Source organism: Ranitomeya variabilis, chromosome 2 (assembly GCF_051348905.1).
Source record: "Ranitomeya variabilis isolate aRanVar5 chromosome 2, aRanVar5.hap1, whole genome shotgun sequence".
Classification (NCBI taxonomy): domain Eukaryota; kingdom Metazoa; phylum Chordata; class Amphibia; order Anura; family Dendrobatidae; genus Ranitomeya; species Ranitomeya variabilis.
Genome location: NC_135233.1, coordinates 1,073,587,513 through 1,073,854,694, shown reverse-complemented (window position 1 = coordinate 1,073,854,694; position 267,182 = coordinate 1,073,587,513). Strand labels below are relative to the sequence as shown.

Here is a 267,182-nt window from a genome sequence, read left to right as displayed (position 1 = left end):
TGCGTCCTAGCCATATTATCTGGGGGACGGAGAGAACGAACATCAGAGACAGACACAGCAGTTGTGAGGACTATCCCGGGGTGCTCAGCAGGGAAGGACTACAACACACAAGCGCAAGAAGGTAGATACTGATCCCCACCTAGAAAGGGAACTCCTGATGTGCCTTTGGACCGGCCGGTCTCAGACAGCCTGGTTAGCCGTATTCCCGGATTGAGTACCTTGAAGCCTTCAGTAAAGAGGTAAAGAGACTGCAACCTGGTGTCCTCATTATTTACTGCGACCTGCACAGCACCAGAACCTCACCACCATCTACACCACCTTTCATTGTACGCCCCTCAGCAAGGTCACGGACCGGGTCTAGCCACCGTGACAACCCCAGGACTGAGACTCAGAGGCCCGGTACCGGGTACCCCTCGGCCCTGCGGCAGTGGGGGCGCTACAAACTTGGCGTCACGAACAGGATCTACTTAAGCCTGAAGAATCAGATCATGTGTGCCTTGGAACTGTGATTTATTGTGCTTGGACTGTGACTTCTCGCAAAGACTGTGTGTTGCCAACTACCGCCAAGAGTTCCCCGCCACAATTCGCCATCGCCGCACACGGGGGCGGGGCCTTAGCTTCGTGGGCGGAACCGGTCAAGAAGAAGCGCGGAACGAGAAAGCGCGGTAAAGCGCCAACCCCGGAAGAGGAACTCCGACCTCCAGCAGGTTAGTGGGAGGAAGGGCCAGCCATGTCCGACTCAGGGGAAGTGGAAGTGGCGGTCGCAGCCGTGGACGCAGGGGCACCTCCGGTCCCCGCAGCGGGTGAAGCTGCGGCCCTAATACCACCACCGGTGGCCGCGGAGCCCCCTGCCCCCATCAGCCAGTCGGACGCTGCCACTACCACAAAGGCCATAATGCCCTTCTCTATGCCGTACCTGCCCGGAGCGGCCTGGCTCCCACGATATTCCGGGGAGTCACATACATTCACTGACTTTAAAGAAGGGATTTGCAGCCTGCTCGAGTTCTATCCCCTAACAGAGCCTCAGAAGGTTCATATGATAACCGGCCAACTCTTTGGGGCGGCTCTGAGAGAAGTGAAGTCCTGGCCCGCCGCGGATAAGGGAACGGCACAGCAGGTTTTTACAAAACTTAAAGCCACCTTCGATACCCGTACTGCTACAGAGATTAAATTGACTTTCTATGGATGCAAACAGAGACCGCAGGATAGCTTACGGGACTATGCCCTTAATCTCCAGGAGGCGCTGCGGGCTATTAAGCAGAGTGACCCCGACGGCGTGCAAAATGAGGATTAACTTCTGAAAGAGCGGTTCATTGAGGGGCTCCTGTGCAGTCACCAAAGGGGCCAATTACACTTCCTGGCCATGCAGAATCCAGACTTGACTTTTGCGCAATTCAAGGATAAAGCTATCCAGGCATTGCAGGAGCGACAGCCTAGCCGTACAGCGCCTCCCAGGCGTCCCGCTCTCACATACCACCAGGAGGTGGCGTCGGATGACCCAGTCGCCGCCGAGGCCGATGCCCAGAGCCTAGAAGATGATTCCCCTGCAGGACTCCGCCTCCAGATGCAGGAGCTGACCAGGAACGTTGCTGCCTTAGCCCGGACGGTGCAGTCCCTACAGGAGGCCCCCAAGGAAAAGATCCAACTTGCCTCCAGGCCAGAAGATGTCCCCTGGATGCGACAGAGGAGGACTCCGCTGACCAGAGGCCAGGACAGCGATCACTTCCATCAGGACGGACGACCCATCTGCCGCCGCTGCCATCAGGTGGGCCACTTTGCAAGGTACTGTCCTTTAAACGAGCATCCCCTGGGGCAAAGGGCCAACCCCCGGGAGTAGGACGATCAGGCCCACAGCATTGGAGAGCCAAATACATTGGAGGGCGACCAGTTCTTCCTGTTGTGATCGATGGTATTCCCCTGAATGCTCTGCTGGACACCGGTTCTCAGGTGACGACTATGCCTTATGTACTTTATAAACGGTATTGGGAGGACACTGATATTACTCGTGGCCCCGATGACGATTTCACCATAATAGCCAGTAATGGTCAGCCGTTGCCACAAGTGGGGTATAAAGAGGTCACCCTCAAGGTGGGGCGGGTGGAATTGAAAGCCCAGGGGATTGTGATTGTTGATATTAATCGCCGAGAATGTAATCCCATGATGACTATCGGTACCAATGTTATAGAAAATTGTCTTGCAGAAGTTATTGTTTTGTTGCAACAGGTAACAGAAACCGCTGGCCACAGTGAACAACGTGCCCTGCAAAAAGAAATCAGAGCTCTGATGCAGAGACAGCAGGTAGAGCTGACTGGTGGTGAGATTGGCCGTGTCACTGTGAGTGATTCAAACCCCATCGCGATACCCCCCAGGAGTGAAATGTTAATATGGTGTCGGGCAGCCATAGGCCTCAGGGGAAAGGACTACCAGGCCTTGGTAGAACCCGTATATTCAGACAGTAGGCCTACTATTCTGACAGCCCGGGGGGTGGTCGACGTCCGTCAGGGGAGGGTGCCCGTACGTGTCCTCAATTGCGGGGAGGAAGAGGTCCATCTCACCAAGTATGCCACTCTCGCCAAACTGTTCACTGTCAATAACAGTGTGATACAGACACCTGAACCCTTGGTCCCGTCAGACATGGCAGAGGGAAATGGTTCTGCAGGGCACTCGAAAGATTGGTGTCGGGAATTACATGTGGGCACTGACTCCACCCCAACCCATCAGAAACAGGGGGCCTACAGAGTAGTTCACGAGTACGAGCGGGTATTTAGCAAACACCCCTTAGATTTTGGACAAGTGAAAGGGATCCAACATCACATCCCCACGGGAGATCACCGGCCCATAAAAGAAAGATACCGCCCTGTACCCCCAGCTCATTACCAGTGTGCCAAAGACATGTTGCGAGAAATGAAGGAGGCCGGGGTGGTGAGAGACAGTTGCAGCCCCTGGGCAGCTCCATTAGTCCTTGTTAAAAAGAAAGATGGCACCATGAGGATGTGCGTTGATTACAGGCAGTTGAATCGCATTACACATAAGGATGCATACCCATTGCCCAGGATAGAGGAGTCTCTGGCTGCTTTAAGATCCGCTAACTAATTCTCTACCCTAGATCTCACAAGTGGGTACTGGCAGGTTCCCGTGGCGGAGGTGGACAAAGAAAAGACGGCCTTCACGACGCCGATGGGGCTCTGCGAATTCAACTACATGCCTTTCGGATTGTGCAATTCCCCGGGGACGTTCCAGAGGATGATGGAGTGCTGTCTGGGGCACAAGAACTTTGAGACCGTACTGCTGTATTTGGATGATGTCATTGTCTTCTCTAAGACCTACGAAGACCATCTGAAGCACCTGGCTGAGGTGTTTGAAGCCCTGTCCAACTTTGGCTTAAAGGTGAAACCGTCCAAATGTAATCTGCTGAAACCCAAAGTACAGTACCTGGGCCATGTGGTGAGCGCTGAAGGAGTGGCCCCAGACCCCAACAAGGTCACGGTGATCCAGGACTGGCCGAAGCCCAGCAACCTCCACGAAGTCCGGCAGTTCCTCAGACTGGTAGGCTATTACCGAAGGTTCATCAAGGACTTCACCAAGAAGGCCGCACCCTTACAAGACCTGTTGGTGGGCCAATCAAAGAAGGCCAAGGGGAAGAACGCCCCATTTGACTGGAACAAGGGGCTGGAAAGATCCTTCACTTGTTTGAAGTCGGCACTGATGGGAGAAGAGGTACTGGCCTACCCTGAGTACGACCAACCGTTTGTGCTGTACATGGATGCCAGCAATGTAGGATTGGGAGCCGTGCTGTCCCAGGTCCAGAAAGGCAAAGAGAGGGTGATTGCTTACGCCAGCAGGAAGCTTCGTCCCACAGAAAGGAACCCTGACAACTATAGTTCCTTTAAACTGGAGTTCCTTGCCATCGTCTGGGCAGTGACAGAGAGGTTCAAACACTACCTGGCCTCAGCGAAATTTACCGTCTTCACGGATAACAATCCGCTAACGCATTTGGATACCGCCAAGCTCGGGGCCCTGGAACAGCGGTGGATGGCCCGGCTGTCTAACTACAACTTCACCATCAAGTACCGGGCCGGACATAAGAATGCAAATGCCGATGCCTTGTCTAGAATGCCCAATTTGCCAGAAGCAGGGGAAGACCCGGAGGCACTCGAAGAGGTGGAGCTGCCTGCATTCCACCGCCCTAAAGCCACTCAGAACTCCCATCATGTGAGGAACAGGCATAAGAACCAACCAGATGCCACGCTGAACCCCCTGCCCCATCACGGGTGGGCAGAAACCCAGGATGATGACCCCGCGGTCCGTCGGGTGAAAGAGCTCTTGACGCAGGCAGGGTTGCGTCCCGGCCCAGATGACCCACAGGAAACCCAACAGCTGTGGAAGGGGAGAAGCAAACTGTTTATCCATGATGGCAAGCTGTGCAGGAGGAGCATCGACCCACGTACTCATGAATTGGTGTGGCAGATAGTGGTGCCAAGGCGAGATGCGCCCATGGTTCTGGGAGCCTACCACGATGGAGCCGGACACTTCGGATGGAGGAAGCTAGAGAGGCTACTCCGAGGGAGGTTGTATTGGATTGGCATATAGAGAGCCATTGAGAAGTGGTGTCGGGAGTGCGGTCCATGTAGCCTACGCAGGAAGGACCGTGGCAGCCAACGGGCTCCCCTGCGGTCTATCATCACCAAACGGCCGCTCGAACTGGTCGCGCTGGATCATGTGAAGCTGACACCTAGCCGGTCAGGCTATATCTACGCTCTTACCATTGTGGACCACTACTCCAGATTTTTGGTGGTTGTACCTGTCAAGGATCTAACAGGCAGGACTGCCGCCAAGGCCTTCCAGCAGTACTTTTGTAGGCCCCATGGCTACCCGGAGAAGGTACTGACCAATCAGGGGCCAGCATTTGAAGCAGAAGTGTTCCAAGAGTTCTGCCAACTGTACGGGTGTAAGAAGATCAGAACCACACCGTACCATCCTCAAACCAACGGGATGTGCGAAAAGATGAACCAAGTGGTAATCGACTTACTGAAAACCTTGCCTGTAGAGGAACGGAACCTGTGGCCGACAAAGTTGCCTGACTTGGTGGATATATACAATCACATCCCAGTAAATTCCACCAACTGTACCCCAGTGTACCTGATGCGAGGAAGACCTAGTCAGTTACCTGTTGATCTGGACATGGGGGTCCTAGTCCCCGAAGACACCTCGCCAGATGTGGATTGGGATGCAGAAAGGCAGCGAAGGTACCGCGAGGTACAGGAGTGCGTGGAAAGAAGTCTCGCCCAGGCTAGGCAAAAACAAGAAAGGGACTACAACCAGCATGCTCCTGCGAGTCCCCTGTTACCTGGTGAGCAAGTACTCAAATGAAAGAGGAGACTACACAAGCTCGATGACCAATGGGAAGCGGAACCATATATCATCCTGCCGTCCGATTTCGACAACACGAAGGTCTGTCTTATCAGCAAGGACAGAGGGGAGACCTCGACAGCGGTATCCAGGGATCACCTTAAAGTCTGCCCTGATAAGTTGAGAGAGAGGAAAGCGGCTCCAGAAATCTCCTTGCCTGTAGAAAAGGGGAAGATGATCCACACCGTCCTTGGTGAATTCCCCCAGTCCTGGACTCAGATAAATCAGGCCATCGTGGTACCTGTTCTAACGTTCCACCAGCCGAACCCACCAGAAACAATGGTGGTACCAGATCAGCCGGACTCACAACCTCAACAAGCCCTGCCTGAAGATGCCATGCCGACCGTTGAACTGGCAAATCCTCCCTCTGCTATCGGTGAGCCTGCCGTACCCACTGTTGCTAGCAGCAGCAGCCCTGAGAGCCCCAGCTTGCCAGTGCTACCCTGACTCACTAGAAGTGTAGCTAGAAGGCAGTGCACTACACCAGCGGTAGCAAGCATAGTGGGCCCTGTTAGGCCAGTAGCAACCCCTGTGCTGCGAAGGTCCACACGCAGCACTCAGAATCAAACTCCCCTTCGCTACAAAACTTGGAGGTATTAATAAGGATTTAGTTGAAAATGTTTGTGTGCATATTTTCTGTTACAGGTTTTAAAAATGGACAATGGAGTAATGGACAGTGAATTGCTCCAAAAACTTCTAAAAGGGGACCCCTTTGTTTACCCGGGGTCCCCGCTGTTAACCACTGAACTGAGAGTCATAAACTGTGCATGACCTAACTTTCGCAACGTTCAAGAGTCCTCACCTCCCATAACGGGAAGCACTGTTATATTTAATTGTTTAGGATATTTCAAAATTGTGTGTGTTTTCTGTTAACATGTATTGTAGTTCTTGTTTTCCCAGTCCGGGAGTACTGGATTTAACCGGGGGGGAGTGCAGCGCCCCAGAGTCCTGGTCATTGCAGTAATGTCGCTCTGCCACTAAGGGGAGTGATATTACGTCCGATTGCACTAAAGGAGTTCATCTGACCAGGTAACACTCACACTACACTTCACACTCCGGCCACCAGGGGGAGTGGTTCTATCTAGTAGGCCACTCCTCACACTCTGGTAAAACTGGGGGTTGGACAGGAAGACAGTGAGAAGTAACTGGGAAGAGCTAGAGAGAGGACCTGTCAGGGATGGGATCCTGGCAGACTCCTAAGGATAGCACAAACCAGTGAGCAACGGGGATACAGCAAAGAGGCAATAGTACCAGAAGGAGTCGTGCTGTAAGATCGAGGCAACATCCTTCTGAGGAGCAAACAGTCGGTGGCCGGAACGCCGAGCAAGTAAGAGACTACAAGCATTACTTCAAACCACGGCAGGACAGCCAATTATAGGTTGGCTGTCTCACTAAAACACCTAAGCAGACAACGGAGGCAGCTGTGGGAGAGGGGCGACTCTAGGGTCCCGGAAGAACTCCAGGCCTACCCCGTCATACGGGTGCGTCCTAGTCATATTATCTGGGGGACGGAGAGAACGAACATCAGAGACAGACACAGCAGTTGTGAGGACTATCCCGGGGTGCTCAGCAGGGAAGGACTACAACACACAAGCGCAAGAAGGTAGATACTGATCCCCACCTGGAAAGGGAACTCCTGATGTGCCTTTGGACCGGCCGGTCTCAGACAGCCTGGTTAGCCGTATTCCGGATTGAGTACCTTGAAGCCTTCAGTAAAGAGGTAAAGAGACTGCAACCTGGTGTCCTCTTTATTTACTGCGACCTGCACAGCACCACAACCTCACCACCATCTACACCACCTTTCATTGTACGCCCCTCAGCAGGGTCACGGACCGGGTCTAGCCACCGTGAGAACCCCAGGACTCAGACTCAGAGGCCCGGTACCGGGTACCCCTCGGCCCTGCGACAGTGGGGGCGCTACACATGTCACACAAAATACTTAATAAGTTACATTTTCCACATGTCTACTTTACATCAACACAATTTTAGAGCAAACATTTTTTTTTGTTAGGGAGTTATAAGGGTTAAAATTTGACCAGAAATTTCTCATTTTTACAACACCATTTTTTTAGGGACCACATCTCATTTGAAGTCATTTTGAGGGGTCTATATGATAGAAAATACCCAAGTGTGACACCATTCTAAAACCTGCACCCCGCAAGGTGCACAAAACCACATTCAAGAAGTTTATTAACCCTTAAAGGAATTTTTGGAATGTTTAAATAAAAATGAACATTTAACTTTTTTACACAAAAAATTTATTTCATCTCCAATTTGTTTTATTTTACCAAGGGTAACAGGAGAAAATGGACCCCAAACATTATGGTACAATTTGTCCTGAGTACGCTGATACCCCATATGTGGGGTTAAACCACTGTTTGGGCGCATGACAGAGCTCGGAAGCAAAAGAGCGCCATTTGACTTTTCAAAGCAAAATTGACTGGAATTGAGATGGGACGCCATGTTGTGTTTGGACAGCCCTTGATGTGCCTAAACATTGAAACCCCCCCCAAGTGACACCATTTTGGAAAGTAGACCCCCTAAGGAACTTATCTAGATGTGTGGTGAGCACTTTGACCCATTAAGTGATTCACAGAAGTTTATAATGCAGAGTCGTAAAAATAAAAAAATATATTTTTTCACAAAAATGATCTTTTCAGCCCCCAATTTTTTATTTTTCCAAGGGTAAGAGAAGAAATTGGACCGCAAAAGTTGTTTTACAATTTGTCCTGAATACGCTGATACCTCATATGTAGGGGTAAACCACTGTTTGGGCGCATGGCAGAGCTTGGAAGAGAAGGAGCGCCATTTGACTTTTCAATGCAAAATTGACTGGAATTGAGATGGGACGCCATGTTGCGTTTGGAGAGCCACTGAGGTGTCTAAACATTGAAACCCCCCACAAGTGACACCATTTTGGAAAGTAGACCCCCTAAGGAACTTATCTAGATGTGTTGTGAGATCTTTGAACCCCCAAGTGTTTCACTACAGTTTATAACGCAGAGCTGTGAAAATACAATTTTTTTTTTCCCACAAAAATTATTTTTTAGCCCCCAGTTTTGTTTTTTTCCCAAAAGTAAAAGTGTAAATTGAACCACAAAAGTTGTTGCCCAATTTGTCCTGAGTACGTTGATACCCAATATGTGGGGGGAACCACTGTTTGGGCGCATGGCAGAGCTCGGAAGGGAAGGAGCACCATTTGGAATGCAGACTTAGATGGATTGGTCTGCAGGTGTCACGTTGCATTTGCAGAGCCCCTGATGTAACTAAACAGGAGAAACCCTCCACAAATGACCTCATATTGGAAACTAGACCCCCCAAGGAACTTATATAGATGTGTTGTGAGAACTTTGAACTCCCAAGTGTTTCACTACAGTTTATAAAGCAGAGCCGTGAAAATAAAAAATCCTTTTTTTTCCACAAAAATTATATTTTAGCCCCCAGTTTTGTATTTTCCCATGGGTAACAGTAGAAATTGGACCCCAAAAGTTGTTGTCTAATGTGTTGTGAGTACGCTGATACCCCATATGTTGGGGTAAACCCCTGTTTGGGCACACGGGAGAGCTCAGAAGGGAAGGAGCACTGTTTTACTTTTTCAATGCAGAATTGGCTGGAATTGAGATCGGACGCCATGTCGCGTTTGGAGAGCCCCTGATGTGCCTAAACAGTGGAAACCTCCCAATTATAACTGAAACCCTAATCCAAACACACCCTAACCCTAATCTCAATGGTAACCCTAACCAGACCCCTAACCCTGACACACCCCTAACCCTAATCCCAACCCTATTACCGTAAATGTAATCCAAACCCTAACCCTAATTTTAGCGCCAACCCTAATTTTAGCCCCAACTCTAACTTTAGCCCCAACCCGAAGCTTAACTTTAGCCCCGACCCTAACTGTAGCCCTAACCCTAGCCCCAACGCTAACCCTAGCCCTAACCCTAGCCCTAACCCTAACCCTAATGAGAAAATGGAAATAAATACATTTTTTTAATTTTTTAAATTTTTCCCTAACTAAGGGGGTGATTTACTAGTTATAGCGCGTTTTCTAGCGGATTTTTGATTGGCAGCCATCACACACTAAAAGACGCTTTTTATTGCAAAAAATGTTTTTTGCGTTACCACATTTTGAGAGCTATAATTTTTCCATATTTTGGTCCACAGAGTCATGTGAGGTCTTGGTTTTTGCGGGACGAGTTGACGTTTTTATTGGTAACATTTTCGGGCATGTGACATTTTTTGATCTCTTTTTAATCCGATTTTTGTGAGGCAGAATGACAAAAAAACAGCTATTCGTGAATTTCTTTTGGGGGGTGTATATACTGTTCCGCGTTTGGTAAAATAGATAAAGCAGTTTTATTCCTGGGGTCAGTACGATTACAGCGATTCCTCATTTATATAATTTTTTATGTTTTGGCGCTTTTATACGATAAAAACTATTTTATAGAAAAAATTATTATTTTTGCATCGCTTTATTCTGAGGAATATAACTTTATTTTCTCGCTGATGATGCGGTATGACAGCTCGTTTTTTGCGGGACAAGATGATGTTTTCAGCAGTACCATGGTTATTTATTTCCGTCTTTTTGATCGCGTGGTATTCCACTTTTTGTTCGCCTGTATAATAAAGCCGTTTTTTTTTTTGCCTCGTTTTTTTTTTTTTTACAGTGTTCACTGAAGGGGTTAACTAATGGGACAGTTTTATAGGTTGGGTCGTTACGGATGCGGCGATACTCAATATGTGTACTTTTATTGTTTTGTTTTTATCTAGATAAAGGAATGTATTTATTGGAACAATATTTTTTTATTATTATTATTATTTAGGATTTTTTTTTTTTTTTTTACAAATGTAAAAAATTTTTTTTTTACTTTTTTACTTTACTTGAGATTGGATGCCATGTCCCGTTTGGAGAGCCCCTGATGTGCCTGGACAGTGGAAACTTCCCAATTCTACCTGAAACCCTAACGCAAACACACCCCTAACCCTAATCCCAACGGTAACCCTAACCACACCCCTAGCCCAGACACACCCATAATTCTAATCCCAACCCTAATCCAAACGTAAATGTAATCCAAACCCTAACCCTAACTTTAGCCCCAACCCTAACTTTAGCCCCAACCCTAACCCTAACTTTACCTCCAACCCTAGCCCTAACCCTAACCCTACCCCTAACCCTAAACGTGACTGAAATACGTGGCACTGAAATACGTGGCACTGAAATACGTGGCACTGAAATACGTGGCACTGAAATACGTGGCACTGAAATACATGATACGTGGCACTGAAATACGTGGCACTGAAATACGTGGCACTGAAACACGTGGCACTGAAACACGTGGCACTGAAACACGTGGCACTGAAATACGTGGCACTGAAATACGTGGCACTGAAATATGTGATACGTGGCACTGAAATACGTGGCACTGAAATACGTGGCACTGAAATACGTGGCACTGAAATACGTGGCACTGAAATATGTGGTACTTAAATACATGGCACTAAAATATGTGGCACTGAAATATGTGATACGTGGCACTGAAATACGTGACACTTAAATACGTGGCACTGAAACACGTGGCACTGAAATACGTGATACGTGGCACTGAAATACGTGGCACTGAAATACGTGGCACTGAAATATGTGGCACTGAAATACGTGGCACTGAAATACATGGCACTATGACTGTCAGAAAATGTTCATTAAACGGTTAGGGGTGAGGTTAGGGTTAGGGTTTGGATCCCTTTATCACCTTGATGGTGGTGGGTGGCTTTTCAGTGTGTTTTCTGGTTTTTTTTCGATAAAAACGCATGCGTTTTTAACGCAAACGCATGTGCTTAAAAACGCAAGAAAATACTGCAGGCTGTATTTCTGAAAATGAACACATGCAGAAAAAAAACGCATGCGTTTGAAAACGCGACCAAACGCGTACAAAAAACGCATGCGTTTTCAATGTTAAATATAGGGAAAAACGCATGTGTTTTTTTGTGCAAAAAACGCTGCAGACAAAAATGCAAGTGTGAAACCAGCGACGCTTTTTATAGCAAAAAAGTTTTTGCGTCTCCACATTTTGAGACCTATAATTTTTCCACATTTTGCTCCACAGAGTCATGTGAGGTCTTGTTTTTTGCGGGACGAGTTGACGTTTTTATTGGTAACATTTTCGGACACGTGACCATTTTTGATCACTTTTTATTCCGATTTTTGTGAGGCAGAATGACCAAAAACCTGCTATTCATGAATTTCTTTTGGGAGAGGCGTTTATACCGTTCCGCGTTTGGTAAAATTGATAAAGCAGTTTTATTCTTCAGGTCAGTACGATTACAGCGATACCTCATTTATATCATTTTTTTATGTTTTGGCGCTTTTATACGATAAAAACTATTTTATAGAAAAAATAATTATTTTGGTATCGCTTTATTCTCAGGACTATAACTTTTTTATTTTTTTGCTGATGATGCTATATGGCGGCTTGTTGTTTGCGGGACAAGATGACGTTTTCAACGGTACCATGATTATTTATATCAGTCTTTTTGATCGCGTGTTATTCCTCTTTTTGTTCGGCGGTATGATAATAAAGCGTTGTTTTTTGCCTCGTTTTTTTTTTTTTTCTCTTACGGTGTTTACTGAAGGGGTTAACTAGTGGGGCAGTTTTATAGGTTGGGTCGTTACGGACGCGGCAATACTAAATATGTGTACTTTTATTGTTTTCTTTTTTTTATTTAGATAAAGAAATGTATTTATGGGAATAATATATATTTTTTTTTATTATTTATTTAGGATTTTTTTTTTTTTTTTTTACACATGTGGAAATTTTTTTTTTTTACTTTTTTACTTTGTCCCAGGGGGGGACATTACAGATCGATGATCTGATAGTGTGCACAGCACTCTGTCAGATCTGCGATCTGCTGTGCAGGGCTGCAGGCTTACCAAGCGTCTGCTCTGAGCAGGCGCTCGGTAAGCCACCTTTCTCCCTGCAGGACCCGGATGCCGCGGCCATCTTGGATCCGGGACCTGCAGGGAGGAAGAAGGTAGGAGACCCTCGGAGCAACGCGATCACATCGCGTTGCTCCGGGGGTCTCAGGGAAGCCCGCAGGGAGCCCCCTCCCTGCGAGATGCTTCCCTATACCGCCGGTACACTGCGATCATGTTTGATCGCGGTGTGCCGGGGGTTAATGTGCCGGGGGCGGTCCGTGACCGCTCCTGGCACATAGTGCCGGATGTCAGCTGCGATAGGCAGCTGACACCCGGCCGCGATCGGCCGCGCTCATGGGGGGAGCTATGACGTACTATCCCGTCGGTGGGAATTAAGGCCCACCCCACCTAGACGGGATAGTACGTCAGATGGGATTAAGGGGTTAAAGGATAAAATGCTAATAAACATTATTTCCTTCATAATTACATAATTGTAAAATATATATATATATACCTCCTCTCTAGCATATGTGACACCCCAGGTTCTGGTTGTCACAGTAGCATTGCTTTCCTCACGGGGAGGGTGGTGTCACATTTGGAACGAGGGAGGATCTTCCTTATCAGGTACACACAGACATGCATACAGTATATAAATTTTTGCCGAGCGGCTTTAGATCAACGTATGATCAACGTATGATTTTGGGCAACAGGCCGTCCGCCCTGGTGGTGCATGGCCGCTGTGGCGGTGGTCGCCGCACAGCTCCGCTCCGTTAGGGCGTTAGGACCCACTACGAGGTTTGCCGTGAAGTGGCAGTGGGCTTCATACAGCCTGATCAGAATGTTAAACTGAAAACCTCATGTTCAGTATATAAATTTTTGCCGAGCGGTTTTAGATCAACGTATGATTTTGGGATGGGCGGTTCATGCTCTTTTTTTCTTTTTACACAAAACATGTTCTTGTCTCTTTCTTGGACCAGCACTCCTCCCATTTGGCACAGGTGATTTTAACTAGCAGGAGACTGCAAAGTAAGGGGTCTAGCCCATTTTGGCTCTCACTGAAGAGCTGTAGGAAGGTGAGTTTAAATGCTCCTTTCATTTTGGTGCTGGTGCTGTGTGGCGGCCATTGTTGCTGTGGCTTTGTGCTGGTGGGGCGGCGCAGTCTGGAGTCATGGGGGCTCAGTCTCGCAGCATGGGTGCTGTGGGGCAACAGGCCGTCCACCCTGCTGGTGCATGGCTGCTGCGGCGGTGGTCGCCGCACAGCTCCGCTCCGTTAGGGCGTTAGGACCCACTACGAGGTTTGCCGTGAAGTGGCAGTGGGCTTTATAAAGTCTGATCAGAATGTTAAACTGAAAACCTCATGTTCAGTATATAAATTTTTGCAGAGCAGCTTTAGATCAACGTATGATTTTGGGATGTGCAGTTCATGCTCTTTTTTTTTCTTTTTACACAAAGCATGTTCTTGTCTCTTTCTTGGACTAGCACTCCTCCCATTTGGGACAGGTGATTTTTAACTAGCAGGAGACTGCAAAGTTAGGGGTCTAGCCCATGTTGGCTCTCAATGAAGAGCTGGAGGAAGGTGAGTTTAAATGCTCCTTTCATTTTGGTGCTGGTGCTGTGTGGCGGCCATTGTTGCTGTGGTTTTGTGCTGGTCGGGCGGCGTGGTCTGGAGTCATGGGGGCTCAGTCTCGCAGCATGGGTGCTGTGGGGCAACAGGCCATCCACCCTGCTGGTGCATGGCCGCTGCGGCGGTGGTCGCCGCACAGCTCCGCTCCGTTAGGGCGTTAGGACCCACTACGAGGTTTGCCGTGAAGTGGCAGTGGGCTTCATACAGTCTGATCAGAATGTTAAACTGAAAACCTCATGTTCAGTATATAAATTTTTTCCGAGCGGCTTTAGATCAACATATGATTTTGGGATGTGCGGTTCATGCTCTTTTTTTTCTTTTTACACAAGACATGCATACATGTTCACACTCCAGGCCAGAAGGGGGAGCTCTGATCCAGGTTATGGGTGGTTCCCCTACATATATACATTCTTGTTTGGAGGGAAAGTAAGTTCAGTTCAGTCAGTCTATTAGACAGACAGAGAAGAGAGCAGTGAGAAGGACTGAATGGGCTGTGCAGTCACGAGGGTGCTGCGGCTCCTAGAGAAAGAGAGAAAGAGAAAGACAAACAGATTTGCAGAGAGTGTGTTGGAGAAGTGAAGCACAGGAGAGTGAGACCTGGGGAGAGTAGCTGCAATTGAGCTGCCTTCCTGCAGAGCGCAGACACCGGTAGCCAGGAGACCGAGGTTGTGAGGGACTCCAACACTTACAGCAGAAACCGGCAGGTCAGCTGGACTACACGTCGCCTGTCCACCCTAATAGCCAGGAGAAACAGTGGTGCATAGAGCCCGTTTCATGAAAGAGACCCTGTAAAAAGGCTCGAGCCACCTGTCATATGGGTTAGTGTCCCACCTTTAAGGAGGACAGAGAGAACACTGAGGACCTTGACAAAAACCATAAGCAGCAGGGGACTACACCGTAGCGCTAGTAGGAAGGCTTCAAACTCCACCTTGTAAAGGGGACTCTGAACTTGCATCCAAGCCGGCCAGACCCTGCCTGTACCTGTGATTCGGTGCCCTGGACTGTGGCTGCCTGAAGTCTTCAGTAAACCAGGTAAAGAGACTGCAAACCTGTATCCTCCATTTCTTTTTACACTACATACCATCTCCGTCTACACACTGGGAGCCCTGGGGAATCAACTGTGGGAAGTTATACCATCTTAGCTGCCATAACATCACCCCAGTGGACCTTTTTAAGCAGAGTCAGTCACTTTTGACTTAGAACCACAGATGGCGTCACGATCACAAACTTTATTCAAACCCCTTGAACAAGGGCACCCAGGGCCACGGACCAGGTCAACGCCGCTGTGACACATCCCTTTAAGTACTGGACCCGGTACCGAGTGCTCCACTGCCCTGGCGTTTCACACATGTTCACACAGAGCGTTTTGACTTTAGTTTTTCCTTTAATATTTGTGAGGGCTCTCACTCCTACATTTGGGAGGTCCCTCCCTCATACCAAATAGCTAGCAATATAGTGGAATACATATTCCCCATCCTTTCACAATGCTATTTCAGACATGCAAATTTGAATTTTGGGCATTGCCCGGCCGCCACCACCACCATCTCTGCTGCCATGTCATTTTGCAGCCCTCACTGACAATTAGCAGAGTGCTACCAAGTGCTGTGAAACCTGCATTTAAGCTCCACAGTTAATTTTTGACACCGGATCCAAATAGAACCACTGACATGATAGGTAAAGCCCCTTTTAGGTGAATATAAAACAGGAGTTGGGTGAGCTGCATGATCAGTGGCAATAAATTGGATTCTACCAGACACCAAAAGCATTAGAATTAAATTCTGAATACACTGGATGCAAGTGAAGGCCTCTATTGTGGTGAGACTGTCAGGCCTGAAACCCATGTCAGGAACATGTGCAAGCCTCATTTTACTTGGAATCAGCCTCCTCAAGCGAAAGAGACAGGAGCACGATTGATTAGTGATGAGCGAGCACTAAAATGCTCGGCTGCTCGTTGCTCGGGTCGAGCAGATTGGAATACTCGGGTACTCGACCCGAGCAACGAGCCCAATGTAAGTCCATGGGAGACCCGAGTATTTTTACCGCGATCCCCCCGGGGGTCCTTTAATGTCTAAAAACATTTGAAAATGATGGAAACACTGCTCAGACGACATGGGGACATCATGTGGATCGCCCCTGGAAGCATTCCTGACTCCTAGTTCACAGCTGTAAACAATTTTTTCCGAGATTCATGCCATTTTTCCCGATGCCACAAAAAACACACTAAAACGAAACCAAAATGAATTTTGCTGGGAAATATGTCAAGGTACATCCTTTGCAGGTTAATGACTTGCCTGTAAGGTTAAATAATTAACCCCAAACTGAAAATTTCCTCCCCCACTTGGTCTTAGTTCAGAGCTGCGTTTTTGAATCGTTTTTCAACTTTAACATTGCTTTCAACCACTACAAATGCATTCACTGGGAAATGTCATTGTAACATGTATCATGCAGCTATGTGATTGTCTGAATGCATTGGGTATACAGTATTTTAATTTTGGTTACAAATCGTAATTTGTATTTTCGCTATTTGTACTTTTGAGGCAGCCAAAGTTATGGCTCTCAAGGTGAGAAACTAATATAGTGGGCAAAGTTCTATTTTTAATGAACTACTGAGCTAAAATAACAGCATTGCTTTATCAAATTTATATGAGGTGTATTGTGTCCAATATGAGCAACCAGGCCACACAAAAAGGAGCTTTTTAAGGAAACTCTTTAACGTACACAAATGTTATGAAGTCTTTGCCAAAAATGATGTTTTTTCACCAATGTGAGGTACCTTTTTTAAAAATAGACTAGAGCCATCACAGCCCCCTGGCCCAAAATGCAACGTACAGAGCACATTCACCCCGGTGATCTAGTGGCAAGTGAAGAACATACTGCCTGAGACAGACTTAAGAAGTAGGCCCACTGTAATGTAATGCCCAATTCCCCAATGTGGGGTCCTTTCTTTAACCCCTTCATGCCGCAGCCCTTTTTCATTTTGCGTTTTCATTTTTCATTCCCCTCCTTCCCAGAGCCATAACTTTTTTATTTTTCTGTCAATATGGCCATGTGAGGGCTTATTTTTTGTGGGACGAGTTGTAATTTTGAACAACACCATTGGTTTTACCATGTCGTGTACTAGAAAACGGGAAAATAATTCCAAGTGTGATGAAATTGAAAAAAAAATGCAATCCTACACTTGTGTTTTGTTTGGCTTTTTTGCTAGATTCACCAAATGCTAAAACTGACCCGACAATATGATTCTCCTGGTCATTACGAGTTCATAGACACCAAACATGTCTAGGTTATTTTTTATCTAAGTGGTGAAAAAAAATTCAAAACTTTGCTAAAAAAAAAACCATTGCGCCATTTTCCGATACCTGTAGCGTCTCCATTTTTCGGGATCTCGGGTCAGGTGAGGGCTTATTTTTTGCGCGCCAAGCTGGCATTTTAATGATACTAGGTTTGTGCAGATACGTTTTTTTGATCGCCCGTTATTGCATTTTAATGCAATGTAGCGGCGACCAAAAAAACGTAATTCTGGCGCTTTTAATTTTTTTCTCGCTATGCTGTTTAGTGATCAGGTTAATGCTTTTTTTTAAATGGTAGATCGGGCAATTCTGAAAGCGGCTATACCAAATATGTGTAAGTTTGATTTTTTTATTGTTTTATTTTGGATGGGGCGAAAGGGGGGTGATTTAAACTTTTATATTTTTTTTATTTTTTAAAACAATTTTTTAACTTTCGTCATGCTTCATTAGCCTCCATGGGAGGCTAGAAGCTGACATAGCCTGATCGGCTCTGCTACATAGCAGCGATCATCAGATCGCTCCTATGTAGCTTAATTACAGGCTTGCTATGAGCTCCAACCACTGGGTGGCGCTCACAGCAAGCTGGCATCAGTATCCATAGAGGTCTCAAGGAGACCTCTGGTTACTATACCGACGCATCGCTAACCCACGATCATGTGACGGGGGTCGGCGATGGGCGCATTTCCGGCGATGGGCGCATTTCCGGCCGCGCGGCCGGAAGCTGTAGTTAAATGCTGCTGTCAGCGTTTGACAGTGGCATTTAACTGGTTAATAGTGGTGGGTGAATCGTGATTTCACCCGCCGCTATTGCGCACATATGTCAGCTGTGCAAAACAGCTGACATGTCACAACTTTGGTGTGGGCTCACCGCTGGAGACCACATCAAATGGGGAGACACGAAATGCACCCTAGTAGTATGGGGCATGTCGTGAAGGGGTTAAAAAAGAAAATAGTGCCATCACAGCCCCCTTGCCCAAAATGCACTGTACAGAGCATGCTCACCCTGTTGATCTAGTGGCAGGTGAAAGATACACTGCAGGAGACAGAGTTAACAAGTATGCCCTATGTACTGTAATGCCCAATTCCCCAATGTGGTGACCTTGCTTTACAAATTAAACTAGTGCCATCACAGCCCCCTTGCCCAAAATGCACCGCACAGTGTACGTTCACCCTGTTGATCTAGTGGCAGGTGAAAGACACACTGCAGGATACAGAGTTAATTAGTAGGCCCAATGTAATGTAATTCCCAATTCCCCAATGTGGGGTCGTTTCTTTACAAATTAAAATAGTGCCATCACAGCACCCATGCCCAAAATTTCACCGGCCTATAACAGTACAGAGCATGTTCACCCGGTCATCTATTGGTTGTGGATGATGAGTATGAGGATAAGGAGGAGGATAACAACAAACAGACCAAATGTAGAAGTGTATTCCCATGTGTGGTTGTGAATAGGTGCATGAGAATACACCTCCCCAAAAGAGAAGAATGTATTTGAGGTTATGTTTTGCTGGTTTCACTTGGTGGTGTACAGAAGTCTTTCCCAATCTAGCCCTTGTTCATTTTTATAAGAGTCAGCCTGTCAGCATTTTCAGTTGACAGGCAGATGCGCTTATCTGTGATAATTCCACCAGCAGCACTAAAAGCCCGCTCTGACAGAACGCTAGCAGCAGGACAGGCCAGGACCTCCCAGGCATAGGGAGCCAGTACATGCCACGTGTACAGCTTGGATACCCAATAATTAAAAGACACAGAGGAATCACAGAAGACATTTGTACGATCTGCAAGGTACTTACTCACCATCTTCCCAAACATTGCACTTCTTGTGACAGCACCCCTTGCCTCTGTGGTGTCACGATGGGAGGGTCTGAGAAAACTGTCCCAGAACTTTACCATTGTTCCCCAGCCTGAGCTAGATTGTGCTTTTGTCTCTCTCGCTTGGACTCCTTGATTGTACAAAAAACTCGAAATTATGCTGCCAGCATTCTCACATGGGAATTTTCTAAGTAATTCCGCTACAAGGGCTATCTGGTACTGCAACAAACCGCACAATGCAGAAGAGTTCTGGACAGTGCTGAAAGAGCAGTCAGATGTTTGGATGACACCGCTGAACCTGCAGCCAAGCATGGTCATGTGTGACAATGGCCGTAACCTGGGGGCGACTGAGGCAAGGTGAGTTCACACAGTACCTTGCTTGGCCAATGTGCTTAAACTCGTGGTTCAATGTTTTCTGAAAAGCTACCCGGAGCTGCCGAATCTGCTAGTAAAAGTACGCAATCTGTCTGCCCATTATAGAAAGCCGCCCTTGCCGTTCTTCAGCGGCGTTTGCAGCTTCCAGGTCACCGGCTGGTGTGTGATGTCCCCACGTGCTGGAACTGTATGCTGCTTATGTTGAAAAGGCTTTGTGAGCAGAAGAGGTCAGTTGATGACTACTAACATCAACAAGGCCATCGATATTCAGTTCAGACTCCACACATAAGACCTCAGGAGTGGACATGGATGTCTGAAATGTGTAACACCCTCCAAAACTTTGAGGACTGCTCCATGATGGTGAGCTGCGATGACGCCATAATTAGCATCACCATCCCACTTCTCAGCATTCTTAAAACCTCTCTGCTCACAATTAAAGAGGATGCTGTTGTGAATTTGGATTCTGGGCTCCCCCGGTGGCTACTGGTGGAATTGAACTTGTGACATCATCTTCCCTGTTCACCTGTTCTGATTAGATCTGGGTGTCGCTATATAGCCTGGCTTCTCTGTTAGATGCTTGCCGGTCAACAATGTTATCAGAAGCCTCTCTGTGCTTGTTCCTGCTCCCAGACATCTACTAGATAAGTTGGACATTCGTCCATGTTTTGTTTTTGTATTTTGGTTCCAGTTCACAGCTGCAGTTTCGTTACTGTGTCTGGAAAGCTCTTGTTGATCAGGAATTGCCACTCTGGTATTATGAGTTAATGCCAGAGTCCTAAAGTAATTTCTGGATGTGTTTTGTTAGGGTTTTCTACTGACCATGAAAGTATGCTTTCTGTCTTCTGCTATCTAGAAAGCGGACCTCAAATTTGCTAAAACTATTTTCCTGCTGCGTTTGTTGTTTCATCTCATATCACCGCCAATATATGTGGGGGGCTTCTGTCTCCTTTTGGGCATTTCTCTAGAGGTGAGTCAGGTCTTATATTTCCCTCTGCTAGCATTATTTAGTTCTCCGGCCGGCGCTGGGCATATAGGGATAAAAAGTAGGACATGCTACCTGGCTACTTCTAGATGATGCGGTAGGTTTAGTTCATGGTCAGTACAGTTACATCTTCCAAGAGCTTGTTCCTATAGAGGCTTATGCTAGTTCTCTGGCCATGGAGATCATGACAGTTTGACCGGCCCACTAAAGGGTTAAAATCCTTGGCTGAGAAAGGAGAGAAATAAGAAGTCTGCTGAGAGTTTTTTTTTTTTTTTTTTTTTTTTCCTCTGTGCTCTTAATTGGATCACTTGCCAGTCTGTCTATGCTGCAGTCTTTCTTTTTTTTTTTCTCTCTCCTTATAATCTTTGAATGGCTTTGTGTTCACCTGTTAATAATGGATCTTCAGAGTGTAACTGCAGGTTTGAATAATCTCACCACGAAAGTACAAAATTTGCAAGATTTTATTATTCATGCTCCGGTATCTGAGCCGAGAATTCCTTTGCCGGAATTCTTCTCAGGGAATAGATCTAGCTTTCAGAATTTTAGAAATAATTGTAAGCTATTTTTGTCCCTGAAATCTCGTTCTGCTGGAGACTCTGCACAGCAGGTTGGGATTGTGATTTCCTTGCTCCGCGGCGACCCTCAAGACTGGGCTTTTGCATTGGCACCAGGGGATCCTGCGTTGCGCAATGTGGATGCGTTTTTTTTTGGCCTTGGGCTTGCTGTATGAGGAACCTCATTTGGAACTTCAGGCAGAAAAAACTTTGATGTCCCTATCGCAGGGGCAAGATGAAGCTGAAATTTACTGCCAAAGATTCCGTAAATGGTCTGTGCTTACTCAGTGGAATGAGTGTGCCTTGGCGGCTACTTTCAGAGAGGGTCTCTCTGATGCCATTAAGGATGTTATGGTGGGGTTCCCTGTGCCTGCGGGTCTGAATGAGTCCATGACAATGGCCATTCAGATCGATAGGCGTCTGCGGGAGCGCAAACCTGTGCACCATCTGGCGGTGTCCACTGAGAAGACGCCAGAAAGCATGCAGTGTGATAGAATTCTGTCCAGAAGCGAGCGGCAGAATTTTAGACGGAAAAATGGGTTGTGTTTCTATTGTGGGGATTCTACTCATGTTATATCAGCGTGCTCTAAGCGTACTAAAAAGCTTGATAAATCCGTTTCCATTGGCACTTTACAGTCTAAATTTATTTTGTCTGTGACCCTGATTTGCTCTTTGTCATCTATTACTACTGACGCCTATATCGACTCTGGCGCCGCTTTGAGTCTTATGGATTGGTCCTTTGCCAATCGTTGTGGGTATGATTTAGAGCCTTTGGAAACTCTTATTCCTCTGAAGGGGATTGACTCCACCCCATTGGCTAATAATAAACCACAATACTGGACACAAGTGACTATGTGTATTAATCCGGATCACCAGGAGACTATTCGTTTTCTAGTGCTGTATAATCTACATGAGGATTTGGTGCTGGGATTGCCATGGCTGCAGTCTCACAACCCAGTCCTTGACTGGAGAGCTATGTCTGTGTTGAGCTGGGGATGTAAGGGGACTCATGGGGACGTACCTTTGGTGTCCATTTCATCATCTATTCCCTCTGAAATCCCTGAGTTCCTGTCTGATTATCGTGACGTCTTTGAAGAACCCAAGCTGGGTTCACTACCTCCGCACCGTGAGTGCGATTGTGCTATAGATTTAATTCCGGGTAGTAAATACCCAAAGGGTCGTTTATTTAATCTGTCTGTGCCTGAACATACTGCTATGCGAGAATATATAAAGGAGTCCTTGGAAAAGGGACATATTCGTCCATCGTCATCTCCCTTAGGAGCCGGTTTTTTCTTTGTGTCAAAAAAAGACGGCTCTTTGAGACCATGTATTGATTATCGGCTTTTGAATAAAATCACGGTTAAATATCAATACCCATTGCCGTTGCTGACTGATTTGTTTGCTCGCATAAAGGGGGCCAAGTGGTTCTCTAAGATTGATCTCCGTGGGGCGTATAATTTGGTGCGGATCAGGCAGGGGGATGAGTGGAAAACCGCATTTAATACGCCCGAGGGCCACTTTGAGTATTTGGTGATGCCTTTTGGTCTTTCTAATGCCCCTTCAGTCTTCCAGTCCTTTATGCATGATATTTTCCGCGATTTTTTGGATAAATTTATGATAGTGTATCTGGATGATATTCTGATTTTTTCGGATGACTGGGACTCTCATGTCCGGCAAGTTAAGAGGGTTTTTCAGGTTTTGCGGTCTAATTCTCTGTGTGTCAAGGGTTCTAAGTGCGTTTTTGGGGTTCAGAGAATTTCCTTTTTGGGATATATTTTTTCTCCCTCTTCCATTGAGATGGATCCTGTCAAGGTTCAAGCTATTTGTGATTGGACGCAGCCCTCTTCTCTTAAAAGTCTTCAGAAATTTTTGGGCTTTGCCAACTTTTATCGTCGATTTATTCCTGGTTTTTCGGATGTCGTTAAGCCATTGACCGATTTGACTAGACAGGGTGCTGATGTTGCTAATTGGTCCCCTGATGCTGTGGAGGCCTTTCAGGAGCTTAAGCGCCGTTTTTCTTCTGCCCCTGTGTTGCGTCAGCCTGATGTGACTCTTCCTTTTCAGGTTGAGGTCGACGCTTCTGAGATCGGAGCTGGGGCAGTGTTGTCGCAGAAAAGTTCTGACTGCGCCGTGATGAGGCCTTGTGCCTTCTTTTCCCGTAAATTTTCGCCCGCTGAGCGGAATTATGATGTTGGGAATCGGGAGCTTTTGGCCATGAAGTGGGCGTTTGAGGAGTGGCGCCATTGGCTCGAGGGGGCCAGACATCAGGTGGTGGTATTGACTGACCACAAAAATTTGATTTATCTTGAGACCGCCAGGCGCCTGAATCCTAGACAGGCGCGCTGGTCATTATTTTTTTCTCGGTTTAATTTTGTGGTATCGTACCTACCAGGTTCTAAGAATGTTAAGGCGGATGCCCTTTCTAGGAGTTTTGAGCCTGATTCACCTGGCAACTCTGACCCCACAGGTATTCTTAAGGAGGGAGTTATCTTGTCAGCTGTTTCTCCAGACCTGCGGCGGGCCTTGCAGGAGTTTCAGGCGGATAGACCGGATCGTTGTCCGCCTGATAGGCTGTTTGTTCCTGATGATTGGACCAGTAAAGTCATCTCTGAGGTGCATTCTTCTGCGTTGGCAGGTCATCCTGGAATTTTTGGTACCAGGGATTTGGTGGCAAGATCCTTCTGGTGGCCTTCCCTGTCACGAGATGTGCGAGGCTTTGTGCAGTCTTGTGACGTTTGTGCTCGGGCCAAGCCTTGTTGTTCTCGGGCTAGTGGATTATTGTTGCCCTTGCCTATTCCTAAGAGGCCTTGGACACACATCTCGATGGATTTTATTTCAGATCTGCCTGTTTCTCAGAAGATGTCTGTCATCTGGGTGGTGTGTGACCGTTTTTCTAAGATGGTTCATTTGGTTCCCCTGCCCAAATTGCCTTCTTCTTCCGAGTTGGTGCCCCTGTTTTTTCAAAATGTTGTTCGTTTGCATGGTATTCCTGAGAATATCGTTTCTGACAGAGGAACCCAATTTGTGTCTAGATTTTGGTGGGCATTTTGTGCTAGGATGGGCATAGATTTGTCTTTTTCGTCTGCTTTTCACCCTCAGACTAATGGCCAGACCGAGCGGACTAATCAGACCCTGGAGACATATCTGAGGTGTTTTGTGTCTGCTGACCAGGATGATTGGGTTGCTTTTTTGCCATTGGCGGAGTTCGCCCTCAATAATCGGGCCAGCTCTGCCACCTTGGTTTCCCCGTTTTTCTGTAATTCGGGGTTCCATCCTCGATTTTCCTCCGGTCAGATGGAATCCTCGGATTGTCCTGGAGTGGATGCGGTGGTGGAGAGATTGCATCATATCTGGGGGCAGGTGATGGACAATTTAAAGTTGTCCCAGGAGAAGACTCAGCTTTTTGCCAACCGTCACCGTCGTGTTGGTCCTCGGCTTTGTGTTGGAGATTTGGTGTGGTTGTCTTCTCGTTTTGTCCCTATGAGGGTCTCATCTCCTAAGTTTAAGCCTCGGTTCATCGGTCCGTATAAAATATTGGAGATTCTTAACCCTGTTTCCTTCCGTTTGGACCTCCCTGCATCCTTTTCTATTCATAACGTTTTTCATCGGTCGTTATTGCGCAGGTATGAGGCACCGGTTGTGCCTTCCGTTGAGCCTCCTGCTCCGGTGTTGGTTGAGGGTGAGTTGGAGTACGTTGTGGAAAAAATCCTAGACTCCCGTGTTTCCAGACGGAGACTCCAGTATCTGGTCAAGTGGAAGGGATACGGCCAGGAGGATAATTCTTGGGTCACTGCATCTGATGTTCATGCCTCTGATCTGGTTCGTGCCTTTCATAGGGCCCATCCTGATCGCCCTGGTGGTTCTGGTGAGGGTTCGGTGCCCCCTCCTTGAGGGGGGGGTACTGTTGTGAATTTGGATTCTGGGCTCCCCCGGTGGCTACTGGTGGAATTGAACTTGTGACATCATCTTCCCTGTTCACCTGTTCTGATTAGATCTGGGTGTCGCTATATAGCCTGGCTTCTCTGTTAGATGCTTGCCGGTCAACAATGTTATCAGAAGCCTCTCTGTGCTTGTTCCTGCTCCCAGACATCTACTAGATAAGTTGGACATTCGTCCATGTTTTGTTTTTGTATTTTGGTTCCAGTTCACAGCTGCAGTTTCGTTACTGTGTCTGGAAAGCTCTTGTTGATCAGGAATTGCCACTCTGGTATTATGAGTTAATGCCAGAGTCCTAAAGTAATTTCTGGATGTGTTTTGTTAGGGTTTTCTACTGACCATGAAAGTATGCTTTCTGTCTTCTGCTATCTAGAAAGCGGACCTCAAATTTGCTAAAACTATTTTCCTGCTGCGTTTGTTGTTTCATCTCATATCACCGCCAATATATGTGGGGGGCTTCTGTCTCCTTTTGGGCATTTCTCTAGAGGTGAGTCAGGTCTTATATTTCCCTCTGCTAGCATTATTTAGTTCTCCGGCCGGCGCTGGGCATATAGGGATAAAAAGTAGGACATGCTACCTGGCTACTTCTAGATGATGCGGTAGGTTTAGTTCATGGTCAGTACAGTTACATCTTCCAAGAGCTTGTTCCTATAGAGGCTTATGCTAGTTCTCTGGCCATGGAGATCATGACAGGATGCATTGCAGGCAGAGCATGAGGACATGGAGTAAGGAACCATCCAGGGGGATAGCACTCAGCCCAACCTCAAGTCTTCTCATCATGGATTGGTAGTCAATGAGGAGGATAAGGAAGAACAGGAGCTAATTTAATGCGCTATAGATGGTACAACAAACACAGCTGTCATACTGGACTGTTCAGCAGGGATGGCCTGAGGAAAAGGAGGAGGAGGATGAGGTGGACAGCATGGTCAGTCTTCCTGTTGGTGAGGACACGGAAGTCTTGCCTGTTAGCACTCTGGCACGCATGGCTGACTTTATGTTGCACTGCGTTTCACGTGACCCTCGCATTATAAAAATATTGGGTGACACTCATTACTGGATGGTGACCCTTCTTGACCCATGCTACAAGGATAACTTTCAATCACTTCTACCAGAGGCAGAGAGGTGTACAAGAATGTTGCAGTAGCAGATGGCCCTTGTAGCAGAGTTACTTAGAAAATTTTCATGTGAGAATGCTGGCAGCAGACATCAAGAGTTTATTGTACAACCAAGGAGTCCAAGCGAGAGAGACAGAAGTGAGATCCAGCTCAGGCAGGGGAACAATGGTAAAGTTCTGGAACAGTTTTCTCAGACCCTCCCATCGTGACACCACAGAGGCAAGGGGTGGTGTCACAAGAAGTGCAATGTTTGGGAAGATGGTGAGGGAGCACCTTGCAGAAAGACTTCTGTACACCACCAAGTGAAACCAGTGAAACATAACCTCAAATGCATTCTCTTTTGGGGGAGGTATATTTTCATGCACCTCATCACAACCACACATGGGTATACGCTTCCACATTTGGTCTGTTTGTTGTTATCCTCCTCCTTATCTTCATCCTCATCATCCACAACCACTAGATGACCGGAGTGAACGTGCTCTGTACTGTTATAGGCCAGTGAATTTTTGGGCAAGAGGGCTGTGATGGCACTGTTTTATGTAGTTAAAAAAGGAACCCACATTGGGGAATTAAGCATTACACATTGGGCCTACGTCTTAACTCTGTCTCCCGCAATGTCTCTTGTTTAACTGCCACTAGATCACGAGGGTGAACGTGCTCTGTACGGTGCATTTTGGGCAAGGGGGCTGTGATGGCACTATTTTATGTAGTTAAAAAAGGAATCCACATTAGGGAATTGGGCATTACATTACATAGGGATTACTTCTTTACTCTGTCTCCGGCATTGTGTCTTGTGTCCTTCACCTGCCTGTAGATCAACAGAGAGAGAGTGCTCTGTATGGTGCATATTGGGCAAGGGGGCTGTGATGGCACTATTTTATGTAGATAAAAAAGGACCCCACATTGGGGAATTGGGCATTACACATTGGGCCTACTTCTTAACTCTGTCTCCTGCATTGTGTCCTTCACCTGCCACTAGATCACCGGGGTGAACGTGCGCTGTACGGTGCATTTTGGGCAAGGAGGCTTTGATGGCACCATTTTATGTAGTTAAAAAAGGAACCCACATTGGGGAATTGGGCATTACACACTGGGCCTACTTAACTCTGTCTCCTGCAATGTCTCTTGTTTAACTGCCATTATATCACCAGGGTGAATGTGCTTTGTACTGTTATAGGCCGTTGAATTTTGGGCAAGGGGTCTGCGATTGCACTAGTATATTTTTAAAAAAGGTACCCCACATTGGTGAAATCACATCCTTGTTGGCAAAGACTTGATAACATTTGTGTACCTTAAAGAGCTCCCATAAAAAGCTCCTATTTGTGTTGCCTGGTTGCTCATATTGGACACAATACACTTCTTATAAATTTGATAAAGCAATGCTGTTAGTTTGGCTCAGTAGTTCATTAAATATAGAGCTTTGTCCACTATATTAGTTTCTCTCCGTGAGAACCATAACTTTGGCTGCCTCAAATGCACAAATGGCGAATACACAAATGGCAATTTGTAACCATGATTAAAATACTGGATACCCAATGCATTCAGACAATCACATAGCTGCATTTCTTGTAAAACATTTACAGATGTGAGAGACAATGCTCATAGTGACACAATCTTGAGAAATATTTGTTTGTTCACTTCACAAACAGTTCTAAGCCTCTATATGTTTGCTGTCTGTCATTGTAAAACATTAAGGTTTACTGAAACTATGCCGGTGGTGCTTTGATCTAAATCCTTGTGGCTTTTATTTTCTAGGGGTTTACGGCCCCTCGTCTGATGAGTCCATGATATCTCAGTTTCATCCAACCTTGATAAGTGGCCACTTGAAGGTCTGGGTGAAACTAGAGTTATTACATAGTGTAAATCACTATATAAGACCAGAGAAACATGATTAAGACAGATGCCAAAACTGGGGTACCTGTACATGTACAGTGTGCTGATACCTGCTTAATTGGGGACTTCCATGCAGTGTAGGTAATCTCCCAGGGGTTATCTGTCTTGGTGTTGCTGCTCTGATATTCCAGATGGATGATTTGTAAAAGCCTCTTGGTGATGTTCTAAGTATACTGTATGTAGTTAATCTTCATATACGTAATCACTATATTTATTTAATCCTTATATGTACTTATTAACCTGTGTATAACATATACAAAAGTGTGCACACTCACACTATTCAATTATACTATTTCTTGAATGTTGTAGTTTGCAATAAAATTGCATTGTATTGCACGTATTAGCCTTTTTTAAGCCGTTTCTGAACCTTATTGTTAAAAACATGGCAAATAAAATTTGCTTAATTTGCATGTAAATAATTGTGCAAAGAGGGAACCATCATACCATTAAAAAATACGAGTGGATTTTCATGGTTCCATGCAGTATGTGGGTTCCAAGGCCTAATGGGGTACATATGACTGACTATGCAGCAGGGCTGGCCTTGATGCCAATGTGTAAAACAAAGGAGTACGGGAGTACAAAATGCATATCGTGAAGTGGATTTTCATGGGCCCATCCAGTATGTGGGTTCAAAGGCTTATTGGGGTGCATATGAATTGGCAGCAGGGCAGGCCTTGAATTCAATGCAACACTTTTTCAGGAGCCCTCCTGGACATCTTATGACAGGGGTATTGTGGTGCGTCGTAATTCTTGGCAGCCCATCCACTAACAGCATAGGCTACAACAGCTTAGAAGACTTACTGTTTCATAATGGCCCTTTAAGAAGATGAATGCTGCCTGATGTACCAGTAAAAATAGGCTCTGTGACTTTAAGAGTCCCTCCTTCATAAATGAAACAAGATGGGTCTGCTTATGTTTTGCACACCACATGGCCAGCTAGGGTTGTTAAATGTTACAATGACATTTCACAGTGAATGCATTTGTAGTGGTTGAAAGCAATGTTAAAGTTGAAAAACGCTTCAAAAATGCTGCGTCTGAACTAAGCCTAAGTGGGGGAGGAAATTTTCTGACTGGGGTTAAAGATCTGGCCTTACAGGCAAGTCATTAACCTGCAAAGGATGTACCTTCACATATTGCCAAGCAAAACCCATTTTGGTTTTGTTTTAATGTTTTTTTGTGGCAAAGGGAAAACTGGCATGAATCAAGGAAAAAAAAATGATTAAAGCTGTGAACTAGGAGTCAGGAATGCTTCCAGGGGCGATCCCCATGATGTCCCTGTGTCATTGGAGCAGTGTTTCCATCATTTTCTGGCGATTTTAGACCTTAAAAGGATCCCCGGGGGGGATCGCGGTAAAAATATTCGGGTCTCACATAGACTTAAATTGGGCTCGTTGTTCTGGCCGAGTACCGGAGTATTCCGATCTGCTCGACCCGAGCAACGAGCACCCGAGCATTTTAGTGCTCGCTCATCACTAATTAGAATATCAGACAGCAAAAAAAGAGGCACACCGGCCTACAATGCCCAAACTCGGAGCATGCAGATATATGAGGGCTGTTACGGAGACACCACACTGGCAAATATGTTGACTTTTTTTTATATGCTAAATAGTGCTGTATAGAATTACAGAAACCCCCAAAAAAATGGACACTAGAGCTACTGAAATATTAGAAAATTTATTGAAAAATGTATTCTAAAAATACTGTTTACACAACAAAGACAATTAAAAATAAAGGACGCAATGAAAGGGAAGAGGACAACAACCTAGTACCACATACAGGTAAGGATATTCGCAGGAATATTATATAAACCACTTCATACTGTATTAAAAATATGCGGATAGCAAAATAAACAATATCAGATTAATATCTCCCAATAGATAATACAATACTGCATGGAAGTTAAAGGTTCAAAAAAACTACCGTAATGGATCAAAGTATAACACTAGGTAGATGGAAATATACATAAAGTGCCAATAGTGCAAAATAGGTGATCCCTAAAGGGTTTCACAATAGAAGTTATAGTAAGTCAATCCCTCACTAGGGGTACATAATAAAAGCAATTCCCATACACTAGAATCAAGTACAATAACTCTCCACTTTAATTCACCTTCTTGTAGTTATATTTGTGCATTAGCAAGGAATCAAGCGGCTGAGATACTCAGATTAAATACTTAGAATGTGGGGCAAGAGCATAAACACATAATGAATAACACACTTTTAAAAGCTTGCAGACTAATACATATGGAGAAAGTTAGACCCGATGTAATGGGGAAAGATAGTGAACCAATATGGTATATGAACCAGCCTGCGCCTGGGTGTGGGTAAAGGAGACCCCATTACATCGGGTCTAACTTTCTCCTTTTTTTATAATTGTCATTGTTGTGTAAACAGTATTTTTAGAATACATTTTTCAATCAATTTTCTAATATTTCAGTAGCTCTGGTGTCCATTTTTTTTTTCTTTTGGTTTTCTGTAATCTTCCGTATGGCAGAGCTTATACGTTATTTGCCCCATTTTTTGGTCTGTATCTATAGAATTACAGTATAAGACAGCAAAAAAAAGTGGTACACCGGCCTACAATGACCAAACTTGGAGCACGCAGACATATGAGGGCTGTCACGGAAATACCACACTGGCAAATATGTGATCAAACCAACAAGTCCTCAATCAGTAAGTGTGCCCATAAGCGAGGGCCAACACTTCCTACTAGTTTAACAATACAACCTTATTCTTCATGCACCATATTCAAACACAAGGCACAAGAAAAGATCTCTGGAAGTTGACACAAAATTATAAAAAATAAAAATAAAAACTACAATAGCTTATTCAAAACATGATAAAAAAATGTTCATGAGTATGGTAAATACTGAAAAAAGAGAGGTTGAAAGATGGATCGCTACTAACATATATGGCAAACAATTTCAGATATCAGAGCATAACACCAAATGGCAACCAATTAATAAATGGCAAATTATATTAATGAATTGAATATTAAATACTTATATCAAAATATTAATTAAAGCGCACAGTGCCAAGAAATTGTTTGTACTATAATTATTACATTAATGCCATTAATATCACAATCGGCCCCTAGGTTGTTCTGAGAAAAAAAAATGCATGTATACAATGCCAACATCTAGCCAAACACAGCTGTACCAGCGTTTTAAGTACAATTCTATATGTAAATGTTTAAACTATACATATATTATAAGGTGCAGTGTCCAGTCCAAATAAATACATGTTGCTGTTTATAAATCAAACCAGATTGTGTCCTGCAAAGTAGAAAATACAAGCTGGCGATATGAATGGAATTTTTAAACACCCCAAATAATTACCTGTAAGAATCAAATTCCGCTGAGTGTGTTGGTATTAGGATTTAGGACATAAAATTCTCACGAGCACGTTTCGCCGCCCTGCTTCTTCAGAGGCCGTGTCCTGAGACGGAAATAGTCCATGCTTATATATGAAAGCCGGCCAATAGAAAAAATCTTTGCTGATGACATCATTAGTTGCTGTGGTGTACTGCACATGTGTAAGTGAAAAAAAGAAGAAATAATACTCCAATCACGGAGATGGGCCGGATTGATGCCACTCCTGCTGCTGGATAGTTTTAAAAGTGAAAAAAATAAAAATAATACTCCAATCAGGGAGATGGGCCGGATTAATGATGCTGCTGTTACTAGGTAGTGTTACGTGACATAGGAAAAAGAACAAGAAGGATACTGAAAAACACTGCCATCTGATTAAATTAGGCAGATATATAAAACTAAAGGAACTATCATCCTACGCAGGGCTAAATATTAAATATCAGTATACATCCCATATTACTACTACACCAGTGAAATGTGAATAAATAAATATTATAAAGAAAAATACCATTACATGTGTATATATAATATATAATATTATTTAAAAAATGAATTATTTTATTTTATTGGGTGAATAAATTGACAGTTAAAGTGCAATCAAAATGTACCAGCTATTTGGTGAAAAGAACCAACCCACAAGTCCCACAGATCATGACATGATTTATTGGCGCATATAGCAATGGCGTATTGCACTGTTTTAATATAGCACAGCACCAGTGATTTTGTGAAACACGATCCAGCCGCCGCCTCGTCTATTGGGGCGAGGTAGGATGGCGATCACATTTTGAATCCCCTGTCTGCTGTCGCGGAGTGTCCCCACAACCTCCATATGCGCCCGAATCTGCTGGAGATAGAAAAGTGAATGGATCTTGTAAATGTCATAAGACAAAAGGAGGGTGAAATACTATAATTATGATGCCATTATGAAGACAATGAAAAAAATCACTGAACAAAGGGAAAGAATATATATATATATATATATATATATATATATATATATATATATATATATATATATATATATACAGTACAGACCAAAAGTTTGGACACACCTTCTAATTTAAAGATTTTTCTGTATTTTCATGACTATGAAAATTGTACATTCACACTGAAGGCATCAAAACTATGAATTAACACATGTGGAATTATATACTTAACAAAAAAGTGTGAAACAACTGAAAATATGTCTTATATTCTAGGTTCTTCAAAGTAGCCACCTTTTTCTTTGATGACTGATTTGCACACTCTTGGCATTCTTCTGATGAGCTTCAAGAGGTAGTCACCGGGAATGGTTTTCACTTCACAGGTGTGCCCTGTCAGGTTTAATAAGGGGGATTTCTTGCCTTATAAATGGGGTTGGTACCATCAGTTGTGTTGTGCAGAAGTCTGGTGGATACACAGCTGATATTCCTACTGAATAGACTGTTAAAATTTGTATTATGGCAAAGAAAAAAGCAGCTAAGTAAAGAAAGATGAGTGGCCATCATTACTTTAAGAAATGAAGGTCAGTCAGTCCGAAAAATTGGGAAAACTTTGAAAGTGCAGTGGCAAAAACCATCAAGTGCTACAAAGAAACTGGCTCACATGAGGACCGCCCCAGGAAAGGAAGACCAAGAGTCACCTCTGCTTCTGAGGATAAGTTTATCCGAGTCACCAGCCTCAGAAATCGCACGTTAACAGCAGCTCAGATTAGAGACCAGGTCAATGCCACACAGAGTTCTAGCAGCAGACACATCTCTACAACAACTGTTGTTCTTGTTCGCAGTAAAATAGCTGCTAGGAAACCACTGCTTAGGCCAGGCAACAAGCAGAAGAGACTTGTTTGGGCTAAAGAAGGAATGGACATTAGACCAGTGGAAATCTGTACTTTGGTCTGATGAGTCCAAATTTGAGATCTTTGGTTCCAACCACCGTGTCTTTGTGCGACGCAGAAAAAATGAACGGATGGACTCTACATGCCTGGTTCCCACCGTGAAGCATGGAGGAGGAGGTGTGATGGTGTGGGGGTGCTTTGCTGGTGACACTGTTGCGGGTTTATTCAAAATTGAAGGCATACTAAACTAGCATGGCTACCACAGCATCTGGCAGCGGCATGCTATTCCATCCGGTTCGCATTTAGTTGGACCATCATTTATTTTTCAACAGGACAATGACCCCAAACACACCTTCAGGCTGTGTAAGGGCTATTTGACCAAGAAGGAGAGTGATGGGGTGCTACAACAGATGACCTGGTCTCCACAGTCACCAGACCTGAACCCAATCGAGATGGTTTGGGGTGAGCTGGACCGCAGAGTGAAGGCAAAAGGGATAAGCATCTCTGGGAACTCCTTCAAGATTGTTGGAAGACCATTTCCAGGGAATACCACATGTGTTAATTCATAGTTTTGATGCCTTCAGTGTGAATGTACAATTTTCATAGTGGTGAAAATACAGAAAAGTCTTTAAATGAGAAGGTGTGTCCAAACTTTTGGTCTGTACTATATACATATATATATATACATATATATATACATATACATATATATATATATATATATATATATATATAATGAATGAATGAATGAATGAATGAATGAATGAATGAATGAAAGAAAAATAATGAATGGATAACACGTGACGAATCCATAAATAATAATATACTATTAAAAATGACGTGATAAATTGTGACCCAATTGATTTTAATGAGGGGTGATCTTAAAGGGACAAGAAATAAAATTAGTGAAAAATGTGAAAATAAAATAGCTGATAGATATCATTATTGATATGCAGAATTACATTAGATAAACTATTATATTTGAAGTAATCAATAAAAAAACTTTAGAATTTTATCTTGCGTGGCTGAAATTCTCAGTGAACAGCTGGTAGATCTTAATATCCATTTTTCTATTATTTAAATCGTTTTCTTCATCATTCTTATTCTTTTTTCTTTTTCATTTCTTGTCCTTAATGTAAAACAAAAGGCCCAAGAGATCTTCTGATGACCATAATGAATAAGGCTGCTGTCACACTAGCAGTTTTTGGTCAGTATTTTACATCAGTATTTGTAAGCCAAAACCAGGAGTGGAACAATCAGAGGAAAAGTATAAAAGAAACATATGCACCACTTCTGCATTTATCACCCACTCCTGGTTTTGGCTTACAAATACTGATACAAAATACTGACCAAATACTGCTAGTGTGACGGCAGCCTAACTGTGAAATCTTCTAGGGAGAAATAACCACCCATAACGATACACCAACCCAGGCATCCAAAACGAAAGCACGAACTACGAATAAATTAAAAACAAATTGACCCTCCGTCACATACAACTGATCTGACAGGCGCTTCTCTTTTACTTTCATTTCTCCTTCCTCACCAGATTGTGAGGAAAGCCCCTCCCTCCAGGTAGTCTCCTGTCTCTTGAAGGTCTGTGAAACCTGATATCACAGTTGGATTTCAGAGCTTCAGGGGAGAGGATATAGCTGCACAGATCTCTCAGGCTCATTGTATGTGAATACGTCACATTCAGTAAGGTTGGTATTTTATGTTTTTATTCATCACAATAGTTTATTTAGCTTGTTTTATGAATGTATAGCACAAAATGTGAGGATATTTCATAGAAATAAGGGAGATTTTATAAAAGAAAGTGTGCTGCTCAGGCATATACAGTAGTTCCCTAACATATTCCTTCTCTTGCTTCAGATTATCTGCTGAAATGGAGAGGAAAATGTACAATTTATCCAAACAACTTGATGTTGAGGAAGTAACAAACATGCTGTTAGATGATAGAGACCTCACACTGAATGAGGATTTAGGAGAGGAAAGTGAGATTGATTCTCATGATGAGGTGGAAGAATGTGTCCTGGATTCTGAAACAGAGCAAGATGGTGACAGTGGTGAGGATGAAGAAGTTGGATCATATTATATTGGAAAAGATAAAAATACTAAATGGAACAAGAAGCCATTCCAGAAAAAACGTAGGGAACCTTTAAACATTATTACTCACCTTCCTGCAGTAATAGGAACTGCACGTAATGCAAAAACTGCAGTTGAATGCTGTAACAGTATATTTACAGATGACATTGTGGACTCTATTGTCACATATACCAACCAATATATAGACATTATAAAGGACAAGTACATCTGCAACAGAACCATCAAGCCCACAGATGAAATAGAACTGCGTGCTTTTTTTGGATTACTGTAGCTTGCAGGAGCTTATAGGGCAAATAGACAAAGTTTGGAGGAACTTTGGGGTAAAGATGGGGATGGAGTTGAAAAATTTAGCCTTGTTATGTCCATAAACAGATTCAAGATTCTAATTCGTTGCCTTCGGTTTGACAACAGAACTACCCGAACCGAACGCAAAACACATGACCGACTTGCTCCAATTCGTGATATATGTCAAAGATTTGTTGTAAACTGTAAACAAAGTTATTACCCTGGAGAGAATCTCACTATTGACGAAATGCTGACTGGTTTTCGTGGTAGATGTGCCTTTCGTCAATATATTCCATCAAAGCCAAACAAATATGGAATAAAAATTTATGTCCTTGTTGATGCCAGTAAGACCTACACTTACAACCTGGAAGTTTATGCAGGAAAACAACCAGAAGGTCCTTACTGTGTGAGCAACAAACCCATTGATGTTGTAAAAAGACTGGCTGAACCCTTATTTGGATCGGGTCGCAATATTACAGCTGACAATTGGTTTACAAGTTGTGATCTGATTGATTATCTGAAAATTCAGAAGCTGTCATATGTGGGAACTGTAAGAAAAAACAAAAGGGAATTGCCGCCACAGTTTGTAAGTGTGAAAGAGAGACAACAGTACAGCAGTATGTTTGCATTCCATAATGGAAAGGCTTTAGTTTCCTATGTACCACATGCCAAAAAAATCGTACTTCTTCTATCAACACTTCATGATGATGCTGCCATCGATCCTGGGACTGGGGCAGAAAAAAACCCGGAGATAATTACATTTTACAATGCCACCAAAGGGGGTGTAGATACAGCAGATCAGATGTGCTCCACTTTCAACGTCAGCAGAAACATCAAACGCTGGCCAATGGTCATATTTTTTGCTATGTTGAATTTGGGTGGTATAAATTCACAAGTGATTTATCTTGAAAACAAGCTTGAACCACTCCGTAGACGATTGTATCTGAAAAAATTGGCCCATGAACTAGTACTTGGAGAGCTACGCAGGAGAAGCGTGAAAACAATCGGTATCCCCTCTCGCCTTCAAGTTCAGCTCAAAAGGTTCCGCCCAGAAGATGATGGTGAAAAGTCACCATCTGCACCACCTCACAAAAGAAGGAGATGCACCACCTGCCAAACGGAAAGCGGAACCAGAAGGCTTTCAAATTATGAATGTCTCAAATGTCATAAAGCAATTTGCCTGACACATGCAAAAATGGTGTGTAATTCTTGCTATTTGCTCTGCAAGTGTGAGTTTTCTGGGGAAACCTCAGCATCTACTTCTGATTGAATATGTTTTTAATAGTACTTAAGGTACCTTAAAATTAAGTTTGTGTTCAAAAATTTTCTTTGTACATTTTTTTGAGAGAGTCGAACTGGGGACTATTTGGCGGGAGTTTTGAAAAGTTTGTATTTCATAGTTATTAGTTTTATGTTAAGTAAATGTTTTTTTTTGCAACTGATTATGTGTAGTCTCTTTTATTACATCCCTATGAAGGTCACTGATCACTTTTAGAGCACTGAAATTGCAAACATTAGATATTATAGGTATTTTTCCAGCAGGCGCCTGACAGGCACATTGTATGTGAACTCGTTAGTCCGAATATTGTATGTGACGGAGGGCTAGAACCACAAAAATAAAAACAAAACAATACCATTAACAAAGATGACCAGATCAAAAAACTACAAAAAAGCCCCAAGCCCAAAACTCTCGTTAAGGCCTTGCAGGGTCAATGCCCCAAGTTTTAAAATCCACCAGCTATAGTTTTTACCCCGAATTTTAAGGAGGTTGGGATTGCATTGATGGAACTTTTTAAAATGTCTTGGGAGGGTTTTCAAATCTGACTTGTTGACAATACTTTTTGAATAATGATGTCTAGACAATGTTCCCTTGTCCTCACTTTGAGCTCCCTACTAGTGAGACCAACATAGATTTTTCTACAAAGGACATTCCGCCAGATAGATTACACCTTTAGAACTACGAGTAATATGTTTACGGATTTCATATGTTCTAGATTCATCATGGTTCTTAAATTCTCTCCCTTTAACCAAATTGGCACAGGATTTGCAAAACCCACATGGGAAGAAACCATTTTTATCATAACCACTTCCTTTATTTTGTTGTTTGGGTTCATAATGGCTATGAACAAGATGGACATCCAAATTTCTTGAGCGTCTGGCAACAATGGTTGGGTTTGTGGGTAAAATTCTTTTTAACATGGGATCTGTAACCAATATATTCCAATGATCTCTAATACCACTGTGTGTGATAAGCAAGCAATTAATCTTACTTCTTGTTCAGTATTCTTTTGTAAGTCAGTTAAATCATTCTTGTATAGTATGTATGTTGTTATTGTATGTTTTTCTCACTGAAAGCCCCTCTTGATGTTTCTTTGACTGTATCCTCTGACCCCGAAGCGAGTAGATAGTTCCTCCGATTTTTCCAAAAAATCTTTTTCTTCAGAACATATTATTTTTAATCTGAGAAACTGACCAACAGGTATCCCCTGGATCATGCTATTTGGATGTGCCGACGTAGCTTCCAAAAATGAGTTTGTGGCTGTCGGTATTTTAAAAATTGTCGTTGTAATGTGTCCATCAGATTTTGTGGAAATCTATAAGTCTAAAAATTCTACTGTTCTTCTATATTTGAATGTTAGTTTTATATTATATTGATTATCATTTAATCTCTCCATCAGCTCTTCTAACTCTCGAGTAGTACCTTCAAAAATGAAAAGAATGTCATCCATAAAGCGAATCCATTTCTGGTTTCGATCAATACAAGGAATGGATTCGCTCTGAAAGAATTCACGTTCCCAATATCCAAGAAAAAGGTTTGCATATGAGGGGGCACAAGCCGCCCCATTGAGTACCTTGCTGCTACTTATCGATCTTCCTCTTCAAAGTAAAGATATTGTGGGTTAGAATAAATTCCAACAAGGTGATTAATAAGTCCACCATTGGCCTATCAATTCTGCTGGTTAGAAGGAATCAACTGGCTGCTCTCAGCCCATCTTGATGTTTGATGGAAGTGTACAGTGCTTCAACATCTGTGATTACAAAAAACATATTTTCACTTAGCATCATATTGTCTAGTTGTCCCAGGACGGCAGTAGTATCCTTTACATATGAAGGAAGTTCCAAGACAAGTGGCTTAAGATAATAATCGACAATTTTGCAAATGACTTCACAGAGGCCATCATTCCCAGAGACTATTGTTCTCCCTGGGGGATTTTTAACATCCTTGTGTATCTTTGGGATCAAGTAAAATGTTGCCAACTTTGGATGCGATTTTTTATAAAGATCCAACAGTCTCTTGGGAAAGATGCCCCATTCAAATGCTTCAGATAAGATGTTAATCAGCTTGTCTTGGTATTGTGTGATGGGATTAAATGTCAATACTTTGTAGCACTTGGGATCATCTAGTAATCTGAACGATTGTTGTTCATACATCATATTGGGCCATATGACGATGTTCCCGACCTTATCTGCATTTTTAAACACTACATTATCCCAAAGTTCCATTTCTTTTAAGGCTTTTCTCTCCATTGAATTCAGGTTAAATCTGCCCCCTGAGACATATGGTAATTTCTCAATCTCTTTGCTCACCACTCGGGTAAATACCTCTAACGGTGGTACTAAAGACAATAGTGGAAACTTTTTTGAGGCAGGGACCAATTGTGTGGGAAAAGTACTCACCTCCTCCTCAAATATGTGGCCTTTTTATATGCTAAATAGTGCTGTATAAAATTAGAGTATCATACAGCAAAAAAAGAGGTACACCGGCCTACGATGCCCAAACTTGGAGCACGCAGATATATGAGGGCTGTTACGGAAATACCACACTGGCAAATATGTGGCCTTTTTAGAATTTTGGAAGCTAAATAGTGTTGTATAGTATTAGAGTCTCAGACAGCAAAAAAAGAGGTCCACCGGCCTACAATGTCCAAAGTTGGAGCACGTAGATATATGATGCCTTTTTCGGTGAATTTAAAACACACAAAAACCAAAAAGTGGCACAAGGCTAACACATGCAACTATGCTACGAATGCCTGACAAACTATAATTTTTCAACAGGCCTCAGTCTGACAGAACAGACTGTATATTTTTGTTTTTTGGGGTGAATTTTTTTTTTTAAAAAAGGTATATAGTAAAGAAGCTACAGGAGCAGGAGCAGACAGTTATGGGACTTTGGGAGGGATGCAGTGGGAGCAATAGACACACATTCAGTGCCTGCAAGCCTTGCACTGATGTGGATATGCTGCAATATCGGGACCCACAAATTAGCCCTAAAAAGGACTTTTGGTTTCAGAGGAGTTGTGGATTTAAGAGTTGCAGACCTACACTAACTTTAAAAACCACGATTCTGACCCTATCTTGGCATCAGCTCTCCCCACTCTCGCTGAATCAGGAACAGAATGTGGTGAGCAGGGCGGCGCCAGGTCTCTTATAGTCAGGATGATGCTGTGCGGCCAAGCCAATCACTGCACGACCACAACAAAGATGGCAACAGCGTTTCATGGCCTGGCAGACAATCCCTGCACCGTGATTGGGTCTCTAAAGTCCACCAAAAACGCTGGGTGGAGACACCAGTTACCACCAAATAATCCCGGAAATGCTCGGTGCTCGCCGAGTACACCGAGCACAGTGATACTCGGGCGATTACCGAGTAGTGGCAAGCATTCTCACTCATCACTACTACTGAGCCAAACTAACAGCATTGCTTTATCAAATTTATATGAAGTGTATTGTGTCCAATGTGAGCAACCAGGCAACACAAAAAGGAACTTTTCAAGTGAGCTTTTTAAGGTACACAAATGTTATGAATTCTTTCCCAACAAGGATGTGGCTTCACCAATATGGGGTACCATTTTTAAAAAATATACAATTGCCATCACAGCCCCATTGCCCAAAATTCAGTGGCCTATAACAGTACAAAACACGTTAATCCTGGTCATCTAGTGGCAGCTAAAGAAGAGACATTGCAGGAAACCGAGTTAAGAAGTAGGCCCAATGTAGGGGTGTGGGTCTCTGAGACTTGTAATGGAGTGCTTAAGCTGACAAACAATTCCCCAATGTGGGTTACCTTTTTTAAAAATATACTATTGCCATCACAGCCCCCTTGCCCAAAATTCACCGGCCTTTAACAGTTCAGAACATGTTCACCCAGGTCATGTAGTTGGAGATAAGGAAGAGGCATTGCAGGAAACCGTATTAAGAAGTAGGTCCAATTTAGGGGTGTGGGTCTCTGAGACTGGTAATAGAGTGCATGAGCTGACAAACAATTATCTAATGTGGGGTACCTTTTTTAAAAATGCTGTATACTATTGCCATCACAGCCCCCTTGCCCAAAATTCACCGGCCTATAGCAGGACAGAACACATTCACTCAGGTCATGTAGTCGGAGATAAGAAAGAGACATTGGAGGAAATCGAGTTAAGGAGTAGGCCCAATTTAGGGGTGTGGGTCCCTGAGACTTGTAATGGAGTGCAAGGTGTTGTGAAATTGGATTTTGGGCTCCCCCGGTGGCCACTGGTGGAATTGAACTGGTGTGCATCATCCTCTCTGTTCACCTGTTTCCATCAGGATGTGGGAGTCGCTATTTAGCCTTGCTCCTCTGTCACTTCCATGCCGGTCAACATTGTAATCAGAAGCCTTTCTGTGCATGTTCCTGCTGCTAGACAACTCCCAGCTAAGTTGGACTTTAGTCCTTGATTGTTTTTGCATTTTGTTCCAGTTCACAGCTGTAGTTTCTTTTCTGTGTCTGGAAAGCTCTTGTGATCTGAAATTGCCACTCTGATGTTATGAGTTAATACTAGAGTCTTAAAGTAATTTCAGGATGGTGTTTTGATAGGGTTTTTAGCTGACCATGAAAGTGCCCTTTCTGTCTTCCTGCTATCTAGTAAGCGGACCTCAATTTTGATAAACCTATTTTCATACTACGTTTGTCATTTCATCTAAAATCACCGCCAATATTTGTGGGGGCCTCTGTCTGCCTTTCGGGGAAATTTCTCTAGAGGTGAGCCAGGACTATATTTTCCTCTGCCAGGATTAGTTAGTCCTCCGGCCGGCGCTGGGCGTCTAGGGATAAAACGCAGGCTACGCTACCCGGCTACTGTTAGTTGTGCGGCAGGTTTAGTTCATGGTCAGTTTAGTTTCCATCCTTCCAAGAGCTAGTTCTTATGTTTGCTGGGCTATGTTCTCTTGCCATTGAGAACCATAACAGTTTGACCGGCCACAAAGGGTTAAATTAATTGACAGAGAAAGGAGAGAAAAGAGAAGTCTGCTGAAGATTTTTTTTTTTTTTTTCCTTCAGTTCTGAGTGTGCTTGTAATTGAATCTCTTGCAAGTCTGCCTATATTGCAGCCTTTCTCTCTCTCTCTCCTTCTAATCCTGGAATGGCTCTGTGTTCACCTGTTTAAAATGGATATTCAGAGTTTAGCTGCAGGTTTGAATAATCTCACCACGAAAGTTCAAAATTTACAAGATTTTGTTGTTCATGTTCCTATATCTGAACCTAGAATTCCTTTGCCTGAATTTTTCTCGGGGAATAGATCTTGCTTTCAAAATTTCAAAAATAATTGCAAGTTGTTTTTGTCCCTGAAATCTCGCTCTGCTGGAGATCCTGCTCAGCAGGTCAGGATTGTGATTTCCTTGCTCCGGGGCGACCCTCAGGATTGGGCTTTTGCATTGGCTCCAGGGGATCCTGCGTTGCTCAATGTGGATGCGTTTTTTCTGGCCTTGGGGTTGCTTTATGAGGAACCTCAGTTAGAACTTCAGGCGGAAAAGGCCTTGATGTCCCTATCTCAGGGGCAAGACGAAGCTGAAATATACTGCCAGAAATTCCGTAAATGGGCTGTGCTTACTCAGTGGAATGAGTGCGCCCTGGCGGCGAATTTCAGAGAGGGTCTCTCTGATGCCATTAAGGATGTTATGGTGGGGTTCCCTGTGCCTGCGGGTCTGAATGAGTCCATGACAATGGCTATCCAGATCGATAGGCGTCTGCGGGAGCGCAAACCTGTGCACCATTTGGCGGTGTCTACTGAGAAGACGCCAGAGAATATGCAATGTGATAGAATTCTGTCCAGAAGTGAACGGCAGAATTTTAGACGAAAAAATGGGTTGTGCTTCTATTGCGGTGATTCAACTCATGTTATATCAGCATGCTCTAAGTGTACTAAGAAGCTTGATAAGTCTGTTTCAATTGGCACTTTACAGTCTAAGTTTATTCTATCTGTGACCCTGATTTGTTCTTTATCATCTATTACCGCGGATGCCTATGTCGACTCTGGGGCCGCTTTGAGTCTTATGGATTGGTCCTTTGCCAAACGCTGTGGGTATGATTTGGAGCCTCTTGAAACTCCTATACCCCTGAAGGGGATTGACTCCACCCCATTGGCTAGCAATAAACCACAATACTGGACACAAGTAACTGTGCGGATTAATCCGGATCACCAGGAGATTATTCGCTTTCTTGTGCTGTATAACCTACATGATGTGTTGGTGCTTGGATTGCCATGGCTGCAATCTCATAGCCCAGTCCTTGACTGGAAAGCTATGTCTGTGTTAAGCTGGGGATGTAAGGGGACGCATGGGGACGTACCTGTGGTTTCCATTTCATCATCTATTCCCTCTGAGATTCCTGAATTCTTGACTGAATATCGTGACGTTTTTGAAGAACCTAAGCTTGGTTCATTACCTCCGCACCGGGAGTGCGATTGTGCCATAGATTTGATTCCGGGTAGTAAATACCCTAAGGGTCGTTTATTTAATCTGTCTGTGCCTGAACATGCTGCTATGCGAGAATATATAAAGGAGTCCTTGGAAAAGGGACATATTCGTCCTTCGTCATCTCCCTTAGGAGCCGGTTTTTTCTTTGTGGCTAAGAAAGATGGCTCTTTGAGGCCGTGCATTGATTATCGGCTTTTGAATAAAATCACGGTTAAATATCAATATCCGTTGCCACTGCTGACTGATTTGTTTGCTCGCATAAAGGGGGCCAAGTGGTTCTCTAAGATAGATCTCCGTGGGGCGTATAATTTGGTGCGAATTAAGCAGGGGGATGAGTGGAAAACCGCATTTAATACGCCCGAGGGCCACTTTGAGTATTTGGTGATGCCTTTTGGTCTTTCAAATGCCCCTTCAGTCTTTCAGTCCTTTATGCATGATATTTTCCGTGATTATTTGGATAAATTTATGATTGTGTATCTGGATGATATTCTGATTTTTTCGGATGACTGGGACTCTCATGTCCAGCAGGTCAGGAGGGTTTTTCAGGTTTTGCGGTCTAATTCCTTGTGTGTGAAGGGTTCTAAGTGCGTTTTTGGGGTTCAAAAGATTTCCTTTTTGGGATATATTTTTTCCCCCTCTTCCATCGAGATGGATCCTGTCAAGGTTCAGGCTATTTGTGATTGGACGCAACCCTCTTCTCTTAAGAGTCTTCAGAAATTTTTGGGCTTTGCTAACTTTTATCGTCGATTTATTGCTGGTTTTTCTGATGTTGTTAAACCATTGACTGATTTGACTAAGAAGGGTGCTGATGTTGCTGATTGGTCCCCTGCTGCTGTGGAGGCCTTTCGGGAGCTTAAGCGCCGCTTTTCTTCCGCCCCTGTGTTGCGTCAGCCTGATGTTGCTCTTCCTTTTCAGGTTGAGGTCGACGCTTCTGAAATCGGAGCTGGGGCGGTTTTGTCGCAGAGAAGTTCCGATTGCTCCGTGATGAGACCTTGTGCTTTTTTCTCGTGTAAATTTTCGCCCGCCGAGCGGAATTATGATGTTGGGAATCGGGAGCTTTTGGCCATGAAGTGGGCTTTTGAGGAGTGGCGTCATTGGCTTGAGGGGGCTAGACATCAGGTGGTGGTATTGACTGACCACAAAAATATAATTTATCTTGAGTCCGCCAGACGCCTGAATCCTAGACAGGCGCGCTGGTCGTTGTTTTTCTCTCGGTTTAATTTTGTGGTGTCCTACCTGCCGGGTTCTAAGAATGTTAAGGCGGATGCCCTTTCTAGGAGTTTTGAGCCTGACTCCCCTGGTAATTCTGAGCCCACAGGTATCCTTAAAGATGGAGTGATATTGTCTGCCGTTTCTCCAGACCTGCGGCGGGCCTTGCAGGAGTTTCAGGCGGATAGACCTGATCGTTGCCCACCTGGTAGACTGTTTGTTCCTGATGATTGGACCAGTAAAGTCATTTCTGAGGTTCATTCTTCTGCGTTGGCAGGTCATCCTGGAATCTTTGGTACCAGGGATTTGGTGGCAAGGTCCTTCTGGTGGCCTTCCTTGTCTCGAGATGTGCGAGGCTTCGTGCAGTCTTGTGACGTTTGTGCTCGGGCCAAGCCTTGTTGTTCTCGGGCTAGTGGATTGTTGTTGCCCTTGCCTATCCCGAAGAGGCCCTGGACGCACATCTCGATGGATTTTATTTCGGATCTTCCTGTTTCTCAGAAGATGTCGGTCATCTGGGTGGTGTGTGATCGTTTCTCTAAGATGGTCCATTTGGTTCCCCTGCCTAAGTTGCCTTCTTCTTCCGAGTTGGTTCCTCTGTTTTTTCAAAATGTGGTCCGTTTGCATGGTATTCCGGAGAATATCGTTTCTGACAGAGGTACCCAATTCGTGTCTAGATTTTGGCGAGCATTCTGTGCTAGGATGGGCATAGATTTGTCTTTCTCGTCTGCTTTCCATCCTCAGACTAATGGCCAGACCGAGCGGACAAATCAGACCTTGGAGACATATTTGAGGTGTTTTGTGTCTGCAGATCAGGATGATTGGGTTGCTTTTTTGCCTTTAGCGGAGTTTGCCCTCAATAATCGGGCCAGCTCTGCCACCTTGGTGTCTCCCTTTTTCTGTAATTCGGGGTTTCATCCTCGATTTTCTTCTGGTCAGGTGGAATCTTCGGATTGTCCTGGAGTGGATGCTGTGGTGGAGAGGTTGCATCAGATTTGGGGGCAGGTAGTGGACAATTTGAAGTTGTCCCAGGAGAAGACTCAGCTTTTTGCCAACCGCCGGCGTCGGGTTGGTCCTCGGCTTTGTGTTGGGGACTTGGTGTGGTTGTCTTCTCGTTTTGTCCCTATGAGGGTTTCTTCTCCCAAGTTTAAGCCTCGGTTCATCGGCCCGTACAAGATATTGGAGATTCTTAACCCTGTGTCCTTCCGTTTGGACCTCCCTGCATCTTTTTCTATTCATAATGTTTTTCATCGGTCATTATTGTGCAGGTATGAGGTACCGGTTGTGCCTTCCGTTGAGCCTCCTGCTCCGGTGTTGGTTGAGGGTGAGTTGGAGTACGTTGTGGAAAAAATCTTGGACTCCCGTGTTTCCAGACGGAAACTCCAGTATCTGGTCAAATGGAAGGGATACGGTCAGGAGGATAATTCTTGGGTGACTGCCTCTGATGTTCATGCCTCCGATTTGGTCCGTGCCTTTCATAGGGCTCATCCTGATCGCCCTGGTGGTTCTGGTGAGGGTTCGGTGCCCCCTCCTTGAGGGGGGGGTACTGTTGTGAAATTGGATTTTGGGCTCCCCCGGTGGCCACTGGTGGAATTGAACTGGTGTGCATCATCCTCTCTGTTCACCTGTTTCCATCAGGATGTGGGAGTCGCTATTTAGCCTTGCTCCTCTGTCACTTCCATGCCGGTCAACATTGTAATCAGAAGCCTTTCTGTGCATGTTCCTGCTGCTAGACAACTCCCAGCTAAGTTGGACTTTAGTCCTTGATTGTTTTTGCATTTTGTTCCAGTTCACAGCTGTAGTTTCGTTTCTGTGTCTGGAAAGCTCTTGTGATCTGAAATTGCCACTCTGATGTTATGAGTTAATACTAGAGTCTTAAAGTAATTTCAGGATGGTGTTTTGATAGGGTTTTCAGCTGACCATGAAAGTGCCCTTTCTGTCTTCCTGCTATCTAGTAAGCGGACCTCAATTTTGCTAAACCTATTTTCATACTACGTTTGTCATTTCATCTAAAATCACCGCCAATATTTGTGGGGGCCTCTGTCTGCCTTTCGGGGAAATTTCTCTAGAGGTGAGCCAGGACTATATTTTCCTCTGCCAGGATTAGTTAGTCCTCCGGCCGGCGCTGGGCGTCTAGGGATAAAACGCAGGCTACGCTACCCGGCTACTGTTAGTTGTGCGGCAGGTTTAGTTCATGGTCAGTTTAGTTTCCATCCTTCCAAGAGCTAGTTCTTATGTTTGCTGGGCTATGTTCTCTTGCCATTGAGAACCATAACAGCAAGGCCTGACAAGCATTTGCCCATGGGGGGTAAATTTTTTTAAAAAAATGTATGGGGATCATAGAAACCCTTGCCCAAAAAGTTAATGTCAGTAGCAGCAGCTAAGACGTTAAGCCTGGCAATCTAGTGGTCGAGAATGAGGAGACATTGCTGAAGGCCTCATTACAAACTAGGCCCAATGAAAGGGAGCGGGTCTCCTAGACTTGTAATGCCCATACACTAAGTGCATGGGCTGTCAAACATTTCCCCGTGGGGGGAGGGTAATTTTTTTTTTTTTATGGGCATCATAAACACCTTGCAAAACTGTAAAGTGATTTCCTACACAGTTGCTGCTGGGAAGGTGAATTAAAAAAAAAAAGGCCGACAAATCGTTGGATGAAGTGATCAGGAAAAGGGGCATGGTGATGACAGGAATGGGAACATACATGATTAAAAACAGCGGTGGCTATAGGAGGTATGAGATCCAGGACACAGCCTACAATGATTAGTCGTTTAGCCACCGCCAGTTACCAGAATGTGTTTCATGCCCATCAGAAGAATGGTGTAACAGATGCGCTTGTTAGACTTGGCCTAAAAAATTCCTGTCAAAAATATGTTGCCAAATACGCAGGTGTCTGTCTAAAGGGCAAAGTGCAACATGTTTGTGAGATGCTGAAATAGAGAAAGCAGATCAGTGTTGGAGGAAAACCAAACAAAGTGATGGATGCTTGTGAAAAACTAAGTTTAAAGAAGAGTGCTCCGTCCATAACTGTAAACACACCCATGGCACAAGCTTCTTCATCTTCACCCATACATATTATAATATCCAAATGTCACAGTTGTAAGTTATTTTTTCTAGTGCAACAAACACTGTTAAAGGAATGCCACTAAACATAGATAACCACGGCCCTGGAAAACACCAGATTTCCTCCTTACAAGATATGGACGATGATGGTATTGATGACGACTTTGAAATTTACCACTTCCACACCAAGACGATGAAGATCACAGCTGCAAAAAATGTGCAAAAAAGGCCGTGAATGTCTGCAAAATCATTTTCTCTTGGACAAACTTTCCCTCTTACACAGCTCTCAGGTCTATTTAGCATGAGATGGTTGAAAGATGAATGATGTATTCTGTTTTGTCCATGTCCATTTTTTGAAAGTGAGCAGAAAAGAAGGATTTAATAGCAGGAAGACGTGTGATTTTGGTTAGTAAGGAGATGATGTCAGGTACAGATAGGTAGATCTGCTTGTCATTGGTATACTGATGATATTGAAAACCATGCCATTACATCAGCTGTCCCAGGCCGAAGGTGTAGATGTCGAAGAGTAGGGGTCCTAGAACTGAGCCTTGGGGAACACCGAAAGACCGGGGTTGAGTTGAGGAAGTGATGTGGGAGAGGTAGATATTGAATGTCCCTGTAACAGCCTGATTTTTTTTAAAGACTCTGCTGATAAGCCCAAAAGGCCAGTTGCGCCAGCGGCCATGCCTGCATCAGCAGGGGTAGCAAAACTCCTATCCTAACCACCACAAGCATGATCAGGCACATGGCAGCAAATCACCCGATATTGTTGGTTGAACACAAGGCTCCATGAACAGTGTCTGCGGGTGATACCACTACTTCTTCCGATGTGCGTTCAAGCCAATCCCCTGTCCATGGTGTATGCAAAGATGTCTCATGCCCTGCATCTGCAGTTGCACACAAACTCAACTAGCACCATCAACAAGCACGTCCACGTCCATCCCCCGTCCTTGGAACGCAAGCGGAAATATGCAGCCCATGCCACAGTATTAAATTCACACATTTCTCGTCTGCTTGCTCTCGAAATGTTGCATTTTAGGCCCGTGGGAGATGTAAGTGTAGCGCCCCCACTGCCGCAGGGCCGAGGGGTACCCGGTACCGGGCCTCTAAGTCTCTGCTCTGGGGTTGTCACGGTGGCTAGACCCGGTCCGTGATGTCATGATCTCTGCAGGCAGAGATCATAGCAAGCCTATAGAGGGACAAGCTCTCGGAAGATGGAACTATACTGACCATGAACTAAGCCTGCCGCGCAACTAGAAATAGCCAGGTAGCATTTCCTATTTATCGCTAGATGCCCAGCTCTGGCCTAAGACCTAAATAGCTAGCAGAGGGAAATATAAGACCTGGCTCACCTCTAGAGAAATATTCCAAAGAAGACAGTAGCCCCCCACATATAATGACGGTGAGTTCAGATGAAACAACAAACGCAGCAGGAAAATAGTCTTAGCAAATTTGAGGTCCGCCTACTAGATAGCAGAAGACAGATAGTATACTTTCATGGTCAGCAGAAAAACACTAACAAAACACCATCCAGAGATTACCTTAAACTCTGGCATTAACTCATAACGCCAGAGTAGCAATCCCTGATCAACGAGAGCTTTCCAGACACAGTAACAAAACTTCAGCTGTGAACTGGAACAAATAGGCAAAACAAAACATGGACAAAAGTCCAACTTATCTAGTAGTTGTCTAGAAGCAGGAACAAGCACTGAGAGGCATCAGATAACATTGTTGACCGGCAAGAAACCACCAGAGAAATGAGCTTAAATAGCGACACCCACTACTGATGGAACCAGGTGAAACAGGAAAGAGGATGACAAGTCCAATTCCACAAGCGGCCACCGGGGGAGCCCAGAATCCAAATTCACAACAGTACCCCCCCCTCAAGGAGGGGGCACCGAACCCTCACCAGATCCACCAGGGCAACCAGGATGAGCCCTATGGAAGGCACGAACAAGATCAGAAGCATGAACATCAGATGCATTGACCCAAGAATTATCCTCCTGGCCGTAACCCTTCCAGTTGACCAGATACTGGAGTTTCCGTCTGGAAACACGAGAGTCCAAAATTTTCTCCACAACGTACTCCAACTCACCCTCAACCAACACCGGAGCAGGAGGCTCAACTGAAGGTACAACAGGTACCTCATACCTGCGCAATAACGACCGATGAAAAACGTTATGAATGGAAAAGGACGCAGGGAGGTCCAAACGGAAAGAAACAGGATTAAGAATCTCCAATATTCTATAAGGGCCGATGAACCGAGGTTTAAACTTAGGAGAAGAGACCCTCATAGGGACAAAACGAGAAGACAACCACACCAAATCTCCAACACAAAGCCGAGAACCAACACGACGATGACGGTTGGCAAAACGCTGAGTCTTCTCCTGGGACAACTTCAAATTGTCCATAACCTGCCCCCAGATGTGATGCAATCTCTCCACCACCGCATCCACTCCAGGACAATCCGAGGATTCCACCTGACCGGAGGAAAATCGAGGGTGAAACCCCGAATTACAGAAAAACGGGGACACCAAGGTGGAAGAACTGGCCCGATTATTGAGGGCGAACTCTGCCAATGGCAAAAAAGCAACCCAATCATCCTGGTCAGCAGAGACAAAACACCTCAGATATGTCTCAAGGGTCTGATTAGTCCGCTCGGTCTGGCCATTAGTCTGAGGGTGAAAAGCAGATGAAAAAGACAAATCTATGCCCATCCTAGCACAGAATGCCCGCCAAAATCTAGACACAAATTGGGTACCTCTGTCAGAAACAATATTCTCAGGAATACCGTGCAATCGGACAACATTCTGAAAAAACAGAGGAACCAACTCAGAAGAAGAAGGCAACTTGGGCAGAGGAACCAAATGGACCATTTTAGAGAAACGGTCACAGACCACCCAGATGACAGACATCTTCTGGGAAACAGGCAGATCTGAAATAAAATCCATCGAGATGTGTGTCCAAGGCCTCTTAGGAATAGGCAAGGGCAACAGCAGTCCGCTAGCCCGAGAACTACAAGACTTGGCCCGAGCACAAACGTCACATGACTGCACAAAGACTCGCACATCTCGTGACAGGGAAGGCCACCAGAAGGATCTTGCCACCAAATCCCTGGTACCAAAAATTCCGGGATGACCTGCCAATGCAGAAGAATGTACCTCAGAGATGACTCTGCTGGTCCAATCATCCGGAACAAACAGTCTATCAGGCGGACAACGATCCGGTCTATCCGCCTGAAACTCTTGCAAGGACCGCCGCAGATCAGGAGAAACGGCCGACAAAATTACTCCCTCCCTAAGGATACCTGTGGGTTCAGAATTACCAGGAGAGTCCGGGTCAAAACTCCTAGAAAGGGCATCTGCCTTAACATTCTTAGAACCCGGTAGGTATGACACCACAAAATTAAAGCGAGAAAAAAATAAAGACCAGCGCGCCTGTCTAGGATTCAGGCGTCTGGCAGTCTCAAGATAAATCAAATTTTTGTGGTCAGTCAATACCACCACCTGATGCCTAGCCCCCTCGAGCCAATGGCGCCACTCCTCAAACGCCCACTTCATGGCCAAAAGCTCCCGATTCCCAACATCATAATTCCGCTCTGCGGGCGAAAATTTGCGAGAAAAGAAGGCACAAGGCCTAATGACGGAGCAGTCGGAACCTTTCTGCGACAACACTGCCCCAGCTCCGATCTCCGAAGCGTCAACCTCAACCTGAAAAGGCAGATTCACATCAGGCTGACGCAACACAGGGGCAGAGGCAAAACGGCGCTTAAGCTCCTGAAAGGCCTCTACAGCATGAGGGGACCAATTAGCAACATCAGCGCCTTGTCTGGTCAAATCAGTCAGTGGTTTAACGACATCCGAAAAACCAGCAATAAATCGGCGGTAAAAGTTGGCAAAGCCCAAAAATCTCTGAAGACCCTTAAGAGAGGAGGGCTGAGTCCAGTCACAAATAGCTTGCACCTTGACGGGATCCATCTCAATGGAAGAGGGAGAAAAAATATACCCCAAAAAGGAAATTTTCTGGACCCCAAAAACGCACTTAGACCCCTTCACACATAAAGAATTAGACCGCAGAACCTGAAAAACTCTCCTGACCTGCTGGACATGAGAGTCCCAGTCATCAGAAAAAATCAGAATATCATCCAGATATATTATCATAAATTTATCCAGAAAATCGCGGAAAATATCATGCATAAAAGACTGGAAAACTGAAGGGGCATTAGAAAGACCAAAAGGCATGACCAAATACTCAAAGTGGCCCTCGGGCGTATTAAATGCGGTCTTCCACTCATCCCCCTGCCTGATCCGCACCAAATTATACGCCCCACGAAGATCAATTTTAGAGAACCACTTAGCACCCTCTATACGAGCAAACAAATCAGTAAGCAATGGCAATGGGTATTGATACTTAACAGTGATCTTATTCAGAAGCCGATAATCAATACATGGTCTCAAAGAGCCGTCTTTTTTTGAGACAAAGAAAAACCCAGCTCCCAAGGGAGAAGAAGATGGACGAATATGTCCCTTTTCCAAAGACTCCTTTATATATTCCCGCATAGCAGCATGTTCCGGCACAGACAAATTAAACAAACGACCCTTTGGATATTTACAACCCGGTATCAAATCTATGGCACAATCGCACTCACGGTGCGGAGGTAACGACCCAAGCTTGGGTTCGTCAAAGACGTCTTGATAATCAGAGAGGAACTCAGGGACTTCAGAGGGAATGGACGACGAAATAGAAACCAAAGGTACGTCCCCATGAATACCCTTACATCCCCAGCTCAACACAGACATTGCTCTCCAGTCCAAGACTGGGTTGTGAGACTGCAACCATGGCAATCCCAGTACCAAATCGTCATGTAAATTATACAGCACCAGGAAACGAATAATCTCCTGGTGATCCGGATTGATACGCATGGTTACTTGTGTCCAGTATTGTGGTTTATTATTAGCCAATGGGGTGGAGTCAATCCCCTTCAGAGGAATAAGAGTCTCCAAAGGCTCTAAATCAAAACCACAACGATTGGCAAAGGACCAATCCATAAGACTCAGAGCGGCGCCAGAGTCAACATAGGCGTCCGTGGCAATGGATGACAAAGAACAAATCAGGGTTACAGACAAAATAAACTTAGACTGAATGGTGCCAATGGAAACAGACTTATCAAACTTCTTTGTACGCCTAGAGCATGCTGATATAACATGAGTAGAATCCCCACAATAGAAACACAATCCATTCTTCCGTCTAAAATTCTGTCGCTCGCTCCTGGACAGAATTCTATCACACTGCATACTTTCTGGCGTCTTTTCCATAGACACCGCCAGATGGTGCACCGGTTTGCGCTCCCGCAGACGCCTATCAATCTGAATAGCCATTGTCATGGACTCATTCAGACCTGCAGGCAAAGGGAACCCCACCATAACATCCTTAACGGCATCAGAGAGACCTTCTCTGAAAGTTGCCGCCAAGGCGCACTCATTCCACTGAGTAAGCACAGACCATTTACGGAATTTTTGGCAGAAAACTTCAGCTTCGTCTTGCCCCTGAGATAGTGCCATCAAAGTTTTTTCTGCCTGAAGTTCCAAATGAGGTTCCTCATAAAGCAAGCCCAAGGCCAGAAAAAACGCATCCACATCGCGTAACGCAGGATCCCCTGCTGGCAATGAGAAGGCCCAATCTTGAGGGTCACCCCTGAGCAAGGAAATCACAATCCTAACCTGCTGAGCAGGGTCTCCAGCTGAACGAGACTTCAGGGACAAATAAAGCTTACAATTATTTCGGAAATTCTGGAAGCTAGCTCTATTCCCTGTGAAGAACTCCGGCAAAGGAATTCTCGGCTCAGATACCGGAGCATGTACCACAAAATCTTGTAAATTTTGTACTTTCGTGATGAGATTATTCAAACCCGCAGTTACACTCTGGAGATCCATTATTGTCAGGTGCACACAGAGCATACAGAGATTAGGAGGAGAGAGAGAAAAAAGACTGCAGCAAGGCAGACTGGAGGAAAAAAAAAAAAAAAAAAAAAAATTCCAGCAGACTTCTTATAACTCTCCTTTCTCAACCTGGGTCTTTAACACTTTATTGGCCGGTCAAACTGTCATGATCTCTGCAGGCAGAGATCATAGCAAGCCTATAGAGGGACAAGCTCTCGGAAGATGGAACTATACTGACCATGAACTAAGCCTGCCGCGCAACTAGAAATAGCCAGGTAGCATTTCCTATTTATCGCTAGATGCCCAGCTCTGGCCTAAGACCTAAATAGCTAGCAGAGGGAAATATAAGACCTGGCTCACCTCTAGAGAAATATTCCAAAGAAGACAGTAGCCCCCCACATATAATGACGGTGAGTTCAGATGAAACAACAAACGCAGCAGGAAAATAGTCTTAGCAAATTTGAGGTCCGCCTACTAGATAGCAGAAGACAGATAGTATACTTTCATGGTCAGCAGAAAAACACTAACAAAACACCATCCAGAGATTACCTTAAACTCTGGCATTAACTCATAACGCCAGAGTAGCAATCCCTGATCAACGAGAGCTTTCCAGACACAGTAACAAAACTTCAGCTGTGAACTGGAACAAATAGGCAAAACAAAACATGGACAAAAGTCCAACTTATCTAGTAGTTGTCTAGAAGCAGGAACAAGCACTGAGAGGCATCAGATAACATTGTTGACCGGCAAGAAACCACCAGAGAAATGAGCTTAAATAGCGACACCCACTACTGATGGAACCAGGTGAAACAGGAAAGAGGATGACAAGTCCAATTCCACAAGCGGCCACCGGGGGAGCCCAGAATCCAAATTCACAACACCGTGACCCTGCTGAGGGGCGCCCAATGAAAGGTGGTGGTATGATGGTGGTGATGTTATGGTGCGGTGTAGTGCCGGTCGCGGTCAATAACGAGGATACCAGGTTGCAGTCTCTTTACCTCTTTACTGAAGGCTTCTGTGTCCTCAATCCGGAATACGGTTAACCGGGCTGCGCAAGTCCGGCCGGTCCAATGGCACCTCCAGAGTTCCCTTTGCAGGTGGAAATCTGTGCCTACCTTCCTGCGCTTGTGTGTTGTGGTCCTCCCCTGCTGTGCTTACGGGATAGTACCCACAACTGTTGTGTCTGTTTCTCGTGTTCCCTCACAACTCGATTCTGATGTTCTCCCTCTACGTCCCCCTGATCTTACGGTTAGGACGCACCCGTATGACAGGGAGGCTTGGAGCTCTTCTGGGACTCTAGCGTCGCCCAGACATGGATTCTATGGATAATGGGTCGATTGAAACTGGTGGTAATGAGAATATCAATCAAAGTATGGACAATACCAATACTTACTACCGTAGGCCAAGAAGATTTAATTCAAAAAACGCAAGAGGCGCGGGGGCCGCAAACACCGCAGGAAACTCTCGCATGGCTACCCGCAACAGAAAGTAACATCTTTTTCAGGTGATTTTTCTAATATTTTAAATATTTCTAGTTGTGATCTCTCAGTTGAACAATTGCAAGTGTTGTCTTTGGGACTCAAATATGCACCGGATCAACGGTTTGATTTATTTCATACACTGATGGATATCAACAGATTTATTCGCAATTTGACAGTTAAAAGACATTTTTTTAAACAGGAATCAACTGCCGTTGTGGATACCTCTGTTGTCAGGAATGAATTTTGTGACCTTATGTTTAATGAACAATGCCTTTTGAGAAATCTGAATGACCTGAGTGGTTCCAATGCATCTCTAATTCGAGATGTAAATCAAGCTGACCAATTTACCACAAAAAATCCATCATTTTATCCCATTCAATCAAGAGTGGACTGTATGGACAGATTTTAAGCTGTTATTGAACGAGATTTGAGATCTTTAGACACATATGTCCAACAAAAAACATACAAAGGCAATTTAAATTGGAAACAGCGCAAGGCTCTCCAAGAAATTAAAAAGATGGATGAGATCACTATAAAGAAGGCAGACAAAGGTGGCCTGATTGTTGTCATGGACACATTGACTTATAAAGACCAAATGAATAATCTTTTGAACGACAGTACAACGTATAGAAAACTGCCTTCAGATCCCACATCGGTTTATAAAAAGGAACTGTTCAGCTTGATTGATGATGGTGCAGCTTTGGGTGTTCTAACCAGAACACATATCGAGTACCTAAAGGTTGATTGCCCCACTATACCTACAATATATGGTCTACCCAAGGTACACAAAGGTATTACACCTCCACCTATGCGCCCTATACTATCAGGGATGGGCTCTTTAATGGAACACCTAAGTCAATGGGTGGACTCCCTGCTACAGCCACTGGTTGTGAGAGTTCCAGGTTTCCTGAGAGACTCAAGAGATGTTTTACATCAGCTCTCCAATACTGTATGGCGTGATGGATTTCAATGGATAAGTTGTGATGTCATCTCATTGTACACCTGTATTCCACAAAATATTGTTATTCAAGCACTTGAATTTCATCTGCATAAGTACAGTAATTACACTAGCGATTTGTGCAATTATATTATACAGGTTATCTTTTTCTTAATGACTCATAATTATTTTTCCTTTGATCAGCAGTTTTTTCTCCAATGTAAAGGAGTTTTGTTGTGAAATTGGATTCTGGGCTCCCCCGGTGGCCACTTGTGGAATTTAACTTGTGTGCATCATCCCCTCTGTTCACCTGCTCCTATCAGGATGTGGGAGTCGCTATATAACCTTGCTCCTCTGTCAGTTTCATGCCGGTCAACAATGTAATCAGTAGCCTTTCTGTGCATGTTCCTGCTACTAGACAACTCCCAGCTAAGTTGGACTTTTGTCCTTGTGTGTTTTTGCATTTTGTTCCTGTTCACAGCTGCTGTTTCGTTACTGTGTCTGGAAAGCTCTTGTGAGCGGAAATTGCCACTCTGGTGTTATGAGTTAATGCTAGAGTCTTAAAGTAATTTCTGGATGGTGTTTTGATAGGGTTTTCTGCTGACCATGAAAGTGCCCTTTCTGTCTTCATGCTATCTAGTAAGCGGACCTCGATTTTGCTAAACCTATTTTCATACTACGTTTGTCATTTCATCTTAAATCACCGCCAATATATGTGGGGGCCTCTGTCTGCCTTTTGGGAAAATTTCTCTAGAGGTGAGCCAGGACTGTCTTTTCCTCTGCTAGGATTAGGTAGTTCTCCGGCTGGCGCTGGGCATCTAGGGATAAAAAAACGTAGGCATGCTACCCGGCCACTTCTAGTTGTGCGGCAGATTTAGTTCATGGTCAGTATAGTTTCCATCTTCCAAGAGCTAGTTCTCATATATGCTGGGCTATGTTCTCTCGCCATTGAGAATCATGACAGTTTGACCGGCCCAAAAAAGGGTTAAATTACTGGCTGAGAAAGGAGAGAAAAAAGAAGTCTGCTACAATTTTTTATTTTTTTTTCCCTCTAGTTCTGAGTGTGCTCTTAATTGAATCACTTGCTAGTCTGCCTATACTGCAGCCTTCCTCTCTTCCTCTCCTTCTAATCCTTGAATGGCTCTGTGTTCACCTGTTTCAAATGGATCTTCAGAGTGTAGCTACAGGTTTGAATAATCTCGCCACAAAGGTACAAAATTTGCAAGATTTTGTTGTTCATGCACCTATGTCTGAGCCTAGAATTCCTTTGCCTGAATTCTTCTCGGGGAATAGATCTCACTTTCAAAATTTTAAAAATAATTGCAAATTGTTTTTGTCCCTGAAGTCTCGCTCTGCCGGAGACCCTGCACAGCAGGTCAGGATTGTAATTTCCTTGCTCCGGGGCGACCCTCAAGACTGGGCTTTTGCATTGGCACCAGGGGATCCTGCGTTGCTCAATGTGGATGCGTTTTTTCTGGCCTTGGGGTTGCTTTATGAGGAACCTCATTTAGAGCTTCAGGCGGAAAAGGCCTTGATGTCCTTGTCTCAGGGGCAAGATGAAGCTGAAATATACTGCCAAAAATTCCGCAAATGGTCTGTGCTTACTCAGTGGAATGAGTGCGCCCTGGCGGCGATTTTCAGAGAAGGTCTCTCTGATGCCATTAAGGATGTTATGGTGGGGTTCCCTGTGCCTGCGAGTCTGAATGAGTCCATGACGATGGCTATTCAGATCGATAGGCGTCTGCGGGAGCGCAAACCTGTGCACCATTTGGCGGTGTCTACTGAGAAATCGCCAGAAAATATGCAATGTGATAGAATTCTGTCCAGAAGCGAGCGGCAGAATTTTAGACGAAAAAATGGGTTGTGCTTCTATTGTGGTGATTCAACTCATGTTATATCAGCATGCTTTAAGCGTACTAAGAAGCCTGACAAGTCTGTTTCAATTAGCACTTTACAGTCTAAGTTTATTCTATCTGTGACCCTGATTTGTTCTTTGTCATCTATTACCGCGGACGCCTATGTCGACTCTGGCGCTGCTTTGAGTCTTATGGATTGGTCCTTTGCCAAACGCTGTGGGTATGATTTGGAGCCATTGGAGGCTCCGATACCTCTGAAAGGGATTGACTCCACCCCATTGGCTAGTAATAAACCACAATACTGGACACAAGTGACTATGCGTGTTAATCCGGATCACCAGGAGGTTATTCGCTTTCTGGTGCTGTATAATCTACATGATGTTTTGGTGCTGGGATTGCCATGGCTGCAATCTCATAACCCAGTCCTCGACTGGAGAGCTATGTCTGTGTTAAGCTGGGGATGTAAAGGAACTCATGGGGACGTACCTTTGGTTTCCATTTCATCATCTATTCCCTCTGAGATTCCTGAATTCTTGTCTGACTTTCGTGACGTTTTTGAAGAACCCAAGGTTGGTTCACTACCTCCGCACCGGGAGTGCGATTGTGCCATAGACTTGATCCCGGGTAGTAAATACCCTAAGGGTCGTTTATTTAATCTGTCTGTGCCTGAACACGCTGCTATGCGAGAATATATAAAGGAGTCCTTGGAAAAGGGACATATTCGTCCTTCGTCATCTCCCTTAGGAGCCGGTTTTTTCTTTGTGTCTAAGAAAGACGGCTCTTTGAGGCCGTGTATTGATTATCGACTTTTGAATAAAATCACGGTTAAATATCAATATCCGTTACCACTGCTTACTGATTTGTTTGCTCGTATAAAGGGGGCCAAGTGGTTCTCTAAGATTGATCTCCGTGGGGCGTATAATTTGGTGCGAATCAAGCAGGGGGATGAGTGGAAAACCGCATTTAATACGCCCGAGGGCCATTTTGAGTATTTGGTGATGCCTTTTGGTCTTTCAAATGCCCCTTCAGTCTTCCAGTCCTTTATGCATGACATTTTCCGCGATTATTTGGATAAATTTATGATTGTGTATCTGGATGATATTCTGATTTTTTCGGATGACTGGGACTCTCATGTCCAGCAGGTCAGGAGGGTTTTTCAGGTTTTGCGGTCTAATTCCTTGTGTGTGAAGGGTTCTAAGTGTGTTTTTGGGGTTCAGAAGATTTCCTTCTTGGGATACATTTTTTCCCCCTCTTCCATCGAGATGGATCCTGTCAAGGTTCAGGCTATTGGTGATTGGACGCAACCCTCTTCTCTTAAGAGTCTTCAGAAATTTTTGGGCTTTGCTAACTTTTATCGTCGATTTATTGCTGGTTTTTCTGATGTTGTAAAACCATTGACTGATTTGACTAAGAAGGGTGCTGATGTTGCTGATTGGTCCCCTGATGCTGTGGAGGCCTTTCGGGAGCTCAAGCGCCGCTTTTCTTCCGCCCCAGTGTTGCGTCAGCCTGATGTTGCTCTTCCTTTTCAGGTTGAGGTCGATGCTTCTGAAATCGGAGCTGGGGCGGTGTTGTCGCAGAGAAGTTCCGACTGCTCCGTGATGAGACCTTGTGCTTTTTTTTCCCGTAAATTTTCGCCCGCCGAGCGGAATTATGATATTGGGAATCGGGAGCTTTTGGCCATGAAGTGGGCTTTTGAGGAGTGGCGTCACTGGCTTGAGGGGGCCAGACATCAGGTGGTGGTATTGACTGACCACAAAAATTTAATTTACCTTGAGTCTGCCAGGCGACTGAATCCTAGACAAGCGCGCTGGTCGTTGTTTTTCTCTCGGTTTAATTTTGTGGTGTCTTACCTACCGGGTTCTAAGAATGTTAAGGCGGATGCCCTTTCTAGGAGTTTTGAGCCTGACTCCCCTGGTAATTCTGAGCCCACAGGTATCCTTAAAGATGGAGTGATATTGTCTGCCGTTTCTCCAGACCTGCGGCGGGCCTTGCAGGAGTTTCAGGCGGATAGACCTGATCGTTGCCCACCTGGTAGACTGTTTGTTCCTGATGATTGGACCAGTAGAGTCATCTCTGAGGTTCATTCTTCTGCGTTGGCAGGTCATCCTGGAATCTTTGGTACCAGGGATTTGGTGGCAAGGTCCTTCTGGTGGCCTTCCCTGTCACGAGATGTGCGAGGCTTTGTGCAGTCTTGTGACGTTTGTGCTCGGGCCAAGCCTTGTTGTTCTCGGGCTAGTGGATTGTTGTTACCCTTGCCTATCCCGAAGAGGCCTTGGACGCACATCTCGATGGATTTTATTTCGGATCTGCCTGTTTCTCAGAAGATGTCTGTCATCTGGGTGGTGTGTGACCGTTTCTCTAAGATGGTCCATCTGGTTCCCTTGCCTAAGTTGCCTTCTTCTTCTGAGTTGGTTCCTCTGTTTTTTCAAAATGTTGTTCGTTTGCATGGTATTCCGGAGAATATCGTTTCTGACAGAGGGACCCAATTCGTGTCTAGATTTTGGCGGGCATTCTGTGCTAGGATGGGCATAGATTTGTCTTTTTCGTCTGCTTTCCATCCTCAGACTAATGGCCAGACCGAGCGGACTAATCAGACCTTGGAGACATATTTGAGGTGTTTTGTGTCTGCGGATCAGGATGATTGGGTTGCTTTTTTGCCTTTGGCGGAGTTCGCCCTCAATAATCGGGCCAGCTCTGCCACCTTGGTGTCCCCGTTTTTCTGTAATTCGGGGTTTCATCCTCGATTTTCCTCCGGTCAAGTGGAATCTTCGGATTGTCCTGGAGTGGATGCTGTGGTGGAGAGGTTGCATCAGATTTGGGGGCAGGTGGTGGACAATTTGAAGTTGTCCCAGGAGAAGACTCAGCTTTTTGCCAACCGCCGTCGTCGTGTTGGTCCTCGGCTTTGTGTTGGGGACTTGGTGTGGTTGTCTTCTCGTTTTGTCCCTATGAGGGTTTCTTCTCCTAAGTTTAAGCCTCGGTTCATCGGCCCGTACAAGCAAGATATTGGAGATTCTTAACCCTGTGTCCTTCCGTTTGGACCTCCCTGCATCCTTTTCGATTCATAATGTTTTTCATCGGTCATTGTTGCGCAGGTATGAGGTACCAGCTGTGCCTTCCGTTGAGCCTCCTGCTCCGGTGTTGGTTGAGGGTGAGTTGGAGTACGTTGTGGAAAAGATCTTGGACTCTCGTGTTTCCAGACGGAAACTCCAGTATCTGGTCAAATGGAAGGGATACGGTCAGGAGGATAATTCTTGGGTCACTGCCTCTGATGTTCATGCCTCCGATCTTGTCCGTGCCTTTCATAGGGCTCATCCTGATCGCCCTGGTGGTTCTGGTGAGGGTTCGGTGCCCCCTCCTTGAGGGGGGGGTACTGTTGTGAAATTGGATTCTGGGCTCCCCCGGTGGCCACTTGTGGAATTTAACTTGTGTGCATCATCCCCTCTGTTCACCTGCTCCTATCAGGATGTGGGAGTCGCTATATAACCTTGCTCCTCTGTCAGTTTCATGCCGGTCAACAATGTAATCAGTAGCCTTTCTGTGCATGTTCCTGCTACTAGACAACTCCCAGCTAAGTTGGACTTTTGTCCTTGTGTGTTTTTGCATTTTGTTCCTGTTCACAGCTGCTGTTTCGTTACTGTGTCTGGAAAGCTCTTGTGAGCGGAAATTGCCACTCTGGTGTTATGAGTTAATGCTAGAGTCTTAAAGTAATTTCTGGATGGTGTTTTGATAGGGTTTTCTGCTGACCATGAAAGTGCCCTTTCTGTCTTCATGCTATCTAGTAAGCGGACCTCGATTTTGCTAAACCTATTTTCATACTACGTTTGTCATTTCATCTTAAATCACCGCCAATATATGTGGGGGCCTCTGTCTGCCTTTTGGGAAAATTTCTCTAGAGGTGAGCCAGGACTGTCTTTTCCTCTGCTAGGATTAGGTAGTTCTCCGGCTGGCGCTGGGCATCTAGGGATAAAAAAACGTAGGCATGCTACCCGGCCACTTCTAGTTGTGCGGCAGATTTAGTTCATGGTCAGTATAGTTTCCATCTTCCAAGAGCTAGTTCTCATATATGCTGGGCTATGTTCTCTCGCCATTGAGAATCATGACAGAGTTTCTATGGGAGGTAAACATTCACCATCCGTTGCAAACTTGGTCATGTCATATTGGGAGGAGTTGTTTTTTTATTCGGACTGTAACCCATTCCTCATGGACATATTCTGGTATGGTAGATACATCGACGATTTACTCATCATATGGAGTGGCGATGTATCTGCCATACCAGAGCTCCTCACCCATCTTAATTCTAATGACTTTAATCTTCGCTTTACATGCAGTCATAATCCATATGTGATTTCTTTTTTGGACTTGACACTGCGCAGCACTGTGGGCCGTGTTATTACCACCTCTACATTTCACAAACCACTATCTGGTAATAGCATCTTACATGCGTCCAGTAGCCATCCTGGACATACAATAAAGTCCATACCAGTGGGTGAGCTCACCAGAATAACCAGAAACTGTAATGATACTAGTATCCTAATGCAAGAGACTGACCTATGTTGTAAAAAATTAGACAAAAGAGGCTATTCCAAGTGGTCTCTTGATAGAGCTAAAAACATAGTACAACAAAAAAAGCGCAGCGATATGCTGTTACCAAAAAATAATAAGAATAAATTATATCAAAATCAAAAAAATTTTTGCTCTATCAAATATAGTCCTCAATACAACGATATAAAGTCTCTCATTTTGAAAAACATTCCCATTTTGTTTGAGGATGAGATCCTTTCCGAAATTCTGTCTTCTGGCTGTCAGGTGGTTGCAAAAAAGGCTACTACTTTGTCTGACATTCTCTCACCCAGCCTATTTAAATCTAGTAAAGTCTCCCACACATGGCTACATCATAAAGGTTTTTTTCATTGTGGCGCTTCCAAATGTCGCACATGTGCCCACTCTGTTGTCACGCATTCGTTTTTTGATAGCAGTGATAAACAAGAACATAAAATCCAGCAATTTATTAACTGCAATAGTAAGAATGTAGTTTATATGATAACATGCATTAAATGTAAATTAAGCTACATAGGCTCCACCACTCGCATGCTAAAGACGCGTATTTCAGAACATATCACTGATATTGTTGTTCTCACTAATAATAATCGCTCTGTGTCTTATGCCTCTAAGCATTTTATCACCAGTCATCAAAGAAACACTGCATTCCTTCGGGTTGTTGGTATTGAGAAGCTTGGAATGACACCTAGAGGAGGAGATCTGAAAAGACGGCTAATGACGCGTGAAGCTTATTGGATGTTCTGCCTTAGCACTTGCTATCCCATGGGTTTAAATGCTCGCAAGGAAATTATGTTTCATTACTGAGAGATTTACATTGTTTAAGTATAATGTATGTTTTTTATATGTGCACTTCATATATTTTTTGTGTGCTTTGTTTTTTTGTGATATTTTTGCGTTTTTATTGTATATAATCACTGTTGCATCAGGTGGTAGATTGATTCACTGTGTCACAGCTGTTATTTAAACCTCATCCTGGTGCATGGTGAGCAGCTTTGAAAAAGAACTTATTGTTCGAAACATGTAGCATGCTGCCATTTCTTCTCCTGTGAACCATGTTTTTGGATCTTGGATTTTATCTTCAATAAATTTTGATATTTTTGGAAGCTGGATTTTCTCCTCTATTTGTTCCATTGCCTCACGTGAAGACTGCACGTTATCCGGGCTTCCCCACAACAAATGCCTAGTAGGTGAGCTGGTTTTGTCACATTTTTTTTTCTCTTTTGTTATAGTCCAGTTTTTGAAACCGTGCACACCATGAGCCTGTATAAACAAGTGTCTGCTTTGTTTAACATTTTTGTGCTCTAAGGCATACATTTTTTCTTTTTTTGTTTGTGGGTTTCTTGGAAATATCTTTACAAAATGAATGAAAGTCCAGAAAGAGCTCGCAAAGCGGCTCAGTTGTTCTCAATGGATCTATCTTCCACAATTGATGGGTCTGAGTCAGACCTTTTCAGCACAGACGTTAGTAAGCTTGAAAAACTGATGATAAATGAAATAAAAGTGTGGTGGGATTTTACTACATTGGACAATTATGTGCAAAAAGAAATGATCCCTAGAGGATTGCGCATCAAGAAAATTCCCACCACCACATATTCACAGCAGTTTGTGCAAGAATGGAATATGATCCTAAGCAATTGCTCTATTCAGCTAATGCAATTAATTATGAAATATGAGGACACTAAGCTGAAAAATATCCAGTCAGAAATTAATGACATTAAAACTAGCTTGGTAAATAAAGACACTATCAAATATAATGAGGAACTAAAAAATATTAAAATATCTCTATCGAAATCAGAAGATTTAATCATGAGTCGCAAGAAAAATAAATTCCAACGTGACTTAAGAGATTATCAAACAAATCAGGTATATGAATGGGGCAGATGGCAAAAAGCACATAAAAGCCCTCGCCCAATCCTGAAACGTACTAACTCCTCTGATATATCTGAGCGTCGAGTTTCTTTCAGCTCCTCAGACATGGATTCTATGGATAATGGGTCGATTGAAACTGGTGGTAATGAGAATATCAATCAAAGTATGGACAATACCAATACTTACTACCGTAGACCAAGAAGATTTAATTCAAAAAACGCAAGAGGCGCGGGGGCCGCAAACACCGCAGGAAACTCTCGCATGGCTACCCGCAACAGAAAGTAACATCTTTTTCAGGTGATTTTTCTAATATTTTAAATATTTCTAGTTGTGATCTCTCAGTTGAACAATTGCAAGTGTTGTCTTTGGGACTCAAATATGCACCGGATCAACGGTTTGATTTATTTCATACACTGATGGATATCAACAGATTTATTCGCAATTTGACAGTTAAAAGACATTTTTTTAAACAGGAATCAACTGCCGTTGTGGATACCTCTGTTGTCAGGAATGAATTTTGTGACCTTATGTTTAATGAACAATGCCTTTTGAGAAATCTGAATGACCTGAGTGGTTCCAATGCATCTCTAATTCGAGATGTAAATCAAGCTGACCAATTTACCACAAAAAATCCATCATTTTATCCCATTCAATCAAGAGTGGACTGTATGGACAGATTTTAAGCTGTTATTGAACGAGATTTGAGATCTTTAGACACATATGTCCAACAAAAAACATACAAAGGCAATTTAAATTGGAAACAGCGCAAGGCTCTCCAAGAAATTAAAAAGATGGATGAGATCACTATAAAGAAGGCAGACAAAGGTGGCCTGATTGTTGTCATGGACACATTGACTTATAAAGACCAAATGAATAATCTTTTGAACGACAGTACAACGTATAGAAAACTGCCTTCAGATCCCACATCGGTTTATAAAAAGGAACTGTTCAGCTTGATTGATGATGGTGCAGCTTTGGGTGTTCTAACCAGAACACATATCGAGTACCTAAAGGTTGATTGCCCCACTATACCTACAATATATGGTCTACCCAAGGTACACAAAGGTATTACACCTCCACCTATGCGCCCTATACTATCAGGGATGGGCTCTTTAACGGAACACCTAAGTCAATGGGTGGACTCCCTGCTACAGCCACTGGTTGTGAGAGTTCCAGGTTTCCTGAGAGACTCAAGAGATGTTTTACATCAGCTCTCCAATACTGTATGGCGTGATGGATTTCAATGGATAAGTTGTGATGTCATCTCATTGTACACCTGTATTCCACAAAATATTGTTATTCAAGCACTTGAATTTCATCTGCATAAGTACAGTAATTACACTAGCGATTTGTGCAATTATATTATACAGGTTATCTTTTTCTTAATGACTCATAATTATTTTTCCTTTGATCAGCAGTTTTTTCTCCAATGTAAAGGAGTTTCTATGGGAGGTAAACATTCACCATCCGTTGCAAACTTGGTCATGTCATATTGGGAGGAGTTGTTTTTTTATTCGGACTGTAACCCATTCCTCATGGACATATTCTGGTATGGTAGATACATCGACGATTTACTCATCATATGGAGTGGCGATGTATCTGCCATACCAGAGCTCCTCACCCATCTTAATTCTAATGACTTTAATCTTCACTTTACATGCAGTCATAATCCATATGTGATTTCTTTTTTGGACTTGACATTGCGCAGCACTGTGGGCCGTGTTATTACCACCTCTACATTTCACAAACCACTATCTGGTAATAGCATCTTACATGCGTCCAGTAGCCATCCTGGACATACAATAAAGTCCATACCAGTGGGTGAGCTCACCAGAATAACCAGAAACTGTAATGATACTAGTATCCTAATGCAAGAGACTGACCTATGTTGTAAAAAATTAGACAAAAGAGGCTATTCCAAGTGGTCTCTTGATAGAGCTAAAAACATAGTACAACAAAAAAAGCGCAGCGATATGCTGTTACCAAAAAATAAGGAGAATAAATTATATCAAAATCAAAAAAATTTTTGCTCTATCAAATATAGTCCTCAATACAACGATATAAAGTCTCTCATTTTGAAAAACATTCCCATTTTGTTTGAGGATGAGATCCTTTCCGAAATTCTGTCTTCTGGCTGTCAGGTGGTTGCAAAAAAGGCTACTACTTTGTCTGACATTCTCTCACCCAGCCTATTTAAATCTAGTAAAGTCTCCCACACATGGCTACATCATAAAGGTTTTTTTCATTGTGGCGCTTCCAAATGTCGCACATGTGCCCACTCTGTTGTCACGCATTCGTTTTTTGATAGCAGTGATAAACAAGAACATAAAATCCAGCAATTTATTAACTGCAATAGTAAGAATGTAGTTTATATGATAACATGCATTAAATGTAAATTAAGCTACATAGGCTGCACCACTCGCATGCTAAAGACGCGTATTTCAGAACATATCACTGATATTGTTGTTCTCACTAATAATAATCGCTCTGTGTCTTATGCCTCTAAGCATTTTATCACCAGTCATCAAAGAAACACTGCATTCCTTCGTTGTTGTTGGTATTGAGAAGCTTGGAATGACACCTAGAGGAGGAGATCTGAAAAGACGGCTAATGACGCGTGAAGCTTATTGGATGTTCTGCCTTAACACTTGCTATCCCATGGGTTTAAATGCTCGCGAGGAAATTATGTTTCATTACTGAGAGATTTACATTGTTTAAGTATAATGTATGTTTTTTATATGTGCACTTCATATATTTTTTGTGTGCTTTGTTTTTTTGTGATATTTTTGCGTTTTTATTGTATATAATCACTGTTGCATCAGGTGGTAGATTGATTCACTGTGTCACAGCTGTTATTTAAACCTCATCCTGGTGCATGGTGAGCAGCTTTGAAAAAGAACTTATTGTTCGAAACATGTAGCATGCTGCCATTTCTTCTCCTGTGAACCATGTTTTTGGATCTTGGATTTTATCTTCAATAAATTTTGATATTTTTGGAAGCTGGATTTTCTCCTCTGGGTGAGACAGCCCGCCTGTAACTGACTGTCCTGCCGTAGGTTTGAAGTTTGGCCTGGAGCTCTATACTTCCTCGGCGTTCCGGCCACCGGTTATGCGCCTCAATAGGATGTTGCCTCGTCTTACAGCACGAATCCTACTGGTATTCTCCTTGTTGCGTTGATCTCGTTTCTCACTCAGCACAATAAACTTCGCTTCTTATCCTTTCTTGGGGTACCGCCGCTATATCGTGCAGGCACGGTCCTGTAATGTTCTCTCTGGTTGCTAGGCCTCTGTCAGGATCCCACCCCTGACAGGGACCCTTCTGAATCTTCCCCTACAACACCCTCTGCCACAAGGTGTTGCCTGGTTCCAACCCAGTCAGCTTTCTCTCTAACTTCCTGCCTAACCCCCAGTTTTACCAGATTGTGAGGAGTGGCCTAATAAATAGAACCCTTAGCTCCCCCTGGAGGCCAGACTGTGAAATGTATTGGTGTCTGTGATACCTGGTCAGATGAACTCCTTCAGTGCCATCAGACGTACCATAGCCCCCCTTAGCGGCGGAGCCACAGTACTGCAACGACCAGGACTCTGGGGCGCTGCACTCCCCCCCGGTTAAATCCAGTGCTCCTGGACTGGGAAGAAAACAACAATACATGTCAGCAAAAAGACATACAATTTTTGAAAATGCAAGTACAAGTAAACTTTTAACAGAGCTTCCCTTTATGGGAGGTGAGGACACTTGAACGTTACAAACATAGTTAAATACTTTAAATAACAGACTATAAATAACTTCTTTTACCCAACCGGGTATTCTATTCAGTGCAAAACTTGTGAACAATAATTCAACATTGTCTTTAAGGACGTACTCGCTAAATCCACTAAAGACCTTCTTATAACACATTATAAGGCTATTCAACGTTTATGCATTCTCCTTCTTTACGTCTGCAGGACCGCCTGTCCTAACTGCTCCAGACCTACTGCCTCTCCTTTCTGCACAGGACCGCCCCTTTCCGCCCGGGCCTACTGTCCTTCCACTACTATACACAGTATAGAACATATCATTTTTCTTTCAGTTCAAGATCACTGAGCCATTTCTGTATGGCTCCTAGGAGGACTCACTAACTAACCCCATACAGGTTCACTTCCTGTCCTCGTTCTTCTATCAACATCATTAAACATTTCTTACAATCAACTAGTTAGCTACATTTAACTTTCACATATCAGCATTATTACTTTTCCTTTTAGAGCATCATCATTCTCTAAGTACTATCAATAAACATCCCCTTTAAGAGGGGACCAAGTCTCTATGAGGTAGTGCAACTTCTCAAGCTGCAAGTCCGTATGCAGCAAGGACTCCGATACTGCTTCCAGGAACAGTTTCTTCGCAAAGAGTCCTTTCTTTTATAAAACCAGTAGAGAGCACCTTTAAGAAGGTGCAAACTATTTACAACATCAGTTTTTTAATCATTCACCGTCCATGATTCGGCAGTCCTTTGATAACTGTGCAAAAATAGAAAACAAACAAAAACAATAGGGATCCCGGGTCAACAAAGGGATCCCTTTAAGAGTTAACCCTGGACGGGTTTTAGCAGCAAAACAGTAGAAACAGTTAACTATTTACAATCATTAAAGCATTTTTGCTTACTTAGTCTTCTTGTAGCTGTGCAGGAGGTGGTCCCTTTCCGCGGCTGATGCGGTATCAGTACCGGTGGTTGATCTCTCAGGTGCCGTCAGATCACCCGGTGTCTGGATCTGAAGGCGCCACAAGGCGGACGGTGGTGAGAGTAACAAGATCTGTCAAGCCCGGATCAATAATGGTTGGGGCAACAGGTGACGCCCCTTCAGGCTCACAGCGTTGGACATTCCGAGCGCACCACCTTGCGCACTCCGGTGGCGGGTGTAGGTCACCTGATCCCCCTTTTGCAATGGGTCACCAAATTGGTTACAGCAGGGAGTTTTCACGTTGTAACTAGTAACGAAGACGTCAGTCGGTAGTCCCGGTTCCTGTATGGAGCACCAACCCCTCTTCGGGTGGAAGGCCAGCACAGTTCCCCACTTTACCACATCCTTCCTGCCGTGCGCAGACTTTCTGCGTTGCGTTTTTGGCGTGTCAGGTTGTTTCGTCTCGTCTCGGTGTCTCCAATGCAAGATTAAACATTGTTTATACTGTTCCCAAGTGAGCACAGCAAGGGTGAGGCCGTCCTCCCGGGCTCCATCTGGCCTGGTCCAGGGTGTGTCCCACCGGAGGACCAACCGGTCTGGGCCCACGTCTATGGGTTCTCCCATCTTGGTCGGTAGTGGAGGTACCAGCTTCCCCATTGCGTCAGGGGTGAGGATCACCCGCTCCACCGAGAAGAAACAGTTATTGTTGGGAGGAGGAGCGGTCACGGGAGCGGGATCAATCAGGAGAGCTGGATCGGTCGGGGGAGTAGGGGCGCCGTCCATACCTGCGCCTGATGTGATTCCACCGATGTCGATCTGTTCCGTTGACGAGGACACTGGAATCGGCGGCAACCTGGACCGCGGCTCCTCCTCGGCGGCCTCCTGATGTGGCTCCGCTCTCCATGGTTCCGTGGTCGGGATAGGTAGGCTCGGCTCCTCCGTCGGCGGCTCCAGGGAGTTCAGATCCTTCACCGGCGGTGGACGCGAGTCCTCCTCTGGTGGGTGAGGGCAAGCTGGGATCATTTTGCTGCAGCTCAGTCACTTGCTGCTCATCGTCGCTGTCTGGCATTCGGCGGCAATGCATGCACCTGGCTCCGCCATTTCTCCGAGGTCGAGCTCCATCTTCGCCTCGTTCCCGCCGTTGCAAATCAGGGGGCGATTCTCCTCTGCTGCTGGGCAAGTCGTCATCTCGCAGCAGGAGCCGGAGGGGGCGGTCGCTACTTCTGGCGCCGCTTTGGTAGTCTCCTCCCATGGCACGCCCTTCTTCTTCCTCTGCGCTCCCTGTGGCATTGCAATGGCGGCGGCTTTTGGCGGGAACTTTTGGCGGCAAGTGGCACAGCACAGTCTTTGCAATAAGTCACAGTCCAAGTATAATAAATCACAGTTCCAAGGCACACATGACCCGATTCTTCAGGCTTAAGTAGATCCTGTTCGTGATGCCAAGTTGAAGCGCCCCCACTGCCGCAGGGCTGAGGGGTACCCGGTACCGGGCCTCTGAGTCTCTGCTCTGGGGTTGTCATGGTGACTAGACCCGGTCCGTGACCCTGCTGAGGGGCGCCCAATGAAAGGTGGTGGTATGATGGTGGTGATGTTATGGTGCGGTGTAGTGCCGGTCGTGGTCAATAACGAGGACACCAGGTTGCAGTCTCTTTACCTCTTTACTGAAGGCTTCTGAGTCCTCAATCCGGAATACGGTTAACCGGGCTGCGCAAGTCCGGCCGGTCCAATGGCACCTCCAGAGTTCCCTTTGCAGGTGGAAATCTGTGCCTACCTTCCTGCGCTTGTGTGTTGTGGTCCTCCCCTGCTGTGCTTACGGGATAGTACCCACAACTGTTGTGTCTGTTTCTCGTGTTCCCTCACAACTCGATTTTGATGTTCTCCCTCTACGTCCCCCTGATCTTACGGTTAGGACACACCCGTATGACGGGGAGGCTCGGAGCTCTTCCGGGACTCTAGCGTCGCCCCACTCCTGTTGTTACCCCCCTTGTGTCTTCCTGGGTCTGGGTGAGACAGCCCGCCTGTAACTGACTGTTCTGCCGTAGGTTTGAAGTTTGGCCTGGAGCTCTATACTTCCTCGGCGTTCCGGCCACCGGTTATGCGCCTCAATAGGATGTTGCCTCGTCTTACAGCACGACTCCTACTGGTATTCTCCTTGTTGCGTTGATCTCGTTTCTCACTCAGCACAATAAACTTTGCTTCTTATCCTTTCTTGGGGTACCGCCGCTATATCGTGCAGGCACGGTCCCGTAACGTTCTCTCTGGTTGCTAGGACTCTGTCAGGATCCCACCCCTGACAGGGACCCCTCTGAATCTTCCCCTACAACACCCTCTGCCACAAGGTGTTGCCTGGTTCCAATCCAGTCAGCTTTCTCTCTAACTTCCTGCCTAACCCCCAGTTTTACCAGATTGTGAGGAGTGGCCTAATAAATAGAACCCTTAGCTCCCCCTGGAGGCCAGACTGTGAAATGTATTGGTGTCTGTGATACCTGGTCAGATGAACTCCTTCAGTGCCATCAGACGTACCATAGCCCCCCTTAGCGGCGAAGCCACAGTACTGCAACGACCAGGACTCTGGGGCGCTGCATAAGCTTTCTACAACCTGATGCCGGTGACCATCACAAAGTACTCATTACCCAGCAGCCACAATTTTTCCCGGTCTGCCGTCACGACATTACACAAGCAAGCACATGTCCCACAACATTACCCAGACCCTCCACAATGCTGTTATTGGGAAATTCCACCTAACCACAGACACGTGGACAAGTGATTGAGGTCAGGGACGGTACATCTCACTAGCGGCACACTGGGTTAACATAGTGGAAGCCGGGACCCAGTCCGACCTTGGGATGGTGCACATCCTCCCAACCCCAAGTATCGCGGGCCCTACTTCAATCTGGGTTGCCCCCACAGTCTACAGCTCCTGCACCTCCTCCTTCCCGTCCTCTTCAGCCTCCATATCCGAAAGTAATACATCAGTCACAAGCTGGAAGCACTGCAGCATCACCTCAGCCAAGCGGCAGCAGGCTGTGCTGAAGCTAACATGCTTATGTGACAAACCGCACAATGATGAAAAGTTGTGGACAGCTCTGAAAGAGCAGGCAGATCTGTGGTGACACCACTTAACCTACCACCAGGCATGGTCGTGTGACAATGGCTGGAACCTGGTGGCTGCTCTGTGTCAAGGTAAGCTCATTGTGCTTAAACTCATTGTTCAACATTTTCTGAAAAAGCGACATGAGGTGCCAGATCTGATAGGAAAAGTACGAGGCTCTGCGTACCCATTTTAGAAAGTCAGCTAGAGCTTCATCCACCCTTGCCGTGCGTCTGCAGTGCTTGCAGCTTGTGGCTCACCGACTGGTGCATCCTCCCCATACATTGGAATTGTACACTGCATATTTTGGAAAGGATTTGTGAGCAAAAGATGCAGTTGTTTACTACCAGCATCAACAAGGCCATCGGTAATCAGTTCTGACTTCACACATAACCCCTTCACCCCCAAGGGTGGTTTGCACGTTAATGACCGGGCCAATTTTTACAATTCTGATCACTGTCCCTTTATGAGGTTATAACTCTGGAACGCTTCAACGGATCTTGGCGATTCTGACATTGTTTTCTCGTGACATATTGTACTTCATGATAGTGGTAAAATTTCTTCGATATAAGTTGCGTTTATTTGTGAAAAAAATGAATATTTGGCGAAAATTTTGAAAATTTCGCAATTTTCCAACTTTTAATTTTTATGCCCTTAAATCACAGACATATGTCACGCAAAATACTTAATAAGTAACATTTCCCACATGTCTACTTTACATCAGCACAATTTTGGAACCAAAATTTTTTTTTGTGACGGAGTTATAAGGGTTAAAAGTTGACCAGCAATTTCTCATTTTTACAACACCATTTTTTTTTAGGGACCACATCTCATTTGAAGTCATTTTGAGGGGTCTATATGATAGAAAATACCCAAGTGTGACACCATTCTAAAAACTGCACCCCTCAAGGTACTCAAAACCACTTTCAAGAAGTTTATTAACCCTTCAGGTGTTTCACAGGAATTTTTGGAATGTTTAAATAAAAATGAACATTTAACTTTTTTTCACACAAAATTTATTTCAGATCCAATTTGTTTTATTTTACCAAGGGTAACAGGAGAAAATAGACCTCAAAATTTGTTGTACAATTTGTCCTGAGTATGCTGATACCCCATATGTGGGGGTAATCCACTGTTTGGGCGCATGGCAGAGCTCGGAAGGAAAGGAGCGCCATTTGACTTTTCAATGCAAAATTGACTGGAATTGAGATGGGACGCCATGTTGCATTTGGAGAGCCCCTGATGTGCCTAAACATTGAAACCCCCCACAAGTGACACCATTTTGGAAAGTAGACCCCCTAAGGAACTTATCTAGATGTGTGGTGAGCACTTTGACCCAACAAGTGCTTCACAGAAGTTTATAATGCAGAGCGGTAAAAATAAAAAATCATATTTTTTCACAAAAATGATCTTTTCGTCCCCAATTTTTTATTTTCCCAAGGGTAGGAGAAGAAATTGGACCCCAAAAATTGTTGTGCAATTTGTCCTGAGTACGCTGATACCCCATATGTGGGTGTAAACCATTGTTTGGGCGCAGGGCAGAGCTCGGAAGGGAAGGAGCGCCATTTGACTTTTCAATGCAAAATTGACTGGAATTGAGATGGGACGCCATGTTGCATTTGGAGAGCCCCTGATGTGCCTAAACATTGAAACCCCCCACAAGTGACACCATTTTGGAAAGTAGACCCCCTAAGGAACTTATCTAGATGTGTGGTGAGCACTTTGACCCAACAAGTGCTTCACAGAAGTTTATAATGCAGAGCCGTAAAAATAAAAAATCATATTTTTTCACAAAAATGATCTTTTTGCCCCCAATTTTTTATTTTCCCAAGGGTAAGAGAAGAAATTGGGCCCCAAAAATTGTTGTGCAATTTGTCCTGAGTACGCTGATACCCCATATGTGGGTGTAAACCATTGTTTGGGCGCAGGGCAGAGCTCGGAAGGGAAGGAGCGCCATTTGACTTTTCAATGCAAAATTGACTGGAATTGAGATGGGACGTCATGTTGCGTTTGGAGAGCTCCTGATGTGCCTAAACATTGAAACCCCCCACAAGTGACACCATTTTGGAAAGTAGACCCCCTAAGGAACTTATCGAGATGTGTGGTGAGCACTTTGACCCAACAAGTGCTTCACAGAAGTTTATAATGCAGAGCCGTAAAAATAAAAAATCATATTTTTTCACAAAAATGATCTTTTCTCCCCCATTTTTTTATTTTCCCAAGGGTAAGAGAAGAAATTGGGCCCCAAAAAATTGTTGTGCAATTTGTCCTGAGTACGCTGATACCCCATATGTGGGTGTAAACCATTGTTTGGGCGCAGGGCAGAGCTCGGAAGGGAAGGAGCGCCATTTGACTTTTCAATGCAAAATTGACTGGAATTGAGATGGGACGTCATGTTGCGTTTGGAGAGCTCCTGATGTGCCTAAACATTGAAACCCCCCACAAGTGACACCATTTTGGAAAGTAGACCCCCTAAGGAACTTATCGAGATGTGTGGTGAGCACTTTGACCCAACAAGTGCTTCACAGAAGTTTATAATGCAGAGCCGTAAAAATAAAAAATCATATTTTTTCACAAAAATGATCTTTTCGCCCCCATTTTTTTATTTCCCCAAGGGTAAGAGAAGAAATTAGAGCACAAAAGTTGTTGTGCAATTTGTCCTCAGTACGACGATACCCGATATGTGGGGGTAAACCACTGTTTGGGCGCATAGCAGAGCTCGGAAGGGAAGGAGCGCTATTTTACTTTTCAATGCAAAATTGACTGGAATTAAGATGGGATGCCATGTTGCGTTTGCAGAGCCCCTGATGTGCCTAAACATTAAAAACCCCCACAAGTGACACCATTTTGGAAAGTAGACCCCCTAAGGAACTTATCTAGATGTGTTTTGAGAGCTTTGAACCCCCAAGTGTTTCACTACAGTTTATAACGCAGAGCCGTGAAAATAAATTCTTTTTTTTTTTCACAAAAATGATTTTTTAGCCCCGAGTTTTGTATTTTCACAAGGGTAACAGGATAAATTGGACCCCAAAATTTGTTGTCCAATTTGTCCTGAGTATGCTGATACCCGATATGTGGGGGGGAACCACTGTTTGGGCGCATGACAGAGCTCGGAAGGGAAGGAGCGCCATTTGGAATGCAGACTTAAATGGATTGGTCTGCAGGCGTCACGTTGCATTTGCACAGCCCCTGATGTACCCAAACAGTACAAAACCCCCACAAGTGACCCCATATTGGAAACTAGACCCCCCAAGGAACTTATCTAGATGTGTTGTGAGAACTTTGAACCCCCAAGTGTTTCACTACAGTTTATAACGCAGAGCCGTGAAAATAAAAATTCTTTTTTTTTTCACAAAAATGATTTTTTTAGCCCCCAGTTTTGTATTTTCACAAGGGTATCAGGATAAATTGGACCCAAAAAGTTGTTGTCTAATTTGTCCTGAGTATGCTGATACCCGATATGTGGGGGGGAACCACTGTTTGGGCGCATGACAGAGCTCGGAAGGGAAGGAGCGCCATTTGGAATGCAGACTTAAATGGATTGGTCTGCAGGCGACACGTTGCATTTGCAGAGCCCCTGATGTACCCAAACAGTACAAACCCCCCACAAGTGACCCCATATTGGAAACTAGACCCCCCCAAGGAACTTATCTAGATGTGTTGTGAGAACTTTGAACCCCCAAGTGTTTCACTACAGTTTATAACGCAGAGCCGTGAAAATAAATTCTTTTTTTTTTCACAAAAATGATTTTTTAGCCCCCAGTTTTGTATTTTCACAAGGGTAACAGGATAAATTGGACCCCAAAATTTGTTGTCCAATTTGTCCTGAGTATGCTGATACCTGATATGTGGGGGGGATCCACTGTTTGGGCGCATGACAGAGCTCGGAAGGGAAGGAGCGCCATTTGGAATGCAGACTTAAATGGATTGGTCTGCAGGCGTCACGTTGCATTTGCAGAGCCCCTGATGTACCCAAACAGTACAAAACCCCCACAAGTGACCCCATATTGGAAACTAGACCCCCCAAGGAACTTATCTAGATGTGTTGTGAGAACTTTGAACCCCCAAGTGTTTCACTACAGTTTACAACGCAGAGCCGTGAAAATAAAAAATCTTTTTTTTCCCACAAAACTTATTTTTTGGCCCCCAGTTTTGTATTTTCCCAAGGGTAGCAGGAGAAATTGGACCCCAAAAGATGATGTCCAATTTGTCCTGAGTACGCTGATACCCCATATGTTGGGGTAAACCCCTGTTTGGGCACACGGGAGAGCTCGGAAGGGAAGGAGCACTGTTTTCCTTTTTCAACGCAGAATTGGCTGGAATTCAGATCGGATGCCATATCCCGTTTGGAAAGCCCCTGATGTGCCCGAACAGTGGAAACCCCCCAATTATAACTGAAACCCTAATCCAAACACACCCCTTACCCTAATCCCAACAGTAACCCTAACCACTCCTCTAACCCAGACACACCCAACCCTATTCCCAACCGTAAATGTAATCCAAACCCTAACCCTATCTTTAGCCCCAACCCTAACTGTAGCCCTAACCCTAGCCCCAACCCTAGCCCAAACCCTAGCCCTAACCCTAGCCCCAACCCTAGCCCTAACCCTAGCCCTAACCCTAGCCCTAACCCTTGCCCTAACCCTAGCAATAACCCTAGCCCTAACTCTAGTCCTAACTCTAGCCCTAACCCTAACCCTAATGGGAAAATGGAAATAAATACATTTTTTAATTTTTTTATTTTTCCCTAACTAAGGGGGTGATGAAGGGGGGTTTGATTTACTTTTATAGCGGGTTTTTTAGCGGATTTTTATGATTGGCAGCCGTCACACACTGAAAGACGCTTTTCATTGCAAAAAATATTTTTTGCGTTACCACATTTTGAGAGCTGTAATTTTTCCATATTTGAGTCCACAGAGTCATGTGAGATCTTGTTTTTTGCGGGATGCGTTGACGTTTTTATTGGTAACATTTTCGGACACGTGACATTTTTTGATCGCTTTTTATTCCGATTTTTGTGAGGCAGAGTGATCAAAAACCAGCTATTCATGAATTTCTTTTTGGGGAGGCGTTTATACCGTTCCGCGTTTGGTAAAATTGATAAAGCAGTTTTATTCGTCGGGTCAGTACGATTACAGCGATATCTCATTTATATCATTTTTTTTATGTTTTGGCGCTTTTATACCATAAAAACTATTTTATAGAAAAAATAATTATTTTGGTATCTCTTTATTCTCAGGACTATAACTTTTTTATTTTTTTGCTGATGATGCTGTATGGCGGCTCGTTTTTTGCGGGACAAGATGACGTTTTCAGCGGTACCATGGTTATTTATATCAGTCTTTTTGATCGCGTGTTATTCCACTTTTTGTTCGGCGGTATGATAATAAAGCGTTGTTTTTTGCCTCGTTTTTTTTTTTTTTCTTACGGTGTTTACTGAAGGGGTTAACTAGTGGGCCAGTTTTATAGGTCGGGTCGTTACGGACGTGGCGATACTAAATATGTGTACTTTTATTGTTTTTTTTATTTTATTTAGATAAAGAAATGTATTTATGGGAATAATATATATATTTTTTTTTCATTATTTTGGAATATTTTTTTTTTTTTTTTTTTTACACATTTGGAAAATTTTTTTTTTACTTTTTTACTTTGCCCCAGGGGGGGACAATACAGATCGGTGATCTGTCAGTTTGCATAGCACTCTGACAGATCACCGATCTGCGAGAAGTGCAGGCTGCTTCACAGTGCCTGCTCTGAGCAGGCTTCTGTGAAGCCACCTCCCTCCCTGCAGGACCCGGATCCGCGGCCATCTTGGATCCGGGTCTGGAGCAGGCAGGGAGGGAGGTAAGACCCTCGCAGCAACGCGATCACATCGCGTTGCTGCGGGGGGCTCAGGGAAGCCCGCAGGGAGCCCCCTCCCTGCGCGATGCTTCCCTGCACCGCCGGCACATCGTGATCATGTTTGATCGCGGTGTGCCGGGGGTTAATGTGCCGGGGGCGGTCCGTGACCGCTCCTGGCACATAGTGCCGGATGTCAGTTGCGATATGCAGCTGACACCCGGCCGCGATCGGCCGCGCTCCCCCCGTGAGCGCGGCCGATCGCGTATGACGTACTATTCCGTCCTTGGGAAGTAGGGCCCACCCCACATGGACGGAATAGTACGTCTAATGACAGAAAGGGGATAAGTTATCAGGAGAGGACATGGATGTCAGACATATGTACCATCCTCCAAAACTTTGAGGAATTTACCAAGATGGTGAGCGGCACTGACACCCTAATTAACATCTCCATCCTGCCTCTCTGTGTTCTAATATTAATATTTATAGTTATTTATATAGCATCAACATATTTACAGTTTCAAACACAACAGTCCTAAGTAACAACGATAACAATAATACAATAATTAAGCAGAATTAAAACTACCCTCTTCATGACAGCTTACAATCTACACTAAGTAACAACAATAGCAATACTTAAGCCCCAAAAAAGATCCTGCTCCTGACAACTTACAATCTACAATGAGGTGTAGGAGATAAAAACTGCAGGGGAATGTATTTACAATGATGTATTTACAATTATATTACTGATGTTTGTTGAAAGTTGTGGAGGCCTGAGGAGGAGGAGGTGGAGGAGAGCATGGTCAGTTGTCCTCTTGATGAGAACATGGAAGTATCTACTGTCAGCAGTCTTGCACGCAATGCGAGTTTATGTTACGCTGCCTTTGCCGTCACCCTTGTGTTCTCACAATTTTGCATGATAGGCAATACTGATGGGTGACACTTCGAGACCCATGCTACAAGGAGAACTTTATATGTCTCATTCCAGAGGCAGACAGGTGTACTACAATGTTGGAGGACCATAGGGCCCTTCTTGCTGAATTATTAAAATTCCCATCTGAAAACGCTGGCAGAAGAGGTCACAGTTTTTTGGACAAGCAAGGAGTACAAGTGAGAGAGACACAACTCCAATCCAACAGAAGCAGTGGAACACTGGCAAAGTTTGGGGAGAGTTTTCTCAGACCTTCCCATCGCCCTGGACCTGAGGACTCTCACAAGGAGTGCAAAGTTTAAGAAAATGCTGAGGTAGTACCTTGCTGAACATACGAACATCCTCTGTCATTCCTCTGTGCCCTTTAATTATTGTTTATCAAAGCTGAACATGGTGCATGAACTGGCTCTCTCTACTGCGCACGTGTGCTGTACTCACGGTAATGGAGAGCACGGTGCCTCGCTCTCTGGCAGTCACTAGGTACATGGCTCCTCACTTTCTGGCAGTACCGCTTTTATTGGTGGGAGCAAACGGGAACAATCCTTTGCGGCGTCAGTGTCTAAGGACTGAGCACACTGCTCAGCCTCCTAAGCGCTGCTTGTCCAAGCCAAAAATCTCTGCTGTCGTGCCTGCTTTCTCTTAAGATGGCCCCCTGCCTCTAGGTCACGGGTCTGTCTGTTGCAGTTGGTCACAGCACCGGCGCTTCAGGTGCATATAGCACTGCCTCCCTTGCTGCTCACACGCTGACAGATGGGGACTCACTCGTGCTTTGCATTTTTTCCCCTCAGCTTAAGGCCAGGTTCCCTGTCTAAGCATGCCTCCTCTTCCTGGGTAATGGGGCCTGTCCTTTCCCCTATTCCTCCCCCCTTGAAACAGGGGACGCAGCCTTGACATTTCCGGACCCGGGGCAGCACAGGTGCCCGCAGCCCGGTCATCCTGATTCTGTACACATCTGACCAATCAGTTCTTTAATGCAAGCATCATAGAAGGCATATTCTTCTAATTTTCAAGATAAAATTGTACATAACATCCAGAACAGTTTCACTTTGAAGGACTTTGTGGCTCATATCAATCCACAAGATGACACTAGTCTCATACTAGTAATAATTTCCCCACAGATAGGTTGTGTATGTTCTGACTTATGTTACATCATTTGGGTGATAATTATTCATACCTATTTTCTTAACAATATGTTATAATAATAATAATAATTTTTATTTATATAGCGCTAACATATTCCGCAGCGCTTTACAACTTATAGAGGGGACTTGTACAGACAATAGACATTACAGCATAACAGAAATCACAGTTCAAAATAGATACCAGGAGGAATGAGGGCCCTGCTCGCAAGATTACAAACTATGAGGAAAAGGGGAGACACGAGAGGTGGATGGTAACAATTGCTTTAGTTATTTGGACCAGCCATAGTGTAAGGCTCGGGTGTTCATGTAAAGCTGCATGAACCAGTTAACATAACATGTTCATATTTTTCTTCAAGGCTTCGGAATATAAAGCTGTAAAAGTGAAACCAGTTGGTGGTGTGTGTAAACTCAAATGTGAAAGTAATTGTCATCATTACTATTTCTCCATTCCGTGTGTGGCTAACCACCTCATTGATCTTATTGAGTTTCTTTGGCAAGAAAACAACAGCTCCATCAATACCACGTGCTTTAATTATTAATTCATCATGCTGGTAAAGTAGAGGTGAGATTAGGCATCTAGATAACATCTGTGGACTGTAGTCAACATGACACTGTGAAATGACCACTGGGGTCTAGCTACCAATTTGACATAGTTTGTGCACAGCTGAACAGATTTGTCAGAAAAACAAGATTTTGATTCAATAACATGTTGGATGGATTGTCTAGTGGAAACAACCATATAGTATTATTACTATTGTTATGATTTATTTATATAGTGCCATTTATTCCATGGTGCTGTACATGAGAAGGGGTTGCATACAAAGTAATGGATATCGTTAACAGTAAAACAATTACAATGAGAGATTGGTACAAAGTGGAAAGGACCCTATCCTTGCGAACTTACATTCTATGGGATAATGGGGAAGAGACAGAAGGTTGTGGGTGCAGCAGCTCGGGTGGTGGTGGGGCGGCAGCTCCGGTGGTGGTGTAGCAGTCACATCTACGACCACCAATTGACAGCTCCTGAAATACAACTGAAATGTTAAAAATATCTAGATTCTGTTATAGAAAATGCAGGGGCTCCTTTTTGACTCCCTCATCCCACCAGTTCAGTATTAGTAGGTGATGGATTGTCAGAATACGGACAAGGAACAGCAGGCTTCAGTAGTTGCGAGTCCTGGCCACATGCTGTTCCACTTGCTGTTCCACGTGCTCTTGCTCTTCCAGTCATGATTTAATCTAGAAGATTTTGCCTTTGTAATACAGAGACAAAGTACAACACCGCCCAAGTGTTCACACTCTGCTCCTCAGACTTTCTATGTGCACAGTGACTGCCTCCAGGCAGAAGTTTATGATAGTGGTAGTAGTAGTTGGAGCATTTAAGACAGTCATGAAGCAGCCATAACAACTTGAAAGGGAAAAATATTTTTTACCGAGAAACCACACTATTCGATGTGTGGCCTGTATTTTTTAATTATTTAAACTAAAATTGTGTACCGAATTAGGGTAACAGACAGCAAATCCAGCAAAATGTAGGCCTGAGTTTCCACAATTTGTAGGCCTCAAAAATTTCTGACGTCCGACAGCGATACCACACTGCAAAATATGTGGCCTGTATTTTTTTTATATGCAAAATAGTGCTGTATATAAGTAGAGTAACAGACAGCAAAAACAATGGAAAACTGCCCAAAAATGCCAAAACTTGGAACACACAGATATATGAGGCCTTTTTTGTTAGTTAGTTTAGATAGTTCAGTTATGGAGTTTTGGGAGGGATGCAGTGGAAGCTACTTACCCACATACGGTGCCTGCAGGCCTTGTTCTGATGTGGATATGCTGTGTCCTGCCTACCTAGCGCTGCAATCTCGGGACCCACGAATTAGCCCTAAAAAGGACTGTTGATTTCTCAGGAGATGTGGACTGAACAGTTGAAGACCTTCACTAACTATTTTAAGCACAATTCTGACCCTATCTCAGCAGCAGCTCTCCCTACACTCGCTGAATGCGGAGCTGAATGCGGCGAGCAGGGCGACGCCAGGTCTTTTTTACTCGTGATTAGTGTTGAGCATTCCGATACCGCAAGTATCGGGTATCGGCCGATACTTGCGGTATCGGAATTCCGATACCGAGATCCGATACTTTTGTGGTATCGGGAATCGGTATCGGGATTAATATCAATGTGTAAAAGAAAGAATTAAAATAAAAAATAGGGATATACTCACCTCTCCGGCGGCCCCTGGACTTTACCGCCGTAACCGGGAGCCGTTGTGCCTTTCTTTTACACATTGATAGGGATCCCAGGGCCTGAAGGAGAGTTTCCTCTCCTTCAGATCCTGGGAACCATATAGGATACCGTCCGATACTTGGTGTCCCATTGACTTGTATTGGTATCGGGTATCGGTATCGGATTAGATCCAATACTTTGCCGGTATCGGCCGACACTTTCCGATACCGATACTTTCAAGTATCGGACGGTATCGCTCAACACTACTCGTGATGATGCTGTGCGGCCAAGCCAATCACTGCACAACCATAACAAAGATGGCTGCGGCGTTTCGTGGCCTGGCAGACAATCCCTGCAGCGTGATTGGGTCTCTAAAGTCCACCAAAAATGCTGGGTGGAGACACCAGTTCCCGGCAAGTAATCCCGGAAATGCTCTGATGAGTACAGTGATGCTCGGGCGAGTAACGAGTAGTGGCGAGCTCGTTCGCTCATCTCTACTAGGGTTGAGCGAAACGGATCGGACAAATTCAAAATTCACCGACTTTCGGTGTGGGATCGGCCATGAGGTCAGCGATCTTCGCACCAAAGTCGCATTTCACATGACGCTTTCAGCGCCATTTTTAAGTCAATGAAGGAGGACGCAGAGTGTGGGCAGCGTGATGACATAGGTCTCGGTCCCCACCATCTTAGAGAAGGGCATGACAGTGATTGGCTTGCTTTCTGCGGCGTCACAGGGGCTATAAAGGGGCGTGCACGCCGACCGCCATCTTACTTCTGCCAATCTCAGAATAGGGAGATGTTGCTGGCAGCTTCATCAGAATCAGGGATATCGTTAGAGAGGGAATATTAACCCCCAAACCGCTTGTGCTGTAGCGATTTCCACTGTCAAACACCACCTTTTTTTTTGCAGGGACAGTGGAGGCTAGATTTTTGTGCATCAGCTCTGTAGCTTATTAGGCTGCCTTATAAGGCTCCTTTTTAGCTGCATTGCTGTTTGTACGCCGCTGTGCAAACCAACTGCTTTTTTAAAAGCAAAAATCCTGTTGCTCCTTTCTGCACAGTTATATTGTTTATTTGTCCACACTTTTGCGTGCAGCAGTCCTTTTTATTGCTGGCTGCCATACTTGTCCTGAGATCATTGTAGGGAGATTGAAATTGTAGTACAGTCCTTGCATTTTTTTTATATATCTTCTAGCCACGTTCTGCCACTTACATTGTATAGTGTAATACCCAGGGCCTGTTTTTTGCTGCAGTTTCCCCCATAAAAAAGGGAGATTTAAATTGCCAACAAGTTTATATACGTCAGTTCTGTTTGTCGTATATCTGCCAGCCATGTTCTGCCACTTACATTGTATAGTGTAATACACAGGGCCTGTTTTTTGCCGCAGTCTCCCTTGTTATGAACTGGTGGTTTAGGAGCAACATGGGACGAGCTCTGGAGGAGATGGTACCTGTACTAACCGCAGTTCCTGAGCTTATCACAACACTAGAAGTAGCCGTGGGATGTTCCTGTCACTCCCTAGATACCTCGTCACAGCCGGAGGACTAACTACCCCTAAAGATGGAAACAGGAAAGCTATCTTGCCTCAGAGAAAATCCCCAAAGGAAAGGCAGCCCCCCACAAATATTGACTGTGAGTGGAGAGGGAAATGACATACACAGAATGAAATCAGAATGTAGCAAAGGAGGCCAGTCTAGCTAGATAGATAGAACAGGACAGAATACTGTGCGGTCAGTATAAAAAAAACTAGAAAAATCCACCACAAAGTTTACAAAAATCTCCACACCTGACTAAAGGTTTGGAGGGTAAATCTGCTTCCCAGAGCTTCCAGCTTAACTGAATAAATCCATATTGACAAGCTGGACAAGAAAAAACATAGAAAGAGCTGAACGATTAAGTCCACAATATGTGGACAGCAAAAGAACAAGCAAGGACTTATCTTTGCTGAACTGGTCAGAATATCAGGGAAATCCAAGCAGAGATGTGAATCCAACCAGGAACCATTGACAACTGGCCCAGGCTGAAGGATAGAGCCAGGATACATAGCCGAGCCAGAAAGATGATCAGTGGAAGCAGCTGCTGACTGCTAAATCCAAGGAGTAGCAGTTCCACTCAAAACCACCGGAGGGAGCCCAAGAGCAGAACTCACAAAAGTGCCACTTACAACCACCGGAGGGAGCCCAAGAGCGGAATTCACAACACTACCCCCCAAAAAATGGAGATTTAAATTGCCGACAAGTTTATATTCGTTAGTTCTGTTTGTCGTATATCTGCCAGCCACGTTCTGCCACTTACATTGTATAGTGTAATACACAGGGCCTGTTTTTTGCTGCAGTCTCCCCCCCCAAAAAGGGAGATTTAAATTGCCACTAAGTGGATCTACGTCAGTTCTGTTTGTCGTATATCTGCCAGCCACGTTCTGCCACATACATTGTGTAGTGTAATACACAGGGCCTGTTTTTTGCTGCAGTCTCCCACCCAAAAAAGGGAGATTTAAATTGCCAACAAGTTTATATACGTCAGTTCTGTTTGTCGTATATCTGCCAGCCACGTTCTGCCACTTACATTGTGTAGTGTAATACACAGGGCCTGTTTTTTGCTGCAGTCTCCCCCCAAAAAATGGGAGATTTAAATTGCCAATAAGTTTATATACATCAGTTCTGTTTGTCGTATATCTGCCAGCCACGTTCTGACACTTACATTGTATAGTGTAATACCCAGGGCCTGTTTTTTGCTGCAGTCTCCCCCCCCCAAAAAAAGGAGATTTAAATTGCCACTGAGTGGATCTACTTCAGTTCTGTTTGTCATATATCTGCCAGCCACGTTCTGCCACATACATTGTGTAGTGTAATACACAGGGCCTGTTTTTTGCTGCAGTCTCACCCCCAAAAATGGGAGATTTAAATTGCCGCTAAGTGGATCTGCGTCAGTTCTTTTTGTCGTATGTCTGCCAGCCACGTTCTGCCACTTACATTGTATAGTGTAATACACAGGGCCTGTTTTTTGCTGCAGTCTCCCCCCCAAAAAGGGAGATTTAAATTGCCAACAAGCTTATATACGTCAGTTCTGATTGTCGTATATCTGCCAGCCACGTTCTGCCACTTACATTGTATAGTGTAATACCCAGGGCCTGTTTTTTGCTGCAGTCTCCCCCCCCAAAAAAAAGGAGATTTAAATTGCCACTGAGTGGATCTACTTCAGTTCTGTTTGTCATATATCTGCCAGCCAAGTTCTGCCACTTATATTGTGTAGTGTAATACACAGGGCCTGTTTACTGCTGCAGTATCCACCCAAAAGAGGGAGATTTAAATTGCCAACAAGTTTATATATGTCAGTTCTGTTTGTCGGTTATCTGCCAGCCGTGTTCTGCCACTTACATTTGGAGTGTAATACACAGGGCCTGTTTTTTGCTGCAGTCTCCCCCCCAAAAAAGGGAGATTTAAATTGCCAACAACTTTATATACGTCAGTTCTGTTTGTCATATATCTGCCAGCTACGTTCTGCCACTTACATTGTATAGTGTAATACCCAGGGCCTGTTTTTTGCTGCAGTCTCTGCCCAAAAAAGGAAGATTTAAATTGCCAATAAGTGGATCTACATCAGTTCTGTTTGTCGTATATCTGCCAGCCACATTCTGCTTCTTACTTTGTGTAATTTAATACACAAGGCCTGTTTTTTGCTGTAGTCTCCCCCCCAAAAATAGGAGATTTAAATTGCCAACAAGTTTATATACATCAGTTCTGTTTGTCGTATATCTGCCAGCCATGTTCTGCCACTTACATTGAATAGTGTAATACACAGGGCCTGTTTTTTGCTGCAGTCTCCCCCCCAAAAAAGGGAGATTTAAATTGCCACTAAGTGGATCTACGTCAGTTCTGTTTGTCGTATATCTGTCAGCCACTGTAATAATTATAGGGGATAACTCAGGAGACTCTTTGCGTGGAACAAGACAACTACAGGACACAGTTTTGTAAGTGGTAATGTCTATATTATTACATGGTGATTCAAACATGTGCAGAGAGAAACTCAAGTCCACAACACTTGGTGTAAATATTAAATGCAGCTTAGCAGTCTATAGGAAACTTCACAGGAAAATGCAATCAAGCAGAAAGTCTATGAAGCACAGTTATTCTTGAAGATACTTGACATGAATAAATCCTTGTCTTAGTCCAAACATAGATAGATAAGCTTATAAGGCAGTTCAAATCATACTTAGCTCAACCAGGGAAGCCTGGTTAATAGTCTCAGGTTTTTGCAGAGCAGCAACAGCTTACATGTCCAGCAAATGCAGATGGAAGTAAACATGAGCAGCAGATGAAGGAGGATTACTGGAAACTGGTGTATGCAGCAGGAACTCAGAGCAGAGTAGCAGGATCACCACACAGGTTCGCAGGAGCAGGTATATAGCCAGGGAGTAATCAGCGGTCAGAAGCTGGATGCAAGGCAGAATACTCTAGCACAGACTGAAGGCTGGGGTGGAGTTTTATAGCAGGAAGACACAGTGCACATGAGACCAAAGACGCCATCTTGGAAAAGGGCAGTAATGCACAAAAGGTAAAAAATGTTCAGAGTCCTGAAATTACTCCCTTCTTAGAAGCGGCCTCAGGACGATCCTGGACCTGGTTTCTCAGAGAATCTCTGATGAAAATGAGAAATCTTCTGTTGGGCATTGATGTTTTCCACAGGTTCTCAAGAGTCTTCCTCAGGGGGATATCCCTGCCATCTTATCAGATATTGGAGCCGATTCCTGCGAATCCTGGAATCAATAATTTCCTCCACCAAAAATTGTTCCTGCCCATCAATCACCACAGGCTGCGGAGGTGGCACAACACGCCCCTGGAAGGTATTTGGAGAACCAGGCTTTAGTAAAGATACATGAAAAACTGGGTGTACCTTCATAGTCCTAGGCAGCTTCAACCGGCAGGCCACAGAGCTCACAATACCATTGATCTTGAAAGGGCCAATGAATTTCTGTCCAAGTTTTGGGAAGGAACGTTTAACTTCAGATTCTTAGTTGCTAACCACACGGAATCTCCTACCTTGAACATGGGTGCAGGTTTACGGAATCTATCAGCCGATCTTTATAACGTTCTTGAGCTGTGGTCAGGGATTCCTTCAGAACCTCCAGATTTTGCCTCATCGCAGTCAGCCTTTCCTCCACTACCAGAACCGGAGAATTAATTGGAGACCTCGGTAAGATACACGGATGATAACCCAGATTGGCAAAGAAAGGTGTAAATTTAGTGGAGGCGCTCTGAGAATTGTTATATGAAAATTCGGCTAACAGCAGCAACTCCAACCAATCCTGGAGATGGCTGACATAGCATCTTAGATATTGTTCCAGCGTCTGGTTGATACGCTCAGCCTGACCATTTGTCTGGGGATGGTAAGCGGAAGAGAGACAGACATTAATATTGAATGCAGAGCAAAACCCCTTCCAGAATCTTGAAGTGAACTGTACTCCACGGTCAGAGATGATCTCATCCGGGACCCCATGCAACCGAAAGACATTCTGTATAACCAAGTTCACTGTATCTTTAGCTGAGGGGAGGCCGGTGCACGGAACAAAATGAGCAGCTTTAGTCAGGCGATCCACTACTACCATGACTATATTCATGCCCCCCGATGTAGGCAGCTCCACAATAAAGTCCATTGATATAGACCCCCAAGGGCGGAACGGAACAGGTAATGGTTGTAGAAGACCCGTAGGTGCCACATGAGGAGTCTTGTAACTAGCACATTTCTCGCAAGAGAGAACATAGTCCTTGGTATCCTTCAGGCAAGTTGGCCACCCGAAGAATCGGCTCAGGAACTCGTGTCTTCTGTACCCCCCTGTGACCAGCCAACTTGGAGTCATGTACCAACTTGAGGATCTGCAGACGGATGACCTCAGGGACGTAGATACGTCGATCTCTGAACCACATGCCACCCTTAAAGACAAGATTAATATCCACAGGTGGGTTGGCCAGAAATACATCACCGTCATAAGCCTCCCTGCACTCCTTCCACAAGTCCTAATCGTCGATATCTCCGATGAAATTGACATCAGATAGAATGGTCTAGAACGGGGCTCCAGGTACAGAATACGCAGCATGGATTCGGGATAAAGCATCAGCCTTCCCATTACGAGAACCTGGATGGTACGAGATAACAAAGTTAAATTGATTTAAAAATAAGTTCCAACGAGCCTGACAAGGAGAAAGACATCTAGCGGATCTAAGGAACTCTAAATTGCGATGGTCAGTTAGCACTATGGTCTGTTGTGCAGCTCCTTGCAGATAATGCCTCCATTCTTTGAAAGCCGCAATAATAGCCAGCAATTCATTGCCTCCCACATCATAATTCTTCTCTGCTTAGGTTAGTCTACGAGAAAAGAAAGCACAAGGATGTAGCAGACCCTTCTCTCCAGTTCTTTGGGGGAGAATAGCCCCCAAAGCATTATCAGAAGCGTCCACCTCCACAATGAAAGAAAGTGTTGGATCTGGGTGTATCAACAGTGGTGCTGAGGTGAAACAGATCTTAAGCCGATCAAAAGCTTCTTGAGCCTGTGATGACCACTTAAAGGGCTTTTCCTTCTTTGTCAAGGAAGTAATGGGATGGACAATATCAGAAAAATTTTGAATGAAGCGTCTGTAGAAATTTACAAAACCAATAAAACGTTGGACCTCCTTAACGTTCTTGGCTACCGGCCAGTCAAGGATAGCCTGAATCTTACCAGATTCCATGTTCAGCCCCTGAGGAGAGATGATATAACCTAAGAACTGTATCTCAGAACGATGGAACTCGCATTTATCTGGCTTAATATACAGATGGTTTTCTTTCAGACGTTTAAAACAGTTTTGACATGTTCTTCATGTTCCTGTAGAGAGTCAGAAAGGATTAGGATATCGTCCAAATAGATCACCACAAAATGGGCCAACAAATCTCTGAAAATCTCATTTGCAAGGTGTTGAAATGTTACAGGGGTGTTACAAAGCCCGAAGGGCATCACAAGATATTCAAAGTGTCCATACCGGCATCTGAATGCTGTCTTCCACTCATCCCCTGGATGAATACGCACCAAATTATAAGCCCCACGAAGATCCAGTTTAGAGAACACCTTAGCATGGCTGACTCTTTCCACTAATTCGGGAATCAGAGGCAAAGGGTAACGGTTTCGTATGGTTACCTTATTAAGTTCCCAATAGTCAACACAGGGTCTCAGGGTCCCATCCTTCTTTTTTACAAAAATATAGGTGCCCCTGCTGGTGAGAAAGAAGGGCGTATGAAGTCTTTGGCCAAATTTTCATCAATATACTCCTTTAAGGCTTGAAGCTTAGGTGCCAGGAAAGGGTATACCTTACCAAAAGGAATAGCTTCCCCAGGAAGCAGCTCGATGGGACAGTCATAATGCCTGTGTGGAGGAAGCTGATCTGCATTCTTCTGGTCACAGATGTCAGAGAACTCTTTATATGCTGAAGGTAAAGTAAATACCTGTACATGTGGTTCTGTAGCCGTGGACTCAGGGGCAGCTTCTGTTAACGCTGGGTTGCTCCTTGTTGGAAAGATAATCTCTTTGTTCTCCCAGTTGATAATTGGGTTCTGAGAACGCAACCAAGGAATGCCTAAAATCACAGGAAAATGAGGAGAAGAAATTAGCAAGAAAGAAAGTTGCTCCTGATGATTAGGCTCCAACAAAATTTCAAGGGGTATGGTCTCCTGATCCACAGGCCCAGAGATTAAAGGTGACCCATCCACTGTTTCCATGGTAATTGGAGAGGCCCTTTGCTGAATTTCAATACCATGTTCCTTGGCAAATGCGATATCCATGAATTGCCACCTGCACCAGAGTCAATCATAGCTGCACTGGAAATCCACTGTCCTGAACACAGGATCTTAATAGGGAGAGAACAGTGAGAGTTCTTCTCCTTCAGCTCCTTGGGGGGTGAAGTCATAGAAAGTGAATGGAATACAGTGTTTAAAGGCAGGTTACATTCAGAGATGTCAGATTCATCATCACAGTTGTCATATTCTCCTACCGCTGCTAGCACCTTGTTAGGCCGCTTGGGACACTTGGGACAGTTGATTAAAAAGTGGTCAGACTGACTGCAGTAGAAACATAGACTTTCACGAAGGCGATGCTCCCGGCGCTCATTAATCTCGCGCCTCTGAAAGGAATCAATTTGCATGGGCACCTCCTCCACCTCCTGAGAGATTTTACCTGCAGGCTCTTTGAAAGGAAGGGAAAAGTTAGAAATACGGTTATATGCAGCAAATTTCTCCTGCCTACGCTCAGTAAGGCAAATGTCTATGCTCACACAATGCTGAATAAATGTCTGTAGCTCTTGTGGTGACTCAGAGCGTGCTAGTTCATCTTTTACAATACTAGACAGACCCCATTTAAAAATAGGCAATTGTGCATAACTGTCCCAATTGGTATCTACCTCTAATCTCCTGAATTCAGTAGCATACTCAAAAACAGAACATTTAGCCTGGCGTAAAGACAATAAGGCAGATTCAGCAGTTGCACGGCGATTAGGGTCATCAAACATTAATGCCATAGCGGCCAAGAAATCATTCAAGTTATTTAACCGTGGGTCACGAGACTCAATCATTGGATTCGCGCAGGCGAGCGCTCGTGCGGTCAGCAGCATTATTACACACAATACTTTGGATCTATCATTAGGAAAAAGGTCAGCATGCACATCAAAATATAGCATACATTGATTCGCAAAGCCACGAAATTTGTCACGATCACCATTAAATCTGAATGGGGGAAACTTAGGTGGGCTAGCTGGTGGTGGTTGCCCAGATGGTAAAGTCGCTTGTGCAGCTATTTGCGTGCTTATGTCCTGAAAAGCCCGTCCATACTGGGACTCTATGCCAGCAAGTTTGTTTTCCTGGGCTGCCATGCGGGTGCTTAAGTCCTGCAAAGTCTGTCCAAACACTTGTTGATTGTGTTCAAAGCTTCCAAACTTCTTTTGCAGACCTTCCACATATTTCTGCAGTGATCTAATTATGGAAAACACCTGATCTAATCTGCTCTCTGCAGTCATTGTTCCAGCAGTCTCCTATTTTGTGGCTAGAGTATCCTGTAATAATTATGGGGGATAACTCAGGATACTCTTTGCGTGGAACAAGACAACTACAGGACACAGTTTTATAAGTGGTAAAGTCTGTATTATCACACGGTGATTCAAACAGGTGCAGAGAGAAACTCAAGTCCACAACACTTGGAGTAAATATTAAACGCAGCTTAGCAGTCTATAGGAAACTTCAGAGGAAAATGCAATCACGCAGAAAGTCTATGAAGCACAATTATTCTTGAGGATACTTGACACAAATAAGTACTTGTTTTAGTCCAAATACAGATAGATATGCTTATAAGGCAGTTCAAATAATATCTTAGCTCAACCAGGGAGGCCTGGGTAATAGTCTCAGGTTTTTGCAGAGCAACAACAGCTTACATGTCCAGCAAATGCAGATGGAAGTAAACACAAGCAGCAGATGAAGGAGGATTACTGGAAACTGGTGTATGCAGCAGGAACTCAGAGCAGAGTAGCAGGATCACCACACAGGTTCACAGGAGAGGTATATAGCCAGGGAGTCATCAGAGTCAGGAGCTGGATGCAAGGCAGAATACTCTAGCACAGACTGAAGGCTGGGGTGGAGTTTTATAGCAGGAAGACACAGTGCACATGAGATCAAAGACGCCATCTTGGAAAAGGGCAGTAATGCACAAAAGGTAAGAAAAAATGTTCAGAGTCCTGACACCCCGATGGAATGATTCCTCTCCGCTGGTGAGAAGGTCTTGGAAAAGAAGAAGCAAGGATGCTTCTGACCTTGAGCATCCTTTTGGAAAAGGACTGCTCCAGCACCAACCGATGAGGCATCCACCTCCATTATAAACGGCTTATCTACATCGGGGTGATGTAGGATGGGAGCACTAGCAAAATGAGATTTAATAGAAGTGAAGACCTTGGAGACCTCCTCAGACCACAATTTGGGATTTGCTCCCTTCTTGGTGAGGGCAACCAAGGGAACTACCAAAGTTGAGAAATGAGGAATGAACTGGCGATAATAGTTAATGAACCCCATAAAGCGCTGCAGCGCTTTAAGAGAATGGGGTTCTTGCCAGTCCTTCACAGCCTGTATTTTGGCAGGATCCATAGCTAATCCCTATGTGGAGATGATACAGCCCTGCTCAAACACACATTTCTCCAACTTGGCATAGAGGGAATTTGCCCAAAAGTGGTCAAAGACTCTGCAAACATCTCTCTGGTGGGGGGTCAATATCCGGAGAGTAGATGAGAAAATCATCCAGATAGACTACGACCGAGGTGGAGAGCATAACCCGGAAGATATCATTAACAAAGTCTTGGAAAATGGCTGGGGCATTACAGAGCCCAAAAGGCATCACTAGATATTCATAGTGCCTATCCCTGGTTTTAAAAGCCGTCTTCAATTCGTCCCTCTCACGAATGCGAATCAGGTTGCAAGCACACTGCAGATCTAGTTTAGTAAAACACTTGCTTCCCGAAGCCTATCAAAGAGCTCAGATGTCAAGGGCAGGGGATACTTGTTCTTAACGGTGATGGCGTTTAGACCTCTGTAGTCTATGCATGGACGTAGTTCCCTGTTCTTCTTCTGCACGAACAAGAACCCAGCCCCTGCAGGAGACACTGACTTCCTAATGAATCCTCTTGCAAGATTTTCCTGGATATACTGTGACATTGCCTCTGTCTCGGGGAGAGATAAGGGATAGACTTGACCCCGGGGAGGCTCAGCACCAGGCAAGAGGTCAATAGGACAGTCATAGGGGTGGTGAGGCGGAAAGGTCTCTACAGCCCTTTTGGAGAACACATCCGCATAGAGCCAATATTGCTTGGGAGAGAGGATAGATCTGCAGGTACCTCAGTAGTAGCAACCTGAACGCTTTCCCTCTGACATCTACCCCCACAAGATTCACCCCAACCCAAAATTCTGCCTGAAGACCACTCAATATGAGGAGAGTGGTACCGTAGCCATGGTATCCCCAACAGGACCTCATCAATTCCCTCAGGAATGACAAGCAGAGATATAATCTCCTGATGAGATGGTGACATGGACGAAGTAAAAGGAATGGTCTGGTGTGTTATCTGTGAGGGCAGTGTCGACCCATTTACCCCTTGTACGGCTACTGGTTGAGCAAGCATCACCAGGGGTATTGCGTGATGTTGGGCGAAGGCAGAAGACATAAAATTGCCCTCCGCCCCAGAATCCACGCAGAGCTCTACCGAATGAGTGTATGAGCCTATTGTAATTGACCCCTTAAGGGACAATTTGAAGGCAAACGTTGCCGTGTCTAGTGTACCTCCACCTACTACCACTAGACGCTGACATTTCCCGAACCACTGGGAACATCTGGTGGCAAGATGTACTGACTGCTGGCAAACATGACAGACCTTGAGTGCACGAGCGGTCTGGAACTTAGATCAAGCTCGTGACACTTACATGGCCTCATGTGACTCAGGGGCCTGGACCGGAGATTCCAAAGGTTTGGCGAAGGTGGGAGCCAGCTGAAACCTCTGCCTACACTGGGCTCACTCTAACATCTGCTCATTAAAACTGAGGTCAATACGATTGGACACAGCTAGTAGCTCCTCCCGTGTGGCGGGAATCTCCCTATGGGACCCACGAATTAGCCCTAAAAAGGACTGTTGGTTTATCATGAGTTGTGGATTTAAGAGTTGCAGACCTACACTAACTATAAAAATCACTATTCTGACCCTATCTCGACAGCAGCTCTCCCTACTCTCACTGAATCCGGAGCTGAATGCGGCGAGCAGGGCAACACCAGGTCTCTTATACTCGGGATGATGCTGTGCGGCCAAGTCAATCACTGCATGACCACAACAAAGATGGCTGCGAAGTTTCATGGCCTGGCAGACAATCCCTGCAGCGTGATTGTGTCTCTGGATTCTGCCAAAAATGCTGGGTGGAGACACCAGTTACCACCAAATAATTCCGGAAATGTTCGGTGCTCGCCGAGTACACCGAGCAGAGTGATACTCGGGTGAGTAACGAGTAGTGGTGAGCTCGTTCGCTCATCACTTATACTGTATGCACCCATAGACTTGTATGGGTGTACCGTCATCCAAATTTGGGAGCCACTCACATAATTTTACATTTTTTTTTCTTTTCTAATCAAAAATATCAGCAGGGTCACGGGGCACAGGCACAGTCACACAATGCTGTATGTCCCAATTTTTAAGGACAAAGAGGGACGTATATTGTCATTTTTCACCTATTTAACTCCCTTAGTGTTCTCACCCACAAACTGTACAGAAAAGGCTGCATCGAAGAGATACACTCCTATTTAATTGATATGAATGTGGGCTGCTTTGGCTTGTGTGCCAGGGCTGATTTTCAGTCCCAGTCCGGCCCTGGTCAGACAGGTTCCCTGTAAGTAGATCACATAGTGCCCAATGAAAAGCCCCACCAGCTATAAAGGCCAGGGTACACATTAGATTAAAGTCAGCTGAACACTCTTTTATCAGTGTGATTGACTGACCATCAATGAAGGCCGGAAGAGTGCCATTCAACAGCTGATTTGGGGGAAGAGAAGGATCCAGAAATTTGAAGTTTAACATGCTGCCCTTTTTGTTTTCTTTTGTGATAAGTCTTCCCCGGAGGTGTCTGACAGCAACTTGTTCCTCCCTCCCCATTGGTTGTGCCATTCATATATGTGGAGAATAGCAATCTGCCGAGCTTACGATCAGCCAACAGCTACCACATGTATATAACCAGCTCCAGCTGCAGGAGAACATAGACCACCGATTTTGAAAATCTTCACCACTCGTCTGTGCTATTCATGGACATGTTGGGTCCTCCAGTCAGTTAGATTTAATTTGTAGCTGAACTCTCTTACTGGAAAACTTTGCTCCGTGTCACAGCAAATCTCAAAGAAAACAATTTCTTGGCCCGGATATCTGGGCGGGTTGTAAATATCACGTTACATTTTCAGTGTTATATAATGTGAATCAGAACTGCAAAATCACACAGAAGAGAAGGATCAGTCGGGGACATTTCATTAACAAAGTAAGTATAAATGCTGAGGGATAGAAGAATAATACTGAGAATATAGAAGGATTTTAGGTAAGGTACGATAGGTGTATAGATATTCTGTGGAAAGAAAGAAAAAAAGAAAGAAAGAAAGAAAGAAAGAAAGAAAGAAAGAAAGAAAGAAAGAAAGAAAGAAAGAAAGAAAGAAAGAAAAAGAAAGAAAGAAAGAAAGTCATGCAATACATAAATAAATAAAGATAGGATAATGTTTATAGATGTTTGCACATTTATATGCTTCTCTTTTGTCTATCTACAGAAACCCTTCCTGGCATTATGATCCCATCTGATCCCATCACATTGGTTCTGTCTGTTATTTTATGTCTTTTTTTTGTCTTGTTTTTCTTTGGATGGAAAAAAAATGCTTATAATTTGCCCCCCGGACCTCGACCGCTACCAATCATTGGAAATCTGCACATTCTCGATATGAAGAGACCATATCTGACAATGCATGAGGTAACATTCAGTTATTTGACTTTTTATCCTAAATGGTTATGATTCTGTTGCCTGGAAGGAATGGGAATATAATAAGCCACATAATGAAGAGAGTAAATATTTAGAAGGTTTTGTTTACTGTAGACTTCCTTCATACAGTTTGCTTGGATTTTTTTGGTTTGAATATATACTATATATGTATATAAATGCAGTGTGTATGGAAAGTATTCAGACCCCTTTACATTTTTCATTCTTTGTTTCAATGCAGTCATTTGGTAAATTCAAAAAAGTTCATTTTTTCTCATTAATGTACACTCTGCACCCCATCTTGACTGAAAAAAAAACACAGAAATGTAGAATTTTTTGCAAATTTAATGAAAAAAAGATAAAATGAAATATCACATGGTCATAAGTATTCAGACCCTTTGCTCAGACACTCATATTTAAGTCACATGCTGTCCATTTCCTTGTGATCCTCCTTGAGATGGTTCTACTCCTTCTTTGGAGTTCAGATGTGTTTAATTAAACTAATAGGACTTGATTTGAAAAGGCGCACACCTGTCTATATAAGACCTCACAGCTCACAGTGCATGTCAGACCAACGAGAACATGATGTCAAAGGAACTGGCCAAGGTTACAACAGAATTTCTGCAGTACTCAAGGTTCCTAATAGCACAGTGGCCTCCTTCCATCCTTAAATGGAAGAAGCTTGAGACCAACAGAAGTCTTCCTAGACCTGGCCGTCCAGCCAAGCTAAGCAATCATGGGAGAAGAGCCTTGGTGACAGATGTAAAGAAGAACCTCAAGATAACTGTGGCTGAGCTCCAGAGATGCAGTAAAGAGATAGGTGAAAGTTCCACAAAGTCAACTATCACTGCAGCCCTCCACCAGTTGGGCCTTTATGGCAGAGTGGTCCGGCGGAAGCCTCTCCTCAGTGCAAGGCATATGAAAGCCCACTTAGAGTTTGCTAAAAAAACACATGAAGGACTGCCAGGCTATGAGAAATGAGATTCTCTGGTCTGATGAGACGAAGATAGACCTTGTTGGTGATAATTCTAAGTGGAATGTGTGGAGAAAACCAGGCACTGCTCATCACATGCCTAATACAATCCCAACAGTGAAACATGGTGGTGGCAGCATCATGGAGGTGTATTTCAGCTGCAGGGACAGGATGACTAGTTGTAATTGAAGGAAACATGAATGCAGCCAAATACAGAGATATCCTGGATGAAAACCAATTCCAGAGTGCTCTGGACCTCAGACTTGGCCGAAGGTTCACCTTCCAACAAGACAATGACCCTGAGCACACAGCTAAAATAGCAAAGGAGTGGCTTCAGAACAACTCTGTGACCATTCTGGACCGGCCCAGCCAGAGCCCTAACCTGAACCCAACTGACCATCTCTGGAGAGACCTGAAAATGGCTGTCCATCAATGCTCACCATCCAACCTGATGGTACTGGAGAGGATCTGCAAGGAAGAATGGCAGAGGATCCCCAAATCCAGGTGTGAAAAACTTGTTGCATCATTCCCAAGAAGACTCATGACTGTACTAGCTCAAAAGGTGCTTCTACTCAATACAGAGCAAAGGGTCTGAATACTTATGACCATGTGAAAGTTCAGTTTTCTTTGTTAATAAATTTGCAAAAATTTCTACATTTCTTTTTTTTTCAGTCAGGATGGGGTGCAGAGTGTACATTAATAAGAAAAATGTGAACTTTTTTGAATTTACAAAATGGCTGCAATGGAACAAAGAGTGAAAAATTTAAAGGGGCATGAATACTTTTTGTACCCACTGTTGAATATATACAGTTTATACAGTGTATATATATATATAGTATATAAGTGTGTTCACACATTTTTTGAGTCACATAGAGAAGCAAAAAGAATGGTCACAACTAGAGCACAATGCATTTTAAAAAAAAACTGTGTGCATCTCCCCCAAAAAATGGGAATAAATGGTGATATCAACTTCCTGTTTGTGGCACTTTAGTATATGGGAGGGGGGAAACTTTTCAAGATGGGTGATGACTATGACGGCCATTTCGATGTCTGCCAATTTGGATCCAACTTTATTTTTTCCAATGGGAAGAGGGTCATGTGACACATCAAACTTATTGAGAATTTCACAAGAAAATCAATGGTGTTCTTGGTTTTAACATAACTTTATTCTTTCATGAGTTATTTACAAGTTTATGACCACTTATAAAATGTGTTCAAAGTGCTGCCCATTGTGCTGGATTGTCAATGCAACCTTCTTCTCCCACTCTTGACACACTCTGCAGAAGAATTGCTAGTCTAAGGGGGTCAGATTCCTTGTAGGAATGCTCGGACCTGACACCCATAATGTGGTGCTGCACCATCTTGCTGGAAAAACTCTGGTAACGTGCCATCTTCAGTGCATAAGGAGGGCAACACATCATCATGTAGTAATTTCAGATATCCAGTGGCATTGAGGTTTCCATTAATGAAGAATGGCCCCTTTATCTTTGTACCCCATATGCCACACTATACCATCAATTATGGGTGCCAGGTCCGAGCATTCCTACATGAACAGTTTCCTTGGAAAGTGGATTGGTGATCATGGGCCAGTTCAATGGCCACCAAGGTCTCCAATCTGACCCCTCTTAGACTTTTATCTTTGGGGTCATCTGAAGGCAATTGTGTATGCTGTGAAGATATAATATATATATATATATATATATATATATATATATATATATATATATATATATATATATATATATATATATATATATATATATATATATATATATATATATATATATATATATATATATATATATATATATATATATATAAATAATCAGGGGTGCTACCAATGTGCCCAGCACTGGAGTAGATAAAGCAAAGAAAAGAAGGCACATATAAAGGTACACACACCTGTTATAACCGTGAAAATAGTTTTATTGATACAACACTGAGTGCACAAACATGTATAAAACTTTTAAAAACATTTAAAACAAATACAAATATGGCTGAAAATGGTCATGGTGACACATATATAATAAGACATCTATGTAAACAGTACTCAAAATACTGGCACTGATACAAAACAGAGTACCCAATATAACCACATAATGTATAAGCAAAGACTAAAAAATGGCTTATCTTTATCTAGCAGTTGTGCAACTGGCACAATCCGGGTACAGATAATGTTACATGATAACTTAGCAGTGGCAATAATCTTCATTATTCCGCTGTTGAAGTGTGTCAGTAAGACATTTGAAAAAAATCATAATATGCTATTGGTTTAAAAAATAGCATATCTTTATCTCGCAGTTGTGCAAATGGTGCAATCAGGGTAGAGATAATCGTACGTGACAATTTAGCAAGGGAAAAAAATCTTCATTGCTCCGCATTTGGAGTGTGGCAGCAAGGCTATCTCCAAAAAGAAAACACACATTGCCAGATACAGGAAATTTGTACATAAGACTTTTGTAAGGGTACTTGTGAAAAATAAAACCAGTATTTTCTGGTTTCTTAAGCATTATGCATTCAAGAGGAGAAAGGGTAACGTTAAGGAATGTGAAGGTGCCAGCCAAGGCCGTGTGACAGATCCATAGGTGACTGTATCTCATTCTAGGTTCCTGTCACAAATTTGGTCAGCGCGCTACACCACTAACAAACTCAGACAAGTGCGAGGATGTTGTGGGTTGGATGGCACATAAAGGCTCCAGTGTGCTGACAAGCAGCACCACAAACTCTTCCACACAGTCCAATTTAGTGGCCAAGAGGCTGGGCCACTAAATAATCAACCTGGTCCTTCTTCCTTCCACCACCAAGAGTCCCAGGAGATATATCACCACAATGCAGGCCACTCTGAGGAACTTTTTACATTCCCTTGTAATTGTCAGATCTCTAAATATGCATCATTAAACAGGGTTATGATGAGGTGGAGTGCAGTGATGCCCAAACATTTGAGCACCCACTGCCAGGAGAAAGCCACATTGGGGAAGGTCAGTTGATGTCTGAAGAGGTGGAGGATAATCATGAAGCACAGATGCCATCAGGTCAGCCTAAATCGCAGCTCAGAGGGAGGATCAGATTGAGGAATTGGAAGACGACATGGTCGATGATGAGGGCACTGATCCAACTTGGCACGGTGGCACGCCTAAGGAGCACAGCAGTGCAGAGAGGGATGGATCTGTAACAAAAAACAGGCAAGAAGAGGTAGTGGTTTGCCCAGAGGTAGAACTTGGTCAACTGTTCCACAGAGCCCCCACTCAGATAGATAACAAGCCAAGGGTGCGTTATTCCTCTGCATGGCAGTTTTTTTCTGAAAGTCATTCAGATAAAACAACTGTAATTTGCAGCATCTGCCAAACCAAGCTAAGAAAAAGCAACAACCTGAACTACACCAGCATGCAAAAGCAGATGGCAGCCAAGCACACTAGTAGGTGGTTGGAATGCCTGGGTATCAAATCTCTGTTTGAGGGTGAAACCAGTGCCCATTCCTCTGTGTTACGGCATTCCTAATCTGTTGACCATGAAGAAGGCGCTCATGCCTCCTGCTCACAATCAGCAATTGCACACACACAACAGTCAGCAAACATGTCCATTTTGTTGTCCCAGTGCAGCATTCAGTTATCCCTGTCTCAGCCATTTACTAGAAAACAAAAATATCCAGCCATCCACCCACAGGCCAAAACCATAAACACCCACATTGCCAGATTGCTAGCCCTGGAAATGTTGCCGTTTTGACTTGTGGCAACTGAGTCTTTCCGTGGCCTCTTGGCATTGACAGCCCCAAGATACTTCATTCCCAGCCAGCAGTATTTTTCCCCGTGTGCCGTCCCCACATTACATAAGCATGTGTTACACAATATCAGCCATGCTCTGGCCAACAGAGTCACAGGGAAGGTCCACCTACTGTAACCACAGACATGTGGACAAGTTCTTGTGGACAGGGATGATGCATTTCCCAAATGGCACACAGGGTTAACCTGGTGGAGTCTGGGACAGAGTCAGAGGCTGAGACATCACACATCTTACCCACACCAACAATAACGAATGCAACTTCCATCAGGGTTTCAGTCTCCTCACATTTCACTTCCTTTCTATCCTCCTCCTCCTCAAACTCAGAGGAATTAGCCTCCCCATCTCTCCTCAGATGGGAAATCTGAAGCACTGCCTTGGCGAAGCGGCAGCACGCTCTGCTGAAGCTCATTTGTTTAGGTAATAAAGCCCACAACGCAGCCGAGCTGTTGAAAGAGATAAAAGAACAGAACTATCAGTGGCCATCACTGATGAACCTCCAACCAGGTCTGGTTGTGTGTGATAATCGGCGTAACTTGATGGCGGCTTTAAAGCTCAACAAGTTGGTACATGTTCCATGCATGGCCCTCATGCTGAACTTGGTTGTACAGTGGTTTTTAAAACCATACCCTGATTTGTCGGACCTACTACCCAAGATACACTGTGTCAGCGCACATTTCAAAAAGTCATCTCAGGCTTTCTCTGCAGCAGCACTTTAGTTTGCCCACAAAATTGACCTTCCATATGTTGGCAAGACTTATTCAGCAGCAGAGGGCAGTCATTTAATTCCAGCTTCTCAATGCCTGTCATAGTAAAACTCAGCCCCCACACATAACAACTGCTGAGTGGGTGTGGATCACTGACCTATGTGAGGTTCTTCAAAACTTTGAGTACTGCATCAAGATGGTGAGCTCTGATGACACTATTATGGTCATAACCATCCTGCTGTCTATTAATACGATTGCAGCAGAATCTGAAAGATGAAGCTTTGAATGCCGAGCAGGTGGCTATGGAGCAAGATTGGACAGTGCCTGATACTGCGTGAAAGACATTTTGTCCACCGTTAAATACTGGCTGTGCACCTTTCCTTACTAATGGTACAAGGAGAAATTTGCTTTCCTAATGTCGGAGGCAGATGTACCATTTTCAATGCATGCATGCCAGAGGGCCATAGTGGAAGACTTGCTCAAAAGATTACCCTCAGACAATGCTGGTGGCAGAGGTACCAGCTCTTTTTGCCCAAAGGATTACAGGGGAGAGCCAGAAACACCAGGTGCAATTCAGTGGGGGAAGGGTAAATGTCAACTAAATGGGCCATTTTCATTAGACCATTCCATCAGCAAGGGCTATCTGTGGGTGTAACTATGATGAGGAGGGAAAGTTGACCAAGATGGTGAAGGACTATTTAGGTGACGATAACAGCGTCCTTCAAGCCCAAGCTGCAGATAAACTTTTTACCTCCTATCACAGCTGTTCGATCACGCTGTCTTTTGACAGCATGGGAACCGCAGCTCTCTGACCGGTGGGAATGATTTCACCACCGTTCAGAAGCGCTACGCCGGTGTTTCCCATGCTGTGTGACAGCGTGGGAAACACTGGCTTTTGTGCTGTGCATCTTCGGTTATATTCGGCTATTAAATCGATGAATATTGCAAATTCGGCAATCGTGAGCCAAACCAAATATTGAAATATTTGCTCAACTCCAATTGTGATGTCCACATCACAGTGTCTTTAAGCTGGTCTGATACAGACACCTTGGGTAATTTTTGGAAAACTTTGCACATTGTGCAGTGGTGAAACTAGTACTCACTATCTCTTCCTTTGTAATAACTGCAAAATGTATTGTGAGATTCCCATCATGGTCTCTTTCAGCGTGTATAATTCACCCCCCTTGGAGTAATTTTTGGAAACCTTTGTACATTGTGCAATGGTCAAATTTCTAATCTCAATCTCTATATATTCTATTATTATAATTTTTTTTTATTGTGTTGCTCTTCTCATGGTCTCTTTAAGCATTTATCTGGTAGCCTAATGTTGTTTTTAGGGTCTGCAGTCTGCACAATATTTTGGAAAATAAATGCATTAATATGCTCCACACAATTCTTCATGTTTCAGCCTTGCACAGAATAATATGAGTAATGAAACATGCTTTGTATATATATGCTGCTAGTTCAAAATTCGTACCCACTCATCCCTTTATAAGGGGAAATTTGACATAATACTTTTGTTAGCATACATCCTTTACTGTTCATATACGCAGCACCCCAGTAGGTGGATGGAATGCCTGGGTGCAAAATATGTGTCTGACGGTGAAACCACTGGCCCTTCCCCTGTGTTACGCCATTCCCACTCTGCAGTCCAGGAAGGAGGTGCTGAGGCCTCCTGTCAACAACCTCCAATTGTACAGACACAAAAGACAGCAACCATGTCTAGTTAGTTGTTCCAGCGCAGTGTTAAGTTGTCCCTTGTCAGCATATATGTCTATTCACAAATTGTTAGTTGACTTCCTCAGAAGAAGGCACAAAGCCGAAATGAGCGTAGGGGCTGTGGCACCACAAGTCTCAGGTTAAATTACTACTCTTCTTGAGCTAATTAATACAATGTGAATGGTCTATGATTTACTCATGGGTTTTGGATTTATGGTATTACGTCAGACCTGTGGTTTCACTCTTTTGGTGCTTAATTGTCTGCTCACCCCTTTTGTCTTCTCTGGATTCTGGTACATTTTTAACACGGTTTTAATATTTTGCAATAAACATTAATTTATTACTTATTTGGTTCTCTATGTGCATTTTTCTATATATGCTTCTATGATTTATTGCACTGGACCTTTTTTATGGTTTATCTCTCTTAAGTGGTTATAGCAGGTTATGACAATTTTGTCACAGTGCTTTTGTTATCTCTTAATATGTTCTAAATTGTTAGTTAGACAGAGCATCTATATATATATATATATATATATATATATATATATATATATGTTTGCAATTTACAGTGGGTATGGAAAGTATTCAGACCCCTTCCAATTTTTCTCTCTTTGTTTCATTGCAGCCATTTGGAAATTTCCAAAAAGTTATTTTTCTTTCTAATTAATGCACACTCTGCACCCCATCTTGACTGAAAAACACAGAAATTTAGACATTTTTGCAAATTTTTTAAAAATAGAAAGAATGAAATATCACATTGTCATAAGTATTTAGACTAGGGTTGAGCGAAACGGATCGGACAAATTGACTCGGGTTTCATGAAACTCGACCTGATCCCAGTGTGGGATCGGCCATGCTGTCGGCGATCTTTGCGCCAAAGTCGCGTTTCGTATGACGCTTTCAGCGCCATTTCTCAGCCAATGAAGGAGGACGCAGAGTGTGGGCAGTGTGTGCACGCCGACCGCCATCTTACTTCTGCCGATCTCAGCATAGGGAGAGGTTGCTGCAGCTTTGTCAGAAGGGAGGGAAGGGAGGGAAGATTAACCCCCAAACCGCTTGTGCTGTAGCGATTTCCACTGTCCATCGCCACCTTTTCTTTGCAGGGACAGTGGAGGCTAGTTTTTTGTGCATCAGCTCTGTAGCTTATTAGGTTGCCTTATAAGGCTCCCTGATAGCTGCATTGCTGTTTGTACGCCGCTGTGCAAACCAACTGCTTTTTTAAAAGCAAAAATCCTGTTGCTCCTTTCTGCACAGTTCTATTGTATATTTGTCCTCACTTTTGTGTGCAGCAGTCCTGTTGCTGGCTGCCATACTTGTCCTGAGATCATTGTAGGGAGATTGCTATTGTAGTACAGTCCCTTTTTTTTATATATCTTTCAGCCACGTTCTGCCACTTACATTGTGTAGTGTAATGCAGTGGGCCTGATTTTTGCAGCAGTCTCCCACACAAAAAGGGAGATTTAAATTGCCACTAAGTGGATCTGCGTCAGTTCTGTTTGTCGTATATCTTCCAGCCACTTTCTGCCACTTACATTGTGTAGTGTAATACAGTGGGCCTGATTTTAGCAGCAGTCTCCCACACAAAAAAGGGAGATTTAAATTGCCAACAAGTTTATATATACCTTCTATCTTGTTTTACAGTACCATATAACGGTTGTAAGTTTGGTTACATTTTCCCAAAAATGATTAAGTCTGGTGGAAGAGGCCGTGGGCAGTCATTGCCAGCTGGTAATGATGGTGGTGGTGGTGGAGCATCTGGTGGTAGTGGGAAAAGCAAAATAGCACCTAAGGCTCGAGTTGTTCAGACAGCGTCATCGTCTGGCTATACAAGGCCTTGAAGGCTCCCTTATTTGGGAGTAGGAAAACCGCTTTTAAAACCGGAGCAGCAGGAACAAGTTTTAGCTTTCATTGCGGACTCAGCCTCTAGCTCTTTCGCCTCCTCTTCAGGAAGTTCGAAATATAAAAGCAGCGAGTCGTCAGTGGATTCTCCCGGTCAGGAACAAGTCGCTTCCTTGTGTCCTTCACCCAAAGCAAAACTGAAGGATGCGGCAGGCGACACTACAGTTTACTCCATGGAGCTCTTTACACATACCGTGCCAGGTTAGAAAGTGAAATATTTAACAGTCCATTACAAGATGAATCGGACATGGAGTGCACAGATGCACAGCCACAGCTAGATTATTATGCTGTTACATTGACTCAGATCACTACATTGCCCTCGCAGTGTACTGAGCCAGAATCTGACCCTGATGAGACTATGGTGCCCCATCCCGAAAGCTATAGCACCTTACACGGTGACACAGAGGAAGGTGCACAGGACATTGAAGAGGAGGTGATAGATGACCCAGTTGTTGACCCAGATTGGCAGCCATTGGGGGAAGAGGGTGCCGCTGGCAGTAGCTCTGAAGCGGAGGAGGATGATCCACAGCAGGCATCAACATCGCAACAGCTTTCATCTGGCAGGCCCGTATCAGGTCAAAAACGTGTGTCTAAAACAAAAACAGTTTTAGGACAGCGTGGCCATCTGGTGAAAGTAGCACAGCGTACAATGCCTGAAAAGGTATTCGATAGTAGGAAGAGTGCAGTTTGGCAATTTTTTAACCAAGATCCGAATAATCAGTGCAAAGTTATCTGTAAGATATGCTCAAAGACCTTTAGCAGAGGGAAGAATCCTCTAAATTTAAATACAACATGCATATGTAGACATTTAACCAGCATGCACTTGCAAGCCTGGACTAACTACCAAACGTTCCGTGGCATTGGTGCACCCGCTCAGAATGAAGGTAGTCAGCAACGCTACATTGCTTCCCTCACTGTAAGCCCACCGTTTAGGACAACACCTGCAGCAAATGTGGAAGTATCGTCGCAAGGCCAAGGCAGTCAGGGAATCACCATGTTCTTGGGATGAAACACTGTATGTAGGCCAACATCAAGAATACCAACACCAACCCTCTCTCAATCTGCCATGTCCACCACCACCCCCGCTAGTTCCACCATATGCAGCTCTCCAGTCCAGCTCACCCTACAAGAGACTCTCGTTAGGAAAAGCAAGTACTCATCCTCTCATCCGTGTACACAGGGTTTGAACGCCCACATTGCTAGACTAATCTCGTTAGAGATGATGCCCTAACGGTTGGTTGAAAGCGAAGCTTTCAAAGCCCTGATGGCCTACGCAGTACCATGTTATGACCTACCCAGTTGACACGTCTTTGCGAGAAAAGCCATCCCAGCCCTCCACCAGCATGTCAAAGACCGCATTGTCCATGCACTCAGGCAATTAGTTAGTAGAAAGGTGCACCTCACAACAGATGCATGGACCAGTAGGCATGGCCAGGGACGTTATGTGTCCATTACGGTGCACTGGGTTAATGTGGTAGATGCAGGATCCACAGGGGACAGCCATAGTGGGACAGTTCTGCCTAGCCCACGGTCAAGGCAACAGATGGCAGTAGGCGTTCAACACCCCTCCTCCAGAAGAGAAAGCTCGTCCACAGAGCACAGTCACCCTACCACTCCATCCGCAGCTGCCAGTGTTGCACACGAGGTGTCCCATTATGGAACAGCTAGTGGTAAGCGTCAGCAGGCTGTGTTGGAAATGAAGTGCTTGGGCGACAACAGACACACCGCGGAAGTACTGGCAGAGTGCTTGCAGCAAGAAACTCAGTCATGTCTGGGCAGTGTACGTCTTGAGGCAGGCAAGGTAGTCAGTGATAACGGAAGGAATTTTATGGCTGCCATAGCCCTTTCAGAACTGAAACACATACCTTGCCTGGCTCACACCTTGAACCTGGTGGTGCAGTGCTTCCTGAAAAGTTATCCGGGGTTACCAACCCTGCTCCTGAAGGTGCGAAGACTTTGCTCGCACATCCGCCGGTCGCCCGTACACTCCAGCCGTATGCAGAACCATCAGCGATCGCTGAAGCTTCCCCAGCACCGCCTAATAATCGACGTTGCAACAAGGTGGAACTCCGCACTGCACATGCTTCAGAGGCTGTGCGAACAGAGGCGTGCTGTAATGTATTTGTGGGAGGATACACATACACAGGCAGGTAGTTGGATGGCAGACATGGAGTTGTCAGGTGTGCAGTGGTCAAAGCTACAAGACCTCTGTCAAGTCCTTCAGTGTTTTGAGGAATGCACATGGCTGGTAAGTGCAGATGATGCCATCATAAGCATGAGCATCCCACTAATGCATCCGCTGATGCAAAGTTTGATGCACATTAAGAAGCAGGCGTCTGCAGCTGAGGATGAGGGAAGCCTTGATGACAGTCAGCCATTGTCTGCTCAGGGAACTCTCCTGGAAAAGGTGGCGGATGAAGTGGAGGAGGAGGAGGATGATGGGGATGAATATTTATGGGAGGAGGATGCTTCTCAGGGGGCAATAGAAACTGGTGGCGTTGCAAGGTCAGGTGCAGGGTTTTTGCGGGAGACAAGTGATGTTGATTTGCAAGAAAGTGCTCCTCAACCCAGCACAAGCAGTGAATTGACACCTGGAACATTGGCCCACATGGCTGATTATGCCTTGCGTATCCTAAAAAGGGGCCACCTGCATTATCAAAATGATGACCGATGACGATTGGCCTGCCTCCTGGATCCATGATATAAAGGAAAATTACAAAATATAATGCCACATGAGAACCTTGAGCAAATATTGGCTACCAAACAAGCAACTCTTGTAGATCGTTTGGTTCAGGCATTCCCAGCACACAGCGGAGGTGATGGTTCTTACAAGAGCTACAGGGGGCAACATGGCAGAGGTGTTAAGGTACCTTCACACGAAACGACTTTGTAACGATATCGCTAGCGATCCGTGACGTTGCAGCGTCCTGGCTAGCGATATCGTTTAGTTTGACACGCAGCAGCGATCAGGATCCTGCTGTGATGTCGCTGGTCGCTGAATAAAGTCCAGAACTTTATTTGGTCATCCGATCGCCGTGTATCGTTGTGTTTGACAGCAAAAGCAACGATACCAGCGATATATTACACTGGTAACCAGGGTAAACATCGGGTTACTAAGCGCAGGGCCTCGCTTAGTAACCCGATGTTTACCCTGGTTACCAGTGTAAAATGTAAAAAAAACAAACAGTACATACTTACATTCGCATCCCCCGCTGTCTGCTTCCCACACTGACTGAGCGCCGCAAAGTGAAAGTGAAAGCACAGCACAGCGGTGACGTCACCGCTGTGCCCTGCTACTGCCGGCGCTCAGTCAGTCAGTCAGTGCAGGAAGCGGACGCCGGGGGACGCGAATGTAAGTATGTGCTGTTTGTTTTTTTACATTTTACGCTGGTAACCAGGGTAAACATCGGGTTATTAAGCGCGGCCCTGCGCTTAGCAACCCGATGTTTACCCTGGTTACCCGGGGACCTCAGCATCGTTGGTCGCTGGAGAGCGGTCTGTGTGACAGCTCTCCAGCGATCAAACAGCGACGCTGCAGCGATCGGCATCGTTGTCGCTATCGCTGCAGCGTCGTTTCGTGTGAAGGTACCTTTAGAGGTGCACAAATCAGAAGTGACGTTGGACAGAGGGGTTTTATGACCAGGTTGTGGAGTGATGTCGCAATGACCGCAGACACTACAGGTACTGCTGCATCAATTCAAAGTGACAGGAGACAACATTTGTCCAGTATGGTTACGAACTATTTTTCCTCCCTTATCGATGTTCTCCCTCACACGTCATTCCCCTTTGATTACTGGGCATCTAAAATAGACACCTGGCCTGAATTGGCAGAATATGCATTACAGGCGCTCGCTTGCCCAGCTGCTAGTGTGCTATCAGAAAGAGTCTTTAGTGCTGCTGGTTCAATACTGACCGAAAAAGGACTTGTCTGGCTACCCAAAATGTTGATGATCTAACCTTCATTAAAATGAACCAATCACGGATTTCAAATTATTTTGCCCCACCTTCCCCTGCTGACACGTAGCTTGCCTTAAAAATATCTTGCTTTTGGCCTCCTCTTACTGACTGCTCCAATTCCTCCATTTGCAGCTGCTGAATGTCCACCATAGGCCATTTTTTTACCTCCCTAAATGGGCTGACTCCCCCCACAGAGCCGTGGTCACCACACCACCTAGCGCAAGCACCAGTGCGAGTGCCGTTTGCCTCGACAGGTGGGTGTGCCCACTCTTGGGCGACGGCACTGGCACAGGGTGACTCATAGTACAATGAAGTGTCTCTGACGGTGGTGGTGCCAACCAATGTCAGACACACCGTCGTAATATGAGGGGCCCTGTGCCAGTGCCGCCGCCCACGAGACAGTGTTCCCCCCTGGTCGAACAGTGCTCTACCACTTGCAATACTTACCTCTCCCTGCTCCACCACAGTGTAGTCTGTGCTGATAAATCCTTCAATGGCACTGCCAATACAAATTTGTTGAAATGATAGATGATAGTTAAAATATACAGGGGCCCCGGCCTCCATTTAGACCATGTAATACTTTGCGCCAACTACCACTGTCTGCTACTCAGCAGATAAGCCCACCCCTGTACATAGCTATGCCACCTGTTTATTTTTGAAAAAAATTTTGGCAGACATTTACCTCACTTTATTATTTTGGACTACTAACTGTGTCAGCCACTCCTTACAGTTGTCCTCCACTGAACAAAGCTATGCCGCCAGTTTACTGCTGTTACCAATTTTGAACTGCATTTAGCCTACTTACTTTTATGGGCCTACTACTGTGTCTACCACTCCTTACAATTGTCCTCCGCTGAACAACGCTATGCCGCCAGTTCACTCCTGTAACCAATTTTGAACTGCATTGACCCTACTTTTTAATTTTAGGCCTACTAAGTCTGTCTGTGCCACTCCTTACAATCATCCTCCGCTGAACAACGCTATGCCACCTGTGTACCCCTGTAACCAATTTTAAACTGCATTGACCCTACTTTTTTATTTTAGGCCTACTACCTGTGTCTATCTGCACCACTCCTTACAATTGTCCTCCACCAAACAACGCTATGCCGCCTGTGTACCCCTGTAACCAATTTTAAACTGCATTGACCCTACTTTTTTATTTTAGGCCTACTAAGTCTGTCTGCATCACTCATTACAATCGTCCTCCGCCGAACAACGCTATGCCGCCTGTGTACCCCTGTAACCAATTTTAAACTTTGTTTGGTTGGGCCTACTAACAATGTCTGCCGCTCCTTGCTTTTCTCCTCCACTGAACAAAGCTGAGCTTCATTTTTCAGCCTATATCACATGTTAAACACTGCATTTGGCCTACTAGTTTGGTTGGGCCTACTAACGGTGTCTGCCGCTGCTTGTTGTTCTCCTCCACTGAACAAAGCTGAGCTTCAATTTTCAGCCTATATCACATATTAAACTGCATTTGGCCTACTTGTTTGGTTGGGCCTACTAACGCTGTCTGCCGCATCTTGCTTTTCTCCTCCACTGAACAAAGCTGATCTTCAATTTTCAGCATATATCACATATTAAACTACATTTGGCCTACTTGTTTGGTTGGGCCTACTAACGGTGTCTGCCGCTCCTTGCTTTTCTCCACTGAACAAAGCTGAGCTTCAATTTTCATCCTATATCAAATATTAAACTGCATTTGGCCCACTTTATTACTTGGCCCTACTAACTGTGTCTGCCACTCCTTACAGTTGTCGTCCGCTGAGCAAAGCTATGCCGCCAGTTTACTCCTGTTACCAATTTTGAACTGCATTTAGCCTACTTACTTTTTTGGGCCTACTAACTGTGTCTGCCACTCCTTACAATTGTCCTCTGCTGAACAAAGCTATGCCGCCAGTGTACTCCTGTTACCCATTTTGAACTGCATTTAGCCTACGTACTTTTTTGGGCCTACTAACTGTGTCTGCCACTCCTTACAATTGTCCTCCGCTGAACAAAGCTATGCCGCCAGTTTACTCCTGTTACCAATTTTGAACTGCATTTAGCCCACTTTATTATTTGGGCCTATATCTGTGTTTCCTCCTTATCCTGCCCATTGCCCAGCCACTGCTAGATGAGTCTGCTGGTACATTGACCCAGACCACTACATTCCCCTTGCATTCTACACAGCCAGAATCTGACCCTGCCGAGAGTCAGGTTCCCCTTCCTGCATGCTATACCACCTTACACGGGGACAAACAGGAAGGTGCAGATGAAAGTGCAGGTTCCTTCATCAGGTAGGGGGGGCATACTCGGTGGCAACGTCACTGGCAAAGGGCCCCTCATAGTACGCAAAAGTGTCTCCGCTGGTGGGATGCCGTCAAACATACCGCTGTACTTTGAGGGGCCCTGTGCCAGTGCCAATGCGAACTAGTGGGCCCCCCTGCTTGCTCAGGATCACAGCACTTGCAAAGTTGAAATGCTTACCTCTCCCTGCTCCACCGCTGTGACGTATTCCACGTTTCCTGGGCCCACGAAAATCTTGAGCCAGCCTTACCCCCCACAACTTTAGCCAAATGACCAGCAGTTTTCAATGCCTAGCTATTATTGTAAAGTAAATTAAGACTGACAAGCTTCAGTTATAAGAATTGATGTTTTTGGCATTAAAATGGGCACTGTAGGTGTTTTCCTGTCCTCCACTCACTGCTGACTTTGATTCCCCATTGACTTGCATTGGTTTCGTGTTTCAGTCGGCCCCCGACTTTTCGCAATAATCGGCCGATTTCACCCGACCCGACTTGTGACAAAGTTGGGTTTTGAGAAACCCGACTCGATCCTAAAAAAGTAAAAGTTGCTCAACTCTAATTTAGACCCTTTGCTCTGTATTGAGTAGAAGCACCTTCAGAGCTAGTACAGCCATGAGTCTTCTTGGGAATGATGCAACAGGTATTTCACACCTGGATTTAGGGATCCTCTGCCATTCTTCCTTGCAGATCCTTTCCAGTTCTGTCAGGTTGGATGGTGAACTTTGGTGGATAGCCATTTTCAGGTCTCTCCAGAGATGCTCAATTGGGTTTAGGTCAGGGCTCTGGCTGGGCCAGTCCAGAATGGTCACAGAGTTGTTCTGAAGCCATTCTTTTATTTTAGCTGTGTGCTTAGGGTCATAGTCGTGTTGCAAGGTGAACTTTTGACCAAGTCTGAGGTCGATAGCACTCCATAAGAGGTTTTCATCCAGGATACCTCTATACTTGGCCACATTCATGTTTCCTTCAATTGCAACCAGTCGTCATGTTCCTGCAGCTGAAAAACACCATCATAGCATGATGCTACCACCACCATGTTTCATTGTTTGGATTATATTGGGCAGGTGACGAGCAGTGCCTGGTTTTCTCCACACATTCCGCTTAGAATTTTCACCAGAAAGTTCTATCTTCTTCTCATCAAACCAGAGAATCATATTTCTCATAGTCTGGGAGTCCTTAATGTGTTTTTTTTAGCCAAGTCTATGCTGGCTTTCATATGTCTTGCACTGAAGAGTGGCTTCCTTCAGGCCACTGCACCGACTGGTGGAGGGCTGCAATGATAGTTGACTTTGTGGAACTTTCTCCCATCTCCCTACTGCAGCTTTGGAGCTCAGCCACAGTGATCTTGGGGTTCTTCTTTGCCTCTCTCACCAAGGCTCTTCTCCCTCGATTGCTCAGTTTGGCTGGAAGGCAAGGTCTAGGTAGACTTCTGGTGGTCCCAAACTTCTTCCATCTAAGGATTATGGGGACCACTGTGCTCTTAGGAACCTTGAGTACTGTAGAAATTCTTTTGTAACCTTGTCCAGATGTGCGCCACAATTCTGTCTCTGAGCTCCTTGGCCAATTCCTTTGACCTCATGATCCGAATTTGATCTGACATGCACTGTGAGCTGTGAGGTCTTATATAGACTGGTGTGTGCCTTTCCTTTACAAATCAAGTCCTATCAGTTTAATTTAATACAGCTGGACTCCAATGAAGGAGTAGAACCATCTCAAAGAGGCTCACAAGGAAATGGACAGTATGTGACTTAAATAAGTGTGTCTGAGGAAAGGGTCTGAATTCTTATGACCATGTGATATTTCAGGTTTTCTAATTTACAAAATTTGCAAAAATTTCTACATTTGTTTTTTTTTGCAGTCAAGATGGGGTGCAGAGTGTACATTAATGAGAAAAAAATGAACTTTTTTGAAATTACCAAATGGCTGCAATGAAACAAAGAGTGAAAAATGCAAAGGTGTCTGAAAACTTTCTGTTCCCACTGAACATTGTCCGGTTTTGGACAAAGACCATTGCTGACTTTTCCAGAGTCCTAAATGACACTTGTGTCACTTTATTAAACTGTTGCCAAAAAAATGGTGGTGGGGTATTGGCCAGTTTCTGTATATTTTAAGCACATCTAAGAGACTGGGTTAATACGCTCCATGGACTTATTCAAGCCGCAGCCTTACACATATTGGAATATGGTCATTGCCACGCTAAGGCCTTTACTTGAGCTCTGTAGCACGGCCTGTCACCTGAGTAATACACTCCACAGACATCACTCTCTGGGACATATCCTTTAATTACGCTATTGTTGCTCAAAACCATTGCAAAATGTACATTATGCCTGGTTTTGAGGTTTCCAGAAGAAGTGCTTGGTCTAGTGCAGATGTGTCAATGGCACTCTTGTCTTTTCCCCTTGAGGAGGCTGATTCCTAGTAAAATGAGGCTTCTACATGTTCCTGACATGGGTTTCAGGTCTGACAGACTGACCACAATACAGGCCCTCACTTGCATACACAGTGCATTCCGGATTTAATTCTAATGCTTTTGGTGCCTGGTAGAATCCAGTTTCCTTACATTGATCATACAGCTCCTCCAACTCCTGTATTATATTTACCTTACAGCGGATTCAAACTCTATGACAGTGGTTCCATTGGGATCCAGAGGCAAAAATGACCTGTGGAGCTCTCAAAACTCAAGTTTCACAGCACATGGTGGCACTCTGCTAATTGTCAGCGAGTACGGCAAAATGTCATGGCGGTGGACATAGTGGTGGTGGCGGGTAAAGGACAAAATTCAAATGACCATGTTTGAAATAGCATTGTAAAGCAATGGGGAATATGTGTTCCACTATCTTGCTAACTATTTGGCATGAGGGAGGGTCCTCACAAATGTAGGAGTGATAAACTTCGCAAATGTTAAAGGAAAATATAAAGCCAAAACGCTCTGTGTGTATATATGCTAACGGAAGGTATAATGTTTTTCTTATTTTTTATTTTTCATTTTCTTTTAGCGTTGTATACTTATAATTATGAAGGAAAAAAGGTTTCTTAGCATTTTTTCCTTTAAAAAAAATGTTGGTTGGTTTGGTAGGTCTTTTTAAAAATCCTTAAAACCAACGCAATAGTCTGACAACATTATTCCCAGATACCATATGTGAGTCAGAAAGGCATGCAGACATCTTCTCCATGCTGTTCCCATTTAGTTTTAGCTCTTTCCCATCCATTTCAGCTTTTTTTCCAGGCCCCCAGACCTGTTTGTTGGATCCAGCAGAAAAATATTCGGCTTTCCCATTGACTTGCGTTGGATTCGTTATTTAGTACGAATACACAGATATTAGAAATTATTTGTGCTGATTTTCCCGAATCCGAATATTTCATTATTCGATCATCACTAATCATGGACCTTTATCAGCCACAGATGGAGAGGAGATTAGTCCATGTCTGTTAATCTGTTAAATGCCAGTGTCAATCTTTGAAAGCAACATTAACACACACCGGCAGAGATCGCTTCATTCCAGGTGCCCATCACCCCTGTGATGTGATTGCTGGTGCTGTTGTGTTGCCAGGACAGCCATCGGTCTGCTAAAGACCCCTGTGCATGTCACTACAATCCTCCTGTAAAATTGGCATTCAGCTGGTGTTCATAGGAGATGGTGAATTTTGTTATATATAGCAGTACTTATCTATTTATATAATTGCCTTAAATTGTCTGTTATCCACTTCCATCTGGACATCCTCGAATCCCACAATTCACCGCACCGGAAGTATGTTGACTGCCATATTGGAATACCCAAGTGATGGGTATTCCAATATGGCACTCATTGGTGGTACCAGGCCCTTGTGCAGTACCACCAGCTGGTCATCCTTCCAGGTCAGTGGGGGAGGGGGAGCGGCAGCTGTCAAATCACACTTACCTGCTCCCGGCGCATCTCTGCATGTCCCTGCTTCTCCGGTGCTGGCAGCTTCTTCCTGTGTTCAGTGGTCATGTGGTACCTCTCATTAAAGTAATGAATATGGACGCGAATCCACTCCCATAGGGTTGGAAAGCATATTCATTATTGTAATGAGCAGTACGATGTGACCACTGTACATGGGAAGAAGCTGCAGGTGCCCGGAGACCATTGGTTAGTGAGAATCTGCCAGGGTCCGTCGGGAGCAGGTGAGTATAATGGGGGAGGGTGAGCATTCCAATATTCACCTGTCCCTGTTCCACCACCGGGCGTTTCTCCATTTTCTGCTTCCTCTGGCTGTGGTGTTCAGGTCAGAGGGCGCGATGATGTGTTTAGTGTGCGCGCTGCCCTCTGCCTGAACGGTCATTGCAGAGGATGCAGAAGACGGAGCGGTGCCTGGTGGTGGAACAGGGACAGGTGGATACCGCAAGTGCCGGGGGCCTGCTCAGGACAATAGGTGAGTATGTCATTTTTTTTTATCGCAGCAGCATATGTGGCACATGTTTCTATGGAGCATCTTGTGGGGCCATAATCAACCTTTATGCAGGATTGTAAGAGAGCACAGACAGAAGAACTCAGCACATAGTGGAAAAAGAGAGTGGATAGGTGGGTGAGCACTTGGGGATGAAAAATTCCCAGTGCTGCAAAGCCTGCCCCCATCAGAACATCACCACCCTCACGATGCGATAGCATCAGGCTTCCATCTAGCACAGTGATATTCATCGCACATGAGATCAGATGATCGCAGCTTCAAGTCCCCAAAGGAGACTATCAAATGCATTAAAAAGTTAAAAGTTAAAAAAATTATGAAAAAAATAAAAAATTAAAAAGTTAAAACTACCCCATTGAAAATAAAGCGATGTAAAATAAAACATACACATATTTGTTATCACCACGTTCATAAAATTTGGAGTTATTAAAATATAAAATAAATTAATCTGATTAGTAAATGGTGCACTGGAAAAAATCAAAACACTAGAATTAAGTTTCTTGGTTGCTGCAACATTGCAGTAAATTCAATAAGAGGGAATCAAAATATTATATCTACGCCAAAAAGGTATCAGGAAAAATGTCAGCTCAGAGAGCAAAAAATAAGCCCTCATCCAGCTTGAGATCTCAAAAAGTGAAAAGTGAATTTTTTTTTGCCACTGAAAAAAAAATGTATATACTCATGTTTGGTGTCTGTGTACATGTACTGACCAGGAAAATCATATTGCTTGGTAAGTTTTACTGTGTAGTAAATAAAAAAAAAAAACAGTTTTGGAATTGCACTTTTTTTGTAATTTCAACACACTTGGAATTTTTTGGCCTCTTTTCAGTGCATTACCTGATAAAATAAATTATGTAACTTAAAAGTACAACTCGTCCCACTAAAATAACAAGCCCTCATATGGCTATGAGGATGGAAAATGTAAAATGTTATGAAGAAGGAAAGTAAAATACATTTTTTTTAAATAGCCCAGGAGTGAAAGGGTTAAGCAAAGGGCCAATGATGAATTGGGATGATAGTCTATGACATTGTGAGGGAGGGCAGTGAGACTGTCGGTTTACATGAGCCCTGGTCTCTCGTTAAATTAATATAATGTCCCCTCTGCAGCATACCTTCTGATTCACCTTCTGCACCGTCAGGGTCCCATTGGGCTGGCTGAAGTTCTACTGCTGGCATTGTTGCATACAAAGAGACAGAGTTCATTTAAAACTTAAAACGTAAAATTTTACTTTCCTCTTTTCGCATCACACCCTTTTCAGACACAGCATCAGCATAGAGCTCTATACAGTCCACATTCTCTACTTTCCCTGAACTTCTTTCATGTCCCTCAGTACGTGCCTGGGTTGTACCACCTCATGCAGTAACACAGTGTCCTCCCTGTCCAGACTCACTACGCTTTGGTGTCCCCTCATCCGTTTCGCCCCGGATCTGTAGGCATCAGCCCATTTGATGATCTGCCACATGATGAGTGACCTGCATCCCTATACTGTTTAGGACCTCTTCTCTCGCTTCTGCTCCACACGGCTGTCACACAGCTGCTTCAGCTGAGCTTCTGGCCATCCGGACTCTGGATGGCTGGGTATTTTGCTTTAACGTTGCTGAGCTATCCGCCCTTCATTGGCACCCAGGCCCCTACTCCCTTACAATAGGAAAATTTCTCCTCTTAACCCCATCTAAGCTCCTCTTAAATAACTATGAGCACTAATGTGCCCCATCTAGTTTCCAATTTGGGGTACTACACTTACATACATAACACATAGCAGAATGACACATATACACAGCAGAAAACATTATAGTCTACTTCAAGGGGGTAGGGTTGTGGAACAGTTTGTGTACCCCCTTACAATATTACCATTGACACACCCTATAGCAGTAATAATATTGGTTATTTACCCTCAAATCCTGATACTTAAAGACTTAGGCCAGACACAGATTTTGATATAAAGTCATTTTTTCAGATAAGCAAGTGGTTAAAAAAATAATTTCTTGGATATAAGTTTGGCATATCTCCTACCAATGACTCATTATCACTAGGTTAGCTGCCATTAAAATAGGCGCCATCAGCAATGTCAAGGTAACAGAAATTAATGCAGGTTTTAGGAAAGTAGAGGCATGCTATGGGTGAGTATCCATTGGTAATTGATGATCCTGTTAATTACATGGTTAGAGCAATCCAATATGTAACCTGAAGAGAGGATAATAACATTGTAACAAACCATTTTTTAAACCACTGAAATGTATGTAAAAAAATGATATTTGGGGGATTGATGTAATCGCAGTGATCTTCACATTCAAGATATGTCTCTTGGAGAAGAGGAGAAAATAGGAAAAGCACAGAAAAGTAAAATAAGCCCATAAAGCAAGAGGTGAAAGTTCATTAAGATAAATTCAGAAAACATATGTAATAAATTTTGCTCTACTATTAGATTATGTTCATCATAAAAACAAGGTGAAATATCAAAAAATTCACACAAAAAATGCTCATTTCATTTTTCAGCTATCTAAGAAGTATGGACCCGTGTACACCTTACAATTAGGAGTTGAGAAAGTTATTGTCATATGTGGGTACGAGGCTGTGAAAGACGCCCTTGTCAATCATGGAGATGAATTTTCAGGAAGACCTAAAGTGGTATTGATTGATGAATTGTCAAAAGGACACGGTAATGTTCATAAAATTACCACTGATTGGGGGATGGATTGATTTTGCTTTACAAGTTACTTTCCTTTGTATAAAGATTGTCTGGTCTGGAAATCTTCAACTAAAATTGTGGGTCCCTAAAGTCAAGCTGATGTGGGCACCAGATCTATGCTCTGTCATGCTCCGTGCTCACCTCGCCGCTTGTAACCTCTCATACTTACCGCTCGGCGGCGTCTCAGCCTGTTCCTGCTCATTCCCAGGCTTCTCCTCTCACACGGCCGGCTCCTCCTTCTTCTCGGGCGCGCGCGTGCACTGGGTTCTGCGGCTCGTGTGCACTCGTTCCTCGCTGATGCCTGCCGCTCTTGCTTCACCGCACTATGCTCTAGGAGGCCTCTGAACTGGAAGGTATGTCACCGCCTTCTTTATCTGCCTGCCTCTTCCTCCCAGCGGTGCCTGCTGATCATTTGTATATTACATGTGATACTGGCCCCTCGTCCTTCGGACAATCCGTCCTCCTGTCAGCTCCTGTAGCTTGTTACTTTTAGTGTTTTCCTCCTTGTCTGGTTTCCCTCACCTGATCTCTCTCCTTTGTTTTACTTTACAGTTCCGCTCTCTCAGTGTCTCCGGATCTTCCTCGCTGCCTAGCCTTTGTCTCCCCAGCTGTCCGTCAGCTTTCCTCTCCTGTCCTTGTCTTCCATTCTCCTTTTGTTCCTGCCATTTTTTCCCTCTACCTCAGCCCAGTCACCCCTTTTTCGCCATCTCCTGTAGGTGCGAGCTGCCGCAGCAGTTGTCTCCCTTGGTCCTGCCCCTACTGCTCCCTGTATAGGGGGTGGCTCTCTGGGTCTACTCGCTCTGGGTAGGTTCGCTGTAGCGGTCCAGTGGGTCCACTTTTGGAGATCCGCTATCATTCTCACATGCTCTAAGACTAGCTATCGATAACAACAATATAATACTGTCTTGGTTCTGAAATGGTAACATCAACTCCTATTTTACATGTTGAACCTCAATTAAGAAAATTTTTATATAATCTTATGGAGGCACACTATTTGGCATCATGATGAATTTGACAAGCAGGTTACCATCGCCTTCATGTCTCCATACCACCTAAGCTCCAGACAGTTTGTTAGAGCTGGGCGAAATGAGCATGAAATAGGCAAAAGTCACAACGTTTTTGGACAAGCTTGGGATTGCAAAGCAGTTGGAAATTTTAATACCTTTTTTATGTCAGAATTCTGGCAAAAGCTCTTCGAAGAATTGAGGCCATTATGAACAAAATAAGTTATATTATACTCACCTGGGGGGGGCAGTCCGGTGCGTTCCGGTCCGATGGGCGTTGCTGTCCGGGTCCAGCGCCTCCCATCTTCATGTGATGACGTCCTCTTCCTTGCTTATGTCACTGCTCCTGTGCAGGCATACATTTTCTGCCCTGATAAGGGCAGTGTAATTTACTGCAGTGCCCAGGCGCTGGGCTCCTCAGACCTTTCCCGATACTTGCGCACTGCAGTACTTTGCTCTGTCCTCACCAGGGAAGATAAAGTATGCCTGCGCAGAAGCCATGACAGAAGCAAGGAAAAGGATGTCATCGCATGAAGAAGGGAGGCGCCGGACCCGGACCGCGACGCCCATCGGACCAGACTGCACCAGACCACCACCCAGGTGAGTATAATATAACTTGTTTTTCTTATCTTCCAGGTTATATCGGGGCTTATCTACAGCATTACAGAATGCTGTAGATAAGCCACTGAGGGTTGTGGCCGAAGCTTATATACGAAAAAGTAGATGACAGATTCCCTTTAACCAGTAGATATAAAGTATTGGTTGCCATCTTCCTTCTCTCATCTTTCCTTCTTATATAATGTGTCCTCAGGAATTCTTTTTGCTTCCAATGATAACTGGAGAGCAATGAGGCGGTTTACTCTGTCAGCACTTCGAGATTTTGGAATGGGCAAGGAAGCCATCGAAAACAAGATTTCTGAAGAATCAGATTTTTTGGTGCAAAAGTTCAGATCTTACAAAGGTTGGTGAACAGCTCCATTACATTTTGTTTGTGTATAGTTTCAAGAAAAGAACTTACTATGTCATGAGCCATCAGAGGAGATAATTCTGAAGGTCCACTAAAAACAGAACCCTATTAGCCTTGAGTGGTTATTAGAGATGAGCAAATCTCTTGAAAGTCTATTTGATCCAATTCACTCAAATTTGGCATATTCGGAGATTGTTTGTTCCTAATTGAAACTGTCATGTTTGCTGTTAGGACAGGGAAAAGACAAATCTTTATACTCTCCTTTCCTCACTTGTTCTGCCGCCTCTGCCAAATCTCCAAACCTCTTTGTACCAGTCACAAAAGCCACTGCATTCCAGCGCCGAGGCCAATGTGATAACTGTGAATGGTCTTACATGGTCACAGGGTAAGTGTGAAGTGATGCACATCATGATATGAACATATGAAGCTGAAATGGAGACACCACCCATGGAAAAAAAAAAGAAGACCGGAGTGAAAGATAGGAGCAGGCAGAACGGATGAAAGGGGAAAAAGTTTTTAATAATTTTAACCTTTTCCTAACCCTTAATAGAATCTAATCTTTTTTTTGATTCATATGTATCAAATCCCCAAATTGTCAGATTCTGGCATAACCAAATTTTTGTGGAAATTCATAATCAATCATAATTCATATCATCACTCATCAGCCTAAGGCTGTTTTTAACCCCTTTCTGACATTTGTCATAATAATATGTCCCTGTGCCCTGGGCCTATCTGATCAGGGACGTATTATTACTGCATGGCGATCACCCGTGCACACGGATTGTGTGTGGGTGATCGTCGCCAGGTGTCAGCTGATTTTGAGAGTTGACACCCGCAACTAAGTGCCAGGAGCAGTCACACACCACTCCCGACACTTTAATCCCCTAAATGCTGTGGTAAAAAAAAATCGCAGCATTCTGGGAGCTGGAAGAGGTGGTGACCTGATGTTGTCATGACAACATCCGGGTCGCCAGAGCAAGGAAACTTTCTGATCATGCGCAGTGCTTGATCGGCAACTTTCTCTGTCAGTGCAGAGTCAGCTGCTGCATCCCCATGCTGTACAAGAGATCAGCCTGCAAAAAATAATAGTCACATATTAGGACAAAGTAAAAAAAAATAAAGAAAAGTAAAAAAATGTTTTTTCAAATAATTGTAAAAATACTTTTAAAAAATATAAAAAAAATAATAACAAAAACAAAAGATATTGTATCTATATAGAAATATTTGTAAGAAAAAATATATCAACAATAAAAGCACACATATTTGGTATTGCCACATCTGCAAAAAACACGACCTATAAAACTGCCTCTCTACTTAACCCCTTTATTGAACAAGATAAAAAATTACATAAAAACAAGGCAAAAAGCAATGCTTCATCATCATACCACTGAATAAAAGTGGAAAAAAAGGCTATAAAAAGACGGATATAAATAAACATGGTACCGCTGAAAACGTCATCTTGTCCAGCAAAAAATAAGGCATCATACAGCTCCATCAGCAGAAAAATAAAAAAGTTATAAGTCTCAGAATGAAGCGATGCCGAAATAATGATTTTTTCTATGAAATGGTTTGTATTGTGTAAAAGCGCCAAATCATAAAAAATAATATAAATGTGGTATCGCTGTAATCGTACTAACCCTAAAAACAAAGCTGCCTTATCAATTTTGCTGCTTTTTGTTCTTTGTGCCTTCCAAAAATTGGAATAGAAAGCGATAAAAAAGTAAAGTGCCCGTAAATCGCTCCAATAAAAATGTCAACTCGTCCTGCAAAAACACAAGCCCTTACATGACTCTGTGGACAAAAATATGGAAAAATCATAGCTTATGAAATGAGATGAAGCAAAAACTATTTTTTTGCAATAAAAAGTGTCTTTTAATGTGTGACAGCTGCAAAACATAAAAACCCAAGATAAATCTGATATCGCTGTAATCACACCGACACGAAGAATAAAGTCGCCTAAACACTTCTACCACACGAGGAACGGCATAAAAGATAAGTAAAACCAATTCTTCACCTGTTGTTGAGTTTTTCATTCTACTTCCCAAAGATCGCAGGAAGGCTTAGCGCACATGCAACGGGATTTCCGTGTAAATCTCTGAAATACATGATTCAGATGGAACTGTGGACGCCGTCTGACCTGTACGCAGCGTCCAATCCGCCACATGGAAACATACCCTAACTTTGCTGCCTCATTATAATGAATGAATACCTTGGGGTTTCATCTGAATCACGTCACTCAGATATTTAGATGGAAATCCCAAAGTAAGTGTCAGCGTAGAGCGCCGGATAAATATGATCCCAAACATTATGTACACTATTCCCAATGAAAGCTTCAACTCCATCCACAAAAAAGCAAGTCCTCACTCAGATCTGTGATCTGTAAATGTAACTATAAGGGGCTTCCATGTTATTTGTAGCACAAAGGCTCTGGAAAAGCGAAATGGCTCCTCGCCTACCAAAAGAAATTCAGCAAATTCTGCGCTCCCAAATCCAAATACCTCCCTCCCTTCTGAGCCCCACAGTGTGACTAAAGCACATATATTGTCCACGTTTGGCATTTCTGAAGTGATAAGAGCCCGGCTAACTTACAGGTGTGTGTCTCCAGAAGCACAGGCTGGACATAACGTACTGGTGACTGCAAAGTACTGGTCACTACAGCACACTGGTCACTAAAACAGCAGTTTGCTATGTTTACTTGGCAACATTCATTGCTGCTTGTTTCTGGAAAATATCCATGAAGCCAAAATCATCACTATACCTGTAGATAAATTCCCAGGGGGTATAGTTTCCCAAACGGGGTCACTTGAGGGGGGATTCTGCTCTTCTAGCAATTAGAGGCTCTGTATATAGATATGCAAACTGTTCTAGGAAAACAACATTTTAGTGGTAAAAATGTAATTTATTCTTTCTTCACCGCTCTGTGGTATAAAATTCTGTGAGGCACATGTGGTGTTAATATGATCACTGCACCACTAGATGAATTCATTGGGGAGTGTAGTTTGTAAAATGAGTTCACATATTGGGGGTTTCTGTTGTGCTGGCACCTCAGTGGCTCTGCCAATGTGCCATGGCACCCTCAAACCATTCCATCAAAATCTGAACTACAATATGGCACCTCTTCTCTTCTGAGCTTTGCAGTGTGCCTCAAAAATAGTATTCCCCCAAATATGGAGTATAGGCGTACCCAAGAGAATCATAGAATCATAAAGTGGTAGAGTTGGAAGGGACCAACTGGGTCATCTGGTCCAACCCCCTGCATAAAGCAGGATTCACTAAACCATCCCAGACAGAAGTCGGTCCAGCCTCTGTTTGAGACTTCCATGGAAGGAGAACTCACCACCTCTCGTGGCAGCCTGTTCCACTCATTGATCACCCTAACTGTCAAAAAGTTTTTTCTAACATCTAATCTGTGTTTCCTCCCATTCAGTTTCATCCATTGCTTCTAGTCTTTCCTTGTGCAAATGAGAATAAAGATGATCCTTCTACAATGATACAGCCCTTGAGATATTTGAAGACAGCTATTAATCCCTTTCTGCCATCTGACGCACTATCCCATCGAGGTGACCTGGGACTTAATTCCCAGGGATTGATTAGTACATCATAGGCGATCAGCCACGCTCATGGGGGGAGCGCAGCTGATCGCCGCCGGGTGTCAACTGATTATTACAGCTGACATCCGGCACTATGTGCCAGGAGCAGTCATTAACTGCTCCTGGCACTTTAACCACTGGAACACTGTGTTCAAACATGATATCAGCGTTCCAGGGGCATAGGGAAGCATCACGCAGGGAGGGGGTTCCCTGCGTGCTTCTCTGAGACCCTCGGAACAATGCAATGTGATTGCGTTGTTCTGAGTGTCTCCTCCGTCCTCCTTCCTGCAACCCCAGATCCAAGATGGCCGCAAGGGGCCTTCCTGGCCTAGGAGGGAGGTGGCTTGCAAGCGCCTGCGTCACCAAGCCTCCTGCACTGCCTGTCAGATTGCTGATCTGACAAAGTGCTTTGCAAAGTGTCAGATGAGCGATCTGACACTATACAATGATGTCCCACCCTGGGACAAAATAAAAAAGTAAAAAATAAAAAAATTAACATGTGTAAAAAATTAATTAAAAAAAATTCCTAAATAAAGAAAAAAAAAATGTTGTTCCAATAAATACATTTCTTTATGTAAATAAGAAAAAAACAATAAAAGTGCACATATTTAATATCACCACGTCCGTAAAGACCCGGCCTATAAAACTGTCCCACTAGTTAACCCCTTCAGTGAACACCATAAAAAAACGAGGCAAAAAAAATGCTTTATCATCATACCGCCGCACAAAAAGTGGTATAACACGCGATCAAAAAGACGGATATAAATAACCATGGTACCGCTGAAAAACGTCATCTTCTCTTGCAAAAAATGAGCCACCCCTCAGCGAAAAAGTTATAGTCCTCAGAATAAAGTGATGCAAAACTAATTATTTTTTATATAAAATAATTTTTATTGTATAAAAGCGCCAAAACATAAAAAAATGATATAAATGAGGTATCGCTGTAATCGCACTGACCCAAGAATAAAACTGCTTTATCAATTTTACTAAAAGCGGAACGGTATAAATGCCCCCCAAAAGAAATTCATAAATTGCTGTTTTTAACTCATTCTGCCTAATGAAAATCGGAATAAACAGAGATCAAAAAATGTCATGTAAAACAGTGCTCCTTCCCTTCCGAGCTCTCCCGTATGCTCAAACAGGGGTTTACCCCAACATAAAAAAGATTTTTTCTTTTCACGGCTCTGCGTTATAAACTGTAGTGAAACACTTGTAGGTTCAAAGTTCTCACAGCACATATAGATACGTTCCTTTGGGGCCTCTAATATGGGGTCATTTGTGGGGGTTTCTACTGTTTAGGTACATCAGGGGCTCTGCAAACGCAATGTGACGCCCGCAGACCATTCCATCTAAGTCTGCATTCCAAATGGCGCTCCTTCCCTTCTGAGCTCTGCCATGCACCAAAACAGTGGTTCCCCCCCACAAATAGAGTATTGGCGTACTCAGGACAAATTGGACAACAACTTTTGGGGTCCAATTTCTCCTATTACCTTTGGAAAAATACAAAATTTGGGGCACAAAAATAATTTTTGTGGAAAAAAAAAGATTTTTTTTCATCGCTCTGCGTTATAAACTGTAGTGAAACACTTGGAGGTTCAAAGTTCTCACAACACATCTAGATAAGTTCCTTAGGGGGTCTAGTTTCCAATATGGGGTCACTTGTGGGGGGTTTCTACTGTTCAGGCACATCAGGGGCTCTCCAAACGCGACATGGCATCCTATCTCAATTCCAGTCAATTTTGCATTAAAAAGTCAAATGGCGCTCCTTCCCTTCCGAGCTCTGCCATGCGCCTAAACAGTGGTTTACCCCCACATATGGGGTATCATCATACTCACGACAAATTGCACAATAACTTTTGATGTCCAATTTATCCTGTTACCCTTGGGAAAATAAAAAATTGGGTGCAAAATAATTTTTGAGAAAAAATATGATTTTTTATTTTTACTGCTCTATGTTATAAACTTCTGTGAAGCATTTGGGGGTTCAAAGTGCTCACCACACATCTAGATAAGTTCCTTAGGGAGTCTAATTTTCAAAATGGTGTCACTTGTGGGGTGTTTCACTGTTTAGGCACATCAGGGGCTCTCTAAACGCGACATGGCTTACTATCTCAATTCCAGTCAATTTTGCGTCGAAAAGTAAAACGACGCTCCTTCCCTTCCGAGTTCTGTGATGCCTCCAAACATATGTGGTATATGCATACTCAGGACAAATTGTACAACAACTTTTGATGTCCAATTTCTCCTGTTGGTAAAATAAAACATATTGGATCTGAAATAAAATTTTTGTGAAAAACAATTATATGTTCATTTTTTATTAAACATTCCAAAAATTCCTGTGAAACACCTGAAGGGTTAATAAACTTCTTGAATATAATTTTGAGCACCTTGAGGGGTAAAGTTTTTAGAATGGTGTCACACTTGGGTATTTTCTATCATATAGACCCCTCAAAGTCTCAAAGTAACGTGAAATGTGATGTGATCACTAAAAATAAATTGTGTTGTAAAAATGAGAAATTATTGGTCAAATTTTAACCCTTATAACTCCCTAACAAAAATTATTTTGGTTCCAAAATTGTGCTGATGTAAAGTAGACATGTGTTAGGGCCGGCAGAATGCACCAAGTAAATATTGAGATAATATAGGTGTGTTTCGCAGCCTGGGGTCCACCGTGCAGGAGTGAAACCTGCTGCTAGTAAATGGTGGACCTATATGGCAGTACAACGTCTGAATAGACACGGGTTCCGTCACTCAGTTTGTATAGGAGCAAACTCTGTTGCTTCACAGAGTCGGCAGGATTAGGATAACTCTGTGCCCTGTTAACCTCACAGAGGATCACAGCTCACTAAAAGACCAGGTAGCATCCTGTGGTCATACAGTCAGCGTCAGCACACAAACAATTCCTCTCCGGAGGTGCCGGAATTCTAGTGGCTATACAGCCGACCCTGAGCACATGCAGACACAGATCACAAGGTAGCTAAGCTCATAAACATGCAAACCTTTTATAAAGGAAGCTCTCCAGGACCTTCCTAGTGGTCCAATAGGAACTGCTTCAGGACCTGAGCATGTGACTCCAGATCTCCAATGAGAGGTCTTCCCTTGGGCATGCCCAGTAGAGGAAAAGCAGGACTTAATCCCAGGAGCATCTGCTCGCCACAGAACAGTGCTGGTTACAATGGCTGAGTATGGAAGATCAGCAGTAACCAAGCGCACTGTATTTGCCTGAGCCAGACGCTGGGACCGACATCTCCACTGAGCAGGCTCCACTGTGGCCAGAGAAGAATGGGAGACCACAGCGGAGGTGGTTCGAGATTCCCCCTGTGCAACAGCGGTAACTAGACACCTAACATTACCCCCCTCCTAGGGCCCCCCTCCTTGGACCTCACTACGTTCGAAGACAGCAATGAGCTGCAGAGCCCAAATGTGCTCAGCAGGCTCCCAGGTGAAGATATAGTTCACCTTATAATCATCCATAGATGAACCCGATGTCCCGGCAGATGACTCAGAAAACCGGGACATGTGAATGGGCTTTAGAAAGGACACATGAAAGGTGTCGGTGATACCTAGGCATGGAGGAAGGGCCATACGGTAGACCACAGGGTTAACCTGTTCCAGGACCTTGAAAGGACCCAAGTAGCGAGGTGCAAACTTAGTGGACTCAACTTGCAGCCTGATATTACGGGTGGAGAGCCACACTAAGTCGTGAGGAGCAAAGGTCAGAGCGGACCGCTGATGTGCATCGGCGCAGACCCTCATTCTCTCCTTGGAGGCCAGGATAGCATCCTGTGTGCGATCCCAAATGTCACGTGCCTCCACAGCCCAGTCTGCCACCCTTGAATCGGTGGACAACACGGGCATGGGCACAGGGACACACAGATGCTGGCTGTAGTTAAGGAGGAATGGGGTCTGCCCAGTGGAGTCGGCTATGGCGTTGTTCAGAGCAAACTCCACCCACGGTAGCAAAGATGCCCAGTCATCTTGCCTGGCTGAAACAAAATGTTGCAGATATGTGACCAGAGTCTGGTTGGCCCTCTCTACCAATCCATTCATCTTGGGTTGGTATGCTGAAGAGAGATTCAGGTCGATGCTGAGTAGACGACAAAGCTCTCTCCAGAACCGAGACGAAAACTGGGGGCCCTGGTCACTGACAATTTTGTCCGGCATACCGTGTAGGTGGAAAAATAATGCTGCCAAGACGCATGCAGAAGGTCACCGTGGAAGAGGCACCAAGTGCACCATTTTGAAAAAATGGTCGGTGATTACCCAAATAATGGTGCAGCCGTGGGACTTGGGTAAGCCCATCACAAAGGTCATCCCGACCATCTCCCAGGGCTTGTCTGCTACCGGCAGGGGGTAAAGTAACCCAGCTGGCCGTTGTCAAGGGGACTTATTCTTGGCGCAGGAGACACATGCCCGAATATAGTCTCCAACCTCATGGGCCATATGTGGCCACCAGTATGTCCTTGCCAGAAGCTGAGATGTCTTTTTCATCCCAAAGTGTCCACCCACCCTGGACGAGTGAGCCCAAGAGAGAACCTCTGGTCGCAAATTAGATGGCACAAAAGTCTTGCCCGGGGGCACAGACACTAGAGAAACTGGAGCCACCGTCCTCAGGCTCTCTGAAAGGACAATTAACCAAGGCTCCTCCTCCACTGATGATACTACGGAATGGGAGAGAGCGTCGGCACGGATGTTATTCTCCACGGACAGATAATGGAGAGTGAAGTGGAAACGGGAGAAGAACAAGGACCATCTAGCCTGGTGAGAATTTAGTGGCTGGTTAGTCTGCAAGTAAACCAAATTTTTGTGACTTGGAAGGGAAAACGAGCCCCCTCAAGAGGTGTCACCACTCCGTGAAGGCCAATTTCATAGCTAGCAACTCCTTGTCCCTGATGGAATAATTCCTCTCTGCCGGTGTGAAGGTCTTAGAGAAAAAGAAGCAAGGATGCTTCTGACCTTGAGCATCCTTTTGGAATAGGACTGCTCCAGCACCGAAAGATGAGGCATCCACCTCTATTATGAAAGGTTTATCTACATCGGGGCAATGTAGAATGGGAGCGCTAGCAAAATGGAACTTAATAGAGAGGAAGGCCTTGGAGACCTCCCCCAACCACAATTTGGGATTTGCTCCCTTTTTGGTGAGGGCAACCAAGGGACCTACCAAAGTTGAGAAGTGGGGAGTGAACTGGCGATAGTAATTAATGAACCCCATAAAGCGCAGCACCACTTTGAGAGAATGGGGTTCCTGCCAGTCCATCACAGCCTGTAGATTGGCAGGATCCATAGCCAATCACTGGGTGGAGATGATATAGCCCAGGAAAGGCAAGGACTCCTGCTCAAACACACACTTCTCCAACATGGCGTAGAGGGAGTTTGCCTGTAGGAGGTCGAAGACTTTGCAAACATCCCTCTGGTGGGAGTCTATATCTGGAGAGTAGATGAGAATATCATCCAGATAGAATACAACCAAGGTGGAGAGCATATCCTGGAAGATATCATTCACAAAGTCTTAGAAAACGGCAGGAGCATTACAGAGCCCGAAGGGAATCACCAGGTTTTCATAGTGCCCGCCCCTGATGTTAAATGCCATCTTCCATTCGTCCCCCTCACGGATGCGAATCAGGTTGTAGGCACCCCGCAGATCACGTTTAGTAAATACCCTTGCTCCCCGCAACCTATCGAATAGCTCTAATATCAGAGGTATTTGTTGTTAACGGTGATGGCATTAAGACCCCTGTATTCAATGCATGTACGTAGTTCTCTGTTCTTCCTCTGCACGAAGAAGAACCCAGCCCCTGTAGGTGACACTGACTTCTAATGAATCCTCTTGCCAGATTCTCCTGGATGTATTGGGACATCGCCTCCATCTCCGGGAGAGACAGGGGATAGACTCGACCCCGGGGAGGCTCTGCACCAAGCAAGAGGTCAATAGGACAGTCATAGGGGCGGTGGGGTGGAAGGGTCTCCGCTAGTATTGAGCATTCCGATACCGCAAGTATCGGGTATCGAATTCCGATACTGAGATCCGATACTTTTGTGATATTGGGAATCGGTATCGGGATCGATATTAATGTGTAAAATAAAGAATAAAAATAAAAAATATTGATAAACTCACCTCTCCGACGCAGCCTGGACCTTACCGATGTAACCGGCAGCTTCCGTTCCTAAGAATGAGCGCTTGAAAGACCTTAGATGACGTCGTGGCTTGTGATTGGTCGCGTGGCGGTCACGTGACCGCTCACGCGACCAATCACAGGCCGCGACGTTATCTAAGGGCTTTCAAGCGCTCATTCTTAGGAACGGAAGCTGCCGGTTACATTGGTAAGGTCCAGGCTGCGTCGGAGAGGTGAGTATGTCAATATTTTTTATTTTTATTCTTTATTTTACACATTAATATGGATCCCAGGGCCTGAAGGAGAGTTTCCTCTCCTTCAGACCCTGGGAACCATACAGGATACCTTCCGATACTTGGTGTCCCATTGACTTGTATTGGTATCGGGTATCGGTATCGGCGATATCCGATACTTTTCGGGTATCGGCCGATACTATCCAATACCAATACTTTCAAGTATCGGACGGTATCGCTCAACACTAGTCTCCGCAGCCCTCTTGGAGAATACGTCCGCATTGGGCCAATAGTGCTTGGGGAGAGAGGAAAGATCTGTGGGTATTTCAGTAGTAGCAACCTGAACACACTCCCTCAGACATCTACCCTCAAAAGATTCACTCCATCCCAAAATTCTTTCTGAGGACCACTCTATATGAGGGGAGTAATAACTTAACCAGGGTATCCCTAGCAGAGTCTCGTCTATTCCCTCGGTAATGACAAGAAGGGAAATTATCTCCTGATGGGATGGGACATTGATAATGAAAATGAGATGGTCTGGTGTGTTATTTGTGAGGGCAGTGTCGACCCATTCACCACTCGTACAGTCACCGGCTTGGCGAGCATCACCAGGAGTATTGCATTGCATTGAGTGAAGGCAGAGGACATAAAATTCCCCTCCGCCCCTGAATCCATGAAAAGCTTGACTGTAAGAGTGGATGGGCCTATGGTAATAGTCCCCTTGAAGGACAGTTTGGAGGAAAACATCGCTGTTCCTAGTGTACCTCCTCCTCCTACCACTAGACGCTGACTGTTTCCCGACTGCTGGGAACATCTGGAGGCAAGATGTCCTGACTGCCAGAAAACATGACAGACCTTGAGTGCACGAGTGGTCCAGGACTTAGATCCCGCTCGTGACACCTCCATGGCCTCATGTGACTCGGACGCCCAGACCAGAGATTCCAAAGGTATGGCGAAGGTGGGAGCCAACCGAAACCTCTGCCTACACTGGACTCGCTCTAACCGTCACTCGTTAAAATGGAGGTCAATGCGAGTAGATACAGTTATTAGCTCCTCCAGTGTGGCGGGAATCTTCCTGGTGGCCAAAGCATCCTTCACATTGTCAGCCAGCCCCCTCCAAAATATAGGGATGAGGGCTTTATTCGGCCACTGCAGCTCAGATGCTAAAGTCCGGAAGTGGATGGCAAAATCGCTGACCATGGATGAGCCCTGGGTCAAAGCCAGCAGTTATAGCGCTGTATCATGGGTGACTCCAGGTCCTAAAAAGACTTGTTTCAGAGTGCTCAGAAACAATGGAGCCCTCTGCACCACATGATCATCGCGCTCCCACAACGGGGTAGCCCACTCCGACGCCCGGTCCGACAAAAGGGAAATAATGAATCCCACCTTTGCCCACTCTGTGGGAAAACATGCTGCCAGGAGCTCTAGGTGCATTGCACACTGGCTCACGAATCCCCTACATGACTTGCAATCACCAGAGTATTTATCAGGCAGTGGAAGGTGGGATAAGGTCAGAACAGGGGTGGCAGTGGACATACTTGCTGCAGCCACGCTAGCAGTCTGAACAGCTACTGCGGTAACATCCACAGCTGAGGTTGCACACTTGAGAGCCACCAACCTGCCTTTCAGCTGCTGGCGAATTGCTGCAGTCACTGTTCGTCCGCCATTACTAGCCACACCCTGGCGCTAGTATACTGTTAGGGCTGGCGGAACACACCGAGTAAATATTGAGATAATATAGGTGCTTTTCGCAGCCCGGGGTCCATCGTGCAGGAGCGAAACCTGCTGCTAGTAAATGGTGGCACTATATGGCGGTACAACACCTGAATAGACACGGGTTCCGTCACTCGGTCTGTATAGGAGCGAACTCTGTTGCTTCACAGAGTCACCGGGATTAGGATAAAGATGTGCCCTGTTAACCTCACAGAGGATCACAGCTCACTAACAGAGCAGGTAGCATACTGTGGTCATACAGTCAGCGTCAGCACACAAACAACTCCTCTCCGTAGGTGCCGAAATTCTAGTGGCTATACGCCAGCCCTAAATTCACACACACAAACTCCTCTCTGGAGGTGCCGGAATTCTAGTGGCTATACAGCTGACCCTGAGCACATGCAGACACAGACAACAAGGTAGCTAAGCTCATAAACATAAGTTGATACCAGTATAGCAGATGAGGTCTGACCAAAGAGGAGTAGAGGGCAATAATGACTTTGAGTGATCTAGACTGTATGCTTCTGTTAATGCATCCCAGAATTACATTTGCCTTTTTTGCTGCTGCATCACTCTGTTGACTCATGTTCAGTTTATGATCTATTAGTATACCCAAGTCTTTTTCACATGTGCTGTTTGTTAGCCCTATTCCTCCCATTCTGTATATGCTTTCTTCATTTTTATTGCCCAGATATAGTACTTTGCATTTTTCCTTGTTAAAAAACATTCTGTTAGTTGCTGCCCACTGCTCCAGTTTATATCTTTTTGAATCCTTTCTCTCTCTTTTCTAGTATTAGCTATGCCTTCTAGCTTTGTGTCATCAGCAAATCATTGAGAAAGATGTTGAACAATACAGGGCCCAGGACAGAACTCTGTGGTACCCCACTTGAGACATTCATCTAACTGGATGTGCTGCCATTTACGACCACTCTTTGGGTTCGATCACTAAGCCAGCTATGAATCCACCTTACAGTTGCCTTCTACATTACATACTTAGTCATTTTATCAATTATCATGGAGTGAGATACTTTGTCAAATGCTTTGCTGAAGTCAAGATATACTATATCTACAGCATTTCCCTGATCCACACAATCAGTGATTCTGTCATAGAAGGAAATTAAGTTAGTCTTACATGACTTATTAGTTACAAACCCATGCTGACTCTGGTTAATCACTTCATTCTTATACAGGTACTTACATACATGTTGTTTAATAATTTGTTCAAAGATCTTTCCTGGTAAAGAAGTCAGACTCACTGTCCTATTGTTCCCTGGGTCCAGCTTCTTTGCATGTTTGAAGATAGGAACATTTGCTCTTCTCCAGTCTTCTGGGACTTCTTTGAAAATTCTTGGAGAACAGGAGGTTATGGAGAGTGGTTCAAAAATTTCTTCTGCTATCTCCTTCAGTACTTTGGGATGTAATTCATCTGGACCTGGGGACTTGAAATAATTTATGTTAGCTAAGTGTTTCCTCACTATCTTTCTGTTTATAGATATCCTGGATTCTTCTATTCCTTTAATAGGACAGTGAAGATCAGTTGATGTTACATTTAACAAACAGATGCAAAATAGGAATTTAAAAGTTCGGTCTTCTCAACATCCTTTCTTACCATTTCATCATTTTCATCCTGTAAAAATCCTACAGCATCTTTAACTTTTCTTTTACTTTTGACATATCCTCAAAATCCTTTTTATTGCTTTTGACATCACTTGCAAGCCTGAATTCATTTTCAGCTTTAGATAATCTTATTCATGCCCTGCAGGTTCTGCAGACAGCATTGTATTCTTCTTTAGATATGCCTCCCTCTTTCCATTTGATAGACAATTCTTCCCTCTTTTTGGAATTGTTAATGATTGATCTTTGAAAATCTCATTTTTCAAGATTTCCCATCCCTCCTCGACATTTTTGTCCTTAAGAATATTCAGCCATTGAATCCCTCTGATTCTCTTTCTGAGTCCATTAAAATCTGCCTTTCTGAATTCTAACCTTGAAGTCTGAGTCTTCACATGTCTTCCTCCTCTAGTTATCCAAAATTCTAAAAAGCATGGTTGCTACCTCCAAGGATCCCAGTCACTCTTACCTCCTCAACCATTTCCTCCCTGTTTATAAGGATTAGATCCAATGTAGCAGATCCCCTTGTTTTCTCCCCTACATTTTCTAGAAACTGCACTACAAATTGTATGGTGCAATTTCTCCTGTTACCCTTATGAGAATGCAAAATTTGGAGCTAAAATAACATTTTTGGGAGGAATATGTGATTTTATTATTTTCACGGCTCAACGTTATAAATTTCTGTGAAGCACCTTGGCGATCAAGGTGCTCACCACGCATCTAAATATATTCCTTGATATGTCTAGTTTCCAAAATGTGGTCATTTTGGGGGGGTTTCCACTGTTTAGACACATCAGGGGCTCTCCAAATGGGACATGATGTCTGCTAATGATTCCATGAAATCTTACATTCATAAAGTCAAATGACTCTACTTAATTTCAGAGCCCTGCCGTGCACCCAAACGGTAGTTTTCTCCCTCATGTGGGGTATCAGCAAACTCGGGAGAAATTGCACAACAAAATGTATGATGCAAATTCTCTTGTTACCCTTATGAATATGCACAAGGATATCAAAAAGAAATATAAAAGGGGAGACACGGGGCGCAGAGTCGAAGTGTAGGTGTATATTCACTGCAAGAAGATATAAATTGTTGCACTCACCCTTTGAATGTCTTGTATGTACACGCAAATGATCCGCGTGATGGATCTTCTCCTTGTAATCTTCTGGTCTGCAGCACAATTGCAGGGACCATGCCAGCCTTGATTCAAGGTTTGCATTTGAATATAATGGTAAATAAAAATTTTACTTTCTCTGCGCTTCCGGAAGGCAAGGATAGTTTGACGTTGAGATAATTTGCTCAGTAACAAATTTATTAGGACACTTTAATAAGAAAAAAACAATGCGCTTCAACCCACAACAGCCCTTATCAGGTATAATATGTGCTTTTAAAAAATTTTTAAAAGAAAGTTGTCTTTATAGACTAGTGACTCCTGACACATAGCAGGGGTGTGCCTCAATTAGTTAGGATGCCAAAATAGCTGACATGTCCAGGCTTTTATACAGGCTTACCGCCGGAGCCCACATAAAGTGGGAGTTCTGCCATCAGACGTACTATTCAGTCTGATGGCACAAAGGGGTTAAACATCACCACAAATTGACATAAAGGTAACTCCTGTGGAACAAATACCACAGAATGACACAAACAGGATCCAGAAATTAAATAGAAAAGAGTCCTACTGGATTTTCCGGTTGAAAACCTTATATCCTGACGGCCTTCAATGAAACAGTGAAAAATGTGTAGAGATTTTTAATTGAGAGAGGAGATAGGAGGGAGAGGGAGAAGGGGTGAATGAAAGATGAAAAAAATAATTCTTGTTTTTTTCTCTCCTTTCCAAACTTTTTAATTTTTTGCCAAGACGACATGTAATATAATTGTTTTATAAATACACTCACTGGCCACTTTATTAGGTACACCTGTCCAACTTCTTGTTAACACTTAATTTCTAATCAGCCAATCACATGGCGGCAACTCAGTGCATTTAGGCATGTAGACATGGTCAAGACAATCTCCTGCAGTTCAAACCGAGCATCAGTATGGGGAAGAAAGGTGATTTGAGTGCCTTTGAACGTGGCATGGTTGTTGGTGCCAGAAGGGCTGGTCTGAGTATTTCAGAAACTGCTGATCTACTCGGATTTTCACGCACAACCATCTCTAGGGTTTACAGAGAATGGTCCGAAAAAGAAAAAAAATCCAGTGAGCGGCAGTTCTGTGGGCGGAAATGCCTTGTTGATGCCAGAGGTCAGAGGAGAATGGGCAGACTGGTTCGAGCTGATAGAAAGGCAACAGTGACTCAAATCGCCACCCGTTACAACCAAGGTAGGCCTAAGAGCATCTCTGAACGCACAGTGCATCGAACTTTGAGGCAGATGGGCTACAGCAGCAGAAGACCACACCGGGTACCACTCCTTTCAGCTAAGAACAGGAAACTGAGGCTACAATTTGTACAAGCTCATCGAAATTGGACAGTAGAAGATTGGAAAAACGTTGCTTGGTCTGATGAGTCTCGATTTCTGCTGCGACATTCGGATGGTAGGGTCAGAATTTGGCGTAAACAACATGAAAGCATGGATCCATCCTGCCTTGTATGGAGCATCTTTGGGATGTGCAGCCGACAAATCTGCGGCAACTGTGTGATGCCATCATGTCAATATGGACCAAAATCTCTGAGGAATGCTTACAGCACCTTGTTGAATCTATGCCACGAAGAATTGAGGCAGTTCTGAAGGCAAAAGGGGGTCCAACCCATTACTACCATGGTGTACCTAATAAAGTGGCCGGTGAGTGTATATATGCATAGGATTACAGGATTTGTATTTCATACATATTTTTATGGTTTTTTCATGTTATATATATGCCATTATATCATTCTGATATATTAAGATTGGTTCAAGATCACACTGACCCAATTGGGGAGGGGTGTTAATCTTAATTGAGGCCCACCCTTGCTATGTGTCAGGAGTAGTGTTGAGCTTTCCGATACTGCAAATATCGGGTATCGGCCGATATTCGCTGTATCGGAATTCTGATACCGAGTTCCAATATTTTTGTGATATCGGAAATCGGAATCGGAAGTTCCTATAAGTTCCCAGGCGTGTGCGAGAAGGAGACTCTCCTTCAGGCCCTGGGATCCATATTCATGTAAAAAATAAAATATATGGATATACTCACCCCTCCGACGCCCCCCCCCCCGTTCCTAAGAATGCAGTGAGTGTAGGACCTGTGATGTCACGGTCTTGTGATTGGTCGCGTGACCGCTCATGTGACTGTGACGTCATTGAAGGTCCTTCACTCACTGCATTCTTAGGAACGGAGGCTGCCGGTTGCACCGCTGAGAGCTGGGGGCCGTCGGAGGGTTGAGTATATCCATATTTTTTATTTTTTTTCTTTATTTTCTACATGAATATGGATCCCAGGGCCTGAAGGAGAGTTTCCTCTCCTTCAGACCCTGGGAACCATCCAGGATAGCTTCCGATATTTGTGTCCCATTGACTTGTATTGGTATCGGGTATCGGTATCGGCAATATCCGATATTTTTTGGATATCAGCTGATCCAAACTGATACCGATACTTTTGAATATCGGAAGGTATCGCTCAACACTAGTCAGGAGTCACCAGTCTATAATGACAACTTTCTTTTAAAATTTTTTGAAGAAACATATTATACCTGATGAAGGCCATTGTGGACTGAAATGCATTGTTTTGTTCTTATTAAAGTGTCCTAATAAATTTGTTACTGAGAAAATTATCTCAAACTATCATTGTCATCCGGAAGTGCAGAAAAAGGAAAAATTTTATTTATCCTTATAAACATGCAATATTTTGTGCTTAAAACATATTTGTGGGTAAAATTAGTTTTTTTTATTTTTACTGCTTAACGTTATAAATGTCTGTGAAGCCCCTGAAGGTTCAATGTGCTCACCACACATCTAGATCAGTTCCGTGAGGGGTCTAGTTTCCAAAATGGTGTGATGAGTGGGAGATTTTCACTGTTTAGTCACATCAGAGGCTCTCCAAATGTGACATGGCATCCACCAATTGATAAAGGAAATTTTACGCTCAAAAAGTCAAATGCTGCTCCTTCCATTCTGAGCTCTGCCGTGTGCCCAAACAGTAGTTTTCTCCCTCATATCGGGTATCGGCATGCTCGGGAGAAATTACGCAACAAATTTTCCTGTTGCCATTGTTAAAATAGAAAAATCTGGATCTGAAGTAATTGTTTTGTGAAAAAAAGCTAAAAGTTCATTTTTTTTCCACATTTTAAAAATTCCTGTGAAGCACCTGAAGGATAAATAGACTTCTTGAATGTGGTTTTTGAGCACCTTGAGGGGTGCAGTTTTTAGAATGGCATCACTTTCGGATATTTTCTATCTATAGACCCCTCAAAGTGACTTCAAATGTGATGTAGTCCTGAAAAAAATGGCTTTGTAAATTTTGTTGGAAAAAATGAAAAATTACCGGTCCAATTTTAATCCTTATAACTTCCTAACAAAAAAAATGTTTCCAAAATTGTGCTGATGTAAAGTTGACATGTGCGAAATGTTATTTATTAACTATTTTGTGAGATATATCTTTGTGATTTTAGGACATACAAATTCAGATTTGGAAAATTGCAAAATTTTCAAAATTTTCCCCAAATTTCTGAATATTAAAAAAAAAAAGCCAGTTCTATCAAAGTCATGTTACCACTATCATGAAGTACAATATGTCACAAAAAAAACCTTCTCAGAATCACCAGGATCCGTTGAAGAGTTCTAGAGTTATAACCACGTAAAGTGACAGTGGTCAGAATGGTAAAAATTGGCCTGGTCATTAATGTGCAAACCACCTTCGGGGTGAAGGGATTAATTAGTCAGTGCTTCCTACCTGCCCTTTATATTTGTAGCTTTTAGCCCAGGAGAGGCATGATTGATGAATATTAGGTTTAGGGATCCATAAAAAAGACACATCATATTGTGACTGAAATATGTCATATATTTGGTGTTTGTGTTACTGTAAAAGTCAGAAGGATGGTAAAACCTAGGATTTACCGGTCAATCTGGACATTCACCGAGGCTGTCGGTAAAAACTCAAAATGAAAAGTAAAATTGGACTTTTACCGGTGAAGTCTTGGTAAATGTTAACATTTCTCAATAGCGTTGGTAAAAGTCAAATGTATTCCATATAAACTAATGATTTTGGACTTTTACCTGGGCGATTTGGTAAATCTTTACATTTACCAGCATGTGTTGGTAAAAGTACCACTTTTTATTACACCCTTCTCAGCTACATTTACCAAGAAGCCGTGGTAAATGTGCACATTTACCAACTGCGCTTTGTTAAAGTCAGATGATCCATCTTCAAACCAGATATTTCTGACTTTTACCAACGCTGTTGAGAAATGTTAACATTTACCAAGACTTTACCGGTAAAAGTCCAATTTTACTTTTCGTTTTGAGCTTTTACCGATGGCCTTGGTGAATGTCCAGATTGACCGGTAAATCCTAGGTTTTACCGTCCTTCTGACTTTTACAGTAACATTTGCATACATCTTAGTGCTTACAGAGGCGTCTGTATTCTTTTGTTTGTATGTTGTGCAGTCACGGCAGATTGCAGCTGTGCACACTTGCTTTGCTCTGTTCAGAGGTGCTTGTGATTTTTTTGCAATTATGACTTTTGTTTACTTACTGTTTTTCCAGGTGAACCATTCGATAATTTCCTGAATATAAATGCTGCTGTATCCAATATAATCATCTCCATCTTACTGAGTAAGCGATTTGATTATGAAGATCCCACACTTTTGAAGCTGTTAAAGATCATTAATGAAAATAACCATTTAGCTGGTTCCCCAATGGCTGCGGTGAGCAGATCAACTCATTTGTATTTGAGAAACAGTATTTTATGTCACTCACAAGATTTGTAATGTGTGATTGGTGAGGCTGCAACCCATAATTCACCCCTACTCTTAAACTTATAATTTTACAAACATATTTCTCAAGTGTGTTGTCCATTGCCAGTCAAAAATGTGGAATGCACATCAAGCAATGATTTCTCTTATTTGCATTGGAATGTGCAAATTATAAATTCAGACTGATGGCAGCAAAACAACAAAGAAATACATTTGGAAAAAATAAGTAAAGAAACACGCCACAACAGAATTTATATTGAACCTAAAATTCCTTAAAGCACCACCTTTTATTCTGATGACAGCTTTACACCCTTAACATACCAGCAGCTTCATCAAGTGTCACCTGGAATGGCTTTACAACAGTCTTGAAGAAGGTCCCCAGAGGTGCTGAGCACTTGTTGGCTGCTTTGCCTTCACTCTTCATCCAACTCTTCCCAATCCAAATCATTTGGATTGAGATCAGATGATTTGTGGAGTTTATGTCATCTGTCAAAGCACTCCATCCCTCTTTTTCTTGGTCACATAGCCCTCACATAACCTCTGCATAGGCTTTTTGGTCCTTGTCCTGTTGTAATACAAATTATGGTCCCAGTAAGTGTAAACCAGATAGAATGTCATGTCTTTGCAGACTTCTGTGGTAACCATCAGGGCCGCAATCAAGGCATTACAACCCTTACTGGTATACACTGGCGTAGCTAGAGCTTTTGCCGCCCGGGGCTGTTTCCGAGTTTGGCGCCCCCCCCCCCATTGCCGTCACTCAACGCCGGGCACCGTCCCCTCAGCACTGTTTACCCATGAAATCCGGTGCCTGCGCTGTGTATCGCTGTTTGGTGCAGGCGCAGAGAGCTCTGGCCGTCTGACGTCACAGCCAGGCTTGCAGACTGCGCCTGTGCGGCCACCCACCTTGGTAATCCCAGCCCTGCAGTGTGTTATGCATTATGCAGAGTTCGGGGCTGGGATTCACAAGCAGGGCGGCCGCACAGGCGCAGTGTCCAGCATTGCCCCAGTGTGTCCAGCATTGCCCCCAGTGTCCAGCAATCTGCCCCAGTGTCCAGCATTGCCCCCAGTGTGTCCAGCAATCTGCCCCAGTGTCCAGCATTGCCCCCAGTGTGTCCAGCAATCTGCCCCAGTGTCCAGCATTGCCCCCAGTGTGTCCAGCAATCTGCCCCAGTGTCCAGCATTGCCCCCAGTGTGTCCAGCAATCTGCCCCAGTGTCCAGCATTGCCCCCAGTGTGTCCAGCAATCTGCCCCAGTGTCCAGCATTGCCCCCAGTGTGTCCAGCAATCTGCCCCAGTGTCCAGCATTGCCCCCAGTGTGTCCAGCAATCTCCCCCAGTGTCCAGCAATCTCCCCCAGTGTCCAGCATTGCCCCCAGTGTGTCCAGCAATCTGCCCCAGTGTCCAGCATTGCCCCCAGTGTGTCCAGCAATCTGCCCCAGTGTCCAGCATTGCCCCCAGTGTGTCCAGCATTGCCCCCAGTGTGTCCAGCATTGCCCCCAGTGTGTCCAGCATTGCCCCCAGTGTGTCCAGCATTGCCCCCAGTGTGTCCAGCAATCTGCCCCAGTGTGCCCAGCAATCTGCCCCCAGTGTGTCCAGCATTGCCCCCAGTGTGTCCAGCATTGCCCCCAGTGTGTCCAGCAATCTGCCCCAGTGTGCCCAGCAATCTGCCCCCAGTGTGTCTCCGGCAATCTGCCCCCAGTGTGTCTCCGGCAATCTGCCCCCAGTGTGTCTCCGGCAATCTGCCCCCAGTGTGTCTCCGGCAATCTGCCCCCAGTGTGTCTCCGGCAATCTGCCCCCAGTGTGTCTCCGGCAATCTGCCCCCAGTGTGTCTCAAGCAATCTGCCCCCAGTGTGTCTCCGGCAATCTGCCCCCAGTGTGTCTCAAGCAATCTGCCCCCAGTGTGTCTCCAGCAATCTGCCCCCAGTGTGTCTCAAGCAATCTGCCCCCAGTGTGTCTCCAGCAATCTGCCCCCAGTGTGTCTCCAGCAATCTGCCCCCAGTGTGTCTCAAGCAATCTGCCCCCAGTGTGTCTCCAGCAATCTGCCCCCAGTCTGTCTCCAGCAATCTGCCCCCAGTGTGTCTCCAGCAATCTGCCCCCAGTGTGTCTCCAGCAATCTGCCCCCAGTCTGTCTCCAGCAATCTGCCCCCAGTCTGTCTCCAGCAATCTGTCTGTCTGAGTCAGACATAAAGAAAAAAAAAAAAAGTAAAATCCTCACCTCTCCCGTTCCCAGCGCAGGTCCCGTGCACTCAGCGTCTCTCCGGCTCTGCAACGCTCAGGACAGAGAGGCTGAGCGCGCAGTGATGACGTCATCGCACCCTCTGCCCTGAGACGTCGCAGAGTCAGAGAGCGGTGAAGAAGCTGCAGCTGCCGCAGGAACCAGGAGAAGTGAGGATTAGAACGGGAGGCCCAATGCCAGCTGGTATGGCGGCCCTGGTTGTGGCGGTGGCGTCGGCGCCGCCCGAAGATTTAAAGGGCCCGCGTCTCAATTTTTTTTCTTTCTTCCTCCTCCTCCCTGGGTCGGAGCCGCCCCCGGCATTGTGCCGCCCGGGGCGGCCCGCCCCCCCCCGCACCCCCCTTCCTACGCCACTGCTGGTATAAGGGGCCCAGTGCAGAAGCTAAGGAGGAGGGGCCCGGACTGTCTGAGACACGCTGGCAGAGTTTGTGACCCGGTCGGGGCCCATCCTCTTTTGCTTCTCCTCACCAGGCTCCCGGGGCAGAATCAGTCATCTTTCTTTGCTTACAGCCACCCACAGTGCAGGATGTACAAACACTGCCCTGACGGTGCGTGTCTGTGATTGGCTGCGAGCTCCTCCTCACCGCTTCCAGGACCTCCTCTTCAGCTCCAGGGACAAGAGAAGTTTCCCTGTGTGTGGAGAGCGGTGCACAGACTCCATGGCAACAAGCAAGAAAGGGAAGAGGTGGGCGGAGCCAGGTATGTGGGGGGGAATTAGACACAGACAGTGCTGAGGTGAGGAGAGTTGGTTATTGGAGAAGCTACTGACTAAGTGGAGATTGATACACACTACTGGGCAGTTATATTCCTGCGGAGAGGGTGGAAACCTTACAGCACTTTCCCCTGCAAGGCTGCTATTCATAGACAGGAGCCCCCTCCCTCCTGTAATGCTCCCAGCAGCTCAGCAGTCGGGACGGGGTAGGGGGAGGTGGTAAGGCATGCAAGACTGACAAGATTGATTTCTGACTACATGACCCCCCATTTCCTGTCCTCTATATGTTTGTATACAGTGTGTATTGTGTGTGTGCAGGCTGTGTGCTGTAATGTCAGTATATATGTGTATAGTGTGTGTGCAGGCTGTGTGCTGTACTGTCAGTATATATCTGTATATGCGGTGTGCAGGCTGTGTGCTGTAATGTCAGTATATATGTGTATAGTGTGTGTGCAGGTTGTGTGCAGGCTGTGTGCTGTACTGTCAGTATATATGTGTACAGTATATACAGTGTGTATGGTGTGTGCAGGCTGTGTGCTGTACTGTCAGTATATATGTGTATATACAGTGTGTATGGTGTGTGCAGGCTGTGTGCTGTAACGTCAGTATATATGTGTATAGTGTGTGTGCAGGTTGTGTGCTGTACTGTCAGCATATATGTGTACAGTATATACAGTGTGTATGGTGTGTGCAGGCTGTGTGCTGTACTGTCAGTATATATGTGTATATACAGTGTGTATGGTGTGTGCAGGCTGTGTGCTGTAACGTCAGTATATATGTGTATAGTGTGTGTGCAGGTTGTGTGTTGTGCTGTTAGTTTGTATGTGTATATACAGTGTGTGTATATACAGTGTGTATAGTGTGTGCAGGTTGTGTGTTGTACTGTTAGTTTATATGTGTATATACAGTGTGTATAGTGTGTGCAGGTTGTGTGTTGTACTGTTAGTTTATATGTGTATATACAGTGTGTATGGTGTGTGCAGGCTGTGTGCTGTAATGTCAGTATATATGTGTATAGTGTGTGTGCAGGTTGTGTGAGCATATATGTGCAGGGCCGCCATCAGTGCAATACTGGTGTATGGGGCACTCGCTCTTCTGCTCATCGGACCCCAGCGGCAGGATTCTGCCACTGCAGTAACTGAACCAGCGTCCAAGACGCAGATTCAGTTAAACTCTACTGCCATGCGGGCCGACACGGCAATAGTTAAAAGCCGCCAGCCAATCATAGGCTAGAAGCTGACGTCAGCACGCACGTCGCCAACGTATGACATAATTGTCAATTGCCGGCGAGTCCGCGCTTGAAATGACTGGAGGGGACGTCACCACTAGACCACGGCCAGATTAGGAGAAAGTGTTTGTTTTTTTTTTGTTTTTTTTTATTGAAAGCGGCAAACCCCAATATGTTTTGGGAACACATGGGGAACAATGGAGACAGGATGGAGACATATGGGGCAGGATGGAGACAGATGAGGCAGGAACACGGGGCAGGTTGGAGACAGATGGGACAGGATAGAGACAGATGGGGCAGGATCATGGGCACAATGGAGACAGATGGGGCAGGATGGAGACACATGTTGCAGGATCATGGGGCACAATAGAGACAGATGGGACAGGATGCAGATAGATGGGACAGAAGGGGCAGCATGGAGACAGATGGGGCAGCATGGAGACAGATGGGGCAGGAACACGGGGCAGGATGGAGACAGATGGGACAGGATAGAGACAGATGGGGCAGGATCATGGGCACAATGGAGACAGATGGGGCAGGATGGAGACACATGTTGCAGGATCATGGGGCACAATAGAGACAGATGGGACAGGATGCAGATAGATGGGACAGAAGGGGCAGCATGGAGACAGATGGGGCAGCATGGAGACAGATGGGGCAGGAACACGGGGCAGGATGGAGACAGATGGGACAGGATAGAGACAGATGGGGCAGGATCATGGGCACAATGGAGACAGATCCGGCAGGATGGAGACACATGGTGCAGGATCATGGTGCAGGATAGAGACAGATGGGGCAGGATCATGGGGCACAATAGAGACAGATGGGACAGGATGCAGATAGATGGGACAGAAGGGGCAGGATGGAGATAGATGGGGCAGCATGGAGACAGATGGGGCAGCATGAAGACAGATGGGGCAGGAACACAGGGTAGGATGGAGACAGATGGGACAGGATAGAGACAGATGGTGCAGGATCATGGGCACGATGGAGACAGATGGGGCAGGATGGAGACACATGGTGCAGGACCATGTGGCACAATAGAGACAGATGGGACAGCATGCAGATAGATGGGACAGAAGGGGCAGCATGGAGACAAATGGGGCAGCATGGGTAGATCATATGGGGCAGGATGGGACATCACATTGGTGCTGAAGTGGAGTCTCCCCAAGAGTGGGCAGTGGGACTGTGGATGGTTCGAGGGGTGGAGGTGTAGCCTGGGCAGAGTCTCAAGGGGGCCCCGAAAAAGTTGCCAGTATGGGGCCCCGAAATTCCTAGTGGCAGCCCTGGTAACCATGCTGGCTAAGTACGCTTGAATTTGGAATAAATCATCATCAGTGTACCTGCAAATTTCTCCCATATCTTCACGTTCTATGCTGCTTGAGGAGCACCACACATCTAGAAACGATCCAAACAACAAAGACATGGCTGTCAGTACTAACAATCTGAAATGGTGACTCCTCAGATTACAGAACAGAATTCCACTGAACCAATGTCCAGTGCTTGTGTTATTCTTCACAACAAGTCTGCTCTTCTTGTTTGCAATGCACGTAGTGGCTTCTTTGCCATAATTCAACCATAAAGGCCATGTCTCAAAGTCCAATCTGGACAGTTGATGTTAGCGTTATCTGAGGAGCAATCAATTTTCAGTTTCAGAGACTGGCAACTCTGATGAACTTATCATCTGCAGTAAGGCTAATTCATAGTAAAATAGTAACATAGTTAGAAATGCCGAAAAAATAAATTTGTTCATCCAGTTCAGCCTGTATTCCGTCAGAATAAATCCCCAGATCTACATCCTTCTAAAGAGCCTAATAACTGTAAGATACAATATTGTTATGCTCCAGGAAGGCATCCAGGCCTCATTTGAAACCCTTTGTCTTCCTTTCCTAGGACTGTCCCCAGGATAGAAATTTATGGTTTTCATGACTGCACTTGGAGATACCTTCAAGTTTCTAGCAATTTTCTAGATTGTCTGACCTTGATATAGTTGAGCGAATATGTTCGAATCGGTTGCCTAATCTAAATTTGTGATATTTGGGCTATATTCTTACCCTATTCGTTCCCGACTTTATGTTTGATGCTCGGTTGCGAACATGTTAATTCATTTCTATTTCCTTTAACTCCAATGATGCTTGGCTGTGTTCGGCGAACATTGCAAAAACATTCGTAAGCGGAACCTAATTTTGAAAAATTCGTACAACTCTAGTAATGATGAACTGACAAATTTTATTTAATTGAGTGGTTCTTATTTAATTCTGGCTTAGAAAAGTCATGTAATAGGGACTGTGTGTTAGGTGTCGAGTTCCCGCCGCTGCACAGTGGGAATCTCGAACCATGTCCACTGCGGCCTCCGATTCTCCATCAGCCACAGTGGAGCCTGCTCAGCAGAGACATCAATCCCAGCTTCTGGCTCAAGCTGATACTGGGTGCTTGGCTACTGCTGCCTTTCCAGGCTCTGCCTTTGTAGCCAGCAATGATCAGTAGCGAGCAGGCGTTTCAGGGACTAAGTCCTGCTTTTACCATACTGAGCATGCCCCGCAGGTCCTGGAGTGCTACTACTATAAAAGTTTTGCATGGCCGCTTGGCCATGTGCTAGTGTAAACCTGTTAACATGTGTGTGTGGATGTATGCTCCTAATCATTCCCCTTCCTAGTGTTGATGACTGCTTGTGAATGGTGGAGCTACCTAGCACCTGACAGTGCTATCCCGCACATTAGCACAAGATTCTGCATCTGTTAGCAGCGACTACCAGTGCGTTGCCGTGCGCAAATAGTGTGCTTTCCTGGCCCAAGTTAGGGTGGTTAGTCGCATCCGTCAGAGCAGCACTACACGCACTCTTGTGCGGTAAATGTTTAGTTCAGTTTAATCTCTGGCACCACAGTAGCAGTGTTGAGTGCAAGAAGTCTAGAGGGATTCTTACCCTGAGTCTCGGGGCAGAATTCTGTGACTCCTTGCTTGCCATCTCTGTGTGGCATTGCAGCCCTGGGGTTCGCTTCCTTCATTACCGGGTGAAGCTAACCCGTATGTTTATTCACATTATTCCGCCATATACTCCATCATTACCAAACAGCAGGAGTCTATTCTGCATGGTGGACCCCGGACTGCGAACGCACCTTATATCACCTCTAATTATTATTTGGTGCGTTCCGCCAGTCCTAACACTGTGTACCAACATTGCCTCTGCAAAACACACCTGATTGCCCCAGATACTTTCTGAAGGCTGGATCTTCCACAAATAAACTTTTAATGAGATCTTCATCTACTTGATGAAGAATTGTGATAGAATGCCAAGGGGTGGTAAAGTTGTCTTAAGAGTAGTGTTGAGCATTCCGATACCGCAAGTATCGGGTATCGGCCGATACTTGCGGGTATCGGAATTCCGATACCGAGATCCGATACTTTTGTGGTATCGGGTATCGGTATCGAAACAACATTAATGTGTAAAATACAACATTAATGTGTAAAATAAAGAATTAAAATAAAAAATATTGCTATACTCACCTCTCCGACGCAGCCTGGACCTCATCGAGGGAACCGGCAGCGTTGTTTGCTTAAAATGCGCGCGTTTCCTGCCTCCCGCGACGTCACGGCTTCTGATTGGTCGCGTGCCGCCCATGTGGCCGCGACGCGACCAATCACAGGAAGCCGTGACGCAATTTTCAGGTCCTGGATGCCTAATTCTAGGCATTCAGGATTTTAAAATTACATTCCGGCTTGTGATTGGTCGCGTCGCGGTCACATGGGCGACGCGACCAATCACAAGCCGTGACGTCACGGGAGGCAGGACACACGCGCATTTTAAAATTACGTCACGGCTTGTGATTGGTTGCGTGCCGCCCATGTGGCCGCAACGCGACCAATCACAGCAAGCCGTGACGTAATTTCAGGTCCTGAATGCCTATTTCTGCATGGACATTGGAAAAGAGACATTGGAAGTGGAAGTAACACCCCACCGAAGCATCTACAAACATGTGGCCTGGATGCAGGACAGGATCGCGAGGGTGATGCCGATTGTGAGGGAGAGCCTCCTTCCAGCACACAAAACGGTCTATAATTGGCCAGCAGGACTCAGTTTAGCCCTGGAGAGCGGGTGTTGGTGTTGATCCCAATGGTGGAAAGTTAGTTTGTGGACAAGTGACAAGGGCCATACAAGGTGGTTGAAAAGTTAAGTAATGTCAACTACAAGGTCCACCAATTGGAGAAGAAAGCCATACGAGGGGTACCACATTGAAGAAAAAAGGGGAAATCCTCCAGCCATGAAGCCAGTAAAAAAACAGAGTATGAAATGTAGAAACTTTATTAGAACAATTGCAAGGACATAAGTGCTGGTCACCACATGGGAACCTGGATGCACCAATCGACGCGTTTCAGCTAAGAGCCCTAATCATGTTGGTACCACATTAGCCTACTCAAACCATCGCGAGACAGGTAAAAGGAGAAAGAATCATGCCTAGGGGACATGTCACAGTGGCAGAGACACTATCACGGGACCAGAAGTCACAGTGCCAAGAGCTGCTTCAGTGGAACTGGGACCTGTTTCCAGAGTTGCCAGGTTGTATGCAGGTTGTGGAGCATTAAGTCCTGAAAGAGCCTCATGTGAGGGTGAACCAAAAGCTGTATCGAATTAATGAAGCCTGCCGCCTGGTGATCTTCAAAGGAGGAGAATGTTGAGTCTGGGCATCATTGAAAGCCCCATTGTCCTTGTGCTAAAACCAGATGGAGAGTGGTGTTTCTGTAATGACTACAGGAAGCTGAACGAGGTGTCCAAGTTTGATGCATATCTGATGCCCCAGGATGATGAGCTCATTGAGAGGCCAAGTATATCACCACCCTGGACCTAACAAAAGGGTACTGGCAAATTCTCCTGTCCCCAAGTGACAAGGAGAAGGCAGCCTACTCTACACGTGACTGGTGTTTTAAATACACCAGGATGCTATAAAGATCCATTTAGTCTATTTCAATAGGCTCCACAATCATGGGGGAAACTGCTGACTTGACAGATCTCCAGAATGCAGTCATTGACACACCCCACAAGGAGGGTAAGTAAAACAGGTCATTGCTAAAGAAGCTGGCTGTTTACAGAGTAAAGTATCCATGCATATTAATGGAAAGTTGAGTGGAAGGAAAAAGTGTGGTTGGTTAAAGGTGCACAAGCATCTCCATGTGTCAAGCCACTCATGATTAGTGTTGAGCATTCCGATACCGCAAGTATCGGGTATCGGCCGATACTTGCGGTATCGGCCGATACTTGCGGTATCGGAATTCTGATACCGAGTTCCGATACTTTTGTGGTATCGGGAATCGGTATCGGATCCATATTACTGTGTAAAATAAAGAGTTAAAATAAAAAATATTGATATACTCACCTCTCCGGAGGCCCCTGGACATCACCGCTGGTAACCGGCAGCCTTCTTTGCTTAAAATGAGCGCGTTTAGGGCCTTCCATGACGTCACGGCTTCTGATTGGTCGCGTGCTGCTCATGTGACCGCCACGCAACCAATCACAAGCCGCGACGTCATTCTCAGGCCCTAAACTCCTCATTCTAGGAATTTAGGACCTGAGAATGACGTCGCGGCTTGTGATTGGTCGCATGGCGGTCACATGAGCGGCACACGACCAATCAGAAGCTGTGATGTCATGCAAGGCCCTAAACGCACTCATTTTAAGCAAAGAAGGCTGCCGGTTACCAGCGGTGATATCCAGGTGCCTCCGGAGAGGTGAGTATATCAATATTTATTATTTTAATTCTTTATTTTACACATTAATATGGATCCCAGGGCCTGAAGGAGAGTTTCCTCTCCTTCAGACCCTGGAAACCATCAGGATACCTTCCGATACTTGGTGTCCCATTGACTTGTATCGGTATCAGCGATATCCGATACTTTTCGGGTATCGGCCGATACTATCCGATACCGATACTTTCAAGTATCGGACGGTATCCCTCAACACTACTCATGATCAATAGACAATGCCAAAAGCGTCTTATCTGGGCCAAGGAAAAAAAAAAGCTGGACTGTGAGTCAGTGGTCCAAGGTGTTGTTTTCAGAAAAAAGCAAATTTTGCATTTCATATGGAAATCAAGGTCCGGCACGCGATCTCCTGATCCATGTGCACGGTGGAGTAGAGGTGATGGTCGGCGGCACAGAAGAAGAAGCATAAAGTTCAGTAGGCAAGGCCACAGTAGCAGCACACAGTCCAGCGGACACAGCCACAGGCATGGGCCGGTCCTTAGCAGGCACCGCAAGGATGGGACTAAGCGGTGCCTCCGCGATGGTGAGCAGAGCCAAGTTACATACTCTATCCTGGTCACTACCTGGTGCGGAAGTCTCTCTGGGCTGAGGGTAGGATGTGTCGGCAGTCTGGCTACCTGGGGGTATAGGCACAGCTAGCGGGCGTGGGTCCGTGGAGAGGGAGTCAACCGTCTCACTACTCACAAGCTCGTTCCCCGCCAAGTGTCCCATCTTCCCACTCAAACTGCTATATATGTCGGACCCACCCCCATCAGTCAGGTGTCCTGAACTGCTCCGGTCAGCAATCTCTTCCCCTTGAAACACTGGTGACAGACCCGATGGTTTCGTCCCAGACATGCAGGAGAGACCGCTAGCTTGGCTCTCCTCCCTACAGTCTGCCAAGAAATATTAGAGCACTTCATGTTTCCCTCTGCCGACAAGCTTTTTGGAGATGGAAATTTCCTTCTCCAGCAGGACTTGGCACCTGTACACACTGCTGGAAGTACCAATACCTGGTTTAAAAATAACAGTATCACTATGCTTGATTTGCCAGCAAACACGCCTGACCTTAACACCATAGAGAATCTATAGGGTATTGTCAAGATGATGGTGAGAAACTCAAAACCCAACAATGCAGATGAGCTGAAAGCTGCTATCAATGCAACTTTGGCTTTCATAACATCTCAGTAGTGCCACAGGCTGATCACCTCCATGCCACGCCGCATTGCTGCAGTAATTGATGCAAAATGAGCCACAACCAAGTATTGAGTGCATTTACTGAACATACATTTCAGTAGGCCAACATTTTGGATTTTAGAATCTTTTTTACTCTTTATTCTATTTTACTGAGATAATGACTTTTGGGTTTTCATTGGCTGTAAACCATAATCATCAACATTAACAGAAATAAACATTTGAAATAGTCACTCTGTTTGTAATGACTCTATATAATATATGAGTTTCACTTTTTGTATTGAAGAACTGAAATAAATAAACTTTTTGATGATATTCTAATTTTATGAGAAGCACCTGTATCTCCTCTGTAAACACAGGATTGGGTATGCTGAAACATTACTTCCCCGCCATGTCAAATTCACAGATTCCTGGAATCTGGATAAATGCAGCTTTAAGATGCTGGACATTAGGGTTGAGCGACTTTCATTTTTTTAAGATCGAGTCGGGATTTGCGAAACCCGACTTTGTCCAGAGTCGAGTCGAGTGCAGTCGGCCGATTATCGCTAAAAGTTGGGGATCGACCGAAACACGAAACCCAATGCAAGTCAATGGGGAAGCATAGTCGGCAGTGAGTGGAGGCCAGGAAAACACCTACAGTGCCCATTTTAATGCCAAAAACATCCATTCTTGTTTCTGAAGCTTGTCAATCTTAATTAACTTTATAATAATAGCTGGGCATTGGAAATTGGGGGTCATTTGGCAAAAGTTGTGGGGGGTAGGGGTGGTTGAAGGTTTTAGTGGGCACAGGAAACGTGGACTACGTCACGGCAGTGGAGAAGTGAGAGGTAAGTATGTCAAGTTTGCAAGTGCTGTGATCCTGAGCAAGCAGGGGGGCCCACTCGTTGGCATTGGCACTGGCACAGGGCCCCTCAAAGTACAGCGGTGTGTTTGCACGGCGGGGGCGCCTCCCACCAGCAGCAACACTTTTGCATACTCTGAGGGGCCCTGTGACAGTGACGTCACCAACGAGTATGCCCCCCCACCTGATGAAGGAACCTGCACTTTCATCTGCACCTTCCTCTTTGTCCCTGTGTAAGGTGGTATAACATGCGGGAAGGGGAACCTTACTTTCAGCAGGGTCAGATTCTGGCTGTGTAGAGTGCAAGGGGAATGTAGTGGTCTAGGTGTGTACCAGCAGACTCATCTAGCAGTGGCTGGGCAATGGGCAGGATGAGGAGGAAACACAGATATAGGGCCAAAGAATAAAGTAGGCTAAATGCAGTTCAAAATTGGTAACAGGACTAAACAGGCGGCATTGCTTTGTTCAGAGGAGTAGCAAACCCAGGAGCAGAAGACACTGTTTTAAGGGCCCAACCACACTAGTAGGCCAAATGCAGTTTAATATCTGCTACTATAGGCCAAAAGCCTAAAGACTGAAGCTCAGCTTTATTCACTTGAGGACGACACCAGAGAGCGGCAGACACCCCGTTAGTAGGCCCTAACCACCATTTTTTTTAAAAAAGCACTTAATGAGAGCCAGAAGGTTGAAGCTCAGATTTATTCACTTGAGGACGACACCAGGGAGCAGCAGACACCGTTAGTAGGCCCTAACCTCCATTTTTTTTTTAAAAAGCACTTAATGAGAGCCAGAAGGTTGAAGCTCAGATTTATTCACTTGAGGACAACACCAGGGAGCGGCAGACACCGTTAGTAGGCCCTAACCACCATTTTTTTTTAAAAAGCACTTAATGAGAGCCAGAAGGTTGAAGCTCAGATTTATTCACTTAAGGACGACACCAGGGAGCGGCAGACACCGTTAGTAGGCCGTAACCAAAGTTGAAGGCCAAATGCAGTTTAATATCTGATACTTTAGGCCGAAAGCCTAAAGACTGAAGCTCAGCTTTATACAGTTGAGGACAACACCAGGGAGCGGCAAACAGAGTTATTAGGCCCCAACCACCAATTTTGTTAAAAAAAGCACTTAATGAGAGCCAGAAGGTTGAAGCTCAGAGTTATTCACTTGAGGATGACACCAGGGAGCGGCAGACACCGTTAGTAGGCCCTAACCACCATTTTTTTTTTAAAAAGCACTTATTGAGAGCCAGGTTGAAGCTCAGATTTATTCACTTAAGGACGACACCAGGGAGCGGCAGACACCGTTAGTAGGCCCTAACCACCATTTATTTTTTTTAAAAACACTTAATGAGAGCCAGAAGGTTGAAGCTCAGATTTAGACAGTGGAGGACAATTTGAATTAGGGACTGCAGACAGACTTAGTAGGTTGTCCCCTGTGGACCATGCATCCACCACATTAACCCATTGCACCGTAATGGACACGTAACCTTCCGTGGCCATGCCTACAGGTCCATGCGTCTGTTGTCAGGTGCACCTTTGTACTCACAGATTGCCAGAGTGCATGGACAATGCGGTCTTTTACATGCTGGTGGAGGGTTGGGATGGCTTTTCTCGCAAAAGAAGTGTCGACTGTTTAGCTTGTAGCGTGGTACAGCGTAGTCCATCATGGCTTTATTAATATTAAATAAAATATATAAATAGGCTCAAGGCAGTTTTAAATCGGTTACATGGATACACAGGCAGCATTGTGGTCAGCGGAGGAGGAGGATTGCAAGGAGGGACTGCAGACAGGCTTACAAAGGCCTAAAATAACAAAAAATAGGCTCAAGGCAGTTTTAAATCGGTTACATGGATACACAGGCAGCATTGTGGTCAGCGGAGGAGGAGGATTGCAATGAGGGACCGTAGACAGGCTAACGAAGGCCTAAAATAACAAAAAATAGGCTCAAGGCAGTTTTAAATCGGTTACATGGATACACAGGCAGCATTGTGGTCAGCGGAGGAGGAGGATTGCAAGGAGGGACCACAGACAGGCTAACGAAGGCCTAAAATAACAAAAAATAGGCTCAAGGCAGTTTTAAATCGGTTACATGGATACACAGGCAGCATTGTGGTCAGCGGAGGAGGATGATTGCAAGGAGGGACCGCAGACAGGCTAACGAAGGCCAAAAATAACAAAAAATAGGCTCAAGGCAGTTTTAAATCGGTTACATGGATACACAGGCAGCATTGTGGTCAGCGGAGGAGGAGGATTGCAAGGAGGGACCGCAGACAGGCTAACAAAGGCCTAAAATAACAAAAAATAGGCTCAAGGCAGTTTTAAATCGGTTACATGGATACACAGGCAGCATTGTGGTCAGCGGAGGAGGAGGATTGCAAGGAGGGACCGTAGACAGGCTAACGAAGGCCTAAAATAACAAAAAATAGGCTCAAGGCAGTTTTAAATCGGTTACATGGATACACAGGCAGCATTGTGGTCAGCGGAGGAGGAGGATTGCAAGGAGGGACCACAGACAGGCTAACGAAGGCCTAAAATAACAAAAAATAGGCTCAAGGCAGTTTTAAATTGGTTACATGGATACACAGGCAGCATTGTGGTCAGCGGAGGAGGAGGATTGCAAGGAGGGACCGCAGACAGGCTAACGAAGGCCAAAAATAACAAAAAATAGGCTCAAGGCAGTTTTAAATCGGTTACATGGATACACAGGCAGCATTGTGGTCAGCGGAGGAGGAGGATTGCAAGGAGGGACCGCAGAGAGGCTAACGAAGGCCTAAAATAACAAAAAATAGGCTCAAGGCAGTTTTAAATCGGTTACATGGATACACAGGCAGCATTGTGGTCAGCGGAGGAGGAGGATTGCAAGGAGGGACCGCAGACAGGCTAACGAAGGCCTAAAATAACAAAAAATAGGCTCAAGGCAGTTTTAAATCGGTTACATGGATACACAGTCAGCATTGTGGTCAATGGAGGAGGAGGATTGCAAGGAGGGACCGCAGACAGGCTAACGAAGGCCTAAAATAACAAAAAATAGGCTCAAGGCAGTTTTAAATCGGTTACATGGATACACAGGCAGCATTGTGGTCAGCGGAGGAGGAGGATTGCAAGGAGTGTCTGACAGTGACACAGTTAGTACTACTCACAAAAAATAAATAGATGTTAATGTCTCGCAAAACAACAACAAAAAAAAGTGTGGCATACTTAGGTACAGGGGTGGGCTCATCTGCTGAGTTTCTGACAAAGTAATTTGGCAGTAAGTATTTACTGGTGTCAATATAGGACACTGACCCAGACTACTTTACCTAGCATCACAGATGTCAACAAATTGATATTGTCAGTGCCAGGCATTGAATGATGTCAGCGCATAGACAAAACATTGGTGGAGCTGTGCAAGATAATTTTGCACGTGGTAGAGCACAGTTTGAGCTGGGGGGGGAACTCTCTTGTGGCCGGCGGTACCGTCCCAGGGCCCCTCATGTTACAACGGTGTGTCTGACGTTGGGTGTGCGCCACCACCGCCAGAGACACTTCATTGTACTATGAGGGACCCAGTGGCAGTGCCGTTGACCAAAAGCGGGCACACCCACCTCTTCAGACAAACGGCACTCTAACGGGTGCTTGCGCCATGTGGCGAGACCACGGCCCCGTGGGGGGAGTTTTCCCATTGAGGGAGGTGTAAACATGTCGTATGCTGGACAAACAGCTGCTGCAAATTAAGAGATTGGAACACTCAGTAAGACCAGTCCACAAGCAAGCACTTTTTATAGGAAAGCTAGGTGTCAGCCGGGAAAGGTGGGGCAAAATAATTTGAAATCCAGGAGTGGTTCATTTTAAAGAAGGTGAGATCATCCACATTTTGGGTAGCCAGACGAGTCCTTTTTTCGGTTAATATTGAACAAGCAGCACTGAATACTCTTTCTGATAGCACACTAGCTGCTGGGCAAGCAAGCTCCTGCAATGCATATTCTGCCAATTCAGGCCAGGTGTCTAATTTGGATGCCCAGTAATCAAATGGGAATGACGGTTGAGGGAGAACATCGATAAGGGATGAAAAATAGTTAGTAACCATACTGGACAAATGTTGTCTCCTGTCACTTTGAATAGATGCTGCAGTACCTGTCCTGTCTGCGGTCATTGCGAAATCACTCCACAACCTGGTCAGAAAACCCCTCTGTCCAATGCCACTTCTGATTTGTGCACCTCTAACCAGTGGCGTAGGAAGGGGGGTGCTCCGACCCAGAGAGGAGGAGAAGGAAGGAAAAAAAAAATTTGATACGCGGGCCCTTTAAATCTTCGGGCGGCGCTGACGCCGCCGCCACGACCAGGGCCGCCATACCAGCGCTGGCATTGGGCCCCCCCTTCTAATACTCACTTCTCCTGGTTCCTGCGGCAGCTGCAGCATCTTCGGCGCCCTCTGACTCTGCGATGTCTCAGGGCAGAGGGTGCGATGACGTCATCACTGCGCGCTCAGCCTCTCTGTCCTGAGTGTTGCAGAGCCGGAGAGACGCTGAGTGCACGGGACCTGCGCTGGGAACGGGAGAGGTGAGGATTTAACTTTTTTTTTTTTCCTTTATGTCTGACTCAGACAGACTGGGGGCAATATGCTGGAGACAGACTGGGGGCAATATGCTGGAGACAGACTGGGGGCAATATGCTGGAGACAGACTGGGGGCAGATTGCTGGAGACAGACTGGGGGCAATATGCTGGAGACAGACTGGGGGCAGATTGCTGGACACACTGGGGGCAATGCTGGACACACTGGGGGCAATGCTGGACACTGGGGCAGATTGCTGGACACACTGGGGGCAATGCTGGACACTGGGGCAGATTGCTGGACACACTGGGGGCAATGCTGGACACTGGGGCAGATTGCTGAACACACTGGGGGCAATGCTGGACACGGGCAGATTGCTGGACACACTGGGGCAGATTGCTGGACACACTGGGGGCAATGCTGGACACTGGGGGCAATGCTTGACACTGGGGCAGATTGCTGGACACACTGGGGGCAATGCTGGACACTGGGGCAGATTGCTGGACACACTGGGGGCAATGCTGGACACTGGGGCAGATTGCTGAACACACTGGGGGCAATGCTGGACACTGGGGCAGATTGCTGGACACACTGGGGCAGATTGCTGGACACACTGGGGGCAATGCTGGACACTGGGGGCAATGCTTGACACTGGGGCAGATTGCTGGACACACTGGGGGCAATGCTGGACACTGGGGCAGATTGCTGGACACACTGGGGGCAATGCTGGACACACTGGGGGCAATGCTGGACACACTGGGGGCAATGCTGGACACACTGGGGGCAATGCTGGACACACTGGGGCAATGCTGGACACTGCACCTGTGCGGCCGCCCTGCTTGTGAACCTCAGCCCCGAACTCTGCATAATGCATAACACACTGCGGGGCTGGGATTACCAAGGTGGGTGGCCGCACAGGCGCAGTCTGCAAGCCTGGCTGTGACGTCAGACGGCCAGCGCTCTCTGCGCCTGCACCAAACAGCGATACACAGCGCAGGCACCGGATTTCATGGGTAAACAGTGCTGAGGGGGCGGTGCCCGGCGTTGAGTGACGGCAATGGGGGGGGGGGGGGGCGCGAAACTCGGAAACAGCCCCGGGCGGCAAAAGCTCTAGCTACGCCAGTTCCTCTAACACCTCTGCCCTGTAGCCCCCTGCAGCTTGTGTGAGAACCATCACCGGCGCTGTGTGCTGGGAATGCCTGAATCAAACAGTCTACAAGAGTAGCTTGTTTGGTTGCTAATATTTGTTCGAGGTTCTCATGTGGCATAATATTTTGCAATTTGCCTTTATAGCGAGGGTCAAGGATGCAGGCCAACCAGTAATCGTCATCGCTCATCATTTTAATAATGCGTGGGTCCCTTTTGAGGATACGTAAGGCATAATCCGCCATGTGAGCCAAAGTTCCAGTTGTCAAATCTGCGGTTGTGCTGGTTTGAGGGGCAGTTACAGGCAAATCTACGTCACTTGTCTCCCTTAAAAAAACAGAACCAGGCCTTGCAACGCCACTAATTTCTGTTGGCCCAGGAGAAGCTTCCTCATTAAAAAAGTACTCATCCCCATCATCCTCCTTGTCCTCCTCCTCCTCTTCGCCCGCTACCGCGTCCTCTACACGGCCCTGACCAGACAATGGCTGACTGTCATCAAAGCTTTTCTCTTCCTCGGCCGCAGATGCCTGCTCCTTTATGTGCGTCAAACTTTGCATCAGCAGACGCATTAGGGGGATGCTCATGCTTATTATGGCGTTGTCTGCACTAACCAGCCGTGTGCATTCCTCAAAACACTGAAGGACTTGACACAGGTCTTGTAGCTTCGACCACTGCACACCTGACAACTCCATGTCTGTCATCCAACTGCCTGCCAGTGTATGTGTATCCTCCCACAAAAACATAACAGCACGCCTCTGTTCGCACTGTCTCTGAAGCATGTGCAGTGTGGAGTTCCACCTTGTTGCAACATCGATGATTAGGCGATGCTGGGGAAGGTTCAAAGACCGCTGATAGTTCTGCATACGGCTGGAGTGTACGGGCGAACGGCGGATATGCGAGCAAAGTCTGCGCACTTTGAGGAGCAGGTCGGGTAACCCCGGATAACTTTTCAGGAAGCACTGCACCACCAGGTTTAAGGTGTGAGCCAGGCAAGGAATGTGTTTCAGTTGGGAAAGGGCTATGGCAGCCATGAAATTCCTTCCGTTATCACTCACTACCTTGCTTGCCTCAAGATGTACAGTGCCCAGCCATGACTGAGTTTCTTTCTGCAAGAACTCGGACAGAACTTCCGCGGTGTGTCTGTTGTCGCCAAAACACTTCATTGCCAATACAGCCTGCTGACGCTTGCCACTAGCTGTCCCATAATGGCACACCTGGTGTGCAACAGTGGCAGCTGCGGATGGAGTGGATGTGCGACTGCGGTCTGTGGACGAGCTCTCGCTTCTGCAGGAGGACGAGGAAGAGGAGGAGGGGGGGCGAACGCCTACAGCCAACTCTTTCCTTGACCGTGGGCTAGGCAGAACTGTCCCAATATTGCTGTCCCCTGTGGACCCTGCATCCACCACATTCACCCAGTGTGCCGTGATGGACACGTAACGTCCCTGGCCATGCCTACTGGTCCATGCATCTGTTGTCAGGTGCACCTTTGTAGTCACAGACTGCCTGAGTGCATGGACGATGCGGTCTTTAACATGCTGTTGGAGGGCTGGGATGGCTTTTCTAGAAAAGAAGTGTTGACTGGGTAGCTCGTAGCGTGGTACAGCGTAGTCCACCAGCTTTCAACTAACCGGTAGGGCATCATCTCTAATGAGATTAGTCTACCAATGTGGGCGTTCAAACCCTGTGTACGCGGATGCGAGGATGAGTACTTCCTTTTCCTAACAAGAGTCTCATGTAGGGTGAGCTGGACTGGAGAGCTGGAGATCGTGGAACTAGCGGTGGTGCCGGTGGACATGGGTGAGTGAGAGAGGGTTGGAGATGGTATTCTTGCCGGTGCCCTACATGCAGTGTTTCCTACTGCAAACCTGGTGATTCCCTGACTGCTTTGGCCTGGCGACGAAAGCTGCACAGATACTGCAGGTGGTGCGGGAAATGGTGGGTTTACAGTGAGGGAAGGGATGTAGCGTTGCTGACTAGCTTCATTGGCCGAGGGTGCTGCAACCTTTAGGGAAGTTTGGTAGTTAGTCCAGGCTTGCAAATGCATGGTGGATAAATGTCTATGCATGCAACTTGTATTTAGACTTTTAAGATTCTGACCTCTGCTTAAGGTAGTTGAACATTTTTGACAGATGACTTTGCGCTGATCATTTGGATGTTGTTTAAAAAAATGCCAGACTGCACTCTTTCTACTATCGGATACCTTTTCAGGCATTGCAGACTGAGCTTCTTTAACTGGATGGCCACGCTGTCCTCCAACTGGTTTTGGTTTTGCCACGCGTTTTTGGCCAGATACGGGCCCGGCAGATGGAACCTGTTGTGATATTGATGCCTGCTGTGGCTCCTCCTCCTCCGCTTCAGAACTACTGCCGCCTGCACCCTGTTCCCCCAATGGCTGCCAATCGGGGTCAACAACTGGGTAATCTATGACCTCCTCTTCTATGTCGTGTGCAACTTCGTCTGTGTCACTGTGTAAGCCGGTGGTATAGCGTTCGTGACGGGCAACCATAGTCTCCGCTGGGTTTGATTCTGCCTCAGTACACTGCGAGGGCAATGTTCTGGTCTGAGTCAAAGGAACAGCATAGTAAACTGGCTGTGGCTGTGCATCTGTGTAGGGTTGAGCGACTTTCATTTTTTTAAGGTCGAGTCGGGTTTTGTGAAACCCGACTTTGTCCAGAGTCGAGTCGAGTGCAGTCGGCCGATTATCACTGAAAGTCAGGGATCGACCGAAACCCGAAACCCAATGCAAGTCAATGGGGAAGCATAGTCGGCAGTGAGTGGAGGCCAGGAAAACACCTACAGTGCCCATTTTCATGCCAAAAACATCCATTCTTGTTTCTGAAGCTTGTCAATCTTAATTAACTTTATAATAATAGTTGGGCATTGGAAATTGGGGGTCATTTGGCAAAAGTTGTGGGGGGAGTAGGGCTGGCTCAAGTTTTTTGTGGGCCCAGGAAACGCGGACTATGTCACGGCGTTGAGCAGGGAGAGGTAAGTATTTCAACGTTGCAAGTGCTGTGATCCTGAGCAAGCAGGGGGGGGGCCCACTCGTTCGCATTGGCACTGGCACAGGGCCCCTCAAAGTACGGCGGTGTGTTTGCATGGCGGGGGCGCCTCCCACCAGCAGCGACACTTTTGCGTACTCTGAGGGGCCCTGTGCCAGTGACGTCGCCAATGAGTATGCCCCCCCCACCTGATGAAGGAACCTGCACTTTCATCTGCACCTTCCTCTTTGTCCCTGTGTAAGGTGGTATTACATGCGAGAAGGGGAACCTTACTTTCAGCAGGGTCAGATTCTGGCTGTGTAGAGTGCAAGGGGAATGTAGTGGTCTAGGTCAATGTACCAGCAGACTCATCTAGCAGTGGCTGGGCAATGGGCAGGATGAAGCGGAAACAGATATAGGGCCAAAGAATAAAGTAGGCTAAATGCAGTTCAAAATTGGTAACAGGACTAAACAGGCGGCATTGCTTTGTTCAGTGGAGTAGCAAACCCAAGAGCAGCAGACACTGTTTCAAGGGCCCAACCACACTAGTAGGCCAAATGCAGTTTAATATCTGATAGTATAGGCCGAAAGCCAGAAGGTAGAAGCTCAGCTTTTTTCAGTTGAGGACAACACCAGGCAGGGGCAGACACCGTTAGTAGGCCGGAACCACCAATTTTTTAAAAAACAGCAGTTAATCAGAGCCAGAAGGTAGAAGCTCAGCTTTATTCAGTTGAGGGCAACACCAGGGAGGGGCAGACACCGTTAGTAGGCCCTAAACACCATTTTTTTGTTTTAAAACAGCACTTAGTGAGAGCCAGAAGGTAGAAGCTCAGCTTTATTCAGTTGAGGACAACACCAGGCAGGGGCAGACACCGTTAGTAGGCCGGAACCACCAATTTTTAAAAAAACAGCAGTTAATCAGAGCCAGTAGGTAGAAGCTCCGCTTTATTCAGCTGAGGACAACACCAGGCAGGGGCAGACACCGTTAGTAGGCCGGAACCACCAATTTTTTTTAAAAACAGCAGTTAATCAGAGCCAGAAGGTAGAAGCTCAGCTTTATTCAGTTGAGGACAAACACCAGGGAGCAGCAAACAGAGGTATTACGCCCGATCCAGCAATTAAAAAAAAAAAAAAAAAAACTTAATCAGATCCAGAAGGTAGAAGCTCAGCTTTATTCAGTTGAGGGCAACACCAGGCAGGGGCAGACACCGTTAGTAGGCCGGAACCACCAATTTTAAAAAAAACAGCAGTTAATCAGAGCCAGAAGGTAGAAGCTCAGCTTTATTCAGTTGAGGGCAACACCAGGGAGGGGCAGACACCGTTAGTAGGCCCTAAACACCATTTTTTTGTTTTAAAACAGCACTTAGTGAGAGCCAGAAGGTAGAAGCTCAGCTGTATTCAGTTGAGGGCAACACCAGGGAGGGGCAGACACCGTTAGTAGGCCCTAAACACCAATTTTTTTTAAAAAAAAAAACCTTAATGAGAGCCAGAAGGTAGAAGCTCAGCTTTATTCAGTTGAGGACAACTTGAATTAGGGACTGCAGACAGACTTAGCAGGCTGTCCCCTGTGTGGACCATGCATCCAAGACATTAACCCATTGCGCCATAAAGGACACGTAACCTTCCGTGGCCATGCCTACAGGTCTATGTGTCTGTTGTCAGGTGTACCTTTGGACTCACAGATTGACAGAGTGCATGGACAATGCAGTCTTTTACATGCTGGTGGAGGGGTGGGATGGATTTTCTCGCAAAAGAATTATCAACTGGGTAGCTCATAGCGTGGTACAGCGTAGTCCATCATGGCTTTATTAATATTAAAAAAAATAAAAAAATAGGCTCTATGCACTGTAAATTAGGTTCCAGGGGTACACGGGCAGCAGTGGTCTGGTCAGTGGAGGCCTAGTGGAAGGAGGGACCGCAGACAGGCTTCGAAGGCCTAACACAATAAAATGGGCTGGCTGTAGGCACTTTATAATTGTTTCCAGGGGTACACGGGCAGCAGTGGTCTGGTCAGTGGAGGCCTAGTGGAAGGAGGGACCGCAGACAGGCTTCGAAGGCCTAACACAATAAAATGGGCTGGCTGTAGGCACTTTATAATTGGTTCCAGGGGTACACGGGCAGCAGTGGTCTGGTCAGTGGAGGCCTAGTGGAAGGAGGGACCGCAGACAGGCTTCGAAGGCCTAACATTATAAAATGGGCTGGCTGTAGGCACTTTATAATTGTTTCCAGGGGTACACGGGCAGCAGTGGTCTGGTCAGTGGAGGCCTAGTGGAAGGAGGGACCGCAGACAGGCTTCGAAGGCCTAACACAATAAAATGGGCTGGCTGTAGGCACTTTATAATTGGTTCCAGGGGTACACGGGCAGCAGTGGTCTGGTCAGTGGAGGCCTAGTGGAAGGAGGGACCGCAGACAGGCTTCGAAGGCCTAACATTATAAAATGGGCTGGCTGTAGGCACTTTATAATTCTTTCCAGGGGTACACGGGCAGCAGTGGTCTGGTCAGTGGAGGCCTAGTGGAAGGAGGGACCGCAGACAGGCTTCGAAGGTCTAACACAATAAAATGGGCTGGCTGTAGGCACTTTATAATTGGTTCCAGGGGTACACGGGCAGCAGTGGTCTGGTCAACGGAGGCCGATTGTAATGAGTGTCTGCCAGTTAGTAGTCCAAAACAACAATTAAATGTGAATGTCTCGCATTAAAACAAAACAAAAACACTAAAGGGTGCAATCATTAGGTTCAGGGGTGGGATCCTCTGCGTTGTTTCAGACCTACTAATTTAGCGCAAAGTATTTACTGTGGTAAATAGAGGACACTGGCCCTATGTTAAGTACCATCATACATGTCAACACAATGGTATTGTCAGTGGCAGGTATGGAAGGATGTCAGCGCATAGACTAAACATTGGTGGAAGTGTGAGAGATAACTGTGGAAGTGGTAGAGCAATGTTTGACCTGGGGGTGGGTGAACTCTCTTGTGGCCGGCGGTACAGGCCCAGGGCCCCTCATGTTACAACAGTGTGTCTGACGTTGGGTGCGCACCACCACCGCCAGAGACACTTTATTGTACTATGAGGGACCCAGTAGCAATGCCGTCGACCAAAAGGAAGCACACCCACCTCTTCAGACAAACAGCAGTCTCACGGGTGCTTGCGCCAAGTCGCGATACCACGGCCCCGTGTGGGGAGTTTGGCCATTTAGGGAGGTGTAAACATGTCGTATGCTGGACAATCAGCTGCAGAAAATTAGACATTAGAAAAGTAATTCACAGTAGTCCACAGGCAAGAGCTTTTCATAGGAAAGCTAGGTGTCGGCCGGGCAAGGTGGGGCAAAAGATTTCGAAATCCAGTTGTGGTTCATTTTAATGAAAGTTAGATCGTCAACATTTTGGGTAGCCAGACGAGTCCTTTTTTCGGTTAATATTGAACCTGCAGCACTGAATACTCTTTCTGATAGGACACTTGCTGCCGGGCAAGCAAGCTCCTGCAATGCATATTCTGCCAATTCTGGCCAGGTGTCTAATTTTGATGCCCAGTAATCAAATGGGAATGACGGTTGAGGGATAACATCGAAAAGGGATGAAAAATAGTTAGTAACCATACTGGACAAATGTTGTCGCCTGTCACTTTCAATTGATGCAGCAGTACCTGTCCTGTCTGCGGTCATAGCAAAATCACTCCACAACCTGGTCAGAAAACCCCTCTGTCCAACGCCACTTCTGATGTGTGCACCCCTAACACTCCTAGTCTGCTGCCCCCTGGAGCTCGTGTGAGAACGATCACGTGCGCTGTGTGCTGGGAATGCCTGAAGCAAACGGTCAACAAGAGTTGATTGTTTGGTTGCTAATATTAGTTCCAAGTTCTCATGTGGCATAATATTTTGCAATTTGCCTTTATAGCGTGGATCGAGGAGGCAGGCCAACCAGTAATCGTCATCGTTCATCATTTTCGTAATGCGTGTGTCCCTTTTTAGGATACGTAAGGCATAATCCGCCATGTGGGCCAAAGTTCCAGTTGTAAAATCTCCGGTTGTGATTGGTTGAGGGGCAGTTTCAGGCAAATCTACGTCACTTGTGTCCCTCAAAAAGCCAGAACCCGGCCATGCCACGCAACCAATTTCCAGTGCCTCCGGGAAAGCTTCCGCATTAAAAATATACTCATCCCCATCATCCTCCTCGTCCTCCACCTCCTCTTCGCCCACTACCTCATCCTGTACACTGCCCTGACCAGACAATGGCTGACTGTCATCAAGGCTTTCCTCTTCCTCTGGTGCAGACGCCTGATCCTTTATGTGCGTCAAACTTTGCATCAGCAGACGCATTAGGGGGATGCTCATGCTTATTATGGCGTTGTCTGCACTAACCAGCCGTGTGCATTCCTCAAAACACTGAAGGACTTGACACATGGTTTGTATCGTCGACCACTGCACACCTGACAACTCCATGTCTGCCATCCTACTGCCTGCCCGTGTATGTGTATCCTCCCACAAAAACATAACAGCCCGCCTCTGTTGGCACAGTCTCTGAAGCATGTGCAGTGTTGAGTTCCACCTTGTTGCAACGTCTATGATTAGGCGATGCTGGGGAAGGTTCAAAGACCGCTGATAGGTCTGCATACGGCTGGAGTGTACAGGCGAACGTCGGATATGTGAGCAAAGTCCACGCACTTTGAGGAGCAGGTCGGAGAACCCAGGATAAGTTTTCAATAAGCACTGCACCACCAGGTTTAAGGTGTGAGCCAGGCAAGGAATGTGTTTCAGTTGGGAAAGGGAGATGGCAGCCATGAAATTCCTTCCGTTATCACTCACTACCTTGCCTGCCTCAAGATCTACTGTGCCCAGCCACGACTGCGTTTCTTGTTGCAAGAACTCGGACAGAAATTCTGCGGTGTGTCTGTTGTCGCCCAAACACTTCATAGCCAATACAGCCTGCTGACGCTTGCCAGTAGCTGGCCCATAATGGGACCACTGGTGTGCAACAGTGTCATCTGCCAATGGAGTGGTTGGCCGACTGCGGTCTGTGGAAGAGCTGTAGCTTCTGCAGGAGGACGAGGAGGAGGAGGGGGTGCGAACGCCTACAGCCAACTGTTTCCTAGACCGTGGGCTAGGCACAACTGTCCCAAAATTGATGTCCCCTGTGGACCCTGCATCCACCACATTCACCCAGTGTGCCGTGATGGACACATAATGTCCCTGGCCATGCCTACTGGTCCATGCATCTGTAGTCAGGTGCACCTTTGTACTCACAGATTGCCTGAGTGCATGGACGATGCGCTGTTTAACATGCTGGTGCAGGGCTAGGATGGCTTTTCTGGAAAAAAAGTGTCGACTGGGTAGCTCGTATCGTGGTTCAGCGTACTCCATCAGGGCTTTGAAAGCTTCGCTTTCAACTAACCGGTAGGGCATCATCTCTAACGAGATTAGTCTAGCTATGTGGGCGTTAAAACCCTGTGTACGCGGATGCGAGGATAAGTACTTCCTTTTTCTAACCAGAGTCTCATGTAGTGTGAGCTGGACTGGAGAGCTGGAGATCGTGGAACTTTCGGGTGTGCCGGTGGACATGGCAGACTGAGAGACGGTTGGAGACGGTATTGTTTCCGCCGGTGCCCTAGATGCAATATTTCCTCCTACAAAACTGGTGATTCCCTGACCCTGACTGCTTTTGGCTGGCAAAGAAACCTGCACAGATACTGCCGGTGGTGCGGAAAATGGTGGCCTTACAGTGATGGAAGGGATGTTGCGTTGCTGACTAGCTTCATTGGCCGAGGGTGCTACAACCTTAAGGGACATTTGGTAGTTAGTCCAGGCTTGAAAATGCATGGTGGTTAAGTGTTTATGCATGCAACTAGTATTGAGACTTTTCAGATTCTGACCTCTGCTTAAGCTAGTTGAACATTTTTGACAGATGACTTTGCGCTGATCAATTGGATGTTGTTTAAAAAAATGCCAGACTGCACTCTTCCTAGCATCGGATCCCTTTTCAGGGATTGCAGACTGAGCTTTAACCGGATGGCCACGCTGTCCTCCAACAGGTTTTGGCTTTGACACCTGTTTTGGGCCAGATACGGGCCTGGCAGATGGAACCTGTTGCGATGTTGATGCCTGCTGCGGCCCCTCCCACACCTCCGCTTCTGAACTACTGCCGCCTGCACCCTGTTCCCCCAATGGCTGCCAATCGGGGTCAACAACTGGGTCATCTATTACCTTCTCTTCGAGCTCGTGTGCAACTTCATCTGTGTCACTGTGTCGGTCGGTGGTATAGCGTTCGTGGCGGGGCAACATAGTCTCATCAGGGTCTGATTGTGGATCAGTACCCTGAGAGGGCAATGTGGTGGTCTGAGTCAAAGGAGCAGCTAGTACTCTGGCTGTGGCTGTGCATCAGTGCACTCCATGTCAGAATCTACTTGTAATGGGCATGGCCTGTTAAGTGTTTCACTTTCTAAGCCAGGGACGGTATGTGTAAAGAGCTCCATGGAGTAACCCGTTGTGTCGCCTGCTGCATCCTTCTCTCTTGTTGTAGTTTTTGCTGAAGAGGACAAGGAAGCGACTTGTCCCTGACCGTGAACATCCACAAGCGACGCGCTGCTTTTACATTTACCAGTTTCAGAAGAGGAGGCAAAAGAGCTAGAGGCTGAGTCTGCAATGTAAGCCAAAACTTGATGTTGCTGCTCCGCCTTTAAAAGCGGTTTTCGTACTCCCAGAAAAGAGAGCGTTCGAGGCCTTGTGTAGCCAGACGATGAAACTGGCTCCACAGCTCCAGACTTAGGTGGAATATTTTTATCCCCACGACCACCTGATGCTCCACTACCACTACCATCATTACCAGCTGACAATGAACGCCCACGGCCACGACGACCTCTTGCACCAGACTTCCTCATTGTTTTAAAAACTTAACCAAAGTAACTTTATTTGTTGCTGTCAAACAACTTACACGGTGAGCTATAACTTCAGTATGATTTCTATATCCCTTAACAGGTTGGTGAGACCACAAGGAAAATCAGGCACAATGTTACACAATCTGTTTTCTGTGGCACCAAATCACAGAGATGCCACACACGCAGGACTGTCACTGAAGCACAAATGTCAATATTAATCTCCCACTGTTTTATTCTTTTTTTCTTTTTCAGGGAGACGTTAGAAACCAAATAATAAAAAATAAATAAGCTTTCTATGGCCCACTGAGTGAGAGAAGGCACACACAGGAGTCAGGAGTGGCACACAAGCCCTGACTAAGGCCAATATTTTTCTCCCACTGATTGATGTAGTGTTTTTTTTTCAGGTAGATTTTAGAACCCAAATCAAGCAAAAAAATTAATAGGCTTTCTATGGCCCACTGAGTGAGAGATGGCACACACAGGAGTCAGGAGTGGCACACAAGCAGAAAGGGCAATATTAATCTCCCACTGATTGATGTAGTGATTTTTTTTCAGGTAGATTTTAGAACCCAAATCAAGCAAAAAAATTAATAGGCTTTCTATGGCCCACTGAGTGAGAGATGGCACACACAGGAGTCAGGAGTGGCACACAAGCAGAAAGGGCAATATTAATCTCCCACTGTTTTCTTTTTTTTTTCTTTTTCAGGGAGACTTTAGAAACCAAATAATAAAAAATAAATAGGCTTTCTATGGCCCACTGAGTGAGAGATGGCACACACAGGAGTCAGGAGTGGCACACAAGCAGAAAGGGCAATATTAATCTCCCACTGTTTTCTTTTTTTTTTTCTTTTTCAGGGAGACTTTAGAAACCAAATAATAAAAAAAAATAGGCTTTCTATGGCCCACTGAGTGAGAGATGGCACACACAGGAGTCAGGAGTGGCACACAAGCAGAAAGGGCAATATTAATCTCCCACTGTTTTATTTTTTTTTTCTTTTTCAGGGAGACTTTAGAAACAAAATAATAAAAAATAAATAGGCTTTCTATGGCCCACTGAGTGAGAGATGGCACACACAGGAGTCAGGAGTGGCACACAAGCAGAAAGGGCAATATTAATCTCCCACTGATTGATGTAGTGATTTTTTTTCAGGTAGATTTTAGAACCCAAATCAAGCAAAAAAAATAATAGGCTTTCTATGGCCCACAGAGTGAGAGATGGCACACACAGGGATGGCACTCTAGCAGAAATGCCAATCTTAATCTCCCACAAAAAAAAAAGAAAAAAAAAAAAAGAAACTGTCCTACAATTACTATCTCCCTGCAGTAATCTCAGCCAGGTATGGCAGGCAGCAATAAGGAGTGGACTGATGCACAAATTAAATAAAAAGTGTGGACAAACAAAAAAGATAGCTGTGCAGAAAGGAAGGAACAAGAGGATATGTGCTTTGAAAAAAGCAGTTGGTTTGCACAGTGGCGTACACACAGCAATACAGCTATCAGGGAGCCTTCTAGGGCAGCCCAATGAGCTACAGCGCTGAGAGAAAAAAAAAAAAATGTAGCTTCCACTGTCCCTGCACACCGAAGGTGATGTTGGACAGTGGAAATCGCTACAGCACAAGCGGTTTGGTGGTTAATGGACCCTGCCTAACGCTCTCCCTGCTTCTAATGAAGCGGCAGCAACCTCTCCCTAAGCTCAGAGCAGCAGCAGTGAGATGGCGGTCGGCGGGAACGCCCCTTTATAGCCCCTGTGACGCCGCAGACAGCAAGCCAATCACTGCAATGCCCTTCTCTAAGATGGTGGGGACCAGGACCTATGTCATCACGCTGCCCACACTCTGCGTTCACCTTCATTGGCTGAGAAATGGCGCTTTTCGCGTCATTGAAACGTGACTTTGGCGCGAAAGTCGCGTACCGCATGGCCGATGCAATGCTGGGATCGGCTCGGTTTCATGAGACGCCGACTTTGCCAAAAGTCGGCGACTTTTGAAAATGAACGACCCGTTTCGCTCAACCCTACATCTGTGCACTCCATGTCTGCTTCAACTTCTAATGGGCATGGCCTGTTAACTGTTTCACTGTCTAACCCAGGAACGGTATGTGTAAAGAGCTCCATGGAGTAACCTGTTGTGTCGACTGACGCATCCTTTACTGTTGTGCTGGGTGAAGGACACAAGGAATCGACTTGTTCCTGACCGGGAGCATCCACTGACGATGCACTGCTCTGACATTTGGCACTTTCCGAGGAGGAGGCGAAAGAGCTAGAGGCAGAGTCAGCAATGAAAGCCAATACTTGTTCCTCCTGCTCCGGCTTCAAAAGTGGTTTTCCTACTCCCAGAAAAGAGAGCGTTCGAGGCCTTGTGTAGCCAGACAATGAACCTGGCTCAACAACTCGAGACTTAGGTGCTGTACTGCTTTTACCATGACCACCTGATGCTCCACCACCACTACCATCATTACCAGCTGACAATGACCGCCCACGGCCACGACCTCTTCCACTAGATTTCCTCATTGTTTGCAAAACGTAACCAAAGTAATGGTATTTGTTACTGTAAAACAACTTATAAGGTGAACTCAAACTTCTGTTGGATTTGTATATACCTTTATAGGTGCCTGACACTGAAAGGAAAATCAGGCCCAATGTTACACACTAGGTTTTCTGTGCCCCAATAATTTGAGACAGATGGCACACACAGGACCAGCATTCAAGCAGAAATGCCAATCTTAATCTCCCACTATTTTTTTTTTTTCTGAGAGAATTTAAAAAAAACAAAAACAAAAAAAAAACTATATTTCACACTAGGTTTTCTGTGGCAAACAATGAGAGACAGATGCCACACACAGGACTGGCACAGAGGCAGACTTGCCAATCTTTATCTCCCAGACTCCCACTATTATTTTTTTTTTTTACAGGGAGAATTTACCCCCCCCAAAAAAGAATGGCCCAGTATTACACAGTGGTTTTCGGTGGCACACAATGAGAGACAGATGCCACACACAGGAATGGCACAGAGGCAGACTTGCCAATCTTTATCTCCCAGACTCCCACTATTATTTTTTTTTTTACAGAGAGAATTTACCCCCCAAAAAAAGAATGGCCCAGTAATACACAATGGTTTTCGGTGGCACACAATGAGAGACAGATGCCACACACAGGACTGGCACAGAGGCTGACTTGCCAATCTTTATCTCCCAGACTCCCACTATTATTTTTTTTTACAGGGAGAATTTACCCCCCCAAAAAAAGAATGGCCCAGTATTACACAGTGGTTTTCGGTGGCACACAATGAGAGACAGATGCCACACACAGCAATGGCACAGAGGCAGACTTGCCAATCTTTATCTCCCACTAATTATTATTATTTTTTTCAGGGAGAATTTAGAAAAAAAAAATGGCCCAGTGTTACACAGTGGTTTTCAGTGGCACACAATGAGAGACAGATGCCACACACAGCAATGGCACAGAGGCAGACTTGCCAATCTTTATCTCCCACTAATTATTTTTTTTTTTCAGGGAGAATTTAAAAAAAAAAATGGCCCAGTATTACACAGTGGTTTTCAGTGGCACACAATGAGAGACAGATGCCACACACAGGACTGGCACAGAGGCAGACTTGCCAATCTTTATCTCCCAGACTCCCACTATTATGTTTTTTTTTTTTACAGGGAGAATTTACCCAAAAAAATAGAATGGCCCAGTATTACACAGTGGTTTTCGGTGGCACACAATGAGAGACAGATGCCACACACAGGACTGGCACAGAGGCAGACTTGCCAATCTTTATCTCCCACTAATTATTTTTTTTTACAGGGAGAATTTAGAAAAAAAAATGGCCCAATGTTACACAGTGGTTTTTGGTGGCACACAATGAGAGACAGATGCCACACACAGCAATGGCACAGAGGCAGACTTGCCAATCTTTATCTCCCACTAATTATTATTTTTTTTACAGGGAGAATTTAGAAAAAAAAAATGGCCCAATATTACACACTGGTTTTCGGTGGCACACAATGAGAGACAGATGCCACACACAGCAATGGCACAGAGGCAGACTTGCCAATCTTTATCTCCCTGCAGTAATCTCAGGAAAGTTTGGCAGGCAGCTATAAAAAGGACTGCTGCACACAAAAGTGTGGACAAACACACAATATAGCTGTGCAGAAAGGAAGGAACAACAGGATTTGTGCTTTGAAAAAAGCAGTTGGTTTGCACAGCAGCGTACACACACAGCAACACAGCTGTCAGGGTCAGGGAGCCTTCTAGGGCAGCCCAATGAGCTACAGCACTGAGGAAAAAAAAATGTAGCTTCCACTGTCCCTGCAAACAAAAGGTGGTTTTGGACAGTGGAAATCGCTACAGCACAAGCGGTTTGTGGATTTATGTACCCTGCCTATCACTATCCCTGCTTCTGAAGAAGCGGCAGCAACCTCTCCCTATGCTCAGATCAGCAGCAGTAAGATGGCGGTCGGCGGGAACGCCCCTTTATAGCCCCTGTGACGCGGCAGAAAGCAAGCCAATCACTGCAATGCCCTTCTCTAAGATGGTGGGGACTGAGATCTATGTCATCATGCTGCCCACACTCTGCGTCCACCTTCATTGGCTGAGAAATGGCGCTTTTAGCGTCATTGAAACGCGACTTTGGCGCGAAAGTCGCATACCGCATGGCCGACCCCACACAGGGATCGGATCGGGTTTCATGAGACGCCGACTTTGCCAAAAGTCGGCGACTTATGAAAATGAACGATCCGTTTCGCTCAACCCTACTGGACATCCTTAAAAATAGCAAAAAAACTATGGAACTCCAAAACGCCCAATCCTTATGTCACATGATATCATTCATTGGGATCAGTTGATCAATTTGGATGATAACACGGTATCAGGCTGCGCTGATGTAATGAAGAATGCTTAGGACCAAGATGAGTTGAAGGTTTTTATTTCAACTTTAGACTAGTGTCTTTTTCAAGTGAAAAAAAAACAATTGCAACTATCCTGTATATAAGTGGAAAATTTCTATTTTGGATAGTAATTTTAGGAATATATCTGGTTAGAAATAGAAATACTAAGGTCATCTATTTTTTCTCTGTAGCTTTATAACACATATCCATCTGTGATGCGCTGGTTTACGAATGTGGCTGAAGAGGTGCGCTTGAACCTAAATGATATGCAAAAATTCATTCGAGAGACCTTCACCAACTTCAGGGAACAATTGGATGTAAATGACCAGAGGAATCTTATCGACTCGTTCTTGGTGAAACAACGAGAGGTACTAACATACATACTGTTACATGTGTGGCAGAGCTGAGCTTGTCGTCTGGCATAAATCAAGTTGAAAAAACAAAGTAATTTTGTTCGATAGAGGACTGCAGGAAAACTTTGTCTAGTTGTGGAGCTATATGGCTTGCTGGGATGTCATTGCTGTATTTTAGAAGTGTAAATTTTGTAGTAGTATTATAAAAGGCACATGGCAGCTGGGGCTGTTACAGATTACAGGAAATGGAAACAGTAACTGTTGTAACAAAATTTATTTCAGAAATCAATAGTACACATGAAAATCTGTAATATATCTTATATTACATACCTGTCCCGGGTATGCCAGGCTCCACTTCCACCGAGTCTTCTGCCCTCTGTTGTGCTCCACGTTGGGTTTTGAAAGTTGCCCATCATGGATCAATGACGTCATCTACCTAAACATATTTAAGGCTCATTGACACACACACCTGGGTCTTGGGACTAAAGCTACCTTTACACTAAATGACTTTGCAGCGATAACGACAGCGATCCATGACGTTGCAGCGTCCTGGATAGCGATATCGTTGTGTTTGACACGCAGCAGCGATCTGGATCCTGCTGTGATATCGCTGGTCATTGCTGAAAGTTCAGAACTTTATTTGGTCGTCAGATCGGCGTGTATCGTCGTGTTTTACACCAAAAGCAACGATGCCAGCAATGTTTTACAATGGTAACCAGGGTAAATATCGGGTTACTAAGCGCAGGGCCACGCTTAGTAACCCGATATTTACCCTGGTTACCATTGTAAAAGTAAAAAAAAAAAACAGTACATACTCACCTTCTGCTGTCTGTCACACGTCCCCCGCCGTCCGCTTCCCGCACTGACTGTGAGTGCCGGCCGTAAAGTAAAAGCAGAGCACAGCGGTGACGTCACCGCTGTGCTGTCACTTACGGCCGGCACTCACAGTCAGTGCAGGAAGCAGACGCCGGGGGACGTTACGGACACCAGAATGTAAGTATGAACTGTTTGGTTTTTTTTCACATTTACACTGGTAACCAGGGTAAACATCAGGTTACTAAGCGCGGCCCTGCACTTAGTAACCGATGTTTACCCTGGTTACCCGGGGACTTCGGCATAGTTGGTCGCTGGAGAGCTGTCTGTGTGACAGCTCTCCAGCGACCACACAGCGATGCAGCGATGCAGCGATCGGCATCGTTGTCGATATCGCTGCAGCGTCGCTTAGTGTGAAGGTACCTTTAGACTCCTAGTCCTATGTCAGGTGTGATCCACCATCTGGCTGTTTGTGTTCAGTGTTTGTTGTTGAATTCATCCCTGCTGGATTCCACTTCATTCATTGTGCTGATACTGAGTTTCCTGGTGAGCTTTTACAGTTCTCGCTGCCCACGTGCCTTCTTCCTTGATGTATCAACACCAGGGTTCATGTGCCAACCCAGACCATAGGCTTAGAGGATCCACCTCACCTGGTGAGCATTAAAGGGACCCTGTAAGGTACCCCGTGCCCCCAGAACCAGAACAAGCTGTGTCTACATATGTAAATACTCTGCCTAACAGTCCCTTTGTTACATGACACACATAAACAGATCTTTATAAAATGTTTTTCTAAGGTCCGTTTCTGATATGAAAATGAGGCTTTGACTAGTGGATGGTGCAATATGTCCTGCCGAGTACAGATTTTACCACATATGAGAGGGAAAGATCAGTCCAGATAGAAACAAATGCCTCTTGTAAGATGATAAAGGGAACCTGTCAGACTAGTTGGCTCACGTAGCATGTTATCACATGACTGTGGGCGCGATAGCATGGCTTCCAAGCGTCGGTATCATCACTAGCGTTATACGTACCTCGTGAATGCGCACAGCTTCTTTCCCTCACCTCATTGATCTTCTGTAGCCGGGTGTATGTCTGCCATGTCAGAGAGGCATACTGCGCATGATCAGAAGTGTAGAAAATTTTGGTTCATGTGCATCTCGAAAGCTGGCACACCAGACTTCAGACGATCAATGCAATGAGGGAAATAGCTGCGCGCATGGGCGAGGTATGTAAAGCACTGGCAATGGCGTGGGCACTTGTAAGTAGAGATGAGCAAATTTATTCATGTTCCCTCTTATTCGGCAAGCTATAGCGCTTGCCGAATAAACTGCAGTGGAAACCTGACTTCCTGGATCGTGTTGGCCAATCAGCTGATCGGCATCGCAGAGGAATGTGGCACAACTGTATCACAGTTACAACACATGTATGGAGTGCCTGTTTGTTGGGCTCTCCATGCATGTGTTGTCACTGTCACACATGCAACTGCAGCGCTGATAGGGCAACACGATCCAGGAAGTCGGGTTTCCTCTGCAGCTTATTCGACAAGCGCTACAGCTTGCCAACTAAGAGGGAACCCGAACAAATTAGTTCATCTCTACTTATAAACCATGTTATCGCACCCACAGGGGTGTGATAACATGGTAAGTGAGCCGATTAGTCTGACAGGTTCCATTTAACATCTTACCAGAGACATTTGAATCTACCTGGACTGTTCTTTCCCTGTCACATATCCTAAAATCTGTATTTAGTAGGAGATGATGGTCAGTGCTTATAAAATCCCATGGAAGGGTGATGTGTAGGAGAAAGGAGGAGCTGGAGGCAGACAGAGACATTCTGCTGCAAGTTTTCTTGAAATGAGATTTACAGTTCTCCATAGAACTTTTTGAGTATAGGTGGGCGGACACTTGGATGTTTGGGTTTGGCGGTTTTGGTTACACAAAGTTTGGATTCGGGTACCAGAACAGTACCTAGAACCCGAACCTGGACTCAATTCACTTGAATGGGGCTCAAACATCCAGTGTTTGCCACGCTGTCATGTGCATGGAAAAAAAGGACCGCACTTGAATGACATCCGGGTGCAGTCCGATTTCCATGGACTGACAGAATGGACAAGATGGAGAACTTTTTATCTCCATTTTCTCCTCATCCAAGAGGATCGGATCACACTATGATCACAGTCTGTTAAATCTTTGCTCAAAATGTGATTCACATAATCGGCCAAATTCTCTAGGATGAGAGAAAATATCATGGTCTTCCCTTACCCTTAGTTGTATCAATAGCGACACAGAGATACGAAAGGTGGCATCAGAGTGTAATTTATTAATGTATTCAAATATCCACACGTTTCTTTTTGCTTTTGCAATGCAAAATCTTTGGTTCAATCCCCCCTCACGCACCTTTTTACTCTTTCTACCTCTCTCTTTTCTCTCTTCCTCTATTTTTTTCCTCTCTCTTTCTTTTTTACACCCAATCAGTTGGCTTGAAAATCACATTTTTTGGATTTGAGTTTCAAAAGGTTTGATCATAACTAGATAAATAGATATTTAGAAAAAATGGAACAGCACAATATTTCTTAGTGGGTGCCAGGCCTCCTAGACAATAAGTCCAATACTTGCCCAAATCCAGACAGAGATAAAATAAATGAAGGCAGCACGCCATATGCTTTAAGATGAAAAATGTGGACTTTAGTCAAACCCACATAGCAGAGCAACGTTTTGGCTCACACTGAGCCTTTCTTAAGCAAATAGAGGCAGCTCTCCAGGTTCAAGAAGTATAAATGCTTTATTGACCCATTGTGACAGCGACATTTCTTTCCAAGTGTAGAACTTTCTCAAACCCTTGGCTTTGGAACTTTCTCAAGCTCTTGGCTTGAGAAAGTTCTACACTTGGAAAGAAATGTCGCTGTCACAATGGGTCAATAAAGCATTTATACCTTTTAACCTTGGAGTGCTGCCTCTATTTGCTTGAATATTATTAGGGTTTGGATTCGCCTGGGGGGGTTGCGCCCACTATTTCCATTTTTAGCTGTTGCTGGTGCTCCATCATTTTTTAGTTCTGATAGATGATAGCTAGATAGATAGATAGATAGATAGATAGATAGACAAATAGACAGATAGAGTTAAACACTACTCAGGCACCAATGAACCAGGCATACCATATAGCTGACAAATCAGCACTATCCCAAGGTGTCACATTACAAAATGCCAAGAATGCTTCAGTCTTATTACATGGCCTTATTCACACCACAGGACAGATAGATAGATAGATAGATTGAAAGATGATAGAAAATAAGATAGACAGATAGCTATACTGTAGATCGATCTAGTGAATGGAAGCATATGGATATGCCCAGCACATATGATAAACTATATTGTAGAAATAGTGGGAAAAGTGTCATAAACAAAGACTTTTATGACACTGCTGCTATAATGCTAATGCTATAAAACAATGATAAAAATGTTGTTTTAACTACCAAGTTCATGCTCTTTTAGATGCTGCTCTGATCTGCTGCATTGGTAAGAATCCATGTGCAAACAATATTTACAAACACTCTCCTATTGTTAGTTTCTCTACTCTCCTCCTCCATGCTCCATGTTTGAAACTAATGTTTGAGTTTAGATTCTTGCTAGAGCAGCAGTTCAAAGTGGCTTCTAAAAGAACATGTCTTTGATGTATTTTCTACATTAGGAAAAGCCAAATCCAAAATTATACTTCACCAATGAAAACCTAACATATCTGGTTGCGGATCTCTTTGACGCTGGCATGGATACAACCTCAACCACCCTGAGATGGGGCCTTCTGCTAATGATGAAGTATCCAGAAATTCAAAGTAAGAGACACACTTTATGTGTGGAATTGAATCATTTTTACTTCATTTTGCTTTTACTAATTAAAATCAGACAGTGATACACAATCTTTTCTCATTATCTGTATTCACATTATTTTCTGTGGATGATTATTGTGGCAGCCATGTACCTTCAACTGCAATCAGCAGGTCAGACATTTATTTTACACCAGCTACATATGCCTTCCCTACTTTGGACACATCATATGAAGAGAGAAATCACTGAAGATGGCAATCATGTGTTAGGGCTAGCGGAACGCACCGAGTAAATATAGAGGTTTTATTATAATTGATGCGTTCGCAGCCCGGGGTCCACCATGCATGAGAACCTGCTGCTAGCAAACGGCGGAACTATATGGCGGTATGAGCTAACTCTGTTACTTCACAGAGTAGCCGAAACTCAAAGCACTGCGCCCTGTTAACTTCACAGTGGCACAGGCTAACTACTCAACTGAGAGCTATCAGTGGTCATGCATGCACACAAACTCCTCGCCGGAGGTGCCAGCATTCTAGGGGCTTATTTCAGCTGGGTCCCTGAACACATTCACACAAAATCTCCTTGCTGGAGGTGCCAGGATCCTAGGGGCTTATTTCAGCCGGGTCCCTGAACACAAACTCACATGACCACGCTGGCGCAAAGCACATAACATAGAACAATACTAGCGCATGGCCGTGTGGCCATGCGAGCCTTAAATAGTTGCAGCACGTACAGGACCTTCCTAGAAGGACAAATGAGAGGCTGCCACAGAGCGTGAGCACCTACAGGACCTTCCTGAAGGACCAATGGCCTTAGCTGCAGTATCAGATCATGTGACCCTCGATCTCCACTGAGAGATCTTACTCTGGGCATGCTCATAACGAGAAAAGCAGGACTTAGTCCCAGAAGCGTCTGCTCGCCACTGCCCAGCACTGACTTCCATGGCAGAAGCAGGAAAAGCAGCAGTAACTTTTTGTACAGAGTCAGACTGGACGAGTTGCTGGGACTGACATCTCCACTGCGGCAGAAGAAGAATGGGAGACCGCAGCGGAGATGGCCCGAGATTCCCCCTGTGCAGAGGCGGGAACTTGACCCCTAACATCATGGCCGTTAAAATTTAAGGAACAAGATGAAGAGGTAGTCCAGCATTTCGATGTCTTGATACTATTGTTGCAGCTGTTTGCGTTCTGACCCAAAGTCAGATATGCCAGATCATCAGTGAGGCCAAATTAGGAGGTCACACCTCAGATAACGAGCTCAGAGAAAAGCACGCACAAAGGTTATGAGCAAATCACTTTTCTGCTTTAATTAATACAAGAGGCAGTATTTTTATTCCATTTACAGCAAATGTAACTCATTGTAAGTCATGTAGCCCCCCGCTACCCAGGGTCATGCTTTATTTACCATATACCCAGAACATGTTGTTGCTGACTATCAGGGCCGGTTTTAGACAAAATGGGGCCCTGTGCAAAATTCAAAGAGGGGGCCTCCAATCCTGAAATATTCCACCAACAACACTGTTAGGCCCCCTTCACATGTCCATATAATACACGTACATGTTACACCGATATCGGGGTCACCAGTGTTTTCAATCAGGGTGCCATCCATGTGCCATCTGTTTTTCCGGTGTGGATACTGGAAATGAAATTACAAAGTTTCTCACATACCTTCCATCTTAAACACTGTTGGCACATGTACAGCACATGTACGACTCACGGACGGCACATGGATGGCACATAGATTGTCATCTGTGCTGCTGGGAAAACACATACATGAGTGCAGCACAGTAGGTTAAATATGGCACACGTGGCATCCGTGAACAACATGATACCCGGTTGTGTGAAGGAGGCTGTATAGTGACATAATAGAAAACATTAGCAGAAGTGCCATATTTTTCTATATCCTACCTCACAAACAGCAGAATAAAAAGCGATAAAAAAATGGTTCGGGGTCCCTGATGGTCATTATTCACTTTGCAGCTATACTATAAGGTGCTGCCACAAGGCCACGGCAGCCCAGTGATAAGACAAGCGAAGAACCCCAAAGCATCGGTGCTGGAGCTGCAGGGGATTTATCATTTCATGCTAATTATTTTTACATTCACTGAAAACCCCTGTAGTGTCTGTTCACACCCACCATTTTTGATATGGATTGATCAACAGTGTTGGCAGGAAATATTCTGCTTTTTTTGCAGCCTTTTCACTTGCATTATTGTATCCCGTTCAATTGACTAGGGAAAGAAACGCTGAAAGATGACGGCAACAGATTTATAAAAAAAAGTGTCTCCTGGCCGGTGTCCGTGTCTGGCCGATGTCCGTGTCTGGCTGCTGTCCGTGTCTGGCCGCTGTCCTTGTCTGGCTCCTGTCCATGTCTGGCCGGTGTTCATGTCTGGCCGCTGTCCATGTCTTTCCGGTGTCTGTGTCTGGCTGCTGTACTGGGACAGCGCGGAATAGCATAGTAGACTGCACTACTCCACACAATAGTATATTAAGCCCTGTTCACACTGCGCTACTACAGTGCATTCGGGGGCTCTGCCTTAATCCCCCTAAAATAGTATTCACATAAATCCCTGACGGAGCCACAGACTGCACTGACACAAGCAGAGGTCAAATATATATATTTTTTTCTGAAATTGACTGATTTATTTTCTTTGGGTATTTGCACACTGTCAGGAATTGGCAGCGCTTTGGATGCAGCACGTGTTCTCTGATCGCTATTGAACTCAGGTGATTCTGCATATGTTCACTGAACCTTGCGTATTCACCGAGTCCAGTATATTGTATGGGTGAAATTTATCTTGCGGAGGCTCGCGTCTCCGCAAGATAAATAGACATGCTACGGTCTGGAGAGATGCGACACATGTCCGTCTCCACAGGTGATACTCAGGCATATGTGCCCACTACATATCCCAGGTACTTGGCTTCTTCTTTACCCAAGGCACACTTCTTCAGGTTTACTGCAAACCCCATCTCCCTTAGAGCATCAAACACTGCTTGGACCTTTTCCAGATGACTTTCCCAGTCTGGGCTAAAGATGATGATATTGTCTAGGTACGCAGCAGCGTATGGCTTATGATGTACAAGGATTCTATCCATAGCCCTCTGGAAGGTCGCCGGAGCTCCCTGCAGGCCAAAAGGCATCTGGACGTACTGGACGCATCTATCTGGTGTAGAAATCGCAGTCTTCGCCTTGGCTTCCTGTGCCATGGGGATCTTCCAATACCCTACTTCAAATCCAAGGTGGTTATGTACCTGGCGGGCCCAAGTCTTTTGATGAGCTCATCAACATGTGGCATGGGATATGCGTCGAACTTGGAGACCTCATTCAGCTTCCGATAGTCATTGCAGAACCTCCATTCACCATCAGGTTTTGGGATCAGGACAATTGGGCTCGACCACCCGCTCTTGGATTCCTCAATGACCCCAAGCTTCAACATACGCTCCACCTCCTTGGAGATTACTTCATGACGGGCCTCAGGAATTCGATAAGGCTTAACATTCACTCGCACATGTAGCTCTTTCAAGACCTTGTGCTCTACGACCTTCGTGCACCCCTGGAACTCTGAAAACAGGTCACTGTTCTTCTGTAGTAACTCCCAGCACTGCTGTTTCTGGACATTCGATAGCGTCTCCGCTATAGTAACTCCTCCAACCTCACCTTCTGGGTTGCCTAGCAAACATGTAGTTACTGCTGGCTCTCCATCTTGCTATGGGTTGATGAGGTTGATATGGTAAACTTGGATTGGTTTCCCTCTTCATGTTTGGTGGATCTTATAGTTTACCTCACCAAGCTTCTCCACCACCTCATATGGCCCTTGCCATTTGGCCAATAACTTGCTCTCCATCATCGGAACTATAACAAGAACTCGGTCTCCTGGATTGAACTGCCTCACTCTTGCTGACTGGTTGTATACCCTGGCCTGAGCTTCTTGTGCAGAAGGGGGCTCCGGAAATGAGGGGTGGGGGCAGTTAACTGACATGTAGGGCAGGAACTGCAATGGTTCACTATTTACCAGTGACACCAAGGCCAATAGAACCTCTGCACAGCCCATTACTGTGTTTTTTCCACCCCTAGTTGTCCTCCCAAGATGTGTGAATGGGCCATGTCCAACACCTTCCATCTATAGGGACTGGCACTATCAACTGCTCTATCAACTCCTCCCTTATTTTTGTGACCCGGTACAACAACTCCCCAACTCAACATAAAATATGGAAATCTTGTGTCCGTCCCCGGCTCCTGTGCAAGCCCATTAATGACAGTGACGTTGTTAAAGGCTTCCCTCAGAGTTGGGTCCCTATATTCATCAGTCCCAAAATTCTCACCTGACACCCCTAACTCTGGAATATCAGATACAGGAGACACTTCCTCCTCATTCCCTACTAAGACACAAAAAGGAAACCGGTCTGCCTCTGGGTGTGGCGATACCTTATTAGGTTTCATTGGTTCCTTACTCTTGCTATCAACCTCAGAACCATTTCCCCACAGATCCCAAAACAAACAGAAATCCCGGCCTATAATTATAGGGTGCAACAAGTCCCGAACGATGCTGACTTCATGGGACTCGGTGCCATTCATTGTCTCAATCTCCACTCTGGCCATAGGGTAGTCTTTTGCATCACCATGTATGCATCAAATGCCGACTTTCATCCCCAGGAGTATGTTGAGAGGAAAAGTGGCCCTCACAAGGGTCACTAAATGTCAGGACTCTGAACATTTTGATTACCTTTTGTGCATTACTGCCCTTTTCCAAGATGGTGTCTTTGGTCTCATGTGCACTGTGTCTTCCTGCTATATAACTCCACCCCAGCCTTTAGTCTGTGCTAGAGTATTCTGCCTTGCAGCCAGCTCCTGACGACTCCCTGGCTTTGCACCTGCACCTGCTCCTGTGAACCTGTCTGGAGATCCTGCTACTCAGCTCTGAGTTTCTGCTGCATACATCGGTTTCCAGTAATCCTTCATCTGGCTGCTTGTGTTTGTTTCCATCTGCATTTGCTAGACATGTAAGCTGTTGCTGCTCTCCTAAAACCTGAGACTATTACCCAGGCCTCCCTGGTTGTGCTAAGATATTATTTGAACTGCCTTATAAGCATATCTATCTGTGTTTGGACTACCAAGGACTTATTCATGTCAGGTATCCTCAAGAATAATTGTGCTTCATAGACTTTCTGCTTGATTGCATTTTCCTCTGAAGTTCCCTATAGACTGCTAAGCTGTGTTTAATATTTACACCAAGTGTTGTGGACTTGAGTTTCTCTCTGCACCTGTTCGAATCACCGTGTGATAATATAGACTTTACCACTTATAAAACTGTGTCCTGTAGTTGTCTTGTTCCATGCAAAGATTCCCCTGAGTTATCCCTTATAATCTTTACACTAAGCTCCTGGAGTCTAGCAGCGCTGTTACTGCTCGACCGTTCACCTTCACGGGACATGCTTGAAGCCACTTGTTGGGTGGAGATTTCATACTGCAGGCTGGATATGCATAGTATGAACTACAGCGTCCCATGCTGCAGTCTATCTGCTCAGTGGTCTGGGGACAATGGGCAGCTATATGTCCTGGCCTGTGGCACCTTCAGCAAATAACATCATCCGTAGGGACCTTGGGCACCACCTCCCCCGCCCCTTTTGACCTTGGACTCCCCACCACTTTTTGGGACTTTGCCCCTGCTGGGACCCCAGTACGTAATGGGCTGCCTCCCCAAGGAGCCTTCCATCCCCTGGTATCTCTCGACCAGTCTGACCAGTTTATTGGCATTCCGGGGATCACCCTGGGCAACCCAAGTCTGTATAGGCCTCGGCAGGGAGTTCACAAACCGATCCATCACCACTCGTTATACCATTTGGGAGTGAGGTGGTTTCTCCTGGTGATAGGCCCAGTGGTGAACTCACTGTGCCCTGACAGTCAATGTCACCCCAAACGTGAGAGAATCTCAACTTTCAGTTTGTGATACTCCTTGGCATCCTGCAAGGTCAAGTCATAGTACGCCTTCTGGGGTTCCCCTGTCCGGTATGGCACCAGCACCTCTGCCCACTGTTCTGGCGGAAGTTTTTCCCTCTCAGCGATCCTCTCAAACACTGTAGGGAAGGCGTCCACATCATACCTGAGGGTCATTTTCTGCAATGCGCATCTTACCGTCTTCCAGACGTGGGAGTCATTATCCAGACCTGGGGTTGAGGCACTCATCCTGCCCTGGATGGCGGCTGCCAGAAGCTGCAGCTGCTGCCACCGCTGCTCCTGCTGGCTCTGGTGTATCTGCTGCAACAACAGCCTGTTAGTCTTTTGCTGCTGTGACTGCGACTGAACCAAGTGTTTCAGCAGGTCCTCTATTTTTTCCAGCAATGCTTGCTAGCTTACTACAGACTTGACCCAGGACATGCAGTAACAGTCTCACGTCTCTGCTGGGAACGCTGCCTGCATGTCTACCACCAATTGTAGGGGTTGTACTTGCTCAGGTGCAGCGGGTAGCAATCAGGAGGCACGTTCCTTTAAAAGTTCACATGGTTTATTGCTTCACAAACCCATAAAACAAAACAGAAAAACAAATAGCCTTTAGCTGAGGCAAAAAAAATTACAAGTGACCAGTACTTCTGGATCAGTCCTAGAGCCTCAACACACTGGAGGCTTCCAGTTCCTCACACACAGGTCCTGTGTTAAGCAGTAGCCTACATTATATAGATATAATCACACCCAGGAACCCATCACACGATTAGTCATGTGGTCTGTTGTGAATTCCGTTTCCGGGCTCCCTCCTGTGGTCATGAGTGGTACTGTGTGAGTTCTGTTCTTGGGCTCCCTCTGGTGGCCTTTAGCGATATGGCTGGTCTGTAGCTGGGTTCCAGCTGCCTGGTTTTCTGCTATTCTGGCTGCCTATTTAACTCCACCTGGACCGTTACTTGTTGCCTGCTGTCGTTGTATTCAGTACTGGTTTGGTCTCTCTTGGAGTTCCCTTGTGACCTATCTCCTCCTGGAGAAGCTAAGTCTTGCTAGTTCACGTTTGCTCATTGTTTCCTTGAAAATGTTTCTCGCTATATGATGAGTTCAGTCCAGCTTGCTTATATGTGATTTTCTCGCTTGCTGGAAGCTCTGGGGTGCAGAGTTGCACCCCTCACATCGTGAGTCGGTGTGGGGGTTCTTGCATTCTCTGCGTGGATAATTTTTGATAGCATTTTGTACTGACCGCACAGATTCCTTGCTATCTTCTGACTATTTAGTGTTAGCGGGCCTCATTTGCTTAAATCTGTTTTTATTTCTATGTTTGTGTTTTCCCCTTCACTCACCGTTATTATTTGTGGGGGGCTGTCTAAACTTTGGGGTTTTCTCTGAGGCAAGTGAGGCTTGCTTTCTCTCTAGGGGTAGTGTTGTGAACTCTGTTTTCGGGCTCCCTCTTGTGGTCACAGGTGGTATTGTGTGAGTTTTGTTTTTGGGCTCCCCCTGGTGGCTTTGTTTGTTATCCTGCGGGTCTGTGGCTGGATTAGCTGCCTCGTTATTCACTAGCGAGGTTCCTATTTAGCTCTGCTTCACCTCTACTTGTTGCCGGCTGTCGATGTATTCAGTGCTATTCTGATTACTCCTGACTATCTTCGTTTTCTGTCTCTTCATGAGAAGCTAAGTTCTGTTTGATTATTTTTTGCTCATCTGTCTGCAATATGATTTCTGTGTATGATGAGTTTAGTCCAGCTTGCTAATATGTGATTTCTTGCTGCTGGTAAGCTCTGGGGTACGGAGTTGCTTCCCCCGCACCGTTAGTTGGTGCGGGGGCTCGAGCAATCTCTGCGTGGATTTTTTGAATAGGGTTTTCCATTGACCGCACAGTTCCCTTCCTTTTTTCTGCTATCTGGTGTTAGCAGGCCTCATTTGCTAAATCTATTTCATCTCTGCGTTTGTGCCTTCCCCTTAACTCACCGTTAATATTTGTGGGGGGCTTTTCTATATCTTTTGGGTCATTTTTCAGAGGCAAGTGAGGACTTACTTTCCCTCTAGGAATAGTCAGATTCTCAGGCCGTGAAGAGACGTCTAGGATTTCCAGGTAACGTTCCACGGCTACCTATAGTTGTGTGCGGATAGGATCAGGTTGCGGTCAATCCAGTTACCACTACCCCAGAGCTAGTCATCGGTTTAGTTTCTTAGCTAGTCAGATTTGCGATCCTTGCCACTAGGATCATAACAGGGTAGCTAGTTTCTCAGGCTGTGAAGAGGCGTCTAGGTTTTTAGGAACGCTCCACGGCTGCCTTTAGTGTGTGTTGATAGGATCAGGGTTGCGGTCAGTAAAGTTCCCACATCCCCAGAGCTAGTCCAATATACTGGTATATTTATCAGGTCAATTCTGTGATCCTAACCACCAGGATCATAACAGTACAGCAGGCCAGTAAAGTGTTAATGCATCGCAAAAGAGGGATAAGAGAAGCCCTGAGTTCATTTTCTTTTTCCTCTGCATTGTGTCTAGCCTCTCTCCTCCCCTTAATCTCTGGGTGGTTCAGAATTCAGCTGCAGATATGGACATTCAGAGTCTGTCCTCTAGTGTGAATCATCTCACTGCAAGGGTACAAAGCATTCAGGATTTTGTAGTTCACAGTCCTTGGTCAGAGCCTAAAATACCGATTCCTGAGTTGTTCTCTGGAGATAGATCTAGGTTTTTGAACTTCAAAAATAATTGTAAATTATTCCTTTCTCTGAGACCTCGTTCCTCTGGTGACCCTGTTCAGCAAGTTAAAATTATTATTTCTTTGTTACGTGGTGACCCTCAAGATTGGGCATTCTCCCTGGCGCCGGGAGATCCTGCATTGCTAAATGTGGATGCGTTTTTCCTGGCGCTTGGATTGCTTTATGAGGAACCTAATCTAGTAGACCAGGCAGAAAAGGTTTTGCTGGCTCTCTCTCAGGGTCAGGATGAAGCAGAGGTTTACTGTCAGAACTGAAGTTTAGGAAATGGTCTGTGCTCACTCAATGGAATGAGTGTGCCCTGGCAGCGATTTTCAGAAAGGGTCTTTCTGATGCCCTTAAGGATGTTATGGTGGGGTTCCCCACGCCTGCGGGTCTGAATGAGTCAATGTCTTTGGCCATTCAGATTGATCGGCGTTTGCGGGAGCGCAATCCTGTGCACCATCTGGCGGTATTTTCTGAGCAGAAGCCTGAGTCTATGCAATGTGACAGGATTCTGACCAGAATTGAACGGCAAAATCACAGACGTCAGAATGGGTTGTGCTTTTACTGTGGTGATTCTGCTCATGTTATCTCAGAATGCTCTAAGCGCACAAACAGGTTCGCTAAGTCTGTCACCATTGGTACTGTACAGCCTAAATTCATTTTGTCTGTTACTTTGATTTGCTCTCTGTCATCCTACTCGGTTATGGCTTTTGTGGATTCAGGTGCTGCCCTGAATTTGATGGATTTGTCATTTGCCAGGCGCTGTGGTTTTGTCTTGGAGCCTTTGCAGTTCCCTATTCCACTAAAGGGAATTGATGCTATGCCATTGGCCAAGAATAAACCTCAGTACTGGACTCAAGTAACCATGTGCATGACTCCTGCACATCAGGAGGTGATTCGCTTTCTTGTGTTACATAATTTGCATGACTTTGTCGTGTTGGGTCTGCCATGGCTGCAGGCTCATAATCCAGTCCTGGATTGGAAAGCAATGTCTGTGTCAAGTTGGGGTTGTCAGGGAATTCATGGCGATGCTCCTTTGGTGTCAATTGCTTCTTCTACTCCTTCTGAAGTCCCTGAATTTTTGTCGGACCACCAGGATGTATTTGATGAGCCCAAATCCAGTGCCCTACCTCCTCATAGGGATTGTGATTGTGCTATAAATTTGATTCCTGGTAGTAAGTTCCCTAAGGGATGACTTTTTAATTTATCTGTACCAGAACATGCCGCTATGCGGAGTTATATAAAGGAGTCTTTGGAGAAGGGGCATATTCACCCGACCTCGTCCCCTTTGGATGCGGGGTTCTTTTTTGTGGCCAAGAAGGATGGTTCTCTGAGACCCTGTATAGATTATCACCTTCTAAATAAAATCACAGTCAAATTTCAGTATCCTTTGCCACTGCTGTCCGATCTGTTTGCTCGGATTAGGGGGGCTAAGTGGTTCACCAAGATAGATCTTCGAGGAGCTTATAATCTTGTGCGTATTAAGCAGGGCGATGAATGGAAAACAGCATTTAATACGCCCGAAGGCCATTTTAAGTACTTGGTAATGCCTTTTGGGCTTTCTAATGCCCCTTCCGTGTTTCAGTCCTTCATGCAGGACATCTTCCGAGAGTATCTGGATAGATTTATGATTGTGTACCTGGATGATATTTTGGTCTTTTCTGATGATTGGGAATCTCATGTGAAGCAGTTCAGGATGGTATTTCAGGTCCTGCGTGCCAATGCCTTGTTTGTGAAGGGCTCTAAATGTCTCTTCGGAGTCCAGAAGGTTTCCTTTTTGGGCTTTATTTTTTCTCCTTCTACTATTGAGATGGATCCAGTCAAGGTCCAGGCTATTTATGACTGGACTCAACCTACATCAGTGAAGAGTCTTCAGAAGTTCCTGGGCTTTGCTAATTTTTATCGTCGCTTCATCACAATTTTTTCTAGTGTGGTTAAGCCTTTGACAGATTTGACCAAAAAGGGTTCTGATGTGACTAATTGGTCCCCTGCGGCCATGGAGGCCCTTCAGGAGCTGAAATTTCGGTTTTCTTCGGCTCCGGTCTTGCGTCAGCCGGATGTCTCTCTTCCTTTCCAGGTCGAGGTTGATGCTTCTGAGATTGGAGCAGGGGCTGTCTTGTTGCAGAGAAGCTCTGATGGCTCTGTGATGAGGCCATGTGCTTTCTTTTCAAGAAAGTTTTCGCCTGCCGAGCGGAATTATGATGTTGGTAATCGGGAGTTGTTGGCAATGAAGTGGGCATTTGAGGAGTGGCGTCATTGGCTTGAGGGAGCCAAACATCATGTGGTGGTCTTGACGGATCACAAGAATTTGACTTATCTCGAGTCTACCAAGCGGTTAAATCCTAGACAGGCTCGATGGTCTCTGTTTTTCTCCCGTTTCGATTTCGTGGTTTCATACCTTCCGGGTTCGAAGAACGTGAAGGCTGATGCCCTTTCTAGGAGTTTTGTGCCTGACTCTCTGGGAGTTTCTGAACCGGCTGGTATCCTCAGAGAGGGGGTGATTTTGTCTGCCATCTCCCCTGATTTGCGATGGGTGCTGCAGGAATTTCAGGTCAATAGACCTGACCGTTGTCCACCGGAGAGACTGTTTGTCCCGGATAGATGGACCAGTAGAGTTATTTCCGAGGTTCATTCTTCGGTGTTGGCGGGTCATCCGGGAATTTTTGGTACCAGGGATTTGGTGGCTAGGTCCTTTTGGTGGCCTTCCTTGTCGCGGGATGTGCGTTCCTTTGTGCAGTCCTGTGGGATTTGTGCTCGGGCCAAGCCTTGCTGTTCTCGTGCCAGTGGTTTGCTTTTGCCTTTGCCTGTCCCGAAGAGGCCCTGGACGCATATTTCCATGGATTTTATTTCGGATCTTCCAGTCTCTCAGTGGATGTCTGTCATCTGGGTGGTTTGTGATCGTTTTTCTAAAATTGTCCATTTGGTGCCCTTGCCTAAGCTGCCTTCTTCCTCCGATTTGGTTCCACTGTTTTTTCAGAATGTGGTTCATTTGCATGGTATTCCGGAGAACATTGTGTCTGACAGAGGATCCCAGTTCGTGTCCAGATTTTGGCGGTCCTTTTGTGCTAAGATGGGCATTGATTTGTCTTTTTCGTCGGCCTTCCATCCTCAGACGAATGGCCAAACCGAACGAACTAATCAGACCTTGGAAACTTATCTGAGATGTTTTGTTTCTGCTGATCAGGATGATTGGGTGACTTTTTTGCCATTGACTGAGTTCGCCCTCAATAATCGGGCTAGTTCTGCTACTTTGGTTTTGCCGTTTTTTTTGTAATTCTGGTTTTCATCCTCGTTTTTCCTCAGGTCAGGTTGAGCCTTCTGACTGTCCTGGGGTGGATTCTGTGGTGGATAGGTTACAGCAGATTGGGAACCACGTAGTGGACAATTTGACGTTGTCACAAGAGAAGGCTCAGCGCTTTGCTAACCGCCGTCGCTGTGTGGGTCCCCAACTTTGTGTGGGGGATTTGGTATGGTTGTCTTCTCGTTATGTTCCTATGAAGGTTTCCTCTCCTAAGTTCAAGCCTCGTTTCATTGGTCCTTATAAGATTTTAGAAATCCTCAACCCTGTGTCATTTCGTTTGGACCTCCCAGCATCATTTGCCATTCATAATGTGTTCCATCGGTCATTGTTGCGGAGGTATGTGGTGCCTGTGGTTCCTTCTGTTGATCCTCCTGCTCCGGTGTTGGTCGAGGGAGAATTGGAGTATGTGGTGGAGAAGATCTTGGATTCTCATAGTTCGAGACGGAAGCTTCAGTACTTGGTTAAATGGAAGGGCTATGGTCAGGAGGATAATTCCTGGGTTGTCGCCTCCGATGTCCATGTGGCCGATTTGGTTCGTGCCTTTCATTTGGCTCGTCCTGATCGGCCTGGGGGCTCTGGTGAGGGTTCGGTGACCCCTCCTCAAGGGGGGGGTACTGTTGTGAATTCCGTTTCCGGGCTCCCTCCTGTGGTCATGAGTGGTACTGTGTGAGTTCTGTTCTTGGGCTCCCTCTGGTGGCCTTTAGCGATACAGCTGGTCTGTAGCTGGGTTCCAGCTGCCTGGTTTTCTGCTATTCTGGCTGCCTATTTAACTCCACCTGGACCGTTACTTGTTGCCTGCTGTCGTTGTATTCAGTACTGGTTTGGTCTCTCTTGGACTTCCCTTGTGACCTGTCTCCTCCTGGAGAAGCTAAGTCTTGCTAGTTCATGTTTGCTCATTGTTTCCTTGAAAATGTTTCTCGCTATATGATGAGTTCAGTCCAGCTTGCTTATATGTGATTTTCTCGCTTGCTGGAAGCTCTGGGGTGCAGAGTTACACCCCTCAAATCGTGAGTCGGTGTGGGGGTTCTTGCATTCTCTGCGTGGATAATTTTTGATAGCATTTTGTACTGACCGCACAGATTCCTTGCTATCTTCTGACTATTTAGTGTTAGCGGGCTTCATTTGCTTAAACCTGTTTTAATTTCTATGTTTGTGTTTTCCCCTTCACTCACCGTTATTATTTGTGGGGGGCTGTCTAAACTTTGGGGTTTTCTCTGAGGCAAGTGAGGCTTGCTTTCTCTCTAGGGGTAGCTAGTTTCTCAGGCTGGGAAGAGGCGTCTAGGTTTTTAGGAACCCTCCATGGCTGCCTTTAGTGTGTGTTGATAGGATCAGGGTTGCGGTCAGTAAAGTTCCCACATCCCCAGAGCTAGTCCAATATACTGGTATATTTATCAGGTCAATTCTGTGATCCTAACCACCAGGATCATAACAGTGGTCATGACATCACCGCAGGTCCTCAAACACATATAGAGGTATGGTGATGCCTCTACCCAGGGGTGATGTATATGGGTAGCCAGACCCTCCCATCTCTCACAACTACCCGTAACCCAGACCCAATTGTACAAAGCAATCCCTTAGTGCTTAAGTTCATTAAAGAAAACACTCCGGGTTACATCACAGAGACAAGCCATCACTGTGTCACATACCTCCCATCGACTATACGACCCTTAGCCACACTGCAATACACACACATATGCACCACAGATATACATAATCATACTATAAACTGTATATACACATACTATATACACAGACTTTACATGCAGCTTCACTTGTGCAGATCTCAGCACAGAGGTTTAGGACCAGCCATGATGATGAGGAAGGGACACAGACACACAGGGCAGCAGACGTCTTCCTGCCCCGACTCTCACATCTGCTGAACTGTGAGATGGCCCCTCCCTCTCTCTCAACTGAACCTGACACTACCAGAGAGAGGGGGTGTGGAGTGGGATTTGGGAGAGATGATCAAGGACTGCAGAGGATGTACAGCATTATTTTAATGCAGTGCACTGTTTCTGAACTTCATAAATGGGCTGCAGATGCAGGGAGCCCCCTTTGTGGGTGGGGGCCCCAGACAGCGGCCTTGTCTGCCTGGCCCAAACGGTGGCCCTGTTGACTATTAAAAACATAAAAGATAAAAAGTATAAAATCCTTGAATCGGAGACTACAAGACTATTACATTATAAGAACAAATTCTAGAAAATTCTAGCAATTAAAGGAAAACATTAACCCTTCTATATCAATTTTCCCCTCTTCTGTAAATGGTATAACCTTTTGCCATGGGGTCAGCTGATGTCCACTAAGGAGCTACTGTCTCATGGTTCTAGTTCCCATAAGGGGACTTTCTATCTGCTTCACCCTTCCACCCTCAGTGTCGACACTCAGCAGTGGTTATCTGGGGTCTATGATACACTATGGAAGGTTCAGCCTTAGATTCTTTGTTCACACATACATTATTCAATAGCTTAGGTAATACATATATCAGTGCTTTTACAGCTACATAAAGCAATAAATAAAACAAAAAAATTTGCATGCAAGCCTGTGCAACACCAGAAATCCATCCTGCTAGGCCACTAAACCAGTTGGCTGTTTTTAAAAATGAGTCTCTGTATTGTATTAGTCTCATTAAGAACCTCAAAGAACCTGGAAAATCAGAGTCCAGGTCTCATTGTGTATGCAGTGTGGTGTTAATACCTAGCATGGCTCCAGGGGTAAGGCCAAGTACGGCAACGTCCTTGCTGATACTGGGCTGTGTGTACAGATTCAACCGTCTTTTGTTTTTGTTTTCTTTTTTCCATGTCATTTATAAGAAAAGCATAATGTCGAATAAGTTTGTTGTCCCAGTCAACATTTAAAAGTTTTTCCAGAGTCTCTGCAGGGTGAAATAATCCTGCTTTTGCCAGCAAGGTGATTAGTAGAACAGTCATTCTGCTGGTGAAAAGATCTTTTTTACAATGACTGGCGTGGATCTAGGTGGGCTTTCCCTCAAGGTTCACTCAGGTGGATGTGGTAAGCTGGATTTGGAACAGGCCATCAAACCATGGATCTAGGCTCTTTGGCCGGCCTCACACTCAGCGTATAAAAATACGGTCTGTTTTTTAAGGCCGTAATACGCCGCAAGATTCGAAATACGGTGATCCGTAAGTACTCCGTAGGCAAGGTGTGGTCGCGTATTTTGCGCATGTAATGTTGCATATGTAATCCGTATGCCCACCGTAATGCGTATTTTTCACGCAACCTGACAAAATGGACATTTAACGGTTTTGGAGGCTGAACTTGATTTAAATTACCGTCATCAACCCTATTTAAGGCCTCTACAACAGGTGGCTCACTCCCATATGGTCATTTTGTGGTTTGACATCTGTTGTAGTGTTGTGGTAACATTTGTACCATGTCTGTCCACCTGCAGTTCACCCCAAAGCAGCGGGTTTTGTTTAACTGGGTCTTGTCGCGTCGGTTTGGTCAGCCATACCCTGTGATTGTGGATCCGCGAAGGTGGAGCAGAAGAATGTGGGTGCATCCTCTTTTGACAAAACAAAACGCCTCACTAAAGGCCATTTTCATCAGCTATATACAGCTCTGCGGGAACATCCTGAAAAGTTCTATCTCTACTGTCGCATGACAATCCAAACATTTGACAGATTGTTGGAGATATTACGCCCAGGAATCACATTTCAGGACATAAGGATGCGCAAAGCCATCTCCGCCGAGGAACGTCTTCTCCTTACATTACGGTATGTATTCTACATCCTCACATACTGTATGTTGTTCTTTTTTATTTTATGTGTTTGTTTCCTTTTTTTTTTACCCGAATATGTGTACATTAGGTCACAAGCATATGTGACAAAGTTCCGAAAATATTTTAGTTAAGCACCCTTTGGAAATTTTTCTGTTTCCAGCGTTAATCTTGTTTTTTAAAAAAGCAAATATGATTGTGCTTATTCATGTTTTGTGTGCACTCTTGAAACCTACATAATTTTTTTGTTTGTTTCACTTTCAGATTCCTGGCCACTGGATTGTCCTTTGCGGGACTCCACCTGGAGTTTTTGATTGGCCAATCAACAATTTCTGGCATTGTGCGTTTAACCTGTCGGCAAATATGGGATAGACTCAAGGACCTTGTGATGCCTGAGCCAAAACAGGCTGATTGGCGCAAAATAGCCCGTGGGTTCCAGGTCAATTGTGACTTCCCAAACTGCATTGGAGCGGTGGATGGGAAACATATCAGGGTACGTAAGCCGCCGAACTCTGGCTCCCAATTCTACAACTATAAGCAGTTTTTCTCTGTAGTTCTGTTAGCTGTAGTTGAATGTAATTGTAGACATTGGGGCCTATGGCCGAACTGGAGACTCTAGGGTCTTCAATTCGTCTATAATGGGTCGGCGGCTACGTGACAACCAGTTACATCTCCCACCACCACAACAACTCCCAGGCTCCACTGCAGAAGCACTGCCTTTTTTTTTGTTGGTGATGAGGCGTTCCAACTGACCAGACACGTCATGAGGCCTTATCCCCGGCGCAACCTGGACCACCATCGGCGGATATTTAATTTGCGCCTTTCTGGGGCGCGGAGACTGGTGGAGTGCGCCTTTGGTATTCTGGTGGCCAAATGGCGTGTCCTACAGACTGCCATACAGCTCAGTGAGGCTACAGTCAATGAAGTTATCAAAGCATCAGTAATTTTGCACAACTATACCCGCATACATGATTGCTTCTCAGATGGCAATGATGAACACATGTTGCGTAGTGTAATTAGGCCAGCACCACATGGCCCTCCTCCGCGCCGTCCCCTTTCTGGCATAAAAGTTAGGGATGTTTTGACAAATTTTTTTGTTTCTCCTCAGGGTTCTACTCCCTGGCAAGATTATGCTGTTTCTCAGTTGTGATTTCCTTATTTTCAAATTTACATCCACTGAAACAGTACTGTGTGTGTTGTGTTTCCTTAATGACCATATGTTTATGTTTATAGAATATGTGTGTGATGCAATAATGATTTGTCCACAAACCTCAATTGGCTTTTTTTAACAAATTTTATTTACATACCAAGCCTTTTTTTTGATAACTTGCTAACATATTTTTTTCATATGTTATTTGTCCTTTTTTGGGGGGGATTTTTAACCAAGTAAACACGACAAAGTGGAAATGGTGCCCAAACAAATAACAAACATGGTAGGCAGCTCACAAAAATAAAGATTAGGAAGAAAACACAAAAAAACATTACAGATCCCTGTAAGTTGGCAGGGGGGATGGTGGCAGCTCAGGGTCCTGGTCAGGGGGCCTTTGTTGGGCCAATGGGACTTCATCCTGTGAGGATGCAGTGGCTTGTGGCCCAGAATACTGGCCTTGTCCATATTGGCCAGTTGTGTGGTGTCCATAAGCCAATTGTCTCTGTGCCTCATGCTGACGGACATATTGGCTTGCATCATACCCAACCCCAAAATGGCCATGTTGTCCAAACCCAGGTTGGGACCAGCCTACATCACTGGGTCTGGAAAAGTGGCCATATTGGGATTGGGGGTTGTAGGCTGCCATTTGGTAGACTGATGGCCTTTGTATATTTTGTGGTGGGAGGGGTTGAGGTGTAGGCATACGTGGAGTAGGTGCTGCAAATCCTGATTGATCCTGCTCCTGTTGAGGGAATTGAAGGCGCAAGAGGTTGGTTTGGGAAAGCTGCCTTCACTCAAGATATTCAAACACCTCATAGAGTCATAGGGGTTATTTGGAGCTGTGCTTAAATCAATCAGGATTTGCATACACCCTCTCACATGTAGCCTCACCTCACGGGGAAGGAGTCTAAGGTAATGGGCAAGGCTGCGGGCAAAGGTCTCCTCTCCATCATCTGTTGCTGCCCTGTCCAAATAATTGAGGACCTCAGCGTCAACATCATTTCTTGTGGCTTGCAGCTCTCTCCTTCGGCGGGCTCTCCGTAAAGGCCCAGCTGCCTGTGCGGATGACACCAGTGGGCGTGGAGGGCTGCTGCTCTGGGCATGTTCCTCATGCCTTTCAGCATCATGTGCTGCTGAGGGTGGTGGTGCTGCATCTTCCTCACTTGCTGCTGCCTGCAGTGATGATGATGCTGATGGGTCCTCAAGGATGAATGCTGAAGATTGAAAAGATGGGCCTGCCATCTCTTCATCCACACTTACAGGATCGATCACAGCCTTCGATTCCGACCCGGTCTCCCTCTCTGTGAGGTTAGACTGGGTTCTGTTAATAAAAGGATAAAAAAGGTCATTTTTTTCTGGCCATTGTTTAATTACACATCTGTGAGCTATATTCACAAAAAAGACATACACACAACCTCAGATCAGCACAACATCTCCTTCTCTACTCCCCTCTTATCTCAGATTCACACAAGAATATACAAGATTTTTCTTGGGGATCACCCCAAATGTTAACAACACTATCACAACACATCATAATGTCGCATACCATTTCAAGCTACAACAAAACCATGAAGACCCACCTCTTCAAACAATCACAGAACATGCAGTAACAACCCATTGAACAAACCACTGCATGAACATCTATAAACTCGCCTACTACATTCTCACCCATCCCTTGTAGTAGGTTGTGATGCTTGGTGAGCAGGTCCTCTCTCCTCCAGGACCCTTTTTGAATTTATGCTTGTTTACAATATTGTTTGCACTAAATTTACACATCCTTACATGTAATAACCCTAACAAAAAATAATTACTAACATTTATTATCAGTAAAAATGTGTTGAGAGGTTATTACTTACTGCCTAAAATTCATACTGACATCCAAAAATGAAAGACGGTCATAGTAAATATATTTACGCTTCTTGAGTGGGGCTGATGACCCACTTCTTGACCGCTGCTGTCTTTCACGCCGGTATTGGTCCCGGATGCTGCACCATCTTGTCATGACTAGTGTTGAGCATTCCGATACCGCAAGTATCGGGTATCGGCCGATACTTGCTGTATCAGAATTCCGATACCGAGTTCCGATATTTTTGTGATATCGGAAATCGGAATCGGAAGTTCCCAGTGTATGGTTCCCAGGGTCTGAAGGAGAGGAGACTCTCCTTCAGGCCCTGGGATCCATATTCATGTGTAAAATAAAGAATTAAAATAAAAAATATGGATATACTCACCCTCTTACGCGCCCTGGTAGTAACCGGCAGCCTCCGTTCCTAAGAATGAGCAGTTTAGGACCTGTGATGACGTCGCGGCTTGTGACATGAGCGGCACGCGACCAATCACAAGCCGCGACATCAGCCGCGACATCATCTAAGGTCCTAAACTGCTCATTCTTAGGAACGGAGGCTGCCTGTTAACAGCGGTAAGGTCCAGGGGCCGCCGGACGGGTGAGTATATCCATATTTATTATTTTAATTCTTTATTTTTTACATTAATATGGATCCCAGGGCCTGTAGGAGAGTTTCCTCTCCTTCAGACCCTGGGATCCATCCAGGATACCTTCCGATACTTGAGTCCCATTGACTTGCATTGGTATCGGGTATCGGTATCGGCGATATCCGATATTTTTCGGGTATCGGCCGATACTATCCGATACCGATACTTTCAAATATCGGAAGGTATCGCTCAACACTAGTCATGACATCATCCACTGCAATTACATGGTCACAAATATTGTTCACTATCATTCTGAACATAGCTTATTACAGTTGTCAGTGATATATTATTCTTAGTTTTATTCTTTTTTGTTCTTGCACAATTATTTCCATGGTGCTGCAGATGTTAAAGGGGTTACATGCAGTGGTCTATATATCGGTCACAGTTGGAAACTTTACAGTCACAGACTGGTACAGAGGGGAGAGAACCCTGTTCTTGCAAACATACATTAGGTCAGATTTTGAATGGTAAAATAAAATGCCTACAGCAATAATTAGCCTAATGTGACAATTTATGACAAATAAAGACAAGGGTCAACACCCCTCTGGATGAGGTATGAGTACAAATAAATATTTAGCAGCGCAACATCTAGATTACCTATGTACATAAACACTTTGGCATGTTAATCAGCTTTGGTAATTGCCAAAAATGGCCATAAATGACATAGATATCTAAAAATGATTGTTCAAGTAATCATGTAGGGAAAGCATCTTGTAACGTAAAATCTTGGGAATACATGAGTGTACTTACATAGACTTGTCTGCTCCGCACGTGGCCGTTGGGCATAATCAGGGAATAGGAGCCCACAGATGGCCCTCCAAGCTGCCTCTTTCCTGGCCCGGTTTGAGTAGTTGGGATCCCGCTGGTCCCATATTTCTGGCCTTTCTTGGACCAGGATGAGGAGCATGTCAACATTAATTATACTGGCCATGATGCATGCAACTCTGTGGAGGCGACCACCAGACTTCCGGGATGTCTGTGTTGCTTTTTGAGCTAATTAGCATGTCTGGGATTCATGATTGAGGGCTTGGCTCAATTCCTTGAACCTGGCGATGTCTGGAGATGTCTGGCGTATTTCACGCAAGTCACACTGCTGGTCCGTGTGTAATCCGTATTTTTCTCGCCCCCATAGACTTTCATTGGCAATTTTTTTGCGCAATACGGAGACAAACGCAGCATGCTGCGATTTTCTATGGCCGTAGAAGACCGTATAATACGGATCAGTAAATTACGGCTGGTAGGAGCTGGGCCATAGAGAATCATTGGGCTGTGTGTTATGCTTTTTTTACGGATGTATTTTCTGCGCTCATACGTCCGTAAAACTCGCCAGTGTGAGGCCGGCCTTTCTCATGTGTCTGCGTATGCCCACCAATCACCTGGATTCAGCTGCTGCACATCTAGACTTTCATTAGGATCTGGATTGGATGAAAACACGTTTATTCACCACATTAAGCCTTTTCTGCAAGGCCTGAACATAGGCTGTCAAAGAACCGTGTTAGATTTGTAGCACCTCTGGGAAGTACAGACCAGTCTTTGGCGCACTACCAAACAGGACTACAAAAGGAGACAAGCCTGTCTTTCTATTTGGAGTGTGTCTGACTGAAAAGAGTGCAAGATGCAAGCACTCTACCCAGTTCTTTCCTGTGTCCAGCATGGCCTTTTGAATATTAGTTTAAGGGTCCCATTTAGTCTTTCCACTTTCCCACTGCTTTGTGGCTGATATGGTGTATGATATGCTTGCTGTATTCCCAGGGCCTGCATGATTTCCTTCATTATTTGTCCAGTGGAGAGTGTACCCCTATCACTTTCTATGGTTTCTGGGATACCGTATCTGCAGATCAGTTCTTTCATCAGTTTGTCTGCAGTCATTTTAGCATTTGCACATTTTACCGGATAGGCTTCCAGCCAACCAGAGAAGAGATCTAAACATACTAGGACATATTCATACACTTCTATCTTGGGTAGTTGTATGTAGTCAATCTGCAGTCTCTGAAACGGGTAGAGAGGCCTGGGTGTCGCTTTCTTAGGGACTTTTACTGTTTTACCTGGGTTGTGCTGTGCACAGATGAGGCATGACTGTTACGCGGCTGCGTAACTGAAGCCAGGAGCGATCTAGAAGGCATTTACCAAGGCACACATGTGACTTTTTGAGGTGTGAGTGGGGCCATGTGTTGCTTGCGCCATGATTGGGAACAGGGACCTCTGTAAATACAATTTATCCTTATTCTCCCGTACTCCATTTGAGTTCAGCTTAGCTCTCATTTTTCCCCATTTTTTCTTCTCCGAGGGGGAAGCCTGCTGCTGGAGGGATTTCAGGACATCTAGGCTCATTGTGGCTGGAATAAGCTGACTCCTCGCCACCGTCCACTGCTCCCTAGGCCGCCTTCCTGTTGCTTTAGCAGCCTCATCTGCCCTTCTGTTGCCCTCTACCTCTATGGAGCCACCCTTTGTGTGCTTTCACCTTGATTATGCCAGCCTGAACTGGTAACATCAATGCATCCATTAATTGTTTCACCAGCTCTGCATTTTTAATGGGCTTACCAGCTGATGTAAGAAAACCTCTGCTTCTCCAGCTAGGGCCATAATCATGGGATATTCCCCATACATAATTTGAATCTGTGCAAATATTGGCGACTTTACCTTGCAGAAGCTCTACACGCCTCAGTGAGTGCCTTCAACTCTGCCTCCTGCACTGACATGTGAGGAGAGAGTGGTTCAGCTCGGATTACCTCATGTGAGGATACTACTGCATATCCATTGTAGAATCGCCCATCCTGGTGGTATCTGGAGTCATCTACAAAAACCTCAAAATCTGCATTAGGAACAGGTTTTTCATGAACGTGTGCAAAATCCACTGTCTCCTGACTCATTAGTTCTATGCAGTCATGTTAAAAAACTCTTCCTCACTTGCTAATACTGTCAGCAATTCCCCCTTTTTCTGAATCCACAGGCAGATGAAAGGCTGGATTCAGAACATTACATCTTTTGCGTGTGATGTATTCAGGAATTAGTATTAGTAGAGCACATTCAAGTCTAAGCTGTTTGGCCACAGACAAATGTTTCGGTTGAACTTGTACAAGTATGGCATGGATGTCATGTGGGGAGTAAATTGTCAAAGGAAAAGTCAGTGTGATCTCACATGCCTTTCCTAGCAGTAGTGCAGCAGTCCCTACAGCACGGATCACCTCTGATCACTATGTCTAATTGTACTGAGTAGTAAGCTATCGGTCTCTGTTTTCCACCATGTTGTTGTGTCAGTACTGATGTAGCATGACCTCCTTGTTCTGTGCAGGACAAGAATAATGTCTGAACATAGTTTGGAAAGCCTAAGGCCTGGGCTGATACAATGAGTAGCTTGAGAGAATGGAACAAATCAATTGCTTCTTGGGTAAGATGATGACAAGCAATCATAGTGTGGTTGCATCATTTGTAAAGCAGACCTTATCCAAGACCTACAGTACGTCACCAAGCCTAGAAAAGTGTGCAGATGTCGGTGTGACCTGTGTAAAGGTAGAAAACGAACTGCCTGTTTGAAGAGAGATTCAGTCAGGTGTCTTGTACCTTCAGCAATACAGTGGCCTAAAAATGTCACCTTTTGTTTGCAATACTGTAATTTGTCACGTGAGACTTTGCAATACTTTTCTGTTAAAAGCATAGTGAGGAAACTGTAGCTTCCTTGCAGGATATCTGGTCCGGGCAACAGAGCAGGAGGTCATCCACATACTGTAATAGTATAATCTGTGGATGAGGTGGTTGACACTGCTCAAGGATTCCTGCCATTGCTGGTGAATAGATGGTAGGGGAGTTCATTCCACCCTGCGGAAGGACAGTCCAAAAGTATTGTTTACCTTTGTCAGTAAAAGCAAAAGGATACTGACAGTCAGGGTGTAGGGGTACAGAGAAGAATGCATTTGTCAAATCAATGACTGTGAAACATTTTGACGTTGCTGGGATCTGTGACAGTAAGGTGTGTGGGTTAGGAACAATTGAGGTCACACTCTCTGTAACATCATTAATAGCCCTTAAATCATGAACCATTCTATAAGTGTCAGGGGAACCCTTGGGTCCTTTTTTTTCCTAATGGGATACAAAGGGTTGTTGCAGAGGTAAGATCTTTGCCCCTGCCTTGACATACTCTTTTATGTACTCATTTATATCCCTGGTCAGGGCCATTGTTTTGACTGGGCTTAAGGGATATTGTTTTAAACAAGGAGGAGTGGTTCTCATAACCGGGGGGGAAAGGGCAGCCATCCCACATCAGTTTTTCCCTTTGGTGTCTGGTACTTGACTCACTTCCTTGGCCTCAGACAATCTGGTGTCAGGTGCTACTTTTACTGCTTTTGTCATGTTCCCCATTGCTGCAATCTTACACAAGTGTTTACCTGAGAGGGAACCTGTTACTGTAATGCCCTCAGGAGAGAACTGTATGGTGGCCTGGATAGCAATCAACACATCTACTTCACGCAAATTCATAGGGGTAATTCCACAAACAATAAGCTTTGCAAGCACCTCTTGGCTGTCTCGTAATTTTAGTTTTATCTGTTTAATCAGAGGAGCTTTAGTCGCCAGCCTTCTACCCCCACACATTCCATTCTCCTTAGTAATCATGTCTGGCATTATCAAGTCTTTGTCCAACACAGTCCTGCTGCCCCAGTGTCAATCAAAATAAGCCTACTTAGTGTCCTTTGTCACATCTGTAAAAGTCTTAATTATGCGTCCTATTACTTCACCTGCCTTTGCGCACTCACCAAACTCTCCAGGTCTGCCAGGTGCACTTATACATCTGTTGTATTGTCTTTATTTGTCTGTAAAATGGGAAAGGTTGGTTCTCAGGGTCAGACAACTGTTTTAGCATAGCTAGCAGGCCAGTGGGGCTCCAGGGATAATACTCCGGTATCTGTCTTTCTCTAGTTACCCTTCTTGGTCCTGATGTGGTTGGTTGTCTGGTGGTGGAGGTGACCGGATGATCAGTGGGCATGACATGCTGCTCTACAATTTCCTCCCTCTCAGGATTACTGTCAACTTCCTCACCAAAAGTCAATGCCCCCACTACTGAGTCAGCTTCTTCTATCACTACATGTGATCTTGTCCGGACAGGATTTAGTGCAATTCGCTTAGGTCGGGTTGCAGCACAGGTCATACAAGTTTCTTTCCAGTCTGGGTTTGGCTGACTACAGCGTTTACATGTCCATCTGTCTTGTCTGCGTCTCTGGTTATAAAGAGGTATGACGGTAGCAGTCATGTGTCGGTCATAGTCGGACTTTTGTGCATCAAAACATTCATAATACACCTTACTTCTGTATTACTGCACTATCTCAGACAACATTTATTCACTTGCTCTTTTCTTCCCTTGTCTGTGCCATTTTTGTTCATACAAACATGCACACTCTGACATGTTTGCCTTTTTCAATATTGGACTCACATTCTTTCACTGCTTCTTTTCCTTTTCTCTCATTTACAATCTATATAGCTGTTTTGGATCCCATTGGGGGCCCTGACTGCACACAGAACAAGTTGCCCATGGCTTCAACTTATTCTCCAGACAGCTGACCTTTCTGCAAATGCCCTCTAGGTGTACCTGGACCTTGTCTACAGGCCACACTTTAGCAAGTCAGAATAAGCCTATCAACGTGTAGCGGGAAGGCTCTCATGCCTCTCATCTGGTAGATCTATAGGGTGTAATGGGAAGTCTCTTTGCCTCGCACCCGTGAAACCAACAGGCTAAAGTAGGAAGGCTCAGGCCTTTCACCTACTAGACCAGCCATGCAGTTGGCTACCTCTATTGCTGATCCTCAATTTGCTGTACATCAATCACACAACTAGAAGAAGGTACAAACACATTAATGACCAAACAATCACTTAGAATTTTCCTTCTAAAATGGGCACCGTATTTTACTTTCAACTTTCAACTTCAACTTACAATATTTCTTTCCACTTCAATACAGTACTTGTTTCTTTAAAAGCATAAGACTCCCAGTGCGTATTACACCAAGGATAGAATTACAGAGAATTTTTGCGCAGTTTCATTCCAGCTCCCAACATGTGCGAGCGGAGATAAGAACTCACAGTGTCTTTTCACACAGAAACAGAATGCAGCAGTTCTGAGACTTAATTCATTTCTGCAAAACCTTCATCCTCCTCTGGGAACAACTTCACTATAAGGGCAGATCACTGTTCGATTTGAATAATCTGACCCTGATCGCATCTGGCCAAACACATAGAGGAACCTGTCCAATGTTAAACCATATATAAAATTGACTTTATTGTTACTCAATCTCAAATGTAGATTAAAATATCTATAACACATCCATCCTGAACCCTCAGTAATAATTGGATAAGTAATGATACTAGGACTCCATAAAATAAAATCCTGTAGGGCTCTGCCCGCATTCTCCATCATACACCCAGGATACCTTTGCACGCTTCACAGAATGGTGTGTGATGATTCATTCATACATGCTTATTCAAGGATTTTTTTTTGTATACATATTTGTTTTCACTTTCCAGTGATCTGAACAAAATCCATTATCTCAATCACTCCGCCTGATTCAGCCCAAAGTGAGTTGAATAATGTCCTCTGTTATGGACCTCGTGGTTAGGTGCACCCGGAATGACCTGATGGTTAAACTAGGAATCGGGACAAGCTCTAGAGAAGTGGAAACTCTGCTGACCGCAAACCCTACTCCTATCACACACACTAGAAATAGCTGTGGAGCGTATCTAACTCTCCCTAGACGCCTCTTCACAGCCTAAGAGCTAACTACCCCTAAAGATAGAAATAGAAGCCTTACCTTGCCTCAGAGAAATTCCCCAAAGGAAAAGGCAGCCCCACATATATTGACGGTGAGTTTAGAGGAAAGTCACAAACACAGGAATGAAACAGGTTTTAGGAAAGGAGGCCAGTCTTCACTAAATAGTCGGAGGATAGAAAAGGGAACTATGCGGTCAGCACAAAAAACTACAAAAACCACGCAGAGTATGCAAAAAGACCTCCACACCGACTCACGGTGTGGAGGTGCAACTCTGCACCCCCAGAGCTTCCAGCTAGCAAGGAAATATCATGATAGCAAGCTGGACTAGAATTAGCAGTACAAGAAATATATTCAGGAAACAATAACAGCAAATAAACTAGCAGGAACTTAGCTTCTGCTGGAGTAGACAGGTCATCTGAGAAGTCCAAGAGAGATCTGAACCAATACTGAGACATTAACAGCTGGCATGAAGTAACGATCTGAGTGGAGTTAAATAGAGAAACCAGCCTAACAATAAACGAGGGCAGCTGAGAAAGCCAACCTCAAGGACCAGCAGTTCCACTCAAAGCCACTAGAGGGAGTCCAAGGACCGAACTCACCGAAGTACCATTCATGACCACAGGAGGGAGTCCGAGAATGGAATTCACAACAGTACCCCCCCCTTGAGGAGGGGTCACCGAACCCTCACCAGGGCCCCCAGACCGATCAGGATGAGCCAAGTGAAAGGCACGAACTAAATCGGCAGCATGGACATCGGAGGCAGCAACCCAGGAATTATCCTCCGGACCATAGCCCTTCCATTTAACCAAGTACTGAAGCTTCCGTCTTGAAATATGAGAATCCAAAATCTTCTCTACCACATACTCCAACTCCCCCTCGACCAACACCGGAGCAGGAGGATCAACGGAGGGAACCATAGGCGCCACATATCTCCACAACAACGACCTATGGAACACATTATGGATGGCATAAGAAGATGGAAGGACCAAACGAAATGACACAGGATTGAGAATTTCAGAAATCTTGTAAGGACCAATGAAATGAGGCTTAAACTTAGGAGAAGAAACCTTCATAGGAACATAACGAGAAGACAACCAAACCAAATCCCCAACACGAAGTCGGGGACCAACACAGCGACGGTGGTTAGCGAAACGTTGAGCCTTCTCCTGGGACAACGTCAAATTGTCGACTACGTGAGTCCAAATTTGCTGCAACTTGTCCACCACAGAATCCACACCAGGACAGTCAGAAGGCTCAACCTGCCCCGAAGAAAAACGAGGATGAAAACCAGAATTGCAAAAAAAAGGCGAAACCAAAGTAGCCAAACTAGCCCGATTATTAAAGGCGAACTCAGCCAAAGGCAAGAAGGTCACCCAATCATCCTGATCAGCAGAAACAAAGCATCTCAGATAGGTCTCCAAAGTCTGATTGGTTCGTTCGGTTTGGCCATTTGTCTGAGGATGGAAAGCCGAAGAAAAAGACAAATCAATGCCCATCTTCGCACAAAAGGACCGCCAAAACCTAGAGACAAACTGGGAACCTCTGTCCGACACAATGTTCTCCGGAATACCATGCAAATGAACCACATGCTGAAAAAATAATGGGACCAAATCAGCGGAGGAAGGCAATTTGGGCAGGGGTACCAAATGGACCATCTTAGAAAAAATGATCACAGACCACCCAGATGACAGACTTCCTTTGAGAGACAGGGAGATCAGAAATAAAATCCATGGAAATGTGCTTCCAGGGCCCTTTTGGGACCGGCAAGGGCAAAAGTAACCCACTGGCACGAGAACAGCAGGGCTTGGCCCGAGCACAAGTCCCACAAGACTGCACAACAGAACGCACATCCCGTGACAAGGAAGGCCACCAAAAGGACCTAGCCACCAAATCTCTGGTACAAAAATCCCAGGATGACCAGCCGACACCGAACAATGAACCTCAGAGATAACTCTACTAGTCCATCTATCCGGGACAAACAATTTCTCCGCTGGATAACGGTCAGGTCTATCAGCCTGAAACTCCTGCAGCACCTGCCGCAAATCAGGGGAGATGGCAGACAAAATTACCCCCTCTTTGAGAACACCAGTCGGCTCAGGGACTCCCGAAGAATCAGGCACAAAACTCCTAGAAAGGGCATCAGCCTTCACATTCTTAGTACCCGGAAGGTAGGAGACCACAAAATCGAAACGGGAGAAAAACAGCAACCATCGAGCCTGTCTAGGATTCAACCATTTGGCAGACTCGAGATAAGTCAGATTCTTGTGATCCGTCAAGACCACCACGCGGTGCTTGGCTCCCTCAAGCCAATGTCGCCACTCCTCGAATGCCCACTTCATAGCCAGCAACTCCCGATTGCCAACATCATAATTATGCTCAGCAGGCGAAAACTTTCTAGAAAAGAAAGCACATGGCTTCATCACAGAGCCATCCGAACTTCTCTGAGACAAAACAGCCCCTGCTCCAATCTCAGAAGCATCAACCTCGACCTGAAAAGGGAGCGAAACATCTGGCTGACGCAACACAGGGGCCGAAGAAAAGCGATGTTTCAACTCCTGAAAAGCCTCAACGGCCGCAGAGGACCAATTCACCACATCAGCACCTTTCTTTGTCAAATCAGTCAAAGGTTTAACCACACTAGAAAAATTAGCGATGAAGCGATGGTAAAAATTAGCAAAGCCCAGGAATTTCTGAAGGCTCTTCACAGATGTAGGCTGAGTCCAATCATAAATGGCCTGAACTTTAACAGGATCCATCTCAATAGTAGAAGGGGAAAAAATGAAGCCCAAAAAGGAAACCTTCTGAACTCCGAAGAGACATTTAGACCCCTTCACAAACAAGGAATTAGCACGAAGGACCTGGAATACCATTCTGACCTGCTTAACATGAGACTCCCAATCATCCGAAAAGACCAAAATATCATCCAAATATACAATCATGAATTTATCCAGATACTTTCGGAAGATGTCATGCATAAAGGACTGAAACACAGATGGAGCATTAGAAAGCCCAAAAGGCATCACCAGGTACTCAAAATGGCCCTCGGGCGTATTAAATGCTGTTTTCCTTTCATCGCCCTGTTTAATACGCACTAGATTATACGCCCCTCGAAGATCTATGTTGGTGAACCAACTAGCCCCCTTAATCCGAGCAAACAAATCTGACAGCAGAGGCAAAGGGTACTGAAATTTGACCGTGATTTTATTGAGAAGGCGGTAATCTATACAGGGTCTCAGAGAACCATCCTTCTTGGCCACTAAAAAAGAACCCTGCTCCCAACGGTGATGAAGACGGGCGAATATGTCCTTTCTCCAAGGACTCCTTTATATAACTCTGCATAGCGGCGTGTTCTGGTACAGATAAATTGAAAAGTCGGCCCTTAAGAAACTTACTACCAGGAATCAAATTAATAGCACAATCACAATCCCTATGAGGAGGTATAGTACTGGATTTGGGTTCATCAAATACATCCCGGTAATCCAACAAGAACTCAGGGACTTCAGAAGGAGTAGAAGAAGAAATTGACATCAACGGAACATCTCCATGTACCCCTTGACAACCCCAACTAGACACAGACATTGATTTCCAATCCAATACTGGATTATGAACCTGTAGCCATGGCAAACCCAACACGACCACATCATGCAAATTATGCAACACCAAAAAGCGAATATCTTCCTGATGTGCAGGAGCCATGCACATGGTCAGTTGAGTCCAGTACTGAGGTTTATTCTTGGCCAAAACCGCAGCGCCTGGCAAACTCCAAGTCCACAAATTCAGGGCAGCACCCGAATCCACAAATGCCATGACAGAGTAGGACGACAAAGAGCAAATCAGAGTAACAGACAAAAGAAACTTAGGCTCTACAGTACCAATGGTGACAGACCTAGCAAACCGCTTAGTGCGCTTAGGACAATCAGAGATAGCATGAGTGGAGTCACCACAGTAAAAACACAGCCCATTCTAACATCTGTGTTCTTGTCGTTCAGTTCTGGTCAAAGTCCTATCACATTGCTTAAGCGCAGGCCTCTGGTCAGAGGACACCGCCAAATGGTGCACAACTTTGCGCTCACGCAAACGCCGATCAATTTGAATGGCCAAGGACATTGATTCATTCAAACCAGCAGGCGTGGGGAACCCCACCATAACATCCTTAAGGGCTTCAGAAAGACCCTTTCTAAAAATTGCTGCCAGGGCACACTCATTCCAATGAGTAAGCACAGACCATTTTCTAAACTTCTGGCAATATACCTCCGCTTCATCCTCACCCTGACACAAAGCCAGCAAGATTTTCTCTGCCTGATCCACTGAATTCGGTTCGTCATAGAGCAATCCAAGCGCCAGAAAAAACGCATCTACATTAAGCAATGCAGGATCTCCTGGCGCAAGGGAGAATGCCCAGTCTTGAGGGTCGCTACGTAACAAAGAAATAATAATTTTTACTTGCTGAATGGGGTCACCAGAGGAACGGGGTTTCAAAGCAAGAAAGGGTCTACAATTATTTTTGAAATTCAGAAACTTAGATCTATCCCCAGAAAACAAATCAGGAATCGGAATTCTAGGCTCTAACATCGGATTCCGAACTACATAATCTTGAATGCTTTGTACCCTTACAGCAAGTTGATCCACACAAGAGGACAGACCTTGAATATCCATATCTACACCTGAGTCCTGAACCACCCAGAGGTTAAGGGGAAAAGAGAGACAAAACACACTGCAAAGAAAAAAAAAATGGGTTCAGAACTTCTCTTATCCCTCTTTTGAGATGCATTAACACTTTGTGGGCCAGCTGTACTGTTATGGACCTGGTCGTTAGGTGCACCCAGAATGACCTGATGGTTAAACTAGGAATCGGGACAAGCTCTGGGGAAGTGGGAACTCTGCTGACCGCAAACCCTACTCCTATCACACACACTAGAAATAGCCGTGGAGCGTACCTAACTCTCCCTAGACGCCTCTTCACAGCCTAAGAGCTAACTACCCCTAAAGATAGAAATAGAAGCCTTACCTTGCCTCAGAGAAATTCCCCAAAGGAAAAGGCAGCCCCCACATATATTGACGGTGAGTTTAGAGGAAAGTCACAAACACAGGAATGAAACAGGTTTTAGCAAAGGAGGCCAGTCTTCACTAAATAGTCAGAGGATAGAAAAGGGAACTATGCGGTCAGCACAAAAAACTACAAAAACCACGCAGAGTATGCAAAAAGACCTCCACACCGACTCACGGTGTGGAGGTGCAACTCTGCACCCCCAGAGCTTCCAGCTAGCAAGGAAATATCATGATAGCAAGCTGGACTAGAATTAGCAGTACAAGAAATATATTCAGGAAACAATAACAGCAAATAAACTAGCAGGAACTTAGCTTCTGCTGGAGTAGACAGGTCATCTGAGAAGTCCAAGAGAGATCTGAACCAATACTGAGACATTGACAGCTGGCATGAAGTAACGATCTGAGTGGAGTTAAATAGAGAAGCCAGCCTAACAATAAACGAGGGCAGCTGAGAAAGCCAACCTCAAGGACCAGCAGTTCCACTCAAAGCCACTAGAGGGAGTCCAAGGACAGAACTCACCGAAGTACCATTCATGACCACAGGAGGGAGTCCGAGAATGGAATTCACAACAGTCCTCTGTCACATACAGAGTACCACACCTAACAGAATCCCTCATCAATCAGGGACTTATTTGTGTCCCTTATACTCAGCCACTCATCTCCTTCAGAGGTTCTCATAAACACACTGTATATGCAAGCATTTACGCAGCCTGGCTACTGTACCTTGAAATTAGCACAACTTATGAAAACTACAGCAGTGCCCACTGATGATCTGAGAACACCAAAGCCAACTACATAAACATAAACCACAGAAACACAACCCTATACAATGTACTGACAATCCAAGATGACCAAAGTCCAAAAGAACAAAACTGCACCCTATACAACCAGACAGATAATACAGACAACAATGATCATCTTATTACTCTATTATTGTTCTATTATTCAACTCTCTTATTGACATAAACAGACAGAACAAATCACAAAACTCACTGGTGATATTGGTGTTCACAGCCTTTACCTAGAGATACGGAGAGAACCAGAAGAGAGATTGCAAGTGCAAAAAAAAGTGTAAGAATAAAATTTCTCACCTTGCTGCAGCTGGATTTGCATGTCCAATCTCCCAGGAAGCTCCCACATACGGACTCCGAATAGGCTGGTTACATGGCCTCGCGTTGGGCGCCAAAACTGTTGTAGCTGTTTGCGTTCTGACTAGTGTTGAGCGATACCTTCCGATATGCAAAGGTATTGGTATCGGATTGGATCAGCCGATATCCAAAAAATATCGGATATCGCCGATACCCGATACCAATGCATATCAATGGGACACAAAATATCGAAATGGTTCCCAGGGTCTGAAGAAGAGGAAACTCTCCTTCAGGCGCTGGGATCCATATTCATGTATAAAATAAATAATAAAAATTAAAAATATTGATATACTCACCCCTCCGGTGGCCCCTGCTCTTAGCGGTGCCTCCGCTCCTAAGAATGCAGAGTTAAGGACCTTCGATGACATCGCGGCTTGTGATTGGTCGCGTGACCGCTCATGTGACCGCTCACGTGACCAATCACAAGCCGCGACGTCATCGAAGGTCCTTCACTCCCTGCATTCTTAGGAATGGAGGCACCGCTAAGAGCAGGGGCCGCCGGAGGGGTGAGTATATCAATATTTTTTATTTTTATTATTTATTTTTTAAATGAATATGGATCCCAGGGCCTGAAGGAGAGTCTCCTCTCCTACAGACCCTGGGAACCATACGCACCGCACACTTCCGATTCCGATTTCCGATATCGCAAAAATATCGGAACTCAGTATCGGAATTCCGATACAGCAAATATCGGCCGATACCCGATATTTGCAGTATCAGAATGCTCAACACTGGTTCTGACCCAAAGTCAGATATGCCAGATCACCAGTAAGGCCAAATAAAGAGGTTACACCCCAAATAACGAGCTCGGAGAAAAGCTTTCACACAGGTTGTGATCAAATCACTTTTCTGCTTTAATAATACAAGATGCAGCATTTTTATACCATTTACAGCAAATGTAACTCAATGTAAGTCATGTAGCCCCCCATTACCCAGGGCCATACTTTATTTACCATATACCCAGAATATGTTGTTGCTGACTATTAAAAGCATATAAGATAGGAAGTATAACATTTTTGAATAGGAGACTACAAGACTATTACATTATAAGAACAAATTCTAGCAAATTATAGAAATTAAAGGAAAAATATTTAGGGTATGTGCACACATTGCAGATTTGCCTGTGGAATTTTCTGTGCAGATTCTTCCTCTCTTGGCAGAAAATGCAGGAAAAAATCCTGGATTTGATGAGTTTTTGATGCATTTTTTCATGCGTATTTGTATGTGTTTTTCTAAGCTAAATAAAGATCTAGCTATTTAACAAAAAATAAGAATTGTGATGTCATTTCTTTGCCAACCTCTTCTTTCACATACTCCATTGAATACCAAAATATCATCACATACCGTGTTCACATATAACGTTTACACACACAAAACAAATATAAGTGAATATCTATAGATAGATATATAGATCGATAGGTAGAAAAATAGGAACAGCACCAGAAAATTACCATAAACCTTTGTTTACTACATAGATCGATAGATATATCGATAGATAGATAGATAGATAGATAGATAGATAGATAAAACTAAGCCCGATGTTTAGTAATAAACATAATAAAATGATACATAAAGAGTTAAATAAAGACACACACACAATGTCTGCGTTAGGCCGAGGTCACACTTGAAAGAAACTCGCACGAGTCTCGCAACTCAGTACCCGGCACTGCCGCTGGCACTCTGACCAGAGCATTCAGCTGCATAGAAAATACATGCAGCTGTATACTCCTGTCCCAAATGCTGGCAGTAGTGCTGGATAATGAGCTGCAACACTCGTGCGAGTTTCTCTCAAGTGTGATCCCGGCCTTTAACCCCTTCACCCCAAAGCCTGTTTTCACCTAAGTGACACGGCCAATTTTTACAATTCTGACCACTGTCACTTTATGAGGTCATAACTCTGAAACGCTTCAACGGATCCTGGTGATTCTGAGACTGTTTTCTCGTGACATATTGTACTTTATGATAGTGGTAAAACTTCTTCGATATGACTTGCATTTATTTGTGAAAAAAACAGAAATTTGTCGAAAATTATGAAAATTTAGCAATTTTCAAATTTTTCGTTTTTATGCCCTTAAATTAGAGAGTTATATCACATAATATAGTTAATAAACAACATTTCCCACATGTCTGCTTTATATCAGCACAATTTTGGAAACATAATTTTTTTTTGTTAGGGAGTTATAAGGGTTAAAAGTTGACCAGCGATTTCTCATTTTTGCAACAAAATTTGCAAAACCATTTTTTTTACGGACCACCTCACACTTGAAGTGACTTTGAGGGGTCTATTTGACAGAAAATGTCCAAAAGTGACACCATTCTAAAAACTGCACCCCTCAAGGTACTCTAAACCACAATCAAAAAGTTTATTAACCCTTCAGGTGCTTCACAGGAATTTTTGGAATGTTTAAAAAAAATTGAACATTTAACTTTTTTTTCACAAAATTTTTACTTCAGATCCAATTTGTTTTATTTTACCAAGGGTAACAGGAGAAATTGGACCAAAAAAGTTGTTGTACAATTTGTCCTGAGTACGCCGATACCCCACATGTTGGGGTAAACCATTGATTGGGCACATGGCAGAGCTCGGAAGGGAAGGAGCGCCATTTGACTTTTCAATGCAAAATTGGCTGGAATTGAGATCGGAACCCATGTCGTGTTTGGAGAGCCCCTGACGTGCCTAAACAGTGGAAACCCCCACAAGTGACACCATTTTGGAAAGTAGACCCTCTAAGGAGCTAATCTAGATGTGTGGTGAGCACTTTGAACCTCCAAGTGCTTCACAGAAGTTTATAATGTGGAGCCGTAAAAAAAATTAATATTAATTTTCACAAAAAATGATCTTTTTGCCCCAAATTTTTTATTTTCCCAAGGGTAGCAGGATCAATTGGACCCCAAAAGTTGTTGTGCAATTTGTCCTGAGTACTCTGATACTTCATATATGGGGATAAACCACTGTTTGGGCGCATGGCAGAGCTCGGAAGGGAAGGAGCGCCAGTTGACTTTTCAATGCAAAATTGGCTGGAATTGAGATCGGAACCCATGTCGTGTTTGGAGAGCCCCTGACGTGCCTAAACAGTGGAAACCCCCACAAGTGACACCATTTTGGAAAGTAGACCCTCTAAGGAACTAATCTAGATGTGTGGTGAGCACTTTGAACCTCCAAGTGCTTCACAGAAGTTTATAATGTAGAGCCGTAAAAAAAATTAATATTAATTTTCACAAAAAATGATATTTTTGCCCCAAATTTTTTATTTTCCCAAGGGTAGCAGGATAAATTGGACCCCAAAAGTTGTTGTGCAATTTGTCCTGAGTACGCTGATACTTCATATATGGGGATAAACCACTGTTTGGGCGCATGGCAGAGCTCGGAAGGGAAGGAGCGCCATTTGACTTTTCAATGCAAAATTGGCTGGAATTGAGATCGGAACCCATGTCGTGTTTGGAGAGCCCCTGACGTGCCTAAACAGTGGAAACCCCCACAAGTGACACCATTTTGGAAAGAAGACCCCCTAAGGAACTTATTTAGATGTGTGGTGAGCACTTTTAACCCCCAGTTGTTTCACTAAAGTTTAGAATGTAGCGCTGTGAAAATCAAAAAATCATTTTTTCTTTCCACAAAATGATGTTTTAGCCCGCAATTTTTTTCCCCCAAGGGTAACAGGAGAAGTTGGACCACAAAAGTTATTGTCCAATTTGTCCTGAGTACGCTGATACCCCATACATTGGGGGGAACCACTGTTTGGGCGCACGGCAGAGCTCGGAAGGGAAGGAGCGCCGTTTGAAATGCAGACTTAGATGGATTGGTCTGCAGGTGTCATGTTGCATTTGCAGAGCCCCTGATGTACCTAAACAGTAGAAACCCCCCACAAGTGACCCCATATTGGAAACTAGACCCCCCACGGAACTTATCTAGATGTGTTGTGAGAACTTTGAACCAACAAGTGTTTCACTACAGTTTATCACGCAGAGCCGTGAAAATAAAAAATATTTTTTTTTCCACAAAAATTATATTTTAGCCCCCACATTTTTATTTTCCCAAGGGTAACAGGAGAAATTGGACAACAAAAGTTGTTGTGCAATTTGTCCTGAGTACGCTGATACCCCATATATGGGGGGGAACCACTGTTTGGGCGCACGGCAGAGCTCGGAAGGGAAGGAGCGCCGTTTGAAATGCAGACTTAGATGGATTGGTCTGCAGGTGTCATGTTGCATTTGCAGAGCCCCTGATGTACCTAAACAGTAGAAACCCCCCACAAGTGACCCCATATTGGAAACTAGACCCCCCACGGAACTTATCTAGATGTGTTGTGAGAACTTTGAACCAACAAGTGTTTCACTACAGTTTATCACGCAGAGCCATGAAAATAAAAAATATTTTTTTTTCCACGAAAATTATATTTTAGCCCCCACATTTTTATTTTCCCAAGGGTAACAGGAGAAATTGGACAAAAAAAGTTGTTGTCCAATTTGTCCTGAGTACGCTGATACTTCATATATGGGGATAAACCACTGTTTGGGCGCACGGCAGAGCTCGGAAAGGAAGGAGCGCCGTTTGAAATGCAGACTTAGATGGATTGGTCTGCAGGTGTCATGTTGCATTTGCAGAGCCCCTGATGTACCTAAACAGTAGAAACCCCCCACAAGTGACCCCATATTGGAAACTAGACCCCCCACGGAACTTATCTAGATGTGTTGTGAGAACTTTGAACCAACAAGTGTTTCACTACAGTTTATCACGCAGAGCCATGAAAATAAAAAATATTTTTTTTTCCACGAAAATTATATTTTAGCCCCCACATTTTTATTTTCCCAAGGGTAACAGGAGAAATTGGACAAAAAAAGTTGTTGTCCAATTTGTCCTGAGTACGCTGATACTTCATATATGGGGATAAACCACTGTTTGGGCGCACGGCAGAGCTCGGAAAGGAAGGAGCGCCGTTTGAAATGCAGACTTAGATGGATTGGTCTGCAGGTGTCATGTTGCATTTGCAGAGCCCCTGATGTACCTAAACAGTAGAAACCCCCCACAAGTGACCCCATATTGGAAACTAGACCCCCCACGGAACTTATCTAGATGTGTTGTGAGAACTTTGAACCCCCAAGTGCTTCACTACAGTTTATAACGCAGAGCCGCGGAAATAAAAAATATATTTTTTTCCACGAAAATTATATTTTAGCCCCCATGTTTTTATTTTCCCAAGGGTAAGGCTGGTTTCACACTTGCGTTTTTATCTGCATGCGTTTTTTAAAAAAACGCATGTGTGAAAAAACGCATGTAATCGCGGTAAAACGCATGCGTTTTTTTAGACGCATGCGTTTTTATAGAAAAACACAAGAAAACAAGAAAAAACCAAAAAACCCTAACCCTACCCCTAACCCTAACCCTACCCCTAACTTGAAATATGTGGCACTGAAATACGTGGCACTGAAATACGTTTATATACGTATATACGTATATAAGTGCCACGATATTTCAGTGGCCACGTATATAAGTGCCACGTATATAAGTGCCACGTATATAAGTGCCACGTATATAAGTGCCACGTATATAAGTGCCTCGTATATAAGTGCCACGTATATAAGTGCCACGTATTTCATGTACATGCCACGATATTTAAGTGCCACGTATATAAGTGCCACGTATTTAAGTGCCACGTATTTAAGTGCCACGTATTTAAGTGCCACGTATTTAAGTGCCACGTATTTCACGTAAATGCCACGATATTTCAGTGCCACGTATTTCACTGAAATACCGTGGCACTTAAATACGTGGCACTGAAATATCGTGGCACTGAAATACGTGGCACTGAAATACGTGGCACTGAAATACGTGGCACTGAAATACGTGGCACTATGACTGTCAGAAAATGTTCATTAAACAGTTAGGGATGAGTTTAGGGGTAGGGTTAGGGTTAGGGTTTGGATCCCTTTATCACCTTGATGGTGGTGGGTGACTTTTCAGTGTGTGTTCTGTTTTTTTTCTATAAAAACGCATGCGTTTTTAACGCAAACAAACGCGTTGAGATCGGACGCCATGTCGCGTTTGGAGAGCCCCTGATGTGCCTAAACAGTGAAAACTCCCCAATTCTAACTGAAACCCTAACCCCAACCCTAACCCTAGTCCTAACCCTAGCGCTACTTTCACACTAGCGTTTTTTTGCATACGTCGCAATGCGTCGTTTTGGCGAAAAAACGCATCCTGCAAAGTTCTCTGCAGGATGCGTTTTTTCCCCATAGACTAACATTAGCGACGTATTGACACACGTCGCAAGCGTCGTGCGACAGTTGCGTCGTGTTGTGGCGGACCGCCGGCAGCAAAAAACGTTACATGTAACTTTTTTTGTGCTGACGGTCCACCATTTCCGACCGCGCATGCGCGGCTGGAACTCCACCCCCACCTCCCCGCACCTCACAATGGGGCAGCGGATGCGTGGAAAAACAGCATCCGCTGCCCCCGTTGTGCGGCGCTTGCACAGTATGCATCGGTATGTCGGGCCGACGCAGCGCGACGGCCCCGTACCGACGCTAGTGTGAAAGTAGCCTAACGGGAAAATGGAAATAAATATATTTTTTAAAATTTTATTATTTTTCCTAACTAAGGGGGTGATGAAGGGGGATTTGATTTACTTATATAGCGTTTTTTGGGCGGATTTTTATGGTTGGCAGCCATCACACACTAAAAGACGCTTTTTATTGCAAACAATAGTTTTTGCATCACCACATTTTGAGAGCTATAATTTTTCCATATTTTGGTCCACAGAGTCATGTGAGATCTTGTTTTTTGTGGGACGAGTTGACGTTTTTGCTGGTACCATTTTCGGGTACATGACATTTTTTGATCGCTTTTTATTCCGATTTTTGGGAGGCGGAATGAACAAAAACCAGCAATTCCTGAAATTCTTTTAGGGGGTGCGTTTATACCGTTCCGCGTTTGGTAAAAAGGATAAAGCAGTTTTATTCTTCGGGTCAGTACGATTACAGCGATAACTCATTTATATAATTTTTTTATGTTTTGGCGCTTTTACACAATAAAAACTATTTTATATAAAAAATAATTGTTTTTGCATCGCTTTATTCTGAGAGCTATAACTTTTTTATTTTTCTGCTGATGATGCTGTATGGCGGCTTTTTTTTTGCGGGACAAGATGACGTTTTCAGCGGTACCATGGTTATTTATATCTGTCTTTTTGATCGCGTGTTATTCCACTTTTTGTTTGGCGGTATGAGAATAAAGCGTTGTTTTTTGCCTCGTTTGTTTTTTTTTTTTTTACGGTGTTCACTGAAGGGGTTAACTAGTGATATAGTTTTATAGGTGGGGTTGTTACGGACGCGGCGATACTAAATATGTGTACTTTTATTGTGTGGTGTTTTTTTTATTTAGCTAAAGAAATGTATTTATGGGAATATATATATATTTTTTTCTTTATTTAGGAATTTTTTTTTTTTTTTTTTTTTTACACATGTGGAAAAATTTTTTTTTTACTTTTTTACTTTGTCCCAGGAGGGGACATCACAGATCGGTGATCAGACCGTGTGCATAGCACTCGGTCTGATCACCGATGTGACAGGCACGTTGCACAGGCTTGCCGGCGCCTGCTATGAGGATTCTCAGCAGACGCCGGCAAGCAGGGTCATCTTATGACCCGGAAGGAGTCCCGCGGCCATCTTGGATCCGGGGACTCCTTCCAGGTCACCGGAGCAGCGCGATCTCGTCGCGCTGCTCCGGTGGGAGAGCGCAGGGAGCCCCCGTCCCTGCGCGATCCCCCTCTATGCCGCTGTCACTATTGACAGCGGCATCAGAGGGGTTAAATGCCCGCGATCGGTGACAGCGCCGATCGTGGGCATTGCTGCGGGGTGTCAGCTGTCATATACAGCTGACACCCGCACCCGATCACCGCGGCGCTCAGCGCGAGACCGCGGTGATCGGGGCGCCGTACTAGTACTGCGGCTGGCACTAATGCAGTGCCGGCAGCGCCGTACTAGTACGGCGCATGGCACGAAGGGGTTAACGTAATATCTGTTTAATTAAAAAAATAACTAGCATGGGCTCCTGCGCAATTTTTCAAAATCAGAGAGGGAAATCCAGCAACTGGAGGCCAATATTTATAGCCTGGGAAGGGGGTAATACCAATGGAGCTTCCCAGGCTATTAATATCAGCTCACAGCTGTATACTTAACCTTTACTGGCTATTAAAAGAGGGGGACCCCAAAAAATGACATGAGGTTCCCTATAATTAATAACCAGAAAAGGCTATGCAGACAGCTGCAATCTGATATTAATAGCCTTGGAAGGGGCCATGGATATTGGACCCACCTCTTCCAACAAGCCTACAACCTGCAGTAACCACCAATCAACCAAACTGCTGTATGACCAGCTCTATCCTCACCTACTGTATTCTCACCCATCCCTTGTAGATTGTGAGCCTTCGTGGGCAGGGTCCTCACTCCTCCTGTACCAGTTATGACTTGTATTGTTTAAGATTATTGTACTTGTTTTTATTATGTATACCCCTCCTCACATGTAAAGTGCCATGGAATAAATGGCGCAATAATAATAATAATAATAATAATAATATTGTCCCCCTGGCTACAAAGACCAGGTCTCAGCTGACCCAGAAACAACACATCTCTAAGATGCACCAATTCTGGCACTTAGCCTCTCTCTTCCCAGTTGTCTTCCTAGTTTGTGGGGTTGATGTCACCTTTGTATTGTAAGGAGTAGTAGTGGAGAGGTGCCAATAATACACCTATCCATAACTAATTCTATAGTTATTAAGGGGTTAAATAAAGACATGGCCAGAATAAAGTAATTTAATGAAATAGAACACCACACAGTTTGCCATCTTTGTTATATATATATATATATATATATATATATATATATATATATATATATATATATATATATATATATATATATATATATATATACACACTCACTGGCCACTTTATTAGGTACACCTGTCCAACTGCTTGTTAACACTTAATTTCTAATCAGCCAATCACATGGCGGCAACTCAGTGCATTTAGGCATGTAGACATGGTCAAGACAATCTCCTGCAGTTCAAATCGAGCATCAGTATGTGGAAGAAAGGTGATTTGAGTGCCTTTGAACGTGGCATGGTTGTTGGTGCCAGAAGGGCTGGTCTGAGTATTTCAGAAACTGCTGATCTACTGGGATTTTCACGCACAACCATCTCTAGGGTTTACAGAGAATGGTCCGAAAAATAAAAAAAAAATCCAGTGAGCCGCAGTTCTGTGGGCGGAAATGCCTTGTTGATGCCAGAGGTCAGAGGAGAATGGGCAGACTGGTTCGAGCTGATAGAAAGGCAACAGTGACTCAAATCGCCACCCGTTACAACCAAGGTAGGCCTAAGGGCATCTCTGAACGCACAGTGCGTCGAACTTTGAGGCAGATGGGCTACAGCAGCAGAAGACCACACCGGGTACCACTCCTTTCAGCTAAGAACAGGAAACTGAGGCTACAATTTGTACAAGCTCATCGAAATTGGACAGTAGAAGATTGGAAAAACGTTGCTTGGTCTGATGAGTCTCGATTTCTGCTGCGACATTCGGATGGTAGGGTCAGAATTTGGCGTAAACAACATGAAAGCATGGATCCATCCTGCCTTGTATGGAGCATCTTTGGGATGTGCAGCCGACAAATCTGCGGCAACTGTGTGATGCCATCATGTCAATATGGACCAAAATCTCTGAGGAATGCTTCCAGCACCTTGTTGAATCTATGCCACGAAGAATTGAGGCAGTTCTGAAGGCAAAAGGGGTCCAACCCGTTACTAGCATGGTTTACCTAATAAAGTGGCCGGTGAGTGTATATATATATATATATATATATATATATATATATATATATATATACAGCTAATCCTTGCGATGCCCTCGATCTCCTGAAATAAAAATGAAATAATAAACTAACACAAATACTCACTGTTCTGATGTAGTCCATTTAATGATGAGTGTTCCATGACAATCTCCCGTGTAGAGCTGTCACATCAGGAGTTGGGACTACTCTACATTGCCTCCGATAACACATTGACCGGAAATGACGCCAGCGATCTGCCCTCTCTCGGCTCCCATTCACTCTACCAGATGAGGAACTCTACAACCTCCTAGATCTTAGAAAATTTATTAGAAGCAAAATATCTCTCCCTTTAGTTTTACCTAAGGCTATTAATACTCTTTTAAGAAATCCCCATTTGGTATCAGTGTGGAATATGAAAATTATATAAACTATTTTACTTCAGACACAGAATTTGTCAAGCAAAATCACATAATCAAATGGGAACAAGATGTAAATAAAAATAAATTCTAATAAAACTTGGCAACAAACCTTTAAATTGGTGTATAAAAACAATATCAACTCAAATATTCAGGGAAAGTGTTTTAAAATTCTTGCAAGATGGCATCTTATCCCTGTTAGACTCATCTCAGCTTTCCTATCTTATCCAGACACATGTTGGAGAGGATGTGGATTTAAAGACAATATAATGCACATTTGTTTGGTTGTGGCCAAAAATAAAACCAATTTGGAAGGAGGTTTATAATCTCACTAGATGGTGGCCCGATTCTAATGCATCAGGTATTCTAGAATATGCATGTCCACGTAGTATATTGCCCAGTCACGTAGTATATTGCCCAGTGACATAGTATATTGCCCAGCCACGTAGTACATTGCCCAGTTACGTAGCATACAGCACAGAGTCATGTAGTATATTGCACAGCGACGTAGTATACAGCACAGAGCCACGTAGTATATTGCCCAGCCACGTAGTATATTGGCCAGTCACGTAGTATATTGCCCAGCTACGTAGCATATTGCCCAGCCATGTAGTATATTGCCCAGTGACGTAGTATATTGCCCAGCCACATAGTATATTGCCCAGCCACGTAGCATATTGCCCAGTGACGTAGTATATTGCCCAGCCACCTAGTATACAGCACAGAGCCACGTAGTATATTGCCCAGTCACGTAGTATACAGCACAGAGCCATGTAGTATATTGCCCAGCCACATAGTATATTGGCCAGTCACGTAGTATATTGCCCAGCTACGTAGCATATTGCCCAGCCATGTAGTATATTGCCCAGTGACGTAGTATATTGCCCAGCCACATAGTATATTGCCCAGCCACGTAGTATATTGCACAGAGACATAGTATATTGCCCAGCCACGTAGTATATTGCCCAGCGACGTAGTATATTGCCCAGCCACATAGTATATTGCCCAGCCACGTAGTATATTGTCCAGCCACGTAGTATACAGCACAGAGCCACGCAGTATATTGCCCAGCCACGTAGTATACAGCACAGAGCCACGAAGTATATTGCCCAGCCACGTAGTATATTGCCCAGTCACGTAGTATATTGCCCAGCCATGTATGTCACAGGCTAAAAAATAAAAAATAAACTTATACTCACCTTCCGAGGGCCCCTTGTAGTTCTGTCACCTGTGTGCGTGCAGGCGGCAGCTTCCGGTCCCAGGGTGTGATAAGGTCGTGGTCACATGACCGGGATGTCATGGCAGGTCCTTCTCGCGCAAGCGCGCAGGGCCTGTGATGACGTCACGGTCACATGACTGTGACGTCATGGCAGGTCCTTTGCGCATACCATCCTTGCCACCGGAACCTGCCGCTTGCATAGAGCGGTCACCGGAGTGTTGCGAGGAGCGGGAAAGGCAGCAGAAGGTGAGTATATAATGATTTTTTATTTTTCTTTATTATTTTTAACATTAGATGTTTTTACTATTGATGCTGCATAGGCAGCATCAATAGTAAAAACTTGGTCACACAGGGTTAATAGCGGCTATAACGGAGTGAGTTACCCGCGGCATAATGCGGTCCGTTACCACTGGCATTTACCCTGTGTGAGCTGTGACTGTGGGGAGTATGGAGCGGGCTCTGACTGCAGGGGAGTAGGGAGGGACTAATCGGACTGTGCCTGTCGCTGATTGGTCACGGCAGCCATGACAGGCAGCTGGCAAGACCAATCAGCGACTTGGTTTCCATGACAGACAGAAGCCGCGACCAATGAATATCCGTTACAGACAGAAAGACAGACAGAAAGACGGAAGTACCCCTTAGACAATTATATAGTAGATTTTTAAAATAGGGAAATACAAATTAATTATGTCTCCTGAACTCCCTCTTTTGTCCCTAGGCTCTGACTCTCTTCCTATAGATATTAAATTATTCTCTTTTCATATTTTCTCAGTTGCTAAAATACTTCTAGGTGCCAGGTGGAAATCCGAGACCATTCCCAGTCTCAATATGCTAAGAAACAGATTAACATCACATAACATCTTCAAATTAGTTTTTGCCTTGAACAACAACTCCCTTATAAAGTATAAATCTGCATGGGCATTATGGAATTCAGTCTTTTCTCCACATGCAGAGTCCTTTACAGCTGATTGATATGGCTCTATAGCCAGTGGATATGTCAAGTGGAAATCTTTTAAGATTGTTGCTCTTTACCGTGTCACCACTCTCAGTGGACTATTGTTTTGTCCTGTTCCCCCTTCTTTTACTTATTTTATCCCAATTTCCCCTTTGTCCTACGTATCCAAGTTCACCTCCTTCCCTACCCTCTTTTTTTTCTTCTCTTTTTTCCTTTCCCCATTATCCTGTCTAAATTTATATTATTATTCTTCATATAGTCTCTACGGTATTATTCGACATACTCCAATAATATTATATATGTTGAATTTCAACTCATGTTATGCTGTCACATTTAGCCTTTTCCCCTACCCTGATATTATATCATTTCCCCAAATAAAAATTATTGAATAACACTTTTTGTTTATGTAAAATTACAATTATAGAATCAGCTGTGGAGGATATCCACTATTAAACTTAGTTGAATAGTACCACCAATCAGTTCAAAAGTACGTGTAGGAAGGTAAGACTGTAGTTAAATCATAAAAAATAACTTTTAATTATATCTATTAAAAGATCTTTCGGGCCCAAAGGACAAACGTAAATACCAAAAACATAACACACAATATACAAAGACTGTCAGACACTCCTACCAAGTGCTGCAAGCTCTAGCATGGTGAACAAAAGACACCTTTTCTCTTGGAAACTTACACCATATAGCATAATACCCTTAGGTCTTTTTACTGCCTTTCCTACAGTCTGCATACACTATAGACTTACAATTAAAGCAGATCATATGGAAGCAGGTAAAGATTACTGCCTAGGTACATAAAGGAACAATTTCACCCGAGATGTAAGTTCCTTGCTTCAAAGCGTGGAGTGGGATGGTCCGAGATGCCCGTACTTATGAGGATGCCCGTACTTATGAGGAGAAATCTGGCTGAAATGTTCTCTTTTTTATTGATGAAATTTCTCCCCAAATAACTTTTTTTTGAAAATAGTTTTATGTATTTGTGTTGGAAATAGAAAAGGTCCAAAGTGAGATCGATAAAGTTATTGGATCAAATGAGCCCCACGCTATTCATCGTAGAGAGATGCCATATACTGATGCCGTCATCCATGAGATTCAACGATTTGGAAACATTGTTCCTAACAACCTGCCCCATGCTACTACTCAGGATGTAAACTTCAGAGGATATCTCCTTCCCAAAGTAAGTAAAAAATAAATATTAAACCTTATTTTTTTTGTAACATCAAATGTAAGTGTTTTCCCCTATTTATTTTTACTTTGGCATAGATAATCACTTAGCCGCCTTTGGCCAGTTTCCCCGGCCAGTTTCATCGCTTCTGCTTCCAATCGGGAATGTCATACAATGTTTGAACTAGTATGGATGGAGTATTTTGTGAAACAATCAGACAGAAAAGGAAGGGGAGACTTGGGACATGGGCAATAGTGCAGACGAATGCCAGAAGTTCAAAACATTATGTTTTGTTTTGTTTTTTCATTTTGAAACCACCATGTGCTTATTTTTTACATAGCGATAAGTATTGGATAACCCCTTATGGACAGGTATTTTCCCTCCATTTCACAAATGTTCACAAATGTTCTAATTTTGGTGCCTTTTCGGTGGCTTTTTAAGCCATTAACATGTACTTTTAACAGGAATGTAGTCAAATTCATTAAGTGATTTGCAAGGCTTCATAGCTTTCCATGCCAAACAAAATTATTATTATTTTTGCTTTATTACATTTTAACTACTCTGTAATGGTAATGCCAAGAGTGTGCAAAGCAGTCATCAAAGCAAAAGGTGGCTACTTTGAAGAACCTAGAATATAAGACATAATTTCAGTTGTTTCACACTTTTTTGTTAAGTATATAATCCCACATGTGTTATTTCATAGTTTTGATGCCTTCGGTGTGAATGTACAATTTTCATAGTCATGAAAATACAGAAAAATCTTTAAATGAGAAGGTGTGTCCAAACTTTTGGTCTGTACTGTATAAATACACACACAAACATATACAGTGCCTTGCAAAAGAATTCAGCCCCCTTGAACTTTTCAACCTTTTCCCATATATCGTACTTCAAACATAAAGATACCAAATGTATGTTTGGTGAAGAATCAGCAACAAGTGGAACACAATTGTGAAGTTGAATGCAATTTATTGGTTATTTTACATTTTTGTTCAAATTCAAAAACTGAAAAGTGGTGCGTGCAATATTATTCGGCCCCTTTAACTTATTACCTTTTGCTGCGATTACAGCTGCAAGTCGCTTGGGGCATGTCTCTATCAGTTTTGTACATCGAGAGACTGAAATTCTTGCCCATTCTTCCTTGGCAAACAGCTCGAGCTCAGTGAGGTTTGATGGAGGTCATTTGTGAACAGCAGTTTTCAGCTCTTTCCACAGGTTCTCGATTGGATTGAGGTCTGGACTCTGACTTGGCCACTTTAACACCTGGATACGTCTATTTGTGAACCATTCCATTGTAAATTTTGCTTTATGTTTTGGATCATTGTCTTGTTGGAAGACAAATCTCCGTCCCAGTCTCAGGTCTTTTGCAGACTCCAACAGGTTTTCTTCAAGAATGGTCCTGTATTTGGCTCCATCCATCTTCTCATCAATTCTAACCATCTTACCTGTCCCTGCTTGATAAAAGCAGGCCCAAACCATGATGCTGCCACCACCATGTTTGACGGTGGGGATGGTGTGTTCAGGGTGATGAGCTGTGTTGCCTTTATGCCAAACATATCGTTTGGCATTGTTGCCAAAAAGTTCGATTTTGGTTTCATCTGACCAGAGCACCTTCTTCCACATGTTTGGTGTGTCTCCCTGGTGGCTTGTTGCAAACTTTAAATGACACTTTTTATGGATATCTTTGAGAAATGGCTTTCTTCTTTCCACTCTTCTATAAAGGCCAGATTTGTGCAGTGAACGACTGATTGTTGTCCTATGGACAGACTGTCCCACCTCAGCTGTAGATCTCTGCAGTTCATCCAGAGTGATCATGGGCCTCTTGGCTGCATCTCTGATCAGTCTTCTCCTTGTTTAAGATGAAAGTTTAGAGGGACGGCTGGGTCTTGGTAGATTTGCAGTGGTATGATACTCCTTCCATTCCAATATGATCGCTTGCACAGTGCTCCTTGGGATGTTTACAGTTTTGGAAATCATTTTTTATCCAAATCCATCCAGCTTTAAACTTCTCCACAACAGTATCACGGACCTGCCTGTTGTGTTCCTCGGTCTTCATGATGCTCTCTGTGCTTCAAACAGAACCCTGAGACTATCACAGAGCAGGTGCATTTATACGGAGACTTGATTACACACTGGTGGATTATATTTATCATCATTAGGCATTTAGGACAACATTGGATCATTCAGAGATCCACAATGAACTTCTGGAGTGAGTTTGCTGCACTGAAAGTAAAGGGGCCGAATAATATTGCACGCCCCACTTTTCATTTTTTTCGAATTTCCACAAAAATTTAAAATAACCAATAAATTTCATTCAACTTCTCAATTGTGTTCCACTTGTTGTTGATTCTTCACCGAAAATTTACATTTTGTATCTTTATATTTGAAGCATGATATGTGGGAAAAGGTAGAAAAGTTCCAGGGAGCCGAATATTTTCACAAGGCACTGTATGTATGGTTTCTGCTGCTGCATTCTAAGGCCCATAACTTTTTCATTTTGCTTTTGACATTGACATGAGGGAGGAAATAAGTTCTACTGGCATTTCATTATTTCAATATAAACTAACTCATTTTTTGCTTTATTATGTTATTCTTAGGCCTAGTGCTGTGTGGTTTAGATTACACTTTGCAGTCCATTTTGGTTGTATAAGTTCCTTATATGCATTTTTTATTGCTTAGGCTACTTTCACACTAGCGTTAACTGCATTACGTCTCAAAACGTCTTTTTTCCCGAAAAAACGGATGCGTCGAAAAAGTAAAAAACGGAGACAAACGTATGCCACGCATACAGCATTTCGACGGATCCGTCGCAAATCCGTTAAACGTTTCCGTCGAAAATACTGGATGCGTTTCATACGTTGCATCCGTTTTTACCATCCGTTGCATACGTTTTTACGACGGATCCGTTTTTAAAATGGGAGGCTCCCAAATTTGATTGGCTACTGGAAAATATGGAAAACTATATAGCTACTGTTTTTACAGCCCATCTTTGTGGGTTTAGTTTTGTGGCAGCGATGGAAGGTGTTCTTGGGAGGATTGCTAGTTTGGTTACCGATGTTATCTTTGAGACGAATCGCCTGGACATCATAGTGCGGGAGAAGGAGGCGGCAGCGGAAAAACGGAGGATGCTTCTGCAGCAACGGAGACGTAGACGACTGTGGATTCATCCAATTAATGAACTACGGATGACCCGGGGTGTCCAGTCCACTCTGTACCTGGAGTTGCGGCACAATCCACACAAATTCTATAACTACGTGCGGATGAGGCTGGAAAATTTTGACTTTTTGCTTGCAAAAATGGAGGATGTCATCCGAAGACAGGACACAAGGATGAGGCTTGCCATCACACCGGCGGAGCGGCTGATGGTGACCCTGCGGTAAGCCTCTATTTTTTTATGTCATTGGTCATTTTGAATGTTATATTACATGCTGCAGACAATACTGCGCTGACATACTGCGCACTATTTTCTGCAGCATGTAATTTTGGTTTTCTTTGCGGCCATTCCACTGCTTTTTTAAAATGTCATTGCTGATATTGAATGTCCTATAACAGACTGCAGAAAATACAGCCCTGAAATATTGTGTTGCATTTTCTGCAGTTTTTTTTTTTTTTTTTGGGTTGGTTGACATGCAACTGCTTGTTTTTATGTCATTGGTCATTTTTAATGTTATCTTACATGCTGCAGACCATACTGCGCTGACATACTGCGCACTATTTTCTGCAGCATGTAATTTTGGTTTTCTTTGCGGGCATTCCACTGTTTTTTTACACCGGTTTCATGCTAGTTTTATTTTGTGTCCCGTCCTTAAAAAAATTTAACAGTGCCATATTGAAACTTGTTGGTCTGTGCAATTTTTTCTAACTTTTTTTTTTTTTTTTTAAAGTTTCCTAGCTACGGGTGAATCTATGACTTCGCTCCATTACCAATTCAGGCTGGGCATTTCCACTATTTCTGGAATAGTGAAGGACACATGTCGGGCTATTTGGACCACTTTGCAACCAGAGTATATCCCCCAACCATCCATGGAAATCTGGTTGCGAAGTGCTGAAGAGTTTCAGCAAATTTGTAATTTCCCTAATTGTGTGGGTGCAGTTGACGGGAAACATATAAGGATTGCGAAACCGGCAGGAACAGGATCGGAGTATTATAATTATAAGAAGTATTTCTCCATCGTCCTTATGGCTATTGCAGATGCCAACTGCAAGTTCCTTGCCGTGGACATAGGAGCGTATGGACGGTCCAACGATTCGCAAGTTCTTAAAAACTCTCCGATGGGTCATTGCCTTTATGGAGAGACCTACGATTTCCCGCCAGCCAGACCACTGCCAGGAACAAGTGAACCAGCCATGGAATATGTTTGTGTAGGTGATGAAGCCTTTCAACTGTCGCCGCACCTACTGAAACCGTATAGTAGCCGGAACTTAAACCATACCAAGCGGGTCTTTAATTACCGGCTTACTAGAGCACGAAGAGTCGTGGAGTGTTCCTTTGGCATATTGACGGCGAAGTGGCGAGTTCTCCTGACAGCTATCAAACTGAAAACCACAACTATAGACGAGGTAGTTAAAGCTTGTGTGGTGCTCCACAACTTTGTTCTTTCAAAGGAGCCCGTTTCCTTGGATGATGAAGAGTTGGAGACCACCTTGTGGGACTACCGCAGCAGCTCCGTTCGCTCTACAGGTTCTGTTACAAGGATGAGGGACCAGTTTGCCGATTATTTTGTCTCATCTGTCGGGCGGATCCCATGGCAAGACATGATTGTGTAACCTGTTTCCCATGTGTTTGTTTATGTAAAAAAATTTGTTTCTTCAGAAAAAAAAAAAAAAAAAGAATAAATACAAAAGCGTGGTTTTCTAGCTAGTAAAACCAATATTTTATACCTTTCACACGTCTGGTGTTTATTTTTATTTTACCTTTGTTATTAGTTACCATATGACCTTAATAAATCCACACACACACACAGAGTAGAATTTTAATAACACTGAATTTTATTTTAAACTCTTTTTTCAAATTTTTAATTTTTTGTAACCAAAAAATATATAGATATTTTTTTTTTTATTTTCACCATTTTTTACAATAACATTTTCAAAATTTTGAACATAACATAACAAAAATTTACAAATCTTGAAAGTGGGGGGTGGAGAAACGAGGGGAGGAGGGGCTGGAAGGTTGGACCACGTCGATAGGTGGGGAAACCCTACTTGTTTGGGGTGCAGTGGAAGGGGGGGTAAAACCAGGAGGCTGACCAGAGGGGGGTGGTGTTGGGGTAGGGGGAAGACTTACTGGGGAAGAAAAGCTGGGCAAGGAAGAAAACATTGGGGAAGAAATTTGGTTTGGGGGCCGGGATGGGTATGGGGACTGGGTTTGGTGTGGGGGCTGGGTTTGGTGTTGGGACTGGGTTGGGTATTGGGACTGGGTTGGGTAATGGGGCTGGTGTGGGGATTGGGGCTGGGTTTGGTATTGGGGCTGGTGTGAGTATTGGTGCGGGGTTTGGTAATGGGGGGTATGGTGTGGAAATGGGGCCTGTATTTGGGCATGGTGTGGAAATGGGGCCCTTGGTGGGGCCTGGGGTGGAAATGGGGCCTGGGGTGGAATTGTAGTGGAGGTGTGGGGAGGTGGGTGGGTAGATTGGGGGTCGTTAACGGCCTGCAGTAGAGCATTATGGCAGGTATTCATTACCCGCATGTGTTGCTCAAAAGAAAGCTTCTCCATGGTCCTGAGCATGGAGTTAAAAAAAATATTGGCCGGATCTGGACTTACAGCTGAATGCAGCCTATCCAAGCGACTGCTGGTTTCCTGGCTTGTTTCACTGATGCGTGATTGCACCATGTTGAAACCAGCAGTCACTTGCTCTCCAAAAATTTTGAAAGAGCCTTGGAAGGATGCATTCAGGTGTAAGAACTCAGGAGCATAGCTCCTTTCCTGACCCCTCTGTCGCTGCCGCCACGAACCTAATGGTGGTCTCGAGGTGGCAGGATCAGAGGGGTGGGGTAAAGGGAACGCTATCTGTTCAGCATCAGATGTGAGCAATGAAGGCTGCAATAATGCTCCACTGCTTGGGGCGGATGAAGTGGAGGGGACAGAGGGGTCAGAGGAGGGGTCAGTGATGTGGGGCCTACCGACGTGGCCCTCAGTGGCGGACTCAGGAGGGATCGCTCCAGAGGAAGATGCAGGCGCCCGGTGGCTGGAGAAGGTGCTGTGAAAGAAAAAACAAAAGAAATTAATACATTGATATGAAAAAGCCCTGACTGAAAGCAAACTAAGTAGACAGGTTAACATGGTTATTAGTGGGCTGTAGAATACTTACACTCTGCTCAGCATGGTTCGCCTGAGGAAGGAGAGGGCCGGGCCATATTTGTATTTGCTCCTCTTCCTTCCTGCAGAGCCACTCGGGGCCTGCATCTCATCGTTGAATTCCCTCTTAAAGCGATCCCTCAGTGACCGCCACCGCTTCCTAACCTTTTGACCTGTGAAGACAAGAATCAAAAGAAAAAAAAAAAATTGGTAAATGCAACACATTACAGTCAGCTCAAAACATCACTGGAAATTGAATACTTACCTAGTTTGCTCAGCTGCTGAGGATGAAGGCTCTCCCACCGTGGAAACAGGTTGTGACACTTTATCCCAGAGCCGACGGGTGACACCGGTATCTGAATGTTTTCGGTCAGCCATGTTCCACAGCGGCTCCCGCTCACGAACCTCCTCGATGAGATCATCTATGTCTATATCGTCATCATCCTCTTCTGCGGGAGCACGCTGTGAAGCCTGTGCCAAAAAAAAGAAGAAAAACAAACAAATTATTACACTGAAACACTAAAGTACTAATAGAATCCCCCTCCCAAAAAAAAAAAAAAAAAACTCACTGATGGCTGACTGCGGCGACGAGTCCGCCGACTCTGGGAGTGTCTGGGAGAACCTTCAGCGGCAGCAGCAGCAGCAGCCTGAAAAAAAGGAAACAAATTCTCAGTTATGTAGGCATTAGTGTTGAGCGATACTTTCCGATATCGGAAAGTATCGGAATCGGAAAGTATCGGCCGATACCGTCACAGTATCGGAATCCAATCCGATACCGATACCCGATCCCAATGCAAGTCAATGGGACGAAAATATCGGAATTAAAATAAACCCTTTATACACTTGTAGGTTCATTCTACATGAAGGAAAACAACTAAGAATAATGTAGGATGTATTGGGGGACGTGGCGGAGACATTAAAGGCACAGAGGTTTAGCCCAATCTAATAGAATAGCAGGATTTTTTTTTTTTTTTTATGACGTTCGGCGTTAGAAAGAATTTGACTATGTTATTTTTTTTTTTTATGTCAGATATTGATGTTTCACTACTTCCACGCCCTTCACCTTCTTTTTTACTTCTCCCACGCTTTCTTCTTCATTATCCTCATCATCAGCTTCTTTGACATCAACTTCTTCACCTTCTTCATCTTCTTCTTCATCTTCTACCTATTATTTTTTGGGTTACATTGTTCATATTCTTTTTATTTTACTATTATCTTCATCATATTCTACTTCTTCATCATATTCTTATTTGTGACAGGCATTCCCGTAGTTGTTATCTATAAAAGTTTGAAGATTACACCTTCCGTTCTGCCTGTCACAAAACAGTTACATTTGTCCGCGTTCAGTTTGGCCTGCAGCATCAGGCTTTATCCAGGGGCACCACGAGGAGGAACGGACTCACCCCCATACACTGCTTAGTCTTCTTCTGCTTATAATTTACATAATATTTTTTGCTCTGATATTTTGTGTTATGCTTAATGTCCTTCTGCTCTTTGTTCTGCAGCCTCTTGTTCTTCTGCTTCTCGGTCTTCCAGGTCGTCGTCGTCTCCAGGGTCGTCGTCTCCGGGGTCGTCGTCATCGGGGTCGTCTCCGGGGTCGTCGTCATCGGGGTGGTCTTCAGGGTCATCGTCTCCAGGGTCGTCGTCATCACGGTGGTTGTCGTCTCTGGTGTCGTCGTCATCTTAGGGGTGGTCTTCCGGGTCATCGTGTTTAGTCTCTTGAACTTGGAAATGCAGCAGAAGGTACAAGAAGGCTGAGAGAATGCCGAGAACCAGCTGATGGAACTGGAGCTCAGATGGCTACCCGAAGGTCCAAGAGCCAATGGAACGACCGAGGACCAGCTGACGTTACTGGAACCCGGTTACTAAGCAGGAGGTACCCGTGCTGAAAGCACTACCAAGGACCACCTGACGTTGGTGGAACTCAGATACCCAGAGGGAGGCACCTAAGCCAAAGGCTCTGCCCGGAACCAGCTGACGGTACTGGAACCAGGATGGGGAGCAGAAGGTACAAGAGCAAAAGACACTGCCGAGAACCAGCTGACGGTGCTGGAACCCGGATGGGTAGCCGAAGGTCCAAGAGCCAATGGAACTACCGAGGACCAGCTGACGTTACTGGAACCCGGTTACTAAGCAGGAGGTACCCGTGCCTGAAAGCACTACCAAGGACCACCTGACGTTGGTGGAACTCGGATACCAAAGGGAGGCACCTAAGCCAAAGGCTCTGCCCGGAACCAGCTGACGGTACTGGAACCAGGATGGGGAGCAGAAGGTACAAGAGCAAGTGTCTGCGTGGCTTTTGCAGGACACGATGCCGGCTGCACAGCAGGGGAACAGCTGGCGGTGCTGAACCCCACTGACACATTGGCTGGTGTTTTTCTCTGTGCAGCTAGCACATCTGGGCAAAAACTGGCGGTGTGTTAGAGCCCAGGGACAGCAGGAGGAGGAGCAGGAGGAGGAGGAGCAGGGGGAGGGGAGTGTAGGCCGAAGCCTGCACAGGCGGCAGCTTTGGGTGTGTTGTGTCTGCGTGGCTTTTGCAGGACACGTTGCCGGCTACACAGCAGGGGAACAGCTGGCGGTGCTGGACCCCACTGACACATTGGCGAGGTGTTTGGCTCTGTGCAGCCAGCACTTCCGGACAGCAACTAGCGTTGTTGGAGCCCGGGCTCTGCAGGTGGAGCAGAGTGTAGGCCGAAGCCTAATTGAACCGATTTCAAAAGTCACCTTTAACCCCCCCTCAGGGGTTAGAAAGTAGAAGAGCCACAGCTTATGCAGCAGTAGTGCTGCGCAAGTCAAAGGTTGCTCTTGTAATTTTTCTCCTTGCACACGCTGAATGGAACACGTATAACATTTAGCCCTTTATACAGTCAAACTGTGTAATGGAGGCGAGAGTTCCCTTTGTAATGAGACGCAGCACAGATGTCAAGAATCCCACCTTGGTGCTGGGTGCAGCCTCCTGAGCGTTGTTATTTGCTGTACAGGAGTCTGCGCTGTCGTGTTATCCCCTGGCCTAGCGCCGTTAGCGCTGCCCATCTTCTGACATCATTTAATGTCGGCCGTTGCGGTTCGCGATGACCATGAATCCCAGCCCCGCAGTGTCTTAACATTGTTAAAACACTGCGGGGCTGGGATTCAGGGCCTGGCGCAGCACATATGTTCGCCTCTCACACGCGGGTCCTTACACCCGCTTCAGACTGTGCGGCGTCATCTGATCCCTTATCGCATGCCACGGCCATGAAGCCGCACAGTCCGAAGAAGGCGGAAGGAGAGGAGGGACAGGCGAACTGATGCACTGATCCTGCCCATCAATCACACCCTCGCAGTCCCAATAAATAAGACACCGAGGGGCGTTGTGTGGGTCAGGGCGGCCGCAGAGGCGCAGCCAGCCAAACAATGATGCCAGAAGACGGGCAGCGCTACCAAGGGGGTTGCAGCGTGTCATTACAAAGGAAAGTCACACCCCCGGGACGGTTAAATGGTCACACAGAGGACACATTTCAGACGTGTTTTCAGTTCCACATGTGCGAGGAGAATACGTTTATGAGCCACCTTGCACACATGCAGCATTACCGCTGTACAAGGTGGCTGGATAACGTAAAAACGCCTGGGGGAGGGGGGACAGGTTCCCTTCAATTTCAGTTCTTGTGTCTGCGTGGCTTTTGCAGGACACGTTGCCGGCTGCACAGCAGGGGAACAGCTGGCGGTGCTGGACCCCACTGACACATTGGCTGGTGTTTTTCTCTGTGCAGCTAGCACATCTGGGCAAAAACTGGCGGTGTGTTAGAGCCCAGGGACAGCAGGAGGAGGAGCAGGAGGAGGAGGAGCAGGGGGAGGGGAGTGTAGGCCGAAGCCTGCACAGGCGGCAGCTTTGGGTGTGTTGTGTCTGCGTGGCTTTTGCAGGACACGTTGCCGGCTACACAGCAGGGGAACAGCTGGCGGTGCTGGACCCCACTGACACATTGGCGAGGTGTTTGGCTCTGTGCAGCCAGCACTTCCGGACAGCAACTAGCGTTGTTGGAGCCCGGGCTCTGCAGGTGGAGCAGAGTGTAGGCCGAAGCCTAATTGAACCGATTTCAAAAGTCACCTTTAACCCCCCCTCAGGGGTTAGAAAGTAGAAGAGCCACAGCTTATGCAGCAGTAGTGCTGCGCAAGTCAAAGGTTGCTCTTGTAATTTTTCTCCTTGCACACGCTGAATGGAACACGTATAACATTTAGCCCTTTATACAGTCAAACTGTGTAATGGAGGCGAGAGTTCCCTTTGTAATGAGACGCAGCACAGATGTCAAGAATCCCACCTTGGTGCTGGGTGCAGCCTCCTGAGCGTTGTTATTTGCTGTACAGGAGTCTGCGCTGTCGTGTTATCCCCTGGCCTAGCGCCGTTAGCGCTGCCCATCTTCTGACATCATTTAATGTCGGCCGTTGCGGTTCGCGATGACCATGAATCCCAGCCCCGCAGTGTCTTAACATTGTTAAAACACTGCGGGGCTGGGATTCAGGGCCTGGCGCAGCACATATGTTCGCCTCTCACACGCGGGTCCTTACACCCGCTTCAGACTGTGCGGCGTCATCTGATCCCTTATCGCATGCCACGGCCATGAAGCCGCACAGTCCGAAGAAGGCGGAAGGAGAGGAGGGACAGGCGAACTGATGCACTGATCCTGCCCATCAATCACACCCTCGCAGTCCCAATAAATAAGACACCGAGGGGCGTTGTGTGGGTCAGGGCGGCCGCAGAGGCGCAGCCAGCCAAACAATGATGCCAGAAGACGGGCAGCGCTACCAAGGGGGTTGCAGCGTGTCATTACAAAGGAAAGTCACACCCCCGGGACGGTTAAATGGTCACAGAGGACACATTTTAGACGTGTTCACTTCAACATGGGCAAGGAGAATAAGTTTCTGAGCCACCTTGAACACATGCAGCATTACTGCTGTTCAAGGTAGCTGTAAAACATAGAAACACCTGGGGGAGGGGGGACAGGTTCCCTTCAATTTCAGTTCTTGTGTCTGCGTGGCGGTCGCAGGACACGTTGCCGGCTACACAGCAGGGGAACAGCTGGCGGTGCTGAACCCCACTGACACATTGGCTGGTGTTTTTCTCTGTGCAGCTAGCACATCTGGGCAAAAACTGGCGGTGTTAGAGCCCAGGGTCAGCAGGAGGAGCAGGGGGAGCGGAGTGTAGGCCGAAGCCTGCACTCGAGCAAGTTGAAAGGAAACCTTTAACACCCCCCCCCCCAGGCGTTTGTAGCTGAAAGAGCCATTGTGTACAGCACTAATGCTGGAAAAGGTAAACTTAGCTCTTTTAATTATGGTCCTTGTACATGCGGAACCAAACATTTATGAAATGTGTCTCCTCACAGCGTTAAACCGTCCGGTAGGTGGAACTTTCCTTTGTCGTGTGACGCAGCACAGCCATCATTTTTACCCCCTTGGCGCCGTGCGCCCACTCCTCAGCGTTGTTTGAATCTGTCCCGGAGCCTGCGCTGTTAGGTTAGCCCTTGGCCATGCACACATGTTGCGCTGCCCGTCTTCTGACCTCATTTGGTGTCAGGCTGGCTGCGCCTGTGCGGGTGCGCTGGCCGAGATCCCGCCTCGCAGTGTCGTCTAATGTAATCCCACCGCGGGCCTGTGATCCGTGCCCGTGCGCAGTGCATATCCTGTCCTCTCACTCCCCTCCCTACGGCTTTTTCAGACTGTGCGTTGTCACGGCCGTGGCATGCTATTAGGGACCAGCTGACATCGCACAGTCTGAAGAAGCCGTAGGGAGGGGAGTGAGAGGAGAGGATATGCACTGCGCACGGGCACGGATCACAGGCCCGCGGTGGGATTACATTAGACGACACTGCGAGGCGGGATCTCGACCAGCGCACCCGCACAGGCGCAGCCAGCCTGACACCAAATGAGGTCAGAAGACGGGCAGCGCAACATGTGTGCATGGCCAAGGGCTAACCTAACAGCGCAGGCTCCGGGACAGATTCAAACAACGCTGAGGAGTGGGCGCACGGCGCCAAGGGGGTAAAAATGATGGCTGTGCTGCGTCACACGACAAAGGAAAGTTCCACCTACCGGACGGTTTAACGCTGTGTGGGGACACATTTCATAAGTGTTAGGTTCAGCATGTGCAAGGAGCATCACGAAAAGAGGCACTTTTTCCCTTTGCATTATTACTGCTGCACAAGGTGGCTCCTTCAGTAACAAACGCCTGGGGGGGGGGGGGGTCAGGTTCCCTTACATTTAACTTGTTGTGTCTGCGTGGCGGTCGCAGTACACGTTGCCGTATACACAGCAGGGGAACAGCTGGCGGTGCTGAACCCCACTAACACATTGGCGAGGTGTTTGGCTCTGTGCGTACAGCACTTCTGGACGGCAACTAGCGGTGTTGGAGCCCAGGGACAGGTGGAGGAGGAGGAGGTTGGAGGAGGTTGGAGGAGGTAGGAGGGATTGCCACACACACAGCAGGGGAACAGCTGACGTTACTGAACCCCAATAACAGAGGAGGGACTGTTGACTGTGCGTACAGCACTTCTGGACGGCAACTGGCGGTGTTGGAGCCCAGGGACAGGTGGAGGAGGAGGAGGTAGGAGGAGGTAGGAGGGATTGCCACACACACAGCAGGGGAACAGCTGACGTTACTGAACCCCAATAACAGAGGAGGGACTGTTGACTGTGCGTACAGCACTTCTGGACGGCAACTGGCGGTGTTGGAGCCCAGGGACAGGTGGAGGAGGTAGGAGGAGGTAGGAGGGATTGCCACACACACAGCAGGGGAACAGCTGACGTTACTGAACCCCAATAACAGAGGAGGGACTGTTGACTGTGCGTACAGCACTTCTGGACGGCAACTGGCGGTGTTGGAGCCCAGGGACAGGTGGAGGAGGAGGAGGTAGGAGGAGGTTGGAGGAGGTAGGAGGGATTGCCACACACACAGCAGGGGAACAGCTGACGTTACTGAACCCCAATAACAGAGGAGCGACTGTTGACTGTGCGTACAGCACTTCTGGACGGCAACTAGCGGTGTTGGAGCCCAGGGACAGGTGGAGGAGGAGGAGTTTGGATGAGGTTGGAGGAGGTTGGAGGGATTGCCACACACACAGCAGGGGAACAGCTGACGTTACTGAACCCCAATAACAGAGGAGGGACTGTTGACTGTGCGTACAGCACTTCTGGACGGCAACTGGCGGTGTTGGAGCCCAGGGACAGGTGGAGGAGGTAGGAGGAGGTAGGAGGGATTGCCACACACACAGCAGGGGAACAGCTGACGTTACTGAACCCCAATAACAGAGGAGGGACTGTTGACTGTGCGTACAGCACTTCTGGACGGCAACTGGCGGTGTTGGAGCCCAGGGACAGGTGGAGGAGGAGGAGGTAGGAGGAGGTTGGAGGAGGTAGGAGGGATTGCCACACACACAGCAGGGGAACAGCTGACGTTACTGAACCCCAATAACAGAGGAGCGACTGTTGACTGTGCGTACAGCACTTCTGGACGGCAACTAGCGGTGTTGGAGCCCAGGGACAGGTGGAGGAGGAGGAGGTTGGAGGAGGTTGGAGGAGGTAGGAGGGATTGCCACACACACAGCAGGGGAACAGCTGACGTTACTGAACCCCAATAACAGAGGAGGGACTGTTGACTGTGCGTACAGCACTTCTGGACGGCAACTGGCGGTGTTGGAGCCCAGGGACAGGTGGAGGAGGAAGGAGGAGGTAGGAGGGATTGCCACACACACAGCAGGGGAACAGCTGACGTTACTGAACCCCAATAACAGAGGAGGGACTGTTGACTGTGCGTACAGCACTTCTGGACGGCAACTGGCGGTGTTGGAGCCCAGGGACAGGTGGAGGAGGAGGAGGTAGGAGGAGGTAGGAGGGATTGCCACACACACAGCAGGGGAACAGCTGACGTTACTGAACCCCAATAACAGAGGAGGGACTGTTGACTGTGCGTACAGCACTTCTGGACGGCAACTGGCGGTGTTGGAGCCCAGGGACAGGTGGAGGAGGAGGAGGTAGGAGGAGGTTGGAGGAGGTAGGAGGGATTGCCACACACACAGCAGGGGAACAGCTGACGTTACTGAACCCCAATAACAGAGGAGCGACTGTTGACTGTGCGTACAGCACTTCTGGACGGCAACTAGCGGTGTTGGAGCCCAGGGACAGGTGGAGGAGGAGGAGGTTGGAGGAGGTTGGAGGAGGTAGGAGGGATTGCCACACACACAGCAGGGGAACAGCTGACGTTACTGAACCCCAATAACAGAGGAGGGACTGTTGACTGTGCGTACAGCACTTCTGGACGGCAACTGGCGGTGTTGGAGCCCAGGGACAGGTGGAGGAGGAAGGAGGAGGTAGGAGGGATTGCCACACACACAGCAGGGGAACAGCTGACGTTACTGAACCCCAATAACAGAGGAGGGACTGTTGACTGTGCGTACAGCACTTCTGGACGGCAACTGGCGGTGTTGGAGCCCAGGGACAGGTGGAGGAGGAGGTAGGAGGAGGTTGGAGGAGGTAGGAGGGATTGCCACACACACAGCAGGGGAACAGCTGACGTTACTGAACCCCAATAACAGAGGAGGGACTGTTGACTGTGCGTACAGCACTTCTGGACGGCAACTGGCGGTGTTGGAGCCCAGGGACAGGTGGAGGAGGAGGAGGTAGGAGGAGGTTGGAGGAGGTAGGAGGGATTGCCACACACACAGCAGGGGAACAGCTGACGTTACTGAACCCCAATAACAGAGGAGCGACTGTTGACTGTGCGTACAGCACTTCTGGACGGCAACTAGCGGTGTTGGAGCCCAGGGACAGGTGGAGGAGGAGGAGTTTGGATGAGGTTGGAGGAGGTTGGAGGGATTGCCACACACACAGCAGGGGAACAGCTGACGTTACTGAACCCCAATAACAGAGGAGCGACTGTTGACTGTGCGTACAGCACTACCAGGCAACAACTAGCGGTGTTGGAGCCCAGGGACAGCAGTAGAAGCAGAGGAACACAATGTAGGCCGAAGCCTGATTGGAGAAAGGGAACCTTTAACCCCCCCCCCCAAGGCATTTGTAGCTGAAAGAGCCAGCTTGTGCAGCTCAAAAGATGCAAAAGGAAAAGGTGGCTCTTTTAATTATGCTCCTTGCAAGCACAGAACTAAACACTTATAAAATGTGTCCCCTGAAACCGTGAAACTGTCCCGGAGGTGGGACTTTCCTTCGTAATATGACGCAGCACAGCTGTCATTCCTACCCCCTCGGCGCCGTGCCCCGGCTCCTCATCGTTGTTTGATTCCGTCCCGGAGCCTGCGCTGTTAGGTTATCCCTTGGCCAGGCACACTTAGCGCTGCCCATCTTCTGACATCATTTGGTGTCAGGCTGGCTGCGCTTGTGCGGCCGCGCTGTCCGAGAGCCCGCCTCGCAGTGTGGTCTAATGTAATCCCACCGCGGGCCTGGGATCAGTGGCCATGCGCAGTGCATATCCTCGCCTCTCGCTCCCCTCCCTACGGCTTTTTCAGACTGTGCGCTGCCACGGCCGTGGCATGCTATTACGGATCAGCTGGCACCGCACAGTCTGAAGAAGCCGTAGGGAGTGGAGCGAGAGGCGAGGATATGCACTGCGCATGGCCACTGATCCCAGGCCCGCGGTGGGATTACATTAGACCACACTGCGAGGCGGGCTCTCGGACAGCGCGGCCGCACAGGCGCAGCCAGCCTGACACCAAATGATGTCAGAAGATGGGCAGCGCTAAGTGTGCCTGGCCAAGGGATAACATAACAGCGCAGGCTCCGGGACGGAATCAAACAACGATGAGGAGCCGGGGCACGGCGCCGAGGGGGTAGGAATGACAGCTGTGCTGCGTCATATTACGAAGGAAAGTCCCACCTCCGGGACGGTTTTACGGTATCAGTGGACACATTTTATAAGTGTTAAGTTCTGCGTGTGCAAGGAGCATAATGAAAATAGCTACCTTTTCCTTGTGCAGCATTACTGCTGCACAAGGTGGCTCTTTCAGTAACAAACGCCTTGGGGGGGGGGGGGGACAGGTTCCCTTACATTTCAGTTGTGTCAGCGTGGCGGTCGCAGGACACATTGCCGGCTACACAGCTGGGGATCAGCTGACGTTACTGAAACCCAATAACACTGGGTCGTATGTTTTGACTGTGCAGATGGCACTTCTGAGCCTCAACTGGCGTTGTTGGAGCCCAGGAATGTAAGTTCAGGTGGTTGAAAGATGAACACAACAGGAGACCTGGATAACGTATACAGTGACCTAATTATTTAATCAGGAGGAGGAGTGGCAAATTCCTGCGAGATCCAGGCCTTGTTCATTTTCAGGAAAGTAAGCCGGTCAACGTTATCGGAGGATAGTCGCATGCGACGGTCAGTTAGTACACCACCTGCAGCACTAAAGACACGTTCCGATAATACACTGGCCGCAGGGCAAGACAGCACCTCCAATGCATACTGGCTTAGCTCTGGCCATGTATCCAGCTTTGAGACCCAAAACTTGAAAGGGGAAGAGCCGTCTGGGAGTACAGCAAGAGGGCAAGACATGTAGTCTGTCACCATCTGACGGAACCGTTGCCTCCTGCTGACTGGAGCCGTCTGTGATGGTGTAGACTTTTGTGGGGGGCACACAAAACTGTGCCACAGTTGGGCCATACTGGTCTTGCCTTGGGCAGAGGCACTGCTTCTGCTCCCTCTTTGTGCAGAGCCTCCACCACTGCCTGGACGCACTGAGCTGCTTTGGAATGCACTAGCAGCACTTCTCTCAGTTGGAATGGAGAAGATGATGGAACTGACCAGTGTGTCTTGGTACTCCCGCATTTTTCGCTCCCGGTTCAACGGTGTGATGAGGCTTTCTACGTTGTCCCGGTAGCGAGGATCGAGGAGGGTGAACACCCAGTAATCAGACATGTTGAGAATGTGGTCGATGCGGCGGTCGTTTCTCAGGCACTGCAGCATGTAATCCACCATGTGCTGCAGACTGCCAACTGCCCAAGAAACGCTGTCCCCAGCTGGAGGCGTGATCTCTGCCCGCTCGTCATCACCCCACCCTCGCTGTACACACTGAGTACTGGACAATTGTGTAACTCCCTCCTCTGGACGGATGTCTTCCTCCTCCATTGACTCCTCCTCATCCTCCTCACAAACTGTCCCCTGCCTACGCGTTTGTGAGGAACCACGTGGCGCTGACTGTCCAGAAGATGATGGAAGTGGTGAATCCTCATCCTCCACCTCTTCCACAACATCATCCCTTAGCGCTTGCAGTGATTTTTCAAGCAGGCAGATAAGGGGGACAGTCATGCTGACTAGTGCATCATCTGCACTCGCCATCCGCGTGGAATAATCGAAGGGACGCAAAACCTGGCAGACATCCTTCATAGTGGCCCACTCTGTGGTTGTGAAGTCTGTACGGCGCTGACTGCGACTTTTGTGCGCCTGATACAGCTGGTACTCCATTACAGCTTGCTGCTGCTCACACAACCGCTCCAACATATGTAACGTGGAATTCCACCTGGTAGGTAGGTCACATATGATGCGATGTTCCGGCAGGCGGTGTCGGCGCTGCAGAGCCGCAATGCGCGCTTTTGCCGTGCTGGAACGCCGCAAGTGAGCACACTCTAGGCGGACCTTGTGCAGCAGTGCATCAAGATCCGGATAGTCCCTCAAAAAACTCTGCACGACCAAATTGAGCACATGTGCCAGACATGGGATGTGAGTGAGGTTGCCGAGGCCCAGGGCTGCCACCAGATTTCGGCCATTATCACACACTACCATGCCTGGCTGGAGATTCGCTGGCTCAAACCACACATCGCTCTCCTGCTTGATGGCATTCCAGAGCTCCTGCGCTGTGTGGCTACGATTCCCCAAAAAAATTAATTTCAAGACGGCCTGTTGACGTTTGGCCACGGCTGTGCTCATGTCGGTCGTAACAGGTACACGTTCATCACGGGTCCATGTGGAGGTGGACTGTGACGGCTCCTGCAGCGATGATTCTGAGGAACTGGTGTAAGAGGAGGAGTCAATGCGTACAGAATGGATTCCTGCAATCCTTGGAGTGGGCAGGACACGTCCTGCGCCACTCGCACGGTCTGTACCCGGCTCAACTACATTAACCCAATGGGCAGTGAGGGAAAGGTATCGCCCCTGTCCATGTTGACTGGTCCACGCATCGGTGGTGAGGTGGACCTTGCTACTGACGGCGTTCAGTAGCGCGTGTTTTATGTGTCCCTCCACATGCTTGTGCAGGGCAGGGACGGCTTGCCTGCTGAAGTAAAAGCGGCTGGGCACACTGTACTGTGGGACTGCCAATGACATCAAGTCACGGAAGCTGTCAGTCTCCACCAGCCTGAATGACAGCATTTCCAGTGACAGAAGTTTGGCAATGCCTGCAGTCAGAGCCTGTGCTCGTGGGTGGTTTGACGAGAAAGGCCGCCTTTTCTCCCATGCCTGTACTACCGATGGCTGTAGACTGGGCTGGGAGTGTGTGGTTGACTGGGAAAGTGGTGCTGCGGGTGGAATTACAGCGGGTCTCTGGACAACAGGGCCAGAGGTTCTTCCACGGCGATCCTGGGAGGAAGCCGAACCAGCTGCGTGTGAGCTAGAGGAAGAGGCAACACGAGCTGAAGAGGTGGTAGCTGCCGCTGTTGGTTGGCCTAGCTCTTCAGTGTGTTTGTCTAACTCCGCCGGGTGCCTGTTGCGCACATGTTTCCACATGTTGGAGGTATTGAGGTTGGCGACTTTTTGACCTCTTTTGATTTTTTGATGACACACCTTGCATCTGACATAGCAAATGTCATCTGCAACTGTGTCAAAAAAGGACCAGGCACTGCAAGTCTTGGGAGCCCCCCTTTTGACTTTTGGAAGAGACATGCTCCTTACGGGTGCCAAAGCGGAGGCTGCAGGATCCGCAGTCTTCCCCCTCCCTCTCCCTCTTTGGACCGTACGGGGAATCTCTTCCTCAGAGCTGCTCCCACCACCTTCCTGTCCCTGACGCCAAGATGGGTCAAGGACCTCGTCATCCACACTACCCTCTGCCCCCAACTGCTCCTCCCGGGTAGTCTCAGCAGCAGAGCACGCACCAGTAAGTGGCACCTGAGTGTCATCATCAGCTGATGCGGCCTGCGATGTGGTGAACGGAGCCACTGGCCCACCCGCCTCTTCAGACTCAGAGAGAAAAAGCTGTTGGGCATCACTGCACCCTGCCTCTTCTTCCATTTCTCCAATGCTGCTTGGCTGGCCCCCTGTTTCCAAGCCAAGAGATTCAGAGAACAGAAGTAGAGACGGCTCCTGTCCTGGGCTCTCTGTCTGCCTGGGCAATTTGGCAGGTGGTGAAGAGACAGATGGCTGCTCTCCAGTGCTCTGTGTCTGAGAGGATGTGGCACTAATGGAAGTTGATGCATTAGCTGCCATCCATCCCACAACGGCTTCAATTTGGTCTTCACGCAGCAGCGGTGTACGGCGCTCGGCGACAAAGCTGCGCATGAACGACTGTTCCCTCGTGAAAGTGGGTGCTGATGAGTCACCGGTGCCCGCAGCGGGCACAGAATCCCCACGTCCCCTCCCTGCTCCGCGCCCACGCCCACGTGCCTTACTCACTGCCTTCTTCATCGTGGTTGACTGATAAAGAAAAGCAGAAAAGTACTAACGGCTTTGTGTGCTTATTCCTGAAAAACTCCTCCTAACAGGTATAAGAAACACTAATTAGCTAAAGTGTGGACTAGACTTTAATATGAGTTAATGTGGCCTACACAAATGTAAAGTGGTGTAACTGGTGTGTTTGGTGAACTTTATTATTTATTTCTTTTTTGGGGGCTGAACTGACAACGGATAGAGCTGCAGTCACACGGAGACCGTGCAGACAGACGTTAACGGCGCTGTAAGGCCCAAAAACCCTCCTCTACTTTATCCTATGTAGTGTTTTTCCACAAATTAGCTGGAGACGGGTGGAAAGACACTAATAGGATTTTTTTAAATTAATTAGCAGCAGACTACAGTACTTGAAAAAAAATTAAAATTGATTTGGCGGTATGACGCAGTTAACAACCCTGAGCTGGAGACAACCAAGCTACGGCTGCTCACAGACTACAGGGCGAGCTGCAGTCACACGGAGACCGTGCAGACAGCCGTAAACGGCGCTGCAAGGCCCAAAAACCCTCCTCTACTTTATCCTATGTAGTGTTTTTCCACAAATTAGCTGGAGACGGGTGGAAAGACACTAATAGGATTTTTTTAAATTAATTAGCAGCAGACTACAGTACTTGAAAAAAAATTAAAATTGATTTGGCGGTATGACGCAGTGAACAACCCTGAGCTGGAGACAACCAGGCTATAGCTGCTCACAGACTACAGGGCGAGCTGCAGTCACACGGAGACCGTGCAGACAGCCGTAAACGGCGCTGCAAGGCCCAAAAACCCTCCTCTACTTTATCCTATGTAGTGTTTTTCCACAAATTAGCTGGAGACGGGTGGAAAGACACTAATAGGATTTTTTTAAATTAATTAACAGCAGACTACAGTACTTGAAAAAAAATTAAAATTGATTTGGCGGTATGACGCAGTGAACAACCCTGAGCTGGAGACAACCAAGCTACGGCTGCTCACAGACTACAGGGCGAGCTGCAGTCACACGGAGACCGTGCAGACAGCCGTAAACGGCGCTGCAAGGCCCAAAAACCCTCCTCTACTTTATCCTATGTAGTGTTTTTCCACAAATTAGATGGAGACGGGTGGAAAGACACTAATAGGAATTATTTGAAAAAATGTGCAGCAGCCTGCACTACTTCAAAAAAAAAAAAAAAAAAGGACAGTATGAGGCAATGAACCACCCTCCCTGAACTGAATACAACCAGCTATGGATGGCCTATGTGGCTGCACTCAGACTAGAGAGTGGGCTGCACTCACACACACACACACAGAGAGACCTTGCAGATCGCTGTGAAAACAGCGCTACAAGGCAAAAGCAAGGTGAATAGTAGGTGAACACAGCGGTTGCTAAATTAGCCTTTGGAAAGCACAAAGAAGCAAATCGCTATCTCTAAACTGTCCCTCAGTCAGCAAACAGCGTCCTGTCACTAACTGAATTCACAGCAGAGTGATCGCAAAATGGCGCCAGCGACTTTTAAACTGCATCATGACATCATTTCAGCAGCCAATCACAGCCTTGCCAGTACTTTCATGCCCTCCATGCTAAACAGGATGTGCCCACACTTGGAATCTTTCTCATTGGCTGAATTTCTGAATTTTGAATCATGGAACTTCCGATTCCGGTATCCGATACGCGCCAAGTATCGGAATCCCGGTATCGGAATTCCGATACCGCTAGTATCGGCCGATACCCGATACTTGCGGTATCGGAATGCTCAACACTAGTAGGCATATATTTTCTGTGTTTAGTTATGTATGAAAATCTGATGTGATGTGCGAAGAAACTGTTTCACCACTACTTACACTTGGTTCCTCCTCCACTTGCATTTCTCCACCCGTCTCGCCCCCTTCTGACAGCTCCTCATCTGATTCAGCTTCCTGTTGAAACATAATTTATGCATGTAGTTATCCATAAAAATGTAATTTAAAAAAACCTAAATAAAAAAAAATTGGGGGGGGGGTAAATTACCAATACATGCTGTTGCTGTGGAGGAGGGCTGTCAGAAGAGGACATTGTTGTTGTTCCTGGTGTGCAAGGCTGGCAGCGGCTGTGGTCCTGGTGTTTCTGTAAGTTAAAAAGACACTTGAAATCTGCTCTACACATTGAAGTAGCAGATTGGGGGTCTTCAAAACTTACTTTGAAAGATGTGTGGGTGTGGTCCTGGTGTGCAAGGCTGGCAGCGGCTGTGGTCCCGGTGTGCAAGGCTGGCAGCGGCTGTGGTCCCGGTGTGCAAGGCTGGCAGCGGCTGTGGTCCTGGTGTTTCTGTAAGTTAAAAAGACACTTGAAATCTGCTATACACATTGAAGTAGCAGATTGGGGGTCTTCAAAACTTACTTTGAAAGATGTGTGGGTGTGGTCCTGGTGGGCTGGTCAGTGGCTGCGGTCCTGGTGTATCTGTACTATGTATAATGCATTATAATTAGACCACCCCCTGAACTAGGTAATGTTTAACGATAAACACCCTGCTAAAATGATGTAGAAATGTTCATTACAGGTGAACACCAAAACCCCCCCAAAAAACTTTCACGTTATAGCATTCATTTCCATGTCCCAAAAAATAAAATTTTGGAATGTGAACCCACCATGAAAAATATATTTGCCACATTTTATTTTTAAAAAAATCACCTCCGCCCCAAAAAAACTTTTACAGTATAACCTTTATTAAAAAATAAGCCCTCAACCAACTCTGTATTTCATGTGTAACCATTGGTACATACACCAGTTTTAAATTTACCTTTATGAAATGATACTACGGACATTTTTTAACAGACATTTTATTTTATTTTTTTTTTATTTTTTAAATCACAATTAGGAGCTGAAATGCTCTTTATTTTAAATACAAGTACATCAACTGCAAAGGGTTTTAACAGTAAAATAAAATCACTTTTAAATAGAAAAAAACACCACACTCACACATTCAAACCACAAGCTGCAGACCACAAGACTTTTAAAAATTCCATCAGATTAAAAAAAAAAAAAAAAAAAGAACACATTTAAACCACATGCTGCACAGACCACTATACAGTCAATACATCAGAAAAAGGCAATTAACCAATTAAAGCATGGACAAATGCACATGCAATCAACAAGACGCACACAAACATGCCTGGTATGTGTCCACATTCCGGATTGCATCAGGATTTGGTCAGGATTTTCCATCAGTATTTGTAAGCCAAAACCAGGAGTGGAACAATTTGAGGGAAAGTATAATAGGAAAACAGGCACACTTTTGCTTTTATCACCCACTCCTGGTTTTGGCTTACAAATACTGATGGAAAATCCTGACCAAATCCTGATGCAATTCTGAACGTGGACACATACCCTCCCACATGAACAGGCATAAGATTGGCAAAGGCAAGGTGCAGGCACATTACTTACAAAAGCACAAAGCGGTACAAAAATACACACACACACGCACGCACGCACATAAGCTTTATGCAAATACACATATGTACAACAAAGGCAGAAAGGTGAACCCAATCAGAAGACGCATACACACTCACATACACACACATACAAAAGGCTGACAATCCTTTGGCTGGAGCTGCAGGTCTTCACAGTGGCTGGCATCATGGTGGATCTGGACTCTAGCATGGCACTGGCTGGTGCAGGACGATGGCAGGCCTCAGGTTCTCTTCAGGTTTTAAGCTCTTGCTGTAGTCAGTACCTCATATACACACAGAAATGCACAGGCACACAGATGCACACAAAAATTGCAATACTCACACTGGCTCTATGGTGGCTGGAGTCTTGTGGCTGGAGTCCTGTGGCTGGCTCCTGTGGCTGGCTCCTGCGGCTGGCTCCTGTGGCTGGCTGGGGTCTTGCTGGCAGTCTGGAGTCTTGCTGGCAGTCTGGAGTCTTGGTGGCAGGCTTCTTCTCTGTAGGCTTCTTGCTGGCATATGTGGGGTTGAAGGCCCAGGCCAGGTTTATATAGATTTGGGGGTGTCTGGCCAATTGGCAACAAAATTCTGCTTCTGAGCATGCTCAGTGTAAAAAAAACGTATTGCAGCGCTGTATTGCGTCGTACGACGTGTCCCGACGCATCCGTCGCTCATAGGCTTCCATTGCAGCCAACGACGTATGCCGCAGGATGCGTCGCGACACGTTTTTTAGGCGGAGACAAAAAACGTTACAATCAACGTTTTTTTGAGACGACGTGTCGCCAAATTTCGACGTATACGTCATAAAACGTACACGACGTATGTCAATCCGTCGCAATACGTCGCCAATACAAGTCTATGGGGAAAAAACGCATACAGCAAAAAAGTTTGCTGGATGCGTTTTTTAGAAAAAAAGACGTTTTGAGACGTAATGCAGTTAACGCTAGTGTGAAAGTAGCCTTAATATTTGAGAACATTGAGAAATATTTTATTTAATGAAATACAAACTTTTTTAAAATTATTTTTTTACTAAACTTTATTCAATTTCATTAGCGGCCTTAAAGGGAATCTGTCAGCAGGATTTTGCTAGGTAATCTGATGACAGTATGAGATAGGGGTAAAAAATAGATTTCAATGATGTCACTTATCAGGCAGTATGCTGTTGTTTACTTCCAGGGAAGGTTTTATCCCCTGGACATTATCATTGCTGTGATTAGCTGATAGTTGTGAGCACTGGCCTGACTCCGCCCCCTCCTGTGATAAGCTCATTTTCAATAGAAAATTTAAATGCTGAGCATGTTGGAGGTGGGGATAGCTGTGGTGGGGGTGGGAACAGCTTTCTCAGCTCTGCTTCACACTTAACTCAGTTTACTGGGTTCAGAGGTTCTGACATAATCAAAGTTTGAATTTGGATTTAAGGTCTCTGCCTACATTATGCTGCTCTCTGATGAGGTAGAAAAAACTTGTTGACAGATTCCCTTTAAATAAATAAAGCCTAAGGAGGTGGTTTCCAATTAAATATGACTTATGCAAATGTTGAACCTTTCAGGGAATCCAGGTGATCCCACTGCTGACCTCCGTACTTTATGATAAGGATCATTTCATAAAAGCCGACGAGTTCTACCCAGAACACTTTTTGGATTCCAGTGGAAATTTTGTAAAGAAAGAAGCGTTCATACCTTTTTCAGCCGGTGAGTTATTCTTTTAGCTCTTTGTAGGAGAGATGAGAGCAAATAAGAACATTTCTCCATCGTCACATTCACTAAATTAATAGAATTTTTTTTTTAAATCTTCTCCCTATGAGGCTGTGCCATGAGGGTACATTTATGATTTATGTGGGCTATGCGTTGGGAAAATGTGAGAATCTGAATGGGGACAGTTTCTTCCTATTGGGAAACTCTGTGAGACCATGGTTGTGAGATGGTTGTGTCTCCGTATCTAAATGTTGAGTTGACACTTCTCAGATTGGATTCAACGACTTACAATTTCGTTATAACAGCCTATTTTGAATTGATATAGTATCTTTTGCTTTAGCCATGGAACAATATAAACTTTTTATCCTTTTCCACACATTTGATTGCTGTAGGTAAAAGAAGTTGTGCTGGAGAAAACTTGGCTAAGATGGAGCTTTTCATATTCTTCACGAGACTGCTGCAGAACTTCACGTTTAAGGCTCCTCCTGGGGCTGCACTAGACCTGACTCCTGCGGTTGGACTCGTAGGCAGTCCAATGCCCTATAAGATGTGTGCTATACCTCATGTGTGAACACTTTGTCACCTACAGTGAAAAACCTTAAAAATGGTTCTCTTGTGAAAACAAGTTATCATCTATCCACAGATTAAGTGATCATTTATTGATTGGTGGGCTCCAGCTACTGGGAATCAGATCTCTTAGCAGAATGGGGCATTGAAGCTAAAGTAATTGTTGTAATTATGAAATAAGCAACATCATTGATATAATTTTAAAGATCTGTGGAAAAAAAACATTGTATTATTTAAATGGAAATAAAATGCCCTTATAGCCACCTAATGAGGAATAGACGTGTATAATCATACTACATTGCACCCAAACTATGAATATTGAGAGGACCATTTAAGGTAATTAAAAATATGTAAAATGTCACCGGTGTCCTTAATGAAGCCTGGGACTCTCTGGACTAGAGTTTACAGGAGAGAATCGAGCTACTCTGCCAGTCTCTCTCCAAGTAAGTCAATACCAGATGAGAACTTATTAACTGTTGGGAGTCCGACCACTCGGAACCTAACCCACTAGCAGAGCAGGACACTTCTATCCTTTTTAGAATAGATCTGTAATGTGTATACACGACCACCTCTCCAAGAACTCCTTATTGGGCTTACGAGAGCTGCTCTTGGCTCCATAGAGAATGACTAGAGCAGTAGTTGAGAAACCGACCTGATGCATCATATTATAATGGGGATAATATGACAAAACTGAACTGTCAAATTAAGAATTCAAAGGATTCTCTCTTCTCTAGTGAGCATAATTTTTTTCTTTCCTTTCTTGAACCCTTCTCATCACTTTTAAGCCTGGTAAGATGACACACTTTGCTAGATTGACTCAAATCAAATTGCAAGAAATAGATGGCAAATTCATCTCTACCATCTACCTTTTTAAGTAAACAGTAATTTACAGTAATGATTTTAACTATCATTTTACATACTTGTATCTGATATTTGTGAATTATCATAATTTTTCTAACATACAAGATTCTTACTGCTGCTGCGCCTTCTGTCAGTCATTTTATAGAAACACAAATTGTAGTTCACTTTTTAACTTTCTTCATCTAAATGTGTTGTCTGTTTTTGTTTATTTACAGGACTGAAATTATTCAAATTCAATAAAAGTAATAATTTTCATGTCCAGTATTTTGGTTATTAATTTTGAAGTTTATTTCCCGCTTTTGTTAGGTGTTGAGTTCCCACCGCTGCACAGTGAGAATCTCGAACCATCTCCACTGCGGACTTCCATCCTCCTCCAACTTGCAGTGGAGCCAACTCAGCAGAGATGTCGGTCCCAGCGTCTGGCTCAAGCTAATACTGTGTGGCTGGTTACTGATGTCCTTCCAGACTCAGTCATTGTGACCAGTACTGATCAGTGGCAAGCGGGCGCTCCTGGGACTAAGTCCTGCCTTTCTTCTTCTGAGCATGCCCAAGGGACGACCTCCCATTGGAGGTTGGGGGTCACATGCTCAGGTCATGTAGCAGCTCCTATTGGACCACTAGGAAGGTCCCGGAGAGCTTCCGCTATAAAAGGTTTGCGTGGTCGCACGGCCATGCACTAGCATAAACCTGTAATCGTGTGTGTGTGGATGTATGCCTGTTCTGGTGATTGTGCCTTAATCATTCCCATTCCTAGTGCTGATAAATGCTCGCGAATGTTGGAGCTACCTAGCGCCTGACAGTGCTATCCTAGACACAAGAGCACGATCCAACTGTGTCAAACCAGGAGTGACCGCCAGTGCAGCGCTGTGCACAATCAGTGCGCTTTCCTAGCCCTAGTTAGGGTGGTTAGTGGTGTCCACCAGAGCGGCACTGTACGCATTCTGTGCGGTAATCTTTCATCGATCCTGACAACCGGTCAGTGTTGGGTGGGAACTCCTGCTTGATCTCAGCATCTGACTCAGGAAGTCCTCAGGCACGGGCTGAAAAGCCACCGAGGGTCAGCGCGAGATCAAACATCAGCATTGTGGGGGTGAGTTTCATGGATCCCACCAGCAGGCACAGCATATCCTTTGTTTCCCTGCGACTCTGTGAAGCAACAGAGTTCGCATCAGTTCATACCGGGTGACAGAACCCGTGTTTATTCTGGCATAGTACCGCCATATAGTGCTGCCATTACCTAGCAGCAGGCTGCATCTCTGCACGGTGGACCCCGGGCTGCGAACGCATCTTTTACTATCTTTATATTTATAAGGTGCATTACGCCAGCCCTAACATTGTAAAAGAGCCAGGGTCTGGCTAGTAATGGCGGACGAACAGCCACTGCAGCGGTACATCCAGCAGCTGGAGGGGAGATTGGCGGCTCTCGAGCGCACAACCTCAGCTGTGGATGATACTGCAGTAGCTGTTCAGGCTGCTAGCGTGGCTGCAGCTAATTTGTCCACTGCCACCCCTGTTCCAACCTTATCCTGCCTCCCGCTTCCAGATAGGTACTCTGGAGATAGCCAGTCATGCAGGGGATTCGTGAACCAGTGTGCGATACACCTTGAGCTCCTGGCTGCACGTTTACCCTCAGAGCGGGCTAAAATGGGATTCATTATATCTCTCTTGTCAGAAAAGGCGTTGGAGTGGGCTACGCCACTGTGGGAGCATGACATTGATGTGGTGCAGAGTGCTCTGCGGTTCTTTAGCACTCTGAAACAGGTCTTTTAGGGACCTCAAGACACTCATGATACGGCACTCCAACTGCTGGCACTGACACAGGGCTCATCTTTGGTCAGCCATTTTTCCGTCCACTTCCGGACTTTAGCATATGAGGTGGAGTGGCCAGATAAAACCCACATCCCTGAATTTTGGAGGGGGCTGACTGACCATGTAAAGGATGCTTTGGCCACTAGGGAGATTCCCGCCACACTGGAGGAGCTAATAGCTGTATCAACTCGCCTCGACCTTCGTTTTAACGAGCGAAGGTTGGAGCGAGCCCAGTGTAGGCAGAGGTTTCGGCTGGCTCCCACCTTTGCCATACCTCTGGAATCTCCGATCCGGGCGCCCGAGCCACATGAGGCCATGGAGATGTCACGAGCGGGATCTAAGTCTTCATGTCTGCCGGCGGTCAGGACATCCTGCCTCCAGATGTTCCTAGTGGTCGGGAAAGCGTCAGCATCTAAAGGTTGTAGGAGGAGGTACACTAGACACGGGGACTTTTTCCTCCAAACTGTCCATCAAGGGGACCATTTCCATTGGCCCATCCACTCTTACGTTAGAGCTTTGCGTGGATTCCGGAGCAGAAGGCAATTTTATGTCATCTGACTTCGCCCATCGGCATGCAATACCCCTGGTGATGCTTGTCAAACCTGTGACCATACGAGTTGTAAATTGGTCGACACTGCCCTCATATAACATATCAAACCATCCCATTTACTTTATCCATGTTTCCATCCCATCAGGAGATTATCTCTCTGCTAGTCATTCCCGAGGGAATTGATGAGGTCCTCTTAGGGATGTCATGGCTGCTCTACCACTCTACTCATATAGAGTGGTCCTCAGGGAGAATTCTGCGATGGAGTGAATCTTGGGAGGGTAGATGTCAGAGGGAGTGCATTCAGGTTGCTATTACTGAGGTACCCGCAGATCTTTCCTCTCTCCCCAAGCACTGTTGGCCCATGTGTACGTGTTCTCCAAGAGGGCTGCTTAGACCCTTCCGCCCCACAATCCATATGACTGTAATTTTGACCTCTTGCCTGGTGCAGAGCCTCCCTGGGTTTGAGTCTATCCCCTATCTCTCCCGGAGACGGACGTGATGACCCAATACATCGAGGAGAATCTGGCAAGAGGATTCATTAGGCAGTCAGTGTCACCTGCAGGGGCGGGGTTCTTCTTCATGCAGAAGAAGAATGGAGAACTACGTCCATGCATAGATTACAGGGGTCATAATGCCATCACTGTTAAGAACAAATACCCTCTGCCTCTGATATCGGAGCTATTCGATAGGTTGCGGGGAGCGGGAGTATTTACTAAACTTGATCTGTGGGGTGCTTACAACCTGATTCGCACCCGTGAGGGGGATGAATGGAAGACGGTATTTAACACCATGGAGCGGCACTATGAATACCTGGTGATGCCCCATCATCTGTAATGCTCCTGCCGTTTTCCAAGGCTTTGTGAACGATATCTTCCGGGATATGCTCACCACCTCAGTCGTAGTCTATCTGGATTATATTCTCATCTACTCTCCAGATATTGACTCCCACCGGAGAGATATTTGCAAAGTCTTCGACCTCCAATGGGCAAACTCCCTCTATGCCAAGTTGGAGAAGTGTGTGTTTGAGCAGGAGTCCTTGCCTTTCCTGGGCTTTATCATCTCTGCCCAGGGATTGTCCATGGATCCTGCTAAGCTACAGGCTGTGACGGACTGGCAAGAACCCCATTCTCAAAGCGGTGCAGCGCTTTATGGGGTTCATTAATTACTATCGCCAGTTCATTCCCCACTTCTCAACTTTGGTAGCTCCCTTGGTTGCCCTTAACAAGAAGGGAGCAAATCCCAAATTGGGGTTGGAGGAGGTTTCTAAGGCCTTTCTCTCTATTAAGTCACTCTTCGCTATCGCTCCCATTCTACATTACCCCGATGTTGATAAGCCATTTATCATGGAGGTGGATGCCTCTTCTGTCGGTGCTGGAGCAGTCCACTTTCAGAAGGATGCTCAAGGTCGGAAGCATCTTTGCTTCTTCTTCTCCAAAACCTTCACACCTGTGCAGAGGAATTATTCCATCTGGGACAGGGAGTTGCTAGCCATGAAGTTGGCCTTCTCGGAGTGGAGACACCTCCAGGAGGCGGATCGCTTTCCCTTCCAAGTTTACACTCACCACAAAATTTTGGTGTATCTACAGACTGCCCAGCGGCTAAATTCTCGCCAAGCAAGATGGTCCCTGTTCTCCTCCCAATTCCATTTCACCCTCCATTTTTTCTCTGGGGAGAAGAACATTCATGTCGACGCTCTCTCTCGTTCCGTAGTGTCATCAGAGGAGGAGCCTCAGCTTATTGTCCCTTCTGAGAGCCTGAGAACTGTGGCTCCTGTTTCGCTAGAGTCTGTGCCCCAGGCAAGACTTTTGTGCCATCTAATTTGTGACTGGAGGTATCTCTCTTTAGCTCACTTGTCCAGGGTGGGTGGACATTTTGGGACCAATAGGACATCTGAGCTTCTGGCGTGGACGTACTGTTGTCCGCATTTGGCCTCTGACGACAGAGACTATATTTGGGCATGTGTCTCCTGTGCCAAGAATAAGTCTCCTCGACAACGGCCTGCTGGGTTACTTTACCCTCTGCTGGTGGCGGACAGGCCCTGGGAGATGGTCGGGATGGACTTCGTGGTGGGCTTACCCAAGTCCTGTAGCTTCACCATTATTTGGATAGTCACCGACCATTTTTCCAAAATGGTGCACTTGGTGCTGCTTCCTTGGCTACCTTCTGCACGGGCCTTGGAGGCGTTGTTTATTAAGCACGTTTTCCACCTACATGGTATGCCTGATAAAATTGTCAGTGACCGGGTCCCCAGTTTGCATCTCGGTTCTGGAGAGAGCTTTGTCGTTTACTCAGCATCCAGCTGAATCTCTCTTCAGCATACCATCCTGAGATGAATGGGTTGGTAGAGAGGGCCAACCAGACCCTGGCCACATACCTGCAACATTTAGTTTCAGCCAGGCAGATTGACTGGGCATCCTAGCTACCGTGGGCAGAGTTTGTGCTGAACAATGCCATAGCCAACTCCACTGGGCAGACCCCATTTCTCCTTAATTACAGCCAGCATCTGCGGGTTCCTGTGCCCATGCCTGTGTCTTCCTCTGACTCCAGGGTGGCAGACTGGGCTGTGGAGGCATGTGACATTTGGGACCGCACACATTATGTCATCCGGGCCTCCAAAGAGAGAATGAGGTCCTCCACCGATGCACATCGGTGCCACGCTCTGACCTTTGCTCTTGGCAACTTGGTGTGGCTCTCCGCCCATAATATCAGGCTGCGAGTTAATTCCACTAAGTTAGCACCTCACTACTTAGGTCCCTTCAAGGTCCTGGAACAGGTTAACCTTGTGGTCTACCGTCTGGCCCTTCCTCCGTGCCTAGGCATCACCGACACCTTTCATGTGTCCCTCCTAAAGCCCGATCACATGTCCTGATTTTCCAAGTCAACTGCCGGGACATTGGGTTCATCCACAGACAATTACAAGGTGAATGGCATCATGGGGTGTAAGGTGGTACGTGGAAAAATATTCTATTTGGTGGATTGGAAGGGTCATTGCCCTGAGGACAGGTCCTGGGGGCCTGCTGAGCACATTCGGGCTCCGCAAGTCATTGCGGCCTTCGAGAGTAGCGAGCTCCAAGGAGGGGGGTAATGTTAGGTGTCGAGTTCCTGCCGCTGCAAAGGGGGAATCTCAAACCATCTATGCTGCGGTCTCCCATTTTTCTCCAGCAGCAGTGGAGCCTGCTCAGCAGAGACGTTGGTCCCAGTGTCTGGCTCAAGCTGATACAGTGCGGCTGGTTACTGCTGTCTTTCCAGGCTCAGCCATCATAAACAGTACTGATCAGTGACAAGCGGGTGCTCCTGGGACTAAGTCGAGCTTTTCTCCTTCTGAGCATGCCCAAGGGACGACCTCCCATTTGAGGTCGGGGGTCACATGCTCAGGTCATGTAGCAGCTCCTATTGGACCACTAGGAAGGTCCCGGAGAGCTTCTGCAATAAAAGGTTTGCGTGGTCGCACGGCCATGCACTAGTATAAACCTGTTATCGTGTGTGGATGTATGCCTGTTCTGGTGATTTTGCCTTAATCATTCCCATTCCTAATGTTGATAAATGCTCACGAATATTGGAGCTACCTAGCGCCTGACAGTGCTATCCTAGACATAAGAGCACGATCCTACTGCGTCAAACCAGCGGCGACTGCCAGTGTGGCATCGTGTGCAATCAGTGCACTTTCCTAGCCCTAGTTAGGGTGGTTAGTGGCATCCGCCAGAGCGGCGCTGTTCGCATCAAGGTTGTACGGCCATATATTGCCACCATTACCTAGCGGCAGGTTCCATCTCTACACGGTGGACCTTATTGCTATCTTTATATTTATTCGGTGCGTTCCGCCAGCCCTATGAGCTTTTTTCTCTAAATGTCTAAATACAAATTGCTTGTTTGATTAATGCTTACTAGAGATGAGCAAATAAATTCAAGGGATATTGAATCCAACTTGACTTTTACAAAAATCCACACTCGTCAAAATGCAGGTTTTTTTAGTCTTTCTGTGAAGATTCAGCAAAATGGCAGCTGTAGACCACCCTTTTCCTGAACCATAAAGGGACATGGAAAGGTTATAAAAATGTCACAGTTTATGATCCACCATGGCTTGCATTGGAATTTTCAGGCCTCGGGGGCGTGGCCTAGGCAGCAATGGTGTAAGGTGTGCGGTGCCTAAGCTCCTGAGTGACATCGTCTGAAATCAACTCAAACCGTGGAAAAACAGCATCCTTTGGTAAAAATAATTGAGGATATGTTCCCAGTATCTCTCTAGGATAACAGAAAGCCTAAATTTGTGACTTAATTGTCTCTTCTGAGAGAAATTCCTGTCAGCATTTTGAGGCCTGTCAATCTTTGTGACAGGAATCCTCAGCCATTTTTCCTGCCGGTTTTCTCCCTGTTAAATTGACTGTGATTCCTCAGCTTGTCCACCCAGTACTGTGACAACCCACCTGACAACAGAGGAACCCCTGGAATTAACGGGTCACAGTGTTTATTACCTTCACCCCGACACCGGCCCGGCTAATTAGAGAAGTACCAGCTCTCCGGGCGCCATCTTAGAAAATCGTCATCTGACACAATAGGAGTATTTACCGCCCTGCCCATCTCTATACAGCACCAAGCCTCCCCGGACTGAAAGGCGGAGGCAGAAAAGAACAATTAAGGATTCAGGGAGGTTCCGGTGAAGTGACGGACAGCGCTTCACGCCACCTCCGACACTCCCCTGGACTTCGCATCATAGGAGAAAACAGAAGACGCCGCCATTTTACTGGTGGTCAGCGGCGGACCAGGCGACACGCACGACCGGCTCCTGTTAAAGCTGCGCCGGACAACACAAGCTGGACCCGATCAGCTGCAAATCTACTCGGCGGTAAGTTCCAGCTCCTGGCTGGGAAAGTCCCTGCACCGGAAGACGACAACGCGGCAACACAAGCTGAGGACTCAGACAGCCGGCCGGACTGCTTCAGCGCCATTTCTGGAGGTAGTGAGTTCCAGCTTATGCTGGATGCTGCATCACAGGAGGTAGAGAGATTAACGGAGACCGACGGTCCGGAACGCCGTTGGCTCTGAAGATCCTGCCAGATCCACTAGCAAGAAGAAGAGACTACAACACAACTAATCCTGCTGACGACTAGTTAGGAGCCTGAAGGGCTTTTAATGCAAAAGAGCTATAACCTAATTTCTCTGGCAGGATCAACCCCAGGTGAATAGTATTAGTTTACACACCCCTCTGTATCTCTGCATAGTCATAACTACTGCCTGCCTATATAGTACCTTCTCTCTCCTAATTATATTCTTAGGATTATTCTAATAAGCAACCCTTTGTCTCTTACTTCAGAGTTACCAGTAGAGAATTCTGACTAATCCTCCCTAAAATTCTTCCACGACAACATATAAATCAGTCTATATAACTCCAACTTTGCTGGGAGATTTAGAGTGTGGGCAACCCTCCTACCCTATTCTGTGACTGTCTTAGTTACTACTATCTGAACTCTAGAGCACGGATCGGGGATAATTATGAGTAAATCCTCGGCCAAACCCCAATTCTCAAACATGGCCTCATCAAATTCTCAAAAAGCCCCAAAATTTAAAGAGGTAGGGCGAAATACATCAAAAGACTTGATAACTAAAACAAGTCCCAAAAGGTCCAGGTCCCCACTAAAAGATGAGGAAGAATCAGACCACGAAAAACTCTCTAACCGCAATAAAGTAAAACAATCCTCCCCCACTACTATTATAGAGATGGATTCATCTACCTCTTTAAAGAGGAAAATTCCAGAGGTTATAGCCGAAAAATACACTACTCCACATGACTCATCTGACGAGGTCTCAGAAACCTCTCCTAACTTGAGCCCAGCTAAATCCAAGCAAAAAATAAGTAACCCAAACATAGACGATACCCAGGGATTTGACCTGAATTCTGTGGGGATTTTTATATCTAAATTGACAGGGAAAATGGACAAATTCGAAAATAGTATGAATGAAAAATGTGATAAACAAAATAAATTACTAGAAGACTCATTGTCCCTCCTCAGCAAAAGGATGGACAGGTTTGAGGACAGAATTAAAAAAATAGAAGAGAGGCCAGATCTAACCTCTAAAATAAACAAAGACATAACAAAAGAGTTGCACAAGCTGAAGCTCAAGGTAGCGGATTTAGAAGATCGAAATCGCAGAAACAATATTAAAATTAGGGGCATCCCCGGGACCATAGGCCCAAACAAACTGGAGGAATTTACCAAAAAATTATTCAGGAAAATTATTCCCTCCCTAACGGAGCAAGAGCTAGAAATTGACAATACATAGGCTACGAAAACCGCCCACCATCTCTAAAGACCTACCCAGAGACACACTCATGAGAGTGCACTTCTTCAAAACAAAAGAAAGAATCCAAAATTACTTTAGAGAAAATAAACATTTCCCTGAGCCATTTGAAAAACTAAAATTATATGCTGACCTCTCCAAAGAAACGATTGAAGGGAGGAAAACTTTTCAAAGCATTACCATACCTCTCAGGGACAATGAAATCTCCTATAAGTGGGGATTCCCACTCAAGTTAATAGTCAACTACAAAGGCAACTTTATCGTTCTTAATTCTCCTGAAGAAGGCAGAGACTTCTTGCACTCCATCAGTATTCCTCTTCAACCACGACATAAGGATCGCCTTGACTCTGATGGTAAAACATGAAGAGTTTTTGATCAAGTTTATTGTTTACTTAAATGGGAAACTATCCCGATAAGAAGCTAATACCTATCTTTGGTCGTTCTTGTTAATGTTACATGGGTATAAGTTCAACAACCAAGAAGGTGTTGCTTGGGAGCTAGTAACACGAACTTTTCCCCCCAACAGGTGAAGTCAGGTTCACCGCAGTGGACCACTTCAAGTGGACATTTCAGTTTACTGTTTATTGTTCTTACTTTTATTTAAAGTATATAGGTTTGTTAATCCTCACAGGTTTGCTTATACACAATGAGTTTAAAATTATTATCTTACAACGTAAGAGGTTTAAATAGTCCACACAAAAGACACACCCTTTGGAGAGAACTAATTAAAAGCCATGCCAATATAATTTGTATACAGGAATCCAAATTTAAACACACAGACAACCCAAAATTTTCACATAAAAACTTCCCACATATCTACAAGTCTGACAACACAAAAAAGAAAGCTGGCGTGGTCACCATCATCAAAGGAACTATCTCATTTGAATTTCTAGAGGAGATCAAAGATGCTAAAGGGAGATTTCATATTCTTGTTTGTTCTCTGAATAACCAGATTTGCACAATCGTTAATATCTACGCCCCCAACACGGGTCAAATAGCTTTCCTAAACAAAGTAAATAGAAAAGTCATATCAGTCGAGAGGTGCCATGATTTGGTTGGGAGACTTTAATATGGTTCCGAATGCAAATATGGATTCCTCCAACCCAAATAGATACAGACCACACACTTTAGACAATTGGATACATCAAAATGAATTATTTGACATCTTTCGGTGCCTAAACACCACTTCAATTGAATTCTCCCATTTCTCTGACCCTCATCAATCAGCATCACGAATTGACTTAATCCTATCAGATATCTTTACACTCCCCAAGATCCATAGAATTACTATAGAAAGGAAAACCTTCTCGGACCACTCCCCAGTCTCAGCGGAAATTCAAATTGGCCACACGATTAATAAAAATCCACTATGGAAATGTGACGCTAACCTATTACACCACCCTGATCATAGATCAATAATAGAAAAATCACTAACAAATTATTTCACAGAAAACTCACCTACCGAAACAACCCCATTCACCCATTGGTGCGCCCATAAAGCAGTCATAAGAGGCATCATGATCCAAATCTCTGCAAAAAGGAAAAGAATGTTTAGGATCCAGATTGAGGATATTCAAAATAAAATAAAAGATAAGGAAAGCCAACAACTAAATTCAAACCCCCCATCTACTCAAATTAAAACAGAGCTACTAAAACTCAGGCAGGAGCTCAAGAAAATAATTTTTTCATCATACCACACCATGGTCAAAATTTCCAAAATGAAGCAGTATTCCTCAATTAATAAGCCAATGCGATACATGACTAATAGAATAAAAAAGATAAGACAAGTAAACAGGATCACCAAAATACAAACAAAAAAATGGTACAACGGTATCTCATCCCCAAGATATAGCCAACTCCTTCGCAGATTATTACAGCAAATTGTATAATTTACATTCCCAACCCTCCACCCCACTTCCCAATATTTCTGACATTTCTTGACCTCAATTAGCCTTCCAAAATTGACCCTTGGTGATTTAGAAAACCTAACCTCCCCTTTTTCCCTAGAAGAAATAGAAAGAACCATTCTTCAACTCAAGGACTTTAAATCGCCAGGCCCAGATGGTTTTGGAAACGAATATTATAAAACCTTCACCAAATTACACTCCCCACATCTACAAAACCTTTTTAATATAGCTAGTTCCTCAGGTAAATTCCCAGCAGAAATGTTAGAATCGACAATTATTTTAATTCCCAAACACAATTCGGACTTAACCCTTGTTAATAATTACAGGCCAATTTCCTTAATCAATACAGATCAGATAATTTACTCCAAGCTAATTGCAAATAGGCTCAAATCCTATTTGCCGTTATTGGTTCATGGGGACCAAATGGGTTTTATAACAGGTTGTCAAGCGCCAGATGGTACTAGAAGACTTATCAACTCAATTAAATTGATTCATTCCTCTAAAGTGCCATCTGTAATTATTACTCTAGACGCCGAAAAGGCTTTTGACCGATTAAATTGGCTTTATTTAACATCAGTACTTCAAAAATTTGGGTTTAATGAAAAATATATCAACAGCGTAATGGCACTCCATTCAAAACCAACAGCCAAAATTTATGCAAACAATTACTCCTCTACACCATTTAACATTTCAAATGGTACACGACAAGGGTGCCTTTTATCTCCGCTGCTTTTTATTTTATCAATGGAACCACTGGCGCAATCAATTAGGCAAAATAATTCCATAAAAGGTCTACAAACGCGAACACGCCATTATAAGATAGGGCTCTTTGCCGACGACGTGATGTTTACCCTGACGGACCCCTATGAATCAGTTTCGGAGCTACAAAAAACCCTTCAATTTTTTCAACTATTACCTTTTTTAAGATAAACGAAAATAAATCCAAAATATTGCCATTTTACTTGACGGAATTAGAAACAAAGAAAATAAAAGATATTGTTTCATTCAGTTGGTCGGAAGGAGACCTAGACTATCTAGGTACAATCATTTCAAAAAACTTAGACACATTAATGAAGAAAAACTTGAACAAACTCTTGGAAAATATAAACAAAGACCTCGGTTTCCTCGGTACTAAAGACCTCTCATGGTGGGGCAGAGTATTGGCAACTAAAATTTTTATCGTCCCAAAAATCTCTTATATACTGAGAACACTTCCCCTAAAAATCAACACTTCCTACCTGACTAGTATTCAATCCACAATTAATCTGTTTATTTGGAATAAAAAAAGGGCCCGCATTTCCACAAACATTCTATATAAATGCAAGGAATTTGGGGGCATAGGCTTACCAAACATTACAGCTTTATATCTATCGAATTTAATAAAACAAAGCCAGTATTGGTTCATGAAAGAAGATCCTCCGAATTGGCTTGACCTTGAAATTGAACTTAACCATAGGAAATCTCCCAAAGAATTGTTTTTTGACCATATTCTCAACAGACCTTATAAGGCCTACGCCCATCATCCTATCTTTTCTCCCATTATATATGCCTGGAATAAATTGTCCAAACGAAAGAGAGGCTCCAACAGGAAAGTCCTCCTCCAAAATACCCCTATAGAGATTATCATGCTTACCCAAAATATTAACCCCTCCCCCATATGGAGAGACAATGGGATTCAAAAATTAAATGATATCCATGATGGGGTTAAATTTCTCACCTTCAGCTCTATTAAACAAAAATTTAAAATACCCTCTTCAGCCTTTTTCCCTTACATGGTACTAAAGGACCAAGCTCAAAAATTCATTACAAACAAACCAAAAATATCTGAAGCAACTATTAATTTACTAAAAAAAACCACACACAATTTATTTTGGAGTAACAAGCAAATATATCGGTGGTTTAACAATGACACACAATTTAATAAGTTAGCTCATATGATAAAATGGGAAGGGGATCTGAATGTAACGTTCACTCCAGAACAGTGGGAAAATGCAATCCACTTTACTTATGCATCAAACATCTGCATGACACTGAAAGAGGCCTACTATAAAATAATAACAAGATGGTACTATACTCCGGCTCGCCTTTTAAATCTGCCGTCAGGAGGATCTCCATTATGCTGGAGAGAATGTGGAGAGCGTGGAAGTTTGCTACATGTGTTTTGGTCATGCCCCCGGGTAAAACCCTTATGGAGGCAAGCCATTCAATTAATTAACAAATTATTAACAGGTAATATTATAGTTACCCCTGCAATGGCCTTGTTGTCCCTGAACTGGGAAAAAATAGACACACATGTGAGATCTCTTATCATCCATATCTGCCTTGTGGTCAAACAAATCATAGCTTTCCATTGGAAGAATCCGATTTTACCGGCTTTTACTGAAATTATAGACCAAATTAACTTACACAAGACATACGAAGAAAACTTCGCAATAGCAAATAATTACTATACGAAACATGATAGGAAATGGAAGAAATGGGTTGAGGTAAACTCCAACCTATCGCATTAAAGGAAAGATGATGGCTTCTACATACCTGTGAGGATATTACGATTTATTATATGCTATATGCTATTATTATATGCTGTTATATGTTACTATATGTTAATCTGTTAAACAATTGTTAATCATTATCAAATTTTGTTTAAAATGGACAGCGTGTCCACAATGTTGTTCTTACCTTTCCCCAAACCCACCCCCCTACCTCCCTCCCTCTCCTTCCCCTATTCCCTTGTGAGCTGACTCCACATGCTAATATTACATTTCAAAGATATAATAAAATTATTTGAAAAAGTATGAACACAGGTTACCTTTCCCCAAACCCATCATCCCTACCGCCCTCCCTCTCCTTACCCCTATTCCCTTGCGAGCTGACTATATGATTATTTCCACATGCTAATATTAAATTTCAAAGTTGTAATAAAAATTATTTGAACGGAATTTTCAGGCCTCTCACACTGTGCTAGATTTCGCATTCGGGACAGCTATTAATATGCAAGCAGAAAGGTCATGCTGCACATCATTATGTCAAGACAATATTACCCTCCTGCATGCAAGTGCAGAGCCCTCCTGGGTGCAATAACAGCAGGAAGTCTGGCCCAGTTTGAGAGGCCCAAAGAATCCAAACAAGTGGTTGGGATTCAGAAGATGTGGAGAGGACCGAACTAGTGGTAGTGAGTAGCACACGTGCCATTAAGTTGAGCTTAGAATGAGTAAAAGCATTTATTTATTTTTTTTTTACATTTTACGTTTATTATGCTCTTTGTTCTTTAGAGACCTCAGAACATAATAAGGTACATTACATTTGCACTGAATAATTTCTTCACAAATGGAGTTTCTGTTATGCCTGTGGAGCAGTTCGGTCGAGATTAATAGGTTATACACATAAAAACATGCAACTGACCCTGTTGATACCTGTACCGACTTGATATCCTGACTCCTCAGTGCCTAGTGGTCCCTGCTGGCACAGAGATAGCCCTAACCACAAACTTGTGTGCCCAAAAAAGGAAAGATGCCAGAGTGATTAAAATAATTACCAAAATATCAAATAAAGTATAAAGCAAGAGCTGTTAACAAATATACTGCCTACTTCCTAAAGATAAACAGAAGATAGGTGCAAGGTATATTAACCCCTTCGTGACGTCGGACGGGATAGTACGTCCGACGTCAGGTCCCCTGCTTTGATGCAGGGCTCCGCGGTGAGCCCGCATCAAAGCCGGGACATGTCAGCTGTTATGAACAGCTGACATGTGCCTGCAATAGGCGCGGGCAGAATCGCTATCTGCCCACACCTATTAACTAGTTAAATGCCGCTGTCAAATGCAGACAGCGGCATTTAACTACCGCATCTGACGTCATCGCCGACCACCGTCACATGGTCGGGGGTCGGCGATGTGTCAGGAAGGTAACCATAGAGGTCCTTTGGACCTCTATGGTTACTGATCCTTGGTAGCTGTGAGCGCCACCCTGTGGTCGGCGCTCACAGCACACCTGTATTTCTGCTACATAACAGCGATCTGATGATCGCTGTTATGTAGCAGAGCCGATCGGGTTGTGCCAGCTTCTAGCCTCCCATGGAGGCTATAGAAGCATGGCAAAAGTGAAAAAAAAAAGTTTTTAAAAATGTGAAAAAAATAAAAAAAACATAAAAGTTTAAATCACCCCCCTTTCGCCCCAATCAAAATAAATCAATAAAAAAAAATCAAACCTACACATATTTGGTATCGCCGCGTTCAGAATCGCCCGATCTATCAACAAAAAAAAAGCATTAACCTGATCGCTAAATGGCGTAATGAGAAAAAAAATCGAAACGCCAGAAATACGTTTTTTTGGTCGCCGCAACATTGCATTAAAATGCAATAACGGGCGATCAAAAGAACGTATCTGCACCAAAATGCTATAATTAAAAATGATAGCTCGGCACGCAAAAAATAAGCCCTCACCTGACCCCAGATCACGAAAAATGGAGACGCTACGAGTATCGGAAAATGGCGCAATTTCTTTTTTTTTTTTTTGCAAAGTTTGGAATTTTTTTTCACCACTTAGATAAAACATAACCTAGACATGTGAGGTGTCTATGAACTCGTACTAACCTGGAGAATCATAATGGCAGGTCAGTTTTAGCATTTAGTGAACCTAGCAAAATAGGCAAGCAAAAAACAAGTGTGGGATTGCACTTTTTTTGCAATTTCACTGCACTTGGAATTTTTTTCCCGTTTTCTAGTACATGACATGGTAAAACCAATGATGTCGTTCAAAAGTACAACTTGTCCCACAAAAAAATAAGCCCTCACATGGCCAAATTGACGGAAAAATAAAAAAGTTATGGCTCTGGGAAGGAGGGGAGCGAAAAACGAACACGGAAAAATGAAAAATCCCACGGTCATGAAGGGGTTAAAGAAACAGCAACACAAAAACTCTTGGCTGGAAAATACACAGACTGGCACCAAACATCAATAGAATGTCAGAACATCCAAAATAATCTATCACCAGCAGGAAACACCAGCAGGGGGCAGAATATAAAGCTGCACCCAAAAGGTGATAGGAAAATAATTTAAAACACCTGTGTTAAACTACAGGGTGGGCCATTTATATGGATACACATGAATAAAATGGGAATGGTTGGTGATATCAACTTACTGTCTGTGGCACATTAGTATATGGCAGGGTGGAAACCTTTCAAGATGGGTGGTGACCATGGCAGCCATTTTGAAGTTGGCCATTTTGGATCCCACGTTATTTTTTCCAATGGGAAGAGGTTCATGTGACACCTCAAACTTATTAAGAATTTCACAAGAAAACAAAATGTAAATGGGAGAGGGGAAACTTTTCAAGAGTGTGAGAAGAGGATTGCATTGACAATCCAACACAATGGGCAGCACTTTGAACACATTTTATAAGTGGTCCTGAACTTGTAAATAACTCATGAAAGAATAAAGTTATGTTAAAACCAAGCACACCATTGCTTTTCTTGTGAACTTCTCAATAATTTTGATGTGTCATATGACCTTCTTCTCACTGAAAAAAATAAGGTTGCATCTAAAATGGCCAGCTTCAAAATGGCCGCCATGGTCACCACCCATCTTGAAAAGTTTCCCCTCTCCCATTTACTAATGTGCCACAAACAGGAAGTTGATATCACCAACCATTCCAATTTTATTTTGGTGTATCCTTATAAATGGCCCACCCTGTAGATAGACTGCAGCCAAAATAGCAGAACCCAAACACCCATAAAAAAGATATGTTCCCTATGGCTCAGCAGAAAAAGAAGCTGAACTCAGAACACAAACTAAAGGGACCGAATCAAGAAGCATGACAGTATCCCCCCTTCTACGGGGGACCACTGGACCTGAAGAGATCCCCAGCCACTGACAGAACTCCCTCATTAGGCAACCCTCAGACTTAGAAGTAACGTGAGTCTGAAAAAGGGGAGAAGTACTGTATCAATTGCTTTTACTTGAACACGATGACCAAGTGTTGCAACTGTATTACCCACGCTCAACTGTAAAATTACTGACAATGAGATCTAAGGCGAAACCAAAGTCAACAAATACATAGGTAACTATGGGGTTGAACTGGCCCACTGGTGAACTCCAGGGGCCCTCAGCCAGTGGTGTGTTGCTAATAGGGGCACAATACGCAGCTGCTATGGGGCTTGAAAGTCAGGGGGCTCACCCAGCACCAGCAGAGCAGCAGCGGTGTAGCAGCGGGTGACAGGAGGCAGGAGACAGCTGCAGTGGCTAGATCCTGTGCCCGCTGCTAAAGACATTGAATATTCACTCCTCTCCACATCCATGGGCGTAGGAAGCAGTGAATATTCATTTCACTTTAGCAGCTGGCACAGGCTTTAGCTGCAGAAGCCGGTTCCTGCCTCCTGTCTTCTGCTGCTGCCCCCCAGTGCATGCTGCATTCCACTGTATCGGCATTATAGATGCCGATACAGTTGAAAGCAATAATGGAGCAGACTCTGCCTCTCCCACCATTCCCCTCTGCCTCTGACACAGCCGGTGCTTGATGACGCCACTTCGTCATGCACCATGCTGTGTGCAGTGCAGCTGCTGAGACCAGAGCAAAGCCAGGATCAGAGGGGGAAGTGAGGAGGAGAGGTGAGTATTGTGTTTTTTTAGATTTACCATATATACTTGAGTATAAGCCAACCCGAGTATAAGCCGAGACTCCTAATTTTGCCACAAAAAACTGGGAAAACTTATTGACTAGAGTATAAGCCTAGGGTGGGAAATGCAGCAGCTTCTGGTAAATTTCAAAAATAAAAATAGATACCAATAAAAGAAAAATCAATTGAGACATCAGTAGGTTAAGTGTTTTTGAATATCCATATTGAATCAGGAGCCCAATACAATGCTCCATAAAGTTCATGATGGGCCCCATAAGATGCTCCATATTAAAATATGCCCCATATAATGCTGCATAAAAGGTTAATGATGGCCCCATAAGATGCTCCATAGAATTTTATGCCCCATATAATGCTGCACAAAGGTTGATGGCCCCATAAGATGCTCCAAAGAATATTATGCCCCATATAATGCTGCACAAAGTTTGATGGCCCCATAAGATGCTCCATAGAATAATACGCCCCTTATGCTGCTGCTGCTGTGATAAAAAAATGACATACTCATCTCTCGTCGCTGGGAACCAGGTGCCGGTGTCGCTGCTGGCTCAGGCCCCCAGCACTTGCGATATTCACCTGTCCCCGTTCCACTACCACACGCCGCTGTGTCTTCCGGGTCTGTGCAGTGACTGTTCAGGCAGAGGGTGCGCACTAACCACGTCATCGCGCCCTTTCACCTGACCGTCACAGCCAGAGGATGTGGAAGACAGAGCCTGGTGGTGGAACGGGGACAGGTGAATATCACATGGCTCACCCTCCCCCATCATACTTACCCCCTCCTGGTGCGGTGTCTCTGTATGTCCCTGCTTCTCCGATGGTCTCCGGCGCACGCTGGCAGCTTGTTCCTGTGTTCAGCGGCCACATAGTACCGCTCATTAAAGTAATTAATATGTGCTCCATTCCTAAGGGAGTGGAGTCGTGTTCATATTCATCAATTTAATGAGCGGTGCCATGTGACTTCTGAACACAGGAAGAGTTGCGGGCACCAGAGACCATCGGAGAAGCAGGGAAGTGCAAAGACCACGCTGGGAGCAGGTGAGTATGATGTGACAGTCGCCACTCCTGCCGCTCCCCCTCCCCCGCCAACCCACTGGGACAATGACTCGAGTATAAGCTGAGAGGGGCACTTTCAGCCTAAAACAATGGGCTGAAAATCTCAGCTTATACTCAAGTATATACAGTATATATATATATCAGTGAGTGAGTACTGATGGCTATAATACTGTAAGACTGTGGGGCGTGATTATATTCTATGGAGGGGGCCTCATTTGGAGGGGGCTGCCACTTTGCTAGATTGAC

The 267,182-nt window shown here is 45.2% G+C and overlaps 1 protein-coding gene across 2 annotated transcripts; it reads left to right on the top strand.

Annotated features, from left to right (window-relative positions):
• Positions 1 to 94,910: 94,910 nt before the first annotated feature.
• Positions 94,911 to 248,956, top strand: LOC143808686 (cytochrome P450 2K1-like). 2 transcript variants are annotated; one of them, XR_013221996.1, is made up of 11 exons: positions 94,911 to 95,039; positions 95,320 to 95,516; positions 117,762 to 117,924; positions 119,770 to 119,919; positions 138,862 to 139,022; positions 171,617 to 171,793; positions 176,279 to 176,420; positions 222,102 to 222,286; positions 247,121 to 247,262; positions 247,658 to 248,513; positions 248,867 to 248,956. XR_013221996.1 is itself a non-coding variant. In XM_077291596.1 (10 exons), exons 2-10 carry the CDS (start codon positions 95,337 to 95,339, stop codon positions 247,834 to 247,836), a joined length of 1,479 nt encoding a protein of 492 aa, XP_077147711.1. In that variant the 5' UTR covers positions 94,911 to 95,039; positions 95,320 to 95,336; the 3' UTR covers positions 247,837 to 248,953. The 2 variants fall into 2 exon arrangements, 1 of the variants encoding a protein (XP_077147711.1); XM_077291596.1 differs by having other exon boundaries at positions 247,658 to 248,953.
• The last annotated feature ends 18,226 nt before the right edge of the window (positions 248,957 to 267,182 follow it).

Bases quoted from the DNA above. Each gene is read 5' to 3' on its own strand.
- LOC143808686 (XM_077291596.1), top strand. From the start codon at position 95,337: ATGATCCCATCTGATCCCATCACATTGGTTCTGTCTGTTATTTTATGT. The intron at 176,421-222,101 runs GTAAGAGACACA...TGTTGGAAATAG, and splicing joins GAAGTATCCAGAAATTCAAA to AAAAGGTCCAAAGTGAGATC. The intron at 247,263-247,657 runs GTGAGTTATTCT...TGATTGCTGTAG, and splicing joins GTTCATACCTTTTTCAGCCG to GTAAAAGAAGTTGTGCTGGA.